Source organism: Lacerta agilis, chromosome Z (genome assembly GCF_009819535.1).
Source record: "Lacerta agilis isolate rLacAgi1 chromosome Z, rLacAgi1.pri, whole genome shotgun sequence".
Classification (NCBI taxonomy): Eukaryota; Metazoa; Chordata; class Lepidosauria; order Squamata; family Lacertidae; genus Lacerta; species Lacerta agilis.
The window spans coordinates 8,359,811-8,635,152 of NC_046331.1; the positions used below are offsets into that span (position 1 = coordinate 8,359,811).

General features: G+C 45.4%; 4 protein-coding genes across 16 annotated transcripts; 2 read left to right on the top strand and 2 right to left on the bottom strand.

Annotated features, from left to right (window-relative positions):
- The first annotated feature begins 6,551 nt into the window (after positions 1-6,551).
- LOC117040437 lies at positions 6,552-10,914 on the top strand. Its single transcript, XM_033138215.1, has 5 exons — positions 6,552-6,608; positions 7,357-7,471; positions 7,754-8,278; positions 9,004-9,183; positions 9,458-10,914. Exons 1-5 carry the CDS (start codon positions 6,552-6,554, stop codon positions 10,912-10,914), a joined length of 2,334 nt encoding a protein of 777 aa, XP_032994106.1.
- A 9,537-nt stretch (positions 10,915-20,451) lies between these two features.
- Positions 20,452-23,109, top strand: LOC117040438 (reticulon-4 receptor-like 1). The gene is made up of 2 exons (XM_033138217.1): positions 20,452-21,321; positions 22,553-23,109. Exons 1-2 carry the CDS (start codon positions 20,688-20,690, stop codon positions 23,107-23,109), a joined length of 1,191 nt encoding a protein of 396 aa, XP_032994108.1. The 5' UTR covers positions 20,452-20,687.
- A 7,462-nt stretch (positions 23,110-30,571) lies between these two features.
- On the bottom strand, positions 30,572-214,417 carry KCNT1 (potassium sodium-activated channel subfamily T member 1). Of its 13 annotated transcripts, none has more exons than XM_033137677.1 (32): positions 161,000-161,300; positions 120,350-120,391; positions 108,633-108,712; positions 101,955-102,051; positions 101,343-101,402; positions 97,331-97,379; positions 96,521-96,580; positions 96,108-96,182; positions 94,058-94,141; positions 92,153-92,247; positions 91,505-91,685; positions 89,069-89,233; positions 87,420-87,556; positions 85,006-85,069; positions 83,790-83,898; positions 79,353-79,461; positions 76,511-76,660; positions 74,600-74,838; positions 68,810-69,026; positions 56,558-56,663; positions 55,004-55,176; positions 53,195-53,266; positions 52,619-52,753; positions 48,568-48,679; positions 47,226-47,327; positions 45,062-45,145; positions 43,651-43,779; positions 41,920-41,940; positions 41,014-41,314; positions 36,131-36,193; positions 31,766-31,850; positions 30,572-31,028 (listed from the first exon to the last, which is right to left on the bottom strand). In XM_033137677.1, the coding sequence occupies exons 1-32, from the start codon at positions 161,149-161,151 to the stop codon at positions 30,908-30,910; spliced, it is 3,669 nt and encodes a 1,222-aa protein (XP_032993568.1). In that variant the 5' UTR covers positions 161,152-161,300; the 3' UTR covers positions 30,572-30,907. The 13 variants fall into 13 exon arrangements, with proteins under 13 accessions (XP_032993568.1, XP_032993567.1, XP_032993579.1 ...); XM_033137676.1 differs by having other exon boundaries at positions 41,014-41,320; XM_033137688.1 differs by lacking the exons at positions 120,350-120,391; positions 161,000-161,300 and adding an exon at positions 214,232-214,417 and having other exon boundaries at positions 41,014-41,320.
- A 35,060-nt stretch (positions 214,418-249,477) lies between these two features.
- LOC117040357 (kelch-like protein 20) lies at positions 249,478-270,590 on the bottom strand. The gene is made up of 8 exons (XM_033138081.1): positions 270,485-270,590; positions 267,339-267,430; positions 264,726-264,909; positions 257,328-257,471; positions 256,654-256,787; positions 254,834-255,042; positions 252,559-252,665; positions 249,478-250,584 (listed from the first exon to the last, which is right to left on the bottom strand). Exons 1-8 carry the CDS (start codon positions 270,505-270,507, stop codon positions 250,482-250,484), a joined length of 996 nt encoding a protein of 331 aa, XP_032993972.1. The 5' UTR covers positions 270,508-270,590; the 3' UTR covers positions 249,478-250,481.
- Between the last annotated feature and the right edge of the window lie 4,752 nt (positions 270,591-275,342).

The following is a 275,342-nucleotide window of genomic DNA, read 5'->3' on the forward strand; positions in this document are numbered from 1 at the left end:
ATGGGAGACCAGGGTTCAAATCCCCATGAAACTCACCAGGTGACCTTGAGCCAATTGCTGCTGCTGCTGCTCAGCCTAACCTACTTTGCAGGGTTTTTGTGAGAATTAAATGAGGTGGTTGAGGATGATGTATTCCACCTTGAACTCCTTGGAGAAAGTGGTGGGGGTATAGATGCAATAAATAAATAATAGGATGGGTCCTGAAGTATATATAACTTAAGTGTCAAAGTTACAGGTAGGTAGCCGTGTTTGTCTGCCATAGTCAAACCTGTTGACAACTGTTAACGCCTGGAGGAGGAGGAGTTTGGATTTGATATCCCGCTTTTCACTACCCGAAGGAGTCTCAAAGCGGCTAACATTCTCCTTTCCCTTCCTCCCCCACAACAAACACTCTGTGAGGTGAGTGGGGCTGAGAGACTTCAGAGAAGTGTGACGAGCCCAAGGTCACCCAGCAGCTGCATGTGGAGGAGCGGGGAAGTGAACCCGGTTCACCAGATTACGAGTCTACCGCTCTTAATCACTACACCATACTGGTCTTACAGGAAAAAGCAAGGGGTGAGAAGATTGTAAGACCAATTGCAGTCGTTAACAGTCGTCAACAGGTTTTCCACACCTAACAGCCTATCACCCACTCCCACCACCCTTCTGTTTCAGTATATCTGAAGAAGTGTGCATGCACACGAAAGCTCATACCAAGAACAAACTTAGTTGGTCTCTAAGGTGCTACTGGAAGGAATTTTTTATTTTATTTTGTTTTAAGTGTCAAAGGCTAGGATAGAGATATTTCTTCAGTATATGAGAAAAACTCTATAGTGAAGGTGCCAGATGCACAGATGCTGCCACAGATAATGCCCTCTCCCAGGCTGACACCACTCTCGAACTTCTATGGGTTGTGGAACTACTAAGAGGAACTACTAAGAGTTAATGTACTGTGTACATGATAGTATTAAGAGGTTCAGTAGGGAGTGAGATGGTCTTTTGGGCATTTGGGGCTAAGTCATTTGGGCATCGAATGTAACTGAGCACCTTGAATTGGGCTTGGAAACACAATAGCAGTCAACTGAGCTCAGGTGCAGAGTTCTGACTAGAGATGGAGAGAAAACTGATTCTGTTTACATTATACTGTAATGAAAAAACCACCTAACTTAACACTTCACAAACCAATCCACAAACTGAACAGCATGTATTCTTTGGAATTCACACTTTCAAAATTTTGCAGTGCAGTTCTCCAGTCAGTTCAGTTCATAAGTTTTTTGCTCTAGCCAAAGTCCATGACAAACCTGTAGCAATAGCCTTAATAAAACAACATACATCCACAGTATAAGCTAATACCCATGATGTAAGAGAGAGAAGATACCAGATACACCAACAAACTCGAATACACCTTGATTTCAGACTAAACCTTTGTACCACCACAACAATTTATTTATTTATCTTTATTTATTTATTTATTTATCTTTATTTATCTTTATTTTGTCAATTTTTTAAAATTGATTTTCCAATATAAACCTAGTTACACAAATAGATCCAAATTAATACCTACCATTCCTGATGGGTCTTTATTATCTAATATTACTGCGTTTCATATTCTTATGCATTTCTATTACATTCCATTTTTCCAAATTATCACACAATTAACAGTTGCACTCTTTATGATTTTTATTTGGTGTCATTTTATTATTTAACTTCCATAAAAAAGAGGCTTCAAGTGAGGAGCTATAGCCTTTTCCTTTTCATCCTCCGTGTGCTACATCCAAAAGTCAGTTGTTAGTCTCTTGGCCTTATATGTCTCTCTGACGTTTTCCTTTTTCCCAAGGCAGGGGTGGCCAACTCCCAAGAGACTGCGATCTTCTCACAAAGTTAAAAACTGGCAGTGATCTACCCCCTTTTGGGGGGTTCAGGTCAAAGTTGTTGAGCTTTTCTTAGGAGGGGAAGCCATGTTTCTTTGGGGTTCAGGTTAAAGTTTTTGAGCTTTTTTAGGGAGGAGGAAGGCCCTTTTTGGGGTTCAGGTCAAAGTTGTTGAGCTTCTTTGAGGTGAGCCAATTATCTACCAGTGATCTACCACAGATGTCCAGTGATCTACCGGTAGATCACGATCTACATGTTGAATGTGCCTGTCCTACGGCATTTGGGGCTTTCTCCTTACTTCCACTGTTGTTTTATTCTGGCCTGGTTGGGGCAGAGCTGCAACTTCAAGGTTAAACCCTCTTCTTTCTCCTACTCAGCTCCTTCCCATAATACTCAAGCAGTTGCAAATTGACAACAGCAGATCCCTCCCTTCCACTAGCACCGAGAATCAACAAGTTCCGAGTTCCAGAGATTCGCCATTTCTTCCTCTGGCTGGGAAAGGAAGGGAAAGGTGGCACCATTCACCTTCCTACCTACAACCAAAAAGCCCTCATGCAACTTTCCTTTCGCTGCTACCATAGCATTTTTTTTAAAAAAAAAAGATTATATCTCAACATTTCCACAATCTCTTTCAGTCTTCTTTTGGGGGGGGGCAGGGGGCGGGTAGGCTCCAAATCCCAGCGACAACCTCCCAAACAAAACAGCTCCCTCCTCCTTTTAACTCCTTTCAAGCCGCACACAGCTTTACATCTTCTTTTGAATCTCAGTGTTACATCATACACCAAACCAACCTCACTTGTATATCTGAAAATTCATTATTAGGAGAGGGTTGCTGAATAACGAATGTAAAATCTTCCGTAAAATGTAGCAGAGAGCCCCCATCTCCTCCATCCACCTCCAGCACAAGGTAGGTTCTTCTCCCAATTTCAAACCTCAGTTCCATGCAGCTGATAGCTTGCACTTATCATGTACATGTCCTCTAGTGGGCACCTATTCTTAATGCCAATTAAAACCCAATTATAAGGAGAACCTCCACATCCAATGGCAATTTCGGGGGTTTCACATCAGGCAAAGTGAGTAAGCACCCAGCACCTCCACCTGTCCCTGTGCTGATCTGCGCGGGGGCAAGCCATTGAGGTGACAGCAGGTCGCCAGCACCTCCTGTACCCCAATAGGTTTATAGGTATGGTTTAACCACTTCCATCCTCTTTATTCAGCCTGTGCCTCTCTCCTATGGTGAGAGAGTAATTACCATGGCATGGGACAGGAACTGGAAACAACCACCACAGCAATTTATGGAGATTTTATATAACTCTTTTTTCCTGATTCTTTTATTATTATTTTTCAGTCAATGCATAGAGGGCTACTCTCTGTGTTATTAAAGCCATTATTGTCACTCAAAAGAAACCAACCCATTTCTGCCGGGGTGTGGCTACAGTGGTACCTCGCAAGACGAATGCCTTGCACAACGAAAAACTCGCTAGACGAAAAGGTTTTGTGATTTTTTAGGTGACTCGCAAGACGAATTTTTCTATGGTCGTGCTTCGCAAGACGAAAATTTCAATGCATTCCTATGGGAATTAAATTTCAATGCATTCCTATGGGAAACCGTGCTTCGCAAGACAAATTTTTCGCAATACGAAATGACTCGTGGAATGAATTAATTTCGTCTTGCGAGGCACCACTGTACTTGCTTGTGTGAATAAAGGTTTCAGAAAATCTCTGGATAACAGGCAGGCTAACGGATGATGAGTGATGTCTTCCACCTGAGGTTAACCACAAATGCAAACTCTGTCCGCATACATGACCTTGTTTGCTGTAGCAGCCACCCAAGACTGCAATAGGCATGACTTGAAAACACAGCTCAATAAAGGCATTTATTGAGGAAACTGGTGAGAGTTTGGTCAGATGCTCTAAAATACTCTGGAGTGAATACCAAAGAAAAAAATATGGTATTTCTAATTAGTTGCAGATCATTTCTGGGTTCTATTCAGAAGAGCCAGTCTCTTAGCTAACACTTATTCAAGGTCAAACCAGAGCTCAGTTCTGGAATATAATAATGGTCTAAAACATATTGACTAGCTGCTTTCCAGAGCAGGTTATCACTCAATTCTATATAGCACAGTGCAGGAAAAAGCTCAAAAGGCGTAGTAGCAATTAAAAAATATATACTTTAACTGAGCACAGTTCACTCTTGCCTTAATTGTTGGTGTCCCAGATTCTGAAACAAAGAAGAGCTACTGGTATTCCTTGTGGTAGAGAGTATAGCTTTTAGAAAGAAAGAAAGAAAAAAATTCTGTCCGGTTTCCAAAACCTTAATGGAGTTCAAATCAGAGCCCCAGATTTTAATGTCATAAAGAATTTGAGTAAGCACTTTGGTGTCAAATATTTCATGGCAGGTTCAATCAGCTGTTGTAACAGAACTTCATCAATGCCCCAATAGTTTCCTGTGCTTTGACTTTCTCTGCTTCCATATGAAACTTCCAAGGGAGGTTTCACTAAAGGATACACCCAGGTATATAAATGAAGGAGTTTGTTTTATACCTTGTCCAATTCTCCATTTTTTTTAAGTTCTCAAAAGTATGCAAAAGTGCACATATAGGTGAGCAATGTGCAAACAATATATTGGGTGAGGGGAGAACATATAAAAATGCATATATTAGTCAAAACTGCATACAGAAGCGTGTCTGTTAGGAGAAATTCACACTCAGGTGCTGATGAATTTTCATGAGGATTTAAAGAAACACAATTTCAAATTGCTGCAACAGTGTGGGGGCCTGAGTTTAAGACAAGAAGGTGACAGAAACTAGAGGCGTAGGAAGGTCAGGTGGTACCCGGTGCGGAAAATTTCTTGTCACCCCCCATTGATTCCCCCCCTGCAAAAATGGTTTTATGTTATTTCATATTTTCTTACAAAGGAATAATAACTAATAATAATAACAACAACAACAACAACAACAACAACTTTTATTTATATCCCACCCTCCCCGGCCGAAGTCGGGCTCAGGGTGGCTAACATCAGATACATAACACTGGTATAGCATCTCAAAATCAAATTAAAGTCTAATTAGATGGCTTTCCACAGGGTTAGGGTTGGGAACAGTAAGTGCTCCACTGAACTGAAATTTCAGTCTTCACGACATAGGAAAACAGCCAAGTAAACAGCTATTTTGGTGGAGGAGGGTCAAGATATTAACCAATATGCATGAAATTTCATATATAGCTATATAATCCCTAGTACAGTAAGATAAGACCTTTGGAGCAGGCACTTTTTTTAAAAAAAGTTTTTAATGAACTGCCCTAGTAGGGCAGTAATTGTTCCTTGATAATTTGTCACCCCTCCATTATGGAACATGGGGTGGTCTGCTCTATTCCGAACAAAAGAGGTTTAAAGACTGTCTCAAAGCAAATCTAAAAACATTCAGTATAAACAATGACAACTGGGAAACACTGGCCTGCGAGTGCTCCAGTTGGAGAACAGCCTTCACCAAAGGTGTCATGGGCTTTGAAGACACTCGAACTCAGGACTCAAGGGAGAAGCATGCTAAGAGGAAAGCACGCTTGGCAAATCCACACCATGATCAACTCCCTCCCGGGAACCAATGTCCCCACTGCGGAAGGACGTGTGGATCCAGAATTGGCCTCCACAGTCACTTACGGACTCATTGTTAAAACCGTGTTTATGGAAGACAAATCTTACTCGGCTACGAGTGATCACCAAAAAAAAAGAAGATTACCAAGCAACAGGGGTGGGGTGGCATGCTCCTAAACCCCCCTCACCCCCCAGGTTTTTAGAAATAGGGAAAAATCTTTTTGGGAAGAGAAAATGAGGGGGCAGGCTAACAAATTGTACAAAATAGCTCATAGAATCATCAAGTTGGAAGAGACCACAAGGGCCATCCAGTCCAACCCCCTGCCAAGCAGGAAACACCATCAAAGCATTCCTGACAGATGGCTGTCAAGCCTCCGCTTAAAGACCTCCAAAGAAGGTCTCCACCACACTCCTTGGTAGCAAATTCCACTGTCGAACAGCTCTCACTGTCAGGAAGTTCTTCCTAATGCTTGATCGGTTTTAGGGATGTGACAATGAAGAGTGCATGGTTGGTTCACAAGCTGCATGAAGCACTGAACAGATGCACTTTGCACTGCAGCAATTTGTTGCAGTTCCCACTTGTTTAAATAGCACACTTTTAAGGAGGAGAGGAGAGAAAATTTCATTTAAGATAACCTGTTCATATAACAACCCCCAGAGTGGAGCCCAAAATGTGTGTTGTGTGATGCTTTGCAGCTTGCAATGGTGGCTGTGTGTTATACAGTGCTATAGCCCAATAAGACACTGGTGGATGTGTGAAATAGATACAAGTGCACACATACCCAGAGATGTCTCCCTCTAAGGAAAATGCTTCAATAATACTTGTAAGTGACGATAATGACTTAATAAGGCAAACTATGGCTTGGTGGCTGGCTAAATAAATAAATCTTGGAATGGGTATGGGTGTATGAAACACCCTTCCAACATTAAGAATTTTAAAAGGCAGAATATAGTTGAATAAAATCACTTTTGATGGACTGAATAAAACAGACTAGAATCATAGAATTGTGGGGTTGGAAGGGGACCCCAAAGGGCCATCTAGACCAACCATCTGCAATGCAAGAATCCCCAACAGGTTGCCATCCAACCTCTGTTTAAAAAACCTCCAAAGATGGAGAGTTCACTACTTTCCGAGGGAGCCCGTTCCACTGTCGACCAACTCTTTACTGTCAGAAAATTCTTCGTGATGTTTTGTTGGAGTCTCGATTTCTTGTAAATAGAACCTGCTGGTTTAGGTCCTTCCTTCCTGAGCAGAAGACTACACTGAACTTGAAACAAAATAATCAAACAAGAAAAGATAAAGGAGGAGGAGGGAACAGAAGAAGACTTAAAAAACCCCCAGCAAGATTACACCAAAAGGAATATATGAGGAAGAACAGTAAGGTTTGAAAGAAAAGGCTGGATAAAGGGTGGGCGTGGGTTGGACTCAAGCCTTAAGGACATCTGCTTCATATCCAGAAGGTCATAGTTTCAGCCCCCAGCCTGTTTGGGTAGAATTGGAAAAGACTCTGTGCCTGAATGCTTGGAGAGCTGCTGCCAGCCAGTGTATACCATACTATGCTAGGCAACTTCCTGTGTTCCACCAGAACTGTTTTATTAAAATTCCTGCGTAGAGACAGAACTTTCAAAAGTGCAAGAAAGCCATGAGACCTAGGTGATTTATTTACTTCCAACATCCCTTCCCTAAAGGACTAGGATTGGAGGGCCTGGGCAAAATCATTTCCTTTGTTTACAAGGTTGGCCTATCAGTTGCAAACAGAGTTCTCTCTCCCTTTCCCCTCTCCCTACCCTGGTGCTTTCCTGATGGTAGGTTTAGAGAGATACTAGTTTTGCTTTTAGCAAGGACTTGCCCACTAGAGGGAGAGAGAGACTGAAGGAGTTGTATGTACATTTTTTGGTGCGTTGGACTAACATAGCCTCTCCTTAATGTTGTAGTGCTCTTTGGACTTACTTTGGTTTGGGTATCAATAAAGCTTTCCAAGTCCCAATGTGTCCTTGAGAAGGAGTACTTCTGCTCTTCCATTCCAAATGGTGAGTCATCCATCCTCCCAAAGACTTATCTATGCTGGGGGAAGATTGTTAGAAAATTGTAGAGGGACGAGCTTCCAAAGTCATCACTTTAAGTTTGGGTTTTTAAGAAGATCCCTGCTGGGAAACTCTCTGGAGGTCACATGCCAGTGGTGGGCAGTAACAGAGGCGAATGTGTGTAGAGCAAATTTTACCTTTGTATGGTAAGCTAGTTCCTTTCCCCACACAATCACATATAAAACATAAAGCTATCTCTCAAGCATTTTCTGTTTCTGCCACTTCTAGGTTTTCCAGAAGGGTTGACCTCCATTCTCTTTGTGGTAACCAACATCGGGATTCTCAACTCCACGGTCTTCAGTAGCCCAAGCTTGGCTTCAGTGTCCAGCCTCGCCCTAGCAAACAGTGGCATAAGGAAAATCAAACCAGGAGCATTCAGCATTTTCCAAAACCTCCGCAAACTAAGTTTATATCAGAACAGTGTGACTGAGGTTACAGCCTCTTGGCTTTCCAACCCCGGGCGTCTAGAAAACCTGACAGTGGCTCAGAACCTCATTGCCAGTATAGGACCAAAAGACTTTTCAGGGTTTTCCAACCTTACAACGCTGAACCTAGCAAACAATCAGATCTATCAGATATCTAGCAAGAGTTTTAAGGAGCTGACCAAGCTAACACTGCTTGACCTGTCTGGCAATAACTTAACCACTTTAGCAAGAGATGTATTTGATGGGCTGAGGCTCCCAGTGATCAGACTTGGTGGAAATCCATGGAACTGCTCCTGTCAACTTCAGGATTTTGGATTATTTCTGCAAGGTAGGTGCCCAAGGTGGCTAACAACCTAGTTGTGAAAACAATACAATTAAAATTAATTGAAAGCAGCTAGAATTCTCTCTGCAACATCCTGGAGGTTACAAATGACACTTAAAATTAAATAATATTTTGATTAATTGTGGGATTTTGCAGCTATGGCCAAAGTGACAGGGGTTTTTTGGACCCACTTGGAAGGAAGACAGAGACAAAATAATTTTGGAGGTCAAATGGCAGACATATATTGATTACAAAAACAGAGATGGTTTATAGCCAAAATGAATTATGTGTTTACAAGGAGTGAGTGAATTAATGCCATATTGTGTTATTGTGAATATATGTGCTCTCTTAAATTTGACAACTCTTTTTGAAATTGTGCTTTTGGGAGTTTTGTAAATTGTGATCAATGTGATAAATAACATCTTTCTGTTAAATCTTTATAGTTACTGTTTTGTAGCTTAACATGATCCAACACTTAATGTGATTCAACACAGATTGAACAGTTTAGAAGTGGGAAGTGGGCCTCTTCTAATCAGAAGTTTGAGAGAGGCTGACTTAGTCCTACAGGCTAACTTTAAAAAACAATTTAAGCAATGCCTTCATTTTTATTTTTTTTAAAAATTAATTGCATAAACCATTGAAAATATTTATGGAACCAGACACAATAGATTTCCCCGGTGAATCATTTCCCAGTCAGTTTTTCCACTGTTCAAGACCGTGTGTCTTTACAGAGTTGATCAATGTGTCACTGCTTGAAGATGCTGCCTCTGTCATTTGCCGAAGTCCACCAAACCTAGAAGGGATTCCCGTCTGGAACATCTCTGACTTGAACTGCCTGCCAGACTTCTTTTCATCAGCCTTTGAGAACAGCTTCCATAAAGTTGGACTACCAGCTTTGCTGGTATGTTTAGGTATGTTTCCGTATGTCTGTTAATGTTTGATAATATATCTCTGTTGACATAAGAACACAAGAAAGGCCCTGTTGGATCAGGTCCAAGGTCCATCTAGTCCATCATCCTGTTCTCACAGTGGCCAACCAGATGCCCCAATGGGAAACCCTACATGGGTCATTGGCCTGATCAGGCCTGCTTTTCTTTTCTTATTATGTTCTGTCTGCTTCTTTTGGAATTCATGTACCCTTTTGAGCTAATATTTTACCTTTTTTTTTTTTTTACTTTTGGGCAGTGTTGATTTCGTTCATTTTGATGCTGCTTTTGATCTGGATGGTGAAACGCAGTAATCAACAAATCCAGCCAAGCAAAGAAGCGACTGATCTAACCACCAATGGTCAACCATCGGACTGTGTTGATTCCATGGCTGAACACAGACTGACTGATGGAAAGATCAGAATCACAGAGACAGGGGTGATGTCTCACTCTAGGCTGTTGAGAGTTCGTGCCAAATCTGCCTCAGCCATATTGTTGCAGGCAGAGTTCTGTCCCATACCATGCCAGGCCACCAATTCGGCTGAGGAAAAGCAAAGGGATCTAACAACTCCCTACACACTGTTAAATGAAAAAATGCACATGAGAAGTGAGGACCTGTGCAACTTTATGGAACTGTGGTATTACCACAAGCTAGAAACAGACAACAGAAAGGAATTTCAGAGGCACTGCAATGTGAATTCATTCCCGACTGAAGTATATATAGAAACTCCAGATATGAAAGTTACTTCAGAAGTGGCAACAATAAGTTTGCAGGAAAACTGTATTTTGGGAGCATCTGAGAATGATGATAGTAAAGGGTGTGACAGTGTTGAAAATCCTGAACCCTTCTTATATTTAAGTGTTGCCACGACAACAGTTGAAGAACAAACTGATATCCCATCTAAAAAAGATGTGCCTATAAAAGCAGATAGAAGCTGCTCAGTTTCTTTGAAGCGCGCTTTGACATGGCCTTATGAGATAAAATGTTTGGGGCAGAGGTCTAATGTGTTAAGTATTAGAGAATCATTTAAAGGACAGTTCCTCCTGCCAACCCTGAACCTTCAAGAGAAACTGGATGTTGGGAGTTCAGAATTGCAGGAAGAGTGGCTAGAGGTTCATCCCAGGAAGGCATGTGAGCCATTCGATAATGGTCAGCTTGGATTAAACCAAGAGGCAAAGCTAGCCAAGGAAACAGAGTTTCCATATCAGCAAGAATCAAAGGCCGAAATTGCCTTGGAGCCAACAGACGTTGGAAAATCTGAATTCACTGTAGATCTGCAAAGACAGCATGATCTGAGCACGTGCCCCAAAGAGGGTGATCAGATAGTCAATGGCAGAACTGAATTAAAGACCGAGGTAAAACCAGCAGACCAACCAGAGTTTTCACTTCAGCAAGAATCAAAGGCAGCAGTTGCCTCACAGTCTGGACTCGAAACAATGAGGGCCCCCACAGCTGTGAAAAGGAAACAGTCATCAAAACCAGTATCTGCTCAATCTAAAGTCCATCAGAAAAGTCATCCCTCTCCGCTCCCATCAGCTGATGTTGCTTCCACTAGTCTGCCCCTGTATGATGAGATCTCACTCGAAAACGACGAGTATAACTATGCCAGCCTCCTGCATGAAGTTGTGGAGAACCGTGGGAGGTGGACTAGGGAGAGATGGCGACAGACCCACCGGAACCGTTCAGTGAATCAGCCCCCAAACAAATCCAAATAGATCACATCAGACTCCAGTTTAATGCTTTGTACATTAATCATTGTAAGAGAGGGGGGGGGGGAGTTGTATCTATCTAAGTTCTACTGAGAGTAAACCAAGTGGAATTAATATTCAAGTTAGCCATAATCATTAATTTCAAATCAGTCTAGAACTAATGTTGGATACAGTTATATCAATCACATCAATCAATCAATCAATCAATCAATATAATCTGCACAGCAAGAAGATGAATATGACCTTTGGGGTCCCTTCCAACTCTACAATTCTATGATTCAATGACATATACATATATAATGAAACAGGATTAGTGGACAATGCTGGTCTGGCACTGGTAAAAGAGGATGCTTCCTGTGGTTTCATGGAAAAGAGGACTTCGGAAGCCACACACAATTCCTCACAATGCCATTCTAGAATATCTTGGAGGCATTCTGCAACCCATGTTCTTGATGGTGAGATGTCCTATGCTGAGCACCTTCAGTGCAACTTTCATGATGTTTCTTGTGATGTGGTTTTTTGGCAGGCTCTGTTTTTATCATGCATCCTTCCAAAACTACCCTCAGAATGGACAGTGAGGTTTGGCCAACCTCAGCATTACTAAAATGAGAGCCAGTGTGGTGTAATGGTTAAGAGTGGTAGACTCGTAATCTGGGGAACTGGGTTCGTGTCTCCGCTCCTCCACATGCAGCTGCTGGGTGACCTTGGGCTAGTCACACTTCTCTGAAGTCTCTCAGCCCCACTCACCTCACAGAGTGTTTGTTGTGGGGGAGGAAGGGAAAAGGAGAATGTTAGCCGCTTTGAGACTCCTTCAGGTAGTGATAAAGCGGGATATCAAATCCAAACTCTTCTTCTTCTTCTAAAATAAGTTTTATGGGGCATGCTAGATTTCCCCCTTGGTGTGTTGAATGTAGTTGGTGATCCTGCCTGCCCCTTGCAATGGCCATCAGTGGGGGTTTTGGCAGGGGGAGGGCATGCAGACAAGGCACTGTGACTAGATTCCTCTGAACAGCAGAGTCTGTGTCTGTGAGATCAGCACAGTGGTGGGTATCCACTAATACAAATCACTCATGCAAATCTGAGCTATGTACCTAATACAATATCCTCTTGGATATGAACTTAGCTAATGTTATGCCCAGTGCTGCTATGAATGGCAGTTTCTCTCCAAGCGCTTCTGGAGTGGGATAGCATTTCACCAGGGCTGCAGCATGGTAGGTTGTGGTGCAAATGGTTAACTCCCTCTCCCTGAGAATTGGGGTCCAGGTCCTGATTGTCTTTCCTTCAAGGCTCCTATTTAAGTTTTAACAAACAGGTACATGAAACAGTTACATGATTAATTCCTTAAGTTTATATCCCCAAACCAGGAAATACAGGGTTTAGCAGAGGTTGTTGGTTTTTTTTTTAGTTTTTGTTTTTAAAGTTAACTATTGGAAATATTCAATAAATTTTTTATTTTTTAAAAAAGTTGACTATTGGAAATATAAAGGGAAGCGGGTGGTGCTGTGGTCTAAACCACAGAGCCTAGGGCTTGCCAATCAGAAGGTTGTTGGTTCGAATCCCCGCAATGACGGGGTGAGCTCCCGTTGCTCGGTCCCTGCTCCTGCCAACCTAGCAGTTCGAAAGCACGTCAAAGTGCAAGTAGATAAATAGGTACCGCTCCGGCGGGAAGGTAAACGGCGTTTCCATGCGCTGCTCTGGTTCGCCAGAAGCAGCTTAGTCATGCTGGCCACATGACTCGAAAAAGGTCTGTGGACAAACGCTGGCTCCCTCGGCCAGCAAAGCGAGATGAGCTCCGCAACCCCAGAGTCGTCTGCAACTGGACTAAATGGTCAGGGGTCCCTTTACCTTTACCATTGTTGGAAATATATATTGCATCCATGGCAAAAACACCACCCAGAAAGCCACCAAAATATTTATTTGGTTTGCACTGTGTGATCTTTTGACGCATGTTGACATCACATGTTAATTTATGCATGTGATATTGTTGGCACTTAAATTATTGTCTTGTGATATAGTTGATAAGCTGCATTGGCAGAAATCTTTATACACAGAAATCCTCTTTGCAAATTTTCTTTTGTGTTGGGGTGCTTCAAGACTTGCTATTTTCTGGTGAAATTCAAACAGTGGCAAATTGTTTGGGAAAGGGCTGTTTCTTGCGGGGTGGGGAAAGCCATGATTGTTAAAGTTGTATAAAAGTGCTTTAAGTATATGCTGTGGTCTACCATGTTAAGCATGCAGTCTATTCCTTTGTTCATCTGTCAACCATAGTCAATAGACACATAGTCCATTTTATATTCACATGGGCTCAGTAAACACTGTTTCTTATTTACTTGATATTTTATGATGTCTTGTAATTCAGGATGTATTTTGCAATGGAGATGTTTAATCTGTATCTGTTATCATGCTTTCATGATGAAGAAATGCACATAGATATAGATATACATAAATCTAGATATATATAGTGTGCTAGGAGACAAATATCTTGTGTTTAATAAAAACAAAGAATGCACAATATCCACCACTAGCATTCTGATTCACAGTTCAGTTTTGTGTCTAAAATCTGGCTGAAAATCTGCTTCTTTTCATCGTTTCTTATCCTGATTGGTTTTTTCTTCTTCTTAAAGAGGCATCAATTCAATGTTAAAACAAAGCAATGCACATTCAGCTCATTGGTGGAGGAATGAAATGTAGCTTGATACCTTGTTAACGGATGCAATATGACCTTAACAGATTGGCAAACCAGACCAAAACTAACAAAATGAATTTCAATAGGGACGAATGTAAGGTTTTTTTTTAGACTTCAGCGGCAATCATCAGATGAAAAAATACAGGATGGTGACTTTCACTCCTGGCTTGTAAAATGACCTAGGGGTCTTTGTAAGCCACAAGCTTAACATGAGTCAACACTGTGAAGCAACAGGAAAAAGAAAAACTAAAAACTAATGCAATTCTATGCCGCATCAAAAGAAGTATAGTGTCCTGTTTAAGGGAAGTGATATAACATTTGCTCCCAGCCTATCATCCAACCAGTTCAGGGCAGACTACAAGGGATTGTCTCATGTCAGGGTGGTGACTGGTCCAAGGTTATGTTATGAGTGTCACTGATGAGTGGGAATTTGAACTCATGTCGCCCCTGGCTGCATCTTAATGGAAGAAGGGCACTGGCCCTGCAGATGTTGCTGAGTTTTGGCCATGCTTCCTGCAGCTGGTGGAACTTGGGGTTGCTTTCCATTACCTTTTACTGAGAGTAGACACATGTAATTCTTCAAAATTCATACTTCAACCTTTTCAATGTACAGCCCCCACCCCCCAAAAAATCCTACCCCAAAGGGCACACTGGGGTGGGGAATGGGGTGGGGGGAGAATATGTACAAAATTGTGTACACAGCAAGTTTGGGTGCAGACTTTTTGTTTTAATGAATGCAAACTGGTGTGAAAAAAATTGGGGTGAACTCATTTGCAGACTAGAAAAATGAGAAACCTCAAATTGACAAGTCCGCCCATCGCTGCCTAGGAGTAAACCTCATTGAACTCAGTGAGACAAAGGACTACTACACTGCTGGTAAGATATTGGCCACATCTGCACCATATATTAAAAGCACTTACTATACCACTTTAATGCCATCCCTTCCTGTAAAGAACCCCCAGAAGCATAGTTTGCAGTGGTGTAGCGCTATTTGCCAGTGCCTGGGACAGGTGCACACCCATGCGCGCTTGATGGGGGTGGAGTGTGCTCGCCCAGCTCTCACCATCAGGCGGGCCATCACGTGCCAGGCAGGGGTGTGGCACAGAGGGTGCTCTTCACCCTCTGTGTTCCATGCCCTTGCCGCCAAACGGCAGGTGCTCTTACACCGGGTGGGGAAGGGCCATGGACAGCAAGCAACAGGGATCTCTGTGGGAGGCGTCTGGTTTGCGGCCCCCTCCCAATTGTGTGCTTGGGGCAACGGCCCCCCCGGCACCACCCATGCTATGCCACTGGTAGTTTAAGAGTGCCAGGAGTTGCTAGATGCTCCTATTCCTCTCAGGGAACTCTGGGAATGGTTGCTTTGTGAGGGGATAGGGGGCCTGCTAACAACTCTCAAGACCCTGAACAAGCTACATTTTCCCGGATTCTTTGTAGAAAGCTATGATTATTTAAGGGGGACCCAGGTGGTGCTGTGGCTTAAACCACTGTACCTAGGACTTGCTGATCAGTAGGTCAGCAGTTCGAATCCCCGCGACGGGGTGAGCGCCCGTTGCTCGGTCCCAGCTCCTGCCCACCTAGCAGTTCGAAAGCACGTCCAAGTGCAAGTAGATAAATAGGTACCGCTCCGGCGGGAAGGTAAACGGCAATTCCGTGCGCTGCTCTGGTTCGCCAGAAGCGGCCTTGTCATGCTGACCACATGACCCGGAAGGTGTACACCAGCTCCCTCGGCCAGTAACGCGAGATGAGTGCTGCAACCCCAGAGTCGGACACGACTGGACCTAATTGTCAGGGGTCCCTTTACCTTTATGATTATTTAAAGTAGAATGATATTGTGTGGATGTGGCCATTGCATTCAGCATATTTTATCTCCAATGTTAAGTGTTTTAGTTGTTTGGTTTGTTCAGGCAATTTTTCATCAATCGTGAACCTTAAATCTGGATGACTGGTCCACTTGCGGAACTACAATCTCAGAGAGACTTAAACATTCTGGCATTTGTGAGATCTCCATCATATAGCGAAGCTGAAGTTTGCAATGGCCAAACCCATGGTACCTCCGAGGAAAAGTTGTAAGTTATTGCAGTATTCGTTTTAAAACACACATATCTAGATATTGTTTGAACGTATGGAGAGAGCTGTCCATCTTGGTCCAATAAATTCAGCCCCCCCTCGGGGATGTGTATCAAAATTATAGAGTATTAATCCAAGATAAAGCTCTAAAAATTCATGTATATAAGTGGGTGACATGATTCTTGGGAGACAATCGGCTACATGATGACAGGGATGGGCAACCATACCTATGAAGGGCTGTGGCCTTGTAGGAAAAGCCAATCAGGAGCCACAACCAATGGTGGGTGAAACCAGAACATAAATGTCGGAGGAGTCTGAGCACTGCAAGAATGCATTACAATTTTTTTTCTTTTACTCTCTCTGTGACACCCCAGCCCTTCTTTACCTCTCTTATACACACACGAACCAGAAGCGTATGTAATTATCAGAGTGGGTGACCCAGGGAGCAAGAGTGGGTGACCAGCAGTGTGCAAAGAGCTGGATGATACTGAGGGCTACATTGTCCTGATGCAAGCACTGACCTCAGCAGAGGCCAGGGTGCCTTGGACAACTTCACACAGGTCTTAGGCCGAATACTACTGTTCATAAGAGCAGAGCTCAGATGTTGCTTCAGAACCAGTTACTTTTGGACTGAGCTTTATACAGGAGCCAGGGCCCTGTCTCAGTAGGTAGTTCCACTTCACTGAGAGGGGCCTCTTCATTTAATGGGGGGGCAGTGTCTACCAATACACATTTACCTCAGTAGAGTGGTATAGACTCCAATTGCACTGGAGCTTCTTGAGATGCAGTCCTCAATGTGATGTCTTTGAGGCTGGGGGTGCTGGCTCCATGACTCCTTCGAGTACGTTAGATGCTTTGGGGGCTGGCCCTGAGGACAATCCTTCCCCCCCCCCACTGAATCCTGGTCTCATTCTTTGAAGAATGGGGAGTCAAGCCCAACATACATTAAATTAGGGGGTGCATATGTGGTCTACACATTTGTAAGAATGAGGTGGTAGTCCTCTTGAGGAGCATAATGGACTGTACTACTTCAGGCTACAGATCAGGGCAAGTCATTTGTAAATGTAAAATAAAATGAAATCCCTGTAACGAAAAAATAAAATAAAATCCAGCATGCCTGGGAGCAAAGTTTTGATCCAGCCCATTTCCCTGCTGTGCTTTATATGTAGGGAAGTTTTCCTGCATAATGCTATCTTGCAAAAATGAGATTCCCCAGACCTGAACGCAAAAGTCACACAATCCAGCCTACTCTGATTTGGCTCCTTGTGTATGTAGACTAAGTTTAAGATGGCACCAGTCTGAGGGATGAGTTGTGCTTTTCCATACAGTGTTACCTCGGGTTAAGAACTTAATTCATTCCGGAGGTCCGTTCTTAACCTGAAACCATTCTTAACCTGAGGTACCACTTTAGCTAATGGGGCCTCCCACTGCCGCCACGTGATTTCTGTTCTCATCCTGAAGCAAAGTTCTTAACCTGAGGTACTACTTCAAGGTTAGCGGAGTCTGCAACCTGAAGCGTTTGTAACCCAAAGCGGTTGTAACCCAAGGTATCACTGTACTGATATTGAGACCTGGGACATTATTTTTCAGCTTCTTCTGGGACACTACTGCTTGTTGAGGTCAGAAGTCCAAGGCCACAGAAAGCAATGGTGGATTGTGTCCACTGGGACTGGTGGGGCAGGGGCTGGAGGCAGGCAGACCAACAGTTCTTTATTCTTTCTTTGGTGATCACTCGTAGCCAAGTAAGATTGTCTTCCATTAACACGGATCCAACTAATTCTGGTTTTGCTCCCATTCTCCTCCCCACTGCATTCTACAAAGGCAACACTGAGATTAAGTAGGAGGAAGCTGGCAGGTTGTTCTACCCCCTGCGCTGGGCTGAAAGTTAGAAGGCTGGCTGAGGGCTGACTAAGGCTGGTGTGGGGAGCTCCCCATTCATTCCAGTGGAGCAGCCTCCATGGACAATGAGAGTCTACTTTGCAGCTCCTCCTTATGCCAGCATCACCATCACTCCTGGGAACCAAAGGGACTCTCTGAAGGGACTCCAAGAGAGATTTGAGTTTCCTCTGCTTTGTACTGAACAGGTATGGTGTTATTCGGTGCATTGACACTGCTTTCCATGGAAGCTGCCCTGCACTGTCCTCCCCGGTGTCAGTCCTGCTCCATAACTGCAGCAAAATGTGAGCAAGTCTCAGCACTCTCCGAAGGTGAGTCCGCCCCACTCAAACCCACGCTTCCACTTCCTCCTCCCCATCACTTCCTGTAACTGTCTCAGTGGATAAGTCAGGGACGGGAAATGTTTTTTAGCATGTGGGACATGTTTCCTTCTGGGCAGCCTTCTGAGGACTACATGTCAGTTGTGAGCACAGCCAGATGCAAAATTGGGCAGAGCATGAGCAGTGCATTTAACTTACAGTACAGTATGCAAGTTTCTACACACACTCATGTGCCTCCCCAAAGCTTTCATCCAGGCAAGCAAGAAGCATCATCAGTGTTCAAGGGTATTCCAGCCATTCAAGGAAGGTGTGAAGCAAGGCCAGTGTGGGGTGTGGCCTGGGGAGAGTTCCAAAGGACAAGTAGAGAGGCCTGGAGGGCTACATTTGCCCTCCAGGCCAGAGGCACCCCACCTGTGGGCTAAGCAGTTCTGCAATGCACCAACTATCATTATCTGGTGCCTGGGGCTGCCATGCACCTGGATTTTCCTGGGCATTTCTGGGATTTCAAAGGCAGAATTGATGTCTGGGGGGAATTTCCAAATGTGGTGCTTTGTCCTGGATCTTAGGCAAGTCAATTGAAAAAATGCATTTGTTGGTATTTTTGTTAAAAAAAAAAGCCAACAACTTTCAGGGTTTCCTAATTGTTATTTTTTGAAATATGGTAACAGTGGTGCCTAAGCATGGGCAGATCAGACTACAGTCGTACCTCGGGTTACGTACGCTTCGGGTTGTGTACTTTTCAGGTTACGAACTCCGCTAACCCGGAAGCGCAACCCAACACGTGCGCGATTTGCGCATGTGCAGAGCGTTTTTTGCGGGTTTTCTCCAGGGTTTTGGGTTGTTTTTTTTTTCAGTCTGCGCATGCACAGAACGAATTGTTCGGGTTACGTCCTTTTCGGGTTATGTACTGTAACCCGGAGCGGATTAAGTACGTAACCCGGGGTGCCACTGTATTTGGGGCAGGGGCGTTCCTAGCCCCTTGGCTGCCCGGGGCGGGAAGCCAAGAGGCACCCCTGGGGGCGGGGCGTCGGGCGGGGGCTTTTGGAGCGTTTTTGGGCTGCAAAGAGTCCTGAAGCCGCTGCTGTAGCACAAAGGGGGTGCTACAGCAGCGGCTTCGGGACTCTTTGCAGCCCAAAAAGGCTCCCCAAGCTCCCGCCCGGCATCCCCGGGGGCGGGGCATCACGGCGTGTGCGTCATGACGCACGCACACACGGCGACGCCCCGCCCCCGGGGGGGGTGCCGGGTGCAGGCTTTTGGAGCCTCTGCAGCCCGCGAAAAGCCGCTGGAGGGCGGGGGCTATTTTGGGTGCTGCCGGGGCAGAGCCGCAGGAGCGGCCAGCGAGGGGGGTGACACCCCGACTCGCTGGCGGCCCCTGCGGCTCCACCCCGGCAGTGCCGAAAATAGCCTAAAAAGAATTTAAAAAAAAAATTGTAGGAAAAAAGCCCAGTGGGCAGGGCAGCCCCCCCATGTGTCACCCCCAGCAGGGGCGCTGCCCGGGGCCCCCCGCCCCCTCCGCCCCCCCTGCGACGCCCCTGATTTGGGGGCCATGTCAATTCCACTTGTGTTTACTCATAAATCTGCTCTGACTAATTTCTGTATTAAACTACATTTAAAATAAACATTTTATCTCAAGATGCACATTTTAAGAGTATTTTGCTACAATACTAGTTACAGGTAGGTAGCCATGTTGGTCTGCCGTAGTCAAAAAAAATCAAAAAAAAAATCATTCCAGTAGCACCTTAGAGACCAACTAAGTTTGTTCTTGGTATGAACTTTCGTGTCCATGCACACTTCTTCAGATACACTGAAACAGAAGTCACCAGACCCATTCCCACCACCCTTCTGAGTAATGCCCCTCCCCACTCTCTCACTATATATAAGGGTCTGGTGACTTCTGTTTCAGTGTATCTGAAGAAGTGTGCATGCACACGAAAGCTCATACCAAGAACAAACTTAGTTGGTCTCTAAGGTGCTACTGGAAGGATTTCTTATTTTATTTTGCTACAATACGTTTTATTGGTGGTGGACTTCAAAAACTATTACCACGAGATCTAGTGTGGTGCAATGGCTGGAGTGCTGGATTAGGAATAGGGAAGCCTAGATTCAAATTGCCATTCAGCCATTGTGATCCCTGGTGACTATGTGCCAGCCACACACATCGTAACACACCTCACAGGCTTGTTATGAGGATAAAATGGGTGAGGGAGGAACTAATGATATATCTCAGGGTTCAGGAATCTGGGGTACTCTAACTCCCGTCGGCCCAAGCCAGCATGGCCAATGATCAAGGGTGATGGGATATGTAGTTTGGCCAGATTTGGAGAGCCACAGGTTGCCTACCTCTGATGTAGATAATCCCGAGAGAAAGAGCAGAATGCAAATGTAATAAATAAAACAAAACAAAACAAAAGAGAAGCACATTTGCTTTTTCTGCATGATGTATGCAAACTGCAAAATCCTGCTTCCCTCAGAGCAGAATGTGAGTTGCCATATTCTGTGTATTTCCAGTAAGAAGTTGTAAGTCCAAATGTTGCTTTGCCTTGTAGTTTTCTGTCTGTCTCCCCACCCTCTTCCACCCCTTCCCCCTGTATTCAGTCTTAGTAGGTTTGTCAAGTTACACAGAGAAGATACACCTACGTCATGGGAACCTTAGTGAGATTCCTCCACTGTCCTTCACAAAATTCTCCAACCTCCAGTTCCTGTCAATCACTGGATTCCTAGTTTCATCCCTGACCAACCTCACCTTTTCCACAATTCATGCCAACCGCCTGAGGGTATTGAATCTCAGCAATAACCACCTCCTTAGTTGCATGATTCAGCCAATGGCTTTCTCAGGTCTTCTGCTACTTGATGAATTAATTCTGACCAACAATAGTTTGGACATATTGAGAAGGTCATGGTTCTCAGAGATGCCAATACTCAGCAAACTCTTCCTTGGGGCCAACAGAATTGCATACCTTCCTCCAAGAACATTTGAAAGCCTGGCCAAGCTGGATGAACTGGTTGTGTCTTCTAATTTGATCCAGTATCTTCCAATGGACACTTTCTATGGATTGCCTTTGTTGACCAAACTGGACTTATCAAGCAACAAAATCATGTTCATCAATCACGAGGTTTTTCAGCCTTTACAAACACTCAAACATCTTGTACTGTTTCAAAACAGGTTGAGTGTCTTGCCCATCCTTCCAGGTTCTATAAACTTCTTATTTCTTCACAAAAACCCATGGGAGTGCAACTGCAAACTGGCAAGATCTATGGAGCCACTGATGGCCAAAATCCAGTATCTCGATGATATTGTTTGTGATAGACCCCCCAACTTTGCAGGACACCAAGTGACGAGCATCAGGCCTAGAGATTGCGACTCTCTGTCTCCCTCTCCATCCCCAACCACACACCTCCTGCCATCAACCATATGGAACCTCAGCTTTTTTTATGGCTTTCTAGGTAAATGCTATTTAAGCACATGTTTGAAAGCTGGACCTTTTGATAAATCAAAACACTTTCAATTGATTAACTTAGTCAGTTAGTCACCTAAATGCTGCAATCCCACCAATAACAGTAGCAGAATCACCATTCCTGTAACCATCGTTTTCTGACTAAACTATTTTTTTTACTAAGTTTGCTAAACAGTGTTGGATAGTTTTTTCTTTAAATGTAGTTGAACTGTGCAAAGGACATAATGCAGAAGAACATAAACAAGGCCAATGCACACCCTGCCTTACAGTTACTTACAGCTTCAGATTTCAAAATGTAGTTGCATTCCAAACATTGCCTGCATCCAACTTCAAAACAAATAGGCACCTTTTGTGTAATTGGAAGGAGGACAAGTCCGTCACTCCACCCCACCCCACTCCACTGGGACATTTCCCCTTCTGCTTTGATGCTCTTGCATTAGATAGGAACATAAGAAACTGCCTTAATGCCAACTCAGACTGTTGATCCATCTAGGGCAACACTGAATGGCAGTGGCTCTCCAGCGAGAGTCTCTCCCAGCCCTACCTGGAGAAGCCAGGGATTGAACATGGGACCATCTGCATGCCAAAGCAAATGCTCTGCTACTGAGCTACAGACCACTCCCAATATCTTTTTTTTGCAGAGGAAGAGCTGGGATTTCATACTTTGCACAATGTCAAAGTCCTTGTGCTTTGTTTCTTTCCTGATGGGTGGGAGGGCACCATGAGACCTGGATGAAATCTGCTTGCAGGCTGTATGAAGCCACAGGCCAGGGCTTCCCAACCTCTGATCCAGACAATGCAGTGGTACCTCGGGTTAAGAACTTAATTCGTTCCAGAGGTCCGTTCTTAACCTGAAACGGTTCTTAACTTGAGGTGCGCTTTCGCTAATGGGGGTTCCCTGCTGCTGCTGCGCCGCTGGCGAGCGATTTCCATTCTCATCCTGGGGCAATGTTCTTAACCTGGAGCAACCACTTCCTGGTTAGCGGCGTTTGTAACCCGAAGCATCTGTAACCCGAAGCACCTGTAACCCGAGGTACCACTATACTGAGCTTGATGGAAAGATAGCCCGACGTTGTCTAGGGCAGCCCCCTTCCCAATGCATGCCACTGTAAGCTGCTTGGAGGAAGCCTGGGGTGCAAATAGAATAAAGCAGACAAAATAAATTACAGATCATGAAGCTGACCATTCATCTCTACCATGCTTTATCTCCATGGGTGTAGGAGGACTCATCGTTGGTTTAATTCCAGGCCTGGCCATCTGTTGCTGCATTCCCAGATATTGTAACTGCACCCCCTTTGCAATGCAGACTGAAGACAAACCACCCTCCCAAAAGAAATCAACCAAAATGTCCTTGAGCAAACAGAGGACCTCAAACGTGGACCTACTGAAACCTTCCAGTTTTCCCATCATGGAGAATGCTGCAAGCCATTCTGAAGGGGGCCACATTGCTAGAGGGCCCTTCTGTGGCTGCTTCTGTGGAACCTGTAGAGCACAAGATTTGGGACAGGCCAAATCTGTACTCAAGAGGCCGGTGGTTGCCTTTTTATCGACTGATCCTGTGGGTAAAACCATTATGACGCTCCATGAGAAAGGAGACAGCCTATCTAGCTGTCTGGCACACAGGGAAAGTATCAACAGGGTGAATGGTGCCTCTCTATGTACCAGAGCCCATGGCAGTCAGGAGCAATCATTTGCAAAGAGGGGTACAGGATCCTGCTACCCGTGCACCCAGCATGCAACTTTACATCAGATGGAGTGGAAGGAACATGGTGAGTGACCAACCCAGAACAGAGAAACCATCCAAGACTTGTAAGCATTTGATTATACAGGTAAAATTCGAAAAATTAGAATATTGTGGAAAGGTTCATTTCTTTCAGTAATTCAACTTAAAAGGTGAAACTAATATATGAGATAGACTCATGACATGCAAAGTGAGATATGTTAAGCCTTCATTTCTTATAATTGTGATTATTATGGCGTACAGCTGATGAGAACCCCAAATTCACAATTTTAACTTTGGGGTTTTCATCATTTGTACGCCATAATCATCACAATTATAACAAATAAAGGCTTGACATATCTCGCTTTGCATGTCATGAGTCTATCTCATATATTCAACTCCAGTAGCTAATGAAAACAATTGCTTACATAAATGGACTTTTCCACAATATTCTAATTTTTCGAGTTTCACCTGTACTATGGATTCCACCACACCATACATTTTAAAGCACATGGTTTCTCCTAAAGAATCCAGGGAACTGTAGTTTATCCCTCACAGGGCTATATTTCCCAACAACCTACAGTTCCTTTTTTTTGGGGGGGGGAAGCCATGTGTTTTAAATATATGGTGTGGAAATGACTTGTATCTTTATCAGCAGATTTTCCTGGATGAAACAAGCTGAATAAATAAATCAGGTTCATGTAGTTCAGGGTTTGGTGACCTTGTGTCTGTCAAGGTTACTTTACATTGGGGGCAATCAGTCAAGGGTCTGCATGCTGGTGGCAGGTGTGGTCAAAGCCATTAATGGGCAGAGCAAGAGCCAAAAATCTGTGGAACTTCCCTCTGTCCAGCTTTCCCCTTTCCCCCTTCTCTTTCTCTCTGCTACTCCCTTCTCTCCTTCTTCTTCACTGTCATGGAGAGAGAAACAGACAGACAGACAGACAGACAGACAGACAGACAGACGAGTTAGATAGAAATGTGGCTGAGGACCTCTGGTTAATGGAGCACTCCAAACAAATTTCTCAAGTTAATTTTTATTGGTGCATGTGTGCATTCCATGTGTCACCTGTATTTGTGATGTAGGATTTGTGTTTTCTCTCTCTGGCTTTTCATGTTTTCAGAGTCGAGGGAAGGAGTTGATCACCAGTTGGATGGACAGGTATCGCACCCAGAGACTCAGCTTGGTGGGGTTCAGGACCCCAAAGCTTTGGTCCATATAGATTTTCCAGATGGAAGTGCCCTCAAGATGGAGAGAGACTGTTCCATGTTTTACAAGACCCCTTCCAAGAGAAAGGAGCTGGCCCAGAGTGGATTGAACTCTGCTACCCATAGTTGGCTGGCAACAAAGAAGAAGAACACGTCAATGTCTGGAAGTCCTAGTCATCACTACCAGGGTGGCTGCACATCTCGTAGATGCAGAAAAGCCTCTGAAGAGAAACTGTATGGAGAACGCCTCAAAGAGGGAAGCCATTCTAAGCACCCAACAAGAAATGGATCTTGGAAGACTGGTATTTATTCCAAAGGCTATTCCTCCTTGCCAAGCAAGGGCAGAAGAAAACAACAGAGGAAGCGACCAGGTGATCTGCACACCCCTCCATACTGTGGCATGACTTCCACTTCTTGCCTTTCCAATGTGCCCAGCCAGTCAGAGGATTACAGCCTCAACTCTCCAAAGGATGCGTATGCTGAAATGCTGTCCGTCGCACAATATCCTGAGGAAGGAAGGAGCAACTCCCAATGCTTGGATACTACAACACAGGCCAGAACAAGAGTTCCTGAACATAGAAAAGCTGGGATCCAGCAACAAGGCTCAGACATTTCCTTGTCAAGGAATGTACCCACCACCACAAGAATATGGAAACAGAGAAGTGATAGAGAGGAACCCAACCAGTATTGGATAGCACAGAGGAGGCACACTCAACAGGGCACCACCCCTAGGATCTCCAGAAGGTTAGATAAAGCTACCCAATGGTCTTCCATTGACAAAGTCCACCTGAAAGGTAACATTGAGCATGCATTGTCATTTTTCAAGTGGGGCAGTTTAGCAGCAGCATGGAGAAAAGCAGGGAGCACATGTCCACTGATCACAACAGCAGCCCCGGCTCATCCTCCTCTGATAATGTCTGGTTAAAATGAGATGCATGATGTGGCAGTGGCATTATTATGCAATGTCACTACAACATGTATCCCCCCCTTTACCAGACCTATGACTAGAAAAGGAAGATATAAGGGGTTATGGAGGTGTTTTCAGGAGCCACAACACATTTTCCATATTGAGATGCACCTGAATATTTATTTGATTATGTCTGGATAGACAAATTCATGGAGAATAACGCTTTCAGTGGCTACTAGCCACAACGGCTATGCTCTGCCTCCGCAGCTGGAGGCAACAATGCATCTGAATACCAGTTGCTGGAAACCACAGAGAGGGAGTGTGCTTTTGTGCTCAGATCCTGCTTCTGGGTTTCCCATAGGCATCTGGTTGGCCACTGAGGGAACAAAATGCTGGACCCAGATAGGCCATTGGCCTGATCCAGCAGGCTCATTGGTGTTCTTACATTCATCTCCATCATCAGCCTTTACTTCCTAAGTACAGTACATTAGAAGAACTGAGATTATAAGAGGAGTTTAGGGTTTAATTCCCCAATTAAATGTGATTGGGAGGCGGGAGCAGGTGATTGTGTGCATCTCCTTATCAGTTGGAAAACTTGGAACATCGTAAACAAATGAAAGAAACATACAATCCCTAATTTTATGTTTCGTCCTGCAGAACATGAAGCAGCCGTTGGTCTGCATCACAATGCTGAGAGGTCAATGTTGGAGGGCGTCTGGCAACCAATCTATTTGCCAGCCTTTCACCCTTCCTGTGGAATTCCTCATCATGGGCAGAGTGAAGGTGATTTAGAGACTCCTTCTCCTCTGGCTACCACAACAGCACTTGCCACTGTCTTCCCGCCGACTAAGAACACCATGCAGTTGATTCTAAAAGGTCAGGATAGGAGCCTGGGGGTTGTGGGGACATTAGAAGCTAATATGGTGGTTGACCACAGAGTGGACATATACCCTCCAAGGGGTGTGAGCCTCAGAACCTTAAGTGAGGAAATCCTGGATGCAGAAGCGCCTTTAGAGTCTTTTGCCATTGGCACTGCCAATCCACGTTTTGCAGAAGGTAAAGAGGATGGGTTTGGCTCATCTTCCAAAGCAACGGATCTGAATTCCTGCTTTGGCACTCCTATCGGCCTCCTCTTCAAGACGGATGAGAATCTGTGGCTGCTGGAGCTTCCTACGTCTGATAAGAGCTGCAGCAACATGATTTGTTCAAGCGTTCAAGGGGGTGGATATGAAGAGGCTGCAACTGTCACATCAAGCTGCCCTTTGGTTCAGAAAATGTGCCAGATCAGTTTCCCTCTTCTAGCCGAAGAGGAAAACACAAGCTTTCCAGGTGAGCATAAGGAGACTGACTCAGCTGATATGACGGAGTACTGTGTGGTTGCCTATGAAAGCTCTTCAGGAAATGTTGGGGAGCAAGAAGGATGCTTAAAGGCTGAACTTGACGCCAAATCTAAGAAGTAGCCCAGCGGGGTTCCCCCACCCACCCACTTGCTACCAAAGTAAAACTTTGTCGAAAGGTGATGAGGCTGCGATCTCTTCCCTCAATGGAAGTCAGTTCCATTTTTCAAAAAGGAATGGATGGACGTGTCAATTTCACTGTGCTCAGTTTCCCATCCCCCCAACTCTCAGTATTTTAAGTTCACATTTATGACACTGCAATTTGGAGTTCAAAACATCCCTCAAAAAAAAATATTGAACATTTTTATTTTATTGCCATCGTTATTAATTTTTGTCCAAATAAAATAATAAATATAAACCCAGCCATCTCTACAGTCTGAAAAAGTTCCTCGAGATCAAAGTTTTCTGTTTGTGATATAGGGGTATAAACTGATAAACTCTCCTTATATAAATCACCACCCTCCAATATATTTGGAAATAGTACAGATAACTTGCAACTTAGGCACATTTAATTTGTGCACATTCAGCTTTATGCACTTGGCAAAGATAAAATAAGAAGAGGGTGGAAAGGGGGCAGGTGTATGGGCGTGGGGAATGTTGGCAATCCTACCTGCCATTGAACCCAATGTGTTTCCGACTATATGCAGTTTTGGCTTTAGGCACAATCCCTGGAGCATAACCCCAGCATAAGTTGAGAGTCACCTGTATATAATTTCATAAACAGAACAAATTTGCTCATATCATTAAAATGATACCCAAGTAAGCCAAGAATACATTTCCTTGACAGAACATTTTGTAGATAAATATTCTTCCTTTTTACGAATGTCCGCTGGCAGGACAGTTACAAAAATAAAATATTTTTTTTTTTACACATGTCTTCAGATTGAAAGTAATAGAAAAATCAAACATTTGAATTCAGTAGTCCATCAGCCATTGCTAAACACATTGCTTTTTCTTTGTATGTCTCGTTAGATGCAAATTTACACTATATAAGTAATCTATGAAAAATGTTTAAGGTGAGATGTGTTAAGCAAGTATTGTTTCATGAAACCACCATAATGCCACCACTCTGATTTTAGATGCTGCTTCATCAAATTTGGGCAGGGAAGAGGCAATTTCTCTTCTGTTAAGTCATGTTGGTGTTTTAGAATGAGAAACAAACAAAACCAGGGAGGGATAACAGGGAGGGATGGGCAAATCTATTAATTTCGGTTTCTCTCTGTTTCCCACTTTTCAATCTTAAATTCAGTTCTCTACATTTTTGCCTCAATCTGTGCATCATTATTATTTTAAGTCCTCATGAAAATTCATCAACATTATGCTGTGAATTTCTCCAAATACACTTAATTCCCACTAACATAATGCATTTAATTCCCACTAACATAATGCATTTTCCTGATTTTTTTTATTAACATAGGTATTTTTAATGCACATTTTATCCTATCAACAAGACATTCTGTATGCCTTGCTTGGCTGTAGGAAGTGCATTGCAAAATCCAGAGGTGTGCAAATGTTGAAGGATTTCTCTAGTTTGATTCATATATTGTTTCAGGAGTACTAATTAGGTAAAGGTAAAGGTAAAGGGACCCCTGACCATTAGGTCCAGTTGTGGACGACTCTGGGGTTGCGGCGCTCATCTCGCTTTACTGGCCGAGGGAGCCAGTGTACAGCTTCTGTGTCATAATTAGGTAGGTCCCCCCTTTAAATGTGTACTGAACTAAATTTCTTCCCCCACAACCCCAGTAGCTGCTGGATCTGGTCCCCCAAAGGAACTTTCTCTGGCCCTGCATGGGTCCTATCAGATTTTAGTCATGGTGTGACAGAGTACTGTCTCTCTAGTTTCACTCATGAGGAAAAGAAAATGCTACCAAGTTAGAACCAAATGGAATATTCTACTGTTGCAACATTACATCTCTCCTTTGGCTTTTTGAAGACCCTGATGATGCAAACAGAACATATCAAGAGAAATCAAAGTCCAATGGATGGTCAGGAGATAAAGTCCATTCAGTTCTTAAATTGGCATAGTGGCAATAACCACAATATGAGTTTTCTAACAAGGAGGGCTTTAAGTTTGTTTTTTGTACTTGTGGATTGTTGTATGTAGGGCACACTACCAGACCCATTAGGGTTAGGATATCTGATCATCGTTCCAGAATCAGAAATGGAATTGTCAATGCACCTTTGGTACAACATTTTATACAAGCATTGCATTCCGATGAGGATCTAACATTTTTTGTCATTTGGGCATATCAGGGACCTATGGAACAAGCCAAAAAGATTATTTTGCAGAAGGAAACCAGATTTTTCTGCTTAATACTTTACATCCAGCAGGCTTCAATACTGTACTAGATTACAGCTGTTACCTATGAGTCATTATGTGTTAATTAATTTCTTTAAACATGAAAACATGGTCTCTTTCATTAACATTTACAGAAATTGTAGCCACCTGTGTTAGAATCTACACTGCCTCTCTGTATAAAAAGGAACTTTGGCCAGTGATTGGATTAACTGAATTTGTTTTGTTCCATGCTTCCGTCATAAAAGAATATGGTATATAAATTGTTTAATTTGTATGTTGTGTTACTTAGTTTGTATAAGGATTGTGTTATATCATGTTTATTTAATTTAGAGTATGCACGGCTGACGAAGCCCGGTTGGGCAAAACAAGGTATTATCCCGGAATCCTTGTCGCCATATTGTGGTTATTGCCAATATGCCAATTTAGGAACCGAATGGACTTTAGCTCCTAACCATCCATTGAACTTTGATTTCTCTTGATATGTTCTGTTTGCATCATGTGTTGGTCTATGGAATTACACTTTGTGAGATATTATATGTTGAATTGTGTTTGAAATAGAAGTTACATAGTCAAAAACAGCCTCTTACGTTGTGTGCGTTGTTACCAGGATTGTATTTACGTAACCTAAGGTTTAGTAGTGTTTTGCATGAAGCCAAACTAGAGCAAAGTCTCTGTTTCCTGACCCCTCACTGGCGACTTGTGGGTAACTATTTTCTTTAAAACAACCACCACCACCACTCAGCAGCATTATATGTGGGAGAACCCACCACCACCACCACTCAGGACATGAAGAGGTAGAGGCAGTGGAAAAGATGAACAGCAGATATTCATTCTTAGAACCTCTCTCTCTCTCTCTCTCTCTCTCTCTCTCTCTCTCTCTCACACACACACACACACACACACACACACACACACACACCTCCAAGCACCACTTTTGAGTCTAGCAAGTTTACTAGCAGACTTGCATCTCCTCTCAAACAAATGCCTCTAAATTACATCACGACTGGTCACCAGTTCATCAGTTTCAAGCAGATAAAGAAAATGTGGACCTCCAGACACTGTCAGACTCCAACTCCCAACATCATGGGCTGCTACCCATGCTGCCTGGAGCTTATAGAAGCCAAAAAGCACCTGAAGGCCCACAGGTTCCCCATCCCTGGTTTATAGGATGGGAATAGAAACATGTTTTGTAATGGAGAGGTGCATTCTTAACTCAAGAAAGATAACTCAATAAGATACTGTACTTAGTCAAGGACCCCTGTAGCTTGACAGCGCTCATCCAACAATGAAGTTGTTGTCCCTCTGTAAACAATTCTACCCAAATGGACGTCTTGAGTCTCCAGAAAATGGTTGCAGCCAGTACTCATGACAGTTATGAACAATCTAATCTGATTCCTTGCCTTTACCAGATTTCCTCTTATAGGACATGGCAACACACGTCTAGAGGATAAGATACCTAGCAAATCATAACTAACCACCACTGGAATGCTTCATTGTTTTCAGTTTCGAAGCTCTTCTGCTTTGTTCAGAATGTGGCCTTGCTCCTGGACTGGATGGGTGGCTGAAGCACCTGGTGCAACAATCACCTGTGGAAACCCTCCAGTCTATGACAATGAAGATAGTTTTGGTACATTTTTAAAAAACTCATCCCACCTTCCCTCTCCCAAAATAACATTTAAAAAAGAAATGATTAAAACTGAGACTTGTACAAATCATCCATGTCTTCGATTGGACCATGTTTCCTTTAATTCTGAAACTCTCAGGACCTTCCATTGGAAGCATTTTTTGGGGGAGACATAAAGCCAGGTTGGGGAGGGGGGGGAGGGAATGTGACTTTTTCTCAGTGCCCTGTGGGTCACTCGGTAAGCTGAAGTCAGGATCCCCAACCAAGCGGTTGTCTTTGTCTTTTCGATGAGGAGCTCATCTTCAGTCCCTGCAGAAAACTGTCCATCCCCTTCAGCAAAGTTCATCCATCAAGTTCTGTTATAGTTCCATGCATGGACAAGAGGGGGAGGCGATAGTGTCCGTGCAAAAGGAGGGAGGTTCTCACAGCTGCGTCTCGTCTCTCGTTTCAGGGCTACAGGGGTCCAGCTTGTTACTGCAACTGCTCTTTCGACTGTGTGCCTCATTTTCGACATGTGCTAAGGGATCGGGTCGTATTAAATACCTAGGCAGAAATTATTATGCATCGCTGTTATGTTATTCTATTTCTTGTGCCCCCGTCCTTCCTCTCATGAGAACCCAGGGCGGGTAACAATAACAATCAATCAATAACAATTTATTCGACCGTCAGTCAGAACACAATCATCCATACAAATTTTAAAACCTGAGACAACTCAGAGGGGTTTACACTAAAACATATACTAAAAGTAAATTATACATAAAAACCCATATCGATACCATCGATTTTGGTAACAATAACAACACACCATGAAAGCAAAAGCAAAATGACAACTACATTGGGTTGTATTTAACACAGTGCTAAGTAGTGTTTTGCGTGAGCAGAACAACTCTCCTCTCCCCTTTGCACCCCCTAAATTTGGGGATAGAGTCTATGTGAGGAAAGGAGGGGAGGAGAGTCCCGTTGGGCAAGTGGAGTTCTTTTTCTAGCTGAATACCACCCAAAATATTGTAAATGAAGCAGTAACATGGATAGCAATAAATTATCCAGCTAAAGGCCTGGAAGAACAAATAAACCTTACCATGTTGCCAGAATAATCTCAACAGGGTTGGAGTTTCAGAACCTTGGTGCCACCACTGAGAAGGCCCTGCTTCTTCCAGTGACCCCCTGCCCAGCCGTTTTACCCACATAGAACTCCTGGAGCCAGATATGAAAGGTGTTCTATCTATTCAATTTGCACCATCAATGGTTTCAGTCAACAACATCAAAGGTACAGTACTTACACAATGTCGTTGAGTTCCAGGCGTGTGTCTGGAGGAGGGTTGATGAGAACATAGGACAACGTGTTCTGATGGTCATTCATTTCGTCTGCAAGAAATACAAGGATTGGTAAAGCAGCAAATCTTTTAGTAAAGAATCGCAAACCGTTGAGCCCTTTGGAGTGTTTAAATCACAACTACAAGGGGGGGGGAATTCTGACCTACCCACTCGCCATAGTATTTTGAGGCATGCAGGTTTCCAGCATGCAATAATAGCCATTATTATCCCAGGAACAGTTCTGAGGATGACTTTAGCTCAGGCGTGGTGAACCTCAGGACCAGGACACAAATGTAGCGCTCCAAATCACTTGACCTGACCCTCATAATTCTTCCCAGACCACACACCCCTCTCCTCATGCCACACCCACTGGCCCTGCCTTGCATCCTCCTGCCTTGCATTTTTTCCTGGCTGGGATGTGTCCTTTGATAATACCTCTTGCTTGCTTGGATGGAGGACAGTGAGTGTAGAAATTATCCGGCTGTACGGAAGGCAAAATTTGCATTCCCTGCTTTACTCACTTGTGTGCCTGCCCCTTCCCACCACCGACATGCAGCCTCTGGAAAGTTTCCCAGGAAACAATGCAGCTCTTGGGCTGAAAAATGCTCCCCACCTCCTAAACTAGGCTAGAGGTGTAATGGCAGATCTCTAGCAACTTCCCTTCTCCCCTGGCCACAGGCCTTGCCTTGCACCCCACCCACTTGAGTGTCCTTTGCCTGGCTAGATTGTGTCCTTGCCTGGCGGGAGGATTGAAATGGATGGGTGAGTGTATAGAAAGTGAACCTTATATTATTTCCTCCACCCACTTTTGTCCCTGATCCCATCCACCACGGGCATGTGTCCCTCAGAAGGCTGCTCCCAAAAGAATGCAGCCTTTGGTCTTTTTATTTATTTATAAAAAGGTTCTCCACCTCTGCTCCTGTTTAAAACACCAAGCACAACCCCACTCAGACTGATGAAACATGGCTTTATGCAGCAGCGTCTTCTCCCCTTGGAAGTGGGTATGCTTGGCTTTGTGCAAGCCATCTGAGAAACTGGTGCTCCACAAAGGATCTGGTTGTTCCACAACGACAGAAGCATGCATGAAAAACAGGGTGATGGAAAGGAGGGGCACACGTCGGAGGGGCAGCCCATGGGAGCATGCTCAGAAATGCTTAAAAGTTGGTTGCTTGTCAGATGGATGAATTTGGGTCATATGAATTCCTTTCAGGCTGAGCCTGTTTGTGGAATGTTATTTTTTTATAAATGTGTGCTGATTCATTTGGGGGATGGAGACAATCCCCCACCAACTTCAGCCAGCCCTCCAGCTGCTGGATTTCTTGGTTACATCCACCCCAGGAGGCAGCACTGTCAGCTTCCACCTCCTTAGTCTCAACATTGCCCATGTAGAGCGTGGCAGGGAAGAGAATGGGGACAAACTAGAATGAGTTGGTGCCACCTGCTGTTAGCCTCCTTGCCTTCCGTTGCACCAGGCCTAATGGACAGCAGCCCCCAAATGACTCTGAGCATCTCTCTCTCTCTCTCTCTCTCTCTCTCTCTCTCTCTCTCTCTGTTTGTGTGTGTGTCCCATGATATCCCCATCTGTTCAGAAGGCATCCCTCCAAGAAAGGCTTCTCCATCCACGGCACTGGCAGGACCAGTTCCATTAGAGCCAAGTGGCATAGGAACTGAAGGCTATGCTCAAGGCCAGATAGCAAATCTCTGTGGTTCTAATAGAGCTGCTGGCTTGCACTGGCTACCCCAGCTCCAGACATTCCCTGGGAATCTGAGTGTTGTCCCGTTTATAGATATGGATAGAAGGATCTCTAAATTCAGGGAAATTACTCAAGTCAAGCAGAAAAGAAAGAGAGAAAAGCTTTGATTTTAGCCATTCATCTGGATATTTAATGCCTTCCCGGGTGACCCTGCAAAAGCACAAGTTTGTTGTGTCTAGTATGCTGTGGAAGTCTTTAATTGGAGAAGGGCTACAAATGAACCCATGGGGTTGTCTAATACCCTCCTCTCTCTCTTAGTCCCAGTCTCATATACGCAAAATGAGGGATATTACAGCCTTACATTATAGAGCACTGTAAGCAAAAATGCAATGACTTCTATTTTTTAATGAACACACAAAAGTGCATACATTGTTTTATTTTTTAGCATTATAAAATGAATTTTCACTTTTAACCAATCAATATTCATTGATGTTTTAAGAATGTTTTTGTGCTTATATTATTCTTATATGTTGTATTCCACCTTTAATTAAAAAAATAAATAAAAGTACAGATTATAAACAATTTTATTTTATTTATTTATATTTTTTTGGTGAGGTAAGGGATTGACACTCTGAAAACTGAACTCACTGTTGGCGTATAGTATTTGCTTAGCTTCCTCTGCTCTGACTCCTGAAACCCACCCAGGCACTTTCAAGCTTCAAGAATTTGAGGACTAGAAACTTGGAGCAGAGATTCCCGGGGATGCCAAATTATGTGCAACTTGTGGGGACTGTATCAAACATACATGCACAGTCCTATTAATATCCACGAAGACTCATTTGAGGCCAGGGATGTGGGTGCTGCAACCCTCCAGAAGTTGTTGGACTCCAGCTCCCACCATCCCCGGCTGGGAGTGATGGGAGCTGGAGTCCAAGCGCAACCAAGCTGGGAATCCATATCTTAGCTGCATCCATAACTATTCACATTGCACTTGAAACGGCGGGTTTGACAGGACCTTGGTTTCTTCATTTTGGTACTGCCACAGCGTGACCCTGCAAATGAGGAGCATTATGACAAAAGCCAGCTCAACAAGCACAGGATGATGAGATGAGAGCCAATGGGATTCTGAGAAACAATAACATGCATATGTGAACCAGCCTATACAGTGAGGAAGTCCATCCTAATGCCCAGCTCAGATTTCTCTCTCTGCAGTTAGATCCATCATTCTTCGCCTAGAACTCAGCAGAAGGTGCAATAGAAAGGACCAAAGCATTGGGCAAGTGTCGGGAACTACAACTCCCATCAGCCCCTCCAAGCATGGCCAATGGCCAGGGATGATGAGAACTACAGTTCAGTAGTTCATCTGGAGGGCCAAAGTTTAGGGCTATATCCTAATGCCATTATGTTCACTGTGTGATCTCTGAGTGGGTAGGATCACCCCTGTGGCATTTTCCATTCGTAAGTTCAGTTTTCTACAGTTCCGCATCAATCTATGATTTCTTTGTAAACTCCTTGTGGAAATCCATCAACGTTCCTGGTTTTTGTGCACAAGTTTGCCAAAGTTACTCATTTTTTAAAAATTTTTTTTGCAAAGCAAATTTCCTTACTTTAATGCGTTTCTGTGTGAACTTCAGTGATACATGCACACCCATGCACACTTTATCCCAGTATATGCATTTTTTTTACACATTACATGGCTGGAGAACTCTCTAACAAAATTAAAGAGATGTGTTGAGTTCCAAAGGATGTCTGTAATTCAGTTCACATATTGTTTCAGAAATTAGGTACAGCCACCTTTAAAGGCAATATGAATCAAGATTCTCTCCAATCCTTAGCTGAGACTTTCTATGAGAAAGAACTCTTGCATCCTTAGTCTATTTTGGTATCCATGAGCACCTCCATATGACCCATTTATTGATCACAGGAAGCTGCCTTACACCAAGTCAGGCCATTGGTCCATCCAGTTCAGTACTGCTTAACCTGACAAACAGCTGCTCTCCAGGAATTCAGGAAGGAGTGTCTCTCTTTTAGCCCAACCTGGAGATTCTGCCAGAGATTGAACCTGGGACCTTCTGCAGGCAAGGAATATCTTCTGCCCCTGAGCAATGGCTCTTCCCAGATTTTTTCGTGGGGAGGTTAGATGGCATTGCATCAAACAAAGGTCATCCCACATTTTCCAACCCATTTCTCCATCACTTTCCTCATTGCAAAAGGTTTGATCTTGGAAGGGGGTGTGAGTGGGCTTGATGCTACAAATCAACATTGCCGCAAGCTGAGTTTTCTGGTACATCCGGAATAGTGACAGTTTGGAAGCTCCCGATGAATTATTAGGATTTAAAAGGTCAACCCCATACAACTGACATCATTTTGAATGGGGTAATGTGGAATGGGGGGTATGGAGTTTTGAAGAGGAACAACACATTGGCCATTTACCACATCCCCTAAAAGGCCACTGAATTTGTGGTGGGTATTTTGGGAAATTTTACCGAACCTCCCAACTGTGGTGATGATGCAAAATGGTCACCTCTGTGCCCCGCCCCCAATGAGATGCATTTAACTTGAGCCTCTGTATGGCATGTTCTCAGTCATGCAGTTTAACCACGAGTCAAGCCTGACTCTCAGGGAAAAGAGATTTACCTTGCAAATATCCAAGGTTTACACGATTCATCACATCACAGGCTGTTAAATTTGCTACATCCTCTACAGAACACACAGAGAAGGAAAAACGACGACAACAAAAAAGAAAAAGGCACAGACATAAACGGAGAGAAAGAGAAGAAAGAGAAAGATCAGCGAGCAGCGATTTAGAAAGTACTTAAGAGACCAGCATCGGTGATTATATGTGCAGGAATGTAGTAAAAATATATATATACACACAAAATAAATAAACAAAATAAAATAAGAAGGAAGCCGGACTTAGGTGTTCTGTTCATGGCACTGTGCAGACTTCAGACACCAGCGGGTGATATGGAGTGAGGATGCATTCAGAGAACCATTGAAATGATCAGTGATGTTGGTCTTAGATGCCCATCCCTCACCAGGCAGTTCTTTAGGAGAGTATGGCAGAGTCTCTATAGCAGAAATGGGCAATTTGCAGCCCTTGAACTGATTTAATACAGCCCTCAGGTAATTTCAAAAACCCTCTGCTGGTGATTGCTTCAGACATCTGGCAGGAGGAATCTGTTGCTTCCCCAGCAAAGCACACAGTGGGAAGATAGAGGGAGGGAGGGAAAGAAGGAGAAAAGAAGTGAGAAGGAAGTGGTGGCAAGAGAGAGGAGGAGTGTTGGTGTCAGAAAGAGATAAAACAGTGTGTATAAAGAGGATGAGAAAGCACACCCACACACACAGAGAGAGAGAGAGAGAGAGAGAGAGAGAGAGAGAGAGAGAGACTGACACTGACAAACAGAAGTGGTGTCTGAAAGAGAAGGAAGTGGTGGAAAGAGGGCCTCAGGAAAAGAGTAGGAAGAGAAGGGGAGTCAGAAAGAAAAGGGGGTGTCAAAAAAGGGGGCAGACAGAGAGAGAGGGGAGAAAACTGGCGTAGGAAAGACACTGAGAAGGGAGTGTCTGAGAGAGGAGAGAAGGGGAATTCAGAAAGAGAGGGAGAGAGGGGTAGCAGAAGGAGACAGAGATGGGAGTGTGGTACAAACTCAAATTTGAGCTGGGCCAAGCTCAAATTGGGCTTTGGCCCAGCTTGGATTTGGGGAAATTCGTTCAAAGTGGAAGAGGGAGGGGTAAAAAGGGCAGGGTGATCTGTCTATTTTGGGTTTTGGCTGTACCTGTTGACACTTTTGGTCCATCCACCATTGCCATTCAGTGCCCCCCCCCAATACACCTGCAATAATGCTGCTGTTGATGGAAATCTGCTCACTCCAGACAAGCTAGTTCTCAGAACCCACCCCCAAGCTAGAGGAAAAGATTTTGGCTCTTGCTATTTCCCCCCACTCAGCTCCTGTAATCTTGGTTCAAATCTACCACTGCATTTGCTGAGGGCCATCCTCCTCTGTGTCTGCCGATGTGCTCCCTAGTTCACAGTCAATATTACACACATTCCCTTTAGGTTAATTTTCTAGAACAAGCCCTGCTCAAATGGCAGAGATGAACAGACCTTGCCAATACCTAAATTTGCATCCCCCCCCCCATTCCACCAAAATATTTGAATGTCTCCTCATAGGAAAGCCCTGGTTTGAGCCTTACTCTTCCCCTAAGTTTACTCAAGTAAGTAAGGACGTGTGTGTATGGGAGCCCTAAAAAGAAATAGCAGCCTACAACCCTCTGAAAAATTATGTTGGTTATAGCTCCATATCACTTTAACCACTGCAGTGTCCCCACAATGAATCCCGGGAATTGTAAGTTTGTGAAGTCTGAGAATTTTGGGCAAGGTAGGGATAAGGAACCTGTGGTCTTCCCAATGCTGTTGGACTCCAGCTCCCTCCAGTATCAACAATAACCAGGGATGGTGGGAGTTGGAGTCCAGTGACATCTGGAGGGCTACAGATTCGCCCCTGAAAAGTGCTTCTTAAGAATCTAGTTTCTTTCCAAAAATAAAAGTCATTGTGGATTGATTCTGCATTACCCCACAGCGTGTCCATTTGAAAACAGATGTAAGGTGGTCCCAGCAATTGGGGTGGTGGCATATCCACAGCATTGTGGGTGGGTGACCACCACTTTCTTCTTCATTCACCTGATAATCATGGATAATCTAATGAAGGGGGAGGTTTTCCAAATTTATATCAAGGAGCCTTTGTGGATGGCACCATTTAGTATCAAACTAGACTGAATGCAGCATGTTGAGGTAGAGCATGAATGATTCCATATTGAGAAAAGCTACATTTTTTTTGCAAAAAATGGGTGTATATGCAGTCTCAGTCTTTTCCTCTTATGGCTCTGATCCTTTAACAGTTGTTGAATTTTTGGGGGGCAGGGGTATTTGGTGGCCATCTATGGACACAGCCAAACAATGCAGTCTCTGGGCGATGTGAACTTGTTACTCACTACTAAGAAAGGAAAATCACATGCATTCACTCATTTAAATATTTCAGGATGAACTTGCATGTTTCTTTCAAAGCCCCATTGGATCAGTTCACACATTACCCTCTTTAATGGGGGGAGGGACATACAGAGAAGCCCCACTGAACCTGTAGTAGCCTCTGGTTCTGACAACCACTACAAGCAGCTGCAGCTGCAAATCCACCTCCCAGCTTTTGCCTCGTCCCCTGCTCCTAGTAAGAAAGGTGAACGTTCCTGTCCACTCCACCTTGTAGCAACACCTCACTTTTTATTGCCAGAAAAATAAACAAGGAAATTGCTGCTTATTATCTTATTTCTGACAGTGGCTACTCTTGCCTGCAATCTGAAGTGGAAAGAGGAGGAAAGTAAATTCCTTTTTCCATTTCTCAAAAAAGGAAAAAGGGGAAAAGAGGAACATCTGTGAAGGTTTCCCTCTTTTTTTCTGTGCAAGATTTTTTATTTTTGTGTGTGTATGTGCAATATTTATAAAATATTTTTATCACACTGGGGAAAGAGCCCGATAGGCAGAACCTCTCCAGCTGTAGCCATTTGTAGGGATTATTATTACTATTATGATTTATTGAATTTATATACCCTGAGGTCTCAGGGCGGTTCACAGAACAAAATCAAAATATAAAACCACAAAATATATAACCAAAAACAACAACCCAACAACCCCCCCAACCCCCCCCCCCCCCACATTTTAAAAGGGCACAGGGGTTGTCAAGCCAGCAGTCCTCACTACAGGTTCAGGGAGGCTCTGGTATATTGGGTACTCCCTCACTAAATGATGTTTGGAAAGTAAGAGAATAGCCACCTACTGCTTCTTTCCATTTCACTGTCAGCCTGTTGCATTCCAGGCTTTTGTGGGGAGTGGGGATGGGGGGGTGTCAATGGCAAGAAAATGCAACCCCAAAGCCTGGCTGCCTAACATGGACAGACAAAATGCCATTGAGCCTAGGGCTTGCTGATCAGAAGGTTGGCGGTTCGAATCCCCGCAACGGGGTGAGCTCCCGGTGCTCAGTCCCAGCTCCTGCCCACCTAGCAGTTTGAAAGCATGTCAAAGTGCAAGTAGATAAATAGGTACCGCTCTGGCGGGAAGGTAAACGGCGTTTTTGTGCACTGCTCTAGTCCGCCAGAAGTGGCTTAGTCATGCTGGCACATGATCCAGAAGGCCGTATAAGTATAAGAAGAGCAAATGGCCAACAGCACAGGATGGCAAAAAATAAAAATAAAATAAATAAATCTAGAAAGAAAGAAAAAATAAAGAAAAGGAAAGAAGCAAGAAAGTTGTATGTGTGTTTTAATTGTAAGAGTCTTCTTCCTTTAAATATATAGTCAATGGAAAAAAACATTCCATTTTGTATGGATTTCCCACAGAAATAGCTCTTGGGTTTGGATGGAGTTGCCATTGGCAGGTGTGTCATTGTTTTTTCCTGGGAGAGGAAGGGCCTAAGGCAGTGGAAAGGTTGGTGTTGTACAAACGGACCAGAAAGAGTGGTGGATTGGGTCCACTAGTCTGTTTGCTTCTCTTTCTGCCCCACTCAGAAAGTCACTTCTGATTTCCAATCCTGAGACAGCCTGATTAACAACCCCCCCCCCATTCCTACACCATGTTGATCTCATCACTCTCTTTAAGGCTTGGTTTCCTGAAGGCAAGGAACCCTGTGACAGTCCCCCCTCCCCCCACCTGCTGAAAAAAGGTGGCTGATGGCAGAATAAAATGACCATGGCATTTGCACGGCAACAGTAGTGGTTGCATGAAAGTCTGGTTTTGACTCACCACCAAGTCCATCTCCTTTTATGTATTATTTCATAGAATCGTAGACAGGGCCGTCTTAAAGGGATCGGCCACCGTGGCGCGACGATCCCTCAGCGCCCCCTGTGGGCCGCCTCTCCGCCCACCTCCCTCCCGTGCTGGCTGAGGGGCGTGGCGCTGCAAGCCGGCCACCCTCTGGAGCCCCAGCTGGAGCGCTGGGAAGGGTGCACAAAGCCCGGCGCCGCTCCAGCGCCACGCCCCTCATCCCCCGGGTGCGGGTTGGGGAGGGGGCGCCCGTTATGCCGGCGGGCTCGCGGGGGCGCCCCTGGGGGGCCTGGCACCCTGGTGCGCCGTGCCACCCAGCCCCTATGATGAGACGGCCCTGATCATAGAGTTGGACCCAAGGGATCCTCCAGTCCAACCCTCTACAATGCAGGAATCACAGCTACATAACAACATAGGAACAGCCCTGTTGGATCAGGCCGGTGGCCCACCTAGTCCAGCGTCCTGTTCTTGCAGTTATCAACCCAATGCTTGTTGGAAACCTGCAAGCAGCACCTGAGCACTAGAGCACTCTCCCGCACTGTGGCTTCCGGAAACTATTTACGAGTGGATTTGCTATACAGCTTCCCTGCCTGCCTTCCACCACGGAACTCAAGGCAGCGCCTGTGGGGCACATTGGGCTGAATGTTGCATTGTTACATGAAGAGGCGCTGATTGGAGATGCCATGAATGAAAGGGGTCCACTACTTACCGTACCCTGTTGTGGGCAAGCCCAGATGTTTCATTCGGTTCTTCACCAGCTCTGAAAGCTCCTGCCGCTCTGATCGCCGGTAGAGGCTCAGCCTCTGCTGGTTGATCCACTCAGCTGTTTTGGGTGTGTGTTTGTTTGCTCCTTTTCGACTCAACCGGCGGGCCCACTGCATGCTCTTGCGCCGAAGCAAAGGGTGCTCCGCTTGGTCGGTGGGGCACGAGTTCCGGTGATGAGTGGTTTTGGTGTTCCAGTGGTCCTTCACCTCTTTTGTATCCTCACAGTCTTCCACGTTGATTGAGATCTGTGACTGGGAACACCAGTAGGCCATGAGGAAAAGCAAAATATGGCTTTTGGTCCCCTGATGGGCCACTGATGTCATTCCATGGAATCATAAGGGGGAAAAAGCTTTCATTTCCCCAAAACTAAAAGCAAACTTTTATTGGGAATAGATCACAGTTTGGTGGCATGACCCATTCTTTAATACTGCGGTGAGGAACCTTTTTCAGTAGTAGTAGTAGTAGTAGTAGTAGTAGTAGTGGTAGTATTTGTTCCCCCCCCTCTTTCATTTCTTTCATTATTTTATTTTAGTTTCCTTTTTTTTTTTTAAAAAAAATATTTTTATTAAAGATTTTCAAAGGTAGTACAATGTCTCTCTCAAGCTTTTCCATACAACATTTTTATAAGTCAGTGTTGGTGAGACATTAGAAGAGAAAGGGGGGGAAGGGGGGAAGAAGTGGGTGGGACGGGTTTTTTAAAGGAAAGCTGTATAAAGTGTGAGGTTGCACTAGTCACCCAAGGAAACCAAGGGCATCCTTATTCTACCTTTAGCTGAAAGGTTGTAGAGCTACAATAACTTTTCTCAGCATAAAAAACAAATAAATATTTTTTGACAGAAGCCATACTCACCTGTGTCCTGATGTCATGAGGCTGGGGTTGCAGGGAGAAAGAAAGAAATAATACTTGAAAAAATATGATTTGAAAAAGTGCATCATTGTTTTAGCCTAACATTCATTTCCTGAAACACAACACTGAGAAGATTTTTGTTTAAGTGATGTTTACTTTACCTCTGCTGCTCCTTTCTCAACATAAAAGGTAAAGGTAAAGGACCCCTGACAGTTAAGTCCAGTCGCGAATGACTCTGGGGTTGCGGCACTCATCTCGCTGTATAGGCCGAGGGATCCGGCGTTTGTCTGCAGACATTTTTCCGGGTCATGTGGCCGAGGGAGCCAGCGTTCTGGATCATGTGCCAGCATGACTAAGCCACTTCTGGCGAACCAGAGCAGCGCACGGAAATGGTGTTTACCTTCCCGCCGGAGCGGTACCTATTTATCTACTTGCACATTGATGTGCTTTCAAACTGGTCGGTTGGCAGGAGCTGGGAGCGAACAACGGGAGCTCACCCCGTCGCGGGGATTTGAACCGCCGACCTTCTGATTGGCAAGTCCAAGACTGTGTAACAAAAGTGGTCACCTACTTATCAACTGTGGGCTCCATCTAAGTCAGTGGGGATGGGCAAATCTGTCCATTTCAGTTCCTCTCAGTTACTGAAATGGACCGATTCAGTCTTAGATTCCAGTCTTAAGTTTAGTTCTTCATATTTCTGCATCAGTTTGTGATTTATTTTAAAAAATTCATCTGCATTTGAGTGCAAATTTCTCCCGATGCACAAATTTTTGTATGCAATTTTGCTTGAAGTAATATAATGCATTCATATATTATTTTCACTAACACATGCATTTTATCACACACATTCCCCATAACATACACATTTTTGTACGTGTTAGTTGGCTGGAGAACTGCAACGCAAGACTCTGAGAAGTGGAAATTTCATAGAACAGCTTTTTTGGTTTTCATACTGCTTCACAATGTGAGGAATAGGTAGGTTTGCATTAAAATCCTAACCAAACCAATTTTCTTTTCTATTCCCTAGTAGTCAATGGTGATATTAGTCTGGATTAGGTTTACTATATCTGTATGTTGCTTCCCATTAAAGGTCCTGAAATGACTTACAAGCAAGTAAAAAACCCAACAACAAACCCAACAAGAAAACTACAAAAATTAGAACAGAACAGAACAATTATTGGTGGTGCCCACATGCCTGGGAGGGAGAGAATCTATTTGCCTGGCAGCAAAACAATGACAAGGTTGGTACCAGGTGGGCCTCCCTGAGGACAGTAATCCATAAATGGGGGGCTGTTACAGAGAAGGCCTGCTCTCTCATCACTAGTCTCTGGACCTCCTTTGAAGGTGGCATGCCTGTTGATGGGGTGGGGTCTTCTAGACCAGGGATGGGGCACCTGTGGCTGTCAATATGTTTGTGAACATTCTAGACCACTGAATGTGTCAGTGGCAGAACCTTCACACAAGGCAGAAGGGGGTTCAATGCTTTTGGCAGAGAAGGAACAGGAGGGCATGGGAGAGTGTGGCTAGCAGAGAACCAAGAAGAAAAGATGGTCCAAGAAGTATGGGTGGCCGAAGACAGGTCTGGATTTGATACACTCATTTCTCAATTAATTGCAGGTCCCCAGTTGGGAGAAGCAGCAGTAGAGAGAAAGGAAATCTGGATTTGGGTGGGTGGATATTAGGGATTAGGGATTCTGAGGAGAGGCCAAAGCAGGTTGATTCTCAACTTCTTACATCCATGGTGGAAAACATGTGGGACTCAGTCCTATAGATGCCAATGGGGATCTCAGCACTGGAGGAACATAGTTTCTGGAAGAGACGCCCATATGTCCGGATCCACAGGTCATCCTCAGTGATTTTCATCTATCCAATAAAGGAAGGAAAGAGAGAAGGAATGAAAAGTCATTGATACTCTTTTACAATGGGTGACAAAAACAGATTCCTTTGCATTGACAAGCTCCCATCAACCTCCATGCACTGGAATATGGGATGGTGCATTATGCTGAGGTCAAACCATTGGTCCATCTTACTCAGTATTGTCCACACTGACTGGCAGTGCCTTCCACATTGGGAGCCAGTGTGATGTAGTGGTTAAGAGCGGTAGTCTCTTAATCTGGTGAACCGGGTTTGCATCTCCGCTCCTCCACATGCAGCTGCTGGGTGACCTTGGGCTAGTCACACTTCTCTGAAGTCTCTCAGCCCCACTCACCTCACAGAGTGTTTGTTGTGAGGGAGGAAGGGAAAGGAGAATGTTAGCCGCTTTGAGACTCCTTCGGGTAGTGATAAAGTGGGATATCAAATCCAAACTCTTCTTCTTCTTCTTCTTCTTCCCCCCAAAGTTTCAGACAAGAGTCTCCCCCAGTCCTACCTGGAGATGCTGGGGAATGAACGTGGGACCTTCTGCATGCAAGGCAGATAGCTCTACCACTGAGCCACGACCCTTCCCCTGCTTCAGATCACTGAGAACAAACAGAATAGGGAGGCCTATCACCTTTAGGCATCAAGCTTTCTCTGATTGGTAGGTGAAGGTTGGCAGAAGCTGGGACAGAGCAACAGGACCTCATCCTGTTACCTGGATTCGAACCACCAACCTTCTGATCAGCAAGCCCAAGAGGCTCAATGGTTTAGACCACAGTGCCACCCATGTCCTTTCTCATTGGGAAAGACCTTCACTAGAAAGACTAGTGAGAAAATGCTGGGGCTGACCCTGAAGAATGGCAAATTCTAGCAACTCATGCTTAAAACATTTTTACAGAGCAAGAGACCCCAAAGGTTATCCAGTTTGACCTCTCTACTGATGCAGGACAACTGATGCTACAGCACCAATCTGCCAAATACTGGTCCCCACCACTCCCAGAGAACACCACCCAGCACTGTCCGCTTCTGTGTGAAAAACCTTTAGATGTGTGAAGGCAGCCTAAAGTCTCCCCTTAACTTTCTCTTCTCCGGGCTAAACATACCTGGATATTTTGACCATCCCTTGTAGGATTTAGTTTGCACACCCCCATCACCTTCCTGGGTACCTTTCCTGGATAATTTGGAGGGTAGATCTTCTTCACTCAGACTGGGCTAGGCAGGGAACCCACAAAGCACAATATTTGCCACTTTGGTACCACTCAAAGGAATGCAGAAACTCAACACTTACAGCACAGAGGTAGCCGGACCCTGGGGTGGTGTCTAGACCGAGAAGCAGCCTTGTGATGGTGATCATATAGTCTTTCACGAATGACTGCAAGGGAAGAACCCATCAACAATTTGGCAGCGGCTTCTACTAGAGCAACAGCATCTAATGGATTTGATCCCTCAATTTGACTGAACAACTGAGTTTGTGAAAACTTCAATTGACCTAAGGACAGGTAAAACTCACTCCCACAGGAGGCAGTGATGACCACCAACTCGGATGACTTCAAAAGAGGATTAGACAAATTCATGGAGAACTGGGCTATCAATGGCTAATAGCCACGATGGCTATGCTCTGCTTCCATGGCTGGAGGCAGTATTGAATGTAACAACAGAAGAAGAGCCCTGCTGGATCTGGCCAAAGCTCAACTAGTCCAGCATTCTGTTCTTATAGTGGCCAACCAGATGCCTGAGGGAAGCCACCAAGCAAGATCCAAGTGTAAGAGCTCCCTCCTCCCTCGGTTCCCAGCAACTGCTATTCAGAGACAGAGAAAACTTTATTTGCTTTAGCCAATGGCCATAGCAACAATAAAACATTACAATGTACTGTATATAGAGAATTTTATCTAAAAGCACATTTTAAAATCCTGAAACATCTATTAGTTACAGTTACAGGTGGGTAGCCATGTTGGTCTGCCATAGTCAAAACAAAATAAAAAATTCTTTCCAGTAGCACCTTAGAGACCAACTAAGTTTGATCTTGGTATGAGCTTTCGTGTGCATGCACACTTCTTCAGATACACTAAAACAGAAGTCACCAGACCCTTCCAGGTTACTTCCAGGTTTCGGCAATCGCGCATGCGCAGACATGCCAAATTGCGTCACGCGCTTGCGCAGACGCAGTGGCGCGGGTTGCGAATGCGCCTCCCGCATGAATTGCGTTCACAACCCGAGCGTCCACTGTATTGGAAACATTTATTTAAAAAAGCTTTTTTGGGTGTGGGTACGGGGCGGTGGGTGGAGAAGTCCTTTACCATGGACTGGGGAGAACACAAGCAGGAAGGGGACAGTCGTAGAAGGGGGGGGTCGCTGCACGAAAGGCAGGGTGGAAAGGGTCTCCCGGGGTGAGAGAAATAGGCTCCCCGGTGGGAGATGGGAGGGTCGACCTCCCTGTATGTGGATAAATGACAGGATATATATGATATAAATATGGCAAAGGGCCTTATAGGTATTTCCTCCCTCTCCTTCTCTTTTTTCTTGCATTTTTTTGGTTTTTTAATATTCTTGTTCTGTAGACTTCTTATTGATTCTTAGTATCGAAATTTTTTAAAAATTGTTTTAAAGAAGCATTATTGCCTCTAACACCAGTTGCCGGAAACCGGAGGAGGTTAGAGTCTTGTGCTTGGCCCCCGCTTTTGGAGTTCCCATATGCATCTAGTCAGCCACTGTGAGAATACGATGTTGGACTGGATGGTCCTTTGGTTGGATATAGCAGGATTGTCTTACGTTCTTAATATACGTTTTCTTTTTTAAAAAATATTTTAATACATGTTCTTCTGAAACTGAAATCACCACATCACCCAATATGCATTCTGTCCTTTTGTTGAAGAGAACAAGGTGATGGAGAAAATGTATCATCTAAATGCAAAGCATTTGTGCCCACCCTCCCTCCCAACATAGACCCCCTTGAGAACAGCCCCCCCCATATGCAGTGTCAACCAATCAATCCATATACAAAACCTCATACGATACATTAACTAACATTTCTTTAAACTGTGTGACAGCCCTTAGGGACAACCTTTCCCCATCTGGTGGCCTCCAGACATTGTTGGATTGAAACTCCCATCAGTCTGAGCCAGTATGACCAACAGTTTGGGATGATAGGAGTTGTAGTCCAATAACAATTCTACTCAGAGCAGACCCATTGAAGTTAGAAAGTTGGACTGAGACCTGGGAGACTGGGGTTCTAGTCCCAACTCAGCAAATTTACATTTACATTTAGAGAGGTCCATACAACTCCTTTCTTGAATCGGGTTCCTTCCCTTCCTGGAGATCCAGTATGACACAGTTTGCAAAAAAAAAAAACAAAAAAAAAAACACAACAACAATGCTGCAGGGGATCAAATGCTACATCTAGAAGGTCCCTCTTTTGGAACGAATGGTGGTTCCCGTCTTCCCTTCATTGTTACCTGGTAAAGCAGCGTATCCAACATGCTGATGCTGAAAACTCTGCCGGCAGCAAACGGAAGGCGGAACATGAAAGCCAAGTTGGAACCGTTCTCCCGCTCTTTCTGTGGGGAAAGCAAGAATGCAGAGATGAAAATAAATAAATAAATAAATAAAATTATTATTATTATTATTATTTATACCTCGCCCATCTGTCTGGGCTTCCCCAGCCACTCTGGGTGGCTTCCAACGAAATATTAAAACACAATAATCCACCAAACATTAAAAGCTTCCCTAAACAGGGCTGCCTTCAGATGTCTGGTAGTTGTTGTTCTCTTTGACATCTGGTGGGAGGGCATTCCACAGGGCCGGTGCCACTACCGAGAAGGCCCTCTGCCTGGTTCCCTGTAGTTTTGCTTCTCGCAATGAGGGAACCGCCAGAAGGCTCTCAGCGCTGGATCTCAGTGTCCAGGCTGAATGATGCGGGTGGAGATCCTCCTTCAGGTATACTGGACCGAGGCTGTTTAGGGCTTTAAAGGTCAACACCAACACTTTGAATTGTGCCTCGGAAACGTAATGGGTGCCAGTGTAGGTCTTTCAAGACCGGTGTTATCATAATAGTATGATAGCCTTCCTGGATTAGACCAAAGGCAATCTAGCCCAATATCCTGCCTCTAATGGTGGTCACACCAAGGTTTGCAATAAACAATATTTATTTTTATTTTTTAAAAAAAACAAAGTTTGAAGGTGGATACCAAGATAGCCCATGGAGTACTTAGAAAGTGCATTGCTGGCTGGCACCGCGATCAGGTGTGCTTCACAGTGCAGCACTTTGTTGCAGGTCCCAATTTCTGTTCGACTTTCCAAGGGTTGAACTCAATACTACTCCTACTCAGAGTAGACTTATTGAAATCAACAGGCAAGACTTATTTAGGCTCTTAATTCAATTGGTCTATTCTGCGTAGGACTAGAACTGGCTACAGCCTCAGCGCTCATGGCCTTTTTTATTCACTATATTAAGAGGTAGCGTGGCAGGTGGGCACACCCACACCCACAGAACACTGCTGGATTGTCCTGTGAAGAGAAAGGGCACAATGAGAATTGTGCTTCATCTCTGGGGCTTGCAGCCCTAAAATGTCAGCATGGAATCTCATAACAAGGGAGCAGCTGGGACATGACCTGCTTGGTGGTTGCAATGATAGTAATGGTGACCATGATGGGATTTTCTTCAAAAATGGGAATCAGGGAGAGGTGAAGGGGCAACAAATCAGCAATCTCTCTCTAATTATTCTCTCAAAAATGCATCATACCTCCATAAATTAGGAATCTAATAACCAAATCTACAGATTTCTGTTGGTTTGTTACCTTTTCTAGTTTGGAAAGGGCCAGTGAGTAGCTATCCTTTGCTCGGAACTGCATGAACCTCATGTTGGACGGATGTGTCAGCTCTGTAATGATGCTCAGGCTTGGGAAAAGCCTAGAATGAAAGCAAAGGGTGCGGGAGAGAAAGCAAATACACTTCTGTTAGACATTTTAACAAATGTAAGAATAGCCCTGACGGGTCACAGCGTGAGATTCATAATTTAGCATCATGCTCCCCCAAAATGGCCAGCTTGGTTGCTTCTGGGAAGCCCACAAACAGGGCACAAAGACAACAGCCCATCGGTAGGAACAAACCAATCAAAACCTAGAACAGCCCAATGAAGAGTGGCCGCAGAGTACTATCTAGCCGGTGCTATGGAAAACGCTGTTGAGATGGAAAACGAGGAAGGGGCACGGACTAGACTGCAGGGGTCAGCAAACTTTTCCAGCAGGGGGCTGGTCCACTGTGCCTCAGACCTTGAGGGGGGCCGGACTATATTTTGGAAAAAAGAAGAAAAACGAATTCCTATGCCCCACAAATAAGCCAGAGATGCATTTTGAATAAAAGGACACATTCTACTCGTGTAAAAACATGCTGATTCCCGGACCATCCACAGGCTAGATTTAGAAGGCAATTGGGCTGGCCCCGGCCCCTGGGCCTTAGTTTGCCTACCCATGGAATAAAGTGAACACCTAGCTACCCCATTTCATTTTTGCTGGATATAGAGATAGAGATAGAGATGAATTCCAAGTAGTCTTTGGTAAGAGAACCCAGCAGAGATTTAAGGTCACAAAATATGCAGCAAAGTAAAATGTGGAAGTATAGGTTGTTAGACCATTAAAATATGCTCTTCCAAGTAAATTCCAAGATTCCTTCTCCTCCCAGCATAGCAAGAGACCACATGTTTGGTAAGTTTAAAAATGGATTACTTACAAACTCTCCAAAGGTCAAATTTATGTGCTTTGGCATACATCAGTCTGGAAAGCTGCACAGTAAGCAATACTTAAGTTACAAAGTGCTAAATGTTTCTAGATTATTAGTATAAGAACTCAAGAGTGGCGCGTGAGAGCCATGTGGTTGAGCTGGAGCTGGAATTTCTCATGTAGATTGGGGGTGAACAAAGGTTTGATTGCCTATTTTTCACAAGGTAAATGGAAGTGACTTCACTAAGTTTATTCTATGGTCTTAACCCCTTCATGTATTAATTGCACTTAAGCATGTTGGTTATGTGATGCTGGTTATCCCACAACTTTAATTGCTACTCAGTTGGGAATTGCCAAGGAGGACAAAAGAGTCTTGCCTCCCCCACCCTCAATCAAATCCTGCTGAGAAACAGCCTTCCCATGGCTTTAAGAGCAGCAGATGCAGCTGGAAAGGGAGAAGAGGAATATTGGGGGGTTATTTTAAATTATGTGATCTTGTTCAATTTGATCTGTTTATATGTTTTTTATGCATTGTAATTTTGCTGTTGTTTGTTTGTAATTTAGTGATGATTTTTTTAATTCTTAAGTGAATTATATTTAATTATTGTTGATATTATTGTGTAACTTTGTGCCTTCTTAATTACACCACATTGCCTTATGCCAACTTCATGTGCATAGGATTGCTCCCAGTGGTGGGAATAGCTCAGGTTGCATGTCTGAGGACCCATTAAAATATACAGTAACCTCTGAGCCTTATTCCATTTAACTCTTGCCCTAGTTCTGTCACTGGATAGCTCAGTTGGTTAGAGCGTGGTGCTGATAACGCCAAGGTTGCAGGTTCAATCCCCATATAGGACAGCTGCATATTCCTGCATTGCAGGGGGTTGGACTAAATGATCCTCAGGGTCCCTTCCAACTCTACAGTTCTTTGATATTTTGAGTGTTACCATATATACTTGAGTATAAGCCTAGTTTTTCAGCACATTTTTTTGTGCTGAAAAAGCTGCCCTCGGCTTATACTCGAGTGAGGCAGGTGGTGGGGGTGGCGAGAAAGAAGCCCTTTCTTTTCACTCATGCCGCCACCCGCTCTCCCCAGTCAACCATTCCTTAAGAAGTGTACAAGAACGGCGGTTCTTTACTCTCCCCAGGCAGCTTGTTCCATTCCTGAACTGCTCGCATAAATGGAAACTTGGCAAAGGAGGAAGAGGAAGGAGCAGCCCAAAGGGTTGCTTTCGGGCTGCTCGTTCCTCCTCCTCCTCCACAGCGGCAAAGGTGAACCGGCTTATACTCGAGTCAATAAGCTTTCCCAGGTTTTTGTAGGAAAATTAGGTGCCTCGGTTTATATTCGGGTCGGCTTATACTCGGGTATATACGGTATTTTTGTGTGCTATTATATTACTTTATTTCGTATAAGCAGCTTATTCTAAGTCATATTTTTATTATGACTTTTTTGTATTGGATCAGATTGTTATGAGTAATCTTTGCTGTATATTTTGTTGCTTCTTCAGCTTGTAAATTGCCTTGTATATCAATATATAGGTATATAGAAAGGTGGTATACAAATTTAAAGTGAAACGAAACGAAATGAAAATATGAGAACCCCACATTGCAATGTCTCACGAGATTTCGGGGGGGGGCAAAACTGTCAATTTTTATTCTCTCTGTTTCTCATTTTTCCTGTCTTAAAATTCAGTTGTCCACATTTCTGCTGCAATTTGGGTTAAAAAAAAAAAACCAGCCAAAGTTTATTCAGCATTTACATGTGAATTTATCCTACTCAACACATTTCTGTATGCAGGTTTCACTAACAAAGGACATATTTTCAAGCAATTGATATAATGCATTTTGCTATGATATCTTCACTAGTATCGGTATTCTTGTGTACATTTCCTTGGCTGGTGAACAACTGATAGCCTGATCAATGAATTTGTCCAGTGTTCTTTTAAAACCATCCAACCTGGAACCAGCTCTCCATTATGGGATGCAAGAGAAATAGTGGGAGTGGGGAAATGAGGGCAGAATACAGCTTGCCAGGTGCGATGAACCCCACCCCTCAATTACTAAAATTGTGTCCAAAAGGGTACAGGTGTGAAACCAACCCCCCTCCACTCGGTTCGCCTCAAAACAAACCCCTCTTACTTCAAGGGCTTATTAGTAATAAGAGTCTTTTTCCAGCTTTCATGGCCTGGTATCCGTAATACTCTGGGTTACTTAAAAGAACAACCTCTTGCCTACAGTAAAGGGCCTCCCTCAGCTCGGATCCCCATTTGCCTCAACACTGGCAACTTCGTGGAACTCTAGGTTTTCACCATCTAACGCTTTTCTGTGTAACTCTAGGACACAAACTATCACCTCCCATTCCTTAGGTAAGTTTTGCCCTTTCTTGAGTCCACAGCTCTGTGAGCTTTGATACCCTGCTGGACCAATAATGACGATTCCTCCTTGGCACCAAAAAGAACTGAACTTTATTTTCTTGAGAACATAGTTGATTTAAAGATTCATGCTTTCACAATCTTAGTTGTAGTAACACAGAAACATCTTTCAAACTATAGTTTCATGTTAAACTCATCCTAACCTAAACCACCACTATCCTGGCCCCACAACCTTCTTCTTCCCTGTCTCCACACACACACCCTCCCTCTTCTCAACTGTCAAAACGGGGGACTGCCCCGACCCCAAAGGATGAGCTGTCAGTTAAGTTGAAGGTGGATTAACTCCTTCTGAGCCGGGAGGTAATAACTCCTCTACCCTAGGGCCAATCCGTCACACCAGCCTCTCTATCTGGCCCTTAGAACTGTACCCAGGCCACACCTCCCATTGGCCATGCTTGGCACTCCAAGTGAGCTTTGCCTGGCTGGGATGTGTCCTTGGACTTTGATCATGCTGCTTCTTTGACTGCATGGAGGACTGAGAGGTGCGTGTAGCAACCAGCCTGCTGTACCGAAAGTAAAATTTGCATTCATTGCTCCACCCGCTCTTCTCTCTGGCCCTGCCCGCCACTGGCACGCGGCCCCCAGAAGATACACAGAAGGAAATGCAGCCCTCAGGCTGAAAAGGGCTCCTCAACCTGGAGAAAGAGGGGAAATTATCATGGCCAGAAATGCTGATCCTTCAAAGCACTTTGTCTCACCTGAACATGGTTTGGACGTTGACGATGGTCTTGGCGTCTGCCATGTAATCCTCTTCGGCACTCATAGTGCTCTCCTTGTCCACCACCACCAAATTGTCAGCATAAATGATTCCACACTGCAGCAAGCTGTCGAGGCTAAAAGGCATCCCCCAAAACAAGTGACAATTAGGAGGCTGTTGGAAGGCAGGAGGGGGAATCCAGCTTTGATGCTCGAAATGTCTCGGAAAAGTATGTTCTTAGCAATTTGCTGACAATTTTGTTGTTGTTGTTTTGAGATCACCCCATCCCAAATTGTTGCATTGGGCCAGCATGGGAAACACTGCCTCAGGACAGAAAATTCAGGAATCAACTTAAGGAATGTACAAAGGCAGAACTGTTTTGCATGTTTATGGATCTGAGTATGAATGATCAGAGGGTTGTTGTTTTTTTAACCCAACAAAATAAAACACCTCCAAGTTTCTGTCCCTCATGGTGGTGCCTTGGGGTTGTGCCCTTGGGGCACGGAACCAAAAGAGACAGAGACAGGCAGGCAGGGAAGGAGAGAGAGAGAGAGAGAGAGAAAGGGGGAAAGCTTACTTATCAATTGTGCCTTCCATATAATAGACCATTGGAAAACAGCAGATGGCTTCCAGGAAATGATGGTCAGGCCTGAAAAAGAGACACTCAGTTTCTCTTTTTTCCCAATCTTAAGTCCAGTTCTCCACATTTCCACATCAGTCCGTGAATTCTTATTACGAAGAAGCGCCCATGAAAATTCTTCAGCCTTTTAGTGTGAATTTCTCATAATGGACACATGCCTGCATGCAATTTCCCCTAAAATATACACATTTTGGCAAAGCAGCTTCCCCTAATAAAATGCATGTTGGTATTCTATTTTTACTAATACGTGCACATTCATGCACACTTTGCCACATCATATGCATTTTTGTGTGTGTCACTTGGCTGGAGAACTGCTCTGCAAAATCCAGAGAAATGAGAATTTTGATGGATGGCTGCAGTTTGATTCTTGTAACGTTTCAAAAAGCGTGAGTTAGATAGGTCCACTTTGAAATGCAAACAGAATTGAATTCCTTCCCAGCCCCCAACCACAAGCCCTGCTTTCTGGTACTGTGCTTTCCAAATCTTTCACCCTTCTTGCCGCTCTGACCACAATGACACCCCACCTTCAGTCTCTGCATAGGTCTCCTCTCCTTCCCTGGATCCTGTGCCAGCTCCTCATCCTTACTTTCAAAGTTGTACTTCTCCACTCTCGCAATACACCTCCTCCTGTGACCTTTGCTGGTCACAGGGGCTGTAGCTCAGTGTTATAGAGCTGGCATTTGGAAGGTCCCAGGTTCAATTCCTGACTTGTCTCCAAAGTGGGCTGTGACAGATGCCTGCCTGAAACTGTTGCTGCCAGTCAGTGTTTGCACAATCATTTCTTAAACTGCTCTAATACCCTGTTTCTCCTAAAATAAGACATAGCCATAAAATAAGCCATAGCAGGATTTCTATGCATTTGCGAAATATAAGCCGTTCCCCAAAAATAAGCCATACCCCAAAAATAAGCCATAGTGATGTGGTACCTCCCATTAAAACAGCCTGGAGAGGCGTGGCTATGCAGCGTACCGATGCTACACGGTTGAAATAAGACATCCCCTGAAAATAAGCCATACTGTGTTTTGTTGAGCGAAAAAAAATATAAGACGGTGTCTTATTTTAGGAGAAACACGGTACATCAAGGACCGCCTCTCCCCACATGAACAGACCCAGATCCTGGTATCGCCATCTGAGGCATTTCTCTGTGTGCTGCCTCCATGGAGAGGTCTGGAGGGTGGCAACACAGAAACAGGCCTTCCCAGCAGTTGCTCCCCAACTTGTGGAATGCTTTCCCCAGGGAGACCCGCCTGGTGCCAACTTCATTTTTAGATATCAGACATTCCTTTTTGCCTGGGCGTTTGGCCCTTAATTTGAAGGGTTTCAACTACTTGTGACCTCTTTTAGAAGGCAGGATCCATAGGACTGACCATTATTTGTATAGGTGGTGTGTGTGTGTGTGTGTGTGTGTGGTTCTATTTGTTGCTTTCATTGTAATTTGTGTTTGTAAATTGTAGTAGTGTTTGTGCACTGCTTGTAAGTCACTTTTGTGAGTAAAGCAACGACAATCATCATGTACAACACCAGCAGAAGCAGTCTGTCTGAGCAGGAAGAATTTCAGAGCAGAACATGCCACCATCTTTCTTAATCACTCTCTGAGCATCAGCTTTAGGTAGAGCCTTTCCCCTAAAAGCCTAGTTTTCTATTTACAGGGAGTTTGTGTGTGTGTGTGTGTGTGTGTGTGTTGGGCTCTGATGTAGCAGCAGTATATCTGTGTGTATATATGAGCTGGAGAGGGGAAGCACTTACTTGTTGTCAAGCAACAGTACGATGGGGTTTAGCTCTTTCCGTGACCGGTAGTAGGCGCGGAGAGGAACGATGAAGTTGTACAAGCCGTTCCCAGCCGTCTCTGCTGACACAATGATCAGCTTGTTCTTAAAGCCATAGGCCTTGGCATCTTCATAACTGTTGTGCCTGCAGCCCTGGAAAGATGCCGGGAAATGTTTTATTTTACACTTCCTGGCTGGCACTCAATAAAGGGCCAATGTCACCTATTCTCCCCATAAGAAGATAAGAAGAGGAGCCCTGCTGGAGCACGTCAGTGACCCAACTACCGGTAGTCTGGCATCTAGTCTCACAGTAGCCAACCAGATGCCCCAGTGGGAAACCCGCAAGTAGGACCCACTCACAAGAGCCGTCTCTCCTCCTGTGGTTTCCAGAAACTGGGATTAATAAGCACTGCTGCCTCCAAGAATGGAGGGAGGGAGAATGTAGCCACCAAGGTTAATAATCCTTCACAACAAGGTAATAAAACCAGCCACAGCAAGCAGGGCAGTTGGTAAACTATCCCAATTTCCCAACAGAATTATCCTCCCTCCCACAGTAACCATTTCCACCTCTCCTGGATATGAAGGAACCACAAAGGAACAGCCAGCTGAGAGGATGAAATGAACAGGAAGATGGATGGAGTAGGGAGAAGACCCCCCGCCATGTGAACAAGATGGTGCAATGGGGGCAGGGAAGCTGCCTAGACGCAAGGGCTAAGGGAGGGGGGGGAGGAGGAGAGAAACAAAATCTCCAGCTGTTTCACTTTTATCAGCTGCCAATGTACCAGATGTTTCCACTTTATAGAGAAACCTTGCTGGCCATTCAAACAGTTCCTCCAGCATCAGAGACGTTTGTGTGGCTTTTTAGAAAGCCTGCCCCAGGTAGTAGCTTGTGTACATGTCTGCATTTCCAAAGCTCCCATTCCTACAAACCCCTGAACATTTTGTTTAGCTTGGGGTAGCTAAGCTCTTTTCTCTCTAGATGCTGCTGAACTACAGCTCCCATCAGCCCTTGGCAGAATGGGCAAAAGTCAGAGACGATGGGAGTTGTTAGTTCAGCAATATGCAGAGGGCCAGAGGTGGGGCCACCCTGATCTAGACCTTCTCATGCTTCTGATCATTGAGCAGGCACTGCCTGTACGCCTTTGACATAGTAGGGACTAGAAACCTTAAGATAAAATAAAATTGGTGATTTTCAGGAAATATTTTCAGTTGCTGGTGTTTCTAAATTAACTTTGGTGCCCCACAAAAGGGTAGAAAAAGAAAGAACCTGTTCAGAAATGAATGCCTTCCAATATGAAGTGGCCCCAAACTGGGACACCATTTTCTGGGGCCCCACTCCTTCACAAGTCATGCAACACAAGATCCTCCCAGTGCTTTTTTTGGGGCACAGCACCCAAAAATGAGTGTTTGGGGCTGCCATGCCCCCCCCAAAAGTGCAACCCTAAATTGTGCAAGATTACAGTGGGCATTTGGCCTGTTGTCCTCTCACAAGAAGGGGCAGTTGACAGATATGGAAATGTGAATGGGTCCTTACCTTATCCAAGCGCAAGCAACAGAATGGAGCTTTAACGGGCAAAAGGTGGCATAATGTGGGAGAGCTTCCAATGTAGGGAGAGTTGGGAGGGTAGCCTTTCACATACCTGTAGAACAAGGGGGAAGTGGTCAGGATTTGGCCCATCATTTTGTTTGTTGTGGTTTCCTGTCGGAATACGTTTCACGGATCCGCCATGGATTCATATTTATTTGGTTATTTTATGAGTTTTTCGAGGTCTACTTTTGGTATAATTGCGCGTAAAAGCGAAAGTGAAAGCATGAATGAATAGTGTGGTTCACTTACGAGATTAATCCGCCTTTATTTTATAGTTCCGGTCATGTTCAAAGTTGTTAATGAGCGTTAAACTTGCTTCCCGCCCTTTTGGAGGGCAGCAACAGTGATTTTATTGGTTAAGGCATTATTGATGATGTCACGTTTGTTCCCTAATAAAAGGCAGAGGCACCCCGCTTAGGCACGTTCACGTTCAGTTTGGGTTAGGCGCGTCGTCGTCGTTTTTCTTATGTTCTTTTAGTTGGGTTTTAGTTGAAGTCAAGTTTAGTTTAAGGGACTAGGAGCGGGCTGGATGGGTTGGATGGGTTTTTCTTTAGTTAGAGTTAGATCGCGGAAGATCATTCGGTTTTAGTTTTAGATAGGTTCTTTTAGGTTAGCCTAGGGTTAGGCCCGCGGAAGATATTTCGGTTTTAGTTTATTTAGTTAGCCTCGCGGAAGATTGGGCGCGCAGGGACTTTAAGCTTAGGAGAACTTAGCTTAGGGGACGAGCCTATGCGGGTTCTGCCGAAGCCACTAAAGATACAACCGGTGTCTGTCTTCCTTTGGGGTTAAAGGGGGGAGTAAAGTAAAAAAATTTAATTTCTTTAAACTGGTCCGTCTATTCAGAGTCAGGGTATATATTTTATTTCACGAGGCAACCGTTCATTAAAGAAGGCAATTAGGAACTCACACTTCATCGGAGTCGTCAATTGGCTTACTCAACATCCTTCAGACTGTGAGACTTGGCTGGCGACCGTGCTCAAAAGCACGCGGAACGCTGGCCGCTTTCCCCGCAACTGGTACCTCGTGCATAACCAGTCCAAGGCCGTGCACGAGGAGCTCCAGCACCCAAACCCCGACAAGTGGTGCCCCGTGTGAGGCAAAGCGCAGTCGAAAATCGCTTCCACGAAGACTCCGGTTAAAGGCAACATATCGGAAGTGGCTCGGAAACAGACATTGAGAGGTGAGGTATAACGGCCCGGTTTATCCAGGATTTCGCTGCAGTAGCGCGAATCCACCGCTTGCCCAAAGTAGTGTAAATAGAAGTTGCGCGCGTGTATTTTGCCCCAAGGGGTCCCCGGGTAGAGCGGCAAGGAGTTTAGTGTAAGCCTACGGGCAGGGTAAGGTCTTCCCTAAAGCCTACGGGTGGGAAGGGTTCTGGCAAAAGCCTACGGGTGCCAGGGTTTTCGGTCAAAGCCTACGGGTAGGGCCGGTGTCTCCCGAAAAAGCCTACGGGTGGGAGGGAAAGGTTTTCTGGCTAAAGCCTACGGGTGCCAGGTTTTTCGGTCAAAGCCTACGGGTAGGGCCGGTAGCCCCTAGTAGAAGCCCACGGGTGGGGGTGGAGGTTTTTCTGGCTAAAGCCTACGGGTGCCAGGTTTTTCGGTTAAAGCCTACGGGTAGGACCGGTGTCCCCTAGTAGAAGCCTACGGGTGGGGGAGGAAAAGTTTTTGAGAAAAAGTGTTAAAAAATGGGCTCCTCACTCTCAACTGCTCAAGTTAAATTTTGTGAAGATTTATTGTACCTTTTGAAAAGAAATGGTCACCCTGTCTCTGAATCAGAAGTTGAGCTTTTAGTTAAAACTATTGGGGAAGTTTGCCCTTGGGTCCCTAGGGAAGGAACGAAAGATCTAGCTTCATGGGAAAGGATCGGGTTAGAATTTATGGCCAACCCGAAAATCGGAATTCCTGTACAATTAGTATGGAGCAAAGTAAGAAACTGCTTTCAACAAATCGCTCCAAGAAATGTTTTGCTTAATGGAACAGTGAATTTAGGAAATACTGCTTTTAATAGTGCCCCTGTGCTGCCGCTTGCGGTTGTGCCATTTTCGGCCCCCTCGCAGCAGCCAGTTCAGGCCCCGTTGTCGTACACGCACTCGCCCTTGTCCAATTTGTCATTGCCAGATTCATTGCCGCCTGTGCCGGTGCAGCAGACGCCGTCGGCCTTTCAAGCCCCGCCGCGGACTGCCCCACCGCCAGTCGCTCAGCAGTCATCGCAGGCCTTTTACCAGCCAGCGATCTGAAGTCAGCAGCAGCCGCGGACCTCGCTCCAAGCAACGGTCCCGCTTCCTCCATCGCAAGCCGCGCTTTTGCCAGCGATCCAGCAGCAGCAGCAGCAAGCAGCCTTTTTGCCAGCAAACCCTGCTGCCCTGCAGGCCGCGCTCAAGCCAGCAGCTCCAGTTTTGCAGCAAGCTGATTTCCAATCAACAGCAATCCAAGCTTCAATGCAAGCAGCACAACAGCAATTTACCAACCCTTCAGCACCCCCAATGCCAATGCAGATTCCAAGACAAGAGCAAAGCCAAACAATGATGATCCAGATGCCAGGACTTGCAGTACAGAGCCAACAACCTTATGCTCCAACTTCAAGTCAGCCATCTTGTCTTCATCCAACTTCAAGTCAGCCATCTTGTCTTCATCCAACTTCAAGTCAGCCATCTTGTCTTCATAGTCAGCCATCTTCAAGGCACCCAGATGTCAAAGACTCTTTAGCACCATCTAGTGGCTCATCATTTGGAAAGCATCAAGAAGATTTAAACTCACTGATGCCACCTACAGATCCAACAGCAATGCAACCCATCTGCAGAACCCAAGCTTTGGAAGCAGCTTTGGGACAAATAGACTTTAGTGCTGATCCAATGCACATCTTTCCAGTGATTCGTGCCAATGGAGGACAACCTGCAAGATATCAAGCCATCCCTTTTGAAACACTACGTGAACTGCGAAAAGCCATACGCGAAAATGGACTTCAAGCTCCTTATACTAGAAGTCAATCAACAGCTAGCCATACCTGATGCTGCACTCGTCACCATAGCAGACATCGTAGTCAAAGCTTGGCGCAGATTACCCAATCGCACAGATGCCAGCTCAGTATCAGGATTCGCTGCAGTTAGGCAAGGTCCAAAAGAGCCTTATGGGGACTTCGTGGATCGCCTGATTGTTGCAGTGGAACGCCAAATAGAAGATCGTCATGCCAGAAACATGCTGACAAAACAACTCGCCTTTGAAAATGCCAATGATGATTGTAAGAACGCCCTAACAGCAGTTGCAGCTCGCCCAGATGCCACATTGACTGAGATGCTACGCGTCTGCCAGAATGTTGGTACCCACTCCTACAAAGCACAACTCTTGGCAGCTGCGGTACAGATGCCATGTCAAGACAGCTCTACGCCAGTCAAGAAGTGCTATGGGTGTGGAGGCGATGGGCATTTCCGGTCGCAGTGCACAACAACGCCAAGGCCTTCTGCCAAGCCACCAGAGAGATGTCCCATCTGTCAAAAAGGATTTCATTGGGCGAATGATTGTCGCTTGAATCCACAAAACACATCACCTACCTCATCTCCAGTTCAGGGAAACGGTTCTGCGGGCCGCGCCCCGGCCCCGGTAAAACAATAGGGTGCAAGTTCAAGAACATCATGAAGGTCAACCATCCCAGAAAGGTGAACAACGCTACTCCTTATCCAGGTCATCAGGAAAAAAGAGTGATCCAGAGAGATATCTACTCTTCAGATGTCCAGAGAAAAGATGTGACCTCATCAAACATTCAGGTTCCAGAGGTTTCATCATCTGCCTTACCTACTCAAAGGGTTCCAGTAGAGAACATAGCATTCAGTTCACCTTCTGCTAACCGCCCTTCAGTTCCTGCTGATGTTACCCCCGCTTCACAGCAAGCAATCACAGTCAAGTCTCTGATCGCAGAATTGCCTTCAACGTTGAGAAGACATCCTACTGAAGTCAACCTTGCAACACCTGAGCTTTATTCACCTTCAAATCAAGGTCAACCTATCGTTGAAGAACATTTGCCCTTGGTGAAACAGCAGTGTTCAAGTTGCAACCCAGCTGATGATCACTTTCCATGTGGCCAAAGAATACAAGTGAGTGAGCCAGCTCCCTCTTGTGGAAGTTTAAACATCACTCCAGTTAACAATGTCCACACCTTTGTGTCACCTCCAGCTTTTAAGCTCAGCCCGCCACAATCAAGCAATTATCAGGAACAACAACTTCGACTGCCTTGTGTCAAAGAAGAAGTTCCATCCTGCCAGTTTGATGCACAACTGACTGAGTGCCAGCAGGTTCAACAGCATCAGCAACTTTTACTAACAGAAGAACCCCAAGTTTGCCAACTCAACGCCAAGCAGCTTCAGAGTTGCCAACTTCAGCAGTGCAAAAAACCCGAAGCCAAAAAGATGTCTTCAGACACTGCCAATGAGGAACAAGAGGAATCTTCTGTCCCAGGTATACCACTCTTCTTAACAGAGGACTGTTACTTTTCAAATCCATGGTTTGCTCAGCAATTGCCAACATCCATTCGTGGTCCATTCCCAGACACCTCGATTTGCCTTATCCTGCCTAGGATGGATCGCCTCCCTGCCACAGTCACATTGACTGCAGGCCTAGTTCGAATCACAGATTCATCGCAATTGCTGATTCCAGGATTTTCAACTGTTCCTTGTGTCCTAACAAAAGGTTTGGAAATTGCCAGACTCTATTTGCTTACTTCCACACCTACAGCTCCTGTAGACTCTTTGCCTCCTCAGGCAGCAATGGCGCTAATCAAGATTACAGAAGAACGCCCTCATCTCGTCTTAGAAATGGGTGGACGAAAGATCAAGGGTCTTCTTGATACAGGCGCAGATGTCACAGTGATCGCCAGAAAGGATTGGCCTGACCAGTGGGCAACGACTGTCACCCAGGAAGTCTTCGGAGTCGGAGGTTTCGAACCCGCCCACCAGAGCGTGCATCCGATTACCTTCCAGTCAGACTCAGGCTCCATGGTGCAGCTCCGTCCACTTGTTATGGATGTGCCTATCACCCTTTGGGGTAGAGACTTATTGTCTAAAGCAAGAACTGTTGTCCATACGCATTTTTGATGTGGGCCTTTGCATCAGCGCCAGTACATGCTCTTCCACTCACATGGAAGGAAGGACCCCCTGTATGGGTCGACCAATGGGCGCTGACGTCAGAAAAGCTCACTGCAGCAGAGGCCCTAATCAAAGAGCTGCTACACCAGGATCGCATGCAACCCTTTACTCTCCGTCAGTACCTCATGGATAAAGCTCCACAGTCATTGACCTTAGAGCGTTCCCTTGATAGTCTTAAAACTGTCCTTTGCTATAAGCCCATTGCGAAGTTCCCCTGGGAAGTTTCACTGCTTGGTAAGGTGAATTCTCCTGTCTACAAGTTCTGTTCAGCAGCATCTTCAAGCGCTCTCACGCCGTTGAAATTTTCCTTTGTCTCAGTGATCCAATCGTCAACCATGGGACGCTCCTTGCTATGTTCCGTGCTGTCTTTTGCATGGGCATTCTGTTGGCTGGTTTTGAATGGTACTCACCGTGCCTACAGATTGCTGCCATCACTTCTTGCAGCATACCTGTTTCCAACCAAAACCGCAAACCCTTTTCACCTGCTTTCTGTTGCTCTCTACCTGATTGCAAATATGCTCCGCATCTCCCCAGGTATTCTTCTGGAGTATCTTTTCCTGCATCAACCAAGAACTCTACTACAGGCTCTTCAGGCGGTTCCTCCTTGTGCTCAGAAGTACTGTCTTCCACAAGGAACTCTTCACCTGAAGATCAAGTCATGTAACCCTGCGTGGTACTTGCCAGCCTGCATCTTCAACGACAGCCCTTGTTGCTTAATCCTTCTCAGCGGAGGACTGTCCTTACTTCTGCGGAAAAAACTCCTACTTCCCACACCCTGTTTGTGTGTTCAACCCCATTCTTCACTCAAGAAACACGCTGGACAAACTTTGCGTGAAATTCGATATTCCCTTTTCATCGCAAGCCGTGATGTCTAACTCTGGTTGTTAGCTATTCGCTAACTTCTCAACTTCCTGTCAAATGCAGCAACTCTTCAAAAGTGCTCAACAAATAGCACCAGTTGAGTTCTGGGCAGTTTGCCTTACCCTCCTACTGCCTAGGCCTTTTGTTTGCCCCTGGGCAGCCCTCTGATTCCTGGCTGCCTGGCTTTGTTCCAGTTACTCTCTTACCTGCATTCACTAGCAGATCACCTTGATTTGCTTGCTTAACCTCCTTTCTTCTACAGGTATCGTTGTTTCTTCAGAACTCGATGTTTCAGTACTTTCCTGAGCTCCATGAACTTTTCCTGAGTTCCAGGACTATTTCTTCTACATGGTCGTGTGTAGTCGGAGAAGAAGACGACCGGCAACTCATTCATCGTCTTCATCCTCCTCTCCAACACCATTTTGCAGTTCTAAACCTGTCTTGTACTTTATATTGTACTTGTAAAAATTGCATATTTACCTTTGTATGCTTCTTGAAATATCCGCCTCGCATGTTACATGTGTTTTCAATATAGCTTGGTGATTAATGATATGGGTGTTTATATATATGAAACTTTTCTGAAATGGTTTCCATTTAGAGCGTCACAATTTTGATGATATGGAAATGTTTATGTAAGGTCAAAGCATCGTCTTTGTGCAGTTCTAGTCATAGACATATTCATGCATATATGTTTTATTTCAATAATCCTAAAATCTCCTCGTTGTGCTTACAAAAGTTGTAATACTTATACACCTTATTTGAAATATTTTCCTTGGTCAAAGAATTGGATTTGTTCAAGATATATATGTCAAGTCTGGTGGCATTCTACCCTCTTGGTACCCCTAATTTCTTTTGAAAAATCCCCCTCTATATGCTACCTCTGGCAGTAAACCAGGTTCCCAGCTTTTCCCTTCACTCTGTTTCCTGCTGTTGATGGGAGACCCTTATGTAGCTGGTTTAAATCCCATCTCGTTTCGCTGGAAACCCTTGCGTAGATGGTTTAAATCCTCATCCTGGCTGGGACACCTTTATTTAGGTAGCTTAAATCCCCTCTTGTGGCGAAACACACTTGTACTTAGGTGGCTTAAACCCCCTCTCTGGAATCGGACCCTAGTTCCCCGTTACCTGTGGTCGCTGTGGTAAGTCCAGAATCTAAAGTTCCCTCGATTCTGTAGCCTCAGAGCCACAACCCTTTTCTGTTACCTTATCCATTTTTCTTCAGTTTTCCAAATAAAAATTAAAAAAAATGGGGGAGGGGTCTGGGTAGGCTATGTAGCCCCAGCTCTAGTTATACTTTAATTTTGGGTCCCGGATCGGGACCTCTCTTATGTTTGGGCAGTCGTTATCCGTTATTTTTAATTTTGGACCTGTATCAGGTCCTCTCTTGTGTTTGGGGAGTAATTTGTTGTTTTACGCTGCACGCGAAAGTATACATGTTTATGAGGTGATTTGTTGTGTTACACTACATATTGAAGTACTTATATATGCCTAAAAGGTTTACAGTGTATCGGATCGATCACTTTTTATGTTCGGCTAGTGGTTTGTTATTTTCATGACTTTATTGCTACATTATTGTACAAGTATTTCCTCCTATGAGGGGGGTGGATGTTGATGGTTTTGCTGGTGTTTATATCACAGTTTTGATGTAGACTTTGATGTGGACACTGTCAGCATGGTCGACGTTTGCCTTTTCATGTCAAGGTCTATATCGAAGCAAATGGTAATGTTTGTGTCAGATAAATGCTTATGATATCTCTAACCTTCTTTTTTTATATAACTAAATCAAAATTAATTTAATTTAAAACAAAAAAAGAAAGATGATATGTCGGAATACGTTTCACGGATCCGCCATGGATTCATATTTATTTGGTTATTTTATGAGTTTTTCGAGGTCTACTTTTGGTATAATTGCGCGTAAAAGCGAAAGTGAAAGCATGAATGAATAGTGTGGTTCACTTACGAGATTAATCCGCCTTTATTTTATAGTTCCGGTCATGTTCAAAGTTGTTAATGAGCGTTAAACTTGCTTCCCGCCCTTTTGGAGGGCAGCAACAGTGATTTTATTGGTTAAGGCATTATTGATGATGTCACGTTTGTTCCCTAATAAAAGGCAGAGGCACCCCGCTTAGGCACGTTCACGTTCAGTTTGGGTTAGGCGCGTCGTCGTCGTTTTTCTTATGTTCTTTTAGTTGGGTTTTAGTTGAAGTCAAGTTTAGTTTAAGGGACTAGGAGCGGGCTGGATGGGTTGGATGGGTTTTTCTTTAGTTAGAGTTAGATCGCGGAAGATCATTCGGTTTTAGTTTTAGATAGGTTCTTTTAGGTTAGCCTAGGGTTAGGCCCGCGGAAGATATTTCGGTTTTAGTTTATTTAGTTAGCCTCGCGGAAGATTGGGCGCGCAGGGACTTTAAGCTTAGGAGAACTTAGCTTAGGGGACGAGCCTATGCGGGTTCTGCCGAAGCCACTAAAGATACAACCGGTGTCTGTCTTCCTTTGGGGTTAAAGGGGGGAGTAAAGTAAAAAATTTTAATTTCTTTAAACTGGTCCGTCTATTCAGAGTCAGGGTATATATTTTATTTCACGAGGCAACCGTTCATTAAAGAAGGCAATTAGGAACTCACACTTCATCGGAGTCGTCAATTGGCTTACTCAACATCCTTCAGACTGTGAGACTTGGCCGGCGACCGTGCTCAAAAGCACGCGGAACGCTGGCCGCTTTCCCCGCAACTGGTACCTCGTGCATAACCAGTCCAAGGCCGTGCACGAGGAGCTCCAGCACCCAAACCCCGACAGTTTCCATTTCCACACACAACGACCCTTGCAATGGGGGAATTCCAGGAAACGTAAAATGGTTGCAGCAAGCCCAACAGCATACTCTCCAACATTTCCCCAATGAAAATAGGGACATCCTATTCCATAATAAAATGAATACTAATAATTTTACTATGTATACCCCAACCATCTCACTGGGTTGCCCCAGACACTCTGGGCGGCTTCCAACATATATACAAAGCCCAATAAAACATTAAACATTTTTAAAACTTCCCTATATGTGGCTGCCTTCAGATGGCTTGGGGTGGGGTGGTCAGATAACTCCATACCCTCCAATATTTCTCTGATGAAAATAAGGACATCCTACCACACCGTACGACATTTCTCAGATGAAAATAAGGAAAAGCAGGACATTCCGAGATCAAATCCAGACCAGGATATCAGAATACTTTGAGTCAATCACAGACAAATCCACCCCTGACAGTCCCTGAGGTACCCCTGACCTAAGTTGTCCAGGGCTTTGTAAATTTACAAGGACCTTGAGCCTGGCTTGTTAGTAGATGGGCAGCTAATACAGATGCTTTAATAATTGCATCACATGTTTCAGCCAGATTGCCCCCCCCCCCAGCGTTCTGGCCACTGCATTCTGCACGAGCTGTGGCTTCCAAACCAGGCCCTAGGGCAGCCCCACATAGTGTGCATCGCAGTAACCAAGCCTTGAAGCTTCCAAGGCATGGGCTACAGTGTTCAAGCAAGGCTACTGTATATAGTAGATGCATTTGATGAACACTTTATCCTAATGTACGCATTACTGTATGCATTTTATGTCTGGAGAACTGTATCACAAAATAAGGAGAAATGCAAACTTCAAGAGACAGCTGCATTTCAGGTTACGTGCTGGAAGCACAAATTAGGTAGATTCACATCACACTGTGGAATAAAATTGAATTTCTTTCCCCATCCTCTATCCCATGGGTAGGCAAACTAAAGCCCCGGGGCCGGATCCGGCCCAATCACCTTCTAAATCTGGCCCGCGGACGGTCTGGGAATCAGCGTGTTTTTACATGAGTAGAATGTGTGCTTTTATTTAAAATGCAGCTCTGGGTTATTTGTGGGGCATAGGAATTCATTCATTTCCCCCCTCCAAAATATAGTCTGGCCCCCCACCTGCATGCACATACCTTCCAATTGTCCCTATTTTTCCAGGGACAGTCCTGGAATCACAGAAGCCATTTTGGTTTCTGATTTGATCCTGGAATGTCCTGGTTTGCCCAGAGAACAATTAAAAGTGGTGTGTTTGTTTGCGTGTCTTTGTGTGTAGGTGCAAGCACGGAGTCGTGTTTATACTGAAAATAAAATTCCTGCACCAAATGAAGGAAATGGCGAAGCACTCCCTACAATTTTGACAGGAAAGGCCAACAACCCACTTCAAATTTTTTCATTGCAATGGTTTAGCAGTAAGTCATTTCTTAGGAAACATTTGGAGTGTTTACTGTAAATGGAGTCCTGCTCTGTCTACTCAGAAGTAAGTCCCACTGTATTCAATGGAGCTCACTCCGAGGTAACTGGGTAAAGACCCGGCAACCTTACACTACAACCCAAAGTATTTTTTTACTCAAAACTAAGTCCCACTGAGTTCAATAGGATTTCCTCTCTGGTATGTTCCTCATTATTCTCAGTTTCCGTTCTTGTTCCTATTATTATTTCTCGCCTTTTTCTCGACAGGGACTCAAGGCAAAATAATAATAATAATAATAATAATAATAATAATAATAATAATAATAATAATAAATTCATTCTGTTTATCTGTGGAAGGTGTTGTACATGACTCTTTCCCTCACACATTTTTTTTCTTTACAACACTTCTGTGAGATAGGTTTGGCAGAGAGGTTGTAACTGACACATGGTGACTGATTTAGATGTGCAGAAGATGTATCTAGGTGTGGGGAGATCAAACTTGGCAGAGGTTTCCTGATGAAGAATAGAACGTCCCTATTTTCATCTGAGAAAAGTTGGAGGGGCTACAAAAGTCTGTGTGTATGGTAGGGTTGCCATACACCCAGAATTTCCTGGACACATCCAGCCCATGTCAGCAGTGTCGTTTTTGCTGATTTTACTTAGAAATAGCTGGAAAGTGTCCAGGTTTTTTGTGATTTTGCAAAAATCTAATCAGATTGTGGCCAAAAAAAAAAAGCTCAATAACTTTTCTGTCCAGATTTTCATATTTTGAAATATGGCAACCCTAGTTTTTTTTTTGAAGGGGTGTGTGTGGAGGGGGGAGAGACATTTAACTCAGCCCCATACTAATTTTGCAAAGCATTTATGGAGCGCTCTAAGCAATTTAGCTATTACAAATGTATCCGGAAGATGGCACTGTGGTGCCACTTTAAGAAAACCATCCCAGAGTCCTTCACCTCCTGCTTGCTCTAGTGAGATCTAGGCAGAAAGGAATGGAATAGAAAGAATGCCACCCAGGAACAGAGCTGAAATGGAGCAGAAAACTGTTAATGGGAGGCTAATTTATGCAAATGGCCCATTAAGTGCAGGAAATAATAATAAATTTGCACGGCAGTGCTCCACAGAACAGCAAGTTGGCATCTTGCTGGGTCCTTTAATACCCAGAACACCATCCTGGAGGCACTTTCCGCTCTGCTGCACTCTAAAAAGCCCACCCCATTTGTTGTGTGCATGTGTCTTGGAAGCAGCATGGCTCTGATCTTGGCATTTCAGCAGAGGGGTGCAGCATACGTCCACCAGGACTTGAGAACACCTGGTCCCAGGTTAAGAACTGTAAGGCAGGGCTGGACCGAATGATTAAAACATACATTATACTGGCAAGCCTCTGCAATTCTCTGGCCTTTGCCATAGCTTCCTGGCATGTTCCTTATGGAGGAGTTAAGCGAAGCTGTTGTGCCCCTGGCGGGTCATGCGCTTCAATGCATGTAAATGATGCCCAGCTAGCTAGAACTGTCCTTTGCTGGACACAAGGGGAAGATAAGATGAAGGCAAAGGGTGACATAAGCAAATGCTCTAGAATTCCCCAGGATTAAAATTCTCATGCGTGTACAAAACTAATGTATCAGAAAGAAGGTTAGGCCAAATGCTGCCTTCCTGACATGCTAACTGCCCAAGTGTGGGGAGCTTTTTAATAAAAAATGGGAGGGGGGAGATGACACCATACAATCCGTCCAGCCGTCTAATGTGGTGCAATCCAAGAGCCAGCTTTACTACTCTGCCACTTGCAACCAACCCTAAGAAATATATTTCATTTGTTTGTTTGTTAAATGTCTATACTGCCCTTCATCAGAGGATCACGGGGCAGTTTATAATATAACAACACAGAAATACACATCATAGCAACAAACAAGAACAATACTCCCTCTCTCACACACACAGTTTAAAAGGCCATAGATATGAACTAACAGCTCACTGACTCGATAACAGTGAGTCCTTCATCATCCGACTGAGTCATCTCGTCCTCTGACTGGTCACTGAGCATGTCACACGGCAAGAGGGACGAACTGTCGGCCACCTCCAGGACAGGGGCGATACTGGGCCTCCTTTTCCCAGAGCCATTTTCTGCTGGCAAGGTGAGCTTGCTGTTGTTGATGGGGCGGCACTCTGTGTTCTGCAAATCCATGGCCACCGTGCCTGTGGGACAGACGGAAGAGGTAGCATCACGCACTAAAGGCAGCCACTACAGGTAAACCAATGCCCATATTACACTTTAAAAAAGAACACCTATTTTTAATTTTTGCTCTACATTGCAAGCTGCCTACAGCAAGGGTGAGAAGCAGCAAGCCTGGGGTTTCTGCCTGGCTGGAATATGTCATTGAACTCTGAACATGCCTCTTGCTTGTCTGGATGTGGGATAGAGAGGGTGTGTGTGTGTGTAGAAATGGGCCCTACTTTACAAAAGGTCAAAATTATGTTTGTTGCTCTGCTGACAGGAGCGAGCCAGGAGTAAACCACACTGTACACGTTGGAGTTAACTGTTTATTAGCAAGAACAGGATCTGCACAGACTTGGTGGAGTGTCAGGCCTAATGAGCACAGGAACTAATCCCTGGTAGGTCTTGCCCTCATGGATCAGATGCCAAGGCTAAAGATCCCTGCCTCCTCACAGCTGTCTATGTATCCTCCTCTTCAGAGTCTATCTTTGCTCCTCCCACCACATGCCTCTTCTGGTTCTGGGAGATTGGGGGGGGGAGGAGCTTGTCGGAGCAGGAGGGGGAGACACCCATGACTCCTTACCAGCCAAACTCATCTCTGCCTCTCCAGATTCCACCTCTGCTTCTGCTTCAGTACTTCTCTCTGCCACTGACTCTCTCAGCTCACTAAGCCCTGTTACCCCTTAAGCTTGTGACGCCTCCTCTTCCCACTCTTCTCTTTCTTTCTTCTCATTGTTGTCCCACTACCACTCCCTAGGCTCTGAGCCTTCTTCCCTTGGGGATTCCTTAGCTGGTGCCTCCCCCCCCCCAATTCCTCTGCATCCAACCAGTCCATGACACCTGCCCATTTTAGCCTCTGGCTCCACCCACCACTGGCATGTGGACCTTGGAAGGTTCCCCTGAAGGGAATAAGGCCCTCAAACAAAAAAACATGTTTCCCATCCCCAGCCTAGACAGCCTTTGCTATTAGGTGACCTAAAAACAACCCAGATAAAGAAATCCATATAAATAAATAAGACTCCCGCTGGAACAGATTAAAGGTTCACCTAGTCTAGCAACCTGTTTCCTACAGTGGGATGCCAATGGGGAACCCACAAGCAGAGCTAATAGGCAGCAGCCCCCTCCCCACTACCATTTTTGCTACCTAGTAACTGGTATTCACAGGTATACTGCCTCTGAACATGGAGGTTGTCTTTAGCTGTCATGACTAGAAGCCATGGTTCTAGTCCCCATTGTTATAGCTCAGTGGCAGGCCATCTGCTTTGCATATAGAAGGTCCCAGAGTCAATCCCAGGCATCTCCAAGTCAGCCTGGGAATGTCACCAGCCTGAAACTCTGGAGAGGCACTGCTTGTCAGTATTGAATTGCATACACCAATGCAATTCAATATAAGTCAATATAAGTCTGCTCCCTTCCCCCCCCCCCAAATCCTTCCATCAGTGCCCCCTCCCCCAAATAAGCTCCTGCGGTGTAAATTCTTCCCCAAATTTATGGTAAATTATTTTGGAAATATCTGATGAATGTCTGTATATTTATTTATGCCCCACATTTCCTTCAAAGGTGGTGTAAATAGTTTCTCTGCTCCCTATTATTTTATCCTCACAACAACCCTGTGAGGTAGGTTAGGCTGGGAGGCCGCGATTGTCTCAAGGTCACCCGGAAAGCTTCATCATGGCTGAGTGGGGATTTGAACCAAGGCCTCCCAGGCCCTAGTCCAACACTCTTACCACTGCGACACCACATTGAGCAGGATGGGTCAAAGAAACTCATTCTTTACATATTCAGCAGCACTAACATCTCCAGCAGGTGTGTGCCTGTGTGCAATTTATGCAGATCTGTTTCAGGTAAAATGCAGACTGCTCTTTATTCTGCAAAGGTGGCCCTAATTATCTGGATTGCAGTTTGACAGAAAGCAGCAGGAAAGCCCCACCGCGCCTGGACTTCTGGGTAACCTCTTTGCTGAGAGGGGTGAATCAGGGCTCCATGGGAAGGCCAGCAACAGATTCTAATTGGTGAACCCGAGGAGAGAAAAGGCAGATGATGAAAAGAACAATCTTTGACTCTGTTTGGAGGAGGAGAGCAGGAAGGGAGGGAGGGAGGGAAAGCCTTATAATGAGCTAACAGAGTGGGCGGCGGAGAGGCAAGGTTGTATAAGGGAGGAATGATTCAGGAAAAGCATAAATAGCACTCCTGTATTTCACCTGTGGCGCTCCCTCTGCCTTGCAACAAGACAAGGATGCAGGACACATATTCAAAGGGCCCGTTCGGCTGTAGGGGAAATGCATAGCCACTGAGGATGAGTCTGTGTATTAGGGGCTGCAGTGGTGGCTTGCAATCCTTGGGGTGCCACGCGGGGACGCTGAAGGTAGGGGGAGCCAGAGCCAGTATTGGGCAGTTTGTCACCATCAGGGATGCTGTAGCATCAGATTTCCTGAGTTGGCAGACGGGTCAGACTGAATGACACCTTTGAGGGCCCTTCCTTGAGACTCCATCTCTTAACAGCAGCGCCTTGGTATCTATCACCGGTGGTGCCTGGGTGGAGCCCAGCAGGGACAGAACCAGAGCCAGTGGCATGCAGAGCCAACTAATTCAAGCTTGCTCCCGTACTTCTTCCTGTTGAGTTCTACAAGAGCAACACAGAAACTAAGGAAGGGAAGGAAGCAGACAAGCTGTGCCACTCCCTGGACAGGCTATAGGTAAGCAAGCAGGCAGGGGCTGGGGATGGTTGAGAATGATGGGGCAACATCCTCCCTGAATGTTTAAACTTCACACTGAGGTCCAGCTCCGAGGTGCCTTCTGGCGGTTCCCTCACTCCGAGAAGCAAAGTTACAGGGAACCGGGCAGAGGGCCTTCTTGGTATTGGCGCCCACCCTGTGGAACACCCTCCCACCAGATGTCAAAGAAATAAACAACTATCGGACTTTTAGAAGACATCTGCAGGCAGCCGTGTTTAGGGAAGTTTTTAATGTTTGAAGTTTTATTCTGTTTTTAGTGTTCTGTTGGAAGCCGCCCAGAGTGGCTGGGAGTATAAATAATCAGGGACGTGGGTCACGCTGTGGGTTAAACCACAGAGCCCAGGGCTTGTCGATCAGAAGGTCGGCGGTTTGAATCCCTGCGACGGGGTGAACTCCCATTACTCGGTACCTGCTCCTGCCAACCTAGCAGGCAGGCAGGGGCTGCCTGGGTTTGAGATTTGTCTTAATGAACCAAACTCCACCAAATGGCTGTATGCTAATTCCAGAATCAGAAGCACCATACCTCTGGGTACCAGTTGCTGGGGTGAGAGCACTGTTGCACTCATGCCCTCCCTGCTTGTGTGCTTCCTATTAGGGTATCTAGTTGGCCACTGTGAGAACAGGATGCTAGACTAGATGGGCCTTTGGCACTTCTTATGTTATTGTGAATCTGCTGCTCTCTCTGCTCTTAATGCCAGACTCAGAAGTTCACAACATAGCCTTTGAATATTTGCTGGATAATCTGCAAACATTTGATATCTGCATCTGATAGTCAATGGCCATTTTTCTTCAGTATTTGATATTAGGCAGATAAAACTGGACGGCCGTCATACAGTGGTGTGCAGTATTTGAATAAGAAAAAAGCCTGCGAAAATCAGGGCACCGGTGATTTGTATGTGGCCTCTGTTTATATGCCAAATAATGAAGCAAATTGGGGTGATTCAGGGCTTTCCCTGCCCCAAATGTTGAAGCACAATGCCAATAACCCCCATCCCCAAGACGGATCAGAGCCCCCACAAGCCTTGTGTCTATTCTGTACTTTCTGTATAGTTTGTTGTTGTTGTTTTGGTCAATGGGGCTTTGCTGCCTGTGACACAACGAAGGGACCTGAATTGTTCTTTGTTAAAGCAACATTGTTTTAAGCTGTTTTTTAATATTGTGCTTTACCATTGTTACTTGCCCTGGGACCTTAGGGTGAAGGGTAATAAATTATAATAAAAGTAACAACAACAACAACAACAACAACAACAACAACAACAACAACAACAACAACAACAACAACAAAAGAAAAAGAAGGCAAGCCTCAAAATGGTACTGGAAAGTAGAAATTCAGAAAATCAGAAAATGCCCTTATAATATGCCCTTACAGAACTGTGCATGATTCTAGATTCAGGTAGGTAGTCGTATTGGTCTGACGGAGTTGAAATAAATTGTCCAGTAGCACCTTAGAGACCAACTAATTTGTTCTGGGTATAAGCTTTCATGTTGTTATCTGAAGAAGTGTGCATGCACATGAAAGCTTATACCCAGAACAAACTTAGTTGGTCTCTAAGGTGCTACTGGACAATTTTAGAACTCTGCATGGTGGAAGATGGGGACAAAACTAGACTTACCTGGTGCCCCTCTCTGCCTTCTGCCCTGCCAGCCCCAGTGGGGACCAGACAGCACTGCTTTTATACTTTGTGGTAACCATTGACTGATACAGTTATGCAACTAGTGCTTTTCTTTCCCTTCATCAACTGCCAGCTGAGTACAGCCTCATTTTCTGGGAGATTAATCATTCTGACACTTATTTTTTTGTACAAAGCACCCCTCTGAGGAGGACCAAGTGCAGCAGCGCAACAAGTAAATAGCACTTTGCAAATATATTGGCATTGTGTTTTGTGGGTAATAAACTGGAGCAGGAGATAAGACTGATGGAGGAAAAAATGGGAACACAATTTGCTTGGATTTTGAATTTTCGGCTGTGCCTTCGGATGGACAAGCTACTGCCTGCTTCTGCCTTTCCTGCCACTTCTGTCTGATGGCTCACATGCACTGTCTTGAGTATGAATATTGCCAGCTCTTTACTGCTCCTCTCCAAGCTGCTAGCCCTCATGACTGTAGGAAAGGATAGATGAGATAAGAAAACACAGAAAAAACTAATATGTCCTGATACTGCTTTTACAATAAAGGGCTGGGTACAGATTTTGGAAGGGGGGGGGGATGGTTAATGCAAGGCCAAACTACATGGTTTCATGAATGCACAAGTCTGTAGGGTTGTTTGTTTCTAGAACCAATGTTTCCAGCAGTCTTCTAGACCACCAGTATTCTGTTTCATTGCAAACCTGGTAGACTTGAGACCTGTCCTTTAAGGGTGACACGTAGCGTAGCATGCAGATCTGGCTTGCATGGGCTAAGGGCCAAACCCTGTCCATCCAGTCGTATAACAGTGTTAGTAAACTTTTTCAGCCTGGGGGGGTCACATTCCCTTCTAGGCAACCTTCTGAGGGCCACATACCAGAGGTGGGCAGGGCAAGAAGCAAAACCAGGCAGAAGAATGAATGTAAACAATAGACTAGTTTCTACACACACACACCTCTCTCCATCCTCCATCCAGGCAAGCAAGCAAAAGGCATTATCAGAGTTCAACACATCCCAGCCAGACAAAGACACTCTCTGGGTGCAAAGCAGGGCCAGTGAGGTGTGTGGCCTGAGGAGAGTTCTGAGAGGTAGATAGAGACTTTGTGGGCTGCATTCAGCTGCCAGACCTGAGGTTCCCCACCTCTGCTATAGGGCTATCTTGCAATGAAACCTTGAAAAGGGGTAGAATAACTCACCCATGCTGGCAATGATGCTATGGACTGGCAGCCTTGACGGCCCATCATAGATGCCTCTCCCTGCAAATCCTTTCTTCTTTTGCTTCTCCTCCTGCTTGAAGATGAAGGCCGAGTTCTCCTCCTTCGTGATGTTGATGTAGAAGCATGTGTCGGAGGCACTCAGGATGTGCCGCGGTCCTGGGTTGAGGAGGATGCTTTTATTATCCTCCCTTTTCACACCCATCAAGCAGACTCCATACCTGAAAGGAGCACCAAAGAGGTCTTTGATAAAGCCAACTACAGTGGCACCTCGAGTTACAAACGCTTCAGGTTACAAACTCCGCTGACCTGGAAGAGTTACCTCAAGTTGAGAACTTTGCCCCAGGATGAGAACGGAAATCGTGTCCCTGCGGCGCAGCGGCAGCAAGAGGCCCCATTAGCGAAAGCACGCCTCTAGTTAAGAGCAGTTTCAGGTTGAGAATGGACCTCTGGAACGAAGTAAGTTCGTAACTAGAGGTACCACTGTACTTGTCATGATCCAGTCCCAACGAAACTACAAACTGCCATCACGGGACGGCAAATCAATGCCACAGTTTGCTTTGTTCTGTATAATTGGCTTTTTGGACTGATGCAAGCATGTAATGAAACCTGTAATACATCCGGAGAACGGGTCTCCATTTGCCTACTTGCATTATTTTCACCAGGGTGGTGGCATTGATTTGTCGTCCCGTGATTGCTCCATGTACACGGCTTTGTGTTTCCAACCCAAGATTTATTGAAGAACATCTCATCCAGTTCAGCTTTGATAAATAGCTTTGAAAAACTTTTTCATATTCTTCAGTGCGCTACCCTTACCGTTGTGGCGGCAGCACGGAGTTGCTGTTCCATGATTGGACTTACGCTATGTGTTGAACGGTTCATTAATCCAGTTTGTATAACGTTTATTGTATATGTAACTTGCTAAGATAGATAGAGAATCCCTCCACCGCCACTGCAGCCACAAACAGAGGATCCTGACACCGTCCGTCCGGTTAACCCAGCACCAGGTGCCAGTTAGCCTTCCTTCACCCCTGCCTACAACCCCCACAATAACCCTGTGAAGTAGATTAGGTGGAGAGTGAGAGTGACTGGCCCAAGATCACCCAGTGAGATTCATTGCTGACTGGGAACTTGAACCGTGGTCTCCTAGATCCTAGTCCAACACTCTAACCACTACATCATCTTTAAAGCAGCTTTGTAGACATTCCTTGGCTGGAGGACTGCATTGCAACATTCGGAGGAGTGTGCATATGGAAAGACAGCTGTGTTTCAGCTCTTGTGTTGTTTTAGAAAGTGCAAATTAGGAAGGGCTGCATTTAAATGTGAGCTGAATTAGATTTTCTCCCAGACTCCTACCTAGGTGAGAGACAGGGATGCCACAGGGTTAAAGACCATACCTAACCATATTTAGTGGAATTGATGGGCATTCTCTGATTTTGTAATTTTATATGCTTTCAAGTGTTTCCCCCCCCAAAAAAATTACTTAATGTACTTTAACTGCATGCCAGCAGCCTTGTACTCAGTGCAGTTTTGAAAGGCTCAACCCACCATCTTGATTCAAAACAGAGTCCAACTGTATTCAAACACACATGAAAGATTGCTCCTTGATCTAAAGAACCATCATGCCAAAATTGCCTAAAGTATCTTGAGAGGTGCATAGCAATAAATAAACAACATCCCCAAATATATAATAGATGACCTTTTGTGTTAACACATTGTTCCTCACTTTGGAAAGGGCTTTGTTCCTATGGAATCACAGAACTTCAAACCTTGAAGGGACCCACAAGGTTCATCTAGTCCAACCCCATGCAATGCAGGAATCCCAGCTAAATCCTGAACAGTGGAGTGTAAAATAAACCACATAGCATCACATTGTCAGGCTTTTCCTCTCACTTTTTATGGGCATGGAAGGATGCGTAGGTGAAACTTTTCCCTTCGTATTCCATGAAGAACTTGCTGTCGCCCATCCGGATGTGGTAGACCTCGTTGCCAGAGCAGCGACCATACATCCTCTGCCACTGCTCTGGTGATTCCTGACCCTCTCTGGAAACAGTTCAGAGGAGGAGAGAAAGAAAAACACCTCTTAGGAACTGGATGGAGTTGGGTCCAGAATCCATAGCATGCTCAGCATGCTTTATCTGTTTAGACAAAATAATTCACTTTGCCAAATGAGTAATGGAACCAATTGGGCATGTGCAGATGAATGAGACCTTGAACAAAAATGAATGGGGGATAATGCAAGAATGGGGGGGGGCATTTTTGGTCTGAGGGCCTTCCAGGAAACTTACAGGGGCTGGAAGCGAAAACAGGCAGACCAATGAATGCAAACTTTACCTTTGTCTAGTAGGCTAGTTTCTACACACATGCACAGCTCTTTCAACCTTCCAACCAGGCAAGCAAGAGGCATAATCAGAGTTCAAGTAACATTCTAGCCAGGCAGAAAACACCCAGGGGAGGTGTGAGGCAGAGCAGTGAGAGGTGTGGCCCAGGGAGAGTCCTGGGGACCAGAAAGAGAGGTCTCGGCCTGAGGTATCTCCAACCCTGATGTAACAAAATGGTCAAGTTCTTGTATGTCTTTATGGCTTCCAGGATAGGCACCAAGGCAGAGAAGAAACTTCCTGGAAATTGTGCTAAAAGCCAAGCCAAATGAGAAGTGATGAAGACAATTGGTACAGCCACACTTGGCTAAAGACTGGTGGTATACTAGCTGGTGCAATCATTAGGCCAACCAGGCAGCTGCCTAAGGCACAGCACTGACCTTTGAAGGGTGCAGTTTTGTACAGATTAGTTTTTGCTTTATCTGTGCTGTGAACTTACAGCAATAGCTCGAGGGCTTCCAATGTCAATGCTGCCACAAGGAGTATTTCTCTTCACACTACAACAAAAAAATCCTGGATGTGCCTAATGTTTCCATTGTTCTAAGCATCCTTCTCACACTTCCAGTGTCTGGGGCAAGTGGGGGAACGCAGTTTCTCAAAGCCCAGGCATATAAAAAACTTGCATGCATTCGACAATGTAGCAAAAGAGACTGGTTGGCTTGGCAACTATATCAGTTCAACATGCTCAAGCATCAGCACTTGACCTGAGAGAATCGGTGACAAAATTTGCGAGGGAAAATGCATGCATTGCAAGGTGAGATTTTTGATGTGCGTGAAAATGAAACTTTTAAGATAACGTAAATTTTAACATCACAATTCACAAGATTATCCAAAAATGACTTGTGCGCTAAAGTGTTTTCTTTTGCGTTTGAGAAAGATAAGATTGTTGTATTACTTGCAATTTAAAATAAATTTAGTGGTTTCAAGTTTTGTGCTTTTCATTTTTTCACCAATAAATTATTGTCTGTTTTTCACAACTGAAGTTAGCAACTTTTTTGCTGGGGTGGGGGTGGGAATGCAAGTAGTTAGCCTTGCCTAGGGCACATAATAGCCTGGCCCAGGCCCCTGGATGTATATCCCTCTATGCCATCATATAACAATTTGCTTTAGTTCTTCCTACCCTCAAAGCCTAGCCAGCCGAAACTCCAGAACAGGGAAAGTAACTCAAGATGTCATCATTCGTAATCAGCAACAAGATCAGTCACTAAACATATTTTATCTAGGCTTACAATGCATGCTTGGGTGAGATTGGCCCAGAGAGTCCATGAATCAAACATCCTTCCATTGAACGTGCAGCATGAATAAGGATGCTTTTCTCTCTCTCAATACCGGCAAGCTTTAGGCTGGGTCCTCCAGCAAATGCTCTTTCCATTCCCAGCTATCATGCTCTGTGACAAAACACTGCCTCTTTCCATCTTTCCATTTATAAAAAAGCTTTGTGGAACAATTCAGCATGGCATCATATCAATAAGAACAGGCATCCCCAACCTTCGGCCCTCCAGATGTTTTGGACTACAATTCCCATCATCTCTGACCACTGGTCCTATTAGCTAGGGATCATGGGAGTTGTAGGCCAAAACATCTGGAGGGCTGCAGGTTGGGGGTGCCTGAATAAGAAGCTTCATTCCCACTTGAAAATATAATGCCCCAGTTTCAGGGAAGGGATGTAGTTCAGGGACAAATCATACACTTCACATGCAGAAAAGTCCCTGGTTTGATCCACAGCATCTTCTGGTAGGGCTGGGAATGTCTCGTGGTTGAAACCCTGGAGAGCTGCTGCCAGTCAGTGAAGAGGAAACTGAGCTGGATAGATTAATGGGTCTGACTTGGCATAAGGCAGTCTCCTGGGTGAACTAGTCCTTTATACAGCACCATGAGAACTGGAATCACACTTTGTTTTTAGAGGAAGGGCCATAGCCCAGTGGCAGAGCAGAAAGTCCCAGGTTCGATCTACAGAATCTCTAGGTAGGTGTGGACATTTCCCTTCCTGAGACCCTGGAGAGCTGCTGTCAGTCAGTGTAGACATCAGTGAGCTAGGTGGACCAATGATCTGACTCAATATAAGGCAGCTTCCTGTGTTCCTAAAGGTTTTGGTTTGACCCACCAACATTTCTGGGTTGTATCATGCCTTCATATTATATCATATGCGTTAGCACATGTATAGAATCATATATTTTTTATGCATATTTAGAACAGGGCTAAGGAGGGAAATGGTTTAATACACATCTATTTGCAGCATTTGCTTTCAGGTCACAGAATGCAGATTCAAACCACATCCTCCCTACCAGCCTCCCCTTGGTGAGAGTGCCCATCTATCTTTACCCTGCCTGACTCTTGCTGGTTATTCAATTACTTACTGTCCTCTGGACGTATGAACAAGGAGGGTTATGAGCGTTGAGGTAGCTGGGCAGACGCAGTTCAGAGCCAGCATGGCGTACTTACATTCCTCTTCACACACTACGTGATCTGAAATTAAGAGAGGCCTTCCCATTATTCCCAAAGCACAAGGATTTGAGCCACCAAACACAGTAAGTTTCCCCTTCCTTCCCACGCAAGGGCCTCTTACCTGCCAAAGCCCCTGTTCTTTGCACTGCTGCATTTACAAGAAACCAATGGAAATACTAGTTTTGAAACTCTTCAGACAGTTTACAAATCTTCAACAAAACAGGAGACTCCCTGTTGTGCTATTGATTTTCAATGTCTGGCTAAAGCTATACAGCACAATCAATTTGCTGGGGGTGTTTTTTTTTGGGGGGGGGGTTGAAATAATTTAGCAAAACGATTGCACTGAACTATATCTCCTTCATCCCTGAGGGTGAGTAACAGGTGCATCACACGCCCATGGATACAAAAGGCTTCATAAACCATGACCAGGTGAGACTATGAGCAAAACAGGAACCTCCATTCACAAGAAGACCTGGAGCCTTTAATGTTGAGGTGGAGAATCTGTAACCCTCCAGATGTTGTTGGACTCCATGTATCATCATATTCCTCTGTTGTTGTTGTTGTTGTTGTCGTCATCATCACTATTATCATCATACACACCAACACCACTTCCTTCATTTAGATTTCCTGTCTGCCCTTCACCTTAAGGTATCAGGAAGGGTTACAACAACAGCAATAAAAAAGTCTCTAAGTAGAGAACAGCTATGGGGCTGCCACAGAGAATGCCCTCATTTGAGTTGCCACCCCACTGAACTTCTGAAGGAGGTGGAGCAACGAAAAGGGTCCCCTCTTTTGATCTTAACACCCCAGAAGTTATGTAAGGGGTGGTTTTTCAGATATTTGGAGCCTACGTCATTTAGGATCTTAAATATCAGAGTGAACAATATGATTGATTTGGTTAACAAAATATATATGTGCCACTTGGTTGCAATAGAACTTCAAAGTGGAAACTCGTGCAGGTGTTCTAGGAAAGGGGTCTGTGATCTCTGGATGGAACACCAATCAGTAATCTGGCCACCGAGTTTTGGACCAGTAAAAAATTCCAAATCTTCTTCAAGGGCAGGCCCACACAGAGCACATGGCTACAATCCAGCCTGGAGGTTACCAGAGCATGAAGTACAGTGGCCAAGTCATCTCTGTCTAGCAGTAGCTGAAGCAGTGGCTGGTAGCTACTGACAAACTTATCCTCCTTCGCCATGCTACTTTCAGGCTGCTGGTTCCTCATTGGTTCTCCCTCCCCCCACATTTCTCCCTCTCTTTCTTTGGCTTATATCAATGCAGAATAACTGGCCATTTCTTCTGAATGCAAGTCTCCCTTGCCATTTCCAAGGTACAGGAATGGGTCACAGCATGGGATCCAGCCTGTCAGCAATGTCCTCCACAGGGAGCCGAGAATCTGGTTGTTTGATGCCCTAGTTCCTTTTCAGACGTCAATTATACACAGCCAAGAAAGTACATTATCTTTCTATTCCAGCCCACCTATGTTTCCAGATAATAGAAAGCAAACAAACAAACCCACCCAGAGAACAAGCGGGAAAGAGGATGAAATAAAGGGTGTGTGAGAGTGGGTGGGGGTGTTGTGGGGTACTAAGAATTGGAAGCCAGCAAAGCAGGATGAATACCAGGGAGAAGAGAGAGACAAAAAGGTAGAAGGAAGAACTAGTCTGGCATAGCAAAAGCCTTATCCAACCTGGTGCCCTCCAGATGTTTTGGAGTACAGTACCCATCACACTGGGACGCAGGTGGCACAGAGCCTAGGGCTTGCCGATCAGAAGGTCAGCAGTTCAAATCCCCGCGACGGGGTGAGCTCCCGTTGCTCAGTCCCTGCTCCTGCCAACCTAGCAGTTCGCAAGCACATCAAAGTGCAAGTAGATAAATAGGTACCGCTCCGGTGGGAAGGTAAACGGTGTTTCTGTACGCTGCTCTGGTTTGCCAGAAGCGGCTTAGTCATCCTGGCCACGTGACCCAGAAGCTGTACGCCGGCTCCCTCAGCCAATAAAGCGAGATGAGCGTCGCAACCCCAGAGTCGTCCGTGACTAGACCTAATGGTCAGGGGTCCCTTTACCTTTACCTTTTACCCATCACACTTGACCAATGGCAATGCCGGCTGAGACTGATGGGAAATGTAGTGCAGAATGTCTGGAGGGCACCAGGTTGGAGAAAACTTGAAGTTCATTTTAAAGGTAAAGAATAATCAGAAGGGAGAGTAAGAGGAGCCCAGGAGTCACCCATCAATAGTTAGCACTTGAGCAGCAGACAGCAAGATAATGAACAAATAATATGTAAATTTAATTTTCTTTCCATTTCATTTTTCAATCTTGCATTAAGTTCTCCACATTCTATTTCAGTTTTTTCCCCCCCATAGCCTTATATTTATGTCATTGAATAGTCAAGATTGTTAGCTATCTGTGAGATAGTCTTCTACATAAATAAGCATGAGTGATTTGAACCACTGACCTTCAGATTGGCAAGCCCGAGAGGCTATGTAGTTTAGACCACAGCACCACCCAAGTCCCACATCTTTGCCTATTGCAGCATTATACATGGATTGGCATCTACTGACATAAGGGTCCCCCCCCCCATTGTGACTGACATAAGCATGTAACTAAACAGGTTTCATTGGAATCAATCCATGCTATCTTTCTACAAAATTAAGAAAACATTCTAAATAACTGAAACAATATTATATTCACACTTAGTTCTATTATTTTCTATCTGTTTTGGATATAGTTCATAAATAACCCTTTTCTATGCTATTTTTCAATGGCGTGTTTTTTTTTGGAAACTAGGTGAGTGTTTTTTTTTGTAATTTAGACTGTATGTGAAATATTTTACGTGATGGATTAAGTGTTTGGGTTTTTTTGTAAAGAGGTAAGGATCCTTCCCCTCACTCTCTTTTGTTTTTCTTTGTAGTTTAAAACTGATAAACGTAGTTTTTTTTAAAATAAAAATAAAAATATCCTCATCCAGATTTGCTGTAGTATAAGGTCATATAAAAGAACATGACGGCCAGTCTAGTCCAGCATCCTGTTCTTGCAGCCCTATGCCTCACTCCGAAACTTGGAAGCAGGACCTAAGCACAACCCCCCTCCTGTGGTTTCCAGCCTTTGTGGAGGACAAGGTTATCAGTGACTACTAGTCATGATGGCTATGCTCTGCCTTCAGGGTCAGAGACATTCAGAAGCATTACTGTTGTAATAAGCAAAAATCTGCCCTTATTCCCTTATGGGGTACACAAGAACCCTTTTTAGGTTCTCCATCGGTAGGAGAATATAACAGAGGCCAACCAGAGAAGATTGAGAAGCAAAGTCTTTATTCTCGCTGTCGTGTCAGGGTCCTTTCCTCGCACACAGGTGAGCAGGGAAGAACCCAGAACAAAGGGCTGGCTTTCCTTATATAGAAATTTGAATTTGGAGTTCAGCCCACCCCCAGAAACCTCACACATACATCACAGAAGGGGTGTAACCCAAGACCACCACCCCATACATTATGGTTACATCATGAAAGGGGAGGTCTGGTGGCAGTAATCTGAGCATCCTGGACCCTGCCCCATGCCTCCTCTTGCCCTCCACCAAAAACCCATCAAGTGAAACAGAAGAGATATTCACATTTCTCTGTTTCCCAGCCAAGTTAATCACACCCTTTTCTCTGGCACTCAGGTATCAGGGTGCCAGGGATATCACCCAGGCAGAGGGCTGCTGAGTAGCTGGAGGGGCAACCCCCCCCTTTGTTCCTGACTGAGACAAAGAAACATTTGGTCAGTTGGGAGTCAAAATGGTGTGAGGCCTGTCTGCCTCAGACATGTGGCCTTGTTTGCTTGGCATACTTATGAACATTTATTATATATATAAAAGACCCTGATATTCTTACAACACTGTCTCTGACCCTGAAGGCAGAGCATAGCCATCATGACTAGTAGTCATTGATAACCTTTTGTTTCATTGATAGTCTTCTGTTTCAGTGTATCTGAAGAAGTGTGCATGCACACGAAAGCTCATACCAAGAACAAACTCAGTTGGTCTCTAAGGTGCTACTGGAAAGAATTTTCTATATTGATAACCTTGTCCTCCACAAAGGCATCTAATCCTCTCCTAAAGCTATCCAAATTGGTGGCCATCACTACCTCCTGTGGGAGCAAGCTCCATAGTTGTCTGTTGTCTCTCCCGAATCTTCCAACATTCACCTTTATTCCCTGAGTTCTAGCCTTATGAGAGACAGGCAAAACCTTTTCTCTATCCAGCTACTCCATGCCATGCATTAGTTTATAAACTTCTATCTTGTCACTTCTTATGTGCTTTATCTCTAAAGTAAAACGAAAGAAGAAGAAACAGGACAGTGGGGAACCCTACCAGCAAATTTTACATGAAACTTATTCTCTGGCTTCAAAATCTGAACGTAGAGAGGACAATTTGGAGCAAAGTCCTTCACCGCCCAGGCCCTCAGGATAGTTTGATGATCCTACAGAAAGAGAGAGAGAGAAAACAATAATCAGAAGCCTTCCTTGCATTTATTTTCTGCATTGGACAAATTGTGTCATGTGAGTTTCACTTCTAAAACTGCAGGATGTACGTATACTTGAATCGCGCGTGCATTACAAAGCTTTGAAATGTGGCCTTTCCTACTGAATGCGAAATCTTCAAAATTGAAATCCAAAATGTGAATCTCAGCATTTCAAACTGTAGAGTTGTACAGCACAATTCTATACATGTCTACTCAGAAGTCAGCCCCACTGAGTTAATTGAGGCTTACTCCCAAATAAGCAGGTATAGGGCTGTAGGTGTCTTGGCCAGAAAAACACACCTAGTTCCCTTGACTGTTTGACTTTGGCAGGCATCCCAGATGAAATCTCATCCAAAGCTGTCAGTGTCACACGCTATACACCAAATGCAATCAAACCCCAAATAACACCACACAAATACAATTTAAAAAGAAAAAGAAAAAAAGAAACAAACCACATTGCCTATTGACAACTGCAATTCCCAGCTTAAAAGAGGTGCTTTGTTTGAAAGTTCTTCCACATTTTTTTTAAATCATTCTCCACTGAAAAGAAATTGTAAGAAATTATCAAGGAGTGACGGGTGGGTGCTGCTTTGCCAGCTCATTTCCTGCAGGTGAAGCACAGCCCTGCAGACACCAGGAGTGGATCCTCCACTCACCAGGTGGTTCTATCCTGCTGGGTTCTGCTTTGTCTATTCTACGGGTCAACTATGACAACTGGATTTAATCCATGGGCCCCCTGATGTCATCATAATGATAACAGATGATTGACAGGTAGATGGCCCCACTCACATGACAAAGTACGTCCCCAGGGGTTGGGTTGAGGAGTCAAATTTCTGGCCCAACAGACAAAAATGGTTCCCCACCCCAGTGTAGAGAATAGTTCAGAAGCTATTGGGAAAGACTATTCCCAATCTCAAAACCGCCAGGTGAGAATTGCAAGAGCAAATGCTCTTCAACTCTCCTTTGTTTGTCCAGGTATACAAAGCCCATTTTCCCCAACAGAAACTGCTTCATCAGGAAGAGTGTTAAGCCTTGAAACAGCCAAGCTGATTGACCAGGACTTACAGCAGCTGTGCGGTCCACCTCATTTCGGCTGCTCAGAATGAAACAAGCTTCCCCATTGTCCATCCTGAAAGCATAAAAGATTCTGTCAATCAGTCCCAACAGGAGGTCAAATTCCAGATAAAAGCAGGAGGGCAGAATCTGTGTCTCAAAATCCTTTATCCACAAAGCCTTTGGCTTAACCTCTTAATCCCCATCCCAATAGCAACAAAATCCAAAGTTGGGTAACTTCCTTTGATCACTTTTGTTGACCTTACATCTCCCCGCATCCTTCTGTTCTCTCCCCACACCCCCATACCAATTTGGAATGTCTACATGCATGTACAAAATGCTGGATGCAACCCACCAAATCCAATAGGACTTATTTCAGAATTACACAGCCTATTAAGTGCTATGTACATTGATGGCAAGGTACAAATAATGGGTTGTATCCCATATTAGAGTAGATTCATTGGAACTGATGGGCATGACCAGTGCCTTTTTCCTAAAAAAAATGTTTAGGGGTACTCTCATTTTGACTCAAGAAAACCACCATTTTATAGTTCAAATCGGGGAAAATAAATACAGTTATGGTAATGGACAAAAGTACAAAATTCACGAAATGTTTAGGGGTATGTGTACCCCTGTGTACCCCCACAAAAAAAGCACTGGGCATGACTCACTGTGACTCATTAATTTAAATGTGAGTACTCCAAGTAGACCTTAGTTGGATACAACTGTGTTTGTGTGTGTGTGTGACACACACACCTTTACCCAAGTAGCAACAGTTGAATCCAATTAAATTTTACTCAGAATATGCACACGTTTATAAATTTCAATGGGTTTACTCAGAGTAGGACTAGCACAGGAGATAGCTGTGGGTGCAATTCTTCCTTTGCTGACCCCTTCCCTGCAGATCCCTCACCTTTCATCAGTTGTTCCCTGGGCTGAACTCTAAGACTGTAAGTTTATTGGGGCAGAAACCTGCCTACTTTCACATGGATGGCCCTAAGTTAAGAACAACATTACTACTAGTAGTACATAAGAATATCAGAAGAGCCCTGCTGGATCAGGCCGATGGCCCATTTAGTCCAGCATCCTGTTCTCACAGTGGCCAACCAGATGCCTGTGGGAAACCTGCAAGCAACAGCTCTCTTTCCACTTGTCATCCTCAACAACCCACATACTAAGCATTACTGCCTCCAGCTGTGCAGGCAGAACACAGCCATCATGGCTAGTAGCTATCAATAGCCTTATCCTCCATGAATTAATCTAAACCTCTTTTAAAACCATTCAAATTGGCTATCACCACTGCTTCCCATGGGAGCAAGTTCCTTGGTTTAACTATGCACTGCATAAAGTGCTTCTATTTTATCCACCCTTAATCTTCCAAAATGCAGAACTTCATTGGACGTCCATGAGTTCTAGTGTCATGAGAGAGGGAGAAAAACTGTCCTCTATCCACTCTCTTCATGCCATGCAGTTTTATAAACCTCTACCACACCACCTCTTTCTTGCCTTTTATCTACACTAAAAAGCCCTAAATACTGCAACCATTCCAGAGTTTCTCCATCCCATAGATCCTTTTGGCTGCCCTTTTCAGAACTCTGCAATACTGTATGCTGCAACTCTGCACCGGTCCTGAAAGATCTTCATTGGCTCAAAGTATGTTTCCGAGCAGAATTCAAAGTGTTGGTGCTGACCTTTAAAGCCCTGAACAGCCTCGGTCCTGTATACCTGAAAGAGAGTCTCCACCCCCATCATCCAGCCTGGACACTGAGGGCCTTCTGGCGGTTCTCTTATTGCAAGATGTGAGGTTACAGGGAACCAGGCAGAGGTAGTGGCACCTGCCCTGTGCAACGCCCTCCCAGCAGATGTGAAGACAATAAGCAATTATTTTACTTTTAAAAGACAACTGAAGGTGGCCCTGTTTAGGGAAGTTTTTAATGTTTGATGCTGTATTCATATTTGGTTGAAAGTCGCCCAGAGTGGCTGGGGAAACCCTCCCAGATGGGCAGGGTATAAATAAATTATTATTATTATTATTATTATTATTATTATTATTATTATTATTACATCCTTTTTGAGGTGAGGCAACCAGAATTGTACAAAGAACTCCAACCTGCAGTCACACCATAGCATTTTCCAACCTTACCTGGCAATGCCAGGGATTGAACCCGAGGCCTTCAGCATGCAAAATATGGAGCAGAAGCCCTTCCACAAGGATGGGATAGGAAAGAGCATAACTCAGTAATTCCAATCTTTAACACACCTTCTTCCATGTGAAAAAGGAAGCAGGGAAAGGGAGGCTGTCATTCACTGGACTAACACACAGGTATGCAGGTAGACATTGGCAAACAAGTTTAAGCACCCGAATCTCACAGATCTCTTTGCGAGGCTGTGCACCTGCTAAGCTCATCTCCCCCTTCCAAACTCACTTTGCTCTCATGAGATCCTGATCTTTCAGAGCAGATCCCTGGAGATAGATCACCCGTTGAGACCACAGTGGAATCTGCAGGACTCGACGCACTTGAATATCCATCTCTGTCGGGCACAGGATCACCACATAGTAATCCTGAAAGAGAAGCCTAGGAATATTTAGGGGCACATTTACACAACTTTGGGACTGGCTTAACTGGAAAGGCTTCTCACAGGCACCCACACCCCAACAAAAAGTCTCCAAATAGTAGGTCTGCAAGGATGCTGCAATTTTATTTGTAAGGAAAACCTTCAGATCTTTTCAAAGCTATTAGTTCAATGTGTAATTCCATTTAATTCATTCATTCATTCATTCATTCATTCATTCATTCATTCATTCATTAAAAAAGAGGATCTGCAATATTGCCCAAGCAGGATCAGGACCATGGGACTTAGTGAGGAGGGTTAACCACTTCTCCATACACTGTTGTTGGGTTGTTGTTGTTTTTTTTTGGGGGGGGGTCCCTGAAATCCAGTAGAAAGAACAGCTTGTGCATTTGGAGGGGGCAGATTTTCTAAGGATCCCTACATCGGAATAAGAATGTTAACTCTCCTCTCCACTGACTTGAAACTGATTTCCCTGATCCCATGGCAGCTACCTTAAATCAGAATGTACACACCCACCGCAATTGTTTGTATGGCTTTATTTTCAATACTGTACTTACCAGCTTTTAAATTGTGTTGATTGTATCTCATTTAAAAAAATAAAAATAAATACTTGACACTATTTTATACGAACAGTTCAGCAATTTTTCCTTTGCAGTTGATGGACAACCAGTTTGCTCACCTCTGAGACCACATGAGGGCATTATCCTATGTCAGACTGTGAATCTCTAGGCAGGCCTTCGAGCCTTGGTGTCTCTCTCTTTACAACGGGGCTGCAGAGCATTTTGCATTTGAGGGCGACATACCCTAACAACAAACCTTCAAAGGGGTCAGGTGCTAGTGGGGGGGTGGGACCAGAGGCAAAAGCAGGAGGTGCAATCTGAATACATTTACAGCCATGCAGAAGTGGCTGGTTTCTACACACAAACACACACCTCTCTCTCTCAACCATTCCAGCAAGCAAGAGGTATCATCACAGCTCAAAAGTGTTCCCGTCAGACAAAAGCACTTAAGGAAGGTGTGAAGCAGGGCTGGCACACTCCACGAGGCGAGGTGAGGTGACCGCCTCAGGTGGCAGGATCCACAGGAGCAGCAGACCCAGCCTCCAAGTAATGTATCACCCACTGCGACGGGACACTCCTTCGAAGCCAAATATTTTATCTCCTCAGCAGCCCCTCCCCCCATGCTGCCTCTACAGTGGTCTCTTGGTGAATAGGAAGCAGGACTGGTCTCCTCCCACCCTTGCTCCCAATGTAGACCTTTAATGCCCCCTTTCTCCTGATGTAGATCTTCACTCACCTCTTCCTCCCTGGCCAGGGGGATGCCATTTAGTGGTTTGTCTCAGGGGCCAAATGTCTTGGGCCAGCCCCGGTGAGGAACAAGGTGAGGGGTGTGGCCTAAAGAGAGGGGGAGTGGCTGGACAGAGAGGCCTGGTGGGCCACAATTTGCCTTCAGGCCTGAGGCTCCCCATCCCTGCTTCTGAAGCTGATATAAAGGTCTTCACCTGCAGACGAGGGTGGGCATAAAACTCATTGAGGAAGTCCATGAGCAGGTCAATCTTGAGGGAGCTGACACAGAGGACCACGTGCTTCTCCGTCTGGGCTCGGTGGCGACTGTAGTTCCCTCCTGACTTCTGGCGCTCCATCCACAGGTACACAAGTTCTTCAAACTGTAGTGGGGGGGGGGAATGAAGTAGGTCACCCAGCAGCATAGTGGGCTTCCGAAGGCTGATCCTCCTGTGTCAACCATGTTTCAGACAGCCCCATGCTCATTTGAGGGGCATTAATTAAATGGGTGGGGTGAATGATTGAGAGATAGAGCTACAGTACTAGAGCTATCAGCGAAAATGTCACTTTCCCACTGAGAACATTGTGATTTGTAGTCCCTAGTAGTGGGACTACTCAGCCACTCAGGGGTAAGCTATATGTCAAGGCAAATATGTAACAATTACCCAACTTTTTTATATAGAGAGAAAGTTTTGAGAGGTTGTGATTTTGATTGGAAAAGTGGTGGGAGAGTGTGATTTACCTTTTACCCTCCCTCCAGTTTTACTGCTTGAATCAGCACTGTGTGGAGGAAACCATGTGGAAAGAAAGAAAGAAAGAAAGAAAGAAGGAAGGAAAGAGGGGGTGGCTGGTGCCCAATAGAACTGGTAGAGTAAGGAAACCAGCAACTTGTGGTGCCAGAGCCAATGACAGGAAGAACTACCCCCAGGGGCGTCGCGAGGGGGGGCAGTGAGGGCGGTCTGCCCCGGGTTCCAGGGGAGGGGGGGTGACACATGGACCAGCCCCGCCCCACCGGCGGACCCGACCAAGCCGCGGAATGAAGCCACTCCACCACACGGCCTGTCCGGGGTCCGTCCGCTGGCTCCGCTATGGGGCTGCCCTGCGCGATTGGGATGGGAAAAGCCCCAGGAGCTGGCGCTTGCTCAGTGGGTTGCCGCTGGAGCATCAGCGCCAGCAGGATGGACCGCGTAGTCCATCTCAGCCGGCGCTGCTGCTCCAGCAGGGACCGAGCGCCGGCTCCTGGGGCTTCCTCCTCCATGCTGCATTAAAGGAGCCGGTGCTCGGTGGCCGGGTTGCCGCTGGAGCAGCAGCACCGGCAGGATGGAGTGCGCATGCCTGGATTTCCGGGCATGCGCAGTCTGTCCCGACGCATGCGGCGTGACGTCACGATGCATGCGTTAGGTCGCCCCGCCCCCAGGGGGGTACCTCGGCACGGCAACGCTTCCCCGGGCACCTGAGAGTCTTCCTTCGCCTCTGACTACCCCGGTTGTAAGTGGAAAAGGCAGGCATACAGTGGCTGGCTGAAAACTGACTGAGATTCTTTTGCTTTTGAAATCAGTCTCCTGGGAATCGCCTGCCTAGACAGCTCAAGCTGTAAACAATAAATCCCAGCAAGCTACTGAGGAAAGTGATGGCTTCTCTTTCTTCCTTCCTGGCTCAAGGTATCAGCCAGTCACAGCTCAACGAGTCTGTGACAGTTTCACAGCTGAGTGAAAACTCTGGAAGTCCTCCAGCACACTGGCTGAGGAGCACGCTTTTCTGCCTCAAAAGGTCAACTTGGCAGCCAACTGGTGGGCAGCCAAGGGCAACATCCCCTGGTGGACCCATCAGCTCATAAGCCATAATGGGGAACTACGTCAACAGGTCCAGAGACTTGCACACTTCAACTGGGATATGCTGTGGCTAGGGATATCAAAGAATTCTGACAAAAATAGAAATGGGAGGAGAAATTGCCAATGTTCGCTTATTTTTTCCATGCCTGGAACTAAAACCAATCCAGAAAATATCACTAACCACTGTTGTTTTTGCTTTCAGTCTGCAAATGATACATGACTGATTACACACACACACCATTTACGTTTCCTTCGCATTGAAAATGGAAAATGCAATGGAAAAATTACATTGGAAAAATGTGATGACAACATAGTTTTTAACAGAAGACAAACTGCAGCAGAAAGAAACAGTGCTCCATGCAATGAATATAGGGCAGACGGAAGCCAATGCCTTACTTCATCCCTAGCTGTGACTTCTCTATTGAGAGTTCCACGTAGTTGTGTCCTAGAGGTGTAAGTTCCCCAAGAAATGTTAGGGGTGATCATGGCTGTACAACAGCGGAGCTTGCTACCTTGAGGCAAAACATCTTGACATATAGAACATGTTGTTGTTGTTTGATTGTTTGTTTGTTTTAAGGAGCTCAGGTTAAAAAGTATTTGCATGAGACTTGAAAAGCTCAGTGCTTATAACTTACTAGCCTCGTGGAACCTGAGCTGTTGAGTCAAAGCTGGACTCCTTAACAAGCCTTTGCAACACCCTTTGCAACTCAGCTCTGGTCCATCACAAGGTGAGCTGTGTGGTTCAGCTCCTGAACTGCTTTGATTCTGCAAGCACATCTTGCTCATGACTTATCTGATAGAACAACAGGAATCACACCTTACCTGCAATGGCAATACAACCAGGGCCACACAAATCATGATAACCACAAGCAGCTGCGAGGGCCAGATCTTGGGTGTGACATCACCATAGCCCACCGTGGAGAAGGTGACAATGCAGAAGTAAAAGGACTTGAAGAGGGAGAGGTTTTCACCGGCTCTTTCTAAGTGCTGGATGCCGCAGGTTCTGGATGAAATGAAGGAAAGAACAACAACAACAAAAAACTGATTCCACACACAAGACCAGGATTCTCCCCCCCCCCCAAAAAAAAAAACTGAGGATAATTTCAACCTTTTTCAGTTTCAAAGGCACAATATGCATTCCATAACTGGGAACCGGTTAAGAATTCCACTCTCAGTTGTGTCATCACATCAGGCCTCAGCAGAAAGGCTGACCATGTTTTGAAGTAAACAAGTTAATTCTAGGGCTATGCGCCAGCTCTGGCTAAATCCTGAATACCAAACTGAATCAGTCCAATTTGGGTCAACCCATGATCAAGTCAGGGAGCCTCAGATCAACTTGGGTTGGATAGGAGAATTTTGGAAGCATTCCTTGCTGGGGATTCTGTTTCACAAAAAGGCTTCTATTAGCATGATTTACACGGCAACTCCAGTTTTAAAAACAAATACAGTATTTGCCAAGTGAGATCTTACCCAGTGAAAACAAGACACAGCAGAGTGCAGATCAAAATGAGCACCTGATTGAACATAGCAGACTGGGTTCTTTGTATCGCTCTGTGTAGGTCATTCTGGGGGGAAAAACACATATTTACCAAAACAAGATAACAAAGCCTGATCCAGATTATGGCAACTGGTGAACATTCCTTCATTAGATGTTTCTCAGCAGAGGCTGGATGGTGGCCTATCAGGAATCCAGCAGCAGCAGAGTCCAAGCATTGTCAGTGGGTTTGGACTAGATTATGGGAAGAGCCGTAGCTCAGAGGTAGACCATCCGCTTTGAATGCAGAAGCTCTCAGGTTCAATCCCCAGTTTGGGTTGGGGGAGACCCCTGCCTGAAACTCTGGAAAACTGAGTATCCACATTGCCGACTAATTGTCAGTTTTATGCCCCATTAGAGCTCCCAGCTTCCCACAAAAGAATCCTGGGAGCTGTAGCTTGGTGAGGATGCTGAAATCTTTTCTAAGTCCTGGCTGCCCTCACAGAACTACAATTCTCAAGGCTCCCAGGGAGGGGTGGGAACAACTATTAAATCAGTTTAACAGTTATGTGTAGAAAAGACAGAGAAGTGCTCTTTACCATTTGCTTGGTAAGAATGTGGGAGAGGGCCTTTCCAGAAGCTGGACTGACTCCCTCTTTGTTGTCCTTTTGCCGGCAGGTGAAGACTTCCCTTTTCTAACAGGCTTTTGAGAACTGACTGCTTTTAATGAAAGAACTGGGGTCGTGTTTCTTTACTGTAGCTATCTGTATGGTTTTAACGGAGACTATCTATCTATCATCTCTCTATCTATCTATCTATCTATCTATCTATCTATCTATATCTATCTGTCTGTCTGTCTATCTATCTATCATCTATCTATCTATCTCTATCTATATCTATCAATACCTATCATCTATCTCTATCATCTATCATCTATCTATCTATCTATCTATCTATCTATCTATCTAGCTATCTATCATCTAGCTATCTATCTATCTAGCTATCTATATCTATCTGTTTAATTGTTTTTAATTATGGTTTTTTCTATGTTTTTAATGGTTGTTATTTTTATCTGTGGGACCCAGGTGGCGCTGTGGGTTAAACCACAGAGCCTAGGCGGGCTTGCTGATCAGAAGGTCGGCGGTTCGAATCCCTGCCACGGGGTGAGCTCCCGTTGCTCGGTCCCAGCTCCTGCCCACCTAGCAGTTCGAAAGCACATCAAAGTGCAAGTAGATAAATAGGGACCGCTCCAGTGGGAAGGTAAACGGTGTTTCCGTGCGCTGCTCTGGTTCGCCAGAAGCGGCTTTGTCATGCTGGCCACATGACCCGGAAGCTGTCTGCGGACAAACGCCGGCTCCCTTGGCCTATAGAGCGAGATGAGCGCCGCAACCCCAGAGTCGGACACGACTGGACCTGATGGTCAGGGGTCCCTTTACCTTTACCTATTTTTATCTGTAAGCTGCCTTGAGTCCCGTAAAGGAAAAAGGTTGGGTATAAATTAATAAATAACAGTCTGACACACTACCCACTAAACTAGTCACTGGGAAAGGTGGGGCACTGAATCTCCCTATCGACCTGAAATCTTATTCAGCAACTCCTCCTCCCTGTGGCCATCACCCAAAGACTTTTAAATGTATATTTGGAACCATCTTTGGAAACCTGTATTTAAAACTACTGTACACTCAAGACCACACTGTGCTACTTGCAAGGAAACATGGCATACAGACACACAGCGTAAGTTTGGAAAGGGACTGTGAGGCTGCTCTGCTGTTAGGCAAGAACTACACACGGCCTTTCCCAGATCAATCGTGACAACCCAATGCGCAGACAGAAACATGGAACAGATGGAGAGTGTTAAAACAATTCTATCTGTTACAAACAACAATTCCCTGGTCACTTACAATCATGTTTTCCAAGGCGTGTTTTGCCAGCCAGCAGTTCAGGAAAACTGGGATAAATAAATTCCGCAGCGGTGGCCAAAATATCTAGGCAGAAACAAACAAACAAACAAACAAACAAACAAACAAACTGTAGTTATCCGCATGTTTGTTGAACTGTATGTATGTATGTATGTATGGGTACATTTCTGTGCATAGACTGATGCATAAAGATATACTAGGGGATCTGCACCCCTGCTTGTAAATCTCACCAACCCTGTCTATCCTTTGGTCAACCACCCTTCCCCACACCTGACCATCCCCTCACTTCATCTATCCCCTCCCCTATTCCATCACAGCTTGCCCTAGGCTCTCCCACTCCCCACAGTTCTGTCCAGAGCTCGACTCTGCAAAATGAGAAGAGAGAGCAAATGTTCTTCTGAGCCAGTGCAGAATGCTTTTCCTCTTTACCACTGGGTAGCTACCAGAAAATCCTGACATATTCATAGAATCATAGAGTTGGAAGGGACCACAAGGATCATTCTAATCTAACCCCCTACAATGCCCAATGTGGGACTTGAACCCACGATTTTAAGATTAGGAGTCTCATGCTCTGCTGACTGAGCTTAGATGGAGCAGCTTCCATACAGACTTGAGTTTTACTGTCCCCCCCCCCCCGAAATCAAGCTATCCTTTTACCCTTAATCATGCAGACAAGTGTATGATTTTTACTGACAATGAGGATCTGATTGCAACCAACCTTGGTGACTGCAAAATACAAAATACAGGCTATATAATACAGTTGAAACGGTGGCTGTATAATGATTAGGTCGCAATTAGATCCTCATTGTCAACAATAGTAATAACGCATCCCCCGACAATTACAATAATAAAATATGCATGCCGAACCTCTCCTTAAATAAACTGCCAGCCGCTCGGGGTGTAAACTGTACATTGATTGGTAAAGAAAGAAAGAGCTTTGAGAGGTTGTGATTTTGGAGTAGTGGGAGGATATGCTTAATCCTTCTCACTCCTGCTGATTTCCCCAACCATATATATCTTTTAGTTCAATGTTATCCCACTAGAGCGTGCGCACGAAATAAGCTCCAAGATTTCAACTGCCTAGGGGGCCTCTGTGGTGTGTGTGTGTGTGTGTGTGTGTGTGTGTGTGTGTGTGAGAGAGAGAGAGAGAGAGAGAGAGAGAGAGAGAGAGAGAGAGAGAGCGCCAATGACAGGAAGAGCTGTCCCTGATTGGTCATAAGTGAGAAGGCAGGGATATGGGGGCTGACTGAGGAAAGGCTGAATTTGGTGGAGTGCTGTTGTTTTCACCCGAATGGAAGAGCCCCTCATTAGGGAAAGAGAGTGTGCATGTGGCAGTGGCTGGGGAGAGATTGAAGCAACTCCCCACCACCTGCTGTTTCTCCACTCAAATCCACAACCTCCCCAAACCTGCTTTTCTCAGCAAAAGTCTCCAATGGAGACATATTTGCATGTGGATATGCAGCTTACCCTTCCAACTGGACCCTAAAAGTTAAGATTATATTACACTGCTATTTCATCTGAGGATTGTTTCCTCTAAGGGGTTCAGCTTGGCATATTCAACTCCTCACAGTTTTATCTCACAACAACCCTGTGAGGTAGGCTAGTGAGCTTCATGGCTATGTGGATATTTCAACCGGGCCACCCTGGCCCCAGTCCAGTACTCCATATAGGCTTAAGATCCGTCTCATCAGGTTTCAGTGACAAAGAATGGACCTCTTCATGTGTTATTATGGCAGCTGATTCCAAGCTTTGTCCTATAATCCTGCTGTAATCTTTGGAAGCCCAGCACCAAATTGCAGTGGGGTGGGCTATTTGTTAGCAGCTGTGCTCTTGCAAAGCTCATTTATCTTTTGAGTGAGCTGTTGCTTATGAACCCTACCAGCAGCTGCTCTCTTGCAAAAATAAATAAATCATTTTTTAAATTTATTCTGAATGGTAGTGACAACTGTTCTTCCTCTCTCTCTTTTTGAATGAGCGGGAGAACCTCTCAGCAACCATTAGTTTTAGCAATGTCCATCTAACACACGCTTACTGTAATAATGAAGGGCACAGTGTTGATCATTTCAAGGATGAAAGTTACACGAAAGATCTGCTCACAAATGTTCCCCTAAAAAGAAAAAGAGATTCATATTTGTTATCCCTGCATGCATGCATAACAGGCGTGCCATATATGTGGGGCCGTGGGAGCTGAACTCCTCCTCAGAATTTTCACTGAGGGGGCCGCGCCCCCTCAATATTCCACAGCTGGCTGGGCCCTTTCAGGCCCTCCCATGGCTGCAGCTAGGCCCCATTGGGGCCTTTCGGAGGGCGTACCAGGCCCAGTTGGTCTTCCTCCCACCGTGTGACCTCCCACATGTGTGCCGGGCCCCTGTCATGTTGGGCGGAACGCAGTGCACCTCATGCATGATCAGTTTAGCCAACCTACCCTCAAGGCCATAATCTTACCTTGTAGCTGAGGTAAATCAGAAGCATCGTCTCAAGAAAGCTAATGATTGCTACGCTGACCTGGAAGTGGTGGTAAGGGGAAAGCAGAGGAATTTTTAGCACCGCTGTCCAACATGAATGAAGAATTCTGCAACAGTCTAACCCAGGAATGGCTGACTTGAAGGCTACTGGCTTCCTCCTTAGGGTGCTTACAAAGATATATACAAAACAGGTTCTCGCTGTCAGAGGTGTTTCCCCTGGACCTTTGTCATTTCTTTTAACAGACATGTCAGCCAGCAAATTAGTCACCTGTCCTGGGGACACCTGTCAGACACCTGTAACTGACAAGATATACTGAGCCATGAATCCAACTCTGATTCAGTTATCTGAGCTGTCCCTACCTCAGGTGGGTTGTAATATTTTTATTTTTTAAAAGTGATGCTGTTGTACACTTATTCAGTTACATGAACGTGTGTGTGTCTCTCTGTGTGTTTAAAAAGTAGAATAAGCTCTGTTGAAAAATTGCTCTGGGAAGGAGAAGGGGGTTAATGATAGCACTGGTCTGGGACAGTCAGTGCTGTGCATAACAACAACTGATGTAAATAAGTAGAGTGAATTTCCTTCAGTTTTATCTTGGGGAGAAGAAGATTTTGTTTAAATTACCAAAACGTGGGGATTACACTTCACCTGTAAAATTATGTATGCCTGGATGAAACAAATTTGGCTCCAAGTGGCCCTATCCAATTTTAATCAAGAATATATAAAACTACGTTTCAGACCCTTGGCCACTGCATTCATTTGTATATTTTAACAATTTTCTTCTTCACTTACCTGTATTGCCCATAATGGCTTGTTTCGGTCCACCCATATAACTGGAGTCCTGCACAGAATATGTAATAACAAAGACAAAAAAAAAAAATCTTGTTGGAGGATTTGATTTAAAAGCAGTGGGCTCGTGTTGATTGTAGCCAACTTGTCCTATTGAGCTATTTCAGACTTTGAACACAACATGTATAAATTTGGAAACAGCACTTCTGAATTTTAAATATGACATTTTATCTCAGGATTCAAATTTGGGAGTTTTAGGCTTGCTGGCATTTCTCCTCTTTTGATTTTGACAGGCACAAAACATGAACTAACAATGCAGTGTGACATCTCATCTAGGCTAGGCAGTAAAATAATAAATTTGCATACTGTCTATAAAATTCTATGCAGTACAAAATACCACTGCATATAAGCAATAAAATACTAAGGGCTGTTCAATGTCAATAACACAACTGAATCAAATATTAAATCCCATTACATGTGGAATATAAAATACTTCCCAATACAAAATACTGCTGTATTATCAAATAATAAATACTGTTGTATTTACTATTTAATCTATTCAGTAAAATATTGAATACATCTCAAGCCAACTATCACATGCTGTCTAACACTATGCACCTTTGTGTGTCATGTAAAAAACCCAAACACAATTGCATGCTAGCTATCCAGTAAAGACAAACATAAAATGTCATTGCATATCAACTACCATGTACTCTTAAATATCAAATGTTGAAATAAAAGATCTTTAGTGTCAAATACCAGTTGACTATACCATTTGGGAAGCACATCTGGACACCTCTTAAATATTGTAACCAAACTTTTCATGGTTCCTGAGATCAAGGAGCAGGTGTTTGTCTTTGTTTGGATACAACTGGGTGCCATTTTGATTCAAGATGGCAGACAAAAGCTTTCAAAACTGCACTACTTTAAGCATTGGTCTCTAAACCACGTGGATTTTTCAGTTTCTCAGAATTCCAAAGTACATGAGACGGAGAGCAAAGATCTCCAGTGTCAAATATCAATACCATGGGGGGGGGGAGAGAGGGAGAGCACTCAGGATGGCATAGGATATGAGATCAACCCCACCCAATGGACCAGAATGTGGTCTAAACCCCCCCTTTAAATCCATATCAACGAAAAGAAAATAACTCACTCTGAAACTCACCTACAGGTGGTACCTAACACCAAGAAAACTAGTGCTAATACACCCAGGAACCTCACCAAAATGCTGGAGAGGGTGCACCTCCACAGGCACATATCTCCACAGGTGGTGGGAGTGCCCCAAAATCCAACTATTCTGGACAACAACCATACGAGAAATAAGTAAAATAATCAAGCAAGTATTAAAAATCACCCCAGAATTGGCCTTACTAAACATCTTCCAATACAATAATGCCCACTTACACCACAAAGAACTCATAACCCACCTACTTTCAGCAACGAGAAACATCATCACTAGACACTGGAGAGACCTGTCAGGAGTAAGCATGGACCAATGGTACCAAATAGTATGGGGGAAAGCCTTACTAGAAAAATTAACCAATAAGCTGAAAAGGATACGGGGACAAACAGAAGAAGATGCCTTCACCTGGGTATGGCTCCCCTTAATCACACACACAGCCCAACAAGACAATGACAAAAATCTACCAACAGCATACAAATCAATATGGCTAACCTGATCCAAAACACCCACCCGCCCCACTCGCACATGAAAACAAAGACCACCACAGCCAACCACAAATGAACAACCACAGCATCTCTCACCACCAAAGGAACAAAAGCGAACAAAAGAGAACCTACACTAGGAATGCTGACACCAAACTCTACATATATTCAGTTACAGGTGGGTAGCCGTGTTGGACTGCCATAGTCAAAACAAAATAAAAAATTCTTTCCAGTAGCACCTTAGAGACCAACTAAGTTTGTTCTTGGTATGAGCTTTCGTGTGCATGCACACTTCTTCAGATACACTGAAACAGAAGTCACCAGATCCTTAAATATAGTGAGGGAGTGGGGAGGGGTTAAGCCGTTAAGAGTCGTCAACAGGTTTTCCACACCTACCAGCTGATCACCCATTCCCACCACCCTTCTGAGTAATACCCCTCCCCACTCCCTCACTATATTTAAGGATCTGGTGACTTCTGTTTCAGTGTATCTGAAGAGGTGTGCATGCACACGAAAGCTCATACCAAGAACAAACTTAGTTGGTCTCTAAGGTGCTACTGGAAAGAATTTTTTATTTTGTTTCTACATATATTAAGTAAAATAGAAGCATCGTCACCCGGCCCCACCGCCACCCATCCTCCCACCCCTGTCCACCTCTTTCCCCCTCTTCTTCCCAATGTCTCAACAAATGAAACTGATTTGTAAAAATGATAAATGGGGAAAATATGAGAGAGAGACATTGTACATACTTTTGTAAATCAAGAAATCTTTAATAAAAAATACTTTTAAAAAGAAGTAGCAGTGAAAAGTTTTGAGGACAGAGGTCAAGTTAGTTCAATTCTTCCTGCTGTTGGTGGATTTTTGTCATTGTCTTGTTGGGTTGTGTGTGTGATACAGGAAAACAAAGACCACCACAGCCAACCACAAATGAACAATCACACCCTACGCCAACCCCGACCTCTCTCACCAGCAAAGGAGCACAAGTGAACAACAGAGAACCTGCACAAGCAACGCTGACACCAAACCCTACATATATTAAGTAAAACAGAAACACCACCCCCCATCCCCCCTCCACCTCTCCCCCCCTTTTCTTCCTAATGTCTCAACAAACGAAACTGATTTGTAAAAATGTTACATGGAAAAAATACGAGAGAGACATTGCACATGCCTTTGTAAATCAAGAAAATCTTTTAATAAAAAAAACAAACAAAATTTTTTTCAGTTACAGGTAGGTAGCTGTGTTTGTCTGCCATAGTAAAAATAAAAAAATAAAAAAAATCCTTCCAGTAGCACCTTGGAGACCAACTAAGTTTGTTCTTGGTAAGAGCTTTCTGAAGAAGTGTGCATGCACACGAAAGCTCATACCAAGAACAAACTTAGTTGGTCTCTAAGGTGCTACTAGAAGGATTTTGTTTTGTTTTGTTTTAAAAAATTCTTCCTTACACTTAGTTTCACTCAGCTCTGGGAGGCAACGTTCTTCTTTTACCCGAATCATTTCTACAAATGTGGTGTCTGGTCTAGCGGTTTAGTTAAGCAGATTACTAAGTGCATTCCTCCATGGGGGATGAGCAATTTCCAGCATCCCTCTTTGCTTGTTATGCATCCTAATATCTCACTTACTGGAATTTGCATATTCTCCCTTTTAAGCTCCAACCCGGGAACACAGAGCACTTAACAGCAGCCAAAGGTACATCTTTCCCTGATGTTCCGGCTTTGAATAGGTTGTTGCTTAAAAAGCCCTCCCTTGGAAAATCCCCTTTCCTTCGGATCATCGAGCAGCAGATCATGTGGAGTGAGCGATAGGGCGTGAGTTCTCCCCACACTGCGAAGTGGGATCTGGCGGCCTCCAGGCTCACGCTGCACTGCATGGGTACATAGCTGTCAACCTTCCGTTTTTCTGCAGTGGGAAACAGCGCCGGAATAAGGGAATTTCCCGCAAAAAAGGGGGAAAGTTGACAGCTATGCATGATAGCTAACAAAGTCGGCCTGGCAAATGCCTGCTAAGTGGGCCAGAACAATTACTTCCAGGTTTCAGTTTCTGTCTTGGGAAAGAGATCCACTGCCCCAAAAACCTGGACAGAGACTGCTAGCTGAAGTAGGCAATATTGAGCTAGTTTGACCAATGGCCAGATTCGGTAAAAGGCAGCCTCCCATGTCCGTTCTATGCACCTGCATAGAGGCTCTGTCTCACCTAGTGCCAGGAAGGGGTATTTAAAAACAATATTATGGGGTGTAAGCAACTCCCCCACTCCACATCAACAACATGATTTTGCAGATTTAAAAAAACTAGCCTGTCATTTGAGCAAATCCACATATATATAACCAGAAGGGCTACTGGCCCCCTACTTACCAATTGATTTGTGTTGATGACTGGTTGAAAGTTGAGGAATTGTGTTTTTCGCATTCCCAGCTGAGTGAAAATAGTATAAAAATAAAATGCCTTTTAGAAACAGTACTCAGGCTACAGGAAGCTACAGCAGGGAGTTAGCATTTCAGAAGACAGCATGTTGCCTTTAATTGAAATAAGCTATGTTAGGAGCCCTTTGGATTGGTGGGTTTTTTTTTGGGGGGGGGGTTGTCTTCTGCAACATGCCATTGACACAACAACAGCTTACTAGCAGTGGATGCACGCGGGGCCATCTACACATTATTCTACTTGTCCTGTGATGCCACCCCATGTTACCACATGAACGTCATTGGGAGGGGCACTCTTGCATCACAGCATGACAAGGTAGAGACAAAACAAACAAATAAATAAGCCTGGAGCATTTGTAGTAGGAAAAGTTTTAGGATTTCAGTAGGTAGTTATGGCACATGCCCTGAAAGCAGAGTGTCTGCCCTGAAACTTTTGCAGGTGCAAACAATATTGAAAGAGGGGTCACACATGACTGCCCCAATGAACACAAATAATCACGGATGCACAACAAAACGGGCATGCTGTAGCAGAGAGAAAGGCTCTCACCACCCTATCTGTTGTGGGTCATCAAGCAGAACACGGACAATGTAAAGGAGGCACGTAAGGAGCTTCAGGGAGAAGTTGAAGAGCCGGATCCTCAGACCTGTAGCAAATGGAACAAATGAGAGCTATTGGGTAGCCCTAAAACAAAACACACACGAACCCAAGAGTGCCCCAGAAATATTTCCGAGCTTGTGACAACAGCAGACACGTTGCTTTCAAGAACCATGGAGCACCCAGAACACAGAACTGTGACAAGCGGTGCTAATGGCCTGGAGAAGGCCATTTGGTATTACAATACATTAAAATAATTTTTAAATACCGATGTATAATTATAAATTCCCAAGAATGGTATAAAAATAACAGTAAAAGATATAATCAACAAAAACATAAAGCAACAGTCCAAATAGCACAATATTAGGTTGGGGTATTGGTTTGTGTGTGGGGGGGAGGTTGTTGCTGTTTCTGATATTATTTCAGTTACAGGTAGGTAGCCGTGTTGGTCTGCCATAGTCAAAACAAAATAAAAAATAAAAAATTCCTTCCAGTAGCACCTTAGAGACTTCCCTGAAGAACACTGAAGAATACTGAAGATACTTCTTCAGTATCTGAAGAAGTGTGCATGCACATGAAAGCTCATACCAAGAACAAACTTAGTTGGTCTCTAAGGTGCTACTGGAAGGAATATATATATATATATATATATATTGTTTTGACTATAGTTTTGATATTATTTGTTTCAGATCCTATTGTGATTTATGCGGAATTTTTAAGATTTGGTTGTGTAATTCTTGATGTTTTATGTATTGCTTGTGGCTACTTTAGTTATGTTTGTAATTATGTGTATTTGATGTTGTAACCCACCTCGTGGGTTAACTATAGAAAGGCAGAATACAAATAAAACTTACACACCACTTGACTGTAATAAGAAACCTCAAAGTGGTTTACAAAAAGGCAAAACAATAAAATCAAGAAAAATTTACAGCCATACGTCAAGACATACAAAAGTTGAAAAACTGAAGTGGATTAAAACTACCTCAACTTTCTAAGCACCTGGGTGGGCTTGTATAAACAAGAATGCTTTTAGCAGGCAAAGTGCAAGTGCTGCCACACTAAATGACTAAATGAGCTTACAAATGACTAAATGAGGTTACAAATGAGGAATGTGTGTCATGTGACACCTGTAGTTGTGCCAGTTTTGCTGATCAAAGTGGTCAAGCGAGCACATGTGGGATAAGGGAATCTTTATGCACACTTTACCCCAAAATATACATTTTTGTGCTCAGAGCTGCACTGCAAAATTCAGAGAAGTGCAAATTTCAAAAGGTGGCTGGGTTTTGGTTCCTGCACCATTTTGGAAAGTGCATATTAGATAGTCCGCCTTTAACTGCAAAAATGAATTTAATTTCTCTCCGCCTCCCCTTAATCCAAATACACTGCTCATACTGGGAGTGGGGGAACAAAAGGGGGGGTGTTATCTCATTATGTTAAAAATGCTTCCTTCTGGGAACATCTGCTTTCAGCAACATTTAACATCTATTGTCACTTCATCAGGAGAAACAAACACACATAGTAATTTGTGTTGCTTAATATAGCAAAGCTGCCTGTAAGGATGTTCAGTGGTTGCTCATGAGAATCAGCCAAACGCAGAACTTCTAAAACTAAGTTCTTTATTGTGCAAAATATTTACAGTCGAGCAAAAGTTCAAACGTCCATCTCATCCCTCTGCAGAGTCCAGGAATGACCCCTTCTGGTTCTTTGTCCAGCAAAAGAGGCGCGGGAATCTGAACCCCCGCCTCCCCCTTCCAAGTCCTTCCTGCCTGCGACCTCGGAGCGTGGGAACCTGACCCCGTTCCCCGCTATCCCTTCGGCACTGAGGCTCCGCGATCCTCTCAGAGCCCCTGCACTGCCTTCCTGCTTCCGACTCCCCCTCCCCACTGGAGGTATGGTCGCTTTCGGCAGGGGAGGGGGAGGACGAACTGGTGAATAGCGGAGGAGGGTCCCTGTACTCCAAACGATCCCGGGGTGCTACCTGTCTTGGGGAGGGGGGTTTCCTGACACTGCCTAAGGATCATTTCTCTGAGTTGTGCTAGCAACAATTGCCCTCCCCCTGAAAAATTGACTGCTGTTTGCTCAAGAGCTTTGTGCTGCACCCATCATTATTTATCATCTTTGTGCTTTAAATAAGCACAAATATGATAAATAAAAGAAGCAGGCATATCAGCTTGTTGAAATTATTCCACACTTCATCCTCCCTGCATGGGGAAAAGTTCAGGACAACTGTTATCAGAACACCCAGAGTAGAGAGCTCCGAGGATATTGCATTAATTTGCTTTTCCACCCTTAATGATATGTTCGTTTAAGAAACTAGCAAAATCCTATCCATTAGTAGTATTAGCTTTGGTATTATTACAATTTATTGCCTGCCATTAACCTCAACGTCCCAGGACAGGTAACAGCAATCAAAACACAACATCAACATTAAAATACAATATTACACAACATGCAGCGGAGGCAGAGATATAAGAGCATAAGATGAGCCCTGGTGGGTCAGAATGAGGCCTATGCTAGGGGCGGGAATCTTGTTCAGTCTGAGAGCCACATCCCCTTCTGGGAGTCATGTGACAGAGGTGGGTGGGGCCAGAGGTAAAAGCAAGCAACAAATGGAAATTTTACCTTAGTCCACCAGGCTGCTTTCTGCACAACCCTCCCTATCCTCCAAGCAAGACAAGCAAGAGGCATTATCAGAGGTGAAGGACACATCCCAGTCAAGCAAAAATACTCAAGGAGGGAGCAAAGCAGCCCAGTGATGGTGGTGGCCTGGGGAAAAAGGGGGGGTAGCTTGGAGAGAGTTTGGAGAACCCAATAGAGAGGACTGGAGGCAGTAGTGCTGCACCCCATTTTGCCACCGGAAGTGAAATGGGAAGGTGCCACCTTGTTCATGAGCCAAATACCAATTCCCCCCCCCCCCTTGCTGCCCCTGCCGAAGCCCTGCTTGCTGGGGTTGTGTGGCTTCTGGGTTCCAGCAAGATCTCACAAGAGCCCCATGAGATCTCTCTGGAACCCAATGGAGCTGCTTCCCCAGTTCAGGTCACGGGGGCATGCCCACAGAGGTGCCTCTTGGTTCCTGCCACTTGAGGCAGCTGTGTCAATCTGCAGCGGAAGACTCAAAGGGTTTATAAGCTATGAGCTCCCTGTACCCACTGATTCACCACCACAGTCCCTACCCCAGACAATCCACCACCACCATGGACAGGGAGCTTTATTGCAGTTCCGGAGCCTTGCTTAGTAGGAGATGTTATGGGTGAGAAGAAGCACTGGTGGAGGAAGGGAGGGGCGGGGGGAGCGCACCAGCCCCAGCACTATCGGGGAGGGGGTACTATCGCAACTGCCCCCGAACGCGCCGCCCACCCCCCACCGCACCAGGCACCACGCCCCCCACAGTCAGTGCCATGCCCCCGCCTGCTCTATGCCCCCAGTACCGGAGCATGCAGCTTCGCCACCGAGAAGCAGTAGGTATAATAATGGTTCAGTGCCCCCTCTCCTTTAGTGATCCTTCCCACTAATCCCCTCCTTTCCATCCGCACACTAGTATAACGAGGCAAAACTGAGTTTGTGGAGTTTTTCCTGAAGCATCAATGTGCTCCTTCATCAAGTTCCCATTATCTCTGCCTAGAAGGAAGACTGTTACAGGTAGGTAGCTGGTGTTGGTCTGCCATAGTCAAAACAAAATAATTTTTTAAAAAAAATTCATTCCAGTAGCACCCTAGAGACCAACTAAGTTTGTTCTTGGTATGAGCTTTCGTGTATCTGAAGAAGTGTGCATGCACACAAAAGTTCATACCAAGAACAAACTTAGTTGGTCTCTAAGGTGCTACTGGAAGGATTTATTATTATTATTATTATTATTATTATTTGTTTAGAAGGAAGGCTGTGATTCTAGGGAAGGCGCATCAAAGAGCCCTGCCCCAATCCTTTAAAAGTGCTTTGGTTAGATTTCTACTAAAATTGAATATGAATTTGCAAGAAGGGTTCCACACACACCCCCACGCGAAACTGGGAGCTTCCTCTCCCAAAATGTGAAACCTTAAAAGAAGAAGAAGAAGAAGTATCTTGCTTCTATGGAGATTGGAAAGGGCTCAGAAAATCAGTCATCTGGACATACAACACTGTAGCATTTGCTACCAATAGATGGAGCCATTGTTGTCCCGCAGCAGCACTCCAGAGAAGACCTACCCTTATTTGTAAAAGGAAAAGGCTTCAGATGTGAGCAAAGCTGTATTAACAACAATTGATGGCTCAAATTCAGAAGCAGAAATGTGTGAAAACAGATGAATCACGCTCCACATTAAATGATCTGTTACTTCCACCAGCTGTTAAATCACCACCATTGCAACCCACAATATAAATCAAATAGATCAGCGTGGTCAATTCAAGCCCAGCTATGGCAGCAGGATATGAAGGAGGAGTGGGATCTGAAATCACTTTTGCATGTTTAAAAAGCTGTTGGGTGCTTAGTGTCCTCTCTGTACACCCTGTAGGACTCACTAGCAATCTTCACTTATGCTAGCAGCACCAGAGTCTGCTTTGTGTGTTGCAGCAAAATATAGACTACCTGTGCACTCACTCCCCAGTTCATACATTCCAACTGTCCTCATTTATCGGAGACAATCCCTATTGTTTTCCAATCAATCAAATTTTATTATTATGATCTCAAATCAGCCACTAGAATAAAGGGGACCACATGAAATTTTACAGTTTACAGGCCAAAGACTCTTTGGGATTAACAAAAAAGCTAGGATATGAGTGTGCATCATCACACATTCACAAACACACTAGAGCGAAAAAAAAAAAAATTCCTTCCAGTAGCACCTTAGAGACCAACTAAGTTTGTTCTTGGTATGAGCTTTCGTGTGCATGCACACTTCTTCAGAAAGCTCATACCAAGAACAAACTTTAGTTGGTCTCTAAAGTGCTACTGGAAGCAATTTTTTATTTTGTTTTGTTTTGACTATGGCAGTTACTACCTGTAACTGGAACACTAGAGTGAATTACTGAGGACTAGAATGGTTGGTAGAGAGCTTTAATCATCGGGTTCCTAGCAATGCAGGATTTTGCCACATTGATGGTGATTTTGTTAGTGGAGTCTGTCAAAGGGAAGGAGGTGCAAAAATTATCAGGTCTCCCTGGGAATTTTATTAAAATAGGTGTGTTGTATGAGTAGCAAATGTCCTTATAGTATAAGCAGTAGAGTAAAACACGCTTTACTATTTCAATGCTGGATTGACAGAGACAGACATGCTGGTTATACGGAATGTGTGAGTATTTCCCTTCCAGCAAAGCTGATAATAAGGCATTAAAACAGCCCAAAGTGAAAGTTCTGTGGTACTTGGAAATTTCAAGTACATAAGATAATCAGCGAGTGCTGTTTTTGCTACAGTTTCCAGCTGCCAGTTCTCAATTATTTTGAGGCTTGTTCCCGAGTAAACATTGCTACCCATTATTTATTTTATTTATTAAACAATTTTACAAACAACTTCGTAGCACAGAGTCATCAAGACAAGGGCAAAACAGAATTGAAAAACTGAAATACAAGCTCTAAGAACAACAACAAAGTCAATTAAGCAACATCTGGAAGAGTAAAATCAAATTATAAATCAATGGAAGCACTTCATCAAATCTTTCATAAACAGAAAGGGAAAGCCTTCCTAAGCAACACACACACACACACACACCACCTCCAATTATTTATTTAATTTTTAAATCACTTCATATAAAGCATCTCAAGTAATATCACAATCTCTCTCTCTGTCTCACACACACACAACATTAAAGCAATTGCATGTATAAAAACAGTTAAAGGAAACATCACGTATAACAAAAACAATCGCATTTATTAAAACCATTGCATATGTAGAACAACTTCAAGTAAACCTGGATACCAGGTGGTATAAAGATCTCCACTATCAATATTCCTTCGGCACCGAGAAGATAAAAAAAAACATGCCCCCCTATCTGATATGCAATGGGAAGGAGTTCAATGTTTGACCTGGAATGCAAAACTGGCTTAATAAGCTATTTTCCATTGTGACAAGCACCCATTGGGAGGGAGCCGAATTGTAGGTGGCACCAGAGCCGAATTGTAGGTGGCACCAGAGCCAATGAGAGGCAGAGCCAACTCAGTCTAGTCTTGTCCCCTGCCATCCTCCTCCCTACTGAGCAAGGGCAACACTTGAGCCTAAGGAGGAGGAAGTTGGCAGGCAGGGCCACCCCCTGGACTGGATAAGTAAGTAAGTAAGTAAGTAAGTAAGTAAGAAGGGAGGCAGGTGGAAGTGGCTGAGGGCAGAATGAGGTCAGTGGGACAAAGCCCCATGTGCCCTAATGGACCAGCCTCCATTGGTTCAGTGCCCCATCCACACCCTTAGTTCTCCTACAGCACTTCTCAGACTGTGGGCTAGGGCCCACAAGGAGGCTACAGAGTGGTTTTTCAGGGTTAGGTTTTTGCTGTCCCAGATGCCCCCATACCACCATCACCCCCCCCCCCACACACAAGACTGGGTGCCTTGAATTTGGCATGAGTGCATTGAAGTATATAGATTGCCTCACATCAAGTATTTTAATAGTTCTAAACCCATATACCCAAAGAAAGATAACTGCGCAGAGCCCACTGGTGCAAATACTTACTTGATCTTTGGTTTTTGATGAAGAACAGCTTGAGGCGCTCCTTAAACGTGTTTTCATTCACATAAAACTCCACTTGGACCCTGCCAAGTGAGAAAGAAGCACGTGAAGAGTTATCCAGAGCTCTTACAATATCACTACAACCAAGTTGATACTACAGTAGGTTTGGGTTGCCATGTGACTGGACATGTCCTCTATTGGGGGGGCTACATGTTCATCCGGACAACCGTGGGGTGAAAGGGTGCCCCAAAAAGCTCAACAACTTTATGTGTCTGGCACCCCTACACTACAACTGCTGTGCAATGGCTAGTTTTGAGGGAAACATATTGACCTCCCCTCCCCTCCCCCCTCCCCTCCATTTATTTATTTATGGGGGGGAGGAAGAGGTGTGGTCTTATGGACAGATTTGTCTCTGAAAAACTAGACATACATGCAACCTCTGCTGGTTCTCTTGCAATGGACACATGCCATCCTGTTTTGGTCACAGTGTGGCAACTCTCCCACTGAGTTTGCTATTAGTATCTAAGGAATGATACGGACATTTCAATGTTACATGCAAAATCTAAAGAAGAGATGCAGCATTAAGAAGAGATGAAAAGCCCCGCTGGATCTGTCTGAAGGCCCATCTAGTCCAGCAACCTCCACAGTGGCCAACCAGATGCTCCAATGGGAAGCCCGCAAGCAAGGCCTGAATGCAACTTTCCCGACTTCTGATTCTCAGCAACTGGTATTCAGAAGCAGACTGTCTCTGAAAGTGGGCGAGAACATAGCCATTGTGGCTAGTATCATTAATACCCCCTGTGAATTTAAAAGCCACTGCAAGTCAGTAGCCATCATTGTTTCTCATGGGAGCCAATTCCACAGCTTTGTGAAGAAGTATTTCCCCCCTGCCCCCCAAAACTCAGTTTCATTGGATGTCTCTAAGTTATATTTATTATGAGAAAGGGAGAAGTTTCACCACACCCATGCCTAATCTCATAGCACTGAAACACAGGGTCCTTACAACTTGCAAACATTACCTCATAGGGTCACCAGGGACCAGACAGTGTTCCTTCATGATGGCTAGCCACATGCAGCTCCAGGGCTATCAAGTGGCCACCCCAGCTTTGCAACAAACTTCACACACACACACACACACACACACACACACACAAATTTAACAGAGGGGGAAATAAGGTTACACCATCAGCTCACATTAGCAATAAGAATAATTCATCACTCCTAATTTCCACAATATATAAGCAGCCCCAAAATCCAAAAAGATATCCCAATGAGAGTGATGAGTATATGATATAGAAAGCACAACAATATCCTACTTTGCACCAGTGGTCAAATGAGACACTTTTATTTTAAACCGTTGGCCTTAGATAGATAGATAGATAGATTTATTACGGCTATAAGCCCATATAAACATTACATAAAAACACAAAAACATTCATAAAACACAGGGAAACATAAAACCACAAGAGCAAGAGACCATATCATGGCCACCAGAGATGAGCCAGCCAGGGATATTAAACTATAATCAAGAGGGAAAGTAGCAGAGACTTTTACAAGTCCTGAAGTTGGCCGGTTTGCCTTTTTTTAAGATAAGACAGAGTTTAAGAACCTTGCCACCTGCAAGGTTATGGTAGGGACCTTATCTTGCAGGATTAGGGCGAGTTGGGACTCTACCGGCGCGCCATCCATTTCCCAGATTATTGAACTTAGTATTTTTGCTCGGGCATCACTATACAAGGGGCAGGAAAAAAATATATGATAAAGGGATTCCGTTGACTTATTGTCGCATACACATACATCGGAGACTAGACCCTTAGAAAATCTGTGTCGCAGGACGTTGGAGGGAAAGGCATTAAACCTCACTTTAATAAATGCAAAGCAATGGGAGGCAGTGGACAGAGAAGATAGATAAGCTGGGACATAGTATAGAGGAGTGATGCCAAAGATCTGAGGCAAACAACCCCCCCCCCAACGAAGAATTTCGTTGTACCTCGATGTCGTCCATTCTCTGGTAGATGAATCTTTTTGCTGAGGCAAGATCTAGTTTAAGGGAATCTGTGGGTGAGATTCCAAAGACCAGAAGTTTCTTGTGAATTTTGCTGGTCCAAGGGCTTGCGAATTTGTCACGCCAGAGACACTGGGCCACCCTTTGGTCTTATTTAGAAGATAAATAATTGCCATCCTTACTTATTGTAGTCTTTTAAAAATGTCTTAAATACAAGCAGCTATTCCATTTTATTCAAGCAAGAAGCAGCTCATTAGTTACAACCAGTGCTTTTTTCCGGGGGGGGGGCAGGACTATGCACACCCCTAAACATTTTGTGAATCTGAGTTTGGCCTCATTGAGTATTTCAATATGAGTAGGGAAATTAGAGTACCCCTAAACATTTTTTTGGGGGGGGGAAGCACTGGTTACAACCAACATCTAAACAGATCAAACACTATAAATGAATCAACAATCTTTGTATATGTAGCAGGCTGAGAAGGAGTGGAGAGAGTGATGGTGAGAGGTAAGAGAGAGTCCCAGACAGTTCAAGCATGTTTTCCCTTGGTGCCCTTTCTGTCATTCCCCCAAACATCCATACTCACTGCCCCCTTGGTCCTGAGCTGCTGAAAATGGTTACCTTTTGATCCCTTGAAAAGTACATGAAGCTGAAGGAGGAAGTTGGAAGAGGCTTTCTTTCCCACTTCCTTTGTCAGCTCTATGTACTTTTCAAGGCTCATATGAGTTCTACTGAGAGTGGAGAGAGGGTGTGTCGCCCACAGTATCAGCTCAAAGATGCAAACAAGAGAGTCTGAGACACTTCAGATCTTCATGTAAGCTGTGACCCTCCAGCTGTTGCTGCACTTCAACTCCCACTAGTTAGCATGGTCATGGCTATAGATACTTCTGATCAATGCATTCATGTTGGGAAGCATCCTTTGAAAACCAAACAACCATTGTGAGCACACATCAATTGCTGTTCTGCCTTTGTTACACTTTTCCCTGGAGTACCTCAGGAGGAAGGGGACCAGTATTCTGTCACAGCCGCTGCTCAACAGATTTACATTTTTCAGTCTGCAAGTGTTAAAACAGTAAAAAGGTAAAGGACCCCTGACAGTTAAGTCCAGTTGCGAACGATTCTGGGGTTGCGGCACTCATCTCGCTTTACTGGCTGAGGAAGCCGACATTTGTCCACAGACAGTTTTTCTGGGTCATGTGGCCAGCATGACTAAGCTCCTTTTGGTGAAAACAGAGCAGCGCATGGAAACACCATTTACCTTCCCGCCAGAGCGGTACCTATTTATCTACTTGTACTTTGACGTGCTTTTGAACTGCTAGGTTGGCAGGCGCTGGGACCGAACAACGGGAGTTCACCCTGTCATGGGGATTCAAACCACTGATCTTCCAACTGGCAAGTCCAAGACTGTGTAACAAAAGTGGTCACCTACTTATCAACTGTGGGCTCCGTCTAAGTCAGTGGGATGGGCAGATCTGTCTCTCTCAGTTACTGAAATGGACCGATTCAGTCTTAGGTTCCAATCTTAAGTTTAGTTCTTCACATTTCTTCGAACTGCTGACTTTCCAATTGGCAAGCCCTAGGCTCAGTGGTTTACATCACAGCGCCACCCATTCACCTTCATGAAAAACATTTGTAATAATAATAGAGAACCCAAAACAACTAAATCCATCTCAGCTTTCAGATGGGTGGCTGGTTGATGGATGGGTCCACCGGGCACTATGAAAATACTAAAGATGGATGGAAGCAAAGGACGCTGGTCATCTAGGCTACAGGTTCATATGTTAGCTTTTATACCAGTTTCACATCCCTGGCTTCCACCAAAGAATGCTGTAGTTTGATAAGGAAGCTGAGCAGAGCTGGCACCAGGGTTCCAAATCACTTGCTACTATCCACATTCCCACAGCGGGGGCTGCTGATCCTGCTGCTCTTCCTCCTTGATTCAGTGTTAATCTCTTGCCATACACTGGCTGTAACAGATGACAGGTTATGATGCAGCTCCCTGTTGAAAGCAGAGTTTGTTGACATGACTGATCAGCTGAGCAGTGACATCCACACATATCACTAAACCTTTGTCCACATGGTTTGTTATCAAACTGCCTAGGCAAAAGAAGCTCGTGATATCACAGTGGTGCCCAGGGCCATCTTACCCATAGGCGCTAGGGGTGTGGGGCACCAGGGCGCCAGGCTCTTAGGGGCGCCAGGCCGAGAGTCCAGGGCCTGAGAGTTGAGTCCGGGGAAGTGCCCGCCCATCATTCGGAGTGCCGCGGTGGGCTCTTCTGCGCCGCGAGTTCATGGGTGACCAAGCCAGTGAGACGCTGAGGCGGCCGGCCAGCTCTGCCCTCCTGCGCACCTGGGACTGGGCAACCTGTGTGTGTGTGTGTGTGCGCGTGTGTGCGCCTGGTGGATCTTTGTATCCCGGCGCTGCATATGCTTAAGACAGCCCTGGTGGTGCCAGTTGAGTAACAAATGGGTTATGCTGGCCATGGGCCAAAATGGTCCAAAGAGATTGGGGAAAGTAAGGATCTAGTCCGCTGACTGGGAAATGTTCTGCAGCATTGCACAAGAGACTATTTGCTCAGATAGAGCAGTGATGTTGAAGCGATGGTTTTCTAGGGTCTGGTGGGTGGGCTGGAATTGGTCCTTGGGAGTCAGCTGATAGAATGCTCAGGCAGGCTAGTATGGCAGCCTAGAGGGTGCCTTCCAAAGCAGGTCTCATTCTGCCAGTCATGCTGTAGAAAGAGGATGTCGGTGGTAAGACAACCAAATCCTGACTTCTGGAAGCCTCAGCTCAAGAAAGTCACCCAGTGGTTAGAGTGTTGGACTAGGCCAGAGGTGAGGAACCCTTTTTCATCCCAGGAGCTACATCCCAACACAGACAACCTTTTGGGGGACCACATGCTGGTAGTGAGCATGTCCTGAGACAAAAAGTGCAGAGCAACAAATGCTATTTTTACCTTTGCATAGAAGGCTACGTTTTAGCCATGCACAATCCAGAGGTTTTTTTTACCAGGGCTATGCATGCCTCCCTTGATCTGATTTGGAGCCCAATCCAGGGCAGACCCAGATCAGAGCCTTGAAAACAGTTTTGGGGGCTTGCACAGTATTTAACTAGCATTCTGGAGCCCTTTTGACAGCCCCAGAACACTGGAGATGGACCTGGTCTGATCCAAGATGACCCAGGGCAGCCTCAACCTGCTCCAGCCAAATGTCAGGTTGACTTGAATTGGCCCGATTCAGTTTGGGATCCATAATTTGGCCAGAGTCCTAGTTTCTGTGCAAGCGCGCACATACCACTTTCCATTCTGGCCTGTAAGAGGCATTATTATAGTACAGAGCACATTCCAGTCAGGCAAAATTAGTCAAGGAGGTGAGAGGTAGGAATGGGTGATCTTGTGCCAGTACTGTCTCTCAGCCTAACCTACTCTCCATGTTGTTGTGAGGATAAAAATGGAAAGGGGGAAAGCCACGTACATCACCTTCCGCTGCTCGAAGGAAAGTTGCGATACAAATGTAACCATGAATAAAATACATAAGAGAACCCCCCCTGCCTTGTATTAGCTAACAAAACATAGTTCTACTGATTATACCCATAAAATACATTTGCTTGCCCCACAATCTGTGCAGGGAGAGACAATATGGTTTGCAGCATTTATCCAGCATGTAGTTTCCTAGGGATGAAGAGTGCTGGGTACTGTGGAGTCTTTAAGATATATGATTTTATTTACACATATTTGCAACCTGAGAATAAGGTGGAAGAGCTCACAGAAAACACTTCAACAGAACTTGCTTCCTCATTAGGTTTCTAGGAGGGGCTCCCAAGGCCATAGGCTTTGGATTCAGCACACAGCAAGACAGGCTTCTGTGTCTCTTTTTGCAGCTGCCATCTTCAGCCCAGAACAAATAACCATGGCAAGCTCTTGTTCACCTGCCTACATGATAATGCGGTCTCCAGCCAGGTGAGTTGTTAGGAGAAATTCTCACCGCCTCCTTTTGGAAGCATTGTCAAGGAGTATGACAACATGACCAGCTCTTTGGACATGTAAACAAGGTGATTACAGGCCTGCTCAGAGACACTGACTTAGCAAGGAGACTGTTTTGGCCATTTCAGTAGTCTATTCTACTACAAACTACAACCTTGCAGATATGAACTTGCAACCTTGGTTGGGACCCAGAGGCTTAAGCCAACTCGACGCTGCTGCCCCCAATCCTATAGCAACACTAGCAGCTGTGCCAGCAGTACATGATGCTGCTCATATCTTAAACTGCTGGTGAGAAAAGATAGGAAAGGAAAGAAGAGAGCTATAAAATGAGTCATTTAATGAAGTGCTCAGAGATGACCAGCTGTTGGGAAGGAGCTAGGGGAAGGGATCCAAAATCCTTTCCTTCGGCTATGATTTATATGTATGGCAAGAGAAAAATATCCAAGGAGTTGGGGGGGAGAGAAGAAAAGCAGAGGCGGGTTTGGGGGGGCTTTCTTTTTCCTTTTCCATATACACACATGGCTAGGCAGGAAAGCAAAGAGAGGAATGCTTGTGGTAAACAAAGTTCACATCTATTTACAATTATGCCCCCCCATCCCACCTCCATCATTCCATAAGGATGCCGTGTGAACTGCCTCCCCCTCCTTTAAATGGTGTTGGGGCAAGCTGTGGAGGGAATAGGCAAGAGGGTGGGTGATGTGTTAAGAAGAGAGGGCTGGTCAAGGGAATTAATGGGAAGTTAACAAAGGGGAGGCAATGTTGGTGAGCAGAGCAAGGAGTGACAGTCCTGTGTGTGTGTGTGTGTGTGTGTGTGTGTGTGTAGACAGATAGGTCAATAGATCAATAAATAGATATGAGAGAGACTTAACATGAACATGATAACATGAGCATCTGTGACCATGTACATGCCTGGCTGGCCAGTTACTAACTGTAACATCTTTTGGAAAATAAAGTAGGAAGGTAGGAAATGACCAGTATTGGACCCCAGATGCCCTGATCTGCTCATGTTGGCCCTGGTGCTGATGAGAGACTTTTATGCTGATGCCCTCTTGGTAGTCAGTTGGAGGCCTTGCCTCAGGCTGTGCTGCTTGGATTAACCATAAATCATCGCAATAGGGAGAAAAAAGGAAGTAATGAATAATGAATGAGGTGAGGGACAAAAGAAGCCCACTTAAGGATAAATTGATTAAAAAAGGGAAATCCAGCGATCACCGCAAGAAATAAAGTCATTGCTAAGTACAATTCAACAAGTTACATATCTAAATTTAAAACCCCATTACAGGATTTGTTTTTATCAGTAACTACTAAAAAGAACAAGAAAGGAAATGTACAGAGCCAAGTAAAAACTAATTGAAACGACTAAATCAGTAGAGTCTTTTACATCTGCCATATATGCCAGCAACCCGCCTTTATAGCTTGACATCCTTACTAAAGAGCACAAAGTATATCTCACTGGTGGAGAATCTGCAGTCCTCTGTTGTACTCCAACTCCTATCAGTCCCACACAGCATGGCCAGAGGTCAGGGGTGATGCATGCTGGAATCCAGAAACTTCCGGAGGGCAATGCAAGTTCTCTACCCACGGTCAGTATTTTGACTAATCAGTACAGCAATAATAATAACAACAGATCAGCATGAATTTTCTGCTCCAAAGCCTTGTGTAAACAAAAAGGTTACACAAATGGTAAGGGGTGTTCCTTGATACTAAAAAGAAAAACCGTGCCCTCTGAGAATTATTATTAAGCCAGCATCTCTCCTCCTTAATTATGAAAGCTTGGGTGCCTTCCAAGTGTTTCAGGCCTGCCCCACATTTTCAATCTGCAGCACCTGAACAGTTATTCAAATAGAAAGAACGCCACAAGAAATGTTTTTTAAATAAATGCACCAAAGAGTCAAGAACACAAACTGCAAGTGTTTTGAATGCAATTGGAATTGTAAGAGCATAAGAACACATGCACACACCCACATACACATACATGCAATGTAGGTAAAATCAGTTCTAGACTACACGAGGTGCCCCTTAGGGCAAAACTATCATACCTTTGTGTTTTCCTCTGCAGAACAAAAATGGGTGAGGTTTTTACTATCAGGAAATGGGCAGAGGGGAGAGGGTTAATACCCCCCCCCCAATTATGCTGCAATCCTATCATATTCAAGCCCTCCACCGCAGATTGCTATTAAAAGTTCTATCACTTCTGTTGCAGACAGTGCATAAACTGCAGAAAATCAGAGGATGATCGTTCTTAGCTATTGTTTTTAGAAGGCTACCAGGGTTTGGGAGGTGGATGTGATTTGGTTAATGTTGTTAGGCTCATGGATTTAATTAAGGGCCTTTCTACTTTTTCATCCTCCATATGGTCTGTCCTGGACACAATAGAATTAAACAGGCTGGTAGTTTCAGCACCACAGATAGTTCCAAGTGAGCAAACTGTTCCAAGGAAGGCTGAAGGCGGACTGGGAACTCACAAGTCTCTGCTTCCAGTGTTGCTGAACTGATACCTTAGTTCCTTCCAACCTCCCCATGAAGATGGAACCCAGGTGGATACTCTGGGCGGGGGTACTAGCAGATTGCAAGGATTCCCCTACTGTGTAAACTCCCTGACCAGATAGTCAACTTTCAGAACCCTTGGACCCTTCTGCTTTTAATGCTACAAAGAACTAGTTCTGACTGTGAATGCACAGCTCTCAGGTCCTGATAGACAAGGTGGGGAACCTATGGCCCTGTTGATTAACCATTGGCCAGGGCTTGGTAGGAGTTGCCACCCTACCGCATCAGGAGAGCTGCAGGTTCCCCACTCCTGATAGGCTAGAACAGGGATGGAGAACCGGTGGACCTTTAAATACTGATGGGCCATTGGCCCAGGGCTGATGGGAGCTGTAGTATCAGGCACTCATAGGAAACTGGAAGAAACTGATATGCCCATGGAATAGACTAATGAGGCCACTTGAAAATGAAGAGCCCAGAGCACAATTTATTTCAAGTAACTGGTAACTGTCCCTTGCCATATAGCCACATCAGCACCAATTTTGTTGAGCACTTCCTTGCAAGTAACAAATGACAATCATTGTCAAGCCACATGCAAGGAGCCACATGCAGTAACATAATTAGCCCCAGCATCTGATGGACAATTTATTGGACAATATTACATCAATGAATCCCCAGATCTATTTAACAAGTGCTGCTTTCATAAATGGAAGTGGTGACATCTGTTCTCCAGCAGTTAATTGCAAACAGCTGCTTTCTCTGGGGGTGCAATACTGGTATACAGCAATAGCAGGCACTAGTCTTTTCAGATCCAGGGCCCATGTTAAACAACAATCTGCAAGAGATTGAACCTGGGACTTTTTGCATGCAAAGCAGATTTTCTACCACCGAGCTACAGCCCGTTCCTTTCAAAGAACATAGGAAGCTGCCTTAGTCCAAGTCAAAACATTGCCCTTTTTTGCTCACTATTGTCTCTCCCAGTACTTCCTGGTGATGCCAGGGATTGAACCTGAGAACTTCTGCATGCAGAGCAGATGCTCTACCACTGTACTACTCTTATGCTCATTCTTAGAACATACCCCCAGGCCTGAAAGAAGGGGTCAGATATATGTAAAATGGCTGGTCTGACGATCCAGCAGACTAACTCCACTTTCAGAACTGATCTCCCTGAGATGAAATGTATTTGAGAGACCATGGTCCTAGTTTCTCCTATGCATTTTTTTTTTTACTTGATGGGGGCGTCAGTCAAAACCTGCAGGCTTATATTGTTGGTGCTTAGTATATATATCACAGTGCAGTACAGACATGAGTAGTCTGGCAAGACAGCTGGTTGAAAGAATATGAGCTTAAGGTTTATTACTCCTGGCAAACAAAGCCATTCTAAGTATAAGCTTTTATAAGGTAAAAATGGAGTCAAAATAACCTTATGACACTAACATTAAAGAAGCAGCAGGAAGGAAGTAAAGCCCGAGAGCCAAAACAATCCACATACCACATGCATAGCTGTCAACCTTTCCCTTTTTTGCAGGAAATTCCCTTAATATAGCACTGGGAAACAGCAGGGAGGGTTGACAGCTATGCACATGGTATCTGAAGAAGTGTGCCTGCACACGAAAGCTTATACCCAGAACAAACTTAGTTGGTCTCTAAGGTGCTATTGGACAATTTTTTTAATTTAAAAAAAAAATTAAATCCACATACAGTTACTCAAGAAGGAATCAGTGAGGGAAGAATAGGCTGCTTTCTGTCAGGTAACTTATTGCAAGTGTAGTTGCTTCGCTCCCAACAGAAATAACTCCATCTGAGAAATGTCCATTGTGGCTGCTGAAAAAGTGCTTGCCTGTGAGAATGAATCTCCATAGGCTGGGGCATCTATGTTTTCTGAGACACAGAGTTAGATATTCCTTGCTAGCCCTGACAGCGAGCAAGGAAAACACACAAATTCTTTCTTACATAATAATAAATAATAAATTTTTATTTATACCCCGCCCTTCCCCACCAAACCGGGCTCAGGGCGGCTAACACCAATAAAATCGCAACAAAAACATAAAACAATTCATTAAAATACAGATTAAAATACAATTTAAAATTTAATTTAGACTGCAGCCTCATTTTTAAGTAGCCCACCAATCACACCAAAAGAATGAAACATCAGGGTTAAACTGAAACCAACCCAAAGGCCAGGTGGAACAGCTCCGTCTTGCAGGCCCTGCGGAAAGATGCCAAATCCCGCAGGGCCCTGGTCTCTTGTGATAGACTGTTCCACCAAGTTGGGGCCAGTACTGAGAAGGCCCTGGCCCTAGTTGAAGCCAACCTAGTATCCTTGTGGCTTGGGACCTGCAAAAAGTTATTATTTGAGGACCTTAAGGTCCTACCCGGGACATACCAGGAGAGGCGGTCCCTTAGGTACCTAATGAATGTAGGCTAATGACTCATATGGTATAAAGCAGAGAGTTATAGAGAAAAAGTCACTGAAGATACAGAAAGAAAGAAAATTTTTTGATGGGACCATTCTCAGGAAAGACTGTGAGGAAAGACAGTCTGTTTTTATATAAGTTTAGCCGACATGACTTCCCCCAAAGAATCCTGGGAACTGTAGTCTGGTGATACACTCAGAGTTCATTAGTGATCTCTAAATCTTTTCCACATCACAGAACTACAGTTGGCAGAGTCCCCCAGGGAGAGGAAATGAGAGTTCGTTTGCTTAGCAAGCTTTCTATAATGATCAACAAACAAACCTCTAAGCAAGTTTACATGAAACAATATGAAATACTCATTAAGGAAATACTGATTCAATCAACAGTCTTTGAAAACAACTAGACATAATAAAGTTATCAAAATGTAAGATAAAATCAACTGTTTAAAAAACAGATATATATAATAAAATTACATGTCTGAATAGGCTGACCTAAACAAAAAAGTTTTCAGCAGGTGTTGAAAGTGATACAATGAAGGGACTGCCTAATATCAACAGGCAAGAAGTCCCAGAGAGCAGGCACTGCCACACTAAAAGATCCATTCCTCACATGCATGGAACAGATGTCACATAACACTTGTAAAAGTCCCAGTTCTGGTTTTGATTGTTTGAAACCAATTTAAGCTTGTGGCCCCTTGCTTAAAAAACTGCTCACATTCTTTCACTTTCACTCACAATCCTCGGTAAATAAACTTAAGAAGAATAGAATGTAAATGAGTTTCTCAAATCAGAGTACTGTTGCCATCTTGAAGCGCATGCAGTTTAGAGCTCACTTACTGTGAAAGGGAGGAATCCATACTGAAATCTTCGGTATGTGGCCTACGGACATGGGGCAAAAGGAGCATTAACAGGTCAGGCACACATCAACAGAACATTCAGAGGGTTATTGGACACAACTGGTGGGACTGGACAGGATGGAGTGGTACAAAAGTCTATTGGCATTGGAAGACTTCAATGGAGTAGCAGCTGCTTCTCCACAGTCCAGTCCCACAACCATCTCAGTTATGAGTGTTCAAAGGTTTCTAGGAGTTGGAACAATAATAGAGCCCCTTCCATTACCAAACCACAGAAGACAGGAGGTGCCAACTTATGAAAGTATCAGATTGGCCAAATCCACATTGTCCAATCCTAGAGACATAGCTGGAGTAGTCTGTCTGGGGAAGTCTCACCCATGTGGCTAAAGAAGTGCATGCCCCATCCTGAAAGTAAATAGAATTGCTTCTCTACCTCAAAGAGGAAGGGCCTGTAGTCCTCCAGATGTAGTTGGACTATAGCTCCTACCAGCCCCTGACCAATGGTCATGTAGGCTGGGTTGATGGGAGTTGTAGTCTAGCAAGATCTGAAGGGCCATAGCTGTTATCCCTGCTATACAAACCCTTATGGGGACTTCTGAATATCAGACATTGTTAATGTGAACTAGCTAATTTGAAAAGTGATCTTCATCTGTAACACAGAGAACCAAAGTAAGGAACCTGTGGCCCTCCAGATGATGTCAGACAACAACTCCCATCATCATCCCTGACCAATGGTTATACAGTTTGGGGCTAATGGCAGCTGTAGTCCAGCAAAACATCTGGAGAGACACAGGTTCTCCATCCCTGTCCCACCTCAAAACATGGAATTTCTGTGAACATAATGGACATTTGGAAGGAGTAGGAAGTTTGGATGTTTCACACTTCCAAACTGTGTCCATATTCCTTTGTGACTTTTCTAATGTAGAGAGATCTGGGGTATGTGTGTGGACATTCTGTTTCAGATGGGACAGAGACGTAAGGGAGACAGGAAGTGTGAGGCTCATGTACTTCCTGCTTCCCCAGAATCTGCCATGTTAGTATCCATTGTCTTTCAAGTGGGCCCAACCCAAAGCTCAAACTGGGCTGATGTAGCGCTGACTGTGGAATGAATTTGTCTGATTCTATGGTTCTTCACTAGAAACTGGAAGAGGGGCAAAATAAAAGCTTCTAAATTTTGATGTTCAGCATGAACAGGGCACACCACTTGCAAGACTATGGATACCAGTAGTCATATCGGCAACACAGAGAGACAAAAGGGAGTGCTCACCAGCTGCAGGATCTGGTGAGTGCCAGAAGATTCTGCACATTCTAATCCCCAATGAAGGTAGTAGAAGAGTACCACTGAAAACTCTGGAGCTTGTGTGTGTGTGTGTGTGTGTCTACTCACTGTAGAAATAATCCTCATAGACCAAGGAACTGCTACTGAGAGCTGTCACATTCTTCTGCTAGGTCAGCGTGAGTACCGTAAATATTTTATAACTGTACTATGCTCATTTGGGATTGCTTTGACTATTGTTCAGGCCTATTGCACTGAAGTTCATATCTCCCTTTTAGTGAAAAACCATCAAATTGAGGGGTGAGGGTCCCTTTTCAGTCAGAGGGCTGCACTCTCTTCTGGGGAACCTTCCTAGAGCCACATGTCAGTAGTGGGTGGGGCCAGAGGCAAACATGGGCTGAGCAGCTGCTATACATTTCCCCTTTGGACTTCCGGTTGAGCGCGGAGCCGCCATCAGTCGCAGGTTTCGCTCGGCTGAGCAAACCTGAGTGCGGCAGGGACGGGGTGTCTTCTACAGCGCAGAAGACCCCCAAGGAACCCCAAATTGAGAGTTTTGGGGGCATGGTCGTCTGGCGGGTGCTAGAAGGGTGCTCCTCCCTCCCCGGTAAGGCTCTGTTTTGAGCCCCCGAGAGCGAGGGAGTGGAGTCCCGGCACATCGGACATACCGCTTTCCCTGCCTGCACGAAGCTGCGATACTGAGGGGCTTCAGCGTTTCAATTCTTCCAAGTAAACAAAAAATGGACAAATGAACAAATCTGAAGACAAAACTGTAAGTAATTTGATTTGATTTGGCTTCGGAGGGGATTCTAAAAACGGAAGTCAATCCCTCTCTGCTGAGATTAAGAGACAGTGCGACTTTGTAGCTGAAGCTATTTTCAATGCGATTGAAACAAAGAAACTTTTGTATGGGTGTTTTTAGCTTTAAAAGTGGATTGGATCTATTTTCCTCTTTCCCGGAGGTCCAGATGGAGTGGATACTATAAATTTTAGCAATAATTAAAAATAAAAATGGTGTACTTATGCAGTAAGGATCTACGTAGCAAGAAATAAATTGTTGTGACTAGCAACTTGAAGCTTGACCTTGAGATGACAAAGGGAGAACTGTCCTCGCGGTTTGTAAAGCAAGCTTTGGAACTTTTGCAGCAAGTAGCTGTGGGAATCAACAGCATTGCACAATTGGCACATAAAGAATTGGAGATTGAGACTGTGAACAATTTGGAGGACTTTACATTGGAACAGAAGGAAAAGGAAGAAGGGAATAGTGACAATGCTGAAAAAGAGGAGTTGGAACAGGATACACCAATTGGAGCTTTTACGCAAGAAGAATCTGACAGTGTTAAAGACTGGTTCCTGTTGCCACTGGATTGCGAAAAGACTACAGGCCTGCGATTAGTTGGACAGTTACAGGATTTTCTTTTTTATGTCTCATGGGCTGGGTTCTTTGAAAGGGAGGGTATAGGGTAAAATATTAGAATTTTAAAAACGAAATGGTATTTCATTATGGTTATGACAATTGGATATGGACACTGCGATAACGGACAATGCTTTGAAAGACAAACTCTGGGACCATAAGGGAGGGAGGTGCATGAGCAATATGAAAAATTTTGGTTAAGATGAGGAAGTCATTGTAATGAGGAAGTCATTGTAAAGGAATAAAGATTGGAATTTAATTGACTGGCCCGGGAGGAGGGTCAGCATGCTGTGCTTTGGAAAGTATGTGGTTAAATGTAAAATGATTTTTGCTACCTCTGTGAGAGGGGGGTTTGGTGCGTGTTGCTCCCCTCGGTGGGAGAGGGGGGAGTCTGGAATGTTTAACCATGTATTATAATGTATTGGCTTTAATTGGGTTTTTTTAATTGGAAAATCTAATAAATTCTTTAAAAAATACATTTTCCCTTTGTACAGTAGACTAGTTTCTACACATACTTACACGTCCCTCTCTGCCCTCCATCCAGGCAAGAAAGAGCAATTATCAGAGGACACATCCCAACCGAGCAAAGACACTCAAGGGGAGTGCAAAGCAGGGCTGGTGAGGAGTGTCATCTGGGGAGAAAGGGTGTGGCTAGAGAGAGAGGATCAGACAGAAGGGTCTGGAGGGCTGTATTTGGCCTTGGGTCTAATAATAATAATAATAATAATAATAATAATAATAATAATAATAACTTATCATTACTACCACCCATCCTTCACCATAAGGTGTCAGGGCAGGACAAAGCAATTTAAAAACAAAATATATACTCACAAGCAGTTCAATCAAGTGCAATGGGGCTTTATTCCAAGATTACACCCTGGTGCACTGTTCAGATAACTGGAATCTGTGCACAATCAGTGTGTTTGTGTGCTGGGATGAGAAGCAGAAATCATATCTGCAGGCATCCTCCGGGTGTGTTTCACACTCTGGTCATTCCTTGCATATATCAAGAGCCTGTCTATATATAACTGTCCTGGACACCAGAAGTTCTGCATGCAACTATTGGTTTAAGGCATGGTGATCCTTGGGGGGTGGGTGGGTTGATTGCACAACCAACATTTGCTTGGGCAACTGATTGCACACAGCTGATATCTGTGCATGGAGGAGCCGCCAAGAGGAGATGGTTTTGCAGGTTTCGTACACATAATGCATATTTTATCCTCCTCATATACCATCAATGTGTATAAGAGCATAAGGGATAATTTCAACAAATGGGAGATAAGAGAGTAAGGGAAATGAGGGGAGAATATACATCCTTTTCCAGATACAGTGTGTATATAAGGCTTAATTGCAGTGGCTTATAACCAACGAATTATGGGGAACACGTGGTCTTTCAGATGCTGCTGTGCTACAACCCCCTTTATTCCCAACCACTGGCTATGCTGCTTGGGACTGATGAGAGTTGGGAGTAAAAAATATATAAATCTGGAGGGCCACAGGTTCCCCATCTCTGGGTTGTGTCGAAGGTGAATTCCAAGAAGGGATTTGACAGAAGGGGTATTGATCTTTGTATCGCATGTGAGTCAATCTCAGGCTTCGGTTTTGAAAGGATATTTACTGTACTTTCTTCATTTGCACAGACATAATAGGAGGATAAGACAATTCTCCCGGTGCATTTCAGGACTTTGTTTCCATAGCAATTAGCATTAGACTTGAAAGCGTGATGTGATTATCATACTCCCCTAAGGAGCACTCTTTTCTTTTGTGTTTTGTGTGTTTGGGGGTTCCACTCTTTAACCCCTTCCTCTCACTTGGTTCAATGTTCATGTATATGTCATCTTGGTTGCAATCTTAATACTTGTTTATTTGAGAGTAGGCCACACTGAACTCAGCGCGTCTTAGGAACATGGGAAGTTTGCCTTGTACTAAAGCCAGACCATTGGTCCATCTAGCTCAGTACTGTCTGCATGGACTGGCAGTAACAATGAAATGCAACACGTAGACCAATAAACAATCAAGGCACTAATTCATTGTTACGTTTAATGAATTAGTGCCTTGATTGTTTATTGGTCTACGTGTTGCCTTTCGTTGTTACAGTCTAAGGGTTTGCAACACAGGGGTTAATCGGTTGCATGGACTGACAGGCAGTGGCGCAGGAACCCTCTCCGGCACCTGGGGCGGGACGCTGAGGGGTGGGGCAAACCGCCCGGTGATGCACACGCGATGTTCATACAGACTGCACATGTGTGGCATCCCGGACTGAGTTCACACACTGCTTTCCTGCTTGGCAGGGGGTTGGACTGGATGGCCTTTGTGGTCTCTTCCAACTCTATGATTCTATGATTCTATGATTCTATGATTCTACGTAGCAACCGTACAGACTGACACTCTCACACAGCGGCCGTATGGAGTGTGCATGTGTGGCATCCCGTACGGAGTCACTGTGTGAGAGGCAGCCTATATGGATGCCCATATGGATGGCGTGCAAGAGCAGCAACCCGTATGGATGGCGTGCAAGCGGTGGTGCCCATACGGGCTGCGTGTGCCCTTGGCTGCTCTACAGCTGGGGGGGGGGAGGTCAGGGGCCATCTTGTCACACACACACCCCAGAGTGGCACCTGGGGCGAACCGCCCCCTCCGCTCCCCACTTCATACGCCCTTGTTGGGAGGGGCTGTATAGGATTTTAGACAGAGTTTCTCTCCCAGCCCTTGCTGGAGATGTCAGGAATTGAATCTGGGACCTCCTGCATGCAAAGCAGATGCTCTATCACTGAGCTATGGCCCCATCTATAGGATCTTGCTGTCATTCTTGAAGCTTGACAATATACAGGCTCATGGAAAAGTCATGGTAGGGCAAATGATGGGATTTGTGCTGTGGGCCTTTATATGTCCTACTCTGCCTACTGAGCTACTAAAAATAAAAATATTTTTTTAAATAAAAATGTAAGGAGAATTACATCAGTGTTTCCCAACCTTGTGCCTCCAGCTGTTTTTGGACTACAACTCCCATCATCCCTAGCTAGCAAGACCAGTGGTCAGGGATGGTGGGAATTGTAGTCCAAAAACAGCTGGAGGCACAAGGTTGGGAAACACTGAATTACATAACTTGAAATGCCTTTACCACATTTTTTTCCCCAGGGAAGCGCCAAAATACTCCTCCCATTCTTACATTGTCTTGACATGGTTCTTCTCAGCAACCTTCCTCCATTTCCACAGTCCTTGCCCTCATTTGCCTATGCTGCCACTTGCTCCTATTGATTGAGAGCCAGCCCATGTGATTTTCCGATAGCATACCAATGCTGGTATTTCTTGTACACCGAGGATACAGCCATAGGTGTAGCCAAGGGGGGAGGGCAGGGGGCAGCTGCCTCCCCAGTCAAGTAAATCAATAAAAATACTTAACTAACTGAGGTTCTGCCCCCAACCAACATGAAGCCTGCCCCCCTAACATAATCCTGGCTACGCCCATGGATATAGCTCATAAACTAGGGTTACCAGACGTCCCCATTTCCCGGGGGCAGTCCCTGAATTTGCAAATCTGTCCCTTGGAAACGTGGCAGTGGCCTCCTCAGGAGCCCAGAGCCAGCCTGGTAGCAGAGCTGGCTCTGGCTGGTTTCAGGAGCTGCTCGTTGCTTCCTGCTGCCACCACTGCCCCTTTCCCCCTTTGTTTTGACAGATTGGGGGAGGCTCAGGAGGCTCGGGCGGGCGTTGCCCAGTTGTTGTTGTTTTTTTATTTTAAAAAACCCCTCTGTGCATTTATGTTTCACACGGTGCGAAAGAAGGGCTTTGCACCATGCCTGGCAGAGAAACTGCACTCCTTGCGCCCCTCCTGGGCAACGGCCGCCCACCCAAGACTCCTGAGCCTCCCCCAATCTGTCAAAACAAAGGGGGAAGGGGGCAGGAGATTGGGGAAGGCTCGGGAGTCACGGGTGGGTGGCACGCTGTTGCCCAGTTTTTTCAAAACTCTGCACATTTATGTTTCACAGGGTGCAAAAGAAGGGCTTTGCACCTTTATACAATATGCATGTGTGCTTGGGCCTAGGGTCTTTTGCCTCACCATCCCCACTACTGACTCCCTGATGCTACTCAGCTTAAAAAAAAAAAAGTGTCCCCGGATTCATTGAAAATAATAATAATCTGGTAACCGTATCAGAAACAAAGTCTCATGAGTTGTCACATCCAGCTGGATTCAATGGTAGTGTGGGCAAGTGAGGGCAAGCACAGTGAGGGCAAAAAAGGAGGAAGAAATAGGGGGAGCCTAGATCAGGCCAATGACCCATCTAGCCCAGGATCCTGTTCTCAGGATGATGGCTAGATGGAAACCTGAAAGTAGAACTTAAGCACTTTCCCTGATTGTGATTCCCAGGAACTGTTATTCAGAGGCAAAACCCCTCTGATGGTGGAGGTAGAACACAGCCATCCATGGAGGTTAGTAGCCACAGTTAACCTTATTTTCCATGAATTTGTCTAATGCTCTTTTAAAGCCTTCCAAGTTGCTACTTCATGTAGAAGTGAGTTCCACAGTTTAAGTGCAGTGTGAAGAGGTCCCTTTGTCTACCTTAAATCCTCCAACATTCAGCTTCATGGGATGGTCCCAAGTTCTAGTATTATCAGAGAGGTAGGAAAACTTTAATTGTGCCATTCTTGACCAACAAGGTTCCCTTCTCTGATTGCTCATGTTGGGGTAGTCACAGAAAATTGATGAAATAATGTTTAGCGGGGCAATTTAAAAATAAAATAAAATAATGGTGGAAGAACATAGTTCCTCTGCACTAAATGTTCTACTTTTGAAGCAAATATTGAAACACAGGACAGTACAATGGGACTTACTCCTAGGTGTGTACAGGATTGCAAGTTAAGTTATTGCTTTTTTATTTTACATCTGCTGGGTGGGGGGGGGGCATTCTGCTAGCATGGCAGAGGGTGGGGTTTCACCAAATTTATTCCATGGACATCCATTTTACATCTTACATTATTTATCTGAGAGAGAGAGAGAGAGAGAGAGAGAGAGAGAGAGAGGAATAAGGAAACAGAGACAGGGATAGAGTGATGGACAAGAGATGAATGGACATAAGAAGAAACCAATATAATCAGAGGAAAGTTTCCATTCCAAATAGTCACAAATATATGTATGTACTGCATATTTCCCAGTGTGTAAGTATGACACCTGCTGACGTTGACCCTGCCATCGTAGAAAACGTCCACTCTTAATGTTATTAAGTAATTTCCAGAGAATATTTATAGCTGAGGATGCCCCCTAAAGGCAGATCCACACACACACCATTTAAATCAACCTTAGGTGGCTCAAGAAAATTTTGATGTGCATTACATTGAGAAAAATGCACCAGCTTCTTGAATTCAGCTGATGTTCTTCTGACGTTCTTAAGATTCCTGCTGGATCAAAGCAAAGGTCTATCTTGTTCAACTCCCTGTCATGGCCAACCAGATTCCCCACCTGCAATTCCCAACAACTGGTATTCAGCAATAGGCCATTACCACCAAATCTATTAAGATGAGACTCATTTTTCAACAGCTATTTTCCTTTCCTGAATTTACTTGTTTAAGAACTTTGTTGCCTACGAAGTCCCAGGGCGGGTTGCAACCATTTAACCAGACAATGTTAAAATCTAATGAAACGATTTTAAAAATGAAAGCAAAAAGAAACAGAAGTCATTTTACAAGAAACACAAAAGTGAAGAGGTTGGACTTTCAACAAACTATGTAAATTTCATAATCAGCAGGGCTTTTTTTCCCAGCCAGAACTCGCTGGAATTCACTTCCGGCACCTCTCAGGTGCGCACCATTGCCATTATAAGAGAACAAGAGAACACCTCTTTTTTCTAGATAAATAACACTGATAATCAGGGTCCACTTAAAATTAAGATTGTAATGACTGGACCTAATGGTCAGGGGTACCTTTCTTTACCTTTACCTTTCTAATGCAATGAACAACAACAAAAAAGTAATTTTAAGGAGCTTAGTTTTAATCTCCAAATCTTACTGCAGCTGCTAGGAGCCTACCCAATGGCCAGGTCAGGTGAGAAACACAGCAGCAGTATAGTGGTAAAATTTGAAATGTATGAGCCGATCACAACAGCCTCTGTAGCTGCCCTGTCTAAAACTACAGCCCCTGTGGATTTTCTTATTTCCTCTGTGTTGTTCTCTCATGTAGAACTTAAAAGCCTCATTATCACCCCAATCACATGCCTATGCTAATTTGTCACAAACTGTTAGTGTAAAACTTGAAAGCCTCGTTATCGCCTCAGTCACTTGCTAGATCAAGATGAGTCTGTCACTGGCAGATGATGCCATAGATCTTGCTATGGAAAACAACATAATCAGAGCTAAGTGCTCCCTCTTCTCCACCACTGCCTCCACCACACCGCTGGTGTATAGTCTTCCTCCAGCTTATCCTGTCCCTTCTCTGGGTACACTTTCTTATATACTATGTTTGTCTTATGGCTAAGCAGAAATAATTAAAATAAGAGATCCCTCTATGATATTTTAAACACTAGATATTTTTAAACTATTTGCTGGTTTATCTGATAAGCAAAGGCAGCTAGCTGTGTTGGTGGATAAGAGGGGGCACTGGCGTAGGAAGGGTGGGGCATAGGGAGCGGGGCACCCCGGGCAGCAGGATCCCGATAGGGTTCCATCTCGGTGTGCCCCGCCCCAGAACGTGTGTCACGCCCCTGCGGGCGGAACGCCACGCCCCCAGAACGCACACCAGCCCGACCCCTGCCTGCTTCCCGCCCCCGGTGCTGGAGCATGAAGCTCCACCACTGAAAGGGGGAACCTACCCACCTCCCAGCTCACAGTTGGTAATACTTGTACAGTGGTACCTTGGTTTTCTCCCCCCCCCTCTCTCTCATGGTCTTTATTGGTTTTACAGATTTTACAAATTTCACCATCATAATACACAATACATACCTTATTCCTTTTAACCTTAATACTTTAACTCTAAACAAGCTTTTACTTCCCTCTCTCCTTCTTCTGGTTTCTCTATATTTTCTTTATACAGTGGTGCCCCGCTAGACGAATGCCTCGCAAGACGAAAAACTCACTAGAAGAAGGCATTCGTCTAGCGGGAGGCTGCCCCACAAGACGAATTTGTCTATGGGGCTGCCTCGCAAGACAAAAAATTTTCGTCTTTTTTTTTCGTCTAGCGAAAGCGTGGCTGTCATTGCCACTTCGCTAGACGAAAAACCCGCTAGACGAAAATTTTCGCAGAACGAATTATTTTCGTCTAGCTGGGCACCACTGTATTTACGCATTTGTCATGTTTACATTCTATGTGTACTTAATACTATGGAATAATACTATTCAAAATTTCATTAAATATATATCCTTCAATTGTTGTAGTTCATTGGTTCTCAAACAACTTGGTACTCAAACAACTTGGAACCCAAACACTGCAAACTCAGAAGTAAGTGTTCCAGTTTGCGAACTATTTTTGGAAGCTGAACATGCTCCGTTTTGAGTGCCACACTTCCATTTCGAGTGTTACACTGAGGTCTGTCTGTTTTTGCTATTTATTTTGCATTTTTGTTTTTGTGGCTCTTTTTTTGTTTTGTTTTTGTGACTGTGTGGAACCCAGTTCAGCTACTGATTGATTGATTGATTGTGTGACTGCAGTACATTGTTTATTGCTTTCATGTTATGGATCAACGGTCTTGTTAGGTAGTAAAATTCATGTTAAATTGCTGTTTTAAAAATCTGGAATGGATTAATCTGTTTTGCATTACTTTCTATGGGAAAGTGCGCCTTGGTTTTGGAACGCTTTGGTTTTGGAATGGACTTCCGGACAGGATTAAGTTTGAGAACCAAGGTACCACTGTATTACAAGGGTGCTGAACTCTCGTGCCTAGGGACCTAATGTGCCTCTCCAGGCCTCTCTACCTGGCTCTCAGAACTGTTCTAAGGCCATGCCTCTCACTGGCCCTGGTCCATGCCCCCAGTGTTTTTGCCTGGCTGGAGTATGTCCTTAAACTCTGATCATGCATATCCGAATGAAAGATAGTGAAGAATGTGTGTAGAAACTTGCCTGCTGCGCAAAGGTAAAATTCACATTGTTTTGCTTTGTCCCCTTGTGCCTCTGCCTCCACCCACCACTGGCATGTAGACACCAACACCCCCAGGAAGGTCACCCAGAAGAGGATGTGGCCTTCAAGCTTGTAAAAGAGTCCCTACCCAGCTTTATTTAGGACCAATTAAAATGTTACAAAAATAGCAATCCAACTGTTGTGTCCTGGTTTTCTTTTCTTCTTAGATATAACTTGCTTTTGCAGGCCCTTTGAAGGTCTATCAAGGAAAAAATAGGGCTGGGAGAAAAATAAGATTCCCCAGGGATGTAATCTGTTTTTTAAAAAATAAATAAATAAATAAATAAAAAGTTGTTTTATGGTATTTTTAGGGTGTCTATCAGACCCTGTTTTGGAAGGAATGTCTGACCTTATCTCTCCCCACCTCCACCCCTGGTGTAAACCACATCGAAATCATGTGTTCAGACGATAGGTACAAATAAATTAATACCCCCCCCATTCTCATAATAGATAATAGGCAGCACTAGGGCTCCACCAGGGAAGAAAGATGATACATGTTTTTCAATAAAAAGTACTAATCAGAAAATCAGACCTTGCCAACCGTGATTCACAATGCATGCTCGCCATAGACATCAGCGTTATCCTCATTTCCCAAAGAGGCATTATTTAGTTTCAAGCAGGAGTTGTAGGGCAGGAGCAGGGATTCAGTGTGGAGTGCCGCTGTTCAGGATTCGAGCCTCCCACAATTTTTCAGCTCCCTCCCTCCAGCATTCCACGCCATCTAAGCCTGCTCGGTTTTCACTAAACTGTTTTTTTTTGGGTTTCCTCAGGAGTTTCGGCCCCCTCTTTTTCTGTAGCTTCCTTCAAAGAATCCTAGGAATTGTAGTTGGTTTAAGGGTGCTGGAAATCATTATGAGAATCTTGGTCCCCTCCCACAGCTACAATTCCCAGAGTTCTCGGGGGGGGGGGGTGGAGATTGGTTGTTAAACCACTCTGGGAATTGTAGCTCTCCTAAGAATAAAGTCTCTTAGCTGCTTTCAGGACCCTTAAGCTACAGTTCCCATGATTCTCTGGGGGAAACCACAGCTGTTTACAGTAACATGATAGTGATTTTGTTGTATAGTGCAGATGGTGCCTAAGTTCAGTTTCCCATATTTCCACATCTATTTGATTATTTTTTTAAAAAAAAAGTCCTTCTGAAAATTCACCGCGATTTTAGCATGAATTTCTCCTAATGAGTACATCTTTGTTGGCAAGTTTGTCTGATACACATTCCCGCAAAGCAATTCCCCCCCCCCCAATACCCTGCATTTTGTATGCTATTGTCACTGATATTTTTCTCTTACGCACACATTACCCAAGTAGCGTGCGTTTTTTTAAACACGCTACTCAGCTGGAGAACTGCACTACAAATTTCAGAGCAGTACAAATTGCAAAAGATAGCTGTCTTCAGGTTCACAAATTGTTTTGGGACGCATGACTTAGGTAGGTTAACCTGTAAATGTGAACTAAATCAAATTCCTTCTCCCAGGGGCACTGACTTGCCTGCCACATGGAGGGGGGGGCACATCACTTCATGTGCCCCTGCTTAGCACACAAGAGCTTGTGTGCTGGGGGGACAGGGACGTGCAGGCACACCAATCCCACCACCACATGCCGGTGCTCATGTGCCGGGTGAGGAATAGAGAGTGCAGAGCTGGGCAGCCCTGTTTAGGGAAGTTTTTAAACTGTGATATTTCAAATGTATTTTAATGTTTGGTGGAAGCCCCCCAGAGTGGCTGGGGAGACCCAGCCAGATGGGCGGGGTACAAATAATCAATTATTATTTTTGTTGTTGTTGTTGTTGTTATTGCCCTGTTTCTCCCCGGGCAGCATCAGGCAGGGAGGAGGTGGACCAGGGCCAAAGGTTTTTTTGGGGGGTGGCAGCCCCCTCTTTGAAATTTTTTGGGGGACTGAAGACACCCTCAGCTCCCACTACTCGGCATTCCTGCCTTCTCCATCCCTAGTATGTGGCGACACCTGCTTTTGCCACACCCGCCACTATTGTATGGCCCCCAGAAGTTTGCCAGCAGCAAAGGAATGTGGTCCTCAGGCTGATTATTATGTTTATCCCAGTCTGAATTGTTGCCTTCAATTAAAACCACTTCCGGTCTGCTGTGGGAGCTATTATCAAAACTCAGAAAGGCTGAGTAGTAGCTATTTAATCCTTATGGGTTGTGGCACCCAGAATGCCTGTTTGAACATATATTGCTACTGGTTGTTTTGTTTTCATTCTTTTTGGCTTTTACAGCTCCAGAAGCCCGTGATTATTCCCACAAGTGAATGTTCATATTTCCATGGGCTCCTGTGCTGTTCTCATTCAGCATATTGCTCCAGGGACATGCGGCTTGTTGGTAAACAGGTGCCCCTAAGCCAATTTGGAAAGAGAGGGGTGGGTGGGAGAGAGTGTGTCTCAGGGGCAATTGAACAGCAAATATGAAGCCTTGATGAAAAGAGATGCTGGGGAGTTTGCAGGAATCAGGGACACAGTAAGAGAAAGAGAATGATGCACTAAGGAAACAGGCAAGTGAACTTTTAATTAGCTGTACACACAAGCTTTTTTTTTGGAAATCAGATTTGTATTTTTTCCTGACATATTTTGTGTGTGTCTTTCATGTGCTTGGTTTTTGTTAACAACAAAATAATGCCTCTCCTGTGGTTTCCAGCAACTGCAGACCCTCCAAGTGTCCCTATTTTCCAGGCGCACCCCTGATTTAGAGAAACTGTCCCAGTTTCTGATTTGACCCTGGAATGTCCCACTTTCCCTTAGGGTGTTCCTATTTTCATTGGAGAAATGTTGGAGGATATGGCATTATCTGACCCCTGAGCCATTTGAAGGCAATCCTGTATAGGGAAGGTTTTTTTTAATGTTTAATGTTTTATTATGTTTTTATATGTTGGAAGCTGCCCAGAGTGGTTAGGACAACCCAGTAAGATGTGTGGGATTTGAATATGGATATAGAACATAGCATTGCATGCCAGCCCAATCCCCTAGAGGTGAGAGATTCCAGGTGTTCCAGGTGCCCAGCCAGGCTTTGTGTTACCTTTTGGTAATGAGCAACAGTGGAGACTGTGATGTCTTTTGGTTTATGGTTAATTTACATGCATATATATCCTGAGCTTATGATGGAGAGCTTCACAGCATCAACACCCCAAAAGGGTCTAGCTTCTCCCATAGCTGCTGCCTGATTTCAAGCAGAAATCAGCCATGGCTCTCTGTGCCTTTCCAGCCTGCAGGTTTTTCCTTTAGGCCACATTACAGCAAACTCTGCCCTCAGATTACGGTTTTTTTTTCTTTCTAACCCTGTAAGAGCTGGAGGAGTGGCCCTACTCATTTGCCATCTGGCCCACAGGGCCCCCCCTTTTGCTTTCTTAAAGATCCATCTGCGACGAACCCTACCTCTCAATTACTAAAAATTGTGTCAACAAGGGTACAGGGGTGAAACCAACCCCCCTCCACTTGGTTCACCTCAAAACAAACCCCTCTTACTTTAAGGCCTTATTAGTAATGAGAGTCTATTTCCAGCTTTCGTGGCCTGGTATCCTCACTATGGGTTACTTAAAAGAACCTCTTGCCTACAGTAAAGGGCCCCCCCTCAACTCGGATCCCCACTGTATCGATTGGCCTCAACACTCTGGCAACTTCGTGGCACTCTGGGTTTTCACCATCTAACCCTTTTCTGTGTGACTCTAGGACACAAACTATCACCCCCTTCCTTCAGGTAAGTTTTGCCCTTCCTTGAGTCCACACTTCTGTAAGATTTGATACCCTGCTGGACCAATAATGACGATTCCTCCTTGGCACAAAAAGAACTGAACTTTATTTTCTTGAGAACATAGTTGTTTTAAAGATTCATGTGTTCACAATCTTAGTTGCATTAATACAGAAACTCTTTCACTCTATAGTTTCAAGTTAAACTAAACCTAACCTAAACCACCACTATCCTGGCCCCACACCCTTCTTCTTCCCTGTCTCCACACACACCCTCCCTCTTCTCAACTGCCAAAATGGCTATTCCCTCCTTTTAAACCGGGGACCGCCCCACCCCCAAAGGATGAACTGTCAGTCAAGATGAAGGTGGATTAACTCCTTCTGAGCCGGAAGGTAATAACTCCTCCACCCTAGGGCCAATCCATCACTCATTTGCCATCTGGCCCAGAGGGCCCCCCCCCTTTTGCTTTCTTAATGATCCATCAACTTTCTCTTAACACTTGCTGGGTCTAGGGGTTGTTTTACACCCAGTTTAACACCCCAAGCCTTAAGGAAATTCCAACACCTTCTGGATCCAGGGAGCCTGGCACCCACAAGCTCATAACAATATTCACCAGGGTTAGCAGCCATAGATAGCCTTATCCTCGAGTAATTCATCTAATCCTCTTTTAAAACCATCCAAGTTGGTGACCATCACAGCCTCATGTGGGGAGCAAGTTCCGCTGTTAAACTATGCAAAGTGTGAAGTCATGATTCCTTTTATTAGTCCCGAATCTTCTCATTGGATGTCCATGAGTTCTGGTGTCGTGAGAGACGGGGGAAAGCTTTTCTCAGTTCACTGTCTCCATGACATGCATAAATTTATCATGAGGCCGAGGAGCAGCAGCAGTTGGCAACAATGGCCGTGAAGGGACAAATCCAGGTCCCTCTCCTGCCCCAAGGGGTAAAATTTATGGAACTGGCAGTGCCATGGAGTCCTGGATAGTTAGCTAAATATCCATCTGAGTTGCATCTGGGTTGCATCTTCTGTCCATCACACTCAACTCCAAATCTCTTCCAAGGAGCAAGCTTCTGACAGCCAAATAAATGAATGCTGAATTAAGCAGGCATGGGTGCATTTATTTGACATCTGCTTGTAGGAGGGGTGGCGTAAAGAAGTATGCAAAGCTCCCCCTCTTCTCTTATGTGTGTAATATTGACTAGTTTGCCCATTTGAGCTGTACCCCAAAATCTTTATTATTCAATCTGCTAATGAAGGACTGGCCAGTTCCCTCCCGCTCCACAAATTATATCACAGTGTAAAACAAGCATAGAACAAGTACATGCTGCAATATGAGCAATAGTAATGTTCAGTCAGTAAAGCATGAGACTCTTAATCTCAGAGTTATGGGTTCAAGCCCCACATTGGGCTGAAGATTACTGCATTGCAGGGGACTGAACTAGATCAGGGGTCAGCAACCTTTTACAGCCGGGGGCCGGTCCACCACCCCTCAGACCATGTGGTGGGCCGGACTATATTTTGAAAAATAAAATAAAAATGAATGAATTCCTATGCCCCACAAATAACCCAAAGATGCATTTTAAATAAAAGCACACATTCTACTCATGCAAAAACACCAGGCAGGCCCCACAAATAACCCAGAGATGCATTTTAAATAAAAGGACACATTCTACTCATGTAAAAACACACTGATTTCTGGACCGTCCGTGGGCCGGATTGAGAAGGCGATTGGGCCGCATCTGGCCCACGGGCCTTAAGTTGCCTACCCCTGCACTAGATGATCCTAGTGGTCTCTTAAAACTCTATTAATTCTATGATTGTATGATTACCAGGCCTACGTCTAATCACATCACTTTTAATCTTCATGCCAGAAAGGAAGCTCAATTAACCTGGTAAAGCATGGATCCCCACAGGTGTACTGCCTTAGTCACCTACCAGCCAGTATGCACACAAAAAATACCTGGGCCATGTGGCACCTAGAGCACAGTGTTCCAAACTACAAGACTTTGCCTTGTTAGTGAAATTGCACAGGTGGCCAAAAGATCTATCTGAGATCCAATAACGTTAGATTGCTCCTAAGTGGCTCTGTACACTCAGCACACACACACACACCCCCGCCCTGGCTGCTTTTGAGTTATTAAAGCTTAATTCAGTCACTGACAAGCCATTGTGAAGGGGAGGGAAAATCCCCTGGAGGAAAGAGATGAATGAAAATTAAAGAGCACCTGACAGATTCAGGGCCATTATGCAAGCCTCCGTAAAACACAGTGTGTCAAATCGCCCAGGGAGGTGATGACCAAACTACAAAGTGCCCCTGCAGCAGCCAAGTGAAGGAAATGGGAGCAGTGAGATAGAAATTACCAATTACATCTCCCTAATCTTGTTTTGCAGCTAAAATGGCATTTTGGAGACTGGCGACCTGCCCACTTCCCTCAGCCCTGCAGGATGCCAAGCAGGAACGAGAGTTCTTCTCAGGCTGCAGGACATCTTGTTGACAAAACGGGGCTGGGGAGAAGCAGAGCGATACAGTGGTACCTCGGGTTACATACGCTTCAGGTCACATACGCCGCTAAGCCAGAAATAACGCTTCAGGTTAAGAACTTTGCTTCAGGATAAGAACAGAAATCGTGCTCTGGCGGCGCAGCGGAAGTGGGAGGCCCCATTAGCTAAAGTTGTGCTTCAGGTTAAGAACAGTTTCAGGTTAAGAACGGATCTCCAGAACGAATTAAGTACGTAACCAGAGGAACCACTGTACTTGCCAGCCATTTGGACCACCAAATTACAGTCAAAGCGTTACACCTGTGGCATGAACATGAAGGTTCCTGTAAGCCTACCTCTGATCATTGGCAATCCTAAATGCTCTTCTGGGAGACGGGCTAATTGTTCCCATTCCTCCACCCCGCCCAACCCCTTCAAGGAAAATTAGCTTCTATGGGAAAGGTGAGATAAGCACAGATAAAACAACAGAGACAGGCAACCATGAGCACTGCAAGGTCTTCCCTAGACAGGGAGAGAAAGCTGAAGAGTGTCACGGCTCCCATTCAGTGAAGAACTTGAACTCATGGTGCAGCTTCTACCAAAATCTTTACTGCAACACAGAGGCAAAACACTGTTCAAAGGCACAGCTGGCGCTACACATAACAACACAAGCAAAGAAGTTGATCCAACTACGACACACACCTGGCAACTCTGTTGTAAGAGAAAGGGGTGGGCTCAACTTTACATAGTAAGCGGTCCTGATCCTTACACTGGAGAAGCAACCTACAACTTTGCCGACAAGGCTGAACATGCCCCCATCTGTTCACACCTGCATTGGTGCCTCCATGACCCGGGTGATGGAGGAGGCGCAACTGCCTCCTCAGATGGGACACGTGGGGTAACCACCACCACCGGAGAGGAGAGGCTGGCCATAGTTTCTGACAACTCTGAAGGTGGAGTTGGTGGTGTGATAGGCCAAGTGGAAGAGCCAGAACCTGCCTCCAACAGCTCCAGAGGCAGAGCCCTGGATCCCTACCTGGAGTTTTCTGTTGGTCACTCCTCCTGACCCAGCCAACCCCCCTGCTCAGGTCTTATGTCAAAGGGGATCCTAAAGACCCTGGCACCTTTCTTTGTCTGTTATGTACCTCTGCAGAGATATTGGCTTACCTTACATTGCTGTTGTAAGGATTACTGAGAAATGCAGTAATAATGCATTATTATCATCATCATCTACTACTACTACTACTAGTAGTAGTAGTAGTAGTGGTTAGAGCAGGTGTGGAGAACCTCAGGTCCAATGGCCAAATGCAGGCCTCTCTCTGGTTCTTGCAACATTTCCCAGACCACACACCACACTGGCATTGCTTCATAACATCATTGGGTGTTTTAGCGTGGCTGGAATGTGTCCTTGAACTCTGGGAATGACTCTACCTTGCCTTGATGGAGGATAGTGAGGAACATGTGAATGTGTGTAGAAACTACTGCACAAAGGTGAAATTCACATTCATTGCTCCACCCTGCAACTGGCATGTGGCCCCTGGAAGGTGGCCCAGAAGGGAATGTGGACCTTCAGTTGAAAAAGCTTCTCTAAGCATGGGATAGATCAATAGAACAACCATGTGGCCACTTTCCTGGAAATGCAAAGTGAGTGAGAGAAAAAGAAAATAGATGTCCCTAGACATTATGTATAGTGATAAATTGTGTGGTTGGATTGTCCCCCCCCCAAAAAAAAGTATTCAATCAATACCAGCCCTTAAGGGCACCAGTTTGAGGAAAACATATTCTGAAGCTGAGGGAACTTTTGCCCAGGAGGCTGTTATTAATGGAGGATACCAGCTGTATCTGAAGCTAAGAACTACAGGCAAAAAGCTTTGTTTGGAAAGAGTTCCTGGAGCAGCAATATGAAGGAACCCAAACTCCTAAGAGCCCTTTGCAGTTTACATTTAAAAAAGAAAGCCTGCTTTGAATAACGACAGCAATGATTTTCCAAATGCATTGCAAAACTGTAATGGCAAGCAATAAATAAATGTTTCATTAATTAGGAAACAAGTCTACCACCAATGCTGCCTTATTCTCCTTTATACCATGGCTTGTGACACAGAGGATACCCTTCCCCCCAAACTGCCTCTATCATCCCTGCAACTTTTCAAAACTCCAGAAGTTTACAACACCAAGGAAACATAACTAGTTCAGTTGCCTACATATTCTTACATCCCGTACCAACATCTGGATTGAGGAGGAGGCTGCTCCCAGCTCTCTGTTGTATGATATTATGCTTCTGCATATGAGAAAAGTTCATTTGAATATGACTAGGGTAGGGGTAGAGAACTTCAGGCCTGTAGGCCACATGTGCCCACCCTTGCCTCTCTCTGCAGAAGGATGTACTGAGCTGAGCTTGCACTGCAGGCCCTGGTCCCTTCTGGTATGACTGACCCAATCACAGGCACTCAATTCTGCTGATGTCACAGGGTGCTTGACTAGATGGGCCTTTGGTCTGATCAAGCAGGATTCTTATTCTTTTCCTATGGGAGCAGCTGCTGAAATGATGATGGTCTGATTTATTGTCCTTGGGGTTTTCTTTGTGCGTTTCTTTTTTTAGTGGGTTGTTGTGGTGACCTGCTATTTCATTTCTGTTCTGCTCTTCAGTACAGTAATTGAATCTGCACCTGTAATGTTCCTAAGCTCCATCTATATAACTAAATAATCCAGCCAGCCAGCAGCAGCATAAATTCAAGGAAAAGCCAGCAAGAATAAATAGGTTTTTTTAAAAGCCTTTGAATAATTCGATTGATTGACATCTCAGTTGGAAGGGAGTTTAGTAGACATAGGGCCATCACTTGATAAGTCTTCTCTTTCATTTCTGCCAACTTATTTGATTTCCTAGGGTCCCAAATCATATCAGGAGCCTATAGGAGTGGAAGAGACTCCCTGCTGCAGCACAAAATTAGCCCATAACACATGGCGATTAGTGCAGGGGGCAGCAAACTTTTTCATCAGGGGGCCGGTCCACTGTCCCTCAGACCTTGTGGGTGGCTGGACTATATTTTGAAAAATATAAATACCCTGCAAGCCAGTCCTGCAGCTGCCTCCTGACCTGGAGGAGGAACGCACTCTGTGCGCGTCTCAGCACCGCCCACTCATTGGCATTGTTGACAAGCAGCAGCCACTCCATCGGCCTGTCCCTGCGGAGCTCCCAGGCTGCGTGCACCATGCACTGCAGTCCATCATCTGAGGCCAGGTCAGTGGGCAGGTGGCACGCAGCTCACCCTCCAGCTGCTGCAGTGTGGCCACTGAGTGTGCCACCAGCAGCAGCGCTGAGCCGGGCGCCAGGCGCAGGGCCAGCTGGCACACCAAGCTCCAGCTGAAGCCCCATGACGTGCCCATCACAATGCCCATGGTGCAGCACAGACCCGCCGCCTGCCTGCCAGCCTCTCCATCCATGGCCATGCTGGGTTTACCTCAGCCGCGGTCGGTGAGGCTTCAGATTGGCAGCTGCAGCGCGTGGGGACTGACCAAGCGGGCAGCAGGGTCCGTGGGCCGGATTTACAAGCCTGGGGGGCCACATCCAGCCCCCGGACCTTAGTTTGCCAACCCCTGGACTAGTGGAACTCTGTTATAAGTAGGTGTGCATAGAATTGCACTGTAAGTCACACGCAGGAATGCCTCATGTGCTTTCACTTATGGTCAGATCAAAACAGTAGCTCACCAATTGAGACTAGTCTATTAGGGCAAATGGGGCACTGCCCCACAGTCCGTCCTCAGCCAGCTCCCACCTGCCTGCCACCTTACTTACAACTAGCCTGGTGGCTGGTCCTGGATGCCAGCTACTTCTGCCTCAACATTACCTTTGTAAAATGATGGCATGGATGAGGATGAAACCAGAATTAGTTGAACTCCATTTTTCATTGGCTCTGGCACCACCCACTGTTGGCCTCCCTGCCTTCTGCCCTACCAGTCCAACTGGGGGCCTGCCTCCACTGCAGTCCACTTAACATCAATCTCCTTGCTATCCTCACAATTCATCATAGTTCTTCTTTCTGCCAAAATAAGAAGAGCCTTGCTGGATCAGGACGAAGGACCATCTAGTCCAACATCCTGTAACACAGGAACATAGGAAGCTGCCTTACACTGAGTCAGATCATTGGTCCATCTAACTCATTACTAACTACACTGACCAGCTTTGGCTCTCCAGTGTTTCAGACAGGGGCCTCTCCCAGTCCCACCTGGAGATGCTGAGGGTTGAACCTGGGACCTTCTGCATGCAAAACAGTTGCTTTACCACTGATATCCTTCCCCCAACTAGATGCTTATGGGAAGATTTGAAGCAGGACCTGAATTCAACAATACTCTTCCCACTTGTGATTCCCAACAACCTATCGACAATGTGATTTCCAACAACCTATATTCAGAAAGCCTATTGACGATGTAGAGTGGTAAGACATTGCCATCATAACTAGTAGTCGCTCACAGCTTTTTCCTCCATGAATTTGTCTAATCCATCATGGAGACCAGGCCAAAGTTCCATAGACTTTGATCAATGGGTTCCATTGAAATACATTTCTTGCAGCAGCATCTCTGGCCCAAATTGAAAGCCTTTATTTCACAGCACTTCAAATGAAAAATAAATAAATAAATAAATAAAGCATGCATGCATGCATTTGCCATTATTGCAAGTTCTTGCTGTGATGAAAGCAATTTCCTAGCAGCGAAAGGCATTAGCTTTGGAATCTTGCAGGTCAGCAGTTCAGAGCACCAATGCTCAGTTCTCCAGGGGAATTCACATCTGAGAGACTAACTTCGTACTTGGCAGGAACGGAGATTCTTGAGAGAGCTAAAAGGCACTAAGAAAAAGCTCCCTAGAACAGAGAAACAGCAGCAAGCCAATTGCATTCCTTCTCTAAGATACATGGAAAGAACCAACACTCAGGTTAGATTCACACATGTATACTTTCTGCTTCAGGACTTCTGCATCAAATGGTTGCTTGCATCAAATGCTTGAGACATCTTCCTAGATTCATCTACCAGTGGCATCAATACATAGGACAGTCCCATGGAAAAGAATCCATGGACATCAGAAATTGCAATATTCAGAAACCAATAGGAGAACATTTTAATCCCCCAGGACTAGGGATGCAAGAAGGCATCATTTCCCACTCCACCTTGCATTCTCTGCATGCAACACAGCTTCCATTCTACTGCAGTTCATCTTCTGCCTAAAACCACATTATTCATCTCGGTGCCCACTGCGGCAAAATCATATGACGTGTAAGTTATATTAATGTTATATTTTTCCACCCCATTCATCTCAGTGCTAAAGAAACATGCAAAAGAAAGTGCAATCAATTACTTATTGGCTAATTAAACAATCAATGGCCTTTTAAATGGGGATGAGGGTGTTATTGTTTTGTTTGTTACTATGTTATGTATTTTTGTGTTTTTATATAGTAAACTATCCTGTGATCCTAGGATGAAGGGTGGTACAGAAATTTTTAGTAGTAGTAGTAGCAGTAAGTATCACTTGTTGACTAAAAGCAAGAACAGCAATCCAGAATTTGCTGGGTTGATTTCCATTCCTGACATGGGATGTATAAGTGAATATCAGCAATTTCCACTCCCATTTCTACTTTCTTTGGAATTCTCTGACATCCCTAACCAGGGCACACTGCTACTGATCTTAATGTGGCTTATGATTGGCTGGGAATGCTGAGGAGTGAGAAAAGAACGGGTAGCCAGATCAAACTAATAAGAACTTGTTCTTGGACTTGCTTTTCTCTCCTTACTCCTACCTGCATTTCCTCAAGTGTTACATCTTTTTAATGAGCCTGAGGACAGGGACCATTTAAGTACTGATTTTTCTGAGCTTTAATGACAGCCTTTTTGAATAAAGGTGTGGGGAATAAATTAGGGCTGTGTGCTGGCTCCAGATGAATCCTGGATCCTGAATTGAATTGAGCTGGTTCAGGTTAACTTGGGATTCAAATGGAGAGGGTTGAGGTAGTCCCAGATGAGAGCAGGTCTACCCAGAGTGACTTGGGGTTGTCAAAAGGAGGAGGCAGGCAGGCAGAAAGAAAGGAGAGGAGAGGAGAGGAGAGGAGAGGAGAGGAGAGGAGAGGAGAGGAGAGGAGAAGGGGATGCACACCCAGACTGCCTGGGTAGCTCACCTGAAATATGAGAGGGGGGGCATGCTTTGGGCCTAAACAAGATTAGTGTTTACAGGTGCATGTATCTGCCATGCAGACTGTGAAGCCAGAACACGCTGTCATTTCTTTTCCGTTCACCTTTGCTCTGAAATTGGATAATCAAAATGTCTGCAACACTATGGTGCTCTGATGTAAACGAACAAACAAACAAAACACCTTAGAAACTCACAGCCTTGGATCGTGCATTTATTATTCATGACCCTGTTGGGGATTCTTTCCATTTAAGAGGAATTATACAGCTCCATGGAACTCAACAAGCCATGTTTATGATGTGAGTGGTGCTTATGGCATCTGAGGCAAAAGCACTGGCTGAGTAAGGGAACGGCATAACTTCTGGCTGACCTGCTAATCAAGCACCACCTACAAAACCTTCAGTCAAAAGGGAAAGCAGTGAGGCAGGGGTGTCACAATTTTACAGGAGGAGAAAGCAGAGGATGTGGTAACTAGATGCAGCATTCAAAAAAAATCTTGAGAATTCCTCAACATTCTTTTTTTTAAAGCAAAACGCAAGTTACATACCCTCCAACATTTCTCCGATGAAAATAGGGACACCCTATTCTATTATTAAGGGGACAGGTGATGCTGTGGTCTAAACCATAGAGCCTAGGGCTTGCCGATCAGAAGGTCGGTGGTTTGAATCCCTGCGACGGGGTGAGTTCCCATTGCTCAGTCCCAGCTCCTGCCAACCTAGCAGTTCGAAAGCACGTCAAAGTGCAAGTAGATAAATAGGTACTGCTCCGGCGGGAAGGTAAACAGCGTTTCCGTGCGCTGCTCTGGTTCACCAGAAGCAGCTTAGTCATGCTGGCCACATGACCCAGAAGCTGTACGCCGGCTCCCTCGGCCAGTAACGCGAGATGACCACCCCAACCCCAGAGTCGGACACGACTGGACCTAATGGTCAGGGGTCCCTTTACCTTTACCGATGGGCAAAAGAAAAGGGGGGATACTTTACTAGTCCAGGATTTCACCTTTTTACATACCTATTTATTCCTTGAACCAACAACATCTCTGCCTCTGAAGCGGGTCTTTCTCCCCTCGTCTCTCAATCTCTCTGTCTCTCTTTCTTTCCACCCTCGGAGACAGATATCTGAACCACTCTACAATCCTGGGACATCCTCCCGCCAATGGATCATACCCTTGCTTCAACCCGTGTTGTTTAATAGCTATCAATATATTGCACAAGCTTTTGTGCTGATTTTCAACGAAGTTCTGGCCAAGTGAGGATTGTTCTTCCTTTTGACCCAATCTAGTTATTAGGCCTGTGTCCTGAGGACTCTGGTCCAATTTGGGGGACAACCTGACACTTCAGACAGCCCTGATATGACCTGTGCCAGTCTGGGGCCAACCTGACCCAGATATTGGCCCTGATCCTATCCAGGGGCAATGCACAGTCTCACAGTCACCCTCCCAACCACAAGTTTAATCAGGTTATTTAAATCCCAATTAAATGTACTATCAGGCAAGATAAGATGCTACACTAAGTATGCCAGCAAGTTTGGAAAACTCAGCAGTGGCCGGCCAGAGAATTGGAGAAGTTCAGTCTATATCCCAATCCCAAAGAAGGGCAGTGCCAAAGAATGCTCCAACTACTGCACAATTGTGTTCATTTCACACGCTAGCAAGGTTATGCTTACAATTCTACAAGGCAGGCTTAGGCAGTATGTGGACCGAGAACTCCCAGAAGTGCAAGCTGGATTTCGAAGGGGCAGAGGAACCAGAGACCAGATTGCAAACATGCACTGGATTATGGAGAAAGCTAGAGAGTTCCAGAAAAACCTTTATTTCTGCTTCATTGACTACGCAAAAGCATTTGACTGTGTCGACCACAGCAAGCTATGGCAAGTGCTTAAAGAAATGGGAGTGCCGGATCACCTCATCCGTCTCCGGAGAAATCTCTATGTGGGACAAGAAGCTACAGTTAGAACTGGATATGGAACAACTGATTGGTTCAAAATTGGGAAAGGAGTACAACAAGGCTGTATATTGTCTCCCTGCTTATTTAACTTATATGCAGAATTCATCATGCGAAAGGCTGGACTGGATGAATCCCAAGCCGGATGTAAGATTGCCGGAAGAAATATCAACAACCTCAGATATGCTGATGACACAACCTTGATGGCAGAATGTGAGAGGGAATTAAAGAACCTTTTAATGAGGGTGAAAGAGGAGAGCGCAAAATATGGTCTGAAGCTCAACAAAAAAAAAACTAAGATCATGGCCACTGGTCCCATCACCTCCTGGCAAATAGAAGGGGAAGGAATGGAGGCAGTGAGAGATTTTACTTTCTTGGGTTCCATGATCACTGCAGATGGTGACAGCAGCCACAAAATTAGAAGACGCCTGCTTCTTGGGAGAAAAGCAATGACAAACCTAGACAGCATCTTAAAAAGCAAAGACATCACCTTGCCGACAAAGGTCCGTATAGTTAAAGCTATGGTTTTCCCAGTAGTAATGTATGGAAGTGAGAGCTGGACCATAAAGAAGGCTGATCGCCGAAGAATTGATGCTTTTGAATTATGGTAGTGGAGGAGACTCTTGAGAGCCCCATGGACTGCAAGAAGATCAAACCTATCTATTCTGAAGGAAATCAGCCCTGAGTGCTCACTGGAAGGACAGATCCTGAAGCTGAGGCTCCAATACTTTGGCCACCTCACGAGAAGAGAAGACTCCCTAGAAAAGACCCTGATGTTGGGAAAGATGGAGGGCACAAGGAGAAGGGGACGACAGAGGACAAGATTGTTGGACAGTGTTTTCGAAGCTACCAACATGAGTCTGACCAAACTGCAGGAGGCAATGGAAGACAGGAATGCCTGGCGTGCTCTGGTCCATGGGGTCACGACGAGTCGGACATGACTAAACGACTAAACAACAACAACAACAACATCAGGCAAAACAATCATGCTGCCGGCCCCAACCTGCCATCCGCTGGCACCCAGCCACACTCCTTTTGCTAGATCCACATTGCTCCAGCTGAACCTGTTCTGACCCAGGACAATTGAGGCATGTCTCAACCTGTTGTGGATGGATCCTGGGCCCACTTCAGCTCATTACCTGGCATTTGTCCAGATCTGCTTTCCTAGTTATGTTACCATCCTCTGCTGTTGTCACTGTAAGTAATGGCCTGTTTATGCATGCAACAAGTTTCATATTAATTACTGCAGAAAATAACTACTACTGTGCTTGTAATAAAACGAATTGTTCAGGGGAGAATTAATTAACAATGGTACCAATGCATGAATCAAGGCAGGGTTGGATGCAGTCTTTGGATAACTGTAGTCCATTTTTTCTTCTGGGGGCCATGTTCCCTTCAGAGTCGTAGCTACAGGCCGGGGAGACTAGCCAGGTTTCTTGCCCTGGATGAAGCCTCCAGTGGGGCGCCATTGAGGCTCCCAGCCTGTGTGTGTGTGTACGCAAAAGTGCATTGGGTGTGCATCTTCCAAACTGGGTCTTTGACCCTCTGGGGGCTGCATGCAAGCTTTGATGAGTATCATCAGACCTTGCCATGTGACCTGACCTAGCCAATCTTGATGGCTCTTCTCTGATGCTCCCTTTTCTATGGTCAGTATCTGCCAAGTGACTGCGTAATGCAACCTCCCTTCTAACCTTGGACTACATCTCCCATCATCCCTGACCACTGGCCATACTGGCCCGTGCTGATGGGAGTTATAGTCCAAAACATATGAGAGCTGTATGTTGGCTGAAAAAGGTTCCCAATCCCAGCAGCACAGTAGAACTTTCTAATATGCCCTTAGTGAAAAATGTAAGCAACTCTGCAGAATTCCTCCTGCTGGGTTAGACAATATCACTCATTAACATGCCAGCACTTTATGGCCTTGAAAAAGACAAGCACCAAGCAAGCAATAAAAAGCACAATCTCAAACAGTCTTGGAAAGATTTGAGCTTAGCTTCCAGAATAAACATTCTGGGTTGCAAATCACAAATAGATGGCCACAGTGCTTTTTTTCTTTTAAAAAAATGCTTTAGGGGTACTCTCATTTTCCTACTCATATTGAAATACTGTCCCTCAATGAGGCCAAACTTAGATTCACAAAATGTTTAGGCAGCACTGAAAGCAAATACTGTATGAAATTAATAAAACATTTAAAACACATATAGGTAATGAAATCGTTTGTCTGGATAGACTTGCTGGAACAGAAGAGTTTTCAGCAAATAATAAAAGGAGGGCACACCTGTTTAACATCAATAGGCAGTGAGTTCCAGAGAGCCTCCCCACACAAAAATATACATTGGGAGGGGGGGACTGCAGGTGTTTTCCTTTCTGCCCCTCCCTGAGCATGTTATATAGGGTTATAAACCCTGGTTAAACATGTAGTCGGAGGGAGAGGAGACTCATGCAGTCAGTTTCAGTTCTTCTCACTTTCCCAATATTACTTTTAGTTCTTCAAATTTCCACATTAGTTTGCTTTCTTTTTCCTTTCATGAAAATTCACTACCATTTCTGCACAATTTTCTCCTAATATACACGTTTCTTATGTAATTATTCCAAATGTACATATTTTTTGCAGAACGATTTCTCCCAATATAATGCATTTCTGTATGTGATGTTTACTACAATATGCATTTTAAGGCATACTTTACACTAGCACATGGGGGGGGGGGAAGCATTGCAGATCTGCAGAAGTGTGGGTTTCAAAGGATGGCTATGTTTCAATCTGCGTATTTTTCCAGTAGGTGTGAATTGGACAGATTTGCTTTTAAATGTGGGTGGTGCAGAATTCCACGCCCCCACAATCCCTACACTTCTTCCTACTCACTGGGAGAGGGTTCCAGATTTCTATGACAGGGGGAATATGATGGCAAAGGGTGGCTTGGGCATATAGAACAGGGTTGCCATATTTCAAAAAGCAAAAACCAGGACACCCCGAAAATAGGAAGACTCCAAAATTGTTGAGCTTTTTATTTCCTAAAGAAAAACCAGAAAGTTGGGTCATGCTGAAGGGCTACATCTGGCTCTAAGGTTGAGTATATTTGAATAATAGGGACCATTTTGATGTTCCATTTTGCACACACACATAGACACAAACAAACAAACAAACAAACACACAAGCCACACACAACTGCAAGGAATCCCAGAATGAGAGAAAGCTGGGCTGCGGTTTCCCAGATCAAATTTTGGAAGCCCACCGAAACTGCACCAAGGCGCATAGCCATTCCCTTGCCATGCCTTGTGTGCTTTCAAACAGTCCATCATCTGGGGCAGTCCAAGATTAATCAGGCAGACACTGGGAAAATGAATCGGCAGACATCTGTAGGACTCGCATCCCACACAAAGAGCTCAATTTAGATTTGTGGCAGCGTTACAACGGGAAGGAAACTAAAGCAATATTGAGACAGATGCAGAATGGTACTGCACACAGAAGGGGGAGAAAACTCCAGGAGGCATGCACAGAAACCCACCCCCTCTTTCTCTAGCTCCTGAAGAATCTTGGTTTGGAGAAAATACCCCTAATATGGCTTAGCAGCTACAGTGTGCAAATTATGTGAAATAGTGGGTGTCTTAAGTAAGACCAGAAGAAGATCCCTGCTGATTGGAGGGAAAGGGCTGTAGCCCCATGGTAGAGCATCTGCCTTGCATGAGAAGATCCTAGGTTCAATCCCTGGCCATAGTGTTAGCAAGAAATGTCCCCTGTCTGAAATCATGGAGACCCACTTCCAGTCAGCATATACAATACTGAGCTGAATGAGCTAATGATTCAGAGGAAGGCAGCTTCCTTTGTTCAAGCCGGAATTTATTTTCTCTGTTATGTTATTTAATATTACAAGGATGTTGCTTGTTGTTTCCAATACCATTGGTTGGCATGCGTCTTTCTTCTTGGGAGACAATGGAGGAATGTGCCCTCAGGGGCGAGGCCAAGCTGCTGGAAGGATGCAGTGCCTGATGTGGCTGTAGAGACCGATGCGGGAGGGACATGGTCCAACACCACTCATAAACTGCTTTGGAAACTGCTTTGGAAACTGATTCTGAAACCAATAGATAAATAGTACAAGGAGGAGCAAAGGAAAAGGAAGATGAAGGTGGTGTGGAGGGTGGGGGAGAGAAGAGCCTTCCTGGATCAGACCAAAAGTCCACATAGTTCAGCATCTCTACTTCTAAAAGTGGCCAATCAGATACCTTCAAGAAGCTCCCAAGCCCTGCCACACCTCCTCCTCCTCAGCAACTCGTAGAAACTGCATGAGAACATAGGAAGCTGTTTCATACCATGTCATACCTTTTCTGGACTCTGCTATCTAGCAGGACGGACTGAAGCTCAGTGGCAGCACTGGTGGAGGAAGAAGGGTGGGGGGGAGTGCACCGCCCCTGGCAGCACGATCCCGCGCTGGGTGCCACGCCCCTGCAGGCAGCGCGCCACGCCCCCAGGACGCGCGCCAGCCCTGGCCAACCTGCTCTCTGCCCCCCTGGTGCTGGAGCATGAAGCTCCACCACTGAGTGGTAGAACACCTGTTTTGCATACAGAAGGCCCCAGGTTCAATATCCGCCCCCCACCCCAGCACCTCCAGGTGCAGCTAGGGCAGAATTAATGTGTGAAATCCTTGAGAGCCTCTGCCAGCCAGTGTAGAAGAAGAAGAGTTTGGATTTGATATCCCGCTTTTTCACTACCCGAAGGAGTCACAAAGCTGCTAACATTCTCCTTTCCCTTCCTCCCCCACAACAAACACTCTGTGAGGTGAGTGGGGCTGAGAGACTTCAAAGAAATGTGACTAGCCCAAGGTCACCCAGCAGCTGCATGTGGGGGAGCGGAGACGCGAACCCGGTTCACCAGATTACGAATCCACCACTCTTAACCACTACACCACACTGGATTGAGCTGGATGGACTGATTGTCCAGCTCAGTATAAGGCAATTTCCTATCTACTCCAACTAGCAGCAGCTCTCTGTGGTCTCAAGTAGATGCCTTCCCCATACCGGTAACTACTAACTGGTTATTTTAACATGGTCCTTAAAAAAAAAATATAACCTGACAGGAATTCAGTACAAAGCATTCTGCATACAAAGCACATCCTCTACCACTGAGTAGGGGCCCCTGCTAAATGAAATTGAGCCCAAAGTGCATGGGTTGTAGCCAGTGTTAGCCGTACTCAGAGTAGACCCATGACTAAGGCCCCATCTGCACCGTACATTTGAAGCAGTATCACAGACCCTCCAAGTGTCCCTTTTTTCCACGGATGTCCCAGATTTACAGAAGCCGTCCTGGTTTCTGATTTGATCCCTTCTTAGGACATCCCAATTTTCATCAGATAAATGTTGAAGGGTATGGAGTTATCCGACCCCTGAGCCATCTGAAGGGGGCCCTGCATAGGGGAGAGTTTTTTTTAATGTTTAATGCTTTATTATGTTTTTATATATGTTGGAAGACACCCAGAGTGGCAAACCAATCAGATGGGTGGGATATAAATCGTTAATAACAATAACTATAATGGAATAGGATGTCCTTGTTTTCATCAGAGAAATGTTGGGGGGTATGGTATTGTACCACTTTGAATAACCACAGCCTCTCCTCAAAGAATCCTGGGAACTGTAGTTTGTTACAGGTACTGAGAGGTGGTAGAAGACCCCCTATTTTCCCCTAAGAGCTACAATTCTCCGGGAAGAGGGATTGACTGTTAAAACATTCCGAGAATTGTGAAAAGTTTGCATAAGAATGGATTGTAAATACGTACAATAAACAAAATTGCACTGAGTTGCATACAACATTATTAATAAAAAGGCCCACTGAAATTAATCAACATTGCTAATTTAGGGTTGTAGCCAATGCTAGTGCTACCAGGAGCAGATCCACTGAAGTTACTGCACATGAGTAACTTAAGATCATTAACTTCAATGCAGCTGATCTGAGCATAACTGAGTTGCATGCAACCCTCTGTATACCAAGTCTATTAATTTCAAATTAATTGGGCCTATTTATTCAGTGGCGAAGCTGCATGCTCCGGTACCGGGGGAGGAGAGCAGGCGGAGGCGTGGCTGGCGTGCATCCCAAGGGGCGTGACACATGTCCTGGGGGCATGGCATGCTGCCCCAAGGGACATGTCATGCATCCCAGGGGTGTGGCACGTCGCCCGTGGGGGGTGTCATGTGTCCTGGGGGGGTGGTACGTCATCTGTGGGGGCGTGTTGTGCGTCCCAGGTGTTTGGCATGCCACCCATGGGGGCATGGCGCGCCACCCGTGGGGGCGTGGCACCCGGCACAGTGGGGGGGGGTGCACGGTGCATGTCCGGGGGGGCAGCCGCGATGCTACCCCCCTCCCTGATGGTGCCGGGAGTGGAGCGCCCCCCGCCCCCGCCCCCCATTCCTCCGCCAGTGTATTCATTTCAACTGAGCAAAGGTTAGTTGGATGTGACTTATTAGATTAGGGGAAATTTTTTTTGGGGGGAGGAATATGCACATTACTACATTAGGAGGCATATGCATGAAAATAAGTATGGGTTTTCATGTGCACTTAAAAGAAATGGTGATGTGGACTGTGCTGAACTGAACACTGGTAACTACAGGAACGGCAAGAAGCAAAACCTGACACTATTGTCCTGTGCCGCTATACACACAAATTTTGCAGATGGCAAACTTTCTGGTTGAAGACTTTTAGCCCTCTAGTGTAGGATAATCTAGTCTATACTCCGCCCTGCCATTTAGGATCATAGGAATGTGCCTTATACTGAGTCAGACTATCGTCAAACCAGCTCAGTATTGTCTACACTGACTGGCAGTGGCTCTCCAGAATTTCAGGCAGAGATTTCTCCCATCCTTAACCGGAAACGCCAGAGATTGAACCTCGGACCTTCTGCAAGCGAAACAGAGCTACACTGAGCTACAACCCTTACTTAGCCATTGGACCATCTAGCTCAGTATTGTCTACACTGACTGGCAGCAGTTCTCCAGGATTTCAGGCAGGAATCTCTGCCAGTCTTACCTGGAGAGTGACAGTGGGGACCTTTGCATGCAAAGCAGATGCTCTACCAATGACCTACAGCAATATCCTGAGTCTCCTCTATTTACAACAAACTTACTCCCTTTCTTTCGCCATTATGTGCCATTAGGTGAGACATTAAAAATGTGTGATCTGTGGAGTGATAAAAACAGCATATGCTTTCAAACAATCAGTTCTTCTGAGTTCTTTATAGAAGAAAACTAATTTGTATTCCTGGGAGCAGTTTGCAAGATGGATTTTCTTTTCACTTCTTACTTCTATTCATCACATTAAAATTTGTCTCAGTAAAAAAACAAAAAACAAAAAAACCACCTCTTAGAAGAAGCACTGGTACCCAGACTAGAGGAACTGAGCTGATCAAGACTAGAGACCGGGAGAAGCTTGATCCAGTTCACATTCAAAGGCAAACCTCCTAACTTGCACTTTCTGAAACAGTATGAGAACCAAAACAAGTCACCATTAAAATTTGCACTTATCCAAATTTTACAATGCGCTTCTCTAGCCAGGTAATATGTGCACAAATGCATATAACGGGGCATAGTCACTAAAGGCCCAAGTGTCCTCTGTGGGTAGGAGTGCTTTTTATCAGCTTCATCTGGTTCACCAACTATGGTTGTTCCTGGATGGAGATAGCCTGACCACTGCAGTCCATGCATTGATAACCTCGAGGCTAGATTAGTGCATGTGGGGCTGCCCTTGGATCTGGCTTGGAAGCTCCAGCTGGTGCAGAATGCTGCATCTTCTACCGAGCCAAGTTCCAGGTCCTTGTGTTGATTTACAAAGCCCTGAACATCTTGGGTCTGGGGTACCTCAGAGATCACCTGAAGCCTTCTATCATCTGCAGGAGCATCTCTAGTTGCTCCCAGAGATGGTGAGGCTCATTTGACAACAACGAGAGAGCAAGCCTTTAGTGTCATTGGCCCTGTCCTGTGGAACCTCCTGCCAATAGAGATTCAGTAGGCACCTTTTAAACACCTGCTGAAAACTTTTCCATTCCACCACGCCTATGCAGACAATTAAGAGTACATCTTCCCCCATGGTCTACTGATGTTCGCTTTTAATTATTTTGCTTTTAACTTGCTTTTAAATTTTTATGATTTTACTGTATGGCTTTATGGATTTATATTGGTATAAATCGCTGTGATACAGTGGCATATAAATATTTTAATAAATAAAAGTGTCCTTTAAAATCCCTTAATAAAGGAGGTGGGTTAAAAAAAACAACCCACATAATCCTGTAGTCTGAAGCAGTGCAGTCCAGAATTCAGCCACTTTATTCTGCATGCTGTTTAGATGGCTATCTCTGAAGCAAAGGAAGCAAATGGAAAGGTTAAAGGTGAAGGTGAACATGCCCCGGTGTGCATCTCATTAAGGCTGTGATAGACCACCTGCTCTGAATGCAGAAGGTCCCTGATTCAATCTTCAGCACCTCCAGGTAGAACTGGAAATGTTCCATCCCATTAACCCCACCCCACCCCCAGCTGCCGCACTGGAACCCTGGAGAGCAGCAGCCAGTCAGTGTACGCAGTAGTGGGCTGCATGCCCTGAGCTAGATGCCCTGATGGCCTTGGCACAAGGCAGCTATGTATATTACAGCATTGGAAGAAATCAGGCTAGATACAGAATAGCAAGGTGGAGGGGAGAGGAGTGATTATATTGCCCAAAGATATGCCTAGGACAAAAATCAAAATTCTATGGCTGCGGCTTCCTAGTGAAAAACAGAGAAGTCAAAGACAAGCCTGGGTAATATGTGTAAGGAGGGAGGGAGCCTAAAGCAAGAGCTAGTACACCCACCCCCTCCAACACAGAGTAAGTGTATATTTGTGAATGCTGTGGGGTTTGTCGTTGTTTTTTGTATGTATGTATTTTTACGTTTTTATAGTGTAAACCACCCTGTGATTCTCGAATGAAGGGCGGTATAGAAATTTTAAAAGTAAATAAATAAAGTAAACACAAACACACACACAGACCAGCCTCCATGCAAGCCCCTTGATTTTCCATCGGCCAATTATTAGTGCATGGGACACTTTTTGCAGACTTTTTAGCAACTAGTGGATTTAGGTGGGGGTGGTCCTTCTGCCCAACTCCCCCAGCTAAGCTGGCCTTCTGCTGGCCATCACTTCAAGAGTGAGTGCTAGCTCTGTTGGTGCAGCACCCCCGCACCTGCCTGTTAAATGCTCAGGTGGGAATATCATCACAAAGAATGCCCATTGGCAGCACAAGAGGGGGAAAGGCTGAGCCTGTTTCGCTGCCCTTGCTATCTTTCTGTGCCTCCCACTTTCTGCTGTGAGGTTTCTGCAATGGGGTTACAGATGTGCAAAGCCCCACCACTGTAGTGGCGGGGAGAGTTAAGTTAGGATTGTGCGCTGTGAAACGCAACTCCACTGTTCTCATTTTTCAGACTGAGAGCCAGTTTGGTGTAGTGGTTAGGAGTGGCAGACTCGTAATCTGGGGAACCGGGTTCGTGTCTGCACTCCTCCACATGCAGCTGCTGGGTGACCTTGGGCTAGTCACACTTCTCTGAAGTCTCTCAGCCCCACTCACCTCACAGAGTGTTTGTTGTGGGGGAGGAAGGGAAAGGAGAATGTTAGCCGCTTTGAGACTCCTTCGGGTAGTAAAAAGCGGGATATCAAATCCAAACTCTTCTTCTTCTTCTTCTACTGTGTTTGCCTGTTCAGAGTGACAGCAATGCTGTGGGGCCTCGTTCTCATTGCCTTAGTTCTACCTCAGTAATTGCCCTGAGAAACTATTTTCGTGTGATCTCTAATTGGTGGGGGGCATCCAGGAAGGAGAAGCAGCATGGGGGGGGGGGTGAGACAGAAACAGTGGCCAGAAGCAGCAATGGGGGGGGGGAGGAAATGGGTTTTTATGGAAGAGAAGATTTTGGGGCACTACTTTCAGTCCAAAAATTGAATGAGGAACTTTTGGTACAGTCCAAACAATCATTCAGCATTTGATAACTTGCAGCTGAATGCACGAACAGACTCCGTTAAGTCTGCGTTGATGACAAAGGCTTGTGAGAACACTCTCTCTATAAGGTTAAATCTGGGATCACCCATCATACACCCAAGTCTCAACTGACTAATGCAGTAATGAGTGGCGCTGTGACAAAAATTCATTCTACCTATTTTAAACATTCTCTGTCAATTTATCTACTAGGGTGGCCACTGACACATCTCCCCACACCCCCCTCAAAAAAGAAAGAGGCAGGAAAGGGACAAAGATCACCATAAAATTTGCTAATTTATATGAATAGATGCAAATGTAAATATAATGGGTGGTAACCAATTAAGTTCTACTCAGAGTACACTCATTGAAGCCAATGGGTCTAAGTTTGGCATGTCTGTTAATTATTCTGATTAGGATTGGATATAGCTCAATTACGATAATTTAAAGCAAAATACTGTTCGTGTGATTTAATACATCTCACCAGCCTAGTGGGGAAGATTGATCAGGTGAGATCCTAACCAGGTGATGAGGCAGTTTCAAGGCTCCTAGTCTCCCTTTCTGATGGGTCTTTATCTTTATAAAACTGGGCTTGGATTGGAGATTCCTTCAAAACAAAGGACTTCTTCAGAGGACCAGCCTCTGACAGATCTTCGAATAGAGGTTCATTTCCTGTAAAACAGGGAGCACAGCCCCCCCCCTAATTCCTGGTCTATTCAGTCACACCAAGGATGGAGTTGCCCTCAAGGCTCAGTGGAGTGGTGCCTTCTGCTACCATATTGAATTATCACAGCCCTGTGGATCTGCATCATAAGCCAAGGAGCACCCACCAACATCTCTGGTCACCCCCTTATTGGAACTGGAGTTTTGTAAGGACAGCCAGTGACATCAGCCCGCCTGAGAGTCCGTGCCTTTGGGATGCAATCACAGACAGCAGAACAGGCTGGTTTTGGGAGCCCTGCCAAGAGCACATCCCCATTCCTGCCTATACCTGGGATGCACTTCCTAGAGGGCATAATGCATTAGTCATGCCTTTCCAACCCGTGTGAAAATCTTTCAGAAGCAGCGAGCTTGGATGTGACATGAATGCTGGGGAAGAGTACAAGCAATTCTAGATGCCATTGCCCTGCTCCTAAGCCCATTCACGGATTACCCCACTCTTAAGCTTATTCATGCATCACTGCACTCCTAAACCCATTCATGGCAAGGCATGCCACACCAATTGATTTCAATTAAAATATCTGCCATGCCCAAGAGGGAATTCCATCCTGTCCTGCTGGCTTGCTGAGGCTACTCAGGAGGCAAATAGGGATGTGTGGATCACTACAGGTCTCTAACCCACAGGTGAGGCAGTAGGTATCTATTCCCTGCATTCAATTCAGCTGCTGGCTTGATTAACACCCCAAAGGTCATATTCCTTTCTGTGGAACATTTGGGGGAGGGCACATGCCCGCAGTGGGTGGGGCAGTATGTATGGCTAGCTCCTCCATACATTCATATGCTTCTCTCTGTCCTCCATCCAGGTGAGCAAGAGGCCTGAACAGAGTCCAAGGGCATATTCCATCCAGGCAAAAACACTCACAGAGGGTTTGAAGCAGGGTCAGTGAGGTGGGTTGCCTAGGGAGGGTTTTGGAGGCCAGATGGAGAGGTCTGGAGGCCTACATTCAGCCCCCAAGCCTGAGGTTCTCCACCCAATGTAGGAGCTGGAAGGGCAGCCCCTAATGGTCAGCTCCTTTCCTAAGGATCACTTAGGAAACGAGGAAGCTGCATTCTAACAAGTCCCACCATTGGTCCATCTAGCTCAGTACTGTCTACATTGACTGGCAGTGGCTCTCCAGGATTTCAGACAGGTGTCTCCCCCCAGCCCTACCTGGATATTCCATTGGGGATTGAAACAGGGGCCTTCTGCTGTCTCTCACACTTCTTGATCCTGCTGACAACAGGTGATTCAGCAGGCTTTAGCATCACCAGCCCTGGACACCCAGACTCTCTATCTCTGCCCATTCTCCCCCCCCCAAAAAAAAAAATATGTGGCACTCAAAACTGCATGCCAATGTCACACCTTCCAAAAAGGAGAACCCGAAGAGTTAAAAAAACAAAAACACTTTACACCAGCAAGAAACTCTACTGGGTCAAAAGTGGGAACAGTGGTCGCTATGAAGCTGTGGTAGGGAACATTTTTCAGTCAGGCAAAATGGCTCAAGGCAGAGAGGTGGTGAAGCAGGACTATTGAAGCAACCTCCACATGAGAAAGGTTCTGGCCTCAAGGAGTCACATGATGGAGAGCCCTGGAAGGCTGCATTTGACCCCTAGGCCTAAGGTTCCCCACCCCTGCTGTAAAGCCCATAGCCCTCCAAAGTACTGTTGACATGGATTTTATCTACCCATGTTTAGGGTTGCCATATTCTGAAGAGCAAAAAAGAGGGTGTTATTGCAACTGTGGTTTTAAATGCCCCTTACTATATGTAAGCTATAGAAGCACTGATATATTGCAAAGGGGGACGAGCAGGAGAAGTTAAGAGTCTTCAACCACCAGCTATGTCTATGTCTTATCCAGAATTTTAGGATGTATACAAATAACGCAACAGTGAAAGTATTCAATCGTGTATATATATATATATATATATACACACACACACACACACACACACACAACCGGAGGGGATATAATCCATAATCCGTAACACGTACAAATGTCTCAAAAGAGGCAATTAAGATTCCAAAAGTGCAAGGTTCAATGTGCAAAATTTCAATGCAATAAGGTGCTCAAGTCTCTTAGGCGTCCACGTCTGTTTTCCAACGGGCGGCTAGCTTGCATAATCCCCGTTTCACTGTTATCGTTTCTTCAAGGGACGGACTTATAGAAACTTGACAAGGCTGAAATGCTCACAACCCCAACCAGGAACCGTTGAGGTATGTGGAACACCTAAGAGACTTGAGCACCTTATTGCATTGAACTTTTTGCACATTGAACATTGCACTTTTGGAATCTTAATTGCCTCTTTTGAGACATTTGTACGTGTTATGGTTTATATGTACATGATTGAATACTTTCACGGTTGTGTTATTTGTGTACATCCTGCAATTTACCATGTTGTCTGTTGTTTGTTGTTATCCAGAATTTTGGCAAATTTAAAAAAATCCACCCGGACAGAAATTTTACCACTAAAAAAGAGGACATGTCCTGGAAAAAGAGGAGACATGGCAACCCTACCTGTTTAGCCCAGGAACAGCATGTCTTCCAAGTAGAATCACAAGGAACCAGGCTCTGTGGGGTTATTAATTATACAGCATATTTGTTGTGCCCCATAACTTCCACCCACAAGTACATATGTGAGGTTGCCCCTCACTGACTTTTATGAACTTCACAGGGTGGGAGAAAATGACAACATCAATACCATCTAGTGCATGTCAAAGCAGAATCAGGCTCATGGTCTCCCTAATCCAGGGCCTGCCCTAGCTAGTATTTGAATCCACAGTAGGTCTTAACAAAAGAAAGTACTTCTTCACACAGTGCAGAGTTAAAATATTAGAATTCACTCCCAGAAGAAGCAGTGATGGCCACCAATGAGATTCTAGTCCTTTTATCAGCTTTGGTCAATATATCAATGATGAGCCTAAATGGCTGGGGAACAGATTTCCTAAAGGAGCATCTCTTCCCATACCTAAGTGTCCAGTCCTCAAGACTCTTCATGAGAGAGCCTGTCCCAGGTCCACCACAGCTATCTAATGAAGTGAGGCAGTATAGCCTCTAGGAAGGGAGCCTTTTCAGTGGTGGTGCCCTGGTGATGAGATGTTTCCCTCTAACCAACCACAAATACAATTTCAGCAGGTAGGAATTCCCCATTTAAAAAATTGGTGGTCACATATAATACCCTCATTAAAGGACTGATTCATTATGGGAGTGCAGACTCATGGCACAATTAACACATTACTTCAGAGCAGGGGTGACCAATTTGGCATCTGTTGGGGTCCTTGGGCACACTTGGGGGGGTCTTCCTTTAGTGTCTATAAAACTTGGAGCTTTCTGCACCCCACTGCCCCATTGGTCATGAGGTATTGAGGGAAGTTACCTTGTTTTGCCTTGAATGGTACCTAGAGCTAAAGGAGGAAGTTGGAAAAGTGGTGTTCTTTCCAACTCCCTCTTTTGGGCAGATTTCCTGTGCCTCACTCAGCAGAATGACCAGGAAGGTGCAAAACTGGCTTACCGCATTTGGAAGTCAGTGAAGTAATACACGTTGCTATCTAATGCATGGCTGACTTTTGTTTCAAAGGGAAGGGGGGGGTGGAGGGAGGAGCTGCAAGTGGTACTCAACCCTGCTGCTGGCACCTGTCCATCGCCAACCTTGCCAAGATCAGTCCACCAGCCTGAGCTCATCCATTCAGAGAAGCAAACAAGTACCTAGGTGCCTTTTTGCCCTACAGAAGAAGACCTGCTTTTTTTCACAGCTGATTTTCTATGTGTCCCTGGCTGTTCCCCCACCCCCACCCCCACCCGCTGCCCGCCCGCCCGCCCGCCCCCCCCGCAAACACACACCAGGTAGATTCCCTCCCCCAATAAGGAAATACCCGCCTAATTAGACAATCCTTCACCTTTTCATGCACTGCCTTGTTTACATGGACCCCCTTCGCAGTCGGGGAATGAATAAAAGGCGCCAACCCGCCTTACAATCCAGCGATATATGCAGTACATACGGTGTTTCAAGATTTAGAAAAGACAGACAGACAGACAGACAGAGCATGCCGGTGGGCGGGCTGTGGAAGGATTGATGGATATAAGAGAAAGGATGGAAAAGGGGATACCATGGAACAGAGGTAAAGCGGACAGCTCGGTCCTGCATCTATCTGCAATGCTGGGATCATTCATTCAGGCTTTGAGCTGCCCGCCCCCCCCTCCCCCCCCCCGCCCAAGTGAAATGGACGGTTTCAAAGCAAATGCAAAAAAAAAAAAACACCTGCCGATTTCGAAGAAAAAGGCTTGCCACATCCTGTTAACAGATGTGTATCCAGAAGATAGTGTTGCATTGTTGATTTGATTCCTCCCCGCCGGGCCCCCCCCCGGTTAATTTTCTTTTATCTGCATGCAAACCTTGGTGTGAGCGCGAGAGAGGGAAGGTTCTTATTTTTCCAAACCGTGTGCTCCTTCCTCTCCAGACAGCTTCCAAAGATGGTGCATAAGCACACACCACGAATTGGGAAGACTGGGGGGAAAGGGCTTCAGCGGACCCCCCCACCCCTCCCACAGATTAATGCACACTGCTGCAAGTTAACAGGGGCTGAAGTCAAGCTTTCAGGGTTTTCAATAACTGGCATGCAGCAGTTTTGTATGTTTATTTGAATCTCATCCGGGTTTGGTTGTTTTGGAATCTTTGGTCTTAGTTAATAATGGCACCCACCTCCCGCGGGGGGGGGGGGGGGCAGGTTTGGGATGTTAAGGAGCATGGGTGTGGGTTTACAATAAAAGGGGGGGGGTCCAATTTTCCACATTTTTGCTCCAATAAACCCATTCGGCTCCTTGCTATGTCCGAAGTCCACTACGGGGGGGGGGTGGTCATCTCCACACCGAGGCATGCAGTGCTGCAGTACCTGTGTCCAGTTTCGCTCCCCAAGGACCCCAGCCTCCGCGCGGGTAGCAACGGGCTGACCCCCGGGACATCCTCGGTCGTTGCCAGAGGCGGGATGGTTTTCTGGTGGGCATTGCTCTCGGATGGCGACTTCTTCAGCTTTGCTCTGGCCATCGCGGAGGCTTCTTCGGAGAAGGGGGCTGCCTTCACTTCCACCCCTCAGCAAGAACTCTTCTCTCTTCTTCCTCTTTCACTCATAGCAATCCTTTGCTCGAAATGCAGTTGGGTTGAGAGCGGGAAGCACGTACCATTTTCCCACTCCCAGGCACACAACACACTCCCCCCCCCCCCGACAAAGCTGCACAGTGGAACAATCCTGCCCTTGTGGATTTATTGTGGTACTGATGAAGGGAGGCTCTGGCTGGCATGGTGGTGCAATGAATCAGGTGGCATGCAGTGGAACAGTGGCAAGATGAGAAGAGAAAGTGCTTCCTTCCCCTGGCTAATAGGATTTATGTTTGTGGCACTTCCACTGCCTTGACCAGTTAATATGATGATAGGTGATATTTTTCAGTGGCTGTAGTGGTAAAATGCTTAAGTGCAGGAACTCACCATAGAGTACTGTATGGAGAGCCCTAGAGAACCCTGCAGCCTTGCACCTGTGGATAGATCCCCCATAGAGTAATAGAATTGTAGGATTGGAAGGTGGTCAAAGGGTCATCAGGTGCAAACCCCAGCAAAATATAGGCAGGAATTTTGACCGTATGTGTGCGAAGTGTCATAGTTTGTACAGGCACAGGAAATCTCAGGCCCAGGTGGGTTGAATATGGTCCTCTGATCCTCTCTATCTGGCCACTGAGACTCTTCCACCTCCTTAATGACACGAGTGCTTTTGCCTGGCTGGATTGTGTCCTTGACCTGTGATAATGCCTCTGGCTTGCTTGAATGGAGAGAGGGGTGTGCTTGAAAGCCTTGTTGTCACCTCATTCTGCCAGTTACCCTGGTGTACATATACTATAAAAGGGACACAGGAGGCACTGTGGGTTAAACCACAGAGCCTAGGTTTGCTGATCAGAAGGTCGGCGGTTCGAATCCCCGCGAAGGGGTGAGCTCCCGTTGCTCGGTCCCTGCTCCTGCCCACCTAGCAGTTTGAAAGCATGTCAAAGTGCAAGTAGATAAATAGGTACCGCTCTGGCAGGAAGGTAAACGACATTTCCGTGCGCTGCTCTGGTTCACTAGAAGCGGCTTTGTTATGCTGGCCACATGACCCGGAAGCTGTACGCCGGCTCCCTCAGCCATTAACGTGAGATGAGAGCTGCAACCCCAGAGTCGGACACGGCTGGACCTAATGGTCAGGGGTCCCTTTACCTTTACCTTTACCTTACATATACATATGCAGCGCGTGCACACACACACACACACACACACACACACTTTTGGCAACAGAAGCAAGCGAGACAACATGGGAGTATTCGCTGAAGCAGGAAAGGGGAAGCTGCAGCCATTCAGAAGTTGTCGGACTCCAGTTCCTATCAACCCCAGCCAGTATTGGTTGTTTTTATATTGTACATCTTTCTTTTTTTAAATAGTGGTTTATAAATGATTTAAAATAAAATAAAATAAAATAAAATATTAAATCTGCTTTCCTCTTCATTTCCAAACCAGCGTGATGTCACACCTATCTGCATTCATGCCTGCATGAATCGGCCACTGATGCCATTAACGCAAGTGGAGTCCCCTAAAGAGAATTGCCTCCTAGTGTCTGCTTCGGTGGCAGCTGGCGCCTGCTGAGCCTAGTGAGGTGGAAGGCAGGGAGCCCAACAGTAGGGGGTGTCAGAGCCAATGACAGAAGGAGCCAACTTGTTTTAGGTTTGCCTTCCTCCTCCTCCTCCTCCTCCTCCTCCTCCTCCTCCTCCTCCTCCTCCTCCTCCCTGCTTGAGTTCTACAAGGGCAACACTGAAACTAAGGAGAAGGAGAAGGCTGACAGTCCGTGCTTACAACCCCTGGAATGGATGTAAGTAAGAAGGGGGGCAGGTGGGTGTGGGGTGGGTGAGCAGACTGAGGCTAGTTTAGCAGTACAGTGGAACCTCTGGTTACGTACTTAATTCGTTCCAGAGGTCCGCTCTTAACCTGAAACTGCTCTTAACCTGAAGCACCACTTTAGCTAATAGGACCTCCCATTGCCACTGCACCGCCAGAGCACAATTTCTGTTCTTATCCTGAAGCAAAGTTCTTAACGTGAAGTGTTATTTCTGGGTTAGCGGAGTTCTTCACCTGAAGCGTATGTAACCTTAAGCGTATGTAACCTGAGGTACCACTGTACCTCATTTGCCCTAATGGAGTAGCCTCCAGTGATTTGCTCACAGCAAGCACACTGGCTTAGTTTTTAGCTAGAAAGGTAAATGTTTCTAGTTAGGGAGACCGCTGAACCGGCCCCTCCAAGATCTGCATTTTGCATGCATCTCTGTGATTAATACCAACTGTCTGAGGACTTGCCTTTTTAAGGTCACAGCAGTGGGGAACTTCAGACATACCCTATAATTTTTATTTAATTGCACACTTCTGCGGATTTGCATCCTTGGGAGCAATTTAACAAACAAAAATCACCGCCCATCATTAGAAGGGAAAGCTGTCTTTCCTATATACTTTCTTGTTCCCCAGGAGGGTAGCACACCTGAATCACAGACATAAAATTAAGTAAGTGTGCCCTTGGCTACTGGCTTCACTGATTAATCAGCTTAAAAGCTTTTAGTTGATTAATCTACTCCAGTAACTCCCAAATGGCACAAGTGATCTAAAATTATTTACAGCCACTAAATAATGCACAATAATTCACACTCCCTAAAAGCTTTAAAAGTCAGAGGTTGGGAATCTTTTTCCAGCCTGGGGGCCACATTTCCTTCTGAGTAGCCTCTGAAGGGCCACATGGTGGGCAGGACCAGAGGTAAAAGAAGGTGGAGGAATGAATGGGGAATTGTTACCTTTGTGCAGTAGGCTAGCTTCTACACACTCACCCACCCCACTCTGTCTAGGCAAGCAAGGGGCATGATCAGAGCTGAAGGGCAAATTCCAGCTAGACCCTCTGGGTCTGAAGCAAGGCCAATGAGGGGTGTGGGGTGGGGAGAGGGGTGTGGGCTAAGAGCTAAAAAGGGATGCTGGGGGGGGGGATTTGGCCCCTGGGCCTAAGGTCACCCATCCCTGCTTTAAACTGATCAGTCAGTGGTGGCTGCAACTTTTGGGCACATTTTTATCATTGTACATGCGAGTCTATTTTTGCTTCTGCAGACTACTGTGAGGTCTTTGCGGGGTTTTGGGTTTGGAGGGTTTTTTGGTGGCATGCTAACAAGAGAGCCACCAGTGTGCTGCAGCACCAAATCATTAAACAATTAATGTCTTCTGCAGGTCCAGAGCTCCCATCCCTAGAGTGGAGCCACTGCTGGCTTCATCTCTGTGTGGTTCACTGATCTGGCCATGTCATTTTCCAATCAGCTTCTGCTGGCTGCAGGGAAGAGGGGTCAACATTCCACCATGGTTCCTGTACAACACATACAATCAGATCATCCTGGTGCAAATGGCACAGCAGTGAAGGATGCAGATTGATATCCTGTGCTTTCTGGAAAGTAATGACGTTCCTGAGGATGCTCGAAAGCATCATTTCTCATGATGGAGAGACCAGCAAATGCCTCTCCTGGCTCCAGTAAGCAATCTTCATGGATAATTCACTGCCCCCTATTCTCAAAATTTTGGCAGCGAAGGCTGCCTAGCAGTAGGAATGGGAATTCCTATTTAGCCTCCCTTGAAATGTGGCGGAGTTTTGGGTAGGGCTTCCATTTTGAGACACCCCCCCCCCAAATTCACACTGAAGCATAAACACACCCATGCTTCCTTGCCCCCTTGCTCTCCCACACACAAACACACAAGTGCAGGGACACTTGTTTTGACTGTATTTGGATCACTTGGGGGTGGGGTGGGGAGTAAAAGCCTCAGCTCCCCAGGAAACCCGATGCAGTCAAAATGCCATCTCCACACTGCTTGGGAGCTGAAGATGATAAGCAGGATAAAGGGGTGGGGGTCCCAGGGAAGGATGGCCAAAAGTTGCATGCAACCCATGGGCAAAGCTTATCCATTCTAGGTCTTAGATATTCTGAAAATCTTTGCCTGGGTGAATTTCCATTAGAGGGGGAACTTTTCAGCCCTGTAGATGTTGTTGAACCACAGCTCCCATCAGCTTCAGAAAGCAGGGCTGATGCTGAGAAATGATGGGAGGAGGAGGAGGAGGAGGAAGAGGAGGAGAAGAAGAGTTTGGATCTGATATCCCGCTTTATCACTATCCAAAGGAGTCTCAAAGCGGCTAACATTCTCCTTTCGCTTCCTCACCCACAACAAACACTCTGTGAGGTGAGTGAGGCTGAGAGACTTCAAAGAAGTGTGACTAGCCCAAGGTCACCCAGCAGCGCCTTGTGGAGGAGCAGGGAAGCGAACCCGGTTCACCAGATTATGAGTCTACTGCTCTTAACCACTACACCACACTGGCTCTCTGGGAGTTTTAGTCAAATGACATCTAGAGGACCAAAGCTTCTTCACACCTGCATCAGAGGTTGTTTAGGGTAGCATGACTAGTGCGGTCGCATTGGGTGCCGTACTGCAGGGGGTGCCAAAACAATGCTATAGAATGGAGCATGAGAGGTGGGGGAGGAGCAACAAATTTAAGCATTGCCCAAGGAACCACTGAAATATGAGAGACCAAAGTCTGCCACTACCTGCATTAGAGGACTTTGTGGTTACTGTTCTTTTGACATCGTATAATCTGAGTGGATGTGAAAGGGGCTATAGAAGCAAGGTGCCAGTCTGAAAGGAACATCAGCACCTTCAAAGCCAAAACCACCTTGGGGATTCCCATTCAAGGGGGGGCGTAGGGGGTGGATCGCCCCATGTTCCATAATGGAGGGGGTGACAAATTATCAAGGAACAATTACTGCCCTACTAGGGCGGTTCATAAAAAACTTTTTTAAAAAAAATGCCTGCTCCAAAGGTCTTACCTTACTATACTAGGGATTATATAGCTATATATGAAATTTCATGCATATCGGTTAATATCTTGACCTCCTCCACCAAAATAGCTGTTTACTTGGCTGTTTTCCTATGTCGTGAAGGTTGAAATTTCAGTTCAGTGGAGCACTTACTGTTCCCAACCCAAACCCTGTGGAAAGCCATCTAATTAGACTTTAATTTGATTTTGAGATGTTTTTAGGAGGTAATTTAATTATTGTTTGATTTTATACCAATGTTATGTATCTGATGTTTGCCACCCTGAACCCGACTTCAGCCGGGGAGCGCGAGATATAAATAAAAGTTTATTATTATTATTACTTGTTATTATTCCTTTGTAAAAAAATATGAAATAACGTAAAACCATTTTTGCAGGGGGGGGATCAATGGGGATGGGGTTTGACAAGAAATTTTCCACACCGGGTACCACCTGACCTTCCTACGCCTCTGCATTAACCAACTCAGAACTCTTTTAAGCCAGCCAGATTAGGTTTCTATCCCCTCCTGGGCAGGTGAATGTGATGAGTAGTAGTTAGAGGTATAGCAGTTAATTAGGACCTGAGAGACTAGCGTTCAAATTCCCACTCAGCCATGAAGCTCAGTGGGTGCCCTTGGCCCAGTCACTCACTCTCAGCCTAACCTACCTCACAGGGTTGTTATGTGGATAAAATGAAGGGGGGGGGAGAAGAGAAAGAACCATGTATGCTGCTTTGAGCTCCCTAGCGGAAGGATGGGATAAACATAGAGGTGATAGATAGATAGATAGATAGATAGATAGATAGATAGATGATAGATAGATAATGATTATGAAGACAGACAATAAAAATAAAAATAAAAATATTTATTATTTGTACCCCTCCCATCTGGCTGGATTTCCCCAGCCACTCTGGGCGGCTTCCAACAAAAATCAGATACAAAAATATAACACATTAAAAACTTCCCTGAAAAGGGCTGCCTTCAGGTTTTTTCTGAATGTCAGGTAGTTGTTTATCTCCTTGACCTGTGATGGGAGGGTGTTCCACAGGGCGGGTGCCACTACCGAGAAGGCCCTCTGCCTGGTTCCCTGTAGCTTTGCTTCTCGCAGTGAGGGAACCGCCAGAAGGCCCTCGGCACTGGATCTCAGTGTCCGGGCTGAATGATGGGGGTGGAGACGCTCCTTCAGGTATACAGGACCGAGGCCGTTTAGGGCTTTAAAGGTCAGCACCAACACTTTGAATTGTGCTCGGAAATGTACTGGGAGCCAATGTAGATCTCTCAGGACCGGTGTTATGTGGTCCCGGCGGCCACTCCCAGTCACCAGTCTAGCTGCCGCATTCTGGATTAATTGCAGTTTCCGGGTCACCATCAAAGGTAGCCCCACATAGAGCGCATTGCAGTAGTCCAAGCGGGAGATAACCAGAGCATGCACCACTTTGGTGAGACAGTCCGTGGGCAGGTAGGGTCTCAGCCTGCGTACCAGATGGAGCTGGTAGACAGCTGCCCTGGATACAGAATTAACCTGCGCTTCCATGGACAGCTGTGAGTCCAAAATGACTCCCAGGCTGCGCACCTCGTCCTTCAGGGGCACAGTTACCCCATTCAGGACCAGGGAATCTTCCACACCTGCCCTCCTCCTGTCCCCCAAAAACAGTACTTCTGTCTTGTCAGGATTCAACCTCAGACAGATAGATATAGATATAGATATAGATATAGATATAGATATAGATATAGATATAGATATAGATATATAGATATAGATATAGATAGATATAGATATAGATATAGATATAGATATAGATATAGATATAGATATAGATATAGATATGTAGAATTTTTCCTCTGCCAGGATCCACATGCAGCAGTGGGGGGGGGCAAGTGGGGAGAGATGGGCAGGACCTGGAGCAATCTCTCTCTCTCTCTCTCTCTCTCTCTCTCTCTCTCTCTCTCTCTCTCACACACACACACACACACACACACACAGTGTTCAGCTGGAGAAATGCCACGTAAAATTAGGAGAAGTGCAAATTTGAAAGGATACTCCATGTTTCCCATTTATGCATTGTTTTGGAAAATGTGAGTTGAGTTGTGTCTCATTCAAATGCTAACAAAATCATGGATTTTTCACTATCCATATCTGTACTCAGTCACATTTGAGAGCAAAAATAGATTCCTGCCTGAGTGCTGAGAAAGAAACAGAATTAAAATGTCAATCATTTTGGCACTCCCAAAGATATCATAATTCCCCCTTATTTGTCTCCCCTTCTCCCCAAGTTTCTGATTTTGTGATGGAGCCATTCATCCTTTTAGAACACACAGGTGCCTCTGGCACAGAGGCAAAAACCAACACATTTTACATAGATTACACACAATGACACTTTCTCCATCTATTTTGGAAATGAAACTGGCATTCTCTTTGAGTAACCATGGTTTTGGGGACTGCAGGCACATTATTCAGAAGGGCTGAAGCTTCACTTTGTTGCTGTTTTTGGCATCTTACAACCAAGCTAAACATCCAGAATGAACTGTGTGGCACAGGCCCCCAGGGACTGTACTGTAAGACCATAATAATGGGCTCTTGAGCTCTTGAGTGGTGGATTCAGGAACACGAAGAGGCAAAAACCATGCAGGGTTCAGCAGGATTTATTTTGAGTTACATATGTAAAGCAAAAGGCACAATCCAAAAGTTGGACTGAGCACTGAGAGACTGGCGCGTACTGCTTATAAAGACAATACAGAAACCGAAAATAGCACATGTTCCTTAGGAGTACAACCTCCCAAAGCCTCCCCAACTCGCTCTCCCCAGTCTGGGAATGTGTACCTGGCGAGCTTTGAATGTACTTGGCAGGCTTCCCAGAAATATAGCAACATAAGCAACAACAGTCCCCTATTGTATGCTGATGGTTGAACCTATTCATAAGGCATGTGTGTGTGCCTAATCAGCAAGAAAGCATAACTTCAGTTAACCGGCAATAATACTTATTGCATTAGATAGGAAATACAAAAGCATAAATCAATAATACCCATGCAGGGGGATGAGTCTACTAACTAGGAAATACCTTACATCTTAATGGACTGAATATAATATTAATACAGTTGGCAGGAGCCAACTCCAGCTGCATTCCTCCTGTCTGCTCAGAAAGCGCATGCATCCCGTCCAAGGCTGAGAGCCCCCCCTTGCTCACACAACTCAGAGCTGCCCCTCTCCCAAAGACCCATAGGAACAATACACAAATATGCAATCAATACATACCAATACATGTAAGGATACGCAACTCCAACAAGCCTGATGCCTCCAGTATGATCAATCAACAAGACCAGCTCTTAAGCCCATTAAAGGCTAACCACAATTAACGGCACATTCCTTAAAATGGGCTTTCCGTCCCCCTCTCTCGTGATGGTGTTTCTATGGTAACAGCCAAGGTGCTATTAACAGGCCATTGTTTAATTCCAGACCGTACACCGTTATCAAAACCTTGAAGCTGCTGGCCAGTTTTGGCTGATTTCCCAGAAATAGTTGAAGAAGCAACATTAGGCACATTCCTTTGTCTCTCTTAATATTACAAAAATACAGAAAATATATTAATGCACAAATGCTGTGAATGATACACAAATAAACAAGCTTAGAAAGCAATTAAGGCATTCATAATCAATATGGGATATTTAGCTATTTGAACTGTCCCCTTCATTCCCTCCTTTTCTCTTCAGACAACTCGGACTTTCCAAGTACGAGTTCGTCTGACGAATCCTCCTGAGCCAAACTGCGATACAGGGTCATTTTATAGGGATCAGTTATCCTTTGCACAGAATCAGAAATACACTTTTGGACACATTGGGCTAAACAAGGGGCCATGTAAATGGATAACAAAATAACAAACAGATATGGTCCTCGGCCATGGAGACCAACTGTGAGCCACTATCATGTAGCACCTCCTCTCCATTTATAGGGGTAGTAACATCATTAACTCTTCCGCAATGGTATGCATGTTCGTATTTAAAGCAATCAGGTTCAATGGGATGGGTATCAAAGGCATTTTTCATCTTTTGCATCTATGGGGCCTGACATGCGTACCAAGCAATTTCCCTTCGGGTTCCTCCCCACAACCTACGCTCCTGTAGGTGCCTCAATAGGAAAAGAAATACCACCACCATGTAAAGTATAGTTAACATGATGCTAACACCTAGAAAACTCAGTGTATTCTCTCTTTGCGTGGTGTTCTCGTGGGGCATCATTTCTCTGCTCTCCACCTTTGGGGATCAACGTATAGGCCACACGTACCACAGGAAGATTTCCTGCTGTTGGAAGTATTCCAAGCAGCTTAACTACTGTTTCTTCCTGACCCTGGGTTCCTGGAACCTCCACCTGAGGGAGTGACCCTTCCATTTATTGACGAGAGAAAACTGACTTGCACCGTACACACCTCCTTTCTAATTCCTGACTCAGATGGTCCTGGTATATCGCTTGGCCCCTGTGGCTATAGCGATTCCTGTAAAGCAATACACCTCGTGTGTGATGCCCACCTTCCGGATTAGGAGGAACGGTCTATGGACCCACTCCTGTTCCCCAGTGGCCCTATAGGCCCTGCCTTGACTGGTTGGACAAACCAATGGTAGCACTGTCCTGCTGTCCAACTGTCCTGATACCGTTCAGCTGCTGATGTTTCCCAGTTTCTTCTGCCGTGCGTAGAGGTGCCAGCTTCCCGGGTGTGGCACCAGCAGGGCTGTCGTCTCGCGGACATCGAGAAATAATCAGGGATCACTGTCCAATCTGCTTCAACTTCCTTCACACGCGGACGGTGGACCCACGGGATGGTACCGGTAACTTTCACTGTCGTTGGAATAGACAGGAGAACAGTACGCTGCCCTCGCCAGGCCTCGCAGAATGGGGCGGTATGTTGACCCACACTCGGCTCCTGGTTCGATAGCGGCAACGGTTCCACCAGCACACAAGGCGTTCTAGCCTGGGTCCACCTGTTCAAAGACAAAAATCTGAGACAGTGATTGCACATCATGCTCAATATCTATAACATTTCTCGAAACAGCTGAAACCATTTCCGTTGTCTCTTCAGCACAGGATACTTCAGCTGCTTCTTCAACTCCTGAAGTTTCTTCTCTAGCTGTAATTGCTTCTGTGGTTACTTCTTGCTGCACTGGAGCTGCACAAAGTACATTTTCCTGTTGATTTTTTTTTTCCTGCTACTAGCACCTGCTTCACTGCCTTCTGTGACAGAACTCTTTCCTTCCTCTGATAAAGCACCAGAGTCCGAGGTGAGGGTGCTTCCACCTTTGGTCTTTACTGATGCAGTTGCTACCATTCCTGTGAATTTTGCTTCAGTAGCTAGCTCTATGCTTCCAACCTTTTTTTCTTCTTCTCTCTTTTTTTTTTTTTCTTTTTTTTTTTTTCTTCTTCTCGGGGATCCACAGTTGACTCACTTTTCACAGTGTCATCCTCTGTTAACTCGGCCTTAGTGTGTTTTGATCCCAAAGTAAGCGCATCTTCCTTGTCATTCTGCAAAGATCCTTCAGTTGCAGTTACAAGCGTGAAATCCTTCAGCTCATTACTTTCTGGAACATCAACTTCAACTTTCTTCCGTGCCTGCCCATCTCAAGGTATGGCTGGTATCTGCTACATCCATTTGGATGACATTCACTACCTTTTGATCAGGTGCCGAGACTTCAGCTACTCCCCTCTCCATAGATCTCTCAGCTACAGCTTGCTCTGTTGATGTTTTTAGGGCAGGGTCATCTTCTACTTCATTCTTTGAAGGCCCCTCAATAACAACTGCATAAACATCTTGCATTTCCCTCTGCTCAGGAGCTTCAGTCCTGTCACCAATTACAGAGGTTTTATCAGAATTTACCTCAACACATGTCGCAAGGGAATCTGAAGTATCTTCTACCTCAGAGTTGAAACCGACCTCATTCTCCACATTCTGCAGGATCTCCTGTAGATCTGGCTGCTTGGAGGCTGCGGCTCCCACTTCCATAATTCTTCTGACTGTCTGAAAAGATCTCCTTATGCACCTTCTCAGGAGGAAATTTCACTTCCACTATGCGCCCTCCTTCTCTGCAAATACCTTCACACCAGCCTTGAGGGCTGCCTTCTCTATGGGGGCTTCTGTGTTCCTTTCCTTAAGAATAATATCACCTTCTGCTGTTTCTATAGAGGATGCCATCTTCTTTGCTTTGTGGAGTCCTCTGCCTCAACGTCTTTGCAAGAACCTCTGCTTTTGCCTTTGCCTTTGCCTTTCCTTTGCCTTTGCCTTGCCATTGCCTTTGCCTTTGCCTTTGCCTTTGCCTTTGGAAATACTGGTTTCTGATTTCAACTACAACATTCTCTGTGCTTTCTGGTAGTAAGCCAAGTGTGGCATGTTCGGCCATACCTAGGTCACTGACTTCAGTTGCTGCATTCTGCACTGGAACTGCAGTTATCTTGCTCTGAATAGGTGCCTCAAACACAAAAACTTCGTCACAGGAAGGCTCAGCTTCCTTTGCTGCCCCATCGGCCGCCCTATTCCCTCGGGTCACAGGTTCCTTTCCTCTCTGGTGCCCTTCGTAGTGCCTCACGGCTATCATCTCAGGGGTCCAACAGCTCCCAACAGTTCTGCTAGCTGGTTTCGGCGTTTCACATTGCGCCCTTCTGATTTCAGCCTCCAACATTCTTTCCATATATCTTCATCCTCGTTAGTGTGAGGAAAGCATACTCAAAGTCTGTATAGATGTTTACAGTTCGTACATTGGCCAACCATAGTACTTGGGTGAGGGCCACTAATTCAGCTGTCTGAGCTGACGTTCCCGGATCCAAGGGACCTGCTTCAACTGTTTCATATCTCGCTAATCTCCTCCCATTCTGAACAAAGCTGCTTTTATCGGAGAATGAAATTTAGGCTTGCAGCTTTGTAGGAGATCTCGACCCAACAAAGGGATGGGACACTCTGACATATATATGAATTGATGGGTCAGCGTTCGCCCCCAATCACGCATTCCATGGGTGTAGAAAAGGTTTTACTTGACTGGTCCCTGTTGCCCCTGTAACTTTGATTGACTGCATGCTGATAGCTGTAGTTGCCATTGGAACTACTGAATTCTCCATAAAATTGACCACTTGGTTCCCTATTTACATCTGGGCCATGAGTTCAGGGGAACCCTAAAGTGAACCTGGTCCTCCCTATTGCTGGTTCTCAAAACTTTGCCAGCCCCATGAGTACTGGACCTCCTTGTCCGCTATTCCATCGGTCTGTATGATAAGAGTAGCGATTTTCACCGGTTCCTCTTCTTCCTCGGCTTGGTTCCCCTTGGTTCCAGCCTTCGCCCGTTCTCCTGTTCGGGCCATCCCTTTTCCAATCCAATGGCCTTCTCGGCTGCACAACGCACACTGGTTTCTCCCTATACCAGTTTCCGCGCTCTCTGCCTCTTCCTTCAGTTGCACGTCCTCTTCCCTTCCTCATTTCCTCTTCTCCTTGTTGCTTCTCCCCTATAGCCAGTGCCAACATATTCAATTTCTTCTTTCTGTACTTTTCTTGTTCCCTTTCCTTTTCCTCATCTCTATTATCATATAAACGCTGAGCAGTTGCTATCGTCCACTCCAATGAATGGCCTTCCAAACCACCCTTCTTCAGTATTTTCTTGCGGATATCTGGGGTTGATTGGGCTATGAAGGTAGTTTTTAATAATATCTCATTATTCCCCTCCTCTGGGTTTAGGGGTGTCCAGATTCGAAATGCCTCCTTCAGTCTTTCCAAGAACATGGCAGGACTTTCATCAGGCTTCTGGATAATTTCAGAAACTTTTGCCATATTGGTGGGCTTTCGCACATCCCTAATGAGCCCTTGGATCAAAGTGCTCCTATAAGATTTGAGCTTCTGCCTGGCATCTGCCTCATTGTAATCCCAGTTGGGATCTGTGAGGGGATATTGAAGCAATCTTTCTCCCTCGTCTACTTTGTCGTCTGCCAGAAGGCGATGAGCCTCAGTACGTACTCTCTGCACTTCTTCGTTTGTTTGCAATGTCTGCTGGCAATCTTCCCAAGTAGGGGTAAGTGTTTTCATCAAAGAAGTGATCAACGTGATCACCTTCTCAGGGTCCTTAGAAGTTATTCCTTTCACTCTTTCCATTTCTTCTTTTAGCATCTGATGCTCCTCTTGTTTTAGCGCCCGCTCGTATGTACTCAGGAAGGCTCTTAAATACTCCTCAGATTCTTTAATTTTTATCTGAGCCAGCCTCAAAAGCCCATCAGACACATCTGCAGCAGCCTGCCACCTCTTCATGATCTGCCTAGCCATTTGGTAATTTACTGCAGTGTTCTCTGGGGTTCTGGCATGGATGCCAGGGGTACATGGCAAATCCTCTGGTTCTTGGTTTAACTCATGGGTGGGATACACACTTTTCTTAGGCGTTTGAAGAACTGCCTTGGGGTCTGTTGCCTCTGTCTCTCCTCCTTGTTCCTCTACTGCCCTTGGAGCCTGGCCTCGCGGCGATTGACTCGGTGGGGGTTGGAATGGAGCACTGGGAACATAAGGGGTTGTCTGCTGAACAATGTCTAAGTCTGTTCTGTCGAGATCGCTTGCTACTTGCAACTGTGCTTTCTCTCCAGAGCATGGCATTATCTTCTTTTTGCATTGTTCCTTCGGGTTCTGGTCTATACACCCTTTCCATATATTTACATATGGAATCTGATCCAAACGTGTTTGGATTACTGCTGCCCACAGTGGGTTCACTTTCACAGGATCAAAGGATCCTTCAGATGGCCATCCGGTGTCTAGTGTTGGCCAATCCACTTCACAAAGACTTCTCATCTTTTCCTTGTCTAGCTTGATATCATAGTTATTGCCTTTGTTAGCTAACTTCCAGTTGTTCAAAATGCACTGGAGCGGGGTCAGTGGGGTTGAAAAACCTCCCCCCATTTCCCGCGCCTTCAAACGTGCTTGCACACACACACTCGCACCCGGGGTTCGTGGCCTGGGCAGTCTCCTGCACACAGGAATCTCACTACTTGCCAGTCCCGTCTCTGTCTAGGCAGAGATCCACACTCAGTTTTGGGTTTCCTCTACGGTCCCCCACTCATACACTCTTTACAACCACACAGGCGCCTCACACACCACCTTCCCAACCTATCTCTGGTTCCCTTCTGGACGTTTCACCTACGTCCAACCCTTTTTCCTCCTTTGGGAGCAGCGTTGGGTCACGTCTTATACCTGTGCGTGCCCACTAGCCCTCTCCCAGTTTCTAAGACATCCAAGACGTCCTAGTTCCCTTTCCTCTTTTGAGAGCAGCGTTGGGTCACGTCTTATACCTGTGCGTGCCCACTAGCCCTCTCCCAGTTTCTAAGACATCCAAGACGTCCTAGTTCCCTTATAGACGTTCAAGACGTCCACCCTTACCCTAGGGAGTGGCTTTCAGTTGTCTTATGGACTGATCGGGTCCACTCGTACAAACCTATACCACCTCCCAGAAGAATGATCAATTCTTCTTTCCCTATCCCCTCTCCCAGGGGGATTCCTTACTTACCCTTCCCGCGGGTTGCCCTTCAGCGCTGCTCCTTCTCCTGTTCCTTGTGTCTGTTCCTTCGCGGCAAGGCAGTGGCCACAGAAACGGCTTTCAGTTTCCCAGTCAAAGGTAGCCTGGCGTGCACAGAAACTTTCAAGTGTTTACAGCGACCAGAAGCCAGACCAGAAAAGGCACAGACCTGCCTTCATGTCAGCATCCAACACTCAAAGAGCCCTGGCCCACCCAGGGACGCCAAATGTAAGACCATAATAATGGGCTCTTGAGCTCTTGAGTGGTGGATTCAGGAACACGAAGAGGCAAAAACCATGCAGGGTTCAGCAGGATTTATTTTGAGTTACATATGTAAAGCAAAAGGCACAATCCAAAAGTTGGACTGAGCACTGAGAGACTGGCGCGTACTGCTTATAAAGACAATACAGAAACCGAAAATAGCACATGTTCCTTAGGAGTACAACCTCCCAAAGCCTCCCCAACTCGCTCTCCCCAGTCTGGGAATGTGTACCTGGCGAGCTTTGAATGTACTTGGCAGGCTTCCCAGAAATATAGCAACATAAGCAACAACAGTCCCCTATTGTATGCTGATGGTTGAACCTATTCATAAGGCATGTGTGTGTGCCTAATCAGCAAGAAAGCATAACTTCAGTTAACCGGCAATAATACTTATTGCATTAGATAGGAAATACAAAAGCATAAATCAATAATACCCATGCAGGGGGATGAGTCTACTAACTAGGAAATACCTTACATCTTAATGGACTGAATATAATATTAATACAGTTGGCAGGAGCCAACTCCAGCTGCATTCCTCCTGTCTGCTCAGAAAGCGCATGCATCCCGTCCAAGGCTGAGAGCCCCCCCTTGCTCACACAACTCAGAGCTGCCCCTCTCCCAAAGACCCATAGGAACAATACACAAATATGCAATCAATACATACCAATACATGTAAGGATACGCAACTCCAACAAGCCTGATGCCTCCAGTATGATCAATCAACAAGACCAGCTCTTAAGCCCATTAAAGGCTAACCACAATTAACGGCACATTCCTTAAAATGGGCTTTCCGTCCCCCTCTCTCGTGATGGTGTTTCTATGGTAACAGCCAAGGTGCTATTAACAGGCCATTGTTTAATTCCAGACCGTACACCGTTATCAAAACCTTGAAGCTGCTGGCCAGTTTTGGCTGATTTCCCAGAAATAGTTGAAGAAGCAACATTAGGCACATTCCTTTGTCTCTCTTAATATTACAAAAATACAGAAAATATATTAATGCACAAATGCTGTGAATGATACACAAATAAACAAGCTTAGAAAGCAATTAAGGCATTCATAATCAATATGGGATATTTAGCTATTTGAACTGTCCCCTTCAGTACCATTTATGAAGGTAGGGGCAGGAATCATACGATGGCATGCTCTTCCAAGTAGTGGTTTTTTGTTTTTTGTTTTGACTCCTTGCATAAGGAAACCTAGCATATCTGGGAGAGCAGCCTATTCCCCATGAACATCTAGGTTTCCACAGTCAGGGAGCTTTTAGAGTGCAGTCCTCCACCTATATTCAGGTGTGATACAATCCCAGGAAGCTGTGGGGTCTGGTTCATTAGTGTGAATGGGGCACTGCTGCACCAACCCCACTGGCCTGCATTTTTGCTTGCAACCAGTCCAAAGGATGGCCCTGGCTATCAGCTTACTCTTACTCTTCCTCTATCTCAGTGTTGTCGTTTGTAGAACTAAATAGGAAAGATGATGGGGGGGGGGACTAGAATTTGTTGGCTCTGTCATCTCTGTAGCCATCTGCTGGTGGTCTCCTTGCCTTCTGCCCTACCACTCCCAATAGACACAAGACACCACTGCCAGGCAGGGGGTTGGACTGGATGGCCCTTGTGGTCTCTTCCAACTCTATGGTTGTATGATTCTAGGAAGGCTGTAACTATAAACACATTATTCTGAACGTGTAGGTGCAGAGGCTTGATTTGTGCCCCACACTGAAGGGGCCCGGCATTGCACGCGTGCACGCGATGTCATGCACACACTATGCTATGCTATGCTATGCTATGCACTCAGCCTCCTCATGATGCACGCATGGCACAGCATGGCCCACCACTGCCACCTGCTGCCTGCAAACGCAGGCCAGACTGCCACTGCCGCCTGTTGCCCACCGCCTTTCCTCTGCTGGCTCTCCACTGCCACAGCGGCAACTGGGGCAAGGCCTCCGCCTCCACATCAAGGCCTCCATTGAGGCTTGCTGCAGCTGCAGATGTACTTCTGGAAGCATGGCTTGGCTTATGGAAGTACGTCTGCAGCAGCAACAGGCCTCAATGGAGACTTCGTTGTGTGGTGCACTTGGCCTAGTTGCAGTGGTAGAGAGCCAGTAGAGATAAGACAACAGGTGAGTGGTAGCGGGTGGTGGTTCAAGGTGGTTTGGGACACATTTGTAGGCAGGAGGGTGGCACTAGGGCACGTCACACGGCGCACCCATCATCAGGAGGAGGCCTCCTCTGACCCCACAACATTGAGGAGGCTCAGCCCCCTTCCTACAAATATTGAGGGGGTATTGAGTTTGCGCCTATGTATCATAACCTTTTTAGACTTAAACAGTGGAAGCATGAGGAGTCAAATAGCACTTCTAAGTAGTACTACAGAATCCATACTATAATGTGGAATATACCACAATAAAACCACTATGGAGAGGATAGCTGACTTATATACAGGCATCCCCCCCCCCCGGTCTCACTCACACACACACACTTACATGTGTTCTACTTGTGTGCAAGTGCTGGGAAATAATTAAATAATTAAATTCATACCTCGAAATGCAACTGGAGAGTCCTCATGGCTTGCAATGAGACCCTCCCCAGACCCCAAAGAAGATGTTAGTAAGGGCAGAGGAAGTCCCGAAGAGGCTGGAGGTGCAGTAGGGCTTTGCTTATACTGTACTGTTTAGCTTTGCTGCCTAACAGCTGATGTGTGGGGTAGAGCAGCAGCAGCAGCCGCTTTCCCACATGTTCTCCAGCCTCCTGCTGGCCCCAGAGCTTAAATTCTAATTGTGGATATTTGGGGATATAGTAGTTTTTGTATGGATTGAAGAGAAAGTGGCAGAGAGGGTGTTTAAGGGGTGCTTAGAGGGTACTCCCCACTTTACGCGATTTCACCTATGCACACAGTGGCCTGGAACATAAACCTTGCATAGGTGGTGAGTTGCCTGTATCAGAAACCCTATTAAGATGTGATTAGGACTAAGCTGAATTGTGCAAGGGAAAGGATGACTTTCATGAACACTTCCTGTCCCTGCAAATGTCCCGTCCTCTTCTGGTAATGATAGGTGGGCAAAGTGTCTGCCCGTTCAGAGAGTAAGGGTAGGAAGCAATGCACTCTCACTCTGAGCTGGCTTTGCAACATTGCATTTTAACAAGCATCTTCTGCGTCATGTTTTGTTACAAATGGCCCCATTATCTCTCTGGCTCTGTGATCCCAGATAATCAGGGATCCTGGTGACCAGTGTGGCATGTAAATTAAATCCTAGGGGTCACATGCCAGGGGTGGGTGGGGCCAGAGGCAAATGTGGTTGCTGAAAAGGGTGCGACTCTAACCTTTCTACAGTTGGTTACATTCCAGATATTCAAAAGTCAGAATTGTTACACACATAGGCATAGCCAGGATTATTGTTAGGGGGAAAGGTTTTTGTTGTGGCGGGAGATGACTTCAGATTTATATTGATTTGTACTGATTAGGGGGAGGAAGCTGCTTCCCTGCCCCCACCCATGGTTACACCCACCCACACCCACACACCCCAGGGGTGTCAACTTGAATAAAATATTGTGGGGCCCCAGGTAAGCCCTGCCCCTCTTAATTGATCACATGATGTACAAATAGTACATACACTATTTGAATGGGAATGCCTATCAACTTTGTGGGGACCTGGACCTCTCAAATATTTTATTGTGGGCGTGCACGTGCGCACACACACACACACACTTTCATCCAGACCAGAAACATTATCCAGTTCAGGAACACTTTCTAGCCAGGCAAAAGCAATTGAGGGCAAGGAACAAGGTCAGCAAGAGGCATGGCCTGGGAAGAATCCCAATATCTGGACAGGGAGGGCTTTTAGGCCATATATGATCCCAGAACTTGAGTGTCTCCACTCTTGCAATAAAGGAATAGAACAGGGAAATTCCATTTATCCTTTGGCATAAGCAAACACACAGCATTCTGGTGCTGGGTCCCCACACACTATGCTATGTATAGCTGTGTGGTAGAAATTCAACAGGTGTAGCTAATTTTAATTGGTGGACGCCATAATGGGAAATGCTCCACCCTTGGAATATCTGTTTCCCGCAGAGCTGTTTTAAGGAGCCCTTGCCAGAGTTTTCCTACACTGGGCCGCCACAGCCCATCTTACTCACATTTGGCTAATCACAACCTGTCACTCTTACATTGGGAGCTCAGCTCTGGAGGCCGACACGTGATCAGATGTGCCTGCAGAGAGGTACAATTGCTGGCTTCCGGTTCCGCTCTGCCTTAATGGAGGCAGCCTCCACGATGGGGGGGGGGGGGTTTGTAGGCGAAGGAAAAACAAGGATGGCCAAAGGTAAATTATCCTTGCAAAATTCCCCCCCAGGGACGGGGGGAGCGGGCTTCACTCACAGTTCATCTTGGTACCTGGCTGAAAACCCTCCAATGTCACCATTAAGAAGCAGAGGTTCCCCTGTTAATTAGAGCTTAATTGAACTAAAGTACAGGCACATGCTAGAAGAGATGAGATCACAAACTGCAAGGACTTTGAGGTTTGAATTTGAGATAAGACTTCATTCGGTGCAAAAGATGGGGGGAGCCTACGGTTTCTTTATTTAAAGTTTTCTTCTCTAAATTTATGATTCAGCAACCCTCCTCTGAATGTTAGTTCAAATTATATTTGTACAAGCGAGGATGGAATATAACATCAAATGGAACTGTGTGTGTAAAAAAAAAAAAAGGAAAAGGGGAGGGAAGCTCTAATCTGCAAAAGGTTTACAATGGAAACTTGGAGCCGACTCCTCCCTGTCCTTTATTATCTATGAAGTGAACTGAATAACGCTAAGAGAACTTGGAATTCAATTTAATTGGAAGGATAATTGGCTGGAAGGAAGGATGAAAGGAGTCTGTGAGCTGCCAAGGAACAGATAAGGTTCTTTACTGAGTCATGTGCAGTTCGACAGATCGCTCTTCTTCCCAGGTTGAGGGGAGGAAGTGGTGACAACAGTTTATTTACTGTGACAGAGTGACTTTTGCAGCTGTTATCAGTGCAAAACAATGAAACACGGGACAGAGCAACAGAAAAAATTCTGGAACAACAATGGAATATCAGCTCCACCCAAGGCATGATTATTAAAAGCAACAATTGGGGGAAAGAAAGACATAACATCTTACAAGGACGGGAAGAAACACCACGGACAGAATAATTGCCACACACACAGGAAGAAGGATATACAGTGGTACCTCGGGTTACAAACACTTCAGGTTACAAACTCCACTAACCCAGAAGTAGTACCTCGGGGACCTCGGGTTGCGAACTTTACTCCAGGGTGAGAACGGAAATCGCGCACCAGCAGCACGGTGGCAGCAGGAGGTCCCATTAGCGAAAGTGCGCCTCAGGTTAAGAATGGTTTCGGGTTAAGAACAAATTAAGTTCGTAACCCGAGGTACCACTCTAGTTTGAGTTCCTCACTTGAAGTTCTCTGAATCATTTAATGTGTCAACGCGTATAGAAGTTATTAATATTGCAGTTGTTGTATAAGGGATTATTTTTGTGACCAGAATTTAATGGAAACTAATAAGATATTGGAATGCAGAAATTAAAAAAAAAATCATCAAATCTAGCATGGGGAGGGGCACTTTAACTAAAGTATATAATTTGGCACTTGAATGTTTGGTATTAATAATTGTACTATAAAGCCTCTCCTCCTCCAGGAGGGGGGGGTTGTGGGCGGGAACCGGCTCACGCATCACCTAGGGGGCGTTTCGCTCCCAGCCTTACCTGTCCCTGCTGCTGCGCCACGCCCCTAGCAGTCAGCCAATAGGGCTGACACAGGGGCGGGGTTTAGCTGTACCTAGGGCAGCCGCGGCAGCACTTTCCGCCATTGTTCATCGCTGCTTCATCGGATCTCCCACCCACCCTCCCTTAGGTTGGCTCTCTTTTAGGACATTGCTATGGACTTCGGTTGGTCGCCTTGTTTGCACAAGGGGCCTGGTAGGAGTTTTTGTCCAATTGGCAAATTGGCTCAGCCTCTTGGGTTTTCGCCTACCTCGTAGCAAATTGTCACAACTCTGTTAGATTGGCGGTTAGGCATTGGGTTTAGTGTGGTATCGGAGGGCAAGGTTCGGGCCATCGCCTAACCCTCCAAAGTATTGGGTATTCCGTAAAGGAATCCGGCGGTCGTGGATCCTGTCCGATGCCCTGCTGGTGGCTAGGGCCATGGCACAACCCCCGGTGGCTTCAGGGGTGGAGCTTCCAGTTGTATTTCGCATCAACAGGCTCCACCTCCTGGTGGTTAACCCTTGAGTGACTCCATGCTCTGCGGGGGGAGTCTACTGTAGCTTGTTCGACCCAATGCCTAAGCCAATACCACTCACATGCTGTAACCAATAAAGTTGTGGCCTTTTCCCTTCCATTAACCAAAATTATTGTGTCATGGAGTTTTATTCCTGCATGTGGGCGTCGGATCCACGAACCACAAATTGGTATTGTTATAATGAGGCTATTACTGGACTGTAATTGAAAACTAATAAAAAACTATATTTTATTTTTTTACAAAAAGAGAGGTACAATTGTTGGCTCTGCTGACAGCCTGTTAACCAGATGGTGCTGAGGCCTCCATCTCACTGCTGAAGATGGCTCTATTTATTATTAACACAAGTGCTTCATAAATGCCGCCCCAGCCATCAATCTTCCACCAACAGAATTAATATCACCATCTTTTCTATTACTGTCAAGATCTTGGAGAGAGATGAAGCAAGAGGGTTTGGGGGGTTGTTCATTCATTGCAAGCTTACCTTGCTAATACTACTACTTACCAGCACCCTAAATCCATCAGTTTAAGGCTGCTAGCCAGTCTGTCCCCTTCATGGATCACTGCCTTGTCGTGGCGAAGGGGCTTGAATTACTCAGGGAAGCTATGGACAGGTCAAGATGGACAGGTCATAGTGGAGAGTTTGGACCAAAAGTGATCCACCTGGAGGAGGAACTGTTCTCGAAGCTACTAACATGAGTTTGGCTAAACTGCGAGAGGCAGTGAAGGATAGGCGTGCCTGGCGTGCTCTGGTCCATGGGGTCAAGAAGAGTCGGACACGACTGAACGACTGAACAACAACAACAAGCCAGTCTGTAAACACAGGGGAGAAAACCCTGCAGCCAGCCTACCAGGGAGAAGAGAAATCGGAGAGCTTGTGCTTCTCTAATGTCCAGAAAAAGTTCTAATTGACAGAGAGGGGGCTGTACTGTGGACCATCAAGATCTCAAGACTTTCTCAGCAAGTTAACAGAATACATCCTTCCATGAGGTTCTAGAGTGACTGATGACTGATCAAAAATAGCCAAAGTGATGTGGTTATATGGAGGCAACAATGCTTGCTCAGTATCAGCCAGCAATGGCTGGCAGAGGCTGTCTTTTAAAAATGGATGAGGATCAGCTGTTCATGAGTCAACAGTAGAAAGCACTTAGATTCAGGGAAACATATATATACAGCAGATGCCAGATACCCCCTCCAGAACTCAACCCATCCTGAGCCTTGGAATAAGATACATTGAAATGTGCTGTGTTTGAGGAGGGTGTTGTGTTTGGAGAGAAGGAACAGTGGGTGCTTAGTTGATGGAACACGAAAGTAAATAGAAGTTGGAAGCACAACATTATGCATCCTGAGATGAAGGACAAGATGGTATCCCCAATCCATGTAATGACTGGACAAGTTGTTGAATCTTTCTTCAATGCAAGTGACAGGACAGTATCCTGCCCTGTAGGGAATGAATACACCACCCTGTCTCCCAACAGCTCATTGCCGTCCCTCAGCATCTGCTGCCTGAGGCAACTACCTCGATCAGCTCAATGGTAGAGCTGATCACAACTGGAAGGGAGCATGGTATGATAGTTGTGTTGGTGACTGACAGGTGGGAAAGGGAAGAGGGAGAAGAGTAGAGTGGAGGAAGTTAGTGAGTTAGGAATGGGTTCAGAAGATGGATGAAGTTTAGAGAAAAGTTAAGTTTACAGAAAGAGAACTAGGTGACATCACTGAAATTTATAAAATTATGTGTGGCATGGAGAAAGTGGACAAACAAAAGCTTTTCTCCTCTCATAACACTATGGACATCCAATGAAACTGAATGTGGGAATGTGGGAATTATAGTTTAGCCAGGCGCTGGCATGCCACGCCTTTCTATCAAGGTAGAATAATTCATATACAGTGTTGGCATGCCACGCTAATTAGGCAAGCTACAGAGCCTTCATTGGCACGCCATATGGCTCTGTGAGCACCAGGATGGAGAACACAGTAGGTTAGCAAGGGAACAGCAAGCCAGGTAAACAAGGGTGTGGCAGGAAAACAACAGGAGTCACAAGACTGTGGAGGAGAGGCATGAGTAAGAGCACGTACACAATGGAGATGTCATGTGGGTGTAGCCAAAGGAGGAGCATTACCATATTTGGTGTGGAGGCAGCACCTGAAGAAACCTGTTGCCTTGTAAGGAAAGAGTTTTCCCTGTTTGAAGCTAATCATTAACAAAGCTGTAAGTTTTCAATAAAAGGAGCCCCCGAGAATGCCTCGTGGCGGCCTTCCCTTCACATCACCATCCTGTCCACTGCGTCGTTACTACATTGGAAGATTCAAGATAGAGGAAAAAAACTTCTTCACACAGCTCATAGGTAAACTATGGAAGTCGCCCCCCACATGAGGCAGTGATGGCCACCAACATGGGAGGCTTTAAAAGAAGATTGGACAAATTCATGGAAGACAATGGCTACAAGTCATAATGGCTCTGCTCTACCTCCAGTGTCAGAGGCATTGTGTCTCTGAATACCAGTTGATTGGAAATACAGATGGGCAATGTGCTATTGCATTCATGCCCAGTCTGCAGGTTTTCCACAGGCATCTGGTCAGCCACTTGTAAGCAAAGCTGATTTGCTGTCAGGGGAATCGACAACAGTGGCACATTGCCAGTGGAATTCTCCAAGAAATGTAGTTAAAATCTCTTCCAATAATTAGACCGACAGTGCAACATCAGCATAACCATCATTTTAGCAATTAGCCTAATGATTGTCTCTAGCACAATGCTGTCTTTGGCTTGTCTTCAGATTCTGTGGTCATGGGCCAGAACACACACTGGTCACCACAACCAGACTCAATAGCAAACGGGGGCAAGCAAAATTCCTTGAGAAGAGCAGTAGCAAACAGGGTGGTGAAAAAGGCATCAAGCAGCACTGAAATAACACGAATTTGTTTCTAACATGTGTCTTCAAAAGTGATGAAAAGGGGATATGTTTTCCAATGCTGGTGAAAATGAACTGGGTAAGTAGTGTTCAACTCAGTGCTACATGAAGCAATTAGGAGCTGAGCATTCATGGCTGGATTATAGGAAAATATGGAACTGCCATATATTGGTCCATGTAGTTGTGTTGTCCGTACCGACTGGAAGTGGCTCTCCTGGGTTTCAGGCAACAAATCTCTCCCAGCCCTGCATGGAGGTACTGAGGATTGAACCCAAGAATTTCTGCATGCAAAACAGATGCTCTACCACAGCCCTTCCCCAAGGCTGCACAGGCCAGATGAGGCAAAAAAGACCAATGGCTCACTAGGGTGAGCTACACAAAAGCTTAGAGAAAAAAAGATAATTTCTCCATTTTTGAACAGTCATTAAAATTTATTTTCATATCCTATGTTAGGCAAAGGAGAAGCTAAGCTGGTTTGCTCTGCCAAGGACCCATTACAGAACTGACACACTGAAAAGCTCAAATGCAAGGAGATGAGTCAGCAACTCTTTCATGTATTTCTAAAATAGCCAACAGCAAACGGGGTGAACAGCCTCAATAATCATCTGAAAGAGCAGTACAATGCATCTTCTTGCAGATAAGCAGGGCTGTAACTCCCAAAACCGTTTTAAGGAAGGGAGGAGTCAAAGTTACTCCATCAGGCACCTCCTGCCTCCAATGAAAACCAATAAATGAATAGAAAGAGAATCTACCCAAGTGATGCTGACACAAAAACCTCACACATACACTAAGTTTAAAAAGTAAGTTTGCCAACCACCCTCTTCTCCCCTCCCTTCTCCCCCAATCTTATACTGTGTACAGTACGGCATTAATGTCTCGCATTGAATGTAACTAATCTGTAGAAAAGACTCTATAACCTGAAAACAGAGACAATGCATGTATTTTATAATCCAATAAAATCTTTAATAAAAACTATTAAAACAACCACCACCACCACCACAACAACTGTTAAGGATTGGTGGTTATGGCAGATTCTTCCCTTCTCCCCCACCATCCCTTTTCCCTTGTGCATCATGTTTTTACATCGTAAGCCTGCAGAGAGGGACTACCTTTTTATTTTTTTAAAAAATTGATTGTATGGTACGGAAGCCAGTCTGAGAGCTTTTTTTACCGAGGAGCCACTTACAAATGCTCTAAATAAATCCACGCACAGTTCCCACTGAAATCAGACAGGCCCCTCTTGTTTTATCACCTGCTGAAAACATTTTCGTTCCATCAAGTGTCTTTAAAGAATTGGTTCATAATTGGTTTTATGATGCCATGGTATTTTAATGGTTTTATTGTAGACCACAATTACATTATTCAAGAGCTGGAAGTTTGGAGATATGCTTATATAAATAAAAGCCTAATTGCAGCAAGAGGCTGTTCAGATCCAATGGGTTTCTTCCCTGAATAGAGGTCACCTGCTTATTTTTCTTGTAGAAGCCAAATGGGAGAAACCCCAGACACAGGGAGAAGTGGATCCTTCATTACACTGTTTCCTGCACTAGTGACTTAACAGCACGAGGGCTCCTGGGATCACAGAACTGAGCTCTTATCTCCCCTGGAGGGAGATTGTCTCAATTAATTAAGAGCTCTGCATTTGCTTAATTCATCTACTTCAGCCATTTATCTCTCCACTTGCTCTGCTAATTCTACTCAGACCAGCCAAAAAGGATCAAAAGGAGGATCCAAAAATTAAAAGGGCTGTGCAAAAAGACACACACACACACACACACACACACACACACACACAATCTGCCCTGTGGCCCCATATTGGGCCAAGCAGTTTTGAGCCAATGAAGGGACCACTCACCCTGGATCTGCCCCTGGATCAATTCAGTGGTAGGGGGCTGATGTTTAAATTAGGGTTTTTAAAACCCATATTCAACATAAGATCACAAGGGGGAGGAACTGGCACCTCTGCATCTTCTTCCCCCATCCTGGCCATGAACCGGAGGGTTTGATCCCATGTGGTACTGCTCCTTCACAACTGCTTTTCCTGCATGGAAACTTGTCACAAAGGAGCAGCAACCTGCACCCAAAGGATTGAACACTCTCTATCCTGTGTTGTGGTGTGTGCATTGTGTTGGTGCCATGTGCCATGTGGGAGAAAGAAGAGCCCAGGTGGGACACCACACTCAAAGGCATTCACCACCAACCCTTACCATCTTCCAGGAAAGATGCAACCATCAATATGGTCTCAACTCTCTTTCTGGAGATTCACCTTCTACCTGCCCAAACACCTGCATCTCCTTTCTCCCTGACCCCAGCCCCCTGACAATACAGCTTCACTTTGAGCCACCTGACCCACCCAACTTGTGGTGATCTGGGGTTACCTCAGCCCAACTCAAGTAACACCCAGACCCCCCTCTGAATCAGTCCAATTCATCCAGGCCTCCACAAAATCTGGTGCACAGCCCTATAAATTATCGTCTCCTTAAACCTAGAGCTGGCACAGATGTTACTGCAGGGCCTAACCCTCCTGATAGTCACCGTTCACACATGTGGTCTACTTGCATAACTACTACAGTGGAAGAGAAAGCTCATCCAAGAGGAGTGGGAGGAACATGTGGCCCTCCAGATGTTGTAGAATCCCCCCCCCCGCCAACTCCCACCAGTCCTTCCAGCATAGCCAATACTCATCTGGAGGGCCACTGGTTCCCCATTCCCAGGCACAGAATAGCATATATTCCTGGGCTAGCTTTAGAAGCTGGCATCATTGGGCTCCTGTTGAGATTGATGTCCCAGTTGGGGGTTCTATGTACCTTCCAAGGGAGAAGAAGGTAACACCCACACACTACATTGTGAAGATGCAAGCAATGAAGGGGGGGAGACATCAGATGTTTTGTGTTCAACCAGAGAAGACTTCAAGAGTGCTATTGTGCCCGTGGGTGCCACATTGGTGACCCCTTCACTAAATATATCTATGAGACAGGAAAGCAGGTGCTGATATCCTCAGGTTGTTGACTTCTCCTCACCTGCCACTCCTTTGGCCTTGGAGCTGTATCAGTCTAGCAGTTTTGAGGACAAAGTGCAAGTAGATAAATAGGTACCACTCTGGCGGGAAGGTAAACGGCGTTTCTGTGCACTGCTCTGGTTTGCCAGAAGTGGCTTAGTCATGCTGGCCACATGACCCGGAAGCTGTATGTTGGCTCCCTCGGCCAATAAAGCAAGATGAGCGCCGCAACCCCAGAGTCGGACACGACTGGACCGAACGGTCAGGGGGTCCCTTTACCTTTACCTAGCTTGCTTTCCAGATGAAGAGAGTGCTGATATCATCAGGATGCCGAATGCTGTCCACAACACACAATTCTGCCTAGAGTACAGCTTCAGATGAAGATGCCATTTCCACTGCCACAGAAGGAGGCTTGAGGTATACATGAGTCACAAACAGTCACAGTTAATGCATAAGGAATGGCGTCCCAGGAAAATGATGCTGTTATTTTTAGCATCAGCCACCACTGAGTCAAAGACTGTGCACACACTAAATTTTTGAAGTAGATACAAAGCACATTCTTAACACATTCTCACAGAATTATGGGCACTGTAGTTTCACTTTCCTTCATAAGTTTATTGCTCATCTAGCCAAAGGCCATGACAAACCAGTAGCAATAGCATTAATAAACCAATACAGAATTTACCACCATAATATAAGCCAACATCCATGATGTAAGAGAGAGAAGTTATCAGACATCAACAAATTCAAATCTGAATCAGCACAATCATTACAGTGATTTTATCTAACTTCTTTCTTCTTCTTCTTCTTCTTCTTCTTCTTCTTCTTCTTCTTCTTCTTCTTCTTCTTCTTCTTCTTCTTCTTTGGCAGCCTGTGCATAGATGGCCATTCTATGAGTTAGGAAGCTATTAAAAAGGTAAAGGGACCCCTTACCATCAGGTCCAGTCGTGTCCGACTCTGGGGTTGCAGCGCTCATCTCGCATTACTGGCCAAGGGAGCCAGTGTACAGCTTCCGGGTCATGTGGCCAGCATGACAAAGCCACTTCTGGTGAACCAGAGCAGTGCACGGAAATTCCATTTACCTTCCCACCAGAGTGGTATCTATTTATCTACTTGCACTTTGACGTGCTTTCGAACTGCTAGGTGGGCAGGAGCTGGGACCGAGCAACGGGAGCTCTGCTGGGGTGTGCCTGATTGCTTGTGCAAGCAAAAGTTTTAGAAAGGAAACTCTTGGGTCTCTAGATAAGGAGCAGGCTAATAGAAAATGAATTATGTCTTCCACCTGAATACAAAGTCCACCACAAATACAAAGTCTGCCTGCGCAGTGGCCATCCAAGACTGCAGTGTACATCACTTGGAAACAGAGCTCAATAAAGGCATTTCTTAAGGAAACTGGTGAGAGTTTGATCAGACAACTAGCTCTGAGATGCTCTGTTCGCAAGAATGGATACCAAGCTTGCTGAGGCTTGCTGGGAATTGTAACTGTGATGGGTAAACTGCAGTGCCCAGAATCCCTGAGAGAAATAAGGTGCTTCCAGTGTGTTTTAAAGTGTATGGCACAAGCCACGCCACAGTGCAGGAACTGGTGATTCTCCTATCAAAGGCTATTTCTCTCAGCAAAACAGGAGAGGCAATTACATGAGCATAGCTGTGGGGGAGGCATGGAGGGGCAGCTGCCCCTTCAAATAAATCATTACAAAATACTTAACTAACTGCCTGAGGTTCTGCCCCACCCCAACATAAAGCCTGCCACCCCCTAACACAAAGGCTGGTGACACCCATGGGCTTTTAATATTCTGTCTACATGGTGATTTGGCAGAGTAGACTGTCTGCCCATCTGGTCTGAGGGCTTCATGCCTGTCCTCTGTACAACATTCTGATTAAATTACTCAATGAAGAGTGGATCTGACATTGGCAGCTGGCACAACGCCACTACTGTTTTCTGTGGGACCATCTACCCACAAGAAGACAACTACAGAAGATTCCAATACCTCTGTGAGCAGCTGAATTCACCCACAGTGCTGGATCTAGCCTGCTTTTACTCATTCTGATACCTGGGGGCTGTTCAAAGTGTGAAAGAATAAGGAGAAAGTTGCTCCTCTTCTCAGCATCCCCGAGAAGATGAAACAAAGCAAGTCACAGGTCGGTGACTCATGGAGAGACACAAAAATTAACTTATCAATGGGTGAGTGATTTGGTGATTTTGTCAGGAGGCAGCTGGATCTGCAGCCAGCTCTCCATGTGGTGACCCACTGAACTGCAGACTTCTCAATACCTTCAGGCCCTGGACTGGTCCAACCCACCAAGGCTGACTATTGGATCCTTCTCAACAGGAAGGCTATAAGAGGACTTCCGTTTCCTGCTGAGACTTGCTTGAACAATCAGGTGTTCTGAGCTGCACCGTATTCCTGCAGCCATGGTTCTGGTCTGAAGTTCAGTTCACTGCATTTTTAAATGGGGTTTTTTTAAGTCCTCACAAAAATGCATCAGCATTTGATCTTACTTCACATTTCACCTTATGCACCTAGTTTTTCAAACAATGAAATACATCTCTGTATGTTATTTTTCTTTAACACATGCATTACTGTGCCCACTTTTTGCTGAAGTATGTGTTCTTGTCCACATTCTTGGTTGCTTACCAAGATTCAGAGAAGTGCAAATTTCAAGAGACAGCTGCTTTTCAGTTGGCAAATTAGATACATTTGCATTAAAATGTGAACTGAACAAAATTTCTTCCCCAACCCTTAATTTATTCAAAAACATTTCACGTTCATCTTATAGGCAGGAGTTCATATATTTTACTTTCCCCAGAATCCTGCCCTTATGAGATATGTGTATATGTGCCCTGATCGTGCAAAAGAATGTAAAAAGAGCCTGCCTGGATTAGGCCAGTGGCCCATTTAGTCCAGCATCCTGTTCTCACAGTAGCCAACAAGACGTTCATAGGAAGCCCACAAGCAGGAACTGAGAAGCACTCTCTTCATTTGCGATTCCTGGCCACCAGCATAGCAACCTTCACTGGCGCCTGGAATGGAGAGATAGGACATAACCCTATTCAAGCAGGGCACGTGCGAGGGACAGTGGTTCCAGCACCCTGAAGCCACCGTGCCACCCACCAGCCAAGTGCCGGCTGGCACACCATGTCACCCTCCAGACCCCGTGATGCCCTATGCCCCCACTAGCCTCTGACTTCCTACGCTACTGTTCCTGGCAACTGGCATTCAGAGGCCCATCCAAGTCAATCACCATCACTGCCTCGTGTGGGAGTGAATCCCACAATTTAACCCTGTACTGTATTAATAAGTACTTCCTTTTGTCTTTCCTGAATCTTCCAACATCCAGCCTCAAGTTCCATTACTATGGGATAAGGAGAAAAACGTCTCCCTATTTCTTTCTCTGTGCTGGGTATGGGGAACCTTTGGCCCTCCAGATGTTGGTCCCATCAGCCTAGAGCAAGCATGGTCAATGGCCAGAGATAGTGGAGGGCCAAAGGTTCTCCACCATTGCTCTGCACCATGCATAATTTCATACACCTTTAGCATACCCCTTCTTACTTACCTTTTTTCTAGAAAAAAGAAAAAAGAAAGAGATTGTAGTGGGAACAGTGGAAATGGAGGCCAAATAGAAGTGGAGCAGCAGGAGGGTGTAATCAGAACTAAAGAGGGGCATAAGGTATTCAGTGGCACACAGCAAACCCATCTCCTTCTGAAAGCAAGGCTGCACCACCATGGAATAATGACTTTTTAAGCAAACCTATTTCCTCAAACCAGCTGTGACTTCTGGCACTGAAAAAAAATATATACTTCATGTTCCCAAGAGTCTTCATTTATTTCCTTCAGAAACAGACATAACCACTTTTGGCACAGAAAATTAAAATTAAGACACTTGAATGAACCCCATCCAATGCCAGTTACTGACTGTTCGATGAAACAAGCAGTGTTCCAAACATTACAGCCTGTTCCAGAGTGAAGGGCTCTGCTTAAGGATGAGCAACTGTCCATTTGCATACATAGCTGAATAGCTTTTAGGTCATCCAGCCAAAAGCTTCTTTCCTTCTTCACAATAATGAATTTGCACTCAGCTGCTCTTTGCAAGCAACTGTCAAAAGGCCAAGCAAAGAGAGTGCCTCACTAAACAAAACCCCTCCTGCAATATTATTTTCACAGATGGCATTTAATACCTAGGTTTAATACCTAGCAGCGGGGAGTTACCCAATCAGCAAGGAAGCCAAGACCCAAGTTTGGGGCAAGCACTCTTTTGGTAAGAGAACCCCAGCAGATATTTATTGTAACCTCAACAAAACATGCAGCAAATAAAAACATGGAAATATAGCGAGGCCTGGCCCAGCACTTGTCTCATGGCATTGAAGGAACCAACACTCACAGAGAGGGGCACCGGACTGGGCCACACTGGGGGTGCCGGAGTGGGGGCGCCTGCTTCACACCCGCCAAGTGCCCCACTGGCTGCCTGGGCTGCTCCCTGCACAGGTGGGTAGGCTGTGCAGTGCATGGTTGCTGCATCCCAGACCCTCCAGGTGTCCCTATTTTCCAGAGATGTCCCTGATTTAGAGAAGCTGTCCCAGTTTCTGATTTGATCCCGGAATGTCTCACTTTTCCTTAGGATGTCTCCATTTTTACCTGGAGAAATGTTGGAGGGTATAGAGTTATCTGAACCCCCAAGCCGTCTGAAGGTAATCTGGTATAGGGAAGCAAAATAGAAAATTCTTTCCAGTAGCACCTTAGAGACCAACTGAGTTTGTTCTTGGTATGAGCTTTCGTGTGCATGCACACTTCTTCAGATACATGCATGCACACGAAAGCTCATACCAAGAACAAACTCAGTTGGTCTCTAAGGTGCTACTGGAAAGAATTTTCTATTTTGTTTCGACTATGGCAGACCAACACGGCTACCCACCTGTAACTGGTATAGGGAAGGTTTAAAAAAAAAGAAAAAGATTAATGTTTTCTTATATGTTGAAAGCTGCCCAGAGTGGCTAGAGCAACCCAGTAAGATGTGTGGTATATAAATAGTAAGATTTTAATTCTGGAATGGGACGTCCCAGTTTTCATCGGAGAAATGTTGTAGGGTATGGCATCCTTCTTGCGCTGCCTTCAACAGATCCCAGCCTTGCAAGGCTGCGGGGAGGAGGGTCGTGGGGTCGTGACAGCCATGCATGCTTCAACCCCAGCCTAGTGTGAGGCTGGGATCAAGGGGTGCACGGCTGCCGTGTCCCCACACTGCCCCCCCCAGCAGCCTTGCAAGGCTTAAATCTGGGGAAAGCAGCACAAGAAGGGTGCCACAGCCATGCCGCTCGGGGCTGGTGTCACTCCAGTGGTGGTGGGGACTGGGTGGGCATGGTGGGCTCCATTTGTCCTCCACCCCTTTGCCCCATCACCACCACACACACACACACACACACACACATCACCCCAGGTGGCATGAAGACACGCTCCACCGCGTCATCCAAGTGCTCAGTAAAGCAACAGAGCAGACCATAAAGATATGAGATAAGGATCAAAGCCACATCTGTTGCTGAATCCTGAACACACAGTGGCCAGCCAGATGCCTCTGAGTGAACTGCAGACAGGACCCCACTTGCGATTTCCCAGCAACCGGCACTCAGAGGCGGACTGCCTCTGGCAGTGGAGTTAGAACATAAGAAGAACCTGCTGGATCAGGCCAAAGACCCCTGTAGTTCAACATCCTGATCTCACAGGTGCCTCCAAGTAGCACATGGGCGAAACTGAGTGCAGCAGTTGCTCTCCCCAGGAATTGTGATTCCTAGCGATTGGTATTTTGAGGCTCACTGCCGCTTTCCTTCCTATTTTCAGAGCACCCCAATTTGCTATCCGTTGTGGTAGAGGTACTTCATTGCTTATGCCAACAATGCTGCCACCAGTAAATTGGGGTCACATAGCAATGGGCACATGGGTGGCGCTGTGGGTTAAACCACAGAACCTAGGGCTTGCTGATTAGAAGGTCGGCGGTTTGAATCCCCGCAACAGGGTGAGCTCCCATTGCTCGGTCCCAGCTCCTGCCCACCTAGCAGTTCGAAAGCACGTCAAAGTGCAAGTAGATAAATAGGTACCGCTCCAGCGGGAAGGTAAATGGCGTTTCCATGTGCTGCTCTGGTTCGCCAGGAGCGGCTTTGTCATGCTGGCCACATGACCCGGAAGCTGTACGCCGGCTCCCTCGGCCATTAATGCGAGATGAGCGCCGCAACCCCAGAGTCGGACACGACTGTACCTAATGGTCAGGGGTCCCTTTACCTTTACCTTTACCAATGGGCAAAAGAAAAGGGGGATACTTTACTAGGCCAGGTTATGCCCGTGGGCTGGCATTTCATCACCCCAGGACCAGAGGAAGGTCACAGCCTGCTAGGGGTAATAATAATAATAATAATAATAATAATAATAATAATAATAATAATAATTTATTTATACTCCGTCCATCTGGCTGGGATTCCCCAGCCACTCTGGGCGGCTTCCAACAGAATATTAAAATACAATAGTCTATTAAACATTAAAAGCTTCCCTAAACCGGGCTGCCTTCAGATGTCTTCTAAAACTCTGTTAGTTGTTTTTCTCTTTGACATCTGGTGGGAGGGCGTTCCACAGGGCGGGTGCCACTACCGAGAAGGCCCTCTGCCTGGTTCCCTGTAACTTGGCTTCTTGCAGTGAGGCAACCACCAGAAGGCCCTCGGCACTGGACCTCAGTGTCCGGGCAGAACGATGGGGGTGGAGACGCTCCTTCAGGTATACTGGACCGAGGACATTTAGGGCTTTAAAGGTCAACACCAACACTTTGAATTGTGCTCGGAAACGTATTGGGAGCCAATGTAGATCTCTCAGGACCGGTGTTATGTGGTCCTGGCGGCCACTCCCAGTCACCACTCTAGCTGCCGCATTCTGGATTAGTTGTAGTTTCCGAGTCACCTTCAAAGGTAGCCCCACGTAGAGCGCATTGCAGTAATCCAAGCGGGAGATAACCAGAGCGTGCACCACTCTGGCGAGACAGTCTGCGGGCAGGTAGGGTCTCAGCCTGCGTACCAGATGGAGCTGGTAGACAGCCGCCCTGGACACAGAATCAACCTGTGCCTCCATGGACAGCTGTGAGTCCAAATTGACTCCCAGGCTGCACACATGGTCCTTCAGGGGCACAGTTACCCCATTCATGGTCCTGGCTCTCAGGCACAAGCTTGTTAACTTCCAAAATTCAGTTATAACCGTGACATATGCCCATGAGGAAGACATCTGTGAAAATCAACGGCTTTCCCTTTTCCTTCAAGATGAGTTGCTACGGGGCTCCTTAATCTCTAGAGGGCGCCATCAGAGTAGGAAACCACAGAAACCAGACACGGATTGTGTAGCAAAAGCTGCCACCTTGTGGGAAAAGGTGATCCTTAATAGACGACTGAGGTGATTGGATGTTAGCTGTCATAGAAGGATAGACACAGACTTACAAGACAAGAGGCAGGGTTTGGGGGCTTTTTACAGGAAGGAAACAGGGGTAGGAGACAACATCATAATCATGTAACAGTGGGTGGGGTGAAGGGCTGCAGCATTTGGTTGACTTCTCTTTGGATTAATTGATTTTAAAACATTTTGCTAGATTAAGGCTGCAGTCCTTGCCCCACTTAACTGGGAGAGAGAACATAAGAAGAGCTGGTTGGATCTGGCCAATGGCCCATCTAGTGCAGCATCCTGTTCTCACAGTTGTTGAACTTTTTTGTTTGTTTGTTTTAACAAAAATGCCAAAAATTGACTTGCCTAAGATCCAGGACAAGGTGACACCTTTCGGAAATCCCCCACCCCACCCCAGATGTAAATTCCGCCTTTGAAATCCCAGTTATGTCCAGGAAAATCCAGGCGTATGGCAGCCCTACCAACCAGATGCCTGTCGGGAAACCAGGGAACAGCAGATGATCACGAGAGCCCCCTCCTCTCCCGTGGTTTCCAGCAACTGGTGTCTGGAAGCATTTCACTCCAACTGTGGAAGTGGAGCATAGCTATCATGGACAGTATCCCCACTGGCAGAGGAAGAGGGGTGCAGGGGGGGTGTACTGCCCCTGGCAGCGCGATTCCGGTGAGGTGCCATCGCGGCGGCCCTCCCCCCACCCGTGCTGGGCGCCACGCCCCTGTGGGTGGTGCGCAATGCCCCAAGGACGCACACCAGCCCCGCCCCTGCCTGCTCTCCACACACACACACACCCGGTGCCGGAGCCTGAAGCTCTGCCACTGAGTATCCCCACTGAATTTAAGCGAATTTGTTTCTCTTGAGCCATTTTTGAATCAAGCTGGTTGACTGAAATGTGACTTCTTCCCAATTTTTGGCCCTATGGGTTCAAACTCACCAATTACACTATCCATTTAAAAATCACATTTCTTATATTCCCCAAGTGGAGGTCAGCATCGGGGGGTGGGGGGTGGGGGTGGGAAAGGGGTGAGTGAAGATCATCATCAGGATGAGGGGAAGGAGTGAGGAGCCTCAACTATATATTAAAATGCACCCTTAACAAATTACAATTGGGGGGGCACCTCTTTCTGATTTGGCTCAGGCATCAAAATGTCTAGGGCTGGCTCTATGTACACCACCCCTAATGTGCCACCCCCTGTTTCTGGGATGTTCCCTTCCCTTTAGAGCTTCTTTCTACAGCTCTTTTTCTTTTCTTTTTTACTTGTGCAAATCTTGGGGTTCCCCCACACCTCGTGATGGCCTGCTGGCCTGCTACTTATGTGGCCCAGTACCATTCTTTGCCTCTCTGCAAAAAGGAAAAAGGAGAATCGCCCAACTGCCAGTCTAATGGTGGGTGGGGGTGGGGATTGTAGGAAACCTCGAGTAACTTCCATCTGAAATTCTCATCCGTTGCCTTGGCAAGAAAGCCCATTTGGCTCTGCAGCCGCCAGGAACACCCTCAGCCGAGCAGAACAAACCCAGCTAGGCTAATCAAGGACGAGTGGCATTTTTTGCAAAAATATAATTATACTCCATTCAGCTGCAGGGAAGTGGGCATCTGTCTCAGAGATGGCGGCGGCTGTCAGTTTCAATTTGAACATTTTACATGGGCACAGCAATGGCCAGAGGACACTGAACTCCCTCTGACTCCCCAGCTGTGACTTGCACAACCACCACCCCGGCCAAGTCAAGCAACAGCACCAGAGCCGGCCCACACATGAGGCAAGGTGAGGCGACCACCTTGGGTGGCAGAATCCACAAAGGCAGCAGACCTGGCCTCTAAGGCATGCATCATCTGCAACTTCTGCCGCTGCTGCCTGCACACTCCTTGGGTGCCAGATCTGCTTCTACTTCCTTTGGCACCCTGTCTGCTATGCTGCCTCTGCAGTGGCCTCTTGGTAAATAGGAGGTGCTGCTGGTCTTTCCCCATCTCTGGGGAGGGAATTGTGGGGGCTGCCCTATGGGATATCCTGGGATCTCCCACCAAACTCCCCTGCAACACAGCTTTTGATTCCCACTTTAATCGAGTATGGTTGCTTTTAGCCTCCCTCCGCTTGTTCTTCACTCACCCCTTCTTCCCTGGCTGAGTTGTGGTTCAACTCAGGTGCCAAAATTAATCTTGCCAACCTTGACCAACAAACTGCAGGGGGTTGGGAGACTTCTTCAGCCCAAGGGTCACATTCCTTTCTCAGCAACCTTCCAGGGGCCACAGGCCTGTGTTGGGCAGGGCCAGTTGCAAAACTGGGCAAAGCCCTCTGGTGTCACATTTTAATAATGCATTATTGACTTAAAAAAATATTGCTATATGATTATCAGAACCCCCTTTAAACTCATTTTTAGCATTAAAAACCAGGAGTGTAGATAAGTCCTCATTCACCCAATAGCATTTCTCCATGCAGAGGAGCTACTGCTTGCTTGTTCTTGCTTTGAACATGGACAAAGAAACCCTTTAAAAAAATTATTTTTAACCTCTTGCACAAGCCTGAGCTCATTTTGAGCTTTGGCTCCCAGTAACAATATGCACATTCCTCAAGATATTTTGGGGATTATGCATAATAGATGGCACATGTAGAAAATGCAGTTGAGATGTGCACATTTCACAAGGCCTGTTGGGAGCTCATATCCCTTGATCTGGAAATGTGCACAATTCCCTCTTCATAGATTATGTGCACATTTTCCATGAGGTGTGGTGAATGTGCACAATCACTGGTTTTTATGCACATTAACCACTCAGCGTGCATTACCACTAACACACATAAAACTAATGAATCATTCATGGAGGAGGGTGGAGACACACACTGATAAAACAGATTGTGTTTTCCACTGTTTTATTAGTGTCTGTACACACACACACTCACACACACACACACACACAATGTGTGGGGGGGAGGGCATATATAAATACTGTGCCAACTGAAAAATGAAATGCTACAATTCTGAGGATAATGTGAACTTCGTAGGAAGGAGAACCAAATGAATTCACAGCATGATAAACAACTGGAAAGCATGAGAGAGGAAAAATCTATCCATGTTCTTGTTTCAGTGAGATTCCTGCTGTATTAGACAAAGGCCATTTCCTAGACTCTGTAAAAAAATAAAAAATAAAAAACACCCACCACTCCATATTCTTGGAATAAATGGACCCTGCTGTTCAACAGAAAACAACATCAGTGCAAACCTTAAGTGATGAAAACAGCACCTCACTCCTCCAAAATTAATACAATTATATGAGCAATCACTAGTGCCATTCAGAAGCCGTCAATTTAATAAATTTTAAAAGTCTCTCTTCCCACCTAATCGCAGGCAGACTCCCATTCTTAGCCTTGATGGGGAGCTCATCAGCTCCTACACAAATATGAAGGGGTAGGGAGGGAAAGGAGGAGGAAATCAACTCAAAATGGGCCGACTTGCTATTTTATTTTATTTTTTTAAAAATAAAAAAGAGGGAGAAGGAGAAGGGCAGCATTTTCTCTGAAACCAACTGAATCAATAAGAACCTGGTATGCCTTTCTATTGACCAAATAAGTAAGCAACAGTTAAATATATATAACTTTTACACCAGAAATAATAATGATGGTGATAAGATAGAGAGAAAACACACACAACATTTTTTCTGGCTATAAGGCTATAGGAAGCTGCCTTAGGACGCATCTACACAATACATTTTAAAGCACATAATACCACTTTAAACAAGATTTCTGGGAGTTGTAGTTTGCTTAGGGTGCTGAGGGATGTTAGGAGACCCCCATTCCCCACCCCCAGAACTGAAATTCTAGAGTTTCCAGGGGAGAGGAATTGATTTCTAAGCCACCCTGAAAATTGTAGCTCTGTGATAGGAGTCTTGCAACACCACTCAGCCCCATTTAAAAAAAACTACAGTTCCCACCATAATTTGGTGGAAGCCATGACTGTCTAAAGTGGTGTGATGCTGCTTTAAATATATAGTGCAGATGGGGCCTTGGTTCAATACTGGCAACTAAGGTCCCAGATTCTCAGGAGACAGATGAGGTGATCATCAGGTGAGCTAGATGGGACCAATTATGGACTCAGCAAAAGACAGCTACCTATGTTGCAGCATCTACGTGAACTGGCAGCAGCTGTCTGGGATTTCAGACAGGAAAATACCCAGCCTTTCTTGGAGATGATGGGGATTGAATCTGGGACCTCCTGCATGTGAAGCAGTTGCTCTACCATTGAACTACTGCCCATCCCTAAAGGTCCCCTCCAAAACCTTTCTGTGGGTGAGAATTAGCACACAAAACCCAGCAATTAGATATGTGGGAAGAATAAACAGAGAGAGAGAGAGAGAGAGAGAGAGAGAGAGAGAGAGAGCTCTATATTCTGCACCCAGCATGAAGACATGGAAATGACTCACGGTACTCTGTTTAAGAAAGAAAAGAAAGAAGGACCCCCTCGCCTGTTTTATTTTTTTGTTTTATTTTAGTTTTATGCATCTTAATGGGTTCTATATTTACTTGGGGGTGGAACTGCAATTTCCACTTATCAGGGCTGTCTTCCAAGGCACTTTCAAATGGCAAAAGAACACAACAGCAGCTCTTTTCAGGCATCTGGTGAACAAACAGGGGGGGGGGTGGAATCAGGATTGCGCTTCATGTCCTTGCTCCTGACCTCTTCACCTTCATCCAAAGCTGCAATCCTAAATACACTGAATAGGGAGCAAGCGGCTTTGAACCCCATAGGATTGCACTTTGTAAGTTCTGAATTAAGCTGATGCACACTAAAGCCTGTTCTCCAAGATGATAGGAACATAGGAAGCTGCCTTATACCAAATCAGACTGCTGGTGCACCCAGCTCAGTATTGTCTACTACATTGATCGACAGTGACTCTACGGGGTTTCAGGCAGGAAGTCTCTCCCAGCCCTGCTTGGAGATGCCAGGGATTGAACCTGGGGCTTTCTGTATGCAAAGCAGATGGGGTGTGGGTGGGTGGGTACCTGTCAGCATCTACAGCAGTATACTGGTGGTCTTTGTTCAGATCTTTGGGAAGAATGCTTGGAGGATGAAGCCAAGGGCCACAAATGTGATCCCTGTCCTGATCTCACACACTATTGTGCTAAAGGGGGCTAATATGCTCCTTCAGCACAAAGGTATAGATTACAGGTAGGACAAAATGGAAAACCAAGAGAAATAGAAATTGACCAATTCACTCATCCCTGTGGGAATGTTAAGGAAGGTACGAGAGGATATTTTGTTTTGATATTATCCCTCCTCACTCATGCTAGTGAGTAAGCAGCAGAGCACATTCCCTTTGCAACTTACTGGAAGCAAGTTGGTGATTCATTAAAATCCTTTAATTAAGCGATCCAGTCTGTCTTGTCCAGTCTGGATTGTTCCTGGTAAGTTTCCTCTTTTATTTCCCTCTTAAAGTAATAATGACACCACCACAACAGTCTTCTTTAAAAGTAAGAATAAAGTTTTTCTCACATTCAGTTCACAGCAGTAATCTGAAGGCAGGGTTTATCTTGTTGTTACAGTGAAAAGAAGTCTGAGATACATCTCAGACTTTCTGCTTCTGGGCTCCAACCTATGTGAAGGTTGAGCCATGCGCTCACTAAGAGTCAGGAGAGTCCAAGAGAGAGATGGTTGTGTGGCCAGCGCTTTTATCTGGTCAGCTAGGGTCAAGCCCAGCGGTCAGCAAACTTTTTCAGCAGGGGGCTGGTCTACTGTCCCTGGGGGGGGGGGGAACGAACGAATTCCTATGCCTCACAAATAACCCAGAGATGCATTTTAAATAAAAGCACACATTCTACTCATGTCAAAACACCAGGCAGGCCCCACAAAAAACCCAGAGATGCATTTTAAATAAAAGGACACATTCTACTCATGTAAAAACACGCTGATTCCCAGACCATCCGCGGGCCGGATTTAGAAGGCGATTGGGCCGCATCCAGCCCCCGGGCCTTAGTTTGGGGACCCCTGGTCAACCCCATCTACCTGGTCATGCACAGAGGGAGGATGCTCCAGAGCAGTTATGACAGGAAGTCCTCCCTGCCTGGAGCCACATTCTCCTGTGTGTTCATTCTAGGCAACAGGAAAAGGTTGTACTTGACTGCTCTAGTAAAAAATAATAATAAATAAAAAATCATTCCAGTAGCACCTTAGAGACCAACTAAGTTTGTTCTTGGTATGAACTTTCGTGTGCATGCACACTTCTTCAGATACCTCAGATATCTGAAGAAGTGTGCATGCACACGAAAGCTCATACCAAGAACAAACTCAGTTGGTCTCTAAGGTGCTACTGGAAGGAATTTTTTTATTTTTATTTATTATTTTTACTATGGCAGACCAACATGGCTACCTACCTGTAACTTGACTGCTCTAGTAATAGTACATCCCACAATCCCTACATGTAAAGGGTAGGTGCTGCCTCGCCTGATTCCGGTATCATCCTGAACTGTAGTCCAAAATGTCTGGAGAGCACCAGATTGCCGAAAGCTGGTCTAAATTAACAGTATCTCAGGCCTTAACAGCGGAACACAGTATTCTCTCATTTACCACCAACAGTTCCAGGCATTTTTCCTGTCAGATACCCACAACGTTCCTGCAGACCTGTTCCCCAGCTATCTCCCAAAAAGCTGTTAGATTGCCCATATAAAATACAAATTGTGCCGTGATTAAATCAGGATGCGTTTCAACGTGGGCTGCTGTCCTGCTGATTCCCACCCCCCACCCCCACCCCCCCGGGGAAGCAATTCTGCAAAGTGATCTTCATTTTTTTCCTGACTTTTCCTGACTTGTCTGGAGTGGGGTTGGGGATCATGAATCCAACACCTGTGGAAATAAAAAGGTCAGGCCTCTTAGTCCCATAAGGAGGTGGAAATTCATCCTACCTCTTTGCTGGGCCGCAGCTGGAAAGCCACAGCTTAAAAGTCACCGCTGGTGAGAGTCATGTTGCTTATATTTGGGATTAAACATAAATTAATTAATTTCTCCCCCTCAGTTAGAACCAAAATAATTTACTTGCCTCAAAGAGCAGAGTCACCTAATTATCAAACTGAGCCAACAAAGCTTGTGAAGAGCACCTATTATGGTATGTATTTTTGTGTTTTTATGTTGTACACTGCCCTGTAATCCTTGGATGAAGGGAGGTATAGAAATTAATTAATTAATTATAATGCAGAGGTTGGGCATCAGCCACAATCTCTGCTAACCCGTAGCAGGATTCCAGGAGTTCATCCAGGTTTGTGTTACCACTGGGAAATAGAGGCACAGTGGGGACCTTTAAGAAATATGGTTTATTTTACACATATTTGGTCTTCAGTGGAGGGCATGCAAAACATTACATCCCAAGAGAGTCTCTCATTGCCCCTCTCATCGCTTCAGCAAGCTGGGGTCCAAAGTAACAGTCAGGCACAGCTCCTGCAGCCTCCTCCAGCCAGTGGAGTTCTCTCTCACTTATTGTTACCAAAACAACAACAACAACAACAACAGCCCACTTTCCCTTCTGTCTGCTCACACACACCCCTTTCTCCAGTGTGACACCACTCCTCCTTTAACCTCACCTTCCCAACTCTTACATTTCTTCTGCTAACACCCGGCTTTTGCGGGGGGGGGGGGGAGGACAACACCTGCATAGTCAATTGTTATTTAACAACCCAGTACTTATTTTGTCTGGGACATATGGGGCACAGGTTTTCAACCTTTTTGAGTCCATGGCTCCCTTGACCAACTACATTCTTTCCGTGGCTCCCCTGAGGCGAAAAGGCGCTCCAAGCCTCAGGAGCCCAGTTATGTCACCCCTTGCCTGCATAACCGGCAGCCCCTCACCCTCCCTTGTGAAGTGATCCCTCAGCCTCCTCTCCTCTCCCTCTCCTTTGGAGTCCCCCAGGAAGCCGCCGCCACCCCCAAAGAGAGGTGCCCCCTCATGCCGCCCCACAGGGGCCTGCAAAGAGGATGCCCCAAGTGTTAGCGGCCTGACAGAGACTGGCCAAAAGTGAACCTGAGGCCAGCACATTACTCTCCTTGGGAGGCAGAAGCTGGCGCTGCTGGGCCTGCATGGAGGAAAGTCTCCCCTTTGGCGCAAGTCACCCAGCTCCCAGGCAGGCCTTGCACACAGCAAGCACAACAAAGGCCAACACAGTGCCTGCCTGCCTGCCTGCCTGATCTCCCACTTGTCTATCCATTCCCAACAGCAAGGGCTGGCAGACTGGCTGGCTAGGCTCCCTCGCCCACTTGCTTGCTTGCTCTGAGGCTGCCTCAGCTGCTGGCAACCAGCACCCCCTGGCCAGTCCCAGAGGCACCATTCACATGTGGAGCTTGAGGCCAGGGCTGCTGCTGCAACAGCATCAGCTGCAGAAGCCTTTGGGAGGCAGAGATGCAAGAGGGCATCCAAGGAGGGAGGGAAGGGAAGGGAAGAGGGACGGATATCAACAGCTGCTAGCCATGACAGCTGTGCTCTGCCTCCATGATCAGAAGCAGTAAATGCTTCTGAATGCCAGTTTCTGGAAACTGTGGAGGGGAAGAAGTCTTGTCCAGCTTGCAGGTTTCCTACAGGCACCTGGTTGGCCACTGTGACAACAGGATGTGGGAATGTTTAGGGATGCAGGAGAGGATATATTGTTTAAGATATCCTATTCCAACTTGTGTTTACAAGTCCCGGAACTTAGCAGAGTCTTACATTCCCCCTTTAAACACACACAGCAGATAGCTTGCTCAGACTTGCTAGAGTCTCTATAATAAATGTCCTGGTATTTTCCCCTTTTAATCCTTCCTAAAATAAGACACAACACAGTCTTCTATAAAAGCATAAAAAAGAGTTTACTTACATACATCATCCTGTTCACAATAAGATCCCAGAAGGCAGACTCTTAGCTTAGAAAACAGTATACATGTGGAGACTATCTCCATACAGGAGAAAGCCCCTTTGTCCTCTATTGGCTGGAAGCCAAGAGAGCATCTTTGTCCTAACTAGATGTTGCTCTATTGAGCAGCCAATCCAAAAGAGGAAGATGGAGTCTGGCCCCAGTGGTTTTGTGTTAACCTGCACAGGTGAGGCCACACCCATCTCCAGTTACACAGAGGAAGTTTGTCTCAGCCCAGGAGAACAGGAAGTTCTGGCTGGAGGACTGAGACAACTTTCATGTCCACTCTAGCAATGTTGTATTTGACTGCTCTCATGTTTCACATACCACACAGGACAGGATTTGATGGGACACAGAACCACAGAAGGGTTGGAAGGGACCCCAAGGGTCATCTAGTCCGACCCCCTACAATGCAGGAATCTCAACTAAAGCATCCCTGACAGATGGCCATCCAACCTCTGCTTAAAAACCTCCAAGGAAGGAGAGTCCACAACCTCCTGAGAGAGTCTCTTCTGCTATCAAACAGCTCTTACTGTTAGAAAGCTCTTCCTGATGTTTAGTCGGCATCTCCTTTCCTGTAACTTGAAGACACTGGTTCGAGTTTTAACCTCTGTGTCATGAGAGGGCGGCTCCCTCTTCTCAGCAGAGCTTCTTCCTCACCCACCATTGATATGCAGCCCCAAATTAGTTTGCTTCAAGGGAATTCAGCCCTCTGTGGGATGGTGACTTAGGATGAGAGGAATTGGCTGCCCAAACCTACCTTACAGGTCTGTTGTGGAGATAAAATGAGGAGGAGGAGGAGGAGAACCACATATGTCACTGTGAGCTTCTTGGAGGAAAGGGAGTATGTAAATGTAATCAAAATCATAATCATAATTAACACAGGGAGTGGGAAAATCACATATGTCATCCTGAGCTCCTTAGAAGAAGAGATTACAATGTCATATTTAAATAATACAATTTCCCCCCCCCCCTGCTGAATCTGGAGCGTGGATAATGTGAGAAAAGAAATAATATGCCACAGTTTTCTTTAACCTAGAAATATAAGTGGGGATGAAGTTTTTTGGCTTTATTTAAAAGTTAGTTTGCTTTCAAAATAAAATAAATCCTCAAGGCATTTGGTTATGCAATGTCAGCAGAATCCTTCCTTCAAAATAACGGCTGCTAAATCTGTTCGACAGAAGTTGCTTCCCTTTCGTGTATGAAAACTCCTCTCTCTCTCTCTCTCTCTCCACCCCTCGTGCTAAAGAAAAATCCTTTGTTGATTATTAGATGTTAGGAGCAAACATTTAATCAGAAGAGCATCCATTATCTCTGCCACTATAAGTTGACCCTTGTGGTTTCCAGCTCCAGTTTCCTGCAGATATTTAACTCAAGACAAAGGCAATGTTCCCTCTTAGACCACTTTTCCAAGAGCAGTGTATTCATAAGCCACATCAGGTTCTTACACACAAAGTGGAAGTATGTAATTTATTTGGTCAATAAAACTAGTCCAACCAGACCATTGAGGACTCCCCCCCCCTTTTTTTTAAGCTTCACATTTTGCACTGAAAACAAGCACATACCTAGACTTAAATAAGTAAAACAAAACGGGCAGAATCTGGGGAAAACAGACCACAGATACCAAAATACTATCATGGGGTTTGCTAAGAGGTTTTAGTGAACAGATGATCACAGTCGCCTGGTTTGCACATAGCACTAAACTATGGTTTATAAAACATGGTTCAGGTTGCTCGCCCAAGGCAGGCCCAGAAGTTTAACTATGGGTTACTAACCAACCACACTCATAAGCCATGGTTTGTAGTTAAAAGCATCCCAAGAGTATTCCAAATAACTCAAGGCTGTGCTTCCATACCATGTGCATTTAATCTTAGAAGCATCAGTTGCACTTTAGAATGAGAAACTTCAATCTTCTATCATTGCACTGACATCAGTATAAAAACAGGTCTTCATTTCTTCTGCACTCATCTGTCTTCTATACAAGAAATGAGTCAAACTTTCCTGACATTCAAATTACTCTGAATCAGCCAGACTTGAATGAAAGCTGTTTCATGTCGATTTTTGATTTCCAGATAGGAAAAATTTAAGGGAAGCTCCAATGCAAGCAAACGTGGGGCTTTGGGGTCTGTTCTGCTATTACCTTGTTAAAGATTGGCTCTTGCCATATAATCCTGCCCACTACCCACTGCATTCAACACTGGAGCCTGTGATATGCAACCCATCACTGTGCACAATGGGCTGGGGGATGAGATGGGGCTTTCTTCCAATGTCCTACTCAGGTTGTGCAATCCCCTCCCTCAGGGGAGACTCAGTTCTGCAAGATGGTCACAGTTGGCCACTGGGATGCTGGACTAGATAGGTCTTTGGTCTGATCAAGTGCAGGTTCTTCCGATGTTCTCAAGCAGGGTGGGGGAATCTGTTTTAGACAGAGAGCTGCCCATTCACAACTGGGCAACCTTCCAGAGGCAAGGAAACAGTGGTCAGTGGACCCAGGGGCAAGAAAGGTTGGGCAATGAATGTAAATAATTCCCTTTATATGGTAGGGTGGTTTCTAGATATGCTCACACACATCCCTCTCTATCCTCCATCCAGGCAAGCAAACAAGGCTCTTCTTCTTTCTCTCATCCCTTCCACACATACACAGAGGTTTGACACAGGTCTCTCCCTAACATTTTCTTCAACAGCCACCAGGAAGCTCCCCCAGCTGTCACCCTTGGTCAGCAAGGCAATACAAATGGTTCTAATTATGCTAGGAGCTAATCACTACCATCTTGTCTTCTTCAAGTGAGCATTTCTCCATGGGCCTTTGGAGTTAACTGCACCTCCATTTCAAGTAATGTTCTCACACCAGGAGAACATTCAGCCGAAATGGCTGGGGGGGAGGCATGTCGCCGATTTCCCTCTTCCTCTTGATTGGGTTTTTAAAAATCTGAGTGGATATTTAGAGTCATTGTATATAACTTGATCAGGCCACAGCTGGAAAGTTAGAAGTGCACTCTCAGCCTTCTACCTGCTCTCAGAAAAGGGGGGAAAATCAACCTCAGTTCTGCAAGATGGCCACAATGACCTCTCCCCACATCAAAAGGGGGGCGACTTTTGTGTGGTCATGCGCAGCCGCCTGGATCCCAGTGTGGATCCTGGTAGTTCAGACTGGCTTCATCCTCCCCAGGCTGCATACCTGGAGGTCTCCGCCTACCTCAGCCAATTGCCCAACCCCACCTGGGGAGGCGTTGCCAGGGCATTGGCCAGGTAAGGGGAGGGACCACCTGCACGCACAATAGAAGGTGTAGCTTACCGGGGGAGCAGGAGTCGGGCTCCAGAGCTTCTCCCACCCTCCACTCCCTCATTTAAGTCTTATTTTGCAGGTTAATCTCTTCTCCACAGGTACGCAGAATTTTCCTGCATTGGCAGGTTTCGCCTTTCCCATAGCAATTCGTCACAACTTTGGCGGTTTCAGGCCATGGGCAGAATCCTTTAGTCTATCTTCCTAAATGGGGGCGTGAGGCAGTGACCCACGTCCCCTTTGCGGTGGCGATACCAGGTTTCCCTGTTAAAGGGGTCTTGGGGAGAGGCATTGGCCATATGCAGAGAGATTGTCGTTGCTCTCCCCCACCAGTGGCAGCGAATTGGGGGGGGCTTTCTGCTTGAACATATGTTCTCTAGAGCCAGCCAAATCCCCATCTGGAGGGTACCACATTGAACACCCCAGTAGACAGGACTCTGGTCCTGTAGAATTGTAGAGTTGGAAGGGACCCCAAGAAGAAGAGTCCACCACCTTTGGAGGTGGTCCACTCCAGTGCTTTTTTCTCGGGGTATGCAAGGGTATGCAGTACCAGTACTTACAGGTACTTACAGTATTTACCAGTACTACTGTAGAACTTACTGCAACAACTTCAAGGTGAGAACCAGCACCTTCTCCTTTTTCATTTTTTTTTAAAAAAGCACTAGTCCATTCCACTGCCAAACAGCAATTACTGCCAGAAAATATTTCCTAAGGTTTAGTCAGAAACTTTCTTATCTGAATTCATTGGTTCAGATCCTAGACTCTGGAGCAGCAGAAAATAAGCTTTGCTCCATCTTCCATGTGTGGCAGCCTTTTGGATAGTTGAATATGGGTATCATATCACCTATCCATCTTCTCCAGGCTTGTTGTTGTTGTTGTTGTTGTTGTTGTTGTTGTTTAGTTGTTTAGTCGTTTAGTCGTGTCCGACTCTTCATGACCCCATGGACAAGAACACGCCAGGCTAAACATACCCAATTCATTCAGCCATTCCTCATAAGTCTTGGCTTTCAGACCCTTGGTTGTCTTGGTCACCCTCCTCCATACACATTCCAGCTTGTTGATATCCTTCTTAAACCATAGTGCCCTGATTTGGACACAGTTCTCCAGGTGTGATCTGACCAAGGAAGAATCCAACAGTGCAATACATGTTTAAATGGTTGTCGGTCCCACTGAGTTCAGTGGGGTTTACTGCTAGGTGAGTAGATAAAGGGCTGCAACTTAGTATATCTAAATCTATCCCAAGTGAAGAGGAGGAGATGCATATCATACAAAATGTTTAATATATGTTCCACAAGCACATTTCCACAAACCTATACAAGTATCTCCCAGCTGTCACTGGAAAGAGTGGCCCTGCATTTTCTCCATCTCTTGGCATAAGGCCAGTGGTGACTTGGCTTTATTGCATTTCCCTTTTCCTCTTCTCTCCACCTCAGAAGAGAAACTTGTAGGTGATCATTGGTGCTGGAGTCACATCCATGTAACTGCTAGATTTTACATTTTCAATGGAGGGATGGGGACCACCATTAGTGCTATTTCTTGTCCTAGAAGTCTTTAGTTCATCCTGACATCCTTTGTTTACCACCTAGCAGAAGCTCATCTAATAAAACAACAGCAAAAAGCTTTGTGAGGCACCACAAAGATTAACAATAAACAGCACTCATATCATACTATTCAGAAGTTGTCAAAAACTTTCCCACAATGATCTCACCACTCACCTGGTGACTACAGCACAGCTTATTAGTGCAAGGTATTGGAAGACTCTAAATGTAGACCTGTTTGAGACCTGGATCTCACAACTAAATACAAATGGACAAAGTGACAGCCCAGGTCCAAGAGAGTTGAACAGACAAGAAAAACACTATTCTTCAATCAACCTGCCATAGTTCTATGATATATGCAACATCAAAAGGCCTCCAATGACACATGGCAACTTGTGGAATTATATATTTGTTTGAAAACTGAAATTACCTAAATGAAATCAAATAGGCATTTAGTGCTTCTGCTGGGGGTAGGTTTGTTGACTGTTGATTGCTCTTTGTATAAATAAGTGAAAACAATTGAAAAAAATTATTTTTAAGATTAACATATTCATTATGGGCATAAGCTTTTCTGGGTCTTCTAAACAGGGATGAAGAACCTCCAGCCTGCTGGTCAATCTTGGCCCTCCCTCCCCCAAAAAGAACCACATGTCCATCTGTCAATCAGTTGGCATTACTGGGTGACATCAGCTGATGAGCAAGGTGGTGCAGTTCAATTCTGCTGGGTGATGCTAGGCCAGCAAGTATCCTGTGGGGAATGTGCTGGCAAAGCAGACCCCTCCCCCACCCCAACGTTTCATTTATAAATAATGTCCTGATGTCATCACAACATCAGGGGAGTGATCCTGCACATCTGTCAAAGTCAGCCCATGGGCGGGGTCGGGGAGATAAAGATCTGAACCACTAAGCCAAACATATTTCCCACCACTTGTCAAGAAAGCCTACTCCGTAGGAGGCATGAAGGCATGCAGGCTATAAATCAGTCTTTCAATGTATGTAGGAGGTGCACACCCAATGTGTTTCTTGGGCTCATGATTCCAGTTCAAAAATGGACCAAAGGTGCAGTTAGGCAATTTAGATGGCAGTATGCATTACTTCAAAATTTGTTACTTTACTCCTCATTCTATTGACTGGGGTCCTGGTCTTCTACCCCCAAAGCCATAGTCTGATGGTATCACTGCCGAACTTGCCACTTCCCTATTGCAAGAATGGTGTGTGTGTGTGTGTGTGTGTGTGTGTGTGTGTGATTTGCATAGGAGAAACAGCAGACAGGTGTGTGAGCTTGTTCTCCCCCATCAACTCCTATTCAACCATATCTCCATACCCACAGCTCAATGTGGCAAGAAGGAATCTGAGAATGTAGTAACTGATATGCAGATAGATGGAGGGAAATGGCCAGCAAGGGGGGGGGGGGGTTAAGCATGCCATCTGGCTCTGCAAATTCTCCCCTTTGCTGCTTTGAAAGGGATAATAAGTTCATTTCATAAGTTTATTGTTTCATAAGTTTATTGAGGCCATGGCAAACATGTATTAAGCAATAGCACTAATAACATCAGTAGGTCAGAAGGTCAGCAGTTCAAATCCTCATGACGGTCCCATTGACCTGTTGTTCGGTCCCAGCTCCTGCCCACCTAGCAGTTCAAAAGCACGTCAAGTGCAAGTAGATAAATAGGTACTGCTCCGGCAGGAAGGTAAATGGCGTTTCCGTGTGCTGCTCTGGTTCGCCAGAAGCAGCTTAATCATGCTGGCCACATGACCCGGAAGCTGTCTGCGGACAAACGCCGGCTCCCTTGGCCTATAGAGCGAGATGAGCGCTGCAACCCCAGAGTCGTCCGTGACTGGACCTAATGGTCAGGGGTACCTTTACCTTTACCTTTAATAATAACATAATACAAAACATGCATCCATAATATAACAATCTGCAAATACTTTGCCAAGTTCCTGGGCATTAAAACAGTTTCACTTTGTGCATCTCTTACAACTCCAATTCTAGCATTATTTTGCCTTTTAAAAATCCAATTTGCCAACATCCATGATGTAAGAGAGGGAAGTTAGCAGAGACACCAACACACTCAAATCCAGTTCGATTTCAAATTACACCTCTGAATCATCAAAACAATTTATAGTTATTATAGCTGACTACTTTTTCCGGATTTGTGTGTGTGTGTGTGTGTGTGTGCGCGCGCTCAGCCAGTGAATAGAGCCACCTGTGTGTTATGAAGATACTATGTTCACTTATGGTAAAAGAAACCAAACCATTTGTGCCTGATTGCTTGTGCTTTGTTTCAGAAAGGAATCTGTTGGGTCTCAAGATAAGGGGCAGGCCAACAGTGAGGTCTTCCACCCGACCTTGCTGAAGCAGCCATCCAGGACTGCAGTGGGTGTCACTTGGAAACAGAGCTCAATAAAGGCATTTCTTATGGAAACTGGTGAGATAACTAGCTCCACAATGCTCTGCTTTTAAAAGGAGAAGCAGCCCAAATTTTCCCGGAACACTCAGTTTGATCCCCTGTAGCAAAAATTAGTTGCTTCTTGGAGATCCACAGAACACTTCTTTGCAAGATAAATATTATCTTTGTGGGGAAATAATGTGCCATATTGCAGAACAGACCCCCATTAGCAATAGATTGCGTGTCTAATGGTTATGACAACCACACATTTCACCAGAGGGCAATAACTCTGTTATTGCTGTTTGTTTTAACTGACACTTTCTCTGAAACTCATTTGCAGCTAAGCAACTGTAAGCTCACAGCTTGGTTATAACTTTGTAGGAACCTTAATAAATCATGGCAAATTGGGCAGGTGGGAGGGGAGAGGAAGGAAGTTTAAAATCAACAGCGATCCATATCCAAAACTCCACAAACCATTTTCAAATAAAATAAGGAACGTTTATCACAAACACACCCTCTCCCTCTTCAAAGGTATATTTACATTCACTCAGACTGAGTGTCATCAACCATGCGAGTCTTTTCCTATTTACACATGGCCAAGCATGCATGTCTTAAACGAATATGAACCACATTTGTCTTAAGCACAAGGGAAATTTCAGATGCATGCAGCTCTCCAGTTCGATATCCAAGACCATAGACACAAGGGAAATTTCAGAAATGCGCAATTCTCAAAATACAAATCCATGACCCTAGACACAAAGGTAATTTCAAGTAGGTGCAATTCTCCAAAGCAATAATCATCCATGACTCCCAAAGTCACCATCTTACAAAATGCCCATCACCACAAGAGCCAACCCCTCTCCCACCCCTGAGAGTTGTTGCTGTACCATTGATTCATCCTTGCCTCTAGACTGCAATAGCAGCTACCAGGCATTAAAAAATTGCCTCGGGACTTTTCCCCCCACTACACCAGCTCTCTGAAGGAACTTACAGCCCAATGTGATGTTTGACTGGGTGTAGAGAGAGCTTTGCAGTGTCCAGAGCAAGGAAACAGAGGACAGGTGGCAACAGGAGCTTCAAAGGTTTGGGCAACAAAGCAGACAACTTGGACAAAGTCTCAGGGATGCACCAATCCAACTAACATAGGAGGACCACAGCTCAATAGTAGAGCAGCTCCTCTGCACACAAAAAGTATCTGACTCAATCCCCTGCCTGAAACCCTGGGGAGCCACTGTGTGGAGAAGACTGAGCAAGGAGGACCAATGGTCTGACACAGTATAATGCAGTTTCCCATGCCCCTACAGGAAAATAAGGGTGGCTGGTTGTTTTTTGGAGAGCCCTTTCAGCAAGGTAGCAAAGGAAATAAGATACAGAGGAAGCAAAAGGAAGGGTGGTTTGATGAGGAAAGCATTGGCATCCTGTTTAGCAAGCACGGAAGGCTTTTGGAGAATGTGACACAGTGGGAAGAACCACCCTTAGGAATGTAGCCAATGTCACTTCTACTCAGAGAAGGCCCATTGAAATTAAAGGATGTGCCTAGGTGATCCCCATTAACTTCATTGGGTCTACTCTGAGTAGAACTTAGCTGGATATGCTCCTTTGTAATTCACTTTTGAGTCTGCTTACAGTTGATCACAGGAAGGTGCCTTGTACCAATTCCACCTAGTCTAGCAGTGTCTTTCCAGGGTTTCAGGAAGGGGACACTCCCAGTCCCACCTGAAGGTGCTAGGGATTTGACCTGAACCTTCTGCATACATGGTGGATGTTCTTCTAAGGAGCTACAGCCCTTCTCCAAAACATAAGAGGCTACCTTATACTGAGTCAGACCATTGGTTCATATAGTTCAGTATTGTCTATACTGACTGAAAGCTCCTCTCCAGAGTTTCAGCCAGGGAAAATTCTCAACTCTACCTGGAGCTTTGTAAACACAAAGCAGATTATTCACCACTGAGCTCTGGCCCTTCTCTCAATGTGGGATATATAATCCAAAAAAGAACTGGCACCCCCAAACACAAAAGTGAGCATTTTTACATTTCAGTTTAACTGGGCACTCCTATGCATGTTTAGTCAGAAGTTCCACTAAGTTCAGGGGGGGGTGTTACTTTACAGGATCAGTAATGTCTATATTAGCAGGAATGTAATTCAGATTAGAAGTTAATCTCTCTTGGGGTCTTACCTTCAAAGCAAAAAAAAACAAAAATACAAACTAGAAAACGCAAACACGCTCCTTGCGAACAAATGGCATGCAAGTCTCCCAAACGTGTGATAAGTATCATGTGCGAAAGTCCTGTTCGACAAGGGAGAACGGAGGGAGCTCTTAAATCTGGAAAGGGAGCAGTTCCGGCGGGCGCGTTTACAGCACACTGGATAGAGGAAGAAAGAAAGAGACCGGAGGGCCAGCCAGAAGGTTTCCGATCCCCACCGCCACCATGCGAACAACAACAACAACGACGACTGAGGAAGGTTTGGGCAGAGCGGCGTCCACAGAATCAGCACCATGGAGAGAGCTCACTGAGGGCATGAAGTAGTAACAGGAGTCCGGAGCCGCTCAGAGTACAACCAGCGAAACGGCTGCGCGTAAAAGCGGAATGCAGCGATAAGGACCTTGGAGAGCACCCCAGGCGCCCTCTCACCAGCTGCCGCTATTTTGTCGCCTTTTGACGCAGAAACCTCCAACCAAAAGCATCACCGTTTCGACCCCAGCACTCTTGAAACGCTTCTCTGCCCATCGTGAGGCTTCCCTGTACCCTTGGTCTGTCCTCCTCCCGCTCTGCGCTCTTACCTGTCGTCGTTTTGAAAGCTCTGATCCCCCAAGAGCAGATCCCGGAACCGGTAGCGAGGCGGCAAGGGAAGCACCTCGGAGTCCAGCTCGTTCATCGTCAAGGAGGAGATGTCCAGGATGACCCCACTCTTGTGCTTGTTGGCGCCAGCCGTGCCGCCGCCGCCGCTTCGGTAGCTGCCCGTTGACGACTTCAGCCTGCGAGGAAGAGAGGGGCGAAGGAGATGAGAGGATGGAGCCAGACTAAAGACTGTGCTCTCCTTTCATACCTGCTGGACGGAAGCCTTGGCGGAGGAGGAAGGCGACTGCCCGCCGTTCAAAGACCTCCTCTGCAAAACTGGCTCCGGAGGCGCGTTACCCGCGGATCTAACTTAGATTTCCTTTGGGGGTTGTGTGGAGTTGATTCCCTGGACTGTAAATGAGAGACACCGCGCTCTCTTTAACTGGGACACTCCACCACCACCACCACCCCCAAAAATAAAAATGATCTCCCAAGCCCCATCTGACTTCGCATCCTTCAACCTCCCTTTTTGATAGAAGGAAAAACATGCTCTCGCTCTTTTAAAGGACCCTCACCAGCCTCCTTGAAGCCCGGAGGGGTATAGGCACAGTTTCTCCGGCAAAGAAAGGAATCCTTCTAGACTGACAGGCAATATCGAAGTAGGAGAGGAATTTGAGGGGAAGAGGGGAAAGTATGAGGCACCCGGAGACAAAGCACAGCTCTGACTGACCAGCAACGAAGAGGGATGGCGAGGAGAGATCTTGAATCTGGACGTGTGGAGAGTCCACAGAGACACATTAACAAGGCAAACATCTGGATCAGCAAAATGGGGGGGGGAGAAGAGATTTCAACAAAAGTCAAGGAGAGTTACTGGGCTGGAGCCAACTAATTTCTATTCTGAGTAGACCCAACTGAAGTCAATGAGCTGAAGTTTGGGAGGTAGTGTGGGGGTAGTGTTGAGTGTCAGACTATGACCCAGGAGACCAGGGTTCAAATCCCCCACTCAGCTATGAAGCTCACTGGAGGACTCTGGGTCAGTCACTGCCTCACAGTCTAACCTACCTCACAGGGTTGTTGTGGGGATTAAATGAGATGGGGGAGAACCATGTATGCCATTTGGAGGAAAAGGTGTGCCATAAATGCAATAAATAAACTTCAGTGGATATGCTCAAAGTAGAACTAACACTGGATACAACTGTCCTTCTCTAGTGTAAGAATGTCATATATGCACATACATAATGTTCCACTGTCACAATTGATGCAATCAATACAGCTGCTGCCACCTGCCTAGGGATGCATTGCAGGGGTTGGACTAGATGGTCCTCGAGATCCCTTCCAACTCTACAATTCTATGATTCTATCCTTCATTACATTCACTGACAAATCAAAGTGGGATCCAGCTAGACTTTGGTAACAATTTAGAGAAAGGTGGCTGTGTTGGTTGTTGTTGTTGTTGTTGTTGTTGTTGTTGTTGTTGTTGTTGTTGTTGTTGTTTTGCTATAGCAGAATCCATAAGATGCCACAAGGTTAACACATTTATAATGGCACCTGCTTTTATGGACCATAGTCAGGGGAATTCTGTAGCTCAGTGGCAGATCATCCCAAATTCAATCCCAGTCTGCAACTCTGGAGACCCATGGCCAATCTGAGTAGGCAATACTGAGTCAGCAGGGCCAATAGAGTTGGTATAAGGCAGTTACCACTTATTTGGGAGATGGGACAGGTAACTCAGTGGTGGAGCATCTGCTTTGCATGCAGGAGGTTCTTGGCATCTCCAAGTCAGACTGGAAAAAATAACCTGGAGGGCTGCTGTTAGTCCTTGTAGACAATGTTAAGCTAGATAGACCAATGACCTGACTCAGTATAAGGCAGTGTCCAATGTTCCTATGTCCACTTTATCGGCTGCATGTTGTGTAACCCTTAATTCGCCAGCATGTATGCATGCAAAATTTTGTGTTTTCACTGATGCTGTCTAGTCAAATTAGTAACTGTAATGCCTTCTTAATTTATTTTCTAATTATTTTGCTTTCAGGTAATCATAACAGTCTCTCATTTTGCTGCACACTTTCCACTGAACTCTCTCCATGTGTACATATGTTTGCCAATTCAAGGTTTACACATCATGCACCTGACAAACGACTTATCCACACTTACCCCTTTTCTCTGCTTTTTCCAGGCACAGTCCGCACTTTAATGCCCTGTGTCAGGGTTTATTTTTTTCCACAAGATGCCTCCTCTCTCTCTCTCTCTCTCTCTCTCTCTCTCTCTCTCTCTCTCTCTCTCTAAATCAGAGCAAACATCAATTCGGGTTTGCCATGGATTGACGTTTGCTCCAATTGAGCTTCGAAGAGCGTGTTTTTGTGGGGAAAGCTCCAGGGCAAAAACATAGGAGGGCACTCAGACACTGAGCTTTAAATTGTGGGCCATGCCTGGAAAAAGCAAAGGAAAAATAAGTGTGGGAAAGTGAGCTGTGCTGCATGAAAGCTTATGCCATTTTTTCGTGTGTGTGTGTGTTTAAATACTTCAAGGTGCCACAAGAGTTCTTTGTTGTTTTAGAAATCCATTGGTGGACTGCAGTCTTTATTGCTGATATGCCTTAAAGCACTGATGGAGCAGGTTTTGGATTCACCTCAACCTAAGGTGTTGGTGCTAATCCTAAATACTTTACATGGACGTATGGAGAGCATCTCTGTAGATGTAGTCCCTTGCAACATCTGGGCTAGTGTTTGAACCTGGGTTTAAATCCCCACTTGACCACGGTGCTTCCTAAGTGTCACTGGGTCACTATCTCTCAGCTTCACCTACCTCACAGGTTGCTGGAGGCTAAAATGGAGTGGGGAGAACCTTGAGCTCTTCAAAGGAAAGATACAGTAAATAAAGCCATCTAATCCCCTTTTACAGCCATCTAAGCTAATAAGAACAAGAAGGATGGATAAGCTGCAACTGTTTGCAAGGTTCAATGTTCCAGAATTTACTACAATCTGAAACTCCCAAGATTGCAGGATAAGTTACCTTATGTGTACACAACCGCAAAAGGCATGTTTGCCCCTTCCATGAGATATGGAAGCTCAAATCTCACCTCGGCACAAATTCCTCCAGCATTATTCCCATTGTCTGCAATTGTCTACAATTCAGCCCTGAATCATTGATATGATGAGCAGCAACAGATTGCTCATTGCCAGTCACTCAAGCTCGAACTGCATCACAGGCTTTGTAGTCTGAAAGCAGGAGTGGGAAAGTTGTGGCCCTCCAGGATGCTAACTGATGGACTACAGTTCCCATCAGCCCCAGCCAGCATGGGCAATATCCAGCAACATCCCAGGGGCACAGTTTTCCCCAGCCCTGTTTTAAAGGACATTTTCTTCCCAATTCCCAATGGGCCTTAGTCCAAAAAGGGGCTATTGTGGAATTGGCTGATATTATAGGACAGGTAGGATGAAGCATTGGCTTTCCAGATGCTGCTGGACTACAGCTCTTATCATCCATCACTGTTGGCCATGACAGCTGGGGCTGATGGGAGTTGTAGCTCAGCAACATCTGGAGGTCCAAAGATTCCTCACACCTATTACAGGAGGTGCTTTTCTGCTTAAGGCTTAGCATATGATTGCAAGATGCCATGATGCTGGAAGGCACTGAAAACATTCTAGATGCACTTACAGCAGCTTGATTCAGCAAAAGTAATACATGTTTGGGGTAAGACTGCATCTAGGCAAGATCCGGCAATTAAAGAGGAATCATAGAATCCTAGAGTTGGAAGAGACCACAAGGGCCATCCAGTCCAACCCCCTGCCAAGCAGGAAACACCATCAAAGCATTCCTGACAGATGGCTGTCAAGCCTCGGCTTAAAGACCTCCAAAGAAGGAGACTCCACCACACTCCTTGGTAGCAAATTCCACTGTCGAACAGCTCTTACTGTCAAGAAGTTCTTCCTAATGTTTAGGTGGAATCTGAGAGGAGATATGATAGCCATGGAGGATGGAGCAAGCTTGTTTTCTTCTGCTCCGGAAGGTAGGACCAGAACCAACGGCTTCAAGTTACAAGAAAGGAGACTCCGGTTAAGCATTAGGAAAAACTTTCTGACACTAAGAGCTGTCTAACAGTAGAACAGTCTCCCTCGGGAGGTGGTGGGCTCTCCTTCATTGGAGGTTTCTAATCAGAGGTTGGATGGCCATCTGTTGTGGATGCTTTAGCTGAGATTCCTGCATTACAGGGGGTTCGGACTAGGTGATCCCCACAGTCCCTTCCAACTCTACTATTTTATGATTCTATGAATTGGCCAATGTTGATGGCAGCCCCAAAGTTTATTCCATGGTTTTGAACCTGGTCCGAGGCCTTGGCACCTACATTGCATCAGCTCTCAACAATACTGGGTGAAAGGGAGCAAAACTGAACAGCCTTTATCAGCCACATTTTTCACCAGGGGAGAGGAGAGGAGGAGCAGGAGGAGGAGGAGGAGGAGGAGGAGGAGGAGGAGGAGGAGGAGGAGGAGGAGGAGGAGGCGGCTGTCTGGCTCCAGCAAACTGCTGTAAAGATGCATTCTTGCTTTAGTAGCTTAGGCACCTCCTAATATAGCTTGCCAACGTGCTAAAAAGTCAATGAATTTGCCTAAAATTGCATTTTCCGGGTTGGTTGAGAAGCAAAGGGCATCTGAAATTTCTGCTGAAGGGTGCACTGAGGAGCCTGAGGAAGCTGCTTTTCAGCACTTTTGAGATCAAAGTTTCACCCACCATGTGCTACTCATAAGTACCACTGCTTTATTCTATCCCCCTTGAGCAAGTGTGGGTAGAATCCTTTTTCTTTCCGGGAGCCAGCCTGTGCTTAAATGATCAGATCCAACTGAACGTTATCCACACAACCGAGAAGTGTTCAAAACCAGAGATAATAGAATTGTAGAGTTGGAAGGGACCCCCACTGGTCATCTAGTCCAACCCCCTGCAATGCAGGAATCTCAGCTAAAGCATCCATGACAGGTGGCCATCCAACCTCTGCTTTAAAACTCCCAAGGGAGGTGAGTCTACAACCTCCTGAGTGATACTATTCCACTGTCGAACAGCTCTTACTGTCAGAAAGTTCTCTCTGATATTTAGTCAGAATCTCCTTTCTTGCAACTTGAAGCCGTTGGTTTGAGTCCTATGCTCCAGAGCAGGAGAAAACAAGCTTGCTTTGTCTTCCATGTGACAGCCCTTGAAATATTTGAAGATGGCTGTCATATCTCCTCTCAGTCTCCTCTTTCCCAGGCTATGCATACCCAGCTCCTTCAAACACTCCCCATAAGGCTGAGTTTCCAGACCCTTGATCATCTTGGTTGCCCTCCTCTGCACACATCCTAGCTTTTCAATATCCTCCATAAATTGTGGCACCCATAACTGGACAGAGTACTCCAGGTGTGGTCTGGCCAAGGCAGAGTAGAGTGGTACTATTACTTCTCTCTCTCTCTCTCTTAAATAATTTTTATTAATTTTCAGTTACAAAAATCCAATGTGTGCCATATTATATTAACACCAAATAGCAATACCAATTCAAATACAAATCAGTTACATAGGCAACTATAAATTTTGTGTGGCTTCCCACATGCTGTACTTCAGGGCTTTATTCCCTTTAATTCTGCCTCCTGACTGTTGGACTATTACTTCCCTTGATCGGGACACTATCTGTTGATGCAGCCTAGAATTTGTTGTTGTTGTTCAGTCGTTCAGTCGTGTCCGACTCTTCGTGACCCCATGGACCAGGGGTCCACGCCAGGCACGCCTATCCTTCACTGCCTCTCGCAGTTTGGCCAAACTCATGTTAGTAGCTTCGAGAACACTGTCCAACCATCTCATCCTCTGTCGTCCCCTTCTCCTTGTGCCCTCCATTTTTCCCAACATCAGGGTCTTTTCTAGGGAGTCTTCTCTTCTCATGAGGTGGCCAAAGTACTGGAGCCTCAACTTCAGGATCTGTCCTTCTAGTGAGCACTCAGGGCTGATTTCTTTGAGAATTGATAGGTTTGATCTTCTTGTAGTCCATGGGACTCTCAAGAGTCTCCTCCAGCACCATAATTCAAAAGCATCAATTCTTCAGCAATCAGCCTTCTTTATGGTCAACAGGCAGCCTAGAATAGCATTGGCTAATTCTGACCTTCTCACTAAGGTGCTCCAAAAATTGGAAATTTATATAGATTTACTAATAACTGATTGGGGTTACCTGTTCCAAAAGATGTTGAAAGCTACATATAATCAAAAACATTTTAAAAATAAAAATAAAGAAATCAATCACTGTAAAGTGATTCTTACAAGTAGACAATATGTTACCAGTATCAAAACCCTCTCACTCATTCACACACATGGAACTAGGTAAAACAGGTGTGGGGAACATTTGGCCCTCTAGGTGTTACTGAACTACAATTCCCACCAGCTCTAGCAAGCATGGCCGGTGGCCAGAGGTGTTGGGAACTGCAGTTCAGCAACATATGGAGGGGCAAAGGTCCCCCAGTTGAAACAACAAAAACATTAGAGCAACTCTGTTGGTTGACACCAAAGGTCTGCCAAGTCCATTGTTCTGCTTGTAAAAGTGAGCAGCCAAATGTCTCTTGGGCATGTTCCAGGGAATGCAAGGAAGGCTGCTCCATTTGTGCAAGTGGGGCACTGCCCCACCCATCTCAATCTTCCCTCAGCCAACCCCCCACCACCACACACACACCCCTATTTTCAACCAGCCTAAGGTGTGGTCCTGGCTGTCAGCTTCCTCCTCCTTATTGTCTCAGTGCTGCCTTTGCAGAACTATGCAAGGAGAAGGAGGTTTGGGGCGGGGGGGGGGGAGGAGAATAAAGTAGAGTTGGCTCTGCCTGCCACTGACTCTGGGCTCCCTGCACTCCGCCCCACAAGTCCCAATGGATACTAGCCACCACTAAGGACATTGTCTGAAGACACACGTCCCAGCAACATTGCTGAAGCTAAGTAGCCTATAGGGAACTGCTTTATACAAAGTGAGATCAGAAGTCCACTTTGCTAAGTACTGTCGACTGCAGGAGGGAGGAACCTCAGGCCTGGGTGCTAAATGCAGGGCTCCAAGTCTCTCTGCCTGGCCCTCAAAGATTCTCCCCACCCCACAGTGCAGCCAGAAGCACCTTTTCCTTATTCTTGTTATTGGAGAAGGCATGCTTGGAGAAGGCAGGTGAGCAGGCAGCAACAGCAAAGAGGACAACCAGAAGGGGGCTGGTCAGCAGTGCTGGCCCGGCTGGGCTGTGAGCCACAACAGATGCCTGCTGACGCCGATTTATTGATGGGACCTCTGGAGACATGCCTATGGGCATAGCCAGAGGGGGCAGGGGGGCAGCTGCCCCCTCGATCAAGTAAATAAATAAAAATACTTAACTAATTGACCAATCATGTCACAGATAGCTTGGGTAAGCCTCCAGGGGCCACATGCCAGTGGTGGGTGGAGCCAGAGACAAAGTGGGTGGGGCAATGAATTTTACTTTTGCACAGTGGGCTAGTTTCTTCACACTTACACAGCGCACTCTACCTTCCATCCAGGCAAGCAAGCAAGAAGCATTATCCAAGTTCCATGACACATTCCAGCCAGGCAAAAACACTCAAGGAGGGTGCAAAGCAGATATGGTAAGGGGTGTGGCCTGGGGAGAATCCCCAGGACCAGATAGAGAAGCTCGGAGGCTGAGGCTGAGCTTGAGTGTCCCATAGTTTCCCAAAATATAAAATCCTCAAACCACTTGGGGAATCTTTTTTTTTGGGGGGGGGGTGACACCTAGATTTCAGCTGCTTCCCAGCTATGGATGGGTTCAAGTTACTCCAAATGGAACCACCATTGTTGATATCTGATTCCTCTGCACCCCAGTCTGTATGATCAGCATTACAAAAAAAAGTCAGCAATCCTCCACTGCATAGTGCAGCATTCCTGAAACATCTAACAGCAGAGGCAAAGCTTGTTGGCAGATGAAAAGTAGAAGCGTATTGTGGCACTGAACAGTTGGAAAGCTGCACTATCAAAGCACCAAGGAGTCATAGGTGGCCTCCTCCAGAGGAAGAGAACACCCCCTGCAATCCATAGTGCAATTAGGCAATTTGAAACTGTCTTATGGTGGAGAGCATGGTTTCTTTATATATACTGTGCATACTGTATTACTTCACTTCCTTTAACACATGGCATGCCCTCCTGCTCATTATACAGAGTAGGGCTCTGGACATCTGCCCCAAAGTCCTGCTGTTGACTTTAGCGATAGTAACTGACCTTCCTTTCTGCATAAATCGCTAATCTGAGGCAAACTCATATAGCAGGTCACACGGGCATAGAACCGGCAGGTGCTCTGAGGGCAGATCTTCTGCCAGGAACCTGAGCCCAATGGGGAACTCAGGCAGAGACAAGGCATGCAGCAGGCAGTCCCCTTCGAGGGTGGGCATTCCCACTGCATCACTTATGGAAAGCTCCAATCACCACTGATGCCACAAGAAGGGCCAGAATGACCACTCCTTGGCAGAGGCTGATCAGGAAGAGGCACAAGGCCAGACCAGTGAGTCATTCAGAGGCCTTGGAGGCGAGACTCCTAGGTTTGGGGAAATACCATGTGATAAGGTGTCCTCCATGCTGACATCTCTAGCGACAGAGGAAGAAACTGCACTGGGCTCCTTTTAAAACTGCTACATTCACCTTTCCCCAACTATATCCACACCAGTACCTGGAGCCAGCCAGCATGTCTCCTCCTCTGGCAGACACTGACATCATCAGTTCCTGAGCGAGATCATCCCTCCTGGAATGATGACTCAACATCATATTGGGTGCAAGCATGCTGGGTGCTGAGCCTTGGGAAACAGCCGCTCAGCAAACGCACTTTTTCAAATCAAGGAGAGCAGAGGGAGACCCCACAGCCAGGAAGCCTCTCCCACGCCGACAGGTGGGGTGGCTACAGCCCGTTCCAAAAATCCACTTCCTTAAACGAAGGCTCATCTGCCCCCACTTTGTTCTGCACCCAGAAATTGATGGAAAAATCACATTCTCTTATTTCATCTCGGCAGGTCCAGAGCCTGCTGCCACTTTGGCAGTTTCCCCCACCCACGGCTCTCGGCGATCTCAGCTTCTGTGCTGAAGGATGACAACAGGCCTCCAGGCACACACACAATGAAGAAACAGCAGGGAAAGAGGCAAAGCAGCTCACATGCACAGAGGAACGCATGCCATCTCCATCTCCACAAGCCACTCCAATCCCTCATACAGTCGTGTGAGCTGGCTGAGTGACAACGCAAAAAGGGAAAAGAGAGGGGGGGAGAGAAAGAGATCTTCCTTTCTGGAAGTGCTAGTGGCTCATCCTCCTTCGTTCCCCACATGATCCTTGTTATAATCGCCTCTGCATGCTCAGGACTTGGCCGTCACTGATTTTCATATGTGCTGTGATAGCTCTAATCATAGCAGATCATCTCAGGACAACCTCCTGCTCAGAAATGCAGGAATTCCAGAATGAAGAGCTTTCAGGGGTGCAAAGCCCCTCCCATGTCATTATCTAGGTGTACAAACTACTTGAAACCAGGGCAGATGGTATTTTTGCACCCAAAGGGCTGCATTCCCTTAAGAGCAGCCTTGCGGGGCCAAAGTGTGGGATGTAAACACAGAGCAGTCAAAACATACCATTGCTAGAGTGGACATGAAGGGTATCTCAGTCCTCCAGCCAAAGCTTCCTGTTTACCTGGACTGAGATAACTTCCTGTGTAACTAGATGTGGGTGTGGTCTCACCTGTATACAAAACTCTTGAGACCAGACGCCATCTCTCTCTTTTGGATTCGTCTCTTCAAGGAAGAACACCTTAGGACAAGATGCTCTCATGGCTTCCAGCCAAGAGAGGCCAGGTGAAGCCTGCTCCCTTATGGAGATAATATGTCCAGACCACCCCTCTTAACTGACTTACTGATAACCCTTAAGGTACCTCATCGAATGACTTCCATTGTTACACTTCCAACAGAACTAATATAACCAGTATTCAGGAAAAGATACCAGGAGCTGAACAGAAGGCTCTGGAGCAAGATCCAGGCTTACATTTAGCCTCTGTGCAATATTATGTAGAATCATAGAATTGTAGAGTTTGATGGACCACGAGGGCCACCTAGCCCAATAAAGGAAGTTTTTGCCCAGCCTGGGGGTTGAACCCATGACAATGAGATTAAGAGACTCGTTCTCTACTGACTGAGCTATGCATTTTCCCAGCTTAATATTTCTCGGCCAGCTTTTGCTCTCAGCAGCGTTCCTGTAATGACGGGCTGCTTGATGGAAATCTTACTTAACTGCTGCCATGAGTGATACAGCTTTTCATCCCAAGCCACAATTACCGCCATCCTTTAAATATTTCAGTCTCCTTTGGAGGAGCACTTGCCTGCAGGGAGCCCACAAATGCCAATTCCTGGTAATCTTTCTAATGAGACAGGGATGAAGAACCTTCTGCAGTCGGGGGGCCACATTCCCTTGCATGAAATCTTCCAGGGGCCACATGCCAAGAGCAGGGTGAGGCCAGGGCCAAAAGCAATCAGAGCAATAGATGGAGCTCTAGTACAGTAGGCTACAATCCAGCCACACAATGTCAGGGACTGGCTGGGTGAAGAGGAGTGGTGGGCAATGGCGGACGAATGGAGGGGGTGGGGGAGCGCACCGCCCCTGGCACCATCGGGGAGGGGGTACCATCGTGGTCACCCCCCGGACATGCACCGTGCACACCCCCACCGCTCCAGGTGCCACGCCCCTGTGGGCAGTGCGTCACACCCCCAGGACGCATACCACACCCCCAGGACACGCACCAGCCATGTTCCTGCCTGCTCTCTGCCCCCCCCCCCCGTCCGGTGCCAGAACATGCAGCTTCGCCACTGGTGGTGGGAGCCTGCAGCTGAAGAGCCCCCTAGGGAAGCAGCTGGGGAGGGAAGCTCACAGCCAGGAATGTGGTGCTGGGAGTCTGAAGACAAGTCAGAGGAGGAGGGTGGCTGGGAGTTTGGGGGGAAACAAAAGGCTCAAGGGAAAGAGAAGGGCCAGAGGCAGGAAACCCTTCATAGGCTTGCCAGAAGGAACAATCCCCCCCTCCCCTTACACATTGTTGGGGGGGGGAATCTCTCAACATGGAGAGAAAGGAAAGCCCCATTTTGCCACTTCCGCTGATGGGCTTCATTCGTTAGATGAACCCCACCCAGAAAACATGGAAAGGATATTCAATGTGAGGATTCCAAAGCAGAAAAGCTGGCAACTTGGAAAAGGTCGGGTTTTGGCTCACACCTCTGTTTAGAAGTTGAGCCCCATCAAGCTTGCCAACCTCCTGAGTTATAGGAGACGGGAGCACAACTTTCTGACTATGCAGTTTGGATACGGGGAAGCTGAACTCTAATGAACTTTGGCTGCCAGATCCATTACTCCAGATGGGTTGCATTCCCTCTTTCCCGCCCAACCCAGCACTTCTGATTCCACAACTAGGTCGTTTTGCACGTAGCTCAGAGTCAATCTCCAAGTCAGCCAATCTCTCTCATGAAAAATGGCACACTCTTGGAAGTCCACAGAGTACAGGAAATATTTTGGGGAAAGCAGGACTTGCTCAGAGAGGAAAAAATCAACCCCTGACACACACACACACACACACACACACACACACACACACACACACATATATATATATATATATATATATATATATATATATATATATATATATGTATATATGTATATATGTATATATATATATTTAAATGGGAGTCAGCTTTATTAATATCAGCAGGAGATGCCTGGCCTGAGCAGTTATCAGTCCTAACAGAATTTAAAAGAATTAGCTTCAGTAATCAGTTAGACAGGCTGCACAGATGGATGCTTAATAGCTCTCAAGCTGAGCCCAGGCCTGGTACCAGAAATGGTTCTCATGGGAACCCCAGACAACCCACAAGTGGAAGACTTGGAGGAGCAAGTAGGTCCCCTCTAACCATTGTTGGTGACCCCCCTGGAGGGGCTCCCAGTCCTTGAGAAAGGTTCGGGTCAAAGAAAGGCAACACAGCACACATCTACAAAGTCACTGCACAGCTCATGAGCGAGGGGTCTCCTCATGAGCAAGCAGTTCATAAAATGGCTTCACTACCAACAGTGGTGGTTTCGGTGTTTTCTTGGGGACTAAAGTATCTAAGGCATCCTTTGGGAGTCTTACAACAGGTGGAAATAACCAAAGTCCCTGGCTTCTTGATCAGACGATCCTGCCTAGCTTTGGTGCATGTTGCTTGAGCACCTGATGGTGGCGCCTCACCTTATTTTGGAGATGAAACAATTCTCCACGCTTGACACTGGCTTCTTTGGACAGTGCTGTAAATGCAACCCTGTCCTGGTTGGTGAGAGTTTTGTGAAGAGGCTCATAATAAATCATAATAATACTGTTGTCTTTGTTTGTTATTCTGCTATACAGTGGTACCTCGGGTTACATACGCTTCAGGTTACATACTCCGCTAACCCAGAAATAACGCTTCAGGTTAAGAACTTTGCTTCAGGATAAGGGCAGAAATCGTGCTCTGGCGGTGCAGTGGCAGCGGGAGGCCCCATTAGCTAAAGTGGTGCTTCAGGTTAAGAACAGTTTCAGGTGAATAACGGACCTCCGGAACGAATTAAATACATAACCAGAGGTACCACTGTACTGTATATTTTTGTGTTTTACATTGCAAACTGCCCTGTGATCTCTGAATGAAGGGCAGAATAGAAATTCAATCAATCAATCAATTAATTAATTAATTAAAAACCTCCTTGAAGTGGGACCCTTCTCCCCGAGGGCACCCACAGGAGTGCTACGCAGATGGTGGCATTACCTACACTTTGCCCAATGACAGCACATTACTTTGTTCCCTCTAGAGCAGTGGTTCCCAATTAGGGGTCTCCTGGGGGTCCCTGGAATACACCCAGGGGGCCTGCAGCACCACCCTTTGCCAGGGATTTGCTTATCTTGCTAATTGCACAGTGAGAGCCTTACATGGGTCAAGCAGCTCACGTGCTTATCGTTTTTAAAAATGTAAAGGGTTCCTTCTCCTCACTCTCTACTTTTTAATTGAAAAGAACTTCTAATTGCTTTCAACGACGATCAAGTTTAGAGGACGCTCCCACTGCTGGTAGGTAGGGTTTTCAGTGAATCTTGCGTGGTGAGTTTGGGATTCATGTCTCATCTTGGAAGTCCAACAGGGGAAGCAACTAAGTACATTGCTGCTATGATTAGCACAACAGCTCAGCTTCTGTTGCTTTAGTTTAGGGCTGGGCGGTACTTTCTTTTCAACATTGTGATATATCAGCAGCTAAATACTGGTATAGGCAGATATATCACGATGACTGGGCTTTATCTCGACTGCTGCTTTCCACGGTTTGCCTTTTCCCTTTTTTTTTTTAAAGGGAAATTCCATTATTCCAAATAGGATTCCTCGAAAGAAAAGGGAAAAGTTGACAGCTATGCTTGGAACCTGCAGGCGCCAAAGTCACCATGTCACTCCTAAACAGTATCGTGAGCCCAATTTTTTTTTTTTTTAAACTCATTTTGTCACAAACACACACACACACAGGGACGTTCTTAGCCCCTTGGCTGCCGGGGGTGGGAAGCCAAGAGGCACCCCTGGGGGCGGGGCATCGCGGTGCGTGCGTGCATCATGACGTCATGACGCACGTGCCGCCCCGCCACAGGGGTGCTGGGCGGCGGATTCGGGAGACTCCTAAAGCCGCCGCGCGGCGGCGGCACCCCTTCGTGCTGCGGCTGCTCGTGCCTGCGTGAGCAGCCGCTGCATGAAGGGGTGCTGGGCGGCGGATTCAGGGGTCTTTGCGGGTTGCAAAGACTCCCGAATCTGCCGCCCGGGCTCCCTTGGCGGAGCGCAAGTCGGGGCAGGGTGAGGGACGGGCCAGTGAGGAGGGGTGTCCCTCCTCGCTGGCCCGCCCCTCTCCATGCCCCGGCTCCGCAAGCCAGCCAGCAGCGGAGCTCGGCAAAGAGGCAAGGGGCGGGCCAGAGAGGAGGGGGTGGCACCCCACCTCGCTGGCCCACCCCTTGCCTCCATGCCGAGCTGCGCCGCTGGAAGGGGGGGGCTATTTTCCTCCACCACTTCTTCTTAGATCATTGGAACCAGCAGGAGAAAATCTCCTACAGGCCACAGTGAACTACTGGGTATATAAGGGATAAAGCAGTCTCTCAAGAAACATATAGGACCCTATATATTTAGTACCAACACCTTGAGCTTTGTCCAGCAAGATATTGGTATTTTAAAGCTATTCTTACTGTCCTTACTAAACTTTAAAGTTGTTGAAGTTAAAATATTGTCCTGGGAATTTTTATGCTATCCATTCTCACAGCTTATCATCAGGTTGTACCAAGTTCTATTCAAAGCAGGTCCACTGAAATTAATGGCTCTAATGGATCACATTGTTGGAGCTAAAAGGTTGCTGACACAATCCCTGGAACTCTCTCCTGATATGTGGGCTTTGGAGCTTCAGCAAATGTCTCAAACCAGATCACCACTGACACACACTCAGATGGAGAATGTCCAGTAAGGATATCTTATTCCACAGCGGAAAATAAATAAAGCAGTCACACCCTTTCACAGCAAAACATGCAGACTTACAAACTCAGAAGCCAAGCAGAAAAGCGGTGATCTCTGTCAATGAAGGACATGTCCAATCATCAAGGATTTGCCTCAATAGCTCAAGGAGTGGAAGCAAAAAAAAAAAAAAAGTTGGGTTCTCTTCTTACCTCCTATTAATGCCTTATTTTATAATTATTGATTTCTGTGCTAGAGCTGGCAAGTCCATTGGTTAAAATTATGTCTCCCTATGGAAGATGAAAATAACTGTTGTCATTTTTTTCCCTCCTACTTTACTTAACCACAGGATGATCTGGGTTCCTTTTATAAATCACAGAGAATCCTCTTCAGTTACTGTTCGCATCTGTTTTCCTGTTGCAAGAAACTGGCATTGACCTGAAAGTTCATTAAACCTGAGCAAAACTTTAATACAGCAGCTATCAGTTCCTTATTTATGCTCTTTAACACTCAACTTTGATTTAACCAGTTTTTTTAAAAAAAGTAATAAGCAATTTCTTACTCACATCAAGTATCCTGAATCAGTATATATAATACAAAGGTTTAATATTTAAATCAGCACCAGAGAAGGCTGTTTCCCTAACACAAGCCTACTTCTAATCAATGTGTATATACAATGTGTAGTGTGTTTCTACAAAACTGGTAAATTGAAAACTTCAACAATAATGTTCATTATTTTCAATAGGTCTAGTTTGAGTAGGACTAGCACTGGATAAAACTCATTGTGTTTTAATGTTCTCATTTCTAGAGAGTTACTTTGCCTCCATGCTGCCAATATTTTGTGGGAAGGCACAAGGCAGAAATTGCGCTATCCACCATTGAAGTGGGCTAAAGGGCTTGGTTGTCCTAAAGCAAAAAATTCAGTTTAAAAATAGACAAGACTATTTGCAATCAAGTAGAAGTCAAACTGGAAGAATTATCATATTGTCCTTACTGGAGCTTATTGGAGTTACAGTTCAAGGCACCAGGAGGTCGCAAGGTTGGCAGAAGCTGATTTTAATCAAGTCACACCTGCCGCACTTCACCCAAACAAGCAGAATGATTCAGAAAGTAATATGCTGAATGTGGCATTGCAGCCAATTTCAGAGTGCAGAAATGTTCGATTTAAACTCCTAGACTTGCCCTAGCCACTAACTAATACAGGCAGAAAGCTTTTCTTACATGCTGCTGGTGATCCCAGCTGAGTCTGGACTCAGAAGTCTCTCTGCCCTCCTGGCAAACAGGCTCTGCAGATTTGCTTTGTGGAGTCTGCTAACTCCACCTGAAGACACTCCAGCTGGGGATCTGGGTTAAGCATTTGTAGATCTTAGCTTGTGAAATCGCGGGCAGTTACCTGGTCAGCTTTCAAGGTGTTGACAAGGAACAGACAAAGGTCAATCCCAATCGCCCACTCAGGAAGGAAGGAAAGAAGGAAGATTGGGGTCTTGGGAGGGGGGCAGTGTAACAAAATGTCAAACTTACCCATTTTCAGCCTTTTCTATCATCAAACTCTTAACAGGGGCAGCCTGGCTGTGTTGATTCATGCATTGGTAACCTCAAGACTTGATTACTGCAATACACACTTTGTGGGGCTACGCTTGCACCTGGTTCGGAAGCTCCAGCTGGTGTAAAATGCTGCAGATTGTTGATCAGGAAATATTATTCCTGCCCAGCACATAAATCCAGTGCTCAAAACCTTGTGATGGCTACCCACATGTTACTGGGCCAGGTTCAAGGTTCTTGCATTAATTTACAAAGCCCTTAACAACTTGTTGTCTTTGTCCATGGAGTTTTCTTGGCAGGGATACTGGAGTGGCTTGCCAGTTCCTCCCCCAGGTGGATCACGTTTGGTCCAAACTCTCCACTATGACCTGTCCATCTTGACCTGTCCATAGCTTCCCTGAGTAATTGAAGCCCCTTCGCCTTGATCCATGAAGGGGATCACGAATTTTGTGACAGCAGTCACGAAATTAGAAGACGCCTGCTTCTTGGGAGAAAAGCAATGACAAACCTAGACAGCATCTTAAAAAGCAAAGACATCACCTTGCCGACAAAGATCCGTATAGTTAAAGCTATGGTTTTCCCAGTAGTAATGTATGGAAGTGAGAGCTGGACCATCAAGAAGGCTGATCGCCAAAGAATTGATGCTTTTGAATTATGGTGCTGGAGGAGACTCTTGAGAGTCCCATGGACTGCAAGAAGATCAAACCTATCCATTCTCAAGGAAATCGGCCCTGAGTGCTCACTAGAAGGACAGATCCTGAAGTTGAGGCTCCAGTACTTTGGCCACCTCATGAGAAGAGAAGACTCCCTGGAAAAGACCCTGATGTTGGGAAAGATGGAGGGCACAAGGAGAAGGGGACGACAGAGGATGAGATGGTTCTTGAAGCTACTAACATGAGTTTGGCCAAACTGCGGGAGGCAGTGAAAGATAGGCGTGCCTGGCGTGCTCTCGTCCATGGGGTCACGAAGAGTCGGACATGACTGAATGACTGAACAACAACAACATAACAACTTGACTCCAGGAGAGTTAGGGACCACCCAGTCCTTTATATTCCTGCCCCATACTGCCAATTTAAATGTATCCCTATTGTGTTTCATGACTTCCCTCATTTTGTATGTGAGCTGGAACTGATCTGTGACCGAAATAATAAATTCATTCATTCCTGCCCTGTAACTGAAATATTTGAGGGAGTTTTTGTTATTCGTCATCCCGTCATCCCGTCCCCACCATGGTGTAGATACATGGCTCACAACTACTTGAAGTCATGCATTCATCTTTGTGGCTCAAGCTTGTCGAAGTCCCTCCTGACTCAGCAGAGGCAGACCTTGGATACCTTGAGCCCTTGGCAAGGAGCTGTATCGGCACAGTTGTGTTGGGCCCCCCGCAGTAAAATAAAATAAAACCAATTTACCGCAATAGCCACATTAGAAATGACCACATTTACATGACCCAAGTACTCAAAATGCCTGGAGTGAGGCTGAGGCAAAAGAGGAAGGGTGAAAAAATTGCACACTTTTGTGGCACGGTGCAAGAAGGATGGGAAGTTTCTCTCATGCTTGATCTTTATGGGACAGTGGTCGTGCATCACCACAAACATATCCACCATACACTACATCGTCTGGTAGGTGATTTTTTTCGGGGGGGGGGGCTGGGCCTGCACCCCTGTCCAGGGCCAGTTTCGCCAATCCCTAGAGATACCTCTGTGACTGAGTTTAGATGGGAACCCTCCTTGCTGAACTTCAGGCACATGACTAAAAGCAGGGGTCAGCAACCTAAGGCCCATGGGCCACAAGCAGCCCAAGGGGGTCGTTTAACTGGCCCATGGAACCCTGCCGCCCACTCAGTCGGCTCCCGTGCGCCGCGCTAAACCAGCACAGAGCGGAGCGGTGACCGCCTTCCACGACGCTGGCCAGCTTCCCATTGGCTGCAGGAAGCTCCTGCAGCCAATGGGAAGCCATGACTCCTCAGCACCGGAAAGAGCGTTTGCGCATGCGTGTGTGCACACTCCAGCCCACCGCAGCATCTGCAGGACCGTGAACCGGCCCAAGTCACAAAAACTTTGCTAACCCCTGACTAAAAGTTTCTTATACCTGCAGGTAATGCAAGGAGGGTTTTTTGTTGTTTCACTGATGATATTTTTTTATAAAAAATTGTTATTATTCTTTGTATTATTATTATTTTTAAATTATGTGCACCACTCTTCCCTCACTGGTGGTGCCTTTTTTCCCCAGTAACTACCTGTAGACTGTTTGATTTTCAGGCTTGGTTTCCTTCCTGCTTCTTTCTTCAGTATTAGTGTCGGACCTTTCCTTTGCTCATCTCATGACTCCATGATGGCCACATGTAAGTTTGTGCTCAGAATGGTTTGTTTGCCAGGAGTAATAATACTTAAGTTCATTCATTCATTCATTCATTCAGCCAGGCATCTTGTTGTTCGCATGCATCTGTCTCAAGAAACCATGGAATGCGCCTCCAGGGGTAAAGCCGAACTGCTGTGTTAGCAGCAGTGTAGTGACCTCCTTGGAACACAAGACTTGGCAGTGTGTATGGAGGTCCTGGGCTGCTCAGGAGACAAGACCCACCCCCCTTGGCCTTGCTGATGTGGTCCAAAGAAAAGCAGATATCTTGCCATACTACTTACTTATTCCTGCACTGCTATATATATGCCAAACTTTACATCAGCCAGGCTAGCCAAATGCCCAGCTTTGTTTGCCCTTTGGAGAAAGACTAGGGGGCTGGCACAAGCATCTCTCTTAAACAAAGCTTTTAACAGGAGGCACAGTGCATTGTTTTGTTTTTATTTGGTTGCTTTTTTAAAAAAAAAATCACCAATATACATTGTTACCAGATTATTCCTAACATGGCACGCAACCAAACTGTACCCTGCATCTCGTCATGTTAATACTGAATAAACAAGTTCCAGCTCTGTATAAATAAATCATTTTGTTCTCTTAGCTCCCCTAGTTCTTTTAATATTGGTAAGTTTAACCATATAGGCCAGATCCCAAATTCTGAGGAAGCAGTCCTCGGTAGATAAGTGGATCCACCTCTCAACCATGCATTATTTGCATTACACACCAGTTATAAATAGAAAGCTATAAACAGCATCTCTCAATTCCATCTTTGTGGGAACAAAGTGAAACAGTTGATACGGGCACCCCAATGCCTCTTCCCCAAAGAAGGTGTAAAGTTGAAATACCTCCACCACAATTAGAGATAGAACTGCTGCCTTTTCTGCCCAGATTCCAGTCCACAAAGTACTTCAGAAACTCGATGCTGCTCCAGAAAATCCTCAGTTCCAGAAGAAGCACTTGGAAGGCATCGCCTCTTCTGAAATCTGAGTTGCATCTTCCTCCTCCTCTTCCTCCCCCTTCCCCCCAACATACAACCTCTTTAAGAGCAGGTTATTTTGGAAAGAGCATGCTGTCTTCACTCCTGTTCCTCTGCCATCTGGAGTTCCCTTAAATGGTCAAGAGAGGGGATTTGACAGGTCCCAGGAGGCTTTCCCCTAAGACAAACAGATTTCCCATAAGGGAAAGTCCAGGGGAGGAAGGCTGAATCTGTGCTTCTGTCCTGCAGCACAACTAACATAAGCAAATGCCAACAGGAGACTGAGATGCAAATTATCTTTGCCACTCATACAGAATCATTTTGCAAGCTCCAAATCCTACTGAGGTGGGGAAGACACTGTACAGGGTGGCAGCAACCTGATTTAGGCACCACAGCATCAAAGTAACAGAGGACCTGCTAATGTAATGTAATGCAGTGTTTTTCAACCACTGTTCCGCGGCACACTAGTGTGCCGCGAGATGTTGCCTGGTGTGCCGTGGGAAAAATTGTGTTTATTTGATTCCTATTCAAGAGAATTACTTTATATATAGTCAATATAGGCACAGAGTTAAATTTTTTAACATTTTCTAATGGTGGTGTGCCTCGTGATTTTTTTCATAAAACAAGTGTGCCCTTGCCCAAAAAAGGTTGAAAAACACTGATGTAATGTACCTTTCCTTAAATAATTTGGGGCTCTGGGCAGGGCCAGCCCAACAGCTTTTGTCACATGAGGCTAACCACAAAATGGCACCTCCCCCACCAGGGAAGAAGAGGTGAGTGAAGATCTACATCAGGAACAATGGAGGAATAAAGATCTACACTGGAAATAAGTAGTGAGTGAAGATCTATGTTGGAAACAAGAGATGGAATGAAATTATTATTATTATTATTATTATTATTATTATTATTATTATTATTATTATTATTATTTGTACCCCGCCCATCTGGCTGGATTTCCCCAGCCACTCTGGGTGGCTTCCAACAAAAATCAAATACATTAAAATATCACACATTAAAAGCTTCCCTAAACAGGGCTGCCTTTCAGATGTCCTCTAAATGTCTGGTAGTTGTCTATCTCTTTGACAACCTTACCTAACAGTTGAAGTGGGAGTCAAAGGTACTCATGGGGGGGGCATGCTCTGAATCACACTGGGCAGGTACAGACCCCAGGAGACCACAGAAGACAGCTTCTGCCATTTCCTTCCTAGGGATGGGGAAAGGCCAGCAGCATCTCTGATTTGCAGAGGCCGTTGCAGTAGTAGTAGTAGTAGTGGTAATTTATTTGTACCCCACCCTCCCCTGCCAGAGCAGGGCTCAGGGGCAGCTAACATCACAAAACTAAAACAGTATACAAAGAACATAAAAACAGGCAATCAATTAATTAAAATACATCTTAAAATTAGTTCAGAGCAAATGAAAATCTGGACAGATGGCAGTCCACGGGTGAAATTGAGAGTGGTTAATATTCTCCAGGGCCAACTGTTACCACTGGTCTTATAAAGAACCTGTGAGCGGGCTAGGAGGCCTCTTCAATGCTTGTTCTTTTACAGAAAGAGAAGAATCAGACTGAACCCCGACCAAAGGCCCTGCGGAAAGATGTCAAAACCCACAGGGCCTGGTCTCTTGTGAGAGAGCGTTCCACCCGGCCGGGGCCGGGGCTGAAAAGGCCCTGCCTGGTTAAGGCCAGTCTAATCTCCCTGGGGCCTGGGATCTTCAGGGTGTTCTTATTTGCAGACCTTAATGTCCTCCATGGAGCATACCAGGAGAGGTGGTCCCGTAGGTACGAGGGTCCTAGGCTGTATAGAGGCAGCAGTGGGGTGAGGCCAAAGGAAGAGGCAGATCCAGCCTCCAAAGAGGTTGCTGCCATTGCAGCAGCAGAGGATACACTCCTTGGAAGCCAGATCCCCTGCCCTTGTGGATCCTACCACCTGAGGCAGCCGCCTCCCCTGGCCTAAAGGATGAGCGGGCCATGGCTCTTGACGTTACAAAAGATCAAAGCAGACTTTAAAGCAGTGTTTCTCAAACTTGGGTCTCCAGCTGTGGTTGGACTACTACTCACATCATCCCTGACTACTAGTTCTTCTATAGCTAGGGATGATTGGGAGTTGTAAGTCCATGTTAGAGAAACACTGGCTTAAAGTATTGACCCTTCCTAACTTCGGACCCTTTCGTTTCCAGCTTTTTTGTGAGCAGGGGATACAAAGGAACTGAACAAGGAAGAATATTCCATTGGTACTGGGGCCGTGATTAAAAAAAAAAAAGGCCCTGCTCCAGGTGGATGGAACGACAATCAATCAAAGCTCTCAAATATATGGCACCCGGAGTGGAGCCTTATTGGCTGCAGTGAGGACTTTGGGGCGTAAGTCCTACGGCTCTGTTGCCTGGCAGGGTGAGGGGGGGGATTTCCAAATTGGAATCCAGACAATGGCAACAAGAAGCTGTGCACTAGCAGTCTATTACCTTCAGCTTCCTCAAAGCAACATGAGGGACAATGAGCTTGACCAATCAGATGCCGGCTTTGGTGCTGGAGCAGGGAGGGAGTTGGTTCAGCACCTGTTTGGCTGGGTTTGTGGCTGCTGCTGCTGCAGCTGCTGCAGATGCTGGCTGTTGTTGCTTTGTTTTTGTTTTTTGGAAATTTGTCCACTCCGGTGCAGAGCAGAAGGCATGTTCCACATGCAAAATTTCTCAGCTCGCTCCTTTCCTGTGGCACATTGTGAGTGTGATTTGCATTCTGGATGAGCAGACATTTGCACTTGGAATTCTTCCAGTGATACTTAGCAATTATGTTTCTTTTCAGATCATCATTTTTTTTAAAGGAAATCATAACTTTTTTCCAAACTATACAGTTCCTACACTCTTATTATTATAACAATAATAACAATTACAGGTAGGTAGCCGTGTTGGTCTGCCATAGTCAAAAATAAAAAATAAAAAATAAAAAAAACTGGAAGGATTTTTTTATGTTTTATTTTGTTTTAATAATAACAATGAGTATCTGAAGAAGTGTGCATGCACACAAAAGCTCATACGAATAACAAACTTAGTTGGTCTCTTAAGGTGCTACTGGAAGGATTTTTATTTTTATTTTGTTTCAACTATGGCAGACCAACACGGCTACCTACCTGTAACTAATAATAAGAATGCTATAACAACATGACTTTTCTTTCCATTCTACCTCTTGGTTCAGAATACCAGTTTCCATTCTGAAATCGTTCATATCTACACGCACCAAAACAAAAAAACCCTACACTCAGTTATGTATCTCAGGCTGTTGATTATCCCGAAACTAAATAGATGTATTAATTAAATCCCAAACCTTAGCCAGTCATCAGATTTCTTCCTTACCGAGCTCTCAAATAATAGCATGTCAGCTTTGTGCACAGAAAGCTGTGAGTCCATCTAGCTCAGTCTTGTCTACCTTGAAAGAGCACAAACCTGCCCATGCTCTGAGATCTCCTAGAGAAGCTAGATTGGCTCCCTCGTTGCTGGCCTTCTGCGACTGCAGGCAAGGCTGTTTTATTCTGGTAGGCAGAAGAAGAAGAAGAAGAGGAGGAGGAGGAGGAGGAGGAGGAGGAGGAGGAGGAGGAGGAGGAGTTTGGATTTGATATCCCGCTTTATCACTACCCGAAGGAGTCTCAAAGCGGCTAACATTCTCCTTTCGTTCCTCCCCCACAACAAACACTCTGTGAGGTGAGTGGGGCTGAGAGACTTCAGAGAAGTGTGACTAGCCCAAGGTCACCCAGCAGCTGCATGTGGAGGAGCGGGGACATGAACCCGGTTCACCAGATTACAAGTCCGCCGCTCTTAACCACTACACCACACTGGCCTTGGGAATGGACTGGTTTGTTTTGTTTAAAGAAAGGGCTTTTATTAGTGCTGTGCTGTTTTTACTACCTGTATTTTAATGTTTGGTTTAGTCTTATTAGAAATTAATTACTTTTTAATGATTATCTGTAAATAAATAAATGTTTTTAGCTTTTTGTATTCTATCTGTGCCATTTTAATTTGTGTAAGCCGCCCTGAGTTCTGGTCTGGGGGAAAATGTAGAGTATAAATAAATAGATAAGTAAATGATACACTGACTGGCAGCAGCTCTCTGGGGTTTCATATCCTGCGTATCCTCTATCCCAACATAAATTAGGCAAATAAAAAGACACTACAGTAGCATATATATTGCACCTGAACCAGTAGGAGAATTTCATTGAACAGGTATGATGTACGGGAGAAGGTTTTTGCATTTCTCCAAGTGTATCTTTTACCAACGATGTGGTAGGGGAAAGAGACAAGGCGTCATCTGTGGAAGCTTAAACTTAACAGGCAAAGCAGTTTGCCACTGGGGGGGGGGGGGTCCAAGAAGCTGCACCTGTTTGATTTCTGCCTGTCATGCAGCCCAAAACACATTGCTTCTTTCCACCTTCTCTGGGAATTTTGACTTGACTTATGGAATGTTGTCATCATCTGAGCCTTTTCACAGCTTGGAGATGCAGGCAAGAGACACTTGTTAGACTTCTGTCTTGTGTTATGGTGTATTTATGTATGCAACAACAGCTGTTCGAATTATATATGCCCAGAGATGGAAAGAAGAAGTAGTCCCAACCAAGGAAGATTGGCAGCAAAAACTGTTGGAGTATGCAGAAACTTACCGGAAGAATAAGAAATCAAGAAGATAGACTTTTTGATTTAGAAAGGGGAATACTATTTGAAAAAAACTAGCAGGATTGAATTTTTAAAATGAGCATTGAAACAAATTAAATAAATAAAGGATAAGTAACAAACTGATTTAAACTGGATACACAGTGATAAAAGATATGACATAAGCAACCACAGAAAGGGGGGAGGGGGTCAGTATTAATATCTAGTAATTTAAATTGCATGTGTAAATTTGTACTATTATAAGTTTATGTACGAGAAAATGAAAAATAAAATGACAAAAAGGGGAGGCATGAGTATTCTCTCAAACCCCTCGCACCCCAAAGAAAAACCAGCCATCTTAATAAAGGCACAGAGCCTCTTTGAGAAGCAAGGGAAGGGTGGCAAAGCTGGAAGCAGGGCAGAGGAACAGAAATAAACAAGACTGGTCTGCCTGACAAGGTTGTAGTAGAGGCAATGTGGCCACAAACATCCTTGATTTAACAGCCAGGCAGTTTCATGTATAAGATCCATGGATACCTTGGATCCTAGGAACAAACAGGAGATGCGAGGGGTTGAACCTGGAGCCTTCTGCACACAAAGCAGAGGCTCCACTACTGAGCTACATCTGTTCCCCTAGCAACAAACTAAGGTTCCAGTCCTCATTGTTCTGAATAAAGAGCTGATTTAAATAAAAGCATAGAGAGCTGCCTTCTAGCCAGTCAGGCCAATATTTGCCATTGCTTGGTATTTTTCTGCACTGAGTGGCAGTGGCTTTTTGGGATCTCAAGCAAGGCTATTTCCCAGCCCTAACTGGAGGTGCCAAGGAGTCAACCTGGGGCCTTCTGTATGCAAAGCAGATGCCCCACCACTCCCTTTCATTGAGCCTTCTTGTTCAGAAGCAGTCTACCTTGGGATACCCTGGGAGCAACTGAGAGCAAGTGGCTTCCCATGATCTCACACGGGGAGCCAGTGAATGCCAGGACACCAGACTACTATGAGGCATGTCTACTCCTTGTGCTCAGGATCACATACTGACCCAGCTCCTGGTTTCGGTGGCAGTAGACCTCTGGCCCGGCCACTGGATGCTGCAGACATGCAACACGGGGGGAGGCTGGCTGCCTTTTCTGTGCCGCTTGTGTTCTTCCCAGAGAAGTACCAGGGTGATGACTTTTGGAAACAGGATGTCAGACAAGTATCACCTGGTACACCTTTTGACTGGTGCCGTCAAGCAGTTCCTGCGCTCAAAGGGCTATTGAGATGCGTGTGTGATTTGAACACACACATAGATACAGTTATTTTATTAGTGTGCGACTAACATGAGCGGGATGTTGTGCTGGACCCAGAGCCAAAACGTTTGTTTACTACTTTTGGGCAGGACTCTTTCCTCTTTTACGTTAGTCACCGAAATAAATACAGCAGGTTGGAATCCAACTATGGTCTAATCAGAGCAGACCTACGGAAATTAGTGGACCTTTATTAGCCATCTGTTCATTTCGGTGGGTCTGCTCTGAGTAGGACTAACAGCGTGGTGCAACTCGTTCGTTTTAGCTAACAACCTGCATCCTCTGGGGCTCTGTAACAAACTTGCCCGAAGTGCCGCTTGACGCTTTCAAAAAATAAATAAATGTGCATATCGTCAGCTCATTATGTAATAATTTATAAACGCTTGTCATCGACGCTTGACATTATATACAGCTACATCTAAGTGATAAAAGCAAACCTCTTATTCCTTACCTCCGTGAGGTGCCATCGTCAAACAGAAAGGTCTGATTGGTGTAGCATTCCTGGCAGGATCGGGTCTCTTCCGTTTGCTGGCCACCACTGCGGCCGCAGGTAGGTTTGTAGACCCCGGCCAGCCCTCGTCCTTCCCCGGGGCAAGGCATCTCTCGCGTCCGGATCGGCGCGCCTGCCAGCAGCAGCCAGCGCATAGGATGGCCGCGGGCGCCTGCTTAGAGATGATGCTCCGTCTCTCTCTCTCCCTCCTTCCCCCACCTTGCCTGGGCTCGAACCTGTTCACCAGGAGAGCTCCTGGCTGCCCCCCAGAGCTACACCGATCGCAGCTAAACCCCAGACTGGGTGCCGTGACATGATCCTCATCCTATCAAGGTGCGAAGGGCAATAGCCGCTTAGTCTTCTCTCCTAGAGCTCCTCCGGCCGCGCATTTCAAGGAGCGATCACACTCGCCTTTGCCTCGCGATCCTGATCCGGGCGCAGCGAGGACACACACAAAACAATCAACAAGTCAGGCTGGAGAAGGGGTGAAGTTGCCGCTTCGCGAAAAGGCCGGGCAATTTCCTCCTAGGGGGGCCATTAAACAACTGAAGGGGTGTGATCCTTCTCACCTCCCTCCATCCCTCTGGGCGACCGCAGCAGAGGGATCGCGAACAGCTACATCCAAGGAAAGGCGTCTCCAAAAAGAAGAAGAAGAAGGTGTCAGATTCGCGGTCTCAAAAATCATACATACATAAGCCTTTTCTTCCTCTTAACTTGCCTTTTTCTGGAGGTCTGTGTAGGGGGGAAATGGGATCGGTTTGTTGCGTTGTGGCGGCATCTAGTGTTCAGGACGAGAAGCGCGCAGCTTAAGGTAACATCACCGTCTAGTAGTCTGTGGGAAACCAGCCAGCAGCACCCCGAGCGCAAGAGCGCTTCCCCACCCCCCACCCCCACTGTGGTTTCCAGCAACTGGTATTCAAAGCATTGCTGCATCCAAACTTAGAATAATTTTTGTGCAAAAAAAATCAAGTGAATTTTAGATGATTGGGTTTAATCTGTATACATTTACAGTACACATGAGAAATATATAAATATTGCAGCCCAGCCCAAATGCACTCTTAGCCCAAATGTGGTCTTCATGCCACACTCAAATCCCATAATCATTATGTGCAGTGCAATCCTATGCATGTTTACTCAGAAGCAGGAATGGAGGGGGGGAAATCACTTTGCTTGCACTTAAAGGCAAAATGTGCAAATACACAACTATTCACAAACTGAAACACAGCCGTCCTTTGAAACTCATCTTTTCCAAAGCTTGCAGGGCCAAGTCGTCTCTGGCCAATGTGCATACAAAAATGCATATACTATGGCGAAGTGTCCATAAAATGAATGCAGAAGTAAAAATAATGTAAAGCATGCACCACGTTAGGGAAAGCCGCTTTGCAAAAAGGTGTACGCTAGCAGTTATGGCCCTGCTCATTCCACTTGACATCCCCTTTGACAACCCCTCTTCCTCCACACCTGACCAACACCGTCTCCCTTTACATCTCACCTATCTCCTTACAGTTCACCCAAACTGTCACTCTCTTTTAAAGATTGTGGGAGGCACTTCAGAGAGCAAGTTGCCAAACCCCTCCCTGACTTGCCTCCCCCCTCCTGCACTCTGTTAAACAGCTTACCTGGGCCACCTGCCTCCCATACTGCTCGCTCACCTGCCTGCCTGCCTGTTGTTGTGCCATCATACTGAAGTTGGCATGACCACCTATTGGTGGCCAGGTTAACTGCAGCATGACAACAGAATTACCTTTTAAGTATATAGGAAGATCAGGCAAAATAGCATGCTCACATATTTATATTGGGATAAATAAACATGTTTATGCTTATCCTTTATAGCAAGTTACTCATTTCCACCCACCCACTGAAGTGCTCCTTCTCAGATCTAATCTGTGTAGCTCACAAAGCTGTGGGAGACATGCAATGGGAGACAGATGAGAGACATCATAACACACCTCTAGAAAGAACAAAATAAAATAAAAAATTCCTTCCAGTAGCACCATAGAGAACAACTAAGTTTGTTCTTGGTATGAGCTTCCATGTGCATGCTGAAGAAGTGTGCATGCACACGAAAGTTCATACCAAGAACAAACTTAGTTGGTCTCTAAGGTGCTACTGGAAGGAATTTTTTTAACAATTTTGTTTTGACTATGGCAGACCAACACGGCTACCTACCTGTAACTCCCTAAAACTGCATTAAGGAAAGCATAAATTCCACATTTGTTTGGACATTCACGCAGCATTAACATGGGTCCCCCCCCTATATACATAAAAACGTAACACTGTCTTCACATAGTCCCTACTGGAGGATTTGTGGTGCCGCATCTCAGTCTTAGATTTGCATGAAAAAAATGGGGTTGGGGAGGTGAAAAGTGAGGCTAGTAGTTGCCTGGGGTGAGAAGGGGAAGTTCTAAAGCATGGGTAGGCAAACTAAGGCCCGGGGGGGGGGGCAGATGCAGCCCAATCGCCTTCTCAATCCAGCCCACAGACAGTCAAGGAATCAGTGTGTTTTTACATGAGTAGAATGTGTGCTTTTATTTAAAATGCACCTCTGGGTTATTTGTGGGCCATAAGAATTCGTTCATCCCCCCCCAAAAAAATATATAGTCTGGCCCCCCACAAGGTCTGAGGGACTGTGGACCGGCCCCCTGCTGAAAAAGCTTGCTGACCCCTGTTTTAAAGGATTAAGGAGGGGAGCATGGCAGGGGGCGAAAATAGGCTTTATTTCACTGGTCAAAGACCCAATTTGGCACACACACCATGCACATCTGTGTACACACAGAGAGAAACTGAGAGCCTCAATGGCACCCCTCTGGAGGCTTCACCTGGGGCAAAAAACCTGGCTAACCCCACTGTAGCTATGGCTTTGATTTATCTTAATATGCCCATACTTGCTTTGAGTAGCAATTAGTCTTACATGAAAATATAAACTGAGTATGCATTATCTTAACTTACAGTGGTACTTCGGGTTACAGACGCTTCAGGTTACAGACGCTTCAGGTTACAGACTCCGCTAACCCAGAAATAGTACCTTGGGTTAAGAACTTTGCTTCAGGATGAGAACAGAAATCGAGTGGCAGCAGTGGGAGGCCCCTTTAGTTAAAGTGGTACCTCAGGTTAAGAATGGTTTCAGGTTAAGAACGGACCTCCAGAACGAATTGAGTTCTTAACCCGAGGTATATCCTTGTTGTAAGTATAAATTCCACACTTGGTTGGATGTTCACACAGAGTAATATAATTTACCCTATATTTGTCTTAACAGGTCTACCTTCATTCGTTCACTGTTAGGAATATATGGAATAAAGTAAGTGCATGGTTCTTATTTGATTTTAGTTGTTTTAGTTGGATAACTTGGCAGCTTGGGGCCATTTGATTGTCTCTCTGTGGCCATCAACAGCTCATTGTCTTGGCTTCTGAGCTCGTACTCTTAAAGGTGGTTGGTCCCTGCGGGAAGATCCTCTGACAAGCACTTTCCAGCAGGAAGGAAGCCAAGTGCAAGGAAATGTCAAAAGAGCGAGCAGCAAATTCACAGAAGACAGAAGTGGTGAGTCACCCATCACAGAGCAGCTTTCCACATTTCCAGCAACATGGAACACAGTCTAATAAATGGCACAGGTCCCCAAGGGGCCAAACGAAGCTCATTTTAGGGATAGGGAAGAATCTGGATTCGGTTCACATGTTAAGGTGAACGTTCTTAATCAATACTTTCCAAAACAATAAACAAACTGAGAAACAGGGGAATAGCAAGGGGGGGGTATAGGGGGTGGTCCACCCCATGTTCCATAATGGAGGGGGTGACGAATTATCAAGGAACAATTACTGCCCTACTAGGGCGGTTCATAAAAAACTTTTTTAAAAATGCCTGCTCCAAAGGTCTTATCTTACTATACTAGGGGTTATATAGCTATATATGAAATTTCATGCATATCAGTAAATATTTTGACCCTCCTCCATCAAAATAGCTGTTTACTTGGCTGTTTTCCTATGTCGTGAAGGCTGAAATTTCAGTTCAGTGGAGCACTTACTGTTACCAACCCTAAGCCTGTGGAAAGCCATCTAATTAGACTTTAATTTGATTTTGAGATGTTTTTAGGAGGTAATTTAATTATGGTTTGATTTTATACCAATGTTATGTATCTGATGTTAGCCACCCTGAGCCCGACTTCGGCTGGGGAGGGCGGGATATAAATTAAAGTTTTTATTATTATTATTATGACTTGTTATTATTCCTTTGTGAGAAAATATGAAATAACGTAAAACCATTTTTGCAGGGGGGGAATCAATGGGGGGGGGTTGACAAGAATTTTTCCGCACCAGGTACCACCTGACCTTCCTACGCCTCTGCTGAGAAACATATGGAGGAAATACCGAAGAATATTAGAACCCAAAACACCATGGTGGGTATCTCCTCTTGAGATGGTTGCTGTGAGGAGACGTAATATGGAAGTAAATTGGCCGACGTATAAAAATTTATTAGAGGAGGAGGAGGGGAAATTAAAATTAAAAGAGTATAAGGAAGTTAAACATTATTTGAATACAGGTAGGTAGCCGTGTTGGTCTGCCATAGTCAAAACTAAATAAAATAAAAAATTCCTGCCAGTAGCACCTTAGAGACCAACTAAGTTTGTTCTTGGTATGAGCTTTCATGTGCATGAAGAATCTGAAGTATCTGAAGAAGTGTGCATGCACACGAAAGCTCATACCAAGAACAAACTTAGTTGGTCTCTAAGGTGCTACTGGAAGGAATTTTTTTTTAATTTGATTATTTGAATAGTTGGTTACAACATTTTCAAATTAATCAGAGATTTCAAAAGGACAAAAAAATAGGCTTCGATAAAGATATTTCCAAATTAGATAAGATATTATTAGAAGGCAAAGACAAATATATAAAAAACTTATATAACTTATTATTGGAATGGGAAACAAAAGATGAGCAAATAAAGAAATCAATGATAAGATGGGGTCAAGATCTAGGAAAAACAATTATGTTAATAAAATGGGAAAATCTGTGGAAAAGAGACAGTAAATTTACACCAAATTATGATTTAATTTTTTTTAATGAAAATGCAATATAGAGGGCATTTGACGCCCACAAAATTAGCAAAAATGTATAAAGGCAGTAATAATCAGTGTTGGAGATGTCAGAAGGAAATTGGTACTTATATACATATTTGGTGGCATTGTAGAGAAATTAAGGAATTTTGGGAGACAATTTACAAAGAACTTAAGAAGATACTAAAATATTCATTCAAGAAAAATCCAGAGCTATTTTTAATTGGAATGCTAGATGAAGAGATTCAAGCCAAGGACAGAGGTATAGTAATGTACACTACAACAGCAGCCAGACTCCTCATGGCAATAAATTGGAAAAGTCAAAGAACGCCTAGTAAAGAAGATTGGCAAACCAAAATGGTATCATATTTTAATTTGGCGACAAAAATAGGGGAAATTAAAGGAATAAATGAAGGTAAAATAAATAAAGAATGGAAACCATTTAAAGATTACATATCTACTTATATAGAAAAAGCTGATCTTTTGCCAAAAATCTGTTTACTGGGGCAAAAATACATGCAAAAGTGGGTCCTTTTAGGAGAAATTTGCCCTAAAATGCTGGTGAATTCTCAAGAAGACTTTAAAAAAAATCACAAAGTGATATGGAAATGTAGAGAACTAATCTTAAGACTGGAAGGAAAAACTGAGAGAAACTGCCTCGCTGATATTTTGTGCTAATGCAGTTGCCACTCATGGGACACACTGCATGGAATACAAACACCAAATAGGTGGTCACTTCCAGGTAACCTGTTTATCAGCTGTTTATCAAGTTCTGATTTGTTGGTAGGGAGCTTAGATGACAGACCCCACCTGTACATTTAAATCAATATCATACCACCTGAAAGAGCCACGGCTTCCCTCAAAGAATCCTGGGGACTGTAGTTTGTTGAGGGTGCTGAGAGTTGTTAGGAGACCCCATGCTCCTCACAGAGCTACAATTCTAGAGTCGCTCTTCCCAGGAAACTCTGCGAATTGTAGCTCCCTGAGGAAAATAGGATTTTCCTACCAAGTCCCAGGATTCATTGGGGAAGCCATGACTCTTTCAAGTGATTTGATATTGCTTTAAATGCACAATGCAGATGGGGCCAGTGCTGGGTCAAGCAATTGTTAGCTTCTACTTTCCAGTGTATTTTCCTGTCAAGTCTGGATTTCGGGGTGGGTAGGAGTGGGTTTGTTGCACGGGAGAAACAAACCAATTTTAATTGTGCAGCCTAAATTTGCCAGCATGTGATTGAATTCCACCTCAAAATAGCAACAGCACAGAAGCACTCTTTGGCACAGGGGAGGTAACCAATTCCTTCCATTTCCTCCCCCATCAATCTTTGAATCCCCTTCCTCAACAGCTGGGGTCAATTGAGGGATCGTAGCAGTAGGACTGAGATGTAATTTGATTTGTGGTTTTTCTCTCCCACCCACTGTTTAGGGGCTGGGTGAGAAATAAACTCAAAATGTATTTTAAAGATATATGCTAACTCTTTAAATTACAAAAAATCTTGTAATTTGCTGTCAGTTGGTTTTTATCATAGTGATTTTTTTAATCATTTTATTGTATCGTACCCACACTGAGACCATATTGTTGCAAGTGCAGCAGCAGCAGGGATCATTCAGTTTGTAGTTTAAGGGTGAATTCTATTAGCAGTAAGTCAAGATGTGGGTAGAAGTGTTGCTTGGCAACCAGGCAGAGTGGCATGAGGTTTACTGCGGTAGTGCATGCCCTGATTGGCTGTGTAGCTCCGAAGGAGTTTGGCTGAATTGTCTCCCTGATAGGTACACGGCCTGAAGAAAGAAAGAGGGAACCTCTCTTCTCCTTTTCCCCCAAATTTCACAGACTTTCTCAGTGAAATGCTATCAGGATTTCTTTTCTCTCTAGACTTATTTAAGCGGCTTTGTTAAAACTTAGAATGAAGGGTGGGTTGGAAATATCCCATAAATCAGAACATTATATTAACCAGGAATCCTTCTTCTGTTATGTTTTATATATTTAGTTTCTTTTATTTTTGAACTTGGGTTTACTTATTTTTCTGCTACGTTTATACACTGCCTATACAGTCTTGCTTTGGGGGGGGGGGAGAATTTTCAAAATCCATTCAAAGTACAAAAACAAACTAGAATATAAACAGCCTAAACCATTATAATTATATAAAAACAGCAACAAAAAAGAAAATCTAAAAATAACCACAACAGCTAAAAAAAAAATTCTTTAAAAATTCAGCAAAAACCAGTAAGGGAACCTTAAAAACAAACAAACAACAGATAATTGTAATTGTTTATTTATTTATTATTGCATTTACATTCCACATTTCCTCCAAGGTGGCATACACTGTTCTCCTCCTCCCCATTTTATCCTCACAACAACCCTGTGGGGTTGGGCTGAGAGTGAGCGACTGGCCCAAGGTCACCCAGTGGGCTCAGTAGGGATTTGAACCCAAGGTCCTAGTCCAACCCTCCAATATTTCTCTGGCGAAAATAGGGACGTCCTAAGGAAATGCAGGACGTTCTGGGATCAAGTCAGAAACTGAGACACCTTCTGTAAATCTGGGACCGTCCCTAGAAAACAGGGGAACTTGGAGGGTCTACACTGTAACCAGTACACCACACTGGCGGTTGCCTCAAAGGAGATATAGGAGAACTTCATCAGCACCCTTGATTTAGACACACGTAGTGGAGGCTGATCCATGGGGCACTGCCCTGCCAACCTCAGCATGTCCTCAGGAATTCCTCACCTGCCTCCCTTCTTACTTACATCCAGCCCAGGTGGCGGCCCTGCCTGCCTGCTTCTTCCTCCTTAGTCTCAGAGTTGCCACTTGTAGAACACAGTAGAGAGGAGGAGAATAGGGACAAAGGTAGAATTCGTTGGCTCTGCCCATCGTTGGCTCTTGTGCCACCTGCTGCTGGGCTCCCTGCCTTCTTTCCCATCTGCCAAATGGGCACCAACCCATTTGGGCACCAACTGGCTATAAATATAGACACTAGAAATGTTTAAACTTTCAGGACCGAAATGTTTCTTCTGACTATCGGTCGAATAAAGGATATATGTATGTATGTAACTTTCAGGACACTGAAATACACTCAAGGGGAAACAGCATAGCAGGACGGGAAGATTCGGTTTACATGCACCACACTTGAAAATAAAAACAGCAGTATTAACGTTCTTGAAGAACACCGTATACTGATCTCTCTAAGCCTCAGGGCCTAAGGTCACAGCAGCAGAGATTAGAACGCTTTGCGTTAAACAGAGTAATAGACAGGGGTGGTTTTGATGATTGGGATAAAGACTAGCAACTCCACACCCACATTTTGAAATATCCCTTCGATCACAACCCCCTCCCTAAAAACAAAGCAAAACAGAACAGAACCCACCTTTCTGCTTAAAAGGCAATAGGAATTCAGAGTGTAACCACAAAGGCAAATTTGGGTGAATCTACTAATGCAGCCGGGGACACAGGTGGCGCTGTGGGTTAAACCACAGAGCCTTGGGCTTGCCGATCAGAAGGTCGGCAGTTCAAATCCCCACCATGGGGTTAGCTCCCATTGCTCAGTCCCAGCTCCTACCAACCTAGCAGTTCGAAAGCACGTCAAAGTGCAAGTAGATAAATAGGTACCACTCCAGCAGGAAGGTTAACAGTGTTTCCATGCACTGCTCTGGTTTCGCCAGAAGCGGCTTAGTCATGCTGGCCACATGACCCGGAAGCTGTATGCCGGCTCCCTTCGCCAGTAAAGCGAGATGAGTGCCGCAACCCCAGAGTCGTCCGCAACTGGACCTAATGGTTAGGGGTCCCTTTGTTGTTGTTGTTCAGTCGTTCAGTCGTGTCCGACTCGTCGTGACCCCATGGACCAGAGCATGCCAGGCACGCCTATCCTTCACTGCCTCCCTCAGTTTGGCCAGACTCATGTTAGTAGCTTCGAGAACACTGTCCAACCATCTCATCCTCTGTCGTCCCCTTCTCCATGTGCCCTCCACCTTTCCCAACATCAGGGTCTTTTCTAGGGAGTCTTCTCTTCTCATGAGGGGTCCCTTTACCTTTTACTAATGCAGCAGTGCCCTCTAGTGAGTGGTGAGCATGAGGCCAGCTTCTAATACCACCCTTTAATAAAAATGTGTTTATTATGTTTAGCCAAACAGCACAGCCTCGCCATTTGGGGACTAGCAATAACGCCTGTTCATTTGCGCCTAGCTTCCAACAGCACTCATAAATTTGATGCTGGGCAATTTCTCTCTTGCGGCATAGAAAAGTTATAAGAAATACCTGCCTCCCCTAATCTAGCTTGTATTTACATTAAAAGTTGCTGATTTTTTGTGGAATCTCTGGGCACCACACAAGCGCATGCGCCACTTATTCTATGGGCTAAGGGGGGAGGCTCTAGCTCAGCAGGAGGGCACCTGCTTTGCATGCAGAAGGTCTCATGTTCAATCCCCAGCATCTCCAGGTAAGGCAAGGAATATGCCCTGCCTGAAACCCCTGCAGAGCTGGTGCAAGTCAGTGTAGTCAATACTGAAGCATATCATCTGACTCACTGTAAGACAGCTTCCCGTGTTCCTACTTAATTCAGCCCTTTGTTCAGAACCATGAGGGCTGGAATCTTACATTAGGTGTTAGAGAAGGACAGGAGCTCAGTGACACAGCAAAAAAAGATGCCAGGTTCACTTCCCAGCATATCTAGGTACACTCTTGCCTGAAATCCTGGAGAGCTTCTGACAGTCAGTGTAGACAGTACTGGGATAGCTGGACCAATCATCTTACTCAATGTAAGGTAGCTTCCTATATCCCTGGTAGGGAACTAATTGCAGCTGGAAGATGGGTGGGAGACGGGACCCTGTGGGCACCATGTGGGTGCCCATGAGCACCGTGTTGGTGACCAGTGCCTTATATTAAGTGTGTCTCCCATGCCTTTCTGAAGATAAACTCAGGAGGCATATTCAGTGGGCCTGGAAGTGAATGTGTTTGTTCATTTTGTGGTTTAGGGCAGAGGGGAGGCATTAAATGAAGAATTGTCGGACAGAAAAATATGAGTCTTCCTCCTCCAGTAAACTATGTAACACCTCTCCAAATTAAACAATTGAAACGTAGGATTGTAGAGTTTGAAGGCACTCCCAGGACATCTAGTCCACCCCCTGCAAAGCTTCAGCTACTTTCAGGCAAAGGACAAACTAAATATATTCTGCGATACACAAAACTAACACTTAAAACATCAGCATCATGTCATTGCCTCCTGCTTATTGTTGATATAGGGGCATGGGCATTTTGCAGCCTAACAAGGGGTCCCTGCCCCAAGAAGCTTACAATCTAAAATTTGACACAGGTGACGCAATCAAAAGAGGTGGGGGGGAGAGCAGAAAGAAGTCAAGCATGTAGTTTAGTAATGCACTGTGTGTCGATTGTATACTGAACACCAAACAAGGAAGTCCAGAATTTGCTGTTGTTGTGTGTGTTTTTTATCGGCTCCAAGGCGACTCAGAAAGTTCCAGATAATCAGGGGCCGTTTTGATCACAGTGACACCTCCACCTGGATGACAGGTTTGCGTGTTTCCAAAACGTCTGCAAGAGAGGAGAGAGAATGTTAATGGAGCGGAGACTGTTGATGCAAAGGCAAGGGGTGGGGAACATTTTTCTACCTGAGGGCCACATTCCAGTCTTCGTGACATGCCAGGGGCCACACAGGTGAGGCCACAGGCAAAAGTGGTGGGGCAACTAATGTAAATGCCACCTTTGTGTAGCAAGCCAGTTTCCACACTTACTCACAGGTCCCTTGCTATCCTCATTCCAGGTGAGCAAGAGTTCAAGGATACGTTTCAGCCAGGCCCTCCAAGGTCATGTGCCATGGGGGAGGGGGCACTGGCAGAGGAACAGGAGTGCGAGGGGAGCGCACGGCCCCCGGCAGCACGATCCCAGTGGGGTGCCATCACGGCTGCCCCACCCCCACCCCGCGTTGGGCGCCACACCCCCAGGACGCACACCACGCCCCCAGGACAGCATGCCATGCCCCTGCGGGCAGTGCATCATGCCCCCGGGACACTCACCAGCCACACCCCCACCTGCTCTCCACCCCCCTACACCAGAGCTTGAAGCTCCGCCACAGGGTGGGGGGATATACCCCCTCAGCTGTCACCCCACCCTTTCCCACCAGGTGGCTCCCACCTCCCAAGGCCAGGCTGGGGCTCTGGGGGCCTTCCTGATGCAAGGTGGGCTCTGCAAGTTTATCCACTCCTGCATCTGAAGGCACAGCATTGATCGAGGAAGCCATTGTGGGGGCGGGGGGGGGGTTCCTTTCTTCCAAAAACTTGTTACTCCCTCCCCAGGCAAGCAGACAATTAGCGTTGCAAGTTACTATATGAATAATAATACTGAGGAGTTGATGGAAGCTTCTGCCTTAATATGTGTGTCATAAGGCGACCCTGTTTCGTTATTCGTTCTGTCTGCATTGCACATTCCTGCCCTTTGGGAAATGTGAGGATGCCTCACAAGATGGAGAGAAATTGCAGCTAAAGCCAAGTAATAAACTAGCAGCAACTAAAGGGAATTGTGCACAAATGGCAAAGCAGCAGGCCCCCAGCAGCAGCCAAAGGTACCCCTCTCCCTCCAGACTGTGGAATCTGGAACAGATACAGTCTTCTACTGTGAGGTGAGGAGGAGGATGGGAGAGTTGCCCTCCCCCCTCACCCTGTACGCCGCTGCCGCCACCTCCTCCACCTCCTCCTCCTCCTTCATGGGCTGCATTTATTTACAGTCATACCTCGTGTTGCGTACGCTGCGGGATGTGTACGTTCGGGTTACGCGCTGCGGCGACCCGGAAGTAATTGAACACGTTACTTCCGGGTTCGGCGGTTCGTGCAGGCATGTCAAATGACGTCACGCACATGCGCAGAAGCGCCGAATCACATCGCGCACATACGCAGATGCGGCGCTTCATGATACGGACGTCACAGGTTACGAACAGGGCTCCGGAACGGATCCCGTTCGTAACCAGAGGTACCACTGTACTGGCTCCACAAGAGGCTAAAATCCTTTTGACTAGAAGCCTTATAAAATAAATTACTACGACTAATACTATACTGTGCTTTTTTATCCTGAAATGGACTCAATGTCTGTGTTGTTGATGAAAGTGCATACATCTGTTTGTGCATAAATAAATAGATTAAATCTATTGTGTGTGTGTGTGTGTGTGTGTGTGTGTGTTCAATTATATTGTGTATATTAAATAATATTATTAAATTTAATATTATTAAATTTAATGATAAATAATATCATTTAATTGCGTATATTAAATAATATTAACTGCACTGCATATTTACAATATGGAAATGTAATTCTGTGTGAGTCCCCCAGGCTCTGTGTCAAAGTACTCTCGCAACCTGTTTGGACTGAGAGGTTGGACCGCCCTGGCTAAGAACTTAGAAGGCTGCTCTTCCTCTCCCATGCTCAAGGTGGCGCCATGAAAGGTCTCAAGAGTTGTGTTGCTGGGCCAGGAAACTCCCATAAGAGCAGCCTCGCTGAAAGGAGACAGTAGCTTACCTCCATCCATTTAGCTCCACGTCAAACGCTTCCACAGTGCTTACGTGGACAGTGCCGTCATAACCCCCGATGGCTAAGAGGTAACCATTGGCAGCAACCAGGTTCACCTTCGTTGTTAAAAGTAAATACAGAACTCTCAGTTTTGCCACCACAGACATAAATTTTCATGCAGTGGCTGTGGAAGGCCTGCAGCTCAGTGGTGGAACAACTGCTTTGTGTGCAGAACATTCCGGGTTCAACATGTGGCATCTCCAGACAGGGTTGAAGAAAGACTCCTGTCTAGAACTCTAGTGAGCTGTTGTGTAGACAGTGTATTATTACTATTACTATTTATTAAATTTGAATACCACCCTATACCCACAGGTGGTCCACAAGATAAAATCACAATATAAAAATACAAAATAAGTAATCAGAATAAAAACAACCCAATAACGCCTTCCCAACACATTTTAGAAGGGTGTCAATCAGCCCAAGGCCTGGTTAAAAAAGAACGTTTTTGCCTGGTGCCTAAAGGTGCCAGATGAAACTCCCTAGGGTAGACAATGCCCATTTAGATGGACCAGTGGCCTCACTTGGTATAAGGCAGATTCCTGTCATTTTAAGGGGAAGGGCCATAGCTCAGTGGTAGAGCAACAGAAGATCCCAGGTTCAATCCCCAGCATCTCCATGTAGGGCTGAGAAGGACCCCTTTCTGAAATCCTGAAGGGCCACTACCAGCCATTGTAGACAATAATGAGCGAAATGGACCAAGGGTCTGGCTCTGAGGAATGTGCCAATCTTCCTAAAATTCTGACATGGGTTGATCTAGTCATGAAACCAAGAGGCCAGATTTAAAAAAATGAAGCAGAGCTGCAAGTATCGTTTCAAGCAACAGTCTGATCCTATACCTATCTACAATATAAATATAAATCCTATAGAAATCCACTGAGTTCAGTGGGACTTGCTTAGAGGTAGGTGTACCCTGGGATGGCAGCCTAAACCAATTGAAGGTTTAGGCCGATATCCTAAACACACTCATTTGGGAGTAAACTGCTCCATCCCTTATGCACCCAGTAGATCGCTATGGTCTGCTGGAGAGTTTCTCCTAAAAGTTTGAAAGGTGTTGAAAGAAGTTTAGATGTTACTGGACTGGATGAATCCCAAGCCGAAATTAAGATTGCCGGAAGAAATATCAACAACCTCAGATATGCAGATGACCCAACTTTGATGGCAGAAAATGAGGAGGAATTAAAGAACCTCTTACTGAGGGTGAAAGAGGAGAGTGGTCTGAAGCTCAACATCAAAAAAACTAAGATCATGGCCACTGGTCCCATCACATCCAGGCAAATAGAAGGGGAAGAAATGGAGGCAGTGACAGATTTTACCTTCTTGGGCTCCATGATCACTGCAGAAGGTGACAGCAGTCATGAAATTAAAAGACACCTGCTTCTTGGGAGAAAAGCAATGACAAACCTAGCCAACATCTTAAAAAGCAGAGACTTCTCCTTGCCGACAAAGGTCCATGAAATTGGGCCTGGATCTGGATCTAAGGGGACATCAAGACTGTCAATATATTTTGTGTGAGGATTCAAGTGTGTACCAGGAAATTGAGGTTTGTACAACTGAAGTGCATTAAAGCACTTTGTAACCATAGCACAAAAAATCCACTTAAAAGACAACAATGGACTTTTTGTGGTTTGTATAGAGAAACAGCAGTCACGAAATTAAAAGGTGCCTGCTTCTTGGGAGAAAAGCAATGAGAAACCTAGACAGCATCTTTAAAAGCAGAGACATCACCTTGCCGACAAAGGTCCGTATAGTTAAAGCAATGGTTTTCCCAGTAGTGATGGATGGAAGTGAGAGCTGGACCATAAAGAAGGCTGATCGCCGAAGAATTGATGCTTTTGAATTATGGTACTGGAGGAGACTCTTGAGAGTCCCGTGGACTGCAAGAAGATCAAACCTATCCATTCTGAAGGAAATGAGCCCTGAGTGCTCACTGGAAGGACAGATCCTGAAGCTTGGGCTCCAATACTTTGGGCCATATCATGAGAAGAGAAGACTCCCTGGAAAAGACCCTAATGCTGGGAAAGATTGAGGGCACAAGGAGAAGGGGACGACAAAGGATGAGATGGTTGGACAGTGTTCTCGAAGCTACCAACATGAGTTTGACCAAACTGCGGGAGGCAGTGGAAGACAGGAGTGCCTGGCGTGCTCTGGTCCATGGGGTCATGAAGAGTCGGACATGACTAAACGACTAAACAACAACAGTAATGAGTTCCCACAGCACTGATACCTTGCTCCTTCTTGACTTCATGGGCATGACAGTAGACCATTCATTGGCAAGAGGATCAAATCGCTCAACACTGCACAGCTCGGTGAGGTCATCTCTCCCGCCAACCGCATAGATCTTGCCTTGAAATGTAACACAACCCAGGTTCTCTCGACAGGTCTGCAGGGGAGGGCAGGGAGTCCATCTGTCTTCCAGGGGATTGTAGCGCTCCACTGGAGGAGGCAATAAAATTGAGACACATGGTGCATTCAGGAATGGGAACTATTGCATTAGTTTCCGTGTTTTCTCATGCTCCTTCGGCAGCTCCTTCAGCTGTACCTGTTGTGTAATGGAACCGTGGCTTTTTGACTGGTGTGCTGGCATGCCAGCATACTAAATGTCATTCACACTTGTGGGCATGGTGTGATACAACAACAAACATCACTAGACAGCATTGCTACTCCCATTCACTTTCCATATGTATGCTTCTACTCTCCCATGCCTCCCCCATGAAAACAACAGGAAATAACTGTTGTCACTTCACTCCAAAAAAAATTTCCAGGTTAATGTGAAAATTAACAGCTAGGGAAAGGTCAGGGGGAAAGAAAAGAAAAAACTACCATGTGTATGCAGACACAGTCTAGATCAGAGCTTTCCAAACTTTTTCATGTCGGTGACACACTTTTTAGACATGCATCATTTTGCAATACAGTAATTCACTTTTACTAGCAAACCAGAGGTTAAACTAACCCCTTTCCAGGAGGAGAGCGGGGAGCATTTGCATAGCACACCTACACACTACAGTTGACACACTAACATGTCATGACACACAGTTTGGAAAGCTCTTGTGTAGATATTCAAAGCTTCACATTCGCTCCAATGTGCATGTGGTGCTCTCTCAGGACTGGGTATCACCACTGACTTCAGCACTGGGGGCCAGTTAGGGATGAGAGAGATTTAGCTTACATTTGAAGGCAAACCTATCTAATCCACACTTTCTGAAACAATAGGCAAACACAGCTCTCCTTTGAAATTTGCACTTATTTGGATTTTGCAGTGCCATTCTCCAGCCAAGCAGTGGTGTACCAAAATGCTTATGGTTGTACAAAGTGTGCTTTTAAAAAGATGCATATTTTTATGACAATAACATACAAAAAGTATGTTTGGAGAAACCACTTTGCAAGAATGTGTATATTAGGCAAAATCACACACAGAAAATGTGCACATGTGGAGAAATTCAAACTTACAATGCTGGTGAATTTTCATCTTTAAAAATCACACTCTCAAATGGAAATGCAGAGAACTGAATTAAGATTGGAAAAATGAGAACCTGAGAGAAACCAAAGTTGGCATATTTGCCAATTTGTGCACAACCAGTAGCAACAGCCACAGAGATATAGTTTACAAATGCTGATTCATGTTAGAGAAAAACAAATACAATTCCTTCAAACTGAGCTTCATGTTAATGCATGTGTTACTTTAAACCACATGAGGGCACTGTTTGTCTATCAATCTAGACAGCACTTGGTTAAAATGTCTCTAAGTTAATTTTGCCCCTAAAAGCTGAGCCAGTTGGTTTTTTCTCTCTCCCAACATGTTGAGACAATATGTCTACAGTATTTCTCTCTTTCACCTCTACTCATCCTTTAAATAGTTCTTGCCCAGTTAAACTGTTTCTGCATGAATAAAGCCTTTGAACTCCAGAAACTGTAAGTGATCGTTCCAATCTAATTCATCCAAGCTGCAATATTTCCTAACAGTTGGAGGGTGTTTTTTTTTGGGGGGGGGGGGGTGCATCTCCTCTTCAGACTCAGTTCATGTCTACAACCAGGGCTTCTTGTTACCTGAATGTAACGTAGAGTAGCCATCAGATCCTCCAACAGCATACAAGTAGCCATCCAGTACTGCCAAGCCTAGGCCCCTTCGGCAACGATTCATAGGTGCCATCTTGCACCACCTGTTGAGTAGTGGATCATATCTAGACACAAATATACAATTGTAAGAATGCTTAGAGACAATTGAGGTTCCAAAAATTATAGACTGGCAAGCTAAATGACAGGAATATGCAGAGATGGCTCAATTGACAAATAGTCTTAGAGGTAAATCAAAGCAACAATTTAATGAAAAATGGGGTGGGTATAAGAAATACGTTCAAAAATATAGCAATAACTCATTAACTATGCCAGCTTTCGAGTGATTAAAGAAAGATAACGAGTTGAAAAACAAAGTTAAGGATGCAAAGTGTTGTTAGAGTGTAGCAGACAAGTATCTCAAAGAATGACTATTGATTTTAGTACATTCATGTTTTCAGAATATGTATAAACATAAGGAATTAACTTATTGGTACTGACTTATGCAAAGAAAGTACCTGTATATTTAAGAGAGTTAATATTATAGATGACTGTTGCCACTAGACTTGTTTGTTTTTAATGAAAACCAAATAAATGAACCAATGTACAAGAACAATCATCGCCATGCCATCATCACACCCAAAGGGCAACCATTGGATGCAGCTTACCTCTCAGTGGTGTTGACGCATAGGAGCCCATCGTAGCCACCGACACAGTACAGGTAGCCTCCTAGCTCAGCCACAGCCACATCCTGCTTGGGTTCACGAAGCGGCGCCACATCCCGCCTCCACTCGTTGATTTCAGGATTATACCTTCAGCAGCACAAGAAGGAAGATGAGACAGAGTTACAGTGCTGTTGTTCTTTATTTTACATTCTTTATTGAAAAGTAAAACGCTTTGTGTGTGCACAGAGATAAGACACACACAAAAAGAAGAAACAAGAAACAGTACCCGTGTGGACACATGTGGTGCTGTATCGTTCAAACTGATGAAATTCTTTCAACGGCATCTCAAGTATTGATGTATTTAGACCCGAGTGCTACCCATCTTTGCAGAGGTGCTACATAAAGAGTATTCCAAGGATGCCAGTTATTATCGGTTGCAGATCTCCAGAACTGTGTACTTGACAGTAAATAGGCATGAATCTGGGACCCCGAATCCTCCTTCCTTTATTTTCTGCTCGGATATTCTCGGGGTTTAAGACCCTCAAAGGCATTTTCTAAAGAAAGATTTGATTCTTTGAAAGTATTTGCTAGGAGTATATGGTTTGGAACAGAGTTAGAATCCCTAAGGCAGACCATAGAGGCCCACTGGGAACAGGAGGGCAGAAGGCAGGGATGCCCACAGAAGATGGAGCTAATGACAACCACAGCCAATGAAAGACAGAGCCAGTCAACTCTGGTTTTTGTTTCTAAAATAAACTCGGAGTTGAGTGTTGATTTCATGCTCTTTATTTCAGCTCATGGTGAACAGTGAGTCCTTTCCCCAAAAACCTCTGGCTATATATACATTATTTACACAATGTGTCCCGCGTGATTGGCTGATTCAACTTCCCTCCTGGATCCTGACTGGACTGCTCCTGCAGGCCAATCCAGTTGCTGATTCACTTCCTCTTGGAGCCTGATTGGGCGGCTCCTGTAGACCAATCAGGTTGCTGCCTTCTAGGATCCTACCTGCCTATTGTTCTAGGATCCAAGCTTAGTACAGTAGAAGCTCAACTTACCCCTACTTGCGAACAATTCAACTCGCGACCACGGCAAACCCAGAAGTAAATACTGGGTTTGCCGCGATTCGCGCATGTGCAGAAGCAGCTTCTGCCAACTACACATACGCAGAAGCGGCTTCTGCCGTTTGCACATGCGCAGAATGGCGCTGCCGCTGAATGTGCAGGCGCAGAATGGTGCTTCTACCAGCAACGTGGATCGACTCACGAACAGACCTCCGGAATAGATTCTGTACATGAGTAGAGGTTCCACAGTACTGAACAGTTTCCATAGGAGTTCTACACAAGAAACACTGAGGCTAAAAGAGGAATAAGGGCGATAGCCCACTGGACTGGCTGTAAGTGAGGAGGTTGGCTGGCCGAGGGCAAAGTGTGCTTGGTTGGGCTTGGTCTTGCTTATCCAGATGAAGACCACCCACCCATGCCATGTAAGGACGTTCCAGTGCAATGCTAAGGCTAAGCAAGTACCTCCATATAGCCAAGAACCTGATCTAGCAAACAGAGATAGCATTATTTTTTTTAAACTCAGCTATCCTTCTGTCTTACATCATTGGACCCTGGGCTAGCCTTGCAGTAAAGCAATCTATTTTGGGAGACAGGCAGCCTCCTGAAGCCAACCGCAGGCTGCAAATACGGCATGACGCATTACTGGCACCCCCCTGCCCACTCAATTAAGCGTATATTTAGCTGTGGGATTCCAGCCCTCCCTTACTGGCAACACTTGCAAAATGAGCCAGTGGCACTGAGTTTGCCTTTAGCGAGAAATATCACATAGTAAATAGGTTCTCAAAGCTATCAATCAGAGGAAGCAGTAATCATGTGGGTGGCTAAAGAGGCACAGGGGAGGCCAAGGAGGGCCTGTTTCGAAAAAAACATTCGTTCCGCTGATGATATGGATGCTGCTGGCAAAATGCTGTTGCAACGGGGGGGGGGGAAGGGTCCATTTATTATTTCTCACCTGTTGCCTGGTGCCTTGACATCTCTATGCATATGTTTGCTTTGCATGCATGTGTGCTGGACAGAAAAAGCATCCGCTCCCTACTCTTGAGATTTTCCATTTTAAAGCCACTTGGGAAGATCTGTCACCATTGGGGCAGGATCTGGGGGCAGAAATATAGGACCCAGCTCAGGAGAATGAGCAGGAGGGCCTCCAACAAGCAGCAGGACTGATTTGCCATGTTTCTAAGGAAGTAGTTGGGGGGAGGGGGAGCAGCAGTGGAGGCTTGGGCCATTAGGCCCAGATAAGGAACAAATGGTGAACTGCCCCACCAGCCTCAGTCTGTCCTCCCTCCCTGCCTGCCTCCTTCCTTGCAACTGGTCCAAGGGGTGGCACTTGCTGTCAACTCCTTTGTCTTAGTGTTGTACCTTGCAGAGCTCAGCAGGAAAGAGGGTGGGGACAGAATTTGATCTAGTTGGCTCCACCTCTCATTGGCTCTATCACCACCTGCTGTTGGGCTCTCTGCCTTCAGCCCTCCTTAATCCCAAGGGGAACCAGCCACCACTCTCCAAAATAGGGCTGTGAGGTTGTTTGACAGGACTGTGGGTGCTTTCATCATATTTATGCCAGGGGTCCATCTTTGAGGCTGACTGGCTGCCTTTGCCTTTTTAAAGGCCCTTTGGGTCTTCCAAGCCCTTGAAAGATCTCCTCTTCTCTTTGGTGACCCTTTTCCAAGTGCCCCCAGCCAAGGTAGGGGTGGCTAAGTGGTTACTCGAAGGGGGTTCTCTTTGGTGTTGGCATTCCAGTTATGGAATGCTCTCCCTATAGAGACTCCCTTTGACGACCCTGTAGTCCTTTTGGATCCAGGTAAAGGTATTTTCATTTTCTTAGACAACATTTTCACCACCACCACCACCACCAGTTTATTAATTTCCGTTACGCAATCGTCTCAAGCTGTTTGAAAACGAAAACAGCAAAAGCAATTTAAAACATGCAACAACAACAAAAGGCACACACATTTAGGATTGTTTAAAGGTAAAGGTACCCCTGACTGTTAGGTCCAGTCGCAGACTACTCTGGTGTTGCGGCGCTCATCTCGCTTTATTGGCTGAGGGAGCCGGTGTACAGCTTCCGGGTCATGTGGCCAGCATGACTAAGCTGCTTCTGGCGAACCAGAGCAGTGCATGGAAACGCCGTTTACCTTCCCGCTGGAGTGGTACCTATTTATCTACCTGCACTTTGACATGCTTTCGAACTGCTAGATGGGCAGGAGCTGGGACCGAGCAACGGGAGCTCACCCCATCTCGGGGATTCGAACCGCCGACCTTCTGATCGACAAGCCCTAGGCTCTGTGGTTTAACCCACAGCGCCACCTGTGTCCCTTTAGGACTGTTTAGTTCAGATTAAATAATGAAAGACATAACACTGGAAGAGCCTGTTGGATCAGGCCACTGGCCCATCTAGTCCAGCATCCTTTTCTCACACTGGCCAACAAGGTGCTTGTGTGGGAAACCGGCAAACAGGACCTAAGCACAACACACTTCTGCTTCTGTGATTTCCAGCAACTGGTGTTCAGAAGCACTGTCAGAGGCAGAACACAGCCATCACAGCTAGCAGCCACCAACAGCTTTCTCCTCCAGGACAGGAAGGTGTACCCTGTGGTATGATGGAAACTAACTGTTATGTATTGAAGTTCTCACCCTAGGCCACTAGGGGTGTGTTTATATAGTTCATTCTGCTGCAGTTCTCACTCAGGTCTGCATATGCAAATGAGGGATTTGAAAATGACATTCAGGGATTGGGTAACTACAGAAAGTTGTTACTGTTGCTTGTAGCTGAGTTCTATATAAGCAGGCTGCTGAGCCCTTCAGTTCAGTTCTGCTCCAGCCTGAGAATAAACAGAGCTGCTTGGAGAATCACTGTGTCATCTGCTATGTCCACCCACTATTTAATACTAACAATTCATACTAGTTTGTTGTTTAAAAAAAAAACATTTCTTTGTTAAACAGGCCTCCCCAAAGACAGAAAATATAATGGCAAAGGTTTATGAGGAGCAGGTCCTAGGAAATAAGGTCAGTCATGGTGCATGAAATCAGGTGAGAAATAGCTCGGGAGCAAGAGGAAAGTGATGGGCTCATTCTGAATCAGCTGGAGAGGGGAGAATGATGTCAGCAGAGAAGGATTCTCAGCTTGGCCTCATTTCTATAAATGAGAGGTTGGAGTCTAATAGGGTTTATTAAACAGATATTTCTTGTTCTCAAGCACCCAGCCACAGAAGCTCAGCTTTCCCACCCAGGGGACACTACCCAGTTACCCACCCTATGTTCCAAGCAAGCAAGAAAACTGGTTTTTGATGTTGTCGCAAGAGATTAGTCACATTCCTTGGGAGTTTTCCTGTGGCAAATGAGCACCCTTCAGAATCAGTCATCTTTTAAAAGACAGGCAGGTGAAGAAGTTCTCACTTTGCCCTTTCTTTTGGCATGATCGGGGGGGGGGGGGGGAGGGAGGCATTCCAGCGAGGTTGAAAGTAAGCAAGTCCCCAGGGTTAGCCGAAAGGAACAGAAAACAGAAGTGACTAAGGAGGAAATTAGAGAGATGGAGAGAAAAGGGCTGAACTCATGAGATGCAGCAGTGAGTATCTTATCAAAAACAAATACAGCTTTTACGGAGGGAGCACCAAAATACTCATTTGCCCCTGCGGACACCTGTGACACTTGTCACTAGAACCATGTCAGGTCACTTTACCCTCCCCAGAGTATTTCCAGCTATGCTGTAGGGATTTAAAGACCTGATTTGCGATGCGGGATGAATTAGATTCAGTTTGCATTTAAAGGCTGTATATCCAATTCAGTCCTACTCAGAGTTGAACCCCTGAAATTGAAGTTTATTGTTTCCATTATTTTCAGAGGGTGGACTCTGAGCAGGGCTATTATTGACCAATCCCTAATTTGCACTTTCCAAAACAATATGCGAACGTCATAAAATCTTTCAGCATTGGTATCTCAGCACTTCCTCCAAGTCAGCGTAGTGTAGATCCAATCTGGTGTAGTAGTTACAGTGTTGGGCCAGGACCTAGGAGGCTAGGCTTTAAATCTGCACTCAGCCTACAAAGCTCACCAAGTGACCTTGGGGCAGTTGCACTCTCTCCATCTAACCTACCTCACAGGATTGTTGTGAGGACAAAATGGAGGAAAGGGGACCATGCATGCCTACTTGAGATCCTTGGGGGCGGGGGAGGTGGAATATAAATGTAAGGCATAATAAAAATTAAATTAAATTACACTTTCTCTAAGGTCTTCAGGTTGGTACCCGATTTCCCCCTATTTATCCTCACAATAAGTTGAAAATTAGACTACGTTGGCCTAGGCTTACCCAGAAAGTTTCTTTCTCAACAGACAGGGATTATGAACTCTGGTCTAAGTTCAACACTCTGTTCAGTTGTTGTTGTTTTAATAAAAAAAAATTACACCAAAGTTGCTGCATTGCTAATAGTGTAACCATCTGGAGCCTTCGTGAAGGTAGTTATTTATGGACAAGGCACCCTCCTTTCTGGAAACTCAGTCGTATTTGTTCCTCCTGCTTAGGGTCACAGCTATTTTACAGTCCTTCAACGACTACTTTAGTCTCTTCTCATGTTTCTGATTGAGTAGCCCTGGCTGGATAGTTCAGATCTGCCAAATTCTGAGAACTCAGCACTTGCACAAAGGATGTGATTTGGTGCATCCAACGACCTCTTTCAGATTATTGTTAAACCACCGTGGGCTTGGAGGGGGGCCTTAAAGGATGGAGATCCAGAGGCTGGAGGCCCGATTGTGACCCTCCAGGCCTCTCTCTGTCCGGCCCTCTAGCTCCTCCCCAGGCTACAGCCACCACCAGCCTTGCCTTGTATCCTCTTAAGTGGTTTTGCCTGGCGGGATTGTGTCCTTGAACTCTAACGACACTTCTTTCTTACCTGCATGGAGGGTAGAATTCACTCCCACGGGAGGCTGTGATGGCCACCTACCTGGTTGGGTTTTAAAATAGGACTAGATAAATTAATGGAGGATAATGAAATCAATAGCCACTAACTAACGCTGAGAGCTATGCTGTATCTCTTCTGTTGGAAGGAGCATGCTCCTGAACGCCAGTTGCCAGAAATCGCAAGGAAAGAAAGCACTATTGCCCTCAGATCCTACTTTGCAGAATTCCCATCAGGGTATGGCCTGCTCATGAGGCAAGGCAAGGCAATCACCTTAGGTGGCAGATCTGGCCTCTGAGAAGCATACCACTTGCCATTACTGCCTCCTGTGTGGTTGCCCACTTCCATTCATCACCTGCTTCTCTCTGGCCCTTTATACCATCATCACCACGTTCAGCATGCGGGGAGGCAGGGGAGGGGTGCTGCTGCCGAGGAGGCGGTGAGGGAGTGCTGCGGGGAAAGGAGGTAGAGGACTACAAAAGAGGAGAAGGTGGGAGGGGGGCATTTTATATTTTGCCCCAGGCAGCAAGATGTCCCTGCTCCCCAATTCCTGCATCTAGTGGTCAGTCACTGTGAGAACAGCATGATGAACTGAGTGGGGCTTTGGCCTGATCCAGCAGGGCTCTATGCTTCATAGGACAATATAGTGGTTTTGGGGGAATGGGCATAAAAGAAAAATGCCAAGCAGGCCCCAAAGCCATCTTGCCCTTCTTACTTCTACACAAATGGAAGGGATAACTGGGGTGTGAAACAAAGAGTAGTCAAATACATCATTCCTAGAGTGGACATGTTCAGACATGAAGAGGGGTGTTTGTCCAGCCAGTAGATAAACTTCCTGTTTCTTCCTGTGCTGGGACAATCTTCCTCTACATGTGACCAGAGTTGGGAGTGACTTTACCTGTGCAGGTAACAAAAGCACAGGACTGGCCACCACATCTCTCTCTTCTCCATTTTGCTTTCATCAGCCTGAGATGCTCTCTTGAGAGGACAAAGTGTATATACTTTGTAACCTAAGTCTGCCTTCTGGGATCCATCTGTGAACAGAATGTGTGAGTAAACTATTTTATACTTTTTATACAAGACTGTGTCGTGTCTATTCTTTTTAAGAGGAAATAAAGGGGAATTACTAGGAAACTTATTTTAGAGGCTTAGGCAAGCGCCTTGCAAACCTATCTGCTGTATAAGTTTAGAAAGGGGAATGTTACTCTGCTAAATCATAGTACTTGCTAACACAAGTTGGAAAGGATATTATTAAACAACATATCCTCTCCTGCCTCCCTGAACATTCCCACAATAATCACATGCAGAGCCACCACAGAAACTGCAAATCCTGGTCAACAGAAGTTTCCTCTTCAGTTAGCTCCTTCTCGTCGCATTTCCAGTTTGCCCCACCATCACCAGCCCCATCAAAGTCTGAAAACAACCCCATCACAACACAGCAGAATTACCTCTCAACACTGCTGAGGCACACCATGCCATCATGGCCTCCCACTGTGTAGATGGAGCCATTGAGGGGAGCCACTCCAACTCCAGCCCGATGCCTTGAGACGGAGCCCAGAACCTTCCACTCATGTTCCAGGGGGTTGTAACACTCCACACCACTGACATTGCCCTTAGGGCTCAACCCCCCAACTATAAGATGAGAGAAGAAGGGTAGAAGGAAATTAAATCAAAGAATTGAAATCTTAAGTGTGGCTAGTCAAAGGTCAGAAGGAAGGGGTGGCATCTGTCTCATCTGTGCCATTTCCATCAGCCAGAAGCAGAGGGAGTGAGGAGCTGGGTTGGTTCCAGTAGGTTTACCCTCTGTGAATTTGTCCTTCTTAAGCAGCATTTTAAAGCCATTCTGTAAGGTGTGGGGCCAGGAGGGGAATTTCCCCTGGTGATATAAGTGATGTTACAGTTCTGTGTATGGGAGGTGGTCTTTCGGGTATTCTGGAAGCCTGACTCCAGAACTAGAGATAAATTTGTGCTGGGTTTATTCCCCCTCCTATTTCTGTCTAGCAATTATTTAAAAACTTTTGCCTTCCCACCGCTAAAGAGCTTTTGGAGGAAACAGATGCATGGCTGAAAGTGCTCTGCCAACTGTAAAGCAGCAATAGATTTCCTCATTAAATGACTCTATTTCCAGAGACCGGTGTGAACTTTTCTCCCTCGTTGACTGACAGCCTGTCAGCCTGCAATGCATAATCTTTCCCCGGTAACCAAGGGGTCTCTGTGCTGAAGTCATTAACAGAACTGGTGTTGGGGCTGGATTTTTAACTGGGTTGGGGGGGGCATCCGTTAATCAGCTCTTCACAATTTTAATGAGGAGGGTCATGATCCTCTACCACCTCCCCTATACACAAAAGTGTGGGTCACTCTAGAGTTTTATTGACAGGAAAGGAATCAGGCATTAAAAACAATCCTTTGAGAGCTCTCCTAAATAGATTTTCTGACAAAATGCCCATTATGTGAATCTTATCAGCTGCCATGATAATATATGTAACAGGCCCAGAAGGCTATAAGTATTGTTTTTATATTTTATATTTATTATCATCATCATCATCATCATCATTATCAAGTTTATTACCCACCCTTCACCAACAGCTCCCAGAGCAGGGTCCTCACTAGGGGTGGGAGAGAAATCTGTTTCAGTTAAAATTGAATCCATCACGAGGAAGTTGTGGGGATTCAGGGCCTGCGTGTCCATTAAGGCCAACTAGGCAATTGCCTAGGGCGCCAAAATGGAGGGGGCGCTGGCCAGGCTTGGGCGGGACGGGCTAGCAGCAGCTTCTCCGCTGTAGCGGAGAGGTGCTGCTTGCCCCCTACCCCCCCCAATGGCTCCCGCTAAAGCAGGCTTTGGCGGGGGGGGGCGGGGCGGGCGAGCAGCAGCTTCTCACTACAGCGGAGAAACTGCTGCTTGCCTCTCCACCCCCCCCCTCCCACTAAAGCAGGCTTTGGGGGGGGGGCGCCAGAAGGTGGTTCGCCTAGGGCGCAAGAAGCCCTAGCACCGGTCCTGTGGGGATTAAATGAAGAGGGGAAGAACCATGTATGTCACCTTCAGCTCCTTGTGTGGGATACAAATACAATAAACAAATAAACAAAACAAAATGAATAAATAAAATGAAGCTTCCTATATTCGAGTCCAATACATGGATTTAAGGCAGGACCAGATCCTGGCATTTCGCAACTGCAAGCTCTGACTTTTAACTGGCATCTGCAAATTGGCATGGATGAGTCAAGCCTTTCTCTGTTATTTTCCACCCATCGCCACCTGTTTCCAGAGGAACACAACCTCTTCTTCACTTTACAGAGTTAGCAGGCATGGATCACAAGATCTCAAGAAAACTTCAATGTGATGAAAGCATCTCTTCCAGTAAGTACGAGTATAGGCAATTTACAAGTGGGTTTTAAAGCTTTGCTGCCTGTCTACTATACTATTTTTATAAAGCCACATATATATTCTGCAAGGCGAGAACTGTTCTCCTTACGAAACAACATGACCCACCCCTGCCCCACATAAATTTCTCAATAAAATATATTTATAAAAAGTAGGAATGGTCAGCCTGTGGCACTAGATTGGTGAGATTGGTCTTCCTCATTCTAATTTGATGACACTAACGATGAATAAGTAATGGAGGGGAAGAGGGTGGCAGGCAGATAGGGAGGTGGGAGGTGGGGAGGGATGTGGCAGAGAGTGAACAGGATTTGCTCCCCAAAATAGACATTCCTTACCCCTGCTAAAGAGCATGGAACACAGAAGGGCCAGAGCTCAGCGGCAGGGCTCCAGGTTCAATCCTCAGCATCTCCAGGGCTGAGAGAACAACCCTGTCTGAAATCCTGGGCAGCTGATACCAGTGTTGGCACATTGACATAGATGGACCAATGATCTGGCACTGCTTAAGTCAGCTCCTAGCTGCCAGGCTTAGGAATGATACTAGTGTTCTACCTCAGTGCCTGAAAGGGGCCAGATGACTTACCTGAGTTTCATTTCTGCCCCTGTGCTCACTGGATCCAATGCCAGAGAGAAAATGATGGATGCTTCCAATGGGATGCTAGAAAGGACGCCGTGTTATACTTACTAGCATAAACAAGTTCCAAGGGACGTCCTCGGTTGGACACTGTGCATTTGGTTCTCCAGCTAAAGGGCTTCCTCTTCGGTTCAACCCGTTCCCTGGAGCAAGCCAAGACCTCCCTGTTATTATTCTATCCTCAGGAACATCTCAGCTTCCAAAAGCAAACATGCGAGCTGCCATTCTATGCCAGAGAAGTTTTGAGGTGTTGACCTCGAGAGCAGCAGCCCCCGCAAAGGGAATGCCACGTGAGAGATTGAGTCATTCCGAGAAGGCTTTTAAAAAAAGGTTAACGGCTTGATCTACCCTGACTCCAAATAGGAAGCAGGGGGTATTTTAGAAGCATCTAACGAGACCATGTCCTTGATTCAGGGCACATCTGGACCATATGATTCTTGAGCATCATAGGAGCCAACTCCTAGGGGCCAAGGTCCTTTTGCCCCCACCCCCGGCAATAAAATATTTGAGGTGGCCACCCCACCACCAAAGATAATGGACATTCAAATAGTGTGCGTGCACCACATCTTGTGATCATTATGCAAGGTGGGGCTTACCTGCCTCCCCCCTGCCAATATTTTATTCAAGTTGGCACTCCTGTGGAGCATTTATCCTGATTGGTTTTGCAGAGGGGGATTAGGTTGTGCTGTCTCCACCCACCTCTGCATCTGGCTCTGCTCACCACCAGTTTAAGGCTCTATGAAGGTTGTCCACAAGGAAATTGGGCCCTCAGGCTTGAAAAAGGTGTCCCGCACTCCCCAAGAGCTACTACCAATCTGAGGAGACAATACTGGGGAGATTGACATATAGCATGTCCTGACCTATGTTGCAGAGATGAGAGCATAGGCACACTAATGCACTTTTGCTTTTTTAATTCAGCATCCAGAGCAGTGATCATAAAGTTGAGGGCAGGTGTGGAGAACCTGGGCCTTCCAGATGTTACTGAATGGCAATTCCTGTAATCCCTGCCCATTGGCCATGATTGCTAGGGCTAATGGGAGTTGTAGTGTGGCAATATTAAGGGAGCCAACGATTTGCCACACCTGCCTTAGAGCATGTGCATTGCTCTCTCAGCTTACCCCTCACAGTTTTAGGGAGTTACAGGTAGGTAGCCGTGTTGGTCTGCCATAGTCAAAACAAAATAAAAAAAATTAAAAAATTCCTTCCAGTAGCACCTTAGAGACCAACTAAGTTTGTTCTTGGTATGAACTTTCATATGCATGCACACTTCTTAGGATACAAATTTAATGAATGAACTATTAAAAACTAAGGTCTCCTCCAGATGGCATATTTATTGAACATTCACCATGATTTGCATGCAAAAATAAAAAAGCAAAGGTTAGATTGCATCTGGGCTTTATTGAGCATTTGTTCTGATTTGTTTGTGAGGAGGTCATAGGTTGATGAGCATTCATTCTGACTTGTTTCCAGGTTGTTTATGTATCTTCCCCTTAGTCACACATTCATTCTGCACTTTTTGATGCATTTCTCTATTGTTGTTGTTGTTCAGTCGTTCAGTCGTGTCCGACTCTTCGTGACCCCATGGACCAGAGCACGCCAGGCACGCCTATCCTCCACTGCCTCTCGCAGTTTGGCCAAACTCATGTTAGTAGCTTCGAGAACACTGTCCAACCATCTCATCCTCTGTCGTCCCCTTCTTGTGCCCTCCATCTTTCCCAACATCAGGGTCCTTTCCAGGGAGTCTTCTCTTCTCATGAGGTGGCCAAAGTGCTGGAGCCTCAACTTCAGGATCTGTCCTTCCAGTGAGCACTCAGGACTGATTTCCTTGAGAATGGATAGGTTTGATCTTCTTGCAGTCCATGGGACTCTCAAGAGTCTCCTCCAGCACCATAATTCAAAAGCATCAATTCTTCGGCAATCAGCCTTCTTTATGGTCCAGCTCTCACTTCCATCCATCACTACTGGGAAAACCATAGCTTTAACTATACGGACCTTTTTCGGCAAGGTGATGTCTCTGCTTTTTAAGATGCTGTCTAGGTTTGTCATTGCTTTTCTCCCAAGAAGCAGGCGCCTTTTAATTTCGTGACTGCTGTTTCTCTATACAAACCACAAAAAGTCCATTGTTGTCTTTTAAGTGGATTTGTTGTGCTATGGTTACAAAGTGCTTTAATGCACTTCAGTTGTACAAACCTCAATTTCCTGGTACGCACTTGAATCCTCACACAAAATGTAGTGACAGTCTTGATGTTCCCTTAGATCCAGATCCAGGCCCAATTTCTCTGGGTATCCGTGTCCAGCTCAATCTCCCACAATGCTGCTTCTCCACTCATCTTTCAGATCCAACACAGCCTCTAGTGCTTCTGCGCCCAGTTATGCACACATCTGTCTCAGCTTCTTCCCTCAGTCCCTATACACTCTGATCTTCATGCTACTTCCATCTCCACTAGGAGAGCCAGTGCAGTGTAGCAGTGAGAGAGCTGGCCTAAGACCTGGGAGACCTGGGTTCAAATCCCCACTCACCAGGTGACCTTTGGCCAAGTCACCACCTCTCAGTCTAAACTACCTCACAGGGGTGTTGTGAGGATAAGATTAGGAGGTGAGGAACTGTGTACACCATCTTGAGGTCCTTGGAAGGAAGGTGGGGTATAAATGGGAATAGATAATAAAAATGGCCCACAGCTCTGAGGGAATCACATATCCAGTTCTTTGAGTTTTTAACACACATTCCATGCTAGTGTCTCCTCTCCTCTACAACAGGAAAGGAAACGCACCCAATTATAATAAATAAATAAATAAATAAATAAATAAATAATAGATAAAAGGTAAGGGACCCCTAGGCGGTTAAGTCCAGTCAAATTTGATTGTGGGGTGTGGCACTCATCACTGCTTTCAGGTCGAGGGAGTCAGCTTTTGTCCACAGACAGCTTTCCGGGTCATGTGGCCAGCATGACTAAACCACTTCTGGCACATGGAGGACTGTGATGAGTGCTAGAGTGAATGGAAACACCATTTACCTTCCCGCCGCAGCAGTACCTATTTATCTATTCATGCTGGTATGCTTTTGAACTGCTAGGTTGGCAGAGCTGGGACAGAGCAACGGGAGCTCACCACCATTGAGCAGATTTGAACCGCTGACCTTACAATCAGCAAGCCCAAGAAGCTAATAATAATAATAATAATAATAGGTAATAACCTACCCTCTTTCTTCGTAAATGCCCATCCTCACACTCTGATGATGCTACTCGTCCAACAAAGAGAGGGAGCCGTGTGTCTAATTTAGAGGCAAAGCGGCGGGCTTATATGCAAACTCAGAAGCCAAAAATAGGAATGCCTGGCATAGCTCCAAGCTAGAGGCCAGCGAGAGCCATGTGTCTCTGTGAAATTCCACTCAAGCCATTGTTCCCATCCCTAGCCATGAGCCTCGCTCAGCATAACAAGACACCTGATATCCAGCCAGAGCTATCTGTTCCAGCTCAGGACTTGGTGGCCAGTCTGGAAGTGACAGCCAAGATCATCTGTTTATTTCCTGATTACCTCCAAATCCCAAATAGAACTCAAGTTGGCAAACACACGCACAGGGTTCCCAAACCAGTTCTCCACCCAGGCATTGACCAGACAGTGGAGGCTGGTCCATTAGGGGAAATGGGCACTGCCCCCACCAACCTCAATGTGCCCTCTGCCAGCCCCCACCTACCTGCCATCTTACTTAAACCAGCCTGGAGTGGAGGTGGCACTACCTGTCAGTTTCCTCCTTCTCCTTAGTTTTATTATTTATTTATTGAATATGCCACATTTTTCCATCTATAGGACTCCGCCCATGTATAAGATGCCCCCTATTTTGGGGGACTCAGATTTAAGAAAATGGAGGGGGGAGATGTATCCGTGTATAAGATGCCCCCTAATTTTTGACATTATTTTTAAGGGGGGGAAACCTACTCTTATACATGGAAAAATACGGTATATATCCTGCCCTTCATCCCCAAGGAACCCAGAGAGGCAGAGAGATATATATAAAAAAGCAAAGCAAAGCAAAAAAAATTAAATAATTTAACAAAAACAATTACAGTTAAAAAGCATCTAAAAACAGTTACTGTTAAAAACATTTCTAAAAACTATTTCAGTTCAAAGCATACTGGGCCATAGCCTGAGCAAAGGTGAGCCACACCTGCAGCACTACTTGTCCTATGAATATAAGCTAAATATATACATACATTGCTCACCCCCCACTCCCTGCTTAAAGGGACCCCTGACCATTAGGTCCAGTTATGTCCGACTCTGGGGTTGCGGCGCTCATCTTGTGTTACTGGCCAAGGGAGCTAGTGTACAGCTTCCGGGTCGTGTGGCCAGCTTGACTAAGCCGCTTCTGGCGAACCAGAGCAGCGCACAGAAACCCCGTTTACCTTCCCGCTGGAGCGGTACCTATTTATCTACTTGCACTTTGACGTGCTTTCGTACTGCTAGGTTGGCAGGAGCTGGGACCGAGCAATGGGAGCTCACCCTGTCGCGGGGATTTGAACCGCCGACCTTCTGATCAGCAAGCCCTAGGCTCTGTGGTTTAACCCACAGTGCCACCTGCGTCCCGCTACCTCCCGCTTAGACCTCACCAATAAGTTTGGCATTGTGCTGTATTCTGCAGTGTCACCTGTTGGCGGCTACATGAACTGCAGCACGCGACGACAGGCTTACATTTGTATGTATATAGGAAGATGTTAAGAAGTTGGTTCTGAAATATGTGTTTGCCCAGGATCCTTGTCCTGAAAAGGTTGTAGACTATTTCACCCAGGGCTGACCCAAGGTTTGAGCAGTGTGCTGTCGCGTATGCCTCAAGCTTGCTGCATGGCAATGGAAGCAGCCACAGTACCTGAAGGGTGGCTTAAGAGCTGCCATTTTTAAATTTCTCTGGAAGGCCCTAGGCCATGTCGTAGCAGAGTATTGTGGTGACTTGAAATGTGCGTCTAGGTAGGAGAGCCTACAATGCAGTACAAGCACCAGTGGATCCTGCTGGACCCGTCAGGTGATGACACCAGACATGATTGCACCTAGATCAATCCCCCACCAAAATGCTACATTTATTATTATTATTATTATTATTATTATTATTATTATTATTACTATTATCATCACCATTACCATCACTACTATTAATTAATAACCTGCAATTTACCCCCGACCTTCATTCTAAGGTCCCGGGGGAGTTATAACACTATAACATTAAAACACAGTATTAAAAAAGAGTTCAAAACAACTTTATGCAAATATATATTTTATCCCTCTCCCAACACTACCTTCCTCACTTGTTCTCTTTTCTCATGGGGGGAATGAAAATTGCAAACTAGGAAGAAACAGATCACGAAGTTACACGTCTTGGCTTCAATATCAGCGCCATTTCCACAAAGTAAGAATCAAAGGCAGAACATCCGCTGAGACACACCAGCAGCTTGAAATAACCGCTTAAAAGACCTTGTTGTAATACATCCAAGGGCAGAGACGAAGCAACCCTTTGAAGTCCAGTAACTGAATTAGGAGAGAATCCCTCTATAAGAAGGTGACCCGATTAGGCAGTAATCCCATTGCCATGGCAACCCAACTCTCTCGTGGAGTTTAGTTTCAGTTTCAGTGTCTGCAAGAAGGGCGTGCAATTGACCTCCCTGAGCAGGGGCATCGCCTCATCTCCTTCTCATACTGCTATGGCCGCTGGTCAATGCAAAGCAGACCTCAGTTGCTGCTGTTTCATTTAGCCTAGGGCTTGCCGATCAGAAGGTCGGTGGTTCGAATCCCCGCAACAGGGTGAGCTCCCGTTGCTCGGTCCCAGCTCCTGCCCACCTAGCAATTCAAAAGCACGTCAAAGTGCAAGTAGGTACCGCTCCGGCGAGAAGCTAAACGGTGTTTCCGTGCACTGCTCTGGTTCACCAGAAGCTGCTTAGTCATGCTGGCCACATGACCCGGAAACTGTACGCTGGCTCCCTTGGCCTGTAAAGCGAGATGAGCGCCACAACCCCAGAGTCGTCCGCGACTGGACCTAATGGTCAGGGGTCCCTTTATCTTTTAACCATGTTACTCTGAGTATTTTTTGAATTTATATCACACCTTTTTCTCCGCATTGTTCTCTCCTTCCTCATTTAACCCCCTCGACAACCCTGTGAAGTAGCTTAGGCTAAGAGGCAGTGGGTGGCCCAAGGTCAGCCACTTTAACCACTGCACCACACTGTTAAGTCCTGTCGAATCCAGTGGGAGCAGGGATGGCTGGTGTCCATTGGGACTGGTAGCGTGGAAGCCAAGCAGCTCAACAGCAGGTAACGTCAGAGCCAATGACATGCAGATCCAACTAATTCTAGTTTCACTCCCATTCTCCTCTCTGTTGAATTCTACTAGAGCGACACTGAGAATAAGGAGGAGGTTGAAGATGACAGTTAGTACTGCCACCCCAGGAATGGGTTTAAGTAAGAAGGGAAGCGGGGGGCAGGGCGGAGGCTGGCTGAGGTTAGACTGGAGCTAGTTTGGCAGTATCTCATTTGCCCAAATGAAGTAGCCAGCACTGAATGGGGCTTACTCCAAGGTAAGTGGGGTTAGGTTTGCAGCCTTGAACACTCAAGAATACTTTCATTCATAAAATATGGACATTATTTGTACCATTTACCCCCCCCCCCCCCACCTTCAGGCCCAAAGGCCCACAAGGCAGTTTACAATTAGTCATGTTGAAACTACAGGTGAAACTAAAAAAATTAGAATAGCGTGGGAAGGTTCATTTCTTTCAGTAATTCAACTTAAAAGGTGAAACTAATACATGAGATAGACTCATGACATGCAAAGCGAGATATGTCAAGCGTTTATTTGTTATAATTGTGATTATTATGGCGTACAGCTGATGAGAACCCCAAATTCACAATTTCAACTTTGGGGTTTTCATCAGCTGTGCGCCATAATCATCACCATTATAACAAGCAATGGCTTGACATATCTCGCTTTGCATGTCATGAGTCTATCTCATATATTAAACTCCAGTAGCTAATGAAAACAATTGCTTACATAAATGGACTTTTCCACAATATTCTAATTTTTCAAGTTTCACCTGTATATATGATAAGAAACATAGCTTCAAAAATTGAGCTATTACAATTATATCCACTTTTCTTTCAAGGAGCCCAAGATGGCATGCCCCCTATCGACTTTATCTTCGCAGCAAGGTAGATTAGGCTGACAGTGGTGCAGTGCCCAGGTTTACAGAATATGGCCCTCAATGTGGAGATCTATCAGGTCAAAGGAGAAATAGACAAATCTGTCAAATTAGTTTCTCTCAATTTCTCATTTTTCCAATATTTAGTTCAGCACATTTCCATATCAGAGAGACCAAATTCTTTTTTCTAATACTCCCCCCCCCCACCATCTTCTCCCTTTTGCACTTCCTCAGCCTCAACCAGGTTCACTTTTCTTTATTGCGGGGGTCAGGAACCTTTATGGCCCAGCAGCCAAGATCTTTACCTCCTCCCCCACCCCACAGGCCAACTGAGACCGGTGGTTGGGTGATTGGCAGGCAGGTAGATCTGCACACCGGCAAAAGCAGCGAGCAAGAGAGATTGAACTCCCCATGTTCTACAGGGTTCAGATGCAGGAGGGGATTCTCTGCTGATTATTCCCTTATGCCCTCCAACTGAGCAGCACTGAACTCCCCACACCTTTTCAGTTCAGTCCTGCACTTGCAGGGAACTAGTGCATGTAGAAGAATCAAGCAGTATTGAAACCCACACCATCAGGTGACATCATTTGCCTATTGGGCTAATGTCACCTTATTAGCAGATGGGTGAGGTTTAAGGGGGAAAATGGCCCTGTGGGCCAAATCGAAACCTCTGGTGGGTCAAGATTGCCCCATGGGTCAGAGGCTTCCCACCTCTGCATTACTGTGCAACAGTTGGCATTTGTAGTAGTACTGTAATAATAATAATAATAATAATAATAATAATAATAATAATAATAATAATAATAATAATTTATACCCCACCCATCTGGCTGGGTTTCCCCAGCCACTCTGGGCAGCTTCCAATAGAATATTAAAATACA

Coding starts and splice junctions, on each gene's coding strand:
- LOC117040437 (XM_033138215.1), top strand. CDS start 6,552: ATGGAGAGTTCACTACTTTCCGAGGGAGCCCGTTCCACTGTCGACCAA. Junction 6,609..7,356: donor CTGTCGACCAACTCTTTACT/GTCAGAAAATTC, acceptor GGACTAACATAG/CCTCTCCTTAATGTTGTAGT. Junction 9,184..9,457: donor AGCTTTGCTGGTATGTTTAG/GTATGTTTCCGT, acceptor ACTTTTGGGCAG/TGTTGATTTCGTTCATTTTG.
- LOC117040438 (XM_033138217.1), top strand. CDS start 20,688: ATGATTCAGCCAATGGCTTTCTCAGGTCTTCTGCTACTTGATGAATTA. Junction 21,322..22,552: donor CTTTTTTTATGGCTTTCTAG/GTAAATGCTATT, acceptor CCATGGGTGTAG/GAGGACTCATCGTTGGTTTA.
- KCNT1 (XM_033137676.1), bottom strand. CDS start 161,151: ATGGCCAGAGCAAAGCTGAAGAAGTCGCCATCCGAGAGCAATGCCCAC. Junction 69,027..74,599: donor TAGCATCATTGCCAGCATGG/GTGAGTTATTCT, acceptor TCTGTCCCACAG/GCACGGTGGCCATGGATTTG. Junction 53,267..55,003: donor GTACTGTTGCTTGACAACAA/GTAAGTGCTTCC, acceptor TCTCTTTTTCAG/GCCTGACCATCATTTCCTGG.
- LOC117040357 (XM_033138081.1), bottom strand. CDS start 270,507: ATGGGCATTTACGAAGAAAGAGG. Junction 267,431..270,484: donor GGCATTTACGAAGAAAGAGG/GTAGGTTATTAC, acceptor GGCTTGCTCCAG/GGAACGGGTTGAACCGAAGA. Junction 255,043..256,653: donor CTACTCTACGTTACATTCAG/GTAACAAGAAGC, acceptor TGCCTCCTCCAG/TGGAGCGCTACAATCCCCTG.